Below are 288,358 nucleotides of genomic sequence, written 5' to 3'. Positions count from 1 at the left end.
CCATTGAAATGGAATAAACACCCTTGAACTGTGATCACTTGTGTCTGTCTTGACTGTTTGATACCATGCCTTCCTTACTGCACCCATCATAAAAGAAAGGGGAAGAAACTAGTGAGGTTGGAGACACTATATGGAGATGGTAGGGGAGGAATGACTAGAGAAAACAGGAAGGAATAGGATTAGGAAGGTTCCAGTGGGAGTGTATGGCACTAGGTGTGTCAAAGAGGTGGGTGGGAGTACACGCTTCTGACAATGTTACAAGGACTGAGAGAGAAACAGGAGCATACAATTGAGGTGAAAGAGTGATGCACACCTATGTCATCGCGGTTGTGGTCGCCAAAATGACAGGGGAGGTGAGTGCGAGCTGCTGGCAGTGTAGGAGAACATTGGGCTCCTTTAAGCACAGGTGGTGAGAGTGCACGAAAGTTCAAACATTCTGAGAAAGTGTGACAGATAAATTAACATTCATCATAGCTGGAGTAACATTTTAGGACGACGGCGTTCAGCCATAATATCCAAAAGGTATGCATGATTGACATGAGAAAAGGTCGCCTGACAAAGAGAGTCGAGCTTCGGGTCCAGAATTCTGGTCAGAAGGCAGAATCCCCTTACCCACCTCCAAAAACTGCTCCTGGTTTTTGCTGAATGTATCCACGAAGAAATCGCACAGAACTTTTCGAAGGGAAGTATCTTCTCAAACCCTGAGTGCAGGCGTGCCATTTTGATATTAGGCTGAGTGAAATAAAAGATTGCAAGTCTGGCAAAGAATGCTGTAAAAAATAGAATACTACTGAGGGCAGAGCTTATGGTCGACAAATTGGGTAGTGTTTGTAAAGTCAGTCTTAATGAAATAGGCCGTGCCTCCCGTTAGTAAATTACCTTCTAAGGCTGTGCCAATGTCTTATTAAGTCACACCTTCAAATGCATGCATGAGACAAAGCACCCTTCATGTTTTTGGAGCGCTTTCAAAAGCTTTGTACCTTTTGTGAACGTGTTCCATTTTGTTTCATTTGTCTCATTTTTTCAGAAAGTATTGTGTGTGTTCAGTGGGATTTATTTTCTTCTATTAATTCCGACTTCAAAGCTAATCATTTAAGTGGGTAAAAGGTGACAGAACACCTACTGGAGAAGTCATCCTTCACTGCACATTTATCCAACATTTGTACATCTTTTTTATGCCTTAAACACAATGCAGCAGTAGATAACTGGGTAAACGATTCTCTGCAGGATATATCATGCCAAGAGATAAACGCTCAAGGCTGCTCTTTGGTTTTCAATTCTCACTGTCTCATGAACTTGGTATTGACTGTTCTTACACAAATACTCTACTGCTGCTTGAACAAGTACAATAACAAGTGTCCATTACCCATTAGTAAATTAGAAACTGGCTCCGAGCCTTGGAGAGGGGCGCAGTGGTCAGATCCAAACCATTCTATATGAGCTCATTGGCTTTTCTAGCCGTGCTGCTGCTGGATAAAGACATTAAGGGCCTGATTTACAGATTTTTTTGCACGCTGAAAAGTGACTTTGTGCACTTTTCAGTGTGCAAAAACCCTTACCGTGATTCATGTCTTGGCAGGCATTCGGGCACTCTGCGCGACACTCCACGGAAAATGTTGGAGGGGTCTATGCAAGGAAATGAATAGAGAGGTGGAACATTGATATTCTACGTTCCCTACCAGAATGAAGAAGAACAAGGACTTATGAGGTGTGTTGAGGGACGGGCTACACAAAGAAATCACTCACCTATCAATGCGCAAACACAAGCGTTTTCATGGATCTGACCGTGCAACATCACGACGGGTGGAGAAGCACGTAAAGCTTTCGATTTACCACCACTTGAAAGGACCCGTAAAGTACCAATTTCATTGCAACCAACGCGCAAAAGTAAGATAACATTGGGTATTTAGGGATGCATGCACGCAGTTGGGTTGCCGATTGCAGTTACTGGTTTTCGTATGCAGGTTAGCGGGGTGCAGTCTTGATTTACGGGGGTTTGCATGCTGATTTACCGGGATCTGGCTTCATTTACGAGAAATGGTAAGCATATTGTCCGGGTGCAGTTAGGAGTTACAGGAACCGTATGCAGTGTCGCCAGGGTGCTGCCCTGTTGCGTGGTTAAGAACCCCGGGTTGCATAATGTCAATGAGGAATGAACACAGGTAGGTATATGTGGTTGGAATTGCTTTGCTTGGGGGCGTGTTGTGGCCGTTCCAAAGGCAAACTGAATTTCTTTGCACATCAGGTTAATTTGCACCTCGAATTCCATGAAAAGGCGGATCCTGCAAAGAAAACATTAGACGCATGCATGATTTTTACGCATTTTCTATAAATCAGGACCTACTGGTTTGTTCTGCATAAGGAAGAAAGAAGAATCTACAATTATGCCGCACATGTGTTTCACCGCGCAGTGAGCAAAAGAAAGATAAAAGAATTAACTTTTTCAAACACGTCTGTTTTTAGAAATGTGCATTGGACCTTATTCACAAAGGTGAACAGCACATTTTTGGGTGGCTGTGTTAGATCGACCATTTGCTTTAGTCACAGGATATTAAATCTGAATTCATTTTGGCGATTTTGGAATTGCATGAACTGCATTAATTGATGGCAGACACCAGTGGGCCAACTTGACATTCAGAAACATATGTAAATGTGTTATGTTCACTGATGCTTGTGTTAGAAAGGGTCCAGTTCTTGATGTGGCGGTTCAATGGAAGCGGCTTAGCACTTGATTGATGATTTGTTGACTGGGCAAGAGTTTGGGATTCAGGATTGTGGGTTGGATTTCCAATACTTTTTTTTATATTGTCCTTCTATGTGATCCAATCTACAAATTGTCAGCAATTCACCAAAAGGAAAGACAATCCTGTCATAGTCGCTGGTGTTGGGCAAATATTTTGAAGAAAAACTCCACCCACTATTTTTGGTATTTCATGAGCCGCCAATCTTTGAAACCTTTTGATGATCCGTTAGAAAAAAAATGCGAGGTGCATGTAAGCTTAGGTGCTGATAAGAAGGGCAGGCCGAGTTCCACTCAGAGAGCTAAAACATGCTGATGGCACCCCTATATAAATACACTCTTTCTACATTTCTCGCGTGTTAGGCCATGCGTCTGGATGGTTTTATCAAGATGTAATGTCCTGAAGGGGCACTTATGATGCTCCAAGTGCTGGGGAGCGTTTAGTTAGATCCCTCAGCATCCACAAATATTTGGGGATCGCTGAAATGTAAAGGGTTGGCCTTTGACTTTGGAGGCCCTCTGTCCATGACAAGTATCGCCATACTGTGGACAAGAAATAGAAGAATATTCTACTGGGATCAAATAAATTATTGGATTCCAAAAGGTAAGCCGTGAAAGGAATGCTTTTTGACAGATTGATTGATATTTTATTTCTATCGCGCTCGTACACAAGTGTTTCAGAGCGCGACAAGGCAAGGGAAGGGAACAAGGGAGAACAAAACAGCGATCTTACTAGGCCCAGTGACATTGAGAACGCGCAAGTGCATGGGAGAAGGGGGAGGGGAAAAGTGCATGGAAGGGGGGAGAAATGGAAAGTGCGAAGCAGAGTGGAAACAGATAAATAACAATAAATAAATAATAAAAGCAACAAACACTGGTAATGCAGCCATCGATTTGCAAGTGCTAGGTTTAAGGCAGCAGACAGGGTAGGTCTGATAAGTGCAGGAAGAAAAAGGGGGGCTGTATGGGCACAGGTACAGACCCCAGTGCAAGGGGTGGCCCGGAGGCAGTGCAGGAGCGTGGCTGGGTGAGCAGGTACCTGGGCCCGAAGCACAGAGGGTGGCCAGGTGCATGGTGCCAAGAGAGAACAGATCAGCAGGGGGGAGGGGGAGCGAAGGCAGAAGAAAAGAGGAAGGTCTTGAGGTGCTTCCGGAACCGGAGATGGTTCTCTTCAAGTTTTAGAGTGGCAGGGAGGTAGTTCCAGAGGGAGGTCCCAGCCGAAGACAGAGATCTACCCCAGCTCATTTCTTTGAAAAACGACTGACCCTGAGGGAGTTGGAGGTAGAAGAGCGAAGAGCTCGATAGGGGAGGTATTTGCGGAGGGATAGCTGAAGGTATTTTGGACTCAGGCCCCAAAAAGCCTTGTGGATAATGCAGAGGGTTTTGAATTTAATCTTTGCATCCACTGGGAGCCAGTGGAGAGATTTCAGAGCTGGAGAGATACGATCCCAGGGCTTGAAGCCAAGGACAAGTCTTGCAGTCCTGTTCTGTATTAGTTGCAGAGGGCGGAGAGTAGAGGCAGGTAGATTTAGAAAGAGGCTGTTACAATAGTCCAAGCTAGAGAGAACCAGAGGTTGCGATACCATGAGCTTCTGGGGGAAGGAGAGGAAAGGCAGAGTACCTCTGAGGAGGTGCAGTCTGAAATTTGACTTTTTAGAGACCTCAGAGATGTGGGCAGAGAAGGAAAGGGTGTAGTCAAAGATGACCCTGAGATTCTTAACCTCACAGGTGGGGTAGGAGGAGGGCCAAGGGAGGCCAGCCAGAGAATGAGGGGAAAGGATAGTGAAGGTGTGCCGATGAGGAGGATCTCCGTCTTGCTGGCATTCAGACAAAGATCATTGGCGGCACACCAATCTTGAATGGCAGTTAGGCAATCAGAGACGAGAGAGGGAGAGGAGGTGGCAGAGGGCAGCCTGAAAATGAGTTGAGTGTCCTCAGCGTAGCACTGGAAATTTGAGCAGAAAGTGGCAATGCAGTGGGCGAGAGTTGCCAGGTATTGGTTGAAAAGCCAGGGCGAGAGGTTTGACCCCTGGGGAACACCACAGGTAGAGAGGAAGATAGATGAAAGGAAGGACCCAAGTTGGACCTGGGAGGGGCGATCTGAGAGGAAAGAGGTCAGCCAGGCCAGAGCCTGATCAGTAATACCCAGGTTTTTATGGAGATGGTTGAGCAGGATGGTATGGTTGACCGTGTCGAAGGTACAAGAGAGATCGAGGAGGATGAGGACAGAGAGAATGTTAGAGTCAAGGTTGGAGAGCAGAGCTGATGCACAGTCAACGGGAACCAATATGTAATGGTACGCTCCCGTTTGAACTACCAGTTAATTCCTCTGTCCAAGTCCCATCTCATCAGTTGCAGGATTTCTAACTTCAAGTTACCCACCAAAGCTTTTCATTTTGTATTCATGATCTCATTATGTGTACCAAATCAATTATGATACACAAAATGCACCTCTGCCTTGTCATCATATTGCTTAGCCATGCCTGAAATAATTGAGGCGGGTACTTTCATCTAGCTGTTTCGCATTCTTAGTACTAATGATGTTAGCAACATGTCATAATCTGTGCTGGGGCCTGATTATGGCTATGTGTTGTTATGGGAGTGTAGTGATGCCATCGACATTCTACATGGAGTGTTGGTGTGGTGATGTCACTGTCATCCCATGTGGAGTGTTGAGGAATGTTTGGAGCGCTGGGTTCTACTGGTGCCAATTGGACCTAATGTGCTGGGCTGGATGGATGTCCCAGTGCTTTCTCTACTTGCTAACTGGAGAAATAAACCTACATGTAAACTTACCTTCTGGTGTTCCTGCTCTATGAAGGAGGTGGCTTACTTTACTACACAACACTTCCTCAATCATTGTTTAATTCTGAACACATTGCCAACATGTGATTTAGCATGGCTTTATCTTGAGAGCATCATGGATTTATTAATTTTATTTTGCTACAGAACTTTATTTGTGTAGCTGGAGTAAAATATAAACATGAAAACACAAAGAATGAGTGTCTCATGTATTGTATTGCATCTGTTCCTTATATTCAGGGTTGAACCCAGTATTTCTCTTCTACAAAAAGCCCAATTCATCCTCCCTCTTTAACGTTCATTCATCTTTGACATTTACGACACGTATAGTGGTGATTACGCTATCCCTAAAAAGCATTGTGACCATAATATCTGTCAAGACTTAACTGCTCTCAGTGTACTTTGACGTCCGTAATTTTTCTTCAAAATTCCTTTAGCTGCATTGTTCGTCCACATTTTTGTCGTGTTTGTGGGACTTCTTGTTGCTGGTGTTTTGCAAGTTATTGTTTACTTTCCAGTGTGTGATCATTTCTCAGTTCCTTCAGAATCGTCCCAATTCCCGCCTAATAGTTCTGAGTTTTTAATATGATCACTATTATGTTTTATCCAAGACCCTCATCTCTCCATTCTGCTCTTTCCTTTCATCCCTCCGTTCTTCTCTTATCTCCCAGTGTGCCATGCCTGTTTCCGCATTAGCTATGAGTTGCTAACTTTGCTTTGGCTTATATTTAGAGAGAAACATAAGAAGACATAGTAGGATGCTCAAAAGCCCTGAGGTGGCCCCTTTACATGTTTTCTGACCCATGTAGATGTAATAGTCCCTTTAGGGGCAGATTAACGCCTCAATCCCAACCTTCGTCTCCTCTGTTGACTCACATGCCTCCCCATCCTTTAACCTGCAGACTATTTTGCTCCAGAAATTATCAAAGAGTTTGCACTTGCAACCTACTTCTATCGCTTAGCCCTCTTCAACCTTTCCCTCCTCTCCACAAGATGTCTTCCTGCATACTTCATGGTAGCCATAGTGCTAACTGTACCTCAAATGGACACACTCTTGGAAAACATAAGGTTTTTTTTGTTCTCTATATTCCATGTGGGTGGGCCCAATTGTCATAGAAATATGAAAGCATGCCCATTCGTGGCAAAAAATATAAACGTATTTTTCCAATTTCCAGCACACAAAGCCTTCTTCCCATTAGGAGCGTGCAGACTCCATCACAAATAAATAAATAAGAGTTCTGTTCCGTCAACGAGTCCCACATTTGCATTGAAAATGTGAAAACACGTTTTCTATTTCAAGCACCTCGTGAACAGGAAGTAAGGAATCTTTACATGCACCAATTGAAGGCCTGATATCCTCCTTTACTTCGCTTAAAAAACGTTTTCTACACTTACCTATTCTATGTTCAATTCCTCAGACATGTACTTCTTCATGCATTTACTTTCTCTTACCTTTACTTCGTCTGTATCTTCACATTGTCTTGGTGGGTATGGATATAGTAAGGTTAGCTGCAAGGTTAGAGTTGGGGTCAAGGGGGAAAGGAGGAAGAGTATGGGTTAGAAAAGAAGGTGGTGCAGGTGGTCTCCCCCTGTTGTGACAAAGTAAATGTTAGAAGTGAAAGACAGAAGAAGTAAAGGTATGAAGAGGTAAATGTGATGAAGGGGATGTGTGGTTATGTAATTGCTGAAGAAGTAATGACATACATTCCAGGGCCCTGGCTTTGATATGCTATGATAGATTATTTATAACACGCTTAATACCCAGAGGTTTTCTAAGCACAGACCCCAGGATCGAACCTATGTTGCTCTGTGTCGTCTTGCTTCCAAGGCAAGCATGTTGCCCCTGAGCTATCCTCCTGAGTCATGAGCCTTCAAACGTGTTCGGCAGAATAGCTGAAACACTTCCAAGTACAAGGAACAACCAAACGAGGTTCAGGTTTTCTGCAAGCTTTTCACTCAACTCTTGAAATATAGCTATGTTGGCCTCTTGGATCCGACCAAGATTAGAATAGATGTATTCATTTCACTCTGACCTTGGACCCATCTAATTTCCCCCCTATCATTTCATATATGTCGCCTCGATGTACATTATAGTTTTTACATACTGATTCACAGTATTGCTGGAACTGTCTTTTTTTGAAACTGAGATTTTCCATTAACTCCTGTTATCCCATTATTGTTCACATTTCAGTTTCAATGTGATAAATTGCAGTTGGCATCAGGAAAAAAGTGAAGGGATTTGAATGAGAGTCAGTAAAGTCAGTGAAGGGCTCAGCTGACTAGTCTAAAGTCGTTTAGGTTTGGCTGGTGAGATGGTCCCTCTTTTAGAATAAAGAACAATATAAGTACTTCTCAACTCCCTTGGACTTACGGCATTCATTCTGGTCAGCTTTTGGGATGAGAGCACGCCTGATTGCATATCCCCCCTTCTCTAAAGGCATAAGAGGATAGGCCCAGGGTAATGCTACTGGTTGTGATTAATTCATAACCTTCCATTGATCATTTTCAATGTTGCTAATGTAACCCTGAGTGGGACAGGTTTGCTCCGATGTGGTTCCTAAGCCTGTTGTGTCTAGAAATATGGCCTACAACTCACTGACAATACTCAAAGAGGCTGAAACATGTCTGAAGTTGTTTGTTGTCTTTTACATTTGCGGGTGGCAACACACCTGATTTGCATAGTCTTTCCGCTTCTGGAAGAGCATGGCAGACTGAAAAACAATGTCTTGGAGGGTTGCTCAGAGTTATGTCAGTGGTTATAATTCATTTAAATCCTACCATCCATCACCTTCAGTTTTACTATGTCTGTTCATCATTATTCTATATATCTGTAGTCCTCTCCTCCTGTGCTGAGAGGAACGATTTGGGCAAATGAACAGTGATGACTCTCCCCTCCCCAGTCCATCCACAGAGTTATTGGGAGAACTCACACTTCCTTCCATGTGCCCATTACTGGTGCATATTGGATATTTTTGTTGTCTGTTGCTATACTGTGTCCTTCAGGGTTCGCCCTGGGAAGTATGCATTTGCAAATGTATGTATTCTCAATCTGTGCCCACGCAGTCATGGAGATGCTACTCCTTTTCAGTGGCAGAGAACAAAAGGAACAATTATTCTTGTAGAGGCACTAACTTGCAGTTAACTTAAAACAAATCGGTCATAACTTTCTTTGTGCTCTAGGTTCTGGGGTTAATGTTGATCTTTGCACACTTACATCATGAATGGCCCGTGGAGCTACCAACCAATTTTTCACTTTGTTTTGGAGGCATGGTCAATTATCTCCCAGCTCTGTATTTCAGAAAGGTAGGAAAGGTTGGACAGACTGACCACCTAGAGCTTTTTCAATCTCTTATGAGTCACTGGTGGGGGGGGGGGGTTGCTGAGGAGCGAGAGTTATGGTATCACAACCATCATTCACATTCTCTGCTAGTTGCTGTTAATTGCAATTACTGACATTGGCTCTACATTCGTGTGATTGAGAAAATACGTTTTGAGCACTAATGATTGCATACACAGGACACTGGGCCTTGATGCTCTGCTACTGTCTTCGGCTCTGTGCAGACCATTTGTTGTACTGTGCCCTCTGGTATCTGTCACACATCACCACCATCTCTTTCCCCTCATGGCAATTACATGCACCCATACACCTCTAATGTTGTGCAGGTTTCTGACTGGAATTGTTCGAAATGGAGATTGATGATAAGCAATATTCAGTAGACAACAAAACACGTTGCTTCCATAGCTTCCTCTGCTCTAGCAAAATGGATACACTGGACACTCAGCTTCTCTGCAGGAAACAAGAGGCACTCCTGCTACATACAATGCCTCATGTGTATGCCATGCTCACTCCCTCCCCTCCTTGGTGGAAATGCTCAGCTACTGCAGCAGTGGTTTTAATACCAACACAAACAACCGTGATTACATGGGACATTCTTGCTGATGACCAAAACCTATAAATAGACCCCACAGCGGCATAAGGTTCTTGATGTAGGACTGTTATCCAGCTAATTTGTAACCATGTGTATTGCACAAAGGACTTTCTTGTACTTATTTTAGTGGGGGCAGATCCGGGAGCAGATTGGTCTTTACAAGCAGAAACATGGTCTCACTTAATTCCTGTTAGTAATAGATACTTGTATTTATTGAGGGACTGTGGTAATTTACTGGCAGGTATTGCAACCATACTGGGTAATGATCGCTTTTGGATCCTGACCCTGGGGGTGAATTTGCAAGGCAGGATCACCTGGGTGGAGGGAACTTGGGGAGTGGGAGAGGCCATTGTTAGGTGAGACATGGTATCCCCAATTTCCTTTTCCTAATTAACCCTCCATCCCACAAGGCTTCATAGGCTATTGTCAGCCCTTTCCCTGTTCTTCCCCTAAAACATTCCCCAAGAATCAACAATACTCTACTGGGACGAGGACGAGACCAACAAGAGCAACAGATCATCATTTGAATAAAACACACACATATAGACCTCAACTGGGCACTGAGACAAGGAGGAGGGCAGCAAGGGTAAGGCATGACTACTGCTTCACAGTGAGCAGTCTAGTCCTTCTTGGTCCAATCATGATGGCAGGAACTTAAAAAGGCAGACCAGAATTGGAGATAGCCGCAGCAGCCGGGAATGTAACTTCGGATCAGCGGTGCGGCAGGTGGAGCGCTCGAGTCCCGTTCAAAGATGCAGAGTTTGTGCAGCAGGAAGAAAAGCTGAGGGACGCTGGAGGCTGGTAGAAGACAGCAAGGGGAAGACAGCCTGACCATACAAAGCTCTTGCAAGAGTCCTGTACTGCAGCTGGAGAATTGCCTGGGGGAGCAACACCACAGAGAGTTGCTGAGAAAAGAAGTGAGGGAGCGCAGGGGCAAGTGAGAACCCGTGGGCGCAGAGGACCTACCAGCCCCAGAAGCTCTAACTGGTGAGTGCACAAAGAAGGGGAAGCACCGGGCTGGCAGACAAAAATGTGAACCAGGCAATGAACATTGTTTTGAATAATGAACGAAATGAAAGCATTAGAAGCATTTTTGAATATCGAACAGAATGAATGCAATACAAGTACTTTTGAATACCAAACAGAATGAAAGGCATTATAAGTAATTTTGAATACCGAACAGATTTTTAAGTAGGTTTTTGCGCTGTTGTGAATATTGAGTGAAGTGAAAGACAGTTGGTAAAGTTGGCACATACCAAGAACTGCAATATATGAGGCACAAGTATTGACAAAGTCAAGGGAATAACAAGGAATTGCACTATATAAGAAAACGAACATTGGCTAGAGTCAAAAGATTTCAAGGAACTGCATGTTATGAGGAAACCTTCATTGGCAAGGACCACGAGAATACAAGCAAGTGTAACAAGTGCATAGTGGCCAAACTAGCCACGGGATCTTGTCAGGGTAGTGTGACTAGAGTGAATAAATCAAGCCTCATTGTTAAATTGAAGTAGTGACATTGTTTTAATGGGAAGCAGCCAAGAAGGGATATTGGTTTCAAAGCCTCTAATGTGTGGACCGTGTGGTCAGACAACTGCACCTAGATTGAGTGGTCCCTGTATGGAAAAGCCGCTGAAGGTATCCATAAAGAAGTGTGTGTTTTACAACAGCCTCTTGTGTGATTTGAAGTTAAGAAATTGAGCTGAAGAAATTTAACTGCCTATCCAAACTAGTGGAAAGCAGAAATATTAAAAGAGTTTTGTTTTGAAAAGCTGGAGAATTTGAACTCCTGGGGAAGGGAAGCTTGGTGCCTTGTGAACAGTTTGGAACTTGGGGAAGCATACACTGATTACAAGGCAAAAGCTGGTAGAAGCTTTGAACTTTCTTTTGAACAATACTCATTTTGATGCTGAAATAACTAAACATTGTATACATTTAGTTGTGAGGGCAGGTATAGGTTTTGGACGCAGACAGACATTTGATTTGGACTTCCTGACACATACTATCCTTAGTTTTCGTCAGGTAAGGAAATCCCACCTTAGCAAAGGACAAGTTAGACCTTACTCCATCCTGCTTTTTAAGTTAATAAACCAACTTTTAAACCAAATGTGAACCTGTTGTCTGTGACTACGTCATGATGCCTTCACACTATGCAGTTAAATAACTAAAATAATCTTTAAGTAACAAACGGGATCCATTACTAGAAGACCTCAGTCTAGTAATAGTTAATGGTAGATTTTCAGGGGGTATACCGTGTCAGCCTACTTCGAAAATGAATAATAAAAAGAGTACTATAGATCATATTTTAATACATTATATGCTTTAAAACCGAATATCCTATTTAATATGCAGAGTGATCATACCACCATGGCACTTACATTAAATATTGAAACAACCAAACATGGAACTTTAGGACCTGGTTATATTCTTCTCAGTAAGGGGAAAACTCATATTGTTTGGCATCTACATAATATATAAGTTCTGATTAGGTATCTAACTAGAGAACAAAAAGCAATGTTCCCGTATAGGCTTGCTAGTTCTTCCACTGAGATGTATGAATAGTTACCCTTCGTAACAGCTAAGTAGAGTAAACATTCTAGTAAATTAATTAACTCAACTATTCTTATGATGCAGCAGTGGCTGCACAAAAGTGCCCATTATGGTGTTCTATTCATAACATCATTGATAATAAGGCTTTCCACTCTACAAAGCATGTTGACTTAATCAGACTGTCTAAAACAGATAAAATAACTAGATTTGTGGTCATGAATTTTGCATCAAGACAGCATGTTGCAAACATCTGCTTGAAATTCTAATGATTAAGGAGTCCAAGTTTTGCCAATTAGTTTTGTAATTACAGAGATGCTCAATCTTCTACTGAAATAAATCCCATCTCAGCACAAAGTAGGCCTGATCACATTGATACCCTTTTCTATCAAACTAAACATAAGTATGATAACATTGTTTAAATAAAGACTTTACCTACTCTTGCAATGTAGAAGACATGTTTGATTGTAACATTGGACTAAAACCCGGTCATGTCCCTGGCGCTGATAGTCTGGTTAACGTAATCTTTAAGAAAGACCCTTCATTCTAGGCTCCAATTTTGCACACATTAATTAAGAATATTAACCATGATGGTATTATTCTAATATTGCAGAGACAATCACCTGTCAATCCAATATTCACACAAGGAGACAGAACAGAACCCTACAATTATCGGCTTCTTGCGATAATAGATGCTAGCAGTAAGATTTGTGCCACCATTGTCATCAAGATGTTAACAAAATGGATCATGGAAACAAACATTCTTCACGTATTCAACAACAGATAATCTCATGAAATTGCAATATTTTATTCGGCAAGCTAATTATAATTATGCATCCACACAATACAAAGCATTCATTTATCTTTCTGCTGCATTTAATAAAGTTGGAGTCACACTATTATGAATTAAGTTAGCTAGACAGGGAATTCCTTTTGGTTTGCTGTATGTGATACAACTTTGTTCTGAAACGTCTGTGAAGGTTTGGTTAAATAATCATGGGGAATACTCCAAGTCACTAAATACCAATAATGGTATACAACAGGGCTACATATTAGAGCCTTTATTATTTAATTTACATATGGCTGATTTGCCATATAGCATATTAGCAACTCATGAATTTCCCCTGAAAATAGGCAAGGCGTAGATACTCTTGATAGGGTATGCTGACAATGATGTATATAGATAGCTCTTAAACATTCCTTTGCCCCATTTTTACAATATTAATTGTCTAACAAGCTTCAAATTATTTATGAAAAATCCCAAATAATGGATTTTGAAAAGTTACTTTTTAGTTATTATAATATGTAATAACAAATATCGCAGCAATGTACTGAATTGTTTAACAGCTTAATCTCTTCTGAGATTAAAATTTATGGCTGCAAGGAAATGTAACAATGGCAGTATTATTCCTGCAATAATCTATGGCCTTGAGCACTATTACACATGGAGTTTTAATTGCCTTAATGTAACAGGGCAAGCTATGGAGAACAATTCTTATACTTCCTATGTGTCCTTTTAGGCAATCCTTTTAGAACTGGGCCTAACCTTAAAATTATGTGTTCACATGATGATACTGTGTTGGGGCTATTTAGCACTCTAATTTGGCAGGGCACACCAACACCATTACTGCTATTAATTAATTCTTGTCTAGCATTTCATTATAAAATCGGTTGTACTCCTGATTGGTCTTTCAACCAAACTACACTCAATTGCCAGCTTAAACCCAAGGTGCAAAAGTGTGATTGAGTCTCAAATAGTGGTTATTTGAAAACAGAAAAGTATTATTTTTCATAAACCAGCTAATTATTGAATGCTTTGCCCGGTGGTACATTACGCATATGTAGTATGTTCCTCCATTTTAAACGACCACCTACATGTATTCTTCTGGGTGCCAGAAGGAGTATTCCTGTAGAAAACAGATGTTGTAGATGTTGTAATTCTCCATCAGACTTAAAAGCTTTTCAGCAGTTACTTACTCATTGACCAATTTATGATGCAGATTCCATTAATATCCTCCCCAGATATGTATTTAATATTGGGTACATAGCATCTGATACATTTTGGAATTACTGCACATTTAATATTATTTGTTAACAGTTAAATGATTCATTGTGTTTTTAACTGATTTTGCTCTTTTTGGGGTATTTGCTATTATAATTCATCATGTATATAAGTTTCATTATGGTCTCTTTTATATATATATATATATATATATATATATATATATATATATATATATATATATATATATATACATCACCAATGACATCACATATCTGGCCCATTCCTTTTTGTTCACTGACATAGTCAGGCCACCAGATTTTGTTCACTGATAGAGACAATTTTACACATTACCTTTCTCGTATGTTGCTAAGCCACTTTCCTTAGAATTTGTCCTCCGTTCATAGTACACATACATGGCGAAATAATCAAGCCTCAAACACACACATCATTTGTGTAATTCATGATAAAGTATAATGTTACTGTCATTTTTTTGTAGTGTTGTTTCTTTCCTCTGTACTTAAATTTCCTTGTATGTGCCTCGGATTTGTATGCATTGTTGGTCTTGATGTGTATTGTTTGTACTAACACAAGTATGCAGTAAGCCTTCAATTATTAGCTATTAAATATTAGCTATTTATTCTATCTTTATCATTACTGAAAAATCTGATACAGTATCATTATTTTCCAATATTACCAAAATAAAAATATTGCATTTCTATAGTGCATGCTACAACCATTGCCCATGCGTGTGTATGATTAGGGTCCTGTTTACCAACTACACTCTAATATTATGTTTTGTTAAGGTTAGTAAATTCTTTTATACATTAAGTAGTTCATGATGGATCTCCCGATCACCCCTCACATCTTGTTACTAAAACTATACACACAACCCCTTTAAGATACTTTTTAACACAATTAATGTCATATGTGATGTCATCTATGATGTCATCAATGACATTTGTGATGTCATCTTTAATGTCCAGGGTGTTAGTATTAGCAGTGCACAGAGGTGGCGCAAATTATGGTTGCTTAGCGTACCATAACTGGTGAATTTTTCTGTTTTACTTGTAACCATAGCGTCCCTTTAACACATTTTTTCAGTGATTTTCCCTGGTTTTTGTTAGTGCAACTTAACAATAACGTCGCTTTAACAAAATGTTTTCATTGAATTTCATAGGTTTTTACTAGTGCCTCTTTAATCTGCTACAAGTTCCCTATATTATAGACCGCCCTAATATGGCATGTATACAGTCCACGGACAGCGCGGTAGTCCACAGACATCGGGCGGTATTTACAAGGCTCGGAATCATATGTGAGACCTACAAAAGATGTACCCATCAACCAACAAACAGATATACCTAAAATCACAACTAATGTTTACAACATGCACATATACCTTTTTGTAAAAACAATCACGTTAAACAATACAAATTACTTTCTTTACATAACACTCATTAGAATGAAATGCAGCAATCACAAGCCATAACTCTCCACTTCATGTAATCTCTTGACTACAACTCTGCATACAGATTAAGAAACACCATGTGCTTATTGAACAACACATTCTCAATCAGTATTTATTTTTGTTTTATTAGCTTTCATTACATAAACATGTGTTATAAGACATATGCCCTTTTTTATCATAGAAATGGCTATCACACTCAAATGGTTAGAGGAGTACTTCCCAAAAGAAGAAATGAGCGACGATAATATCTCCAATGGTATACAATAGATATTGAAATGTCACCAAATAATGTATTCTGTACACACCTTACTGAAATAATAATTTCTTTGTCTATTGTAGTACATAGTTTTCAAGAAAAAAACACGCCTCTGTTTAATCATCCACAATCCAAAGAATCAGAAAGAGAAGTCCTATCCCCAACTGGAAATACTGAAATCATGAACTTATCTTAAAAATTGGATGAACTAAGTAATGATTTTAAGGATTTTTACAATGCGTCAAAAATCTTGTCATTAAAAAGGTTCCCTACTACTGTCCTTCTTGCACCACTCCCCCTTGTCCTCAGCAATCATCCCCAACAAATTCTGAACATTTTAATCGAAGACGATTGATGAAAGCTCACTCCCTTTCTCTACTCATGATTATTGTACACAAATTCCTAATACTCCAATTTATGTTTCCCATTTCTTTTTTTTTTTAAAACTCTTTTTATTGACTTGACAGCACAAACAAGGTCCAGAGGCAGACCGCAAGGCACTGACACAATTTACAAACAGTAAGAGGGAAAAGCATATACAATAACATGAATGTAGTATGACATTAAATGGCAACACTCAGAGAGTAATATACCGGTCCCGGGGTGATATGGTATTCAGGGGGAAACATCAGGGGATGTAGGAGAAGATGTGGGGGGTGAAGCCATGGCAGCAATATAGTCCCGAAATTTCGGCCATATGTCTCTCGGTCTAGAGTGGGGGTGTTGTATAGCGCTCCAGGACTGCTCAGTGTCGTGAGCCCATGTGACCGATCTGAGCCACTGGGTGTAGGTGGGCCCTCTGGGGCGAAGCCAGCAGAGTAATATGCAGCGAACTGCCAACAGCATGCTGAGGCCTGCCAATTTCTTAGCATCACGGGAGAGCTGTGGGAAATCGTGGAATAGACAATGCAATGGAGTGGGGGTGATTGGGTGATCTAGAATATCTGATACTGTAGAGCAGATGTCACGCCAGAACTGGAATAGATGGGGGCATAGCCACAGCATGTGTATATAGGAGGCCTGATCCGCGCCGCATCTAGGACAGGTAGGTGGGTTAGTGTGAAACATGCGGTGAAGTCTCACGGGTGTGTGGTGATATCGGTGTAAGACTTTAAACTGGATGAGCTTAAATTTAGTGTTGTAGGAGACCTCATGAGTACGGGCACACATCCGAGCCCACCTCTCATCAGTGATTTCGACTTCAAGGTCCTCCCCCCATCTGCGTCTGAGGTCGGTAAAGTGGGGGGCCGCTCTGGCCTGAAGCAAGGAGTAAAGTCGCGACACCTTGCCCTTGAAGGAGAGATATGAACAGAGCTCCTCTACTATGGGTTCATCGGTGGGCAAGGTGGGGAACTCCGAGTAGGTGGACCTGAGGTGCGCTCGCAGTGAGGAGTATTGTAGCCACACGGAGGGTCGTCGTCTAAGTGGGGGAGGGAGGTCCGACCATTCTATGAAGTTTCCCTGTTCGAATACATCACGTAAACTAAGGAAGCCGGCGGTGGCCCAGCGGTTGACCACCGTAAGTGGGATATGTGGAACATCGGGTAGGAAGTTCCATAGGGGGAGGTCCCCGTGAAAAGGACGGGGTGAGCCAACCATGGACCAGAGTTTAGTCAGCGCCAGGGATGTGCATGCTACCGGGTTCATAGAATCTAAGGGGGGGGAGAATGGGCGAAGGACCAGGGACCCAATCACTCGGTCACAGACAGCCAACTTCTCGAGGCGGACATGAGGGGGGGGGGGTCAATAGTGTTAAACCAGAATGCAGCAAACTGCGATTGGGCCACCACCCAGTATCTGACGAAGTCGGGTGCATTAAAGCCACCCAACTCTTTAGGAGCAGTTAGTGTACCCAATTTGAGCCGAACGGCCCCCGAATGCCAGAGGAATGTGTTGCATATGGTGCGGAGAGTTTGAAAAAAGGCATCCCCAGGCCACAGTGGAAGATTGGTAAAGCGATACAATAATTGAGGTAATACGATCATTTTGAGTATGCCTATTCTGCCCGCCAGTGATAGGGGAAGCCTAGTCCAGCTTGAGGTTTTAGCTTCAAGCTTGGTCAAGTAAGTGTGATAATTGTCGTTTCGTAGCTGTGCCGTGTGCCTGGAGATCACCACTCCCAGGTAGGTAAAGCTGGAGGACGCCCAGATGAACCCATGCAGATCCTGGGGGGGTGGGGTTGAGTCCGTAAGCGGGAATAATGCAGACTTGGAGCAATTGACTATTAAGCCTGATATGTCCCCAAATCGGGCCACATCTATCAGTATCGGTAGGAGGTTAATGTCAGGGGAGCGAACAAACAATAGGGCGTCGTCAGCGTAAAGGGAGACAATGTCAGTCTGGCCCAACGTGCGCAGCCCTCTGTGTGAGTGTGACTGTCGGAGCATGTCAGCAAAAGGTTCCATGGCAATTGCGAAAATGAGCGGAGAAAAGGGACATCCCTGACGTGTTCCTCTAAATATCTGAAGGGGGGGAGAACATCTGTCTTCTGTGCGAACCTTCGCTGACGGAGCCGTGTAAAGGAGCTTCACCCAGGCGCGAAAGTTGGGGCCAAAGTTACATTTTTCGAGGACGCACCACAAGTACTTCCAGGAGACCGAATCAAATGCCTTGTGCATGTCCAGAGTGGCCGCCACTGCTTGTGTGGTCGGGTCGATTCTGTTAAGGATATTAAAGAGTCTCCTTAAATTTAGGGAAGTGGACCTACCCGGGACGAAGCCCGCTTGGTCTGGATGAACAATGTGGGACATGCATGGGCTCAAGCGGTTCGCAAGGATTTTTGCAAATATTTTAATATCGCTATTAATCAGGGAGAGGGGCCTGTAGGAACCGCACTGCGTGGGGGTATGTTTCCCATTTCGATACCCCATCCCTTTCTTGAATAAATAAATTTTTGGTACACAAGTGTTTTGTTTATTGTTGTGTCGTATCACCTTCTTTTTTTAAAACTCCCATTATGAGTCTGCGGACTACGCGATAGCCCGGGCTGTCCGCACTCAAAATGGAGGTGCCCGCAGACAGTCGCTATGTACGGACATGTCTGTTTTCGTGTGGTGCATTTCTAATTTGTCCGTGGACAGTATGGCTAACCCGAGGTGCCTACACTCAAAATGGAGGTGTCCCCAGACAGGAAGGATGTCTGAACAAGTCCTTTTTCATGTGATCCACTTTTAATTACTCCACAGACACCGCTCATGTTCTATGGACATCCTGTGCATGTGCCTTGCAATTCCCACATTGCAGATGTCCGGGGACACCTGTCAGAGTCACGGACGTCCGGGGACATCATCATGTGACCGTGCCCGTGCGACATGACGGCGATGTCCGCAAACAGTGTCCGTGGCCAGTTTAAAAGTGCTTTTTGAGCCAATCTAGTGTGTTTCAAACAGAAACTCTACCCTTGCACACTTCCCAGACCCATTCTACGTTGCTATTTCAACTTTTTACAACTTTTCAATGCCTTTTTGTGACTCGGTGGTCTGCAGAGAGTACGACTGTCTGCAGACAGTTCCTCTAAAGGGACCCACCCATTACTTGTCCTCATCCTCAATCTGGCTATCCACATGCTTTGGAATGCGATTAGGGAGATCTGCTATCTTGCTGAAAATGGCATCTGCTATGGCCTTCCCTCCTTCCCAGCCACCCCCACCACCACCACCTCAACAACCTGGAGAGAGGAAAAGGTGCAGTGATACAGAGGAGGATCAAGAAGAGGATGAAGTGGAGGAAGTCCCTGTCACCAGTTCTCAGAGTGAATCCTGAGTGTGGCAATTTTTCACGATCATTGGAAATGTCCAAAAGGCTTGTGCAAGAAAGTTTTGATGCACTGATTGCAAAGGTGTACTCAGTCGCAGGAAACCTGGATTGTATTCCTACAGGACTTCTTCCTTGAGGTGCCACACCAAATCAACCCACCAGAGTGCTCTGAGGAAGGCGATACCTTTCTCAGGTAAGAGCAGGTTGACTTCCTCCACCGCATCATCTCTATCGGCACCTGTAACCACAAAGGATACTCCTTTGGGGCAGAGGATCCCAGCGGCGGCTTCACAGGCCATACAGAATGCTGTTTACCCTTACATTTCCAGGTGCACAGTGCTATGCATGTACTGTGAAGCACCAATCTGTAGAGGGGAGCAGTTTCGGAGTACTTTAGAGGCTGCAGTCAAGGAGCATGAGAAACACTGCCACCTACCTCATTAAGGATAGCCCAAAATTTTCATCCCTGTGTTTGGCGCCCCTTCCCTCTCCTCCTCTACATTGCCTCTCCTGAGAAAAAATTCCAAAGAAAATACAGAATTGAAAAAATACAAAAAGGAAGGTTCCTTTAGGAGCCACCTTTCACAGTAAAAAAAATAGAAGTGTAAGAAAAAGTTGCTGGTCCCTGTGCACCCTGCAAAGTCTGCAGACAGCGTGGTAGTCCGTGGACATCCAATAATTTAAAGCATGGGATAATTGGAATCATTGTAATTGTTTTGCGTTCAAAAAGAGTGGCTCTTAAAAGAACCATTTTTTTTTGTTGCTTTTAAATATATTTCACATTTTTGGTTTTACAAACTGAACTAAAAAAACATTTCAGTAATTTTCATTATTTCTTCTCACTTTCACAAAAACTGCTTCACAGCATTTTGATGTTTTCCCCAAAAATCATATTACCCTCATCGACCAAAATGATGTTCCTATAAAATGTAATGTTTTCATTGTGGAACGGTGCCATGCCAAAATCGCGAACAAAAAGCAAACACAGCTTTATTGATGTTGCACCTCACTTTTCCCATTTGCGGACCAAATCCACATATGTCTCTGCGCAATGTGTGAAAAAAATATTTTGGAATTAGGAAACATTTCCTTCAACTTTCCCAATGCCTCCTTCATTGCAAACTGCAAAAAAATTCCCATCACGCTCCCCAAACTGTTCCCACCACAATGAATGATAATAATGTCTGGATGTTTTAATGGAACCATATTTGCACAAAAAGGGAGCAAATCCACCCACTTCATATCACACACTCCATACAGAACACTTCCAATGTTGGCTATTTCACAATGCTCAGCATTCACCTTCACCTTCAACCAGTGGACCCAAGAGTCCCCAAAATCCAAACACCCTGCCTGCTGAAAGAGATTTCCATGGCCATTTTAAATCCTTTCCCAACTCCTACTAACAAAACACCTGCTACCGTATCTTCCTGTACACCACACCCTGGAAACCTGATTGGCTGTTCCTCCGATATCCGCCGACACCTTGACCGTCCATGGCATCTGCAGTCTCCTTTCCAGGCAACCTCAAACGAGCAAGATGTGGCACATACCATTAGCAAACTAATGCGGTGCCTGTGGAAGCCGCGACCAATCAGAAGCAAGGGGGGCAAATTAAACACAATTTAAGTTATTTAATCTTAAGTGGTGGCTCTTATAACAACCTTTTTTTGGGAGGGTTGATTTGTTTTCCTTTTTTTTCTTTTATGTACAATAGTACTGTACACTCTACATCTGCACTACACTACATGTACACTCAACATCCCCCTTGACAATTTCCTTATAGGAACTTCTTCAATGCTTTCCTAAAATTGTAAATTCAAATAGCATTTCTGACATTTGTGAAGTGAACTCCATCTGGACAAAAACAATTCACACCATGACAACTGATATTATCTTTCACAAAATATGACATTCCTGTAGCATATACACATGCAGATTCCCCTTTATTGACAATATGCCTTCATTGTTCAATTTGAGGACTGAAAATGTTTGTTGGACATCTCCATGTGCGCCTCTGATTTATTTCCGAAAAAATTATCTGAGCAGCAGGAAACAGTTGCATTAGGCTTTTAGTAAAATCCTTCAACGCAACTTGTAAAGACACTGGAGTCACAAACCCCAAACTGTCCCCTCCACAATGCACAATCACAATGTCTGGACATTTAAAGTGAGGCATACGCTCACAGAATGAAAGCGTATGCTGCATGCTAGGAAAATTCCACTTCTGCCAATCCACTATTTCCAAGGATGCCATGATTATCAGCATACACTTTCAAAGACTGAATTGAAGAGTCCCCCAGAATCCATACAGTCTGCGTTCTCAAACACATAGCCATTGTCACTGCTCTCACAACTCCTGCAAACAAAACTCCTGCTACCCTCTCTTCCTGTACACCACACCAAGATAACCTGATTGGCTGATCCCCACAGTCCCCTTTTCTGGCAGGCATCCTCAAAAGACCTAGATGTGGAACGTGCCGTCCACGGACTACCACAGTGTCCATGCACCCCCATAGCACTGGGGTAGCCCTTCTACCCTTTCCACTTTCATGTTCTCAACACTCCCTCATTGGCTGCTTTCAAAGAGTCACACATCCATCCACTAATCACATCCAAGACCTCACTTCAACACTTCAGATGTACACTTGAATGAGTACGTATGCCCCGTTAATGCATACATATGTTAAGACATCCACATCAAAGACTGCTGTGCAACTGGGCAAGATTTCTATTTCCGGATTCAACAAGATCTGCATCTAACAAAACATAGTACAGGTATGCTTATATTTAAAAAAACAAATTCTTGAACTGTTTCACAAATATATATATAGGGTTCCTGCTATTTACCTGTAATGAGCTTCTCAATAAGCATATTCTCTTTTTTAACCACTGTAGCAAATGCCATGCATTACAGCACTCATCACCCGCTCACATGAAGCTGCAAAGAATTGGCAAAGAATTGGAATGCTCAGCATTTAAAAATGTTTCTTTTTAGAAGCATTTTGATGAAACTCAAAACATGCATATGTGTATGTACAGCAGCACTGTGCAACTTTTTCATAAAATAAGGGAAAACCACATAAAATAGACCTATAGACTACTTTTAAGTGGCACTTAGTGTCTGCCAGTTTAATATGTTGGCAGCACATGCAAACGTCCCAACATTACCCATTCCAATGTATCAGTGTTTCTTAAGTCTTTCTTTTTTCCTTTGCATTCTGTCACTTCCAATTTCAATTCTCACATAATTAAACTGAAACTACAAGTCCCAGAATGCTAAGAAAAAAACACGACTGAACTTCAAGATTTGAAACTTTGACATGTGTATCAAGTAATCATATAAAATGCTGTGCTTTAAAAAAAAAAAATGAAGCATTTTTAAGAAAGTAAAAAATGCATATCTGCTTTTACAGCAGTACTCTGCCACTTATTCATAAATGAAAGTAAAAGCAGAAAAGATAGATGTGTAGCCCATTTGTAATTGGCACTGAGTGTGTACCAGTTTAATATATCAACAGTACATGCATACTTCCTAACATAAGCCAGTCTAATCTTGTGCTGTTTATTCAGTCCTACTTTTTTCTCTATATTCTGTGACTTGTACTCCAACTTTCACAATGGTAAAACTGTAACTACAAGCCCCATAATGCAAACAAAACATCTAGGACATAAGCACACACAGATTACAATGCATCAATTTGGCAAGTATGCAAGTATGCAAGGTCCTTTCCTTCTCCGCCCACATCTCTGAGTTCTCTAAAAAGTCAAATTTCCGACTGCACCTCCTCAGAGGTACTCTGCCTTTCCACTGTTTCCCCCAGAAGCTCATGGTATCTCACGCTTTGGTTCTCTCTAGCTTGGACTATTGTAACAGCCTCTTTCTAAATCTACCTGCCTCTACTCTCCGCCCTCTGCAACTAATCCAGAACAGGACTGCGAGACTTGTCCTTGGCCTCAAGCCCTGGGATTGTATCTCTCCAGCTCTGAAATCTCTCCACTGGCTCCCAGTGGATGCAAGGATTAAATTCAAAACCCTCTTCATTGTCCACAAGGCTTTCTGGGGCCTGGGTCCAAAATAAAATACCTTCAGCTATCCCTCCGCAAATACCTCCCCTCGCGAGCTCTTCACTCCTCTACCTCCAACTCTCTCAGGGTCAGTCGTTTTTCTAAGAAACAAGCTGGGGGGTAGATCTCTGTCTTCGGCTGGGTCCTCCCTCTGGAACAGCCTCCCTGCCACTCTAAAACACTTGAGGAGAACCATCTCTGGTTCCGAAAGCACCTCAAGACCTTCCTCTTTTCCTCTGCCTTCGCTCCCCCTCTCCCCTGCTGATCTGTTCTCTCTTGGCACTGTGCACCTGGCCACCCTCTGTCTTTTGGGCCCAGGTACCTGCTCATCCTGCCACCCTCCCGCACTGCCTCCTGGCCACCCCTTGCACTGGGGTCTGTATCTGTACTCATACAGCCCCCCCTTTTTCGTCCTGCACTTATCAGACCTACCCTGTCTGCTGCCTTAAACATAGCACTTGCAAATTGCTGGCTGCATTACCACTGTTTGTTGCCTTTATTATTTATGTATTGTTATTTATTGGTTTCTCCTCTGCTTCGCACTTTCCACTTCTCCCCCCTTCCATGCATTTTTCCCCTCCCCCCTCTCCCATTCACTTGCGCATTCTCAATGTCACTGGGCCTAGTAAGATCGCTGTTTTGTCCTCCCCTGTTCCCCTCCCTTGCCTTGTCGCGCTCTGAAACACTTGTGTACGAGCGCGATAGAAATAAAATATCATATCATATCATATACTCATAACACATTAAACTTCTACAGACCAACTGCCATATAAAGTGTACTACAAATATTTTTCATCAACTTTTTTTCTCTTTTACAAAATGTTACAGAGCTTCTGCAAATGCACATACGCATTTCTTAACTTTCATGAAAATACTCCTTAAAGCAACCATTTTTAACCATCTACCAATTTCATTAACTTTTTCCACCACTCCTCCTTCCATTGTAAATATGAACCTTGCTTTGTAAAAGTACTTCGCCATTACCACTCATCCCACTAACTTTCATTTACAATTACAGGAACGAAGCACATCACTGCAATCAACAATCGAAAAATGAATACCCTTTGCATCCGGCAAAATAAGTACATTAATGTACTTGGTATATGTATGTAATTATAGCAGCACAGTTCCACTATATATATTACCACAGACTACTCTTTTTAAACCAACATTTATTTCACTCTAGCTCTTTATATCCCACCATTCACACTCCTACTCTTCCCATCTACACACCACCATTGCAACACGCACTTTGTTCTTCAAAACAGCATAATCACTGTACAGTTTCCAACCACCACCACTGCCTTCCTCACTAACCCAACACCATCACACCTCTGTACACTCATATTCTCATACTCTTCCCGCCCACGCCTAGTATACCACCTCACAATGAAACAGCACTATATTCATCTCTACAATCACACCCACCCATCCATGCACCATACATGTATATAGATTGCAGAACTTTCCAACACAACCTTTCTCCTTTCCCAACAGACACAACAAAATGCCTACTAAACAGCAACTCTGTAGAAAAGAAATGAAAAGTATAGCAGATAAGACTAAAAGTACACCCCATATTCATCCACCTCTAAAGCAATTTATAGAAAACATTAAAACAAAAGAGCTAGTAACCTCACTAAACAAAACTAAACTAGCCACACCTAAACAAAGTAACGGCCCTCTTTCAAAAATAAAAAGTAAAAAATGATGTACAAAGAAAAGCAGACTTACTAATGAGCCCAATTCTCTATTGACCAGTGTTAACGTAGTCACAGTAAAGCAATCCAAAAACATGATGTTACGAAAAATGTTTCACCAGAGAGTACTTCACAATCTTGTGAAAACATCTAAAAAGTCATAATCTTTCCTTAAAAACTACTGCAAGAGAGTAATCCTGCAAGCTCTAATTGACAGCACTTTTCTACTGAAGAGAATATTGTTTATATTGCTTCTAAACACAATAAAACCGCAACTTTGAACCAAATGCTCCGTTCACCCAAACAACCCGGCCAGTGTACAAATAGACATGCAGCTCAATATGTAATGCAGGCCAACAAACCTTTAAATCTTTACGGAAATTCCTCAATCACTATGTGAAATTAAAGACAAAAATAAAATAAAAGCTTTACAAACCATAGAAACCTGTCTAGTACGCAGCCACAATGGTCCGCGAGGACATTCATTAGTCTGCATTTTAGGAACTGTTTTTTATCTGCAATAAAATTACCCCTGCGCTTGGAGAAGTGCAACACTTATTTTGGAGAAAAGAATATCAATACAGAGGAGCACTTAAAATTGATTTAAGGGACTGAAGACAAAGTTCTGCGCTAACATATTGAATTGGACATGAAGGCGGTAAAGACTATATAATATGCCAAAACAAGCCTTCGATTTTGTCAAGCCAGGATACGTTTGTCATAGACATAGCTTCAAGACCATAGGTTACAACAGGGGTTAACCATTGTTTGTCCAACAATATGATTCCCTTTAGTGATCCAGCGTGCTGATTAACAAAATTCTTAATTAAGAGCATTATCTGTTTAGCCCGCCGAGTCTTACTACTAATTAGCAGGTCTGATCCGCCTAAACTGCTAAACATAATGCCCAGGTATTTGTAACTGCTAGTGTACTCAATTGTACTGCAAGACACCTCCATTTTGGATTGATAAATGAGCTAAGAGGAAAAGAGCATGGTTTGAGTATTTTTGAGATTGATAGTGAAAATTCAGTAGCAAATGAGCCCAGCTCTTCAAGAACAGACTTCATGCCTGAAATCGTATGGTCGACAATTGCAAGGTCGTCAGTTTAAAGAATAGCTGTAATTAATTCTTTGCCAAATTTTGCTGGACAGTTAGCCTTAGTTTTTAAGCGGCCCATTAGCTGTGATAAATACACATTAAAAAGAAAGGCAGCTAACAAACAACCCTGCTTAACTCCTTTGTTAACTCTGAAGTGTTTAGAGAGTCGACCATAGTTGTCCAAGCAAACCTGAACAGTATTTTCAACATGAAGTTCTTTCAGTATGTTGATTAGCCATAGTGGGCACTGCATGTCTTTGAGTAAAGCCCACAGCATAGATCGATTAACGCTGTTGAATGCGGATTTAAAATCTATAAATGTTACATAGACTGATGGATTACCAGCAATTTTGGCTCAAGATATTATTGCATCAATAAGGTGTATATTATGAGTGGTGTAGTGCCAGCCCTAAAGCCAGGTTGTAACGGGTGCAGAAAAGAATTGACTTTGGCCCAGCTTAATAGATGGTCAAGTACGATAGCTGAAAAGATCTTACTAGTAATGTCGAGTATTGACAATATGTGATAGTTACCAGGCAGTTCTATGACTCCAGATTTATATACTGGAATAATAATTGCTGATTTCCAGGAGTCAGGGACACTACATTGTCCACATATCTTATCCAACAATACACAGAGCACTTTGGACCACAAAATCGGGTCATGCTTCACAACCATTGAAGCAAGACCATTAGGGCCGGGGGCTCGAGAGTTACTTAGCTTCCCAATTATTTCAACAACACTGGCTTTAGAGTACGCAAGTGGCCATGTAGATTGAGATTGTTTAACTGTGGGATGACATTCATCAGAAAACATACTAGCAGTGATATGTTTAGACCATTTTTCCTCACTCACTGGGTTAACTAGTAATTGAGAGGTGTCAGTACGGGCAATACTAAGCAGCTTCCAGAGTTTAGAAACCTCATTCCTCTGAAGAATCCCAAACATAATTTGCCATTTAAGATTTAAATGTGAATATTTTCTATGTTTGTACCAATTGCTATAGTTATTCGTCAAACACTTCTTTTATTCCATGTACATCAAAACACTATCACAGAAATTGTACACCTTCAGTATATAAAATGCTCTACCATAGAGAATGAGGATCCTACGAAGCTGAAGACCGTTTAACAAGTACAGCTTTATATGGCAAATCTGAGCACATTGTCTGACTGAACCTTGGACCAGCCTAAGCCAGGAAAAGAGTACTAAAATCCTACCAAAAGATAGAAAACACAGCCACAAATTATCCCAACAGCGAGGACATTTCTAAAAACAATCTACGTGACACATACTACCCAAACAGAAGTACTGCTTTGGGAAACATGCGTCTGTACGACATTGCCCAAAACTACACCTACAAAACAATGACACACCAAATGAAACAACTGGCAAATATTCAGTTTCAACTTGTGAAGGAAGCCTAGTGAAACTCACCAAACCCAGTATAATTAATCATGTAAAGTTAGCATTTAAATCTCCACAACATAGATAACTGTATTACATGGCCCTACTCCAACTTTTTAAACCTTGGAGAAAAGAAAGATAATTATTAAATGACTATGACTCATTTGATGCTGCATTCAAAGCAAATGAAAGCATAATAACAAATGACAATTTCAAACAATACAAACAAATGTTGGACAATGAATACCAACAAGAGAAAGAAATTGAAGCTCAACTAGACAAAGACACTTCAAACGGCAGTCTACCTTCCCGTACAGGAAGCTAAGTCCCACTTGGAGAATCACTCATTCTAAATGAAGCAGAAATAGCCATGACTGAGGTAGAACATACCATGTATCAATATAAACAATCTGAGGATGGCTTCTCAGTTCTGGAATCTCATCTAAATGATTAACAATCGCTATCATGTCATGCCACTAGCGTACATCAGCCTGCCCAGAATGATGTTGACTAAATTTGTCAGTGTGAGCACAATAAATATATGTTCAAGGAAGGAGGATCACAGTGGGTTACAAATACAGATGATTAAGGGAAGAAGGTATCAAACTTCATCAAATCTTGAGGAATTGTTTGCCTGTACAAGTTTCACAATTATATTTAGTTTATCTTTTTAAAATAAGTGTTCATGTCTTTGGCCTGGTAATGCTGGTGAACTTTGACCACTATTTAGGACCTATTTGAAATACATTGGCATTCCATTCACATGAGAACTGAATATACATGTTGACAATAATTGCTTATACATCTTTGGAGATAGATGTATAAAAAACACATATTTTATATTTGTGTAAGTAAAATTGTAGTAACATGGATGAATATTGTACAAGCTCTTGGGCATTGAACCTATGTGTTTCTGTCTAAAACAACTAGCTATGCACAAATATCCTTACAAAAATAGAAACAATGCAGACTAGGACCCTTTATTTGACATTGTGATTTTGCACCATTTTCCTAGACCTATGGGTGAGTAAACACCATGCAATTCATGTTGCACAGTATGGCACTCCTCACTCAAATTACAGCATGCAGGATAGAGAAGGCTGGGCTGGACATGTACTGGTCATGGAAAATGTATCTCTGAAGAATATATTCTTCAAATGCTCTCAGAGTAGCTTCTTCTGGAGCAATGTGTGGCTTATTTTCCACACATGTTGCACTGGTATCCGTAATGTTGTGTTGTGCTTGTGAAAATAGTCATCCTATTGAAGTGGATGTGTTTCTTTTGATGACGGCACGAGCATTGCACTTAAGGTCATCATCTCATTAGGAAAGGATGCCTGCAAGGATAACTATGAAGACTTTTGGAATCTGGTGTGCTATTGCCCGCCTCAATATGGAACTTGCTGGTGTAGGATTACCTGGTGATGCTGCCAGCAGTCCTGTCTCTCAGTGATGTGCCAAAACAAACTATGACTTAACAATGTACCATCCCCAGGATTCCATACATTTGATTTATGATTTGCAAATGCCTATGATGCAAGGAAAAGGGAGGGCTGTTGAGGCATAGTGTGGGCGGTCCATGTCGCATGAGCATAAAGGCGAAGCATATCATTCCATCTGTACCCTTCTGGAATATTCTGTGACTGTATACAGCAGTAACTCACTAGAAGTCTGCAGTTAAACTTGTGACTCCTTTACGATTGCGGTTGTGAGTTGAAGAGGCTTAGGGGCAGATTCATGGAACAAATGTGCGCCGAAAACCGTGGTGCAAGCTGGCGCAAGCGTGAAAAAGCAAGCAGAGGCGTCAACATGTCCGTCACATGAAGGCAGGCAGAAGTGTCCCCGCGCGCAGTATAAAAGTGCGCACAAACAACAAACACATATATACAGCTACGATGAATGCCCCATTTGTCGCAGCACTGATCGTGGGGCACCGCAGGAGGAGGAGAATAGCCAGGCCCTGCATTTTTTTGCCCCGGACCAGCCTTTTTGGGATGCCTGATGACCAGGTCTATGGCAGGTATAGGTTTCTACCTTGTATCATCCTAGACCTGGTCAGGGAGTGGGAAGATGACCTTACATCACCCACCCTGTGCTCCCAAGGATTGAGTCCCTTGGAGAAGGTACTCAATGTCCTGCATTTTTTGGCCACTGGGTCATTTCAGCGGACAACCACCATAGTTGGGGGTGTCTCACAGGCCAAGCAGTCACGCTGCCTACACCAGGTGTTGGCAATCATGACTGCACGCCCCTTATTCCGCAGGAACATATACATGCCAAGAACACTCACAGAAAGGCAGGCCGCGATCCAGGACGTTTACAGTGTGGCACACTTCCCCAAAGTGCTTGGTGCCACAGATTGCACCCATGTGGCCCTACTTCCTCCTAGGGCCACTGAGCACATCTATCGAAACCGCAAGCACTGGCATTTCATCAACGTTCAGGTTGTATGCAATGCCCATGGAATCATCACCTCTGTCTATGCAAACTATCCTGGGTCTACCCATGACAGTTTCATTTACAGAATGTCTGCCCTGAGCCAGAACCTGGAAGCTGGAAAGCATGGTGACACATGGCTCATTGGTGATTACAAATGTCTGCGCACATGCATGCATGTCACGCACAGACAAATACACAAACCCAACTAATGACAACCATCCTAATCTCCCCAGGGGACAGTGCCTACCCTCTGAACAACCACATGATGACGCCAATACGGAACCCCACCACGCCACCTCAGGTAACATACAACGCTGCCCATATTGCAACCAGGGGCATAGTGGAGGGCACATTCGGAGTGCTCAAGTCACGCTTCCGCTCCCTTGACCACTCTGGCGGCCAGCTGCTATATTCACCCCCAGTAGTGTGCAAGATCATTGTGGCAGCATGTGTCCTGCACAATGTTGCAACACGGCGGGACGTACCGGTGGACATGGTGGTGCCCCCCCATCCCCAACCACAGGCACAGGCGCTGCCCATGGGAGGGGAAAGGGCACGTGGCGAGGCAGCCCAGACCCAGCTTGTGGCCACATTTTTCACCTAAACTCCCACGCCTGCGGAGTGCACACAGGCCTGGCACATACCAGGTGACAATCGATGATGACAAAGAGACAGTCAACTGTCACAACCCTACCACCCTGAGAATGTTCCCATTGAAGTGCTACATTGTGTGCATCCGTAGCTACTTAATCCTAACCAATCCTGTGTGACCAAAAGGAACACATGCAAGGTGTGTATCACACAACCCGTGCAAAACAGGCCATGACAATCACTGGTATGTCACCCAAACCCTCCCAACCCACATCACCCTTGTCTGCTACACCATGACATGGCATGCAACAGCAAAAGCCCAACACATGACCAATGAAATACGAAGTGACATGTGATAAATGGAAAGAGGCCCCAGACAATCACGCCTGACATGGCATGGAATGAGATGAAATGACTGACCAACAACCTCCCACACATACAAAGTCATACACAAATGCTTGCCACCAGTGGCACCATCAACAAAAGACTGAATGCCTGTTCTCATGCACATTGGCCAAGGCAAATCCGCTAATACCTAACCTGTGTGCTGTGTCTGTCTCCTGCGGCACACTGCTCAGCACACAGCACAGTGAGCAGCCATTGTGTTGGTGATACACCTTGAGCATCACATAAAAAGGACAAGTAACAAAAATATCCTATTGACGCATATACACAATCCCCAAATGGTAAGTGATCATGTGCTGCAGGGACACAGAGTGCAAGAGAAGGCAATCTGTGTGCACATGTGGGCATGGAAGGGTGGTTGTATGTGTGGTGGAGCATTGTGTAAGTGTGTGTGTCAGTAGGGACATGCACTCAATATATGCATGTGAAATGAAGTGACCCTCCGCGTCCTGTACACATCACATGTGAACATTGCCCATGTGTACACCCAGCATGTCAAACCACAACAATCCCCAGGCACCTGAAAAGTAAACACAAGACAGGAACAGCCATTGACCAGCAGAACACATCATGTACATAGTACCCCACAATGACAATGTCAGAGAGTGGCCAAACACTGTAGCCCACCTTACTGTCCAACAACAAAAGGCCCTCCCTCATTTACACATCACCATGACCTTCTGAAGAACTGTATCTGGGTCTGTAGCCTTCTTCCTTCTAGTCTACTTGGCTTCAGGATCCCCCTACCTGTTGGTTTCCATGTCCTACCGTGCATGTAAATACGGTCCAGCCCCCTCAGAGGCCACCTTGACTGGTAAAAATACCAAATCGCAGAGAACTCCAAGGAGCCCAACCCCCAAACCAGGTAAAAAGCCTGCAGCCACCAAAAAACCCTGGAAGAGTCTCCAGTAGATGACTTGAAGTTGCTGAAAATGTCCGAGCACATGTTCAAGCAGAATGATAGAACAACCAAGGTAGCACAGTTTAACAATGGTTCAACAGGATGGGTATCATTTTCATTACAGAAAAGTAATGCCACCCAGGCCACAGCAAAGCCGAACATCCAACTGAAGTGCGCCCTTATTAATGCCAGGTCACTAATAGCACACGCTACCGAAATTGCGGATCTCATTCAAATAGGAGACTATGACATCTTCGCCATAACAGAAACTTGGCTGCACCAATCTGCAGGACCTGCCCTAATGCTTGCCTTACCCCATAATTACACCATACTTAGAGAAGACAGAGTCAACTCTCGAGGAGGTGGCCTAGCTATTATTGCTAAAAATAATCTCACCCTAAAAACTGAATCAAGTTCAACGACTAACTCCTGCGAATCATTAACTGCTAAACTCCTCGCATCTCCCTCTCAAACTATTACTATTCACCTTATCTATAGACCACCAGGCCCTATTGGCACGTTCGAGGAGGACATTTCCACAATCCTCTCAAACAACCTAAAAACTTCATCCCAAGCTATCCTTCTGGGAGACCTAAACCTAGGCTACAATGACCCTAAAGACCTGCAAGCAACTAATATCACTAATGTCATCTCAGAACTAGGCTTCTCCCAAAAAATCCTACAACCCACACACGAAAAAGGCCGTATACTTGATTGGGTTGCTGACTATAACTGCAATACAACGATTGTCGATATCACCTCACAAATCTGGACTGATCATGCACTGATAACTTTCCTCCTAAATGTTAACCTGGCCCTACCTATTGCAAATGCTCTGGCTACCCCTTTGCCAACCAGAAACAAAAAACTTATAACTACAGGAAAACTGCTACCACTCATCCTCCCCAGAATAAACGCTCTACCTGACTTATTGGACACCTCATCACTAGTAAATGAATTCAACTCTTCCATGGCTACAGCTCTAGATACTATTGCCCCACTGAAACTGAGAAAGAGCAAGCCCAGAGCCCACCTAAACACCTGGTTTACTCCTCACCTCAAATCTCTAAGACTTGAAAAACGTAAATGCGAATCTGCTTGGCGACTAACCCCAACAGAGACAAATAAAATTACACTCATCAATGCCTCCAAGATTTACAAAAATGAAATAAAGAAAGCAAAAAGAGATAATTTCAACAACAGAATACTGCAGGCCAAATCTGGAACGAAAGAACTATTCCTTATACTAAAGGAACTAGAAAACCCTATTCCTATCCAAGATAACTGTGACAAAAATAAAATATGGTGCTCGAACATCCAAAAAGCACTAAATGACAAAATTGCCACACTCCAATCAAAAATTGAAACAAAGAAACAGAATATTCCACCCTCAACTAACCCAAGAGGCAAACCACCAATCAGTACTAAACTAGACCATAAATTTAACTTCTCGAAAGTAACTATACTCGAAACTGAAAAGATAATACTTTCACTCAAGCCATCCAATTGCCGAGGCGACCTATGCCCAGCCCAACTAATAAAGGACGCGGCCAGAGACCTCTCCCCATTCATTTCTAAGCTTATTAATGCCTCCTTTGCTTCAGGCACTATACCAGATAACCTCAAGCAATCCTGGGTCCTCCCCCTCCTAAAAAAACAAACACTGGACCCATCCATCCCGACTAACTACAGGCCTATCACAACGGTACCCTTCCTGTTAAAAATCCTAGACAGGGTAGACTACCTGCAGATCCAAAAACATCTGGAGCTGCACCACCTTTTAGGCACAAGACAATCAGGCTTCAGACCCCAGCACGGAACTGAAACCGCGCTCATCGATCTTAAAACTCAGGTTGATGAGCTGAGAGACTCTGGAAAGATGGCCCTACTCCTCTTACTGGACCTCTCTGCAGCCTTCGACCTAGTGGATCATGATGTGCTCTGCACCCACCTAGAAACAGCTGCCCATTTCTCCACACATGCCATCGCATGGATCAAATCATTCCTAACCGGTAGAACTATGAGAGTCTTCTCTACTTCTGCTGCTGCTGACCCTGTATCCATCACATGTGGAGTCCCACAAGGTTCTTGTGTCTCCCCCACTATGTACAACATCTTCACGAAGCCCTTGTTCGATGATCTAGATGATCTGGGTGTTACCTACACTAACTATGCGGATGACACTCAGATTCTCATACCACTTTCAGGGGATTATGAACAAGATTTGGCATTAGTGAACAAGACCTATCTCATCATTCAGGCATGGATGGCCACCCACGGGCTATGCCTGAATGATGACAAAACGGAACTTATCATACTGGGGAACAAACAAAACATCAATAGATTAAAAGAAGAATACTCCTCCTTCGTCATAGACGGCAACACTATCAAGGTGGCAAAAGAGGTAAAAACATTAGGGTTTTACCTTGATTCCCACCTCTCCCTAACCAAACAGGTGAGCGCAATGGCATCCAGCACCGCATATACCTGCAAGCTGATTAGAGCCGCAAAACCATACCTATCCACTGCCAACTGCCTAACCCTTGCTCGAGCATTAGTGCTGTCGAAATTGGACTATTGCAACGCACTATACTTAGGGGCCAATAAACATACGTTGCAAAAGATTCAAACACTACAGAACAATGCTCTTAGAGCTGCCTTAGGAATTCCAAGAAGGGAGCATATTTCAGAGGCTAGAAGACAATCCAACTGGCTCTCCACAGCGGACAAAATCAAACTCAAGACAGCTTCTCTAACTTTCAAAAGTATCAACCATCTAGCACCCAAATACCTAGCTGCTAAATTCAACAGAAAAATCTCCACTAGACCTACCAGAGAAGCATACTCCAACCAGTTAGTGATACCCCCATTTAAACTAAGTACGGCCGGAGGAAACAGCTTCCCGGTCAAAGCTGCCCAGCTTTGGAACTCCCTCCCGCCCGGCCTGAGATCTACCCAATCCTACGCTCTCTTCAGATCTAACTGTATCAACTGGATCAAAGAAAATGACCGATAGTCCCGCCCTACACTAACATAACTACTGTCCTACAGACGTACTATGCACATAATTATATACTCTCTATCTTCCTACTGCATATTTCCTGTACATATTATGTTATATGTTTATATTATGCACATTGTATATTCTCCCTACTGTCCTGCATTATGTAATTTCTACGATGTATAACCACCACTTGTAAGCATGCGTAACCTGTAAAGTTTAAAGTATCCTTGAACAACGCGCCCGGTTACCCTCGGGTTTGGTGCGCGCTATAAATAATAAACAAACAAACAAACAAATACAATGAGGATGCAACAACTGTTGGGAAGTTTCACAGCTCTGGTCTCCAGCCGCAGGAGTGGCATGAACCAACCACCCCCTCCATGGTCTGGGCGCCTACAAGTTAAAACTTACACAGTCCTCCGAGACCCCAGCGGGGAAAGAGGGTCAGGGATCCATTGTTTGGATAGGCATTGGTATTCAGGATAACCGGAAAGAGGGGCAGTAGAGGGGTTTTGGATGGGCAAGGGAAAGCAGACAAAATCCAAAATACAACTATTGACAATAACACATACTCAATCAGAGACACCATGTTGTTCATGCACATTGTACAAAATGGGTCAAATGCAAGCCAAAGAGAGACTTATCTCTGGGGTGCGTCCTGGCCTTCTGCCTGCGCGCTCTCAGCTCTGGTAACAGTAGCAGTTCAATGCTGCAAAGAGAGCACACACACAACACCATTCATGCCTCAAACTAAGTGACTTCTCCACAAACAAACACACTTGTCTGCTGCTTTGTTCGTATACTTTTGCCTGGCCCCCGTGATGGTTCATACACTGTCAATGTAGTAAGGCAGCCGCACGTGGCCGAGCGGTAAATGGAAGACCAATGTGTTCAGAATCACACCTGATAGAATGGTCCTTGGGAGATCTGCTAGATGCGTTTGGCGAGGTGCGACTTCAGTACAAGTCGTGTTCTGCCAGCCGCGGATTTCAATAGGTAGTGCATGTGGCAATTTGCATATGCAAATGATATGAACAGCACTTGAGTCTGTGCGTCGCCGGGTGCCCCCGTGCACTGTATAAGTTTCTAGCTAGGAACGCTACTGCACTAACAACTCAGCTTCTATGGAGCAGGGGGGACTCGAGGATATAGGCGACACCACCTGCGTGTGCCCGTGACAACTTGTAAAGCTACTTGGCATTTGTTCCTCAACGCGTCTTAGCTGTACTGTGCGCTTCGTCCCCAATGCCTGGCCAAGCTCCACAGCACTGGCACTACTTTGCATGCATGTGCAAGGGGCCTGGAAATTCAGCTGGGGTGTGGCCCCTCGTGCTGCTCACCTTGCCTAGAGCTCCAGGAAACACGTCTGCTTCTGTTGGACGTCTGAGCACAAGCCATGTGCTCTGCTTGCGCATGCATGTGCACGTGTGCACCACCCAACGTGGCCAGGTTTCTGTAGTTCTTGGCCCCGTGACTGCTGGGAAAGGTAGTCTGGAGGCTCATTTTCCTGCAGAAAGGGCATAAAAACTATTAAAAAGGCTGGAAAGTTCCCTGTGTGTGTGTCTTCATGATGGTTGTCACTGGGCCATGTTTCAGACGTACATCTGACCTCCTCCCACCATCAGTGTGACTTTGACAGCCAAAGGGTGCAGGCTACTGTTTACAGCATGAAGTGCATCAAGCACATATACAGGCAAGAAAATAACACACATCACAATCAACATCAATAAATGGACATATTAATTATGGACTCACCAAACTTGATTGCAGACATTCCGTGGAGAAAACCTACATTATCCCCACTAGGGGTGTCAACACAAGTAGTACAGCAGCAGACAGGCCACAGACATGATGAAAGTCCAATGCCCTTTTGTAAATTGTTGTAACACCGAACCATCTTTGCAAGCCCATTCATAGGGGAAGCAGGAGTGGAATATGTGAGTCAGGACCCCAAGCTGCAAACATATACACGAGACAAGCTTGAAGTGCCCAGCTAGAACAGACAGTGGATGCTTTCAAAAGCCACAAAGCATCACACCGTCACATGAATGCACAATAGACAAGCAATTTTAAACTATATTAACTAATTAAACTAACTATAAAAAACAATATTAACTATTTAAACTAACTGTAAAAATAAAAAATGGCCACATACGACCCAGGGGGAGGCACCCAAGAGGGGGGAGGTACAGGGTGCACCTCAACACCCACATGCTATGATGTTGAGATTAAAAAAAAAAACCTCCATGGGCTCAACGCCTGCACAGCCCGACCTGTGTGGGAGATAACTTGTCGTCCTCCTCAACCTCTGGCTCAAAATGTGGACGTGGCAAAGTACCCTGAGCACGCCTATGCGCAGCTTGCCCCTCCTCGGCAGCAAGTCTGTGGGACGGGTGAGCCTGGTTCTGTGCGGCGATGACACATAGGTCAGCATGCAGAACCTCGCGTGATACGCATGCTTTCTCTTGCAAGGTCACATGTGTAACATAGAGTTCTTCCTGCATGGCCTGGCTGGACAACTGGTAACCTCCCGGCAAGCACGTAGCTCAGCCGAGATGGTATTCTCAAGCTGCACCAACCTCTCCTCTGACCGCTGCCTCTGGGACATCAAGAGCACACCCAGAGTAGATCAGAGGGATTCATAGTCAACCCTCATGGCCTCCATGTGTGTCTCTGCGTGAGCAGCAATTGCTTGATGCAAGACACCATTTCAGCCGGCGTGCCCTGTCTGAGTCCGCCATGCCCAGTCTGAGCGAGCAGGCCTTGGACTGTGCCGCCCGCTGCTGGAGATCCAGCTGCCTAGCAGGGGGGAGCACGGATTGGGCCACACACTCCATGCTCTGAGCGATATTATCAATTGCTGCCCCCTGTTGTTCGGAATTGGCAACCATGGCTTGCTCCCAATCAGTATACCCCAGTGGCCCGCGGCCATCGCATTCCTGGGCTTGACACCTGCGGGGCCCAAGGAGCCGTTGTCCTTGTTGGGTTGGCACCGCCTACGGCTGCAGGACTACATTCCTCCATTGATGTGATGCCCCAGGCACATCAGCAACTGGTGTGGAGTGTGACCCTGCATCCCGATCCACCACAGGTGGAGGTCCCAACATCGTCTGGCCCATCAGTGCAGGTGTCGCGGATAGAGGAGCATCCACATCAGAATCATTCACTCTTGACGAATGGACCCGACGCACATCCAAGTCGACATTGTTGTCAGAGTAATCATCCGGGCTAGAATCATTGCCAGCCCTAGACACGATGGTCTGGAAAACAAGTGGGTTCTCGTGGTCTACCACCCCACGACCCCCACTTTTTCTGGGTTGCTGGTGTGATAGCAACCCTGTGCCTGGCATGACAACACCATCCTCTAGCTCCATTGCGTCATCATCTGAAAAGTGGAAAAAAACAAACATGAGTACACATGTCAGAAGCACATAGTCCACACACACATAGACATCACATTGACAAACAACACCTGAAGCAGACATGTCACACACAAATGAGAACCTGGCATGCATCCAGTGGCCTTGATATGCAAAGACATCCCAAAAGCAGAAATGGATGTGTATGAATAGCAAAGCCTGCACAAGTACAAAAAGTAGTATATGAACTCCATCAGACACCACCTCGGTCAGGCACATGTACCAGGCAGAAAAGACAGATGGCAACAAAGAGATGGCACATACCATAAGCATGTCTGAACTGCAAATTGACCACTGCTGCAAGTGAATCCAAACACACAATGACACATGTAATATGCATGTACACATGCATCACTAAACCATCATCACCAAAATAGCTCCATCCATCTGCAGCTCGGCCCGTACCGGGTGGCGTGGGCCATGTAGATATAGTGAATGTCCCAAGCAAAGCAAGTGCCTGCAACCAGGCATGAGGGACCATAACGCCCAGTATGGTCCGAGCTGCAGGACATGAAGCCTCCACAACACCTCACTGGGCCAGATTGAGAACATTGTGCTATGAATGTGCCATATTCCATCATTCCTTCTGTAAAACCTCCACGGCCAGGCACCACCATATTAGCTAAGTGGGCCTGGGCGTACACATACTGCACAACAGTGCACCTTCACGATTATGCCAGTTGAACATAACGTGCACAATGCAGAAATCTCACCAGCATGAACGTCAATCAACTACATATTAGTCAGTCAACAAAAAAGCTACGGAAGACACATGTGTAAATGAACACTTTCACACACACATAAGTGAGTACTCGCAATGTTGCACTACACAACGTTGAAGCTGCTTGCATATGTACATGTGAAAGTGTTCAAAAACACCCCTTTCCCCATACAACTGTATTGTGAACATGAACAACGCTGCTTGCTTTGATGTATGTGGAAGTGTACACATACACACGTGAAGGCAGCTCCACAGTCATTACAACCCGATTGGCAGGCTACATTCAATCTGCGCCCTATGCCAGTTGGTATAGGTCGCAGATTGACCAATCAACTTCGCTAAACAACCACTCGGGAGTTCCATTACGGAGTACATGTGTAACAGGATGCACCTGTGCCCGTGGCATTCATGACAGAGAAGGGATGAAAATCTGACCATACATGCCAGGTCACTTTGACATTGCATCAGTGAGTAGGCATATAGAATGGTGTAACAAGGCTCAGAAGTGGGTTGATGCAGTGCAGAACATGTGTACGTTACCCACTATCTACATGAACTAGTACATTATGATGTCTATCAATAAACGTGAAGGCAGTGTAAGGGCAGGTTCAGGCATCACGTGCAATGTGCATGCAATGGGTTGCATGGCTACAAGCAAACCCCCTCTCCCCCAAGTGAAAATGCAGGGAGGCATTGCATGGCAGTGAAAGGGTGACCAGAGACCTGTGTATTGGCAGACAGTGTTGACTAGCGTCAATTGCATCATCTGAGTCAACTGACAACACAGCAGATGATAATGGGACAGTAAGTAGGACACATGATGAACACTCAGTAGTACACCCATGTGTGCAGAAGCCACTACACCAGTTGAACAAAGTCAGGGGGCCTGAAACAGGGAGGCCTATGCCCCACACAGACTGTGACACCCTAAACATGTGCGTGATGCAGGACTGAGCCAGAGTGGGCATGGAATGGATGTTCAAATGCCATGAAATGTAGGTCATCCTGGACATGTACTACAATGATCATTCAGTCAAGCACACATAGGGGCATGCAAGGAATGCACATGGAGCATGAATGGGCACTCATGTCCCTGCGGAGCATCTGCCATCTGCACAGTCCAAGTGAGACACCCTGCATCAAGGAAAAAGGATGTACCCCACTGTATGTGTCTGGCAGGTTGGCTGGGGGAAGTCTGCATGTACACAGGAGCCTTGAAAAGGCCATTGCAGTACTGCAACATGATACATACCAGTGCCATGGTGAAATTGGGGTGCAGGGGGTGGAGGGGCAAGGGAGCATGTCTACATGCAGCATCTGCATGCAGGCAGAACACACACACACGTCAGTCATGCTAAGATATAGTCCCAGTGCTGAGAGGAAAGACACCCCAAGCTACATGCAGATGGGCCAGTGAGCTGGAACATGGATCAGAGGGGCAGCCGGGTGAGTAGCATGTGAGTAGGTTGCAAGTGTGGTGATAAGGAGAGTCCGCGCCTGCTCTACATGTCCAGCATGCTGCACAGCAGGCACGCATCAGTGAAGCATTGCATGACTTGCATATGGGAACCATGTACACATGACATGTAGTGGCAGTCAAGCATAACACATCATAATATAGCCAATCAGCGTTGACCCGGAAGACGGCCTAATACAGGGGATGCCGGAAAGGCATGGGATAACAAATATTACATAACACCGGTTCTTGTGGTCGCAGTGGTACACTACACTAAGGCACGAGATTGAGGTAAAAAGACTCAGAATTTAAACATAAGGCTTCTAAAGAGGTTATCCATTGGACAGTCCTCCACAGCCGCTGTGGTATCACTTGGTTCACTATGGTATTGAGTGGTGTCAAAGCAGTGTTTTTTGATTTGGACAATACACTCATTGATACAGCAGGAGCTAACGAGAGAGCCGTTCAGGAGGGTGTCCTGGCCGCATTCTGTCACCTCCCGGCCTCCGGCGCATTTCAGCTGTTGACTGGGTCTGAATTGGAACTTTATCAGCCTCAGATTGAGGAAAGGCTTTTAGAACGCATTTAACAATCACTACTCTACTACATACAGGAACAGTGAAGTCCCCACCCTGAAGATGGATCATTAGATCCGAAACGCGTTGGTTACCTATGTCACCTATTAAAAGGGGCTTCCCTGAATGGTGTTACTTCACAATACAAAAACCCTAAGAGTGAACTTATTGCTGTTTGTTAAATTTATATCGCTGGTTTACAATTGGTTAATGAAATGTATACATGTCCCTTTGAACATTTACAGGATGTGAATAATAAGGCTAAGCTTTGAGCTACTTGCTTTCTGCTTTTGTTACATTTATGTACCTTTACAAACCAGGTTATACTCTGTTTGTTAATTGGAATGAGAATTCCTGGATGCTTCACCATTGTCTGAATAATTCTTTTGTACATTGTTTATTTGTTTGAAAAAACAGACCTTGAGAGTTCTATTAAAAAGTATCAAAAAGTATTGGTCAGTACCAGATCTGTATAATTGGTTACATAAGTGATCTTACATGCCTGATTTATCCTTTATTGATGTTATTTATTTTCTATTTTGTAATATGTTAAAGTCAAGACTCAATTAACACTCTCTCCACATGAGAGTATTAATTGATCAATTAAGAGTCAACATTTAACTCCCGAACGAAGATTCGGTAGGAGTGCATTGGGGCTTACTGCCTAGCAATAGGTAGTTTAGGTTGTTTGGAAGTCTGCATGTACACAGGAGCCTTGAAAAGGCCATTGCAGTACTGCAACATGATACATACCAGTGCCATGGTGAAATTGGGGTGCAGGGGGTGGAGGGGCAAGGGAGCATGTCTACATGCAGCATCTGCATGCAGGCAGAACACACACACACGTCAGTCATGCTAAGATATAGTCCCAGTGCTGAGAGGAAAGACACCCCAAGCTACATGCAGATGGGCCAGTGAGCTGGAACATGGATCAGAGGGGCAGCCGGGTGAGTAGCATGTGAGTAGGTTGCAAGTGTGGTGATAAGGAGAGTCTGCGCCTGCTCTACATGTCCAGCATGCTGCACAGCAGGCACGCATCAGTGAAGCATTGCATGACTTGCATATGGGAACCATGTACACATGACATGTAGTGGCAGTCAAGCATAACACATCACACAAGCAAAACACACATGGTCTGGACAAACATGCAACAACACTCACTGGATGGGGCATCTAAGTCCTGCATCTCTCCCACTCCTTTGACCAATCCTACCGGTATGAACCCTGCAATAACTGACTCTTGTGAAGTGAGGTCTTCCTCCTGAGCTGGTGACCCACTGCCAGTCAACCCAGTCACGGCATAATTGAAGGCACGCTTCGCCTTAGCACTGCGTTGGAGGTCATCCCAATGCTTTTTGCACTCTTGAGCTGTGCGCACCTCATGTCCGAATGCACTCACACAATCCGCAACTTGCTTCCAGTGGGACATACGATGGGCAGCCGTAGTGTGACAATTCGGCCCACTAGCATATCACGGTTGTGGTCCAGCAATTTGTCCACAAGGAAGTCTAGTTCCTGCATGCAGAAAGGCTTTTTCCTCAACGTGCCGGAGGCCGGAGCTGTGTCTGTGGTCCCAGCCTCTACTGCAGGTGCAACTTTCCTTCTCTTGGACAGTGGTACGGACCCTGACTGGCAAATGCCGCCCTGATCAGTATGGGCAGTGGCGCTGGTGGATTGAACCAAGGGAGTGGCAGGTGGAACAAGGATGGAAGCCCTGACTTGCATCGGTGGCTGCTGGGTGCCCCTGACTTGACCCTGCACAGCAACATCTGCTGTGCTAAGGTCACTGACCGGGACTGTCCTGGATGGTAGACTCATAGCCATGCACTTGCCGACACTCCGCTGCTCGGGGCAGCAGATGACAATACTGCCCCAGGGACATGTGCTTCGGTCAGGGCAGCCCTGTGTGCACTTACCCTGTGCCTCCTGAAATCCTGGAAATCATCCAGGGACTCTTCCGGTGCCATCGCAGCATGCGCTGGCCCACCCTGAGCCTGGGTGGTGGTGTGCACAGCTGCACCTGCAGCTACCACTACCCTTGGGCCCGTGGCAGTCGATGAAATGGACTGCTGGGTCACATGGGTGCCAGTGCCAGATGCAAGAGCTGCATCTCCCGTAACAACAGGGGGTGGTGGCATGACTGCACCAACATGTGGTGCACCACTGCCTCTTCCCCCTCTGCGGCCACCCTGGACACCCTGGAGTCCCCCTACTTCCTGGTCATCCTGGCCACATCCCTGACCACGCCCGCCACATGGAGTACGCTCACCTGAGGCGCACCTCACCTTTTGTGGCCTCCCAACCATGGCACAGATGGAGTAGTGCTGACACAGATGGAGTAGTGCCAATGGGAGGTGTACACGACAATTGTCCTGGGAAATTGGAGTGAAGGAGGTGGGATACAAGATGTTAACAGCACCCCTGTGCACCTGCAAGGCTGTATGTGACCCCGGTGATAAAGTGATGGGTCACGCAATGCTCAGGCACACCAAAACTGCAGTAAAACCGTGCACACAACCACCGGAAGCCCACGTGTATGGAATTAACCTCCCACAGTACGCGGTGGCACGCAGGGGCACGATAAACACGTACGCGTGAGACATGCAGGCTACTATGACCTCGCAAATGGGTACGCGATACACAGGGGCACCCGCAGTGGGAAAAATAGCGTGCGCGCCTCACCGTCAGACTAGAATGATAATGAAAAACACGCGTAGCCAATACCCCCATCAAAAGAAGAGATACGTCCTTGATCCGCAGTGAAGTTGTGATGGCGTGCAAAACAACACAAAATAGCAACACACACATCGGCCTCCACGAAAGGCACGTACAGCAAACTGCTGGCCCCGCTCACCTTTAACATGTGCTGAGGGAAACGCCTGCGCGCATCACTTCACTTACACGCTAAGGCCCTTTCCTCGAATAACACGCATTAACATGCGGACATGTTGTTTTTTCACGTGCTGATTCACTATGCACCCGTCACGAGGGAAACGCCCATGCACATTATGCCACAGACGCGCTTACCCACTAAGGGCCTTTCCTCGAATTACACGCTGACGTGCTATTTTTTCACGTGCCGTATCAAGCTGGCCATGCGACAACACACGGAAGACCGTGCTCCTGCCCAGAAGGCCATTTTCCTGCCCACCAGAGCCCCGAACCCACTCCCACCTGCCATCTGCTGCTGCCTGCCTGCCTGCTGGCCACGTGCCCTGCTATTTGGTGCCTGCACGTCAGCCATCTGCAGGGGTCCAGTTGCTGTGACCACCCCTGCTGGAACAGAAGTCTCCAGACTGAAGTTCCATCCCTCCACAGCCCAGCACCAGGACCCAGTTGCCCACCCACACCTGCCTCGGGGGTTGCCATGTTGGGGGAAACACCATCGGAGACCACTGGCAACCCCCAGCCAGAGAGGCAGAGGGCTACCAGCTTCAGTGCCGCAGAACTTGGTATCCTGGTGGAGCAAGTCCTGTTGCATTATGATGCCCTCTTCGGAAGATCACGCAACGACAATGAAGGACGGAAGAGGATCTGGAAGGACATCATGGCTGCCATCAATGTGGAGGGGGTGGCATCCCGCGACATGCAACACGTCCAGGAGCCCTGGGAGGACTTCAGGTCCAGGACCCTCAGCAAGGCCTGGCGGCCTCTTGGAGGCAGCGCATGCAGAGGTGTGCCGGGTCAGCCTTATCAACATCCAGATGAGGGTCCTGGAATGCATACACCCAGCGCTCCACCTCCAGGTCCTTCAGAGGCAGTCCCGTCTGGAGTCGACCGGTAAGTGTCCATGCGTACTGATTGGACGCAGTGCATGTTGAGGTTTGCCAGGAGTGTGCAGGTTGGGCATATTTCTTGAAAGGCCCATGTATGGATGTGTATGTACAGGGACATGAGCCTGCCACATGTGAGTCCAGTCATGTGTGAGAGGCACATCAATGATGTATGTGTTCAAATGTATGATGCCCAAATGCATGTGTGGGTGCACACATGTTTACATTTCTGTGTATGTACTATGGCATGGTTGGTGTGTGACACATGGATGCTGGTTCCACCTTCATGTACATGCACGGTGTACATGTGTGTGTTTGTGTGTGTATTTGACATGTGTGCCACCGTGATACACCATGGATGCATGTGACACCGACATTTAGGAGGCTGATTGGCAGATGTGACATTGTTGCCGATGATTTCACTGTGACAGGTGGTGGAGATGTACAGATGCATTTATGTCTGGTGGTGTGTGTGTGCATGTGTTCGGCCTACCCGTGTTGCATGTGATGTCAGGCTGACCTTCGGATGCTCATGCTGTTGTATGTGTTTGGATGGTGCTGCCTGATACATCACTCCTGTTAATTTGCGCATGTGTGTGGGTTCAAATGATATGTGTGTTGGAGAGTGTGATGCCATCTGTGAAGTTTGAGACTGCCACTCAGGGCGGAGACGGTGCTGTGGAGCACAGCGGGAGGGATCCCACCACCAGCCGGAGATTCAAGGCCCAGCTCCCCTCCCATGTTGTCATCTCTTCGGGGAGTGAGGAGTCTGGTGCCACATCCGCAGCCGCAGCTGCTGAGGGTAGGTCCAAGAGGCAGAGGTCAGAGGTGGACTCCTTGGCAGCAGAAGGGGCAGCTGAGACCCCACAGGGACCTATGGAGGAAGATGGCACAGAGTCATCCAGGTTGGTGGGGGATTTGGTTGAGGAGGAGGCTGTGGAAGGCCCACGCACGGGGCCTGGAGGGGGGATTCCACTGGTGCTAGTGGTGCAGTCCAGGGGCAGGGACAGGAGGCAGCACAGACAGCGGCCGCGGAAGTGCCTGTGTGTAATCCTGTCCCCGATCCTGTGACTGCATCATCCGGCACCAGCAGGGATGCCTTCGTCCAGACCAGTTTTCAGGGAGGGGATGCACACACAACAATTGGCCTTCCCCTCCCTGTGGATGTGGCAATCCGGGACCATGTTGAGCCTGTCCTGGATGGGGTGGCATTGCGTCAACGGAGTATTCAGGATGACGTGCAAGGTTCTCGTGTGGACAATGCACATTATTTCAGATGCCTCGTAGACCAAGTCGACCTGCTAGGAGGGGTCACCAGTGCTGGGTTCTACCGTGTGCTAGACCTTCTACTGACCCCCTCCTCAACTGAACCCCCTATGCGCCAGTCATCCTCCGTGCCATCTTCCTGCCCATGTATCACCTGGGAACCCTGTGGAGCTGCCCCTGACCCAGCGGCCAGGCTGGTGGAGGACACATCCCTGCCACAGTAGGGAGTCGGAGGTCCAGCAGGGGTGGCCACCCCAACAACTAGACTCCAGCAGGAGGAGGACGTACAGGCATCGACAGGGTGGGGACATGCACGGCAGCAGCAGGCTCAAGGTGGGAGCGATGATGGCTTGGGGCCATCAAAAATACAGGGGCAGGCATCAGCCAGAGGGCAGGAGGACCCTGGATTGGGAGTGTCTTCCGTGTGGCAGCAGTTGGGCCGGCAAATAGATGCAGAGCGGTGGCGGGTGGAAGAGGCACGGCTCACTATAGTCAGGGCGGAGAACTCCATGCGCAGGGTGTTGAGGCAGGCTCAGTGCCTCGAGGCAACTCGCAGGGAGTTGGAGGAGGCCATGGCTGCATCCCTGCAAGACCTTGGGGCCAGGGAAGAGGCCCACCTCCAGGACGTTGAAGAGGAGTTCGATGATGCCCTGGCCCGGAACATCAACAAGTGAGCCGTTGGACTTGCCCGTCGCCTTTGTACATAGTTCTTTAAGGTTAGGTTTCCTTTGTTTTTTCTTTATTTTGGAGTCCATGGACTTTGCTCCACTTTATTTACATAGTTATTTTTATAGGACTTTTGGTAGGTTTAATTTTGTTTGGGCATCATGGACCCTTCAGACTTTCACAGACTTGTACATACTTTAGTTATTTTGTCATCCCATTGATCAATGGTTTTTTAAATTTTTTTCATGTACTTTATTTGGACATTTGAAATGGACCACTTCCCTTTTTTCCACTTGTGGATTTTTGTCTTACAATGGATTTTTTTTTTTGGATTCAATCATTTCTTAATTTACAAGTTTCATTTTTCTTTATGTTTTTCATTACGTATTTTAATACAAATCATATTTTTTCATTATTGGTGTTGTGTACTCTCATTGGTTTTGTGCATGTCTCAATGAGAATTGCCTCAGTCATGTGTTGCCACTGTGTGGCTCTGTTGTACATTTATGCATGTCCATGGTGGTTCTTTTGAGGCTCTCATGGCATGGATAATTTGGGAGTGGGGGCGGTGAATGCTTGTGTGCTTGTCCTGGGGGGCAGAGGGGATTTGTGTAGGCATTAGGCCCATGGGTCTCGTTTGTTAGAACATGGTGTTTGGTGGGCCACGTATCGGGGCCTGCTGGCAGGTGCCCGTCAATGGTGGGTTGGTGGTTGGGTGGGTGGGGGACATGAGTCGGGGCCTGCTGGCAGGTGACCGTCAATGGTGGGTGGGTGGCGGACAATTAGTCGGGGCCTGCTGGCAGGTGCCCGTCAATGGTGGGTGGGCGGGGGACATGAGTCGTGGCCTGCAGGGGGTCGGACCCTGGATCCTCCTGGTCCGAACAGGTCCAAACAGGAATTGCCCTTTTCTTTGACTGCCCTTCACTTTGGATGCCCGGGCTAGAGACGCCCTTGATCTAAGAGTTAAGAGCAGGAAGGAAGAAGCAGGTCTAAGAAGGTGTGTGGTGCTTAGGAAGGGTGACCTAGATCCACTTACACCTGCTCCCAGGCTGCAAAGCAAAAGAGTCTGGAGGGCTCCTTAAGTAGGGAAAAGAGCGGCAAGCAGGAAGGCACCAGGTGGGCGGAGCTTTCTAAGTGGGGAAAAAGAGCGGCAACCAGGAAGGCACCAGGTGGGCGGGGCTTAGGCCAGGTGACCTAGATCCACTTACACCTGCTCCCCAGCTGCAAAGGAAAAGAGGCTGGAGTGCTCCTTAAGTAGGGAAAAGAGCAACAAGCAGGAAGTCTCCAGGTGGGTGGGACTTGCTAAGTGGTGAAAAAGAGCGGCAACCAGCAAGGCACCAGGTGGGCGGGGCTTAGGCCGGGTGACCTAGATCCACTTACACCTGCTACCCAGCTGCAAAGGAAAAGAGGATGGAGGGTTCCTTAAGTAGGGAAAAGAACAGCAAGCAGGAAGGCACCACGTGGGCGGAGCTTGCTAAGTGGTAAAAAAGAGTGACAACCAGGAAGGCACCGGGTGGGTGGGGCTTAGGCCAGGTGACTTAAATCCACTTACACCTGCTCTCCAGCTGCAAAAGAAAAGAGGCTGGAGGGCTCCTTAAGTAGGGAAAGGAGCGGCAAGCAGGAAGGCACCAGGTGTGCAGGGCTTGCTAAGGGGTGAAAAAGGGCGGCAACTAGGAAGGCACCAGGTGGGCGAGGTTTAGGCCAGGAGACTTAGATCAACTTACACCTGCTCCCCAGCTGCAAAGGAAAAGAGGCTGGAGGGCTCCTTAAGTAGGGAAAAGAGCAGCAAGCAGGAAGGCCCCAGGTAGGCGGGGCTTGCTAAGTGGCAAAAAAGAGCGCCAACCAGGAAGGCACCAGGTGGGTGGGGCTTAGGCCAGGTGACCTAGATCCACTTACACCTGCTCCCAACTGCAAAGGAAAAGAGGCTGGAGGGCTCCTTAAGTAGGGAAAAAAGCAGCAAGCAGGAAGGCACCAGGTGAGCAGGGCTTGCTAAGTGGCAGAAAAGAGCAGAAACCAGGAAGGCACCAGGTGGGCGGGGCTTAGGCCAGATGACCTAGCTCCACTTACACCTGCTCGCCAGCTGCAAAGGAAAAGAGGCTGGAGGGCTCCTTAAGTAGGAAAAACAGCAGCAAGCAGGAAGGCCCCAGGTAGGCGGGGCTTGCTAAGTGGCAAAAAAGAGCACCAACCAGGAAGGCACCAGGTGGGTGGGGCTTAGGCCAGGTGACCTAGATCCACTTACACCTGCTCCCCAGCTGCAAAGGAAAATAGGCTGGAGGGCTCCTTAAGTAGGGAAAAGAGCAGCAAGCAGGAAATCACCAGGTGAGCCGGGCTTGCTAAGTGGCAGAAAAGAGTGGAAACCAGGAAGGCACCAGGTGGGCGGGGCTTAGGCCAGATGACCTAGCTCCACTTACACCTGCTCGCCAGCTGCAAAGGAAAAGAGGCTAGAGGGCTCCTTAAGTAGGGAAAAGAGCAGCAAGCAGGAAGGCACCAGGTGGGCGGGGCTTGCTAAGTGGTGAAAAAGAGCTGCCACCAGGAAGGCACCAGGTGGGTGGGGCTTAGGCAAGGTGTCCTAGATCCACTTACACCTGCTCCCCAGCTGCAAAGGAAAAGAGGATGGAGGGCTCCTTAAGTAGGGAAAAGAGCGGTAAGCAGGAAGGCACCAAGTGGGTGGTGCTTGCTAAGTGGTGAAAAAGAACGGCAACCAGGAAGGCACCAGGTGGGTGGGGCTTAGGCCAGGTGACCTAGATCCACTTTCATCTGCTCCCCAACTGCAAAGGAAAAGAGGCTGGAGGGCTCCTTAAGTAGGGAAAAGAGCGGCAAGCAGGAAGGCACCAGGTGGGCGGGGCTTGCTAAGTGGTGAAAAAGAGCGCCAACCAGGAAGGCACCAGGTGGGCGGGGCTTAGGCTGGGTGACCTAGATCCACTTACACCTGCTCCCCAGCTGCAAAGGAAAAGAGGCTGGAGGGCTCCTTAAGTAGGGAAAAGAGCAGCAAGCAGGAAATCACCAGGTGAGCCGGGCTTGCTAAGTGGTGAAAAAGAGTGGCAACCAGGAAGGCACCAGGTGGGCGGGGCTTAGGCTGGGTGACCTAGATCCACTTACACCTGCTCCTCAGCTGCCCTCATATGTTTAGTTTTGCATTTCATAATATTAGCTCTTTTGTGAATTGAAAAGTACAAGTTCTTGGGTGGCCCGGTGCCCCTGGAGGTATTTGAACCCACTAATGAGGTCAGTGGTGGGGAGTCAGAGCCTAAGTGTCTGGCTTGAAACAGAGTTTCTAAACCACGGTAGTGTAACTGGCTATTCACGTGGGTGTGATTGATGCCTGGAGTAAGGCTAGTAGACCAGGAATTATCATAGCCCAGGTGGCCTGGGTGTGTCTGAGCTTGGATGTGAGGCTAGACTATATAAGCATAGGTGTGACGTTTATGACACGAGTGAGTGCAGCATCTGTTTTAGGGGTGTTTCTCTGGTTTCCTGACTAATCTGTACATGATGATCAACGCCTCAGTGTGCTCACTTGGTAGCAAGGGAAATAATTGAAGACAGGACTGTGTCTGTGACAGAATTATTTGGTAGTCTACTGCTCTGCCTTATCTTCCTGCTTCTGCAAAGTGCTAGCACTGTCAATCTCTAGACTCTCACAGGTGTTTATCTGGTCCCCAGCAGTCGTAAGATTACCAGTTCTCCTTGGCCCCAGGATGCCATGTGAGTAGCTGATGACAGAGTGTTCACCCTTCTATCCTGCCTATCATCACCCTTGGATACTCCCTCCAGATGCCCTTGTCTCTTCCTTGGTGGTAAGGGTCATAACCTCTTTACTGTTTGCCTTGTCATCACCAGCAGCCAATGCCTGCTCTCTTCCTAGATTCTCCTGTCTTGTCCTGGCCTGTGAGTGGCCTGTCTCCTCACCAATCCTTCTGTTTCCAGACTTGCACCTCACCAAGCCACTGACCCTATATGCATATACTGATATTTCAAAAGAAATCGATCATTATTTTAAAAAAAAAGTCCATCTTATCGCAGCTTTGTAGATAATGCTCAATAATAATTATCAGTTGCTGAAATGCTTTTGGTTTCTGCAACCTCATATGTTTAGTTTTGCATTTCATAATACCTCTTTTATGAATTGAACAGTCAATGATTTCTAGCTGTAAACACCTGTATTTAGCACTGTAAGTTATTCATTGGGCTTTTATGAGTTTTTGTATGAATTGTTCAATTAGTTATTTAACTCTTGCTGTATATATTAATACGTTTATCTTGTATTGGCCAAGTCGTAATTTCTATTTATACCCATAGCTGCCATTGTAGTTAAGCCCCACCCATGCCAACAACAAAATCACAGTAGACACTCATTACAGATATATTGTAACAGAAGCGAGAACTCCCTATCTTAGGACTTGGGGTTGGCAATTACTATGTAACAGAGTGTTGCCCTAATAGACACATTTATTTTGCACAGATTGTGCATTCATTCAATCAATGTCTGCAGTAAATAATTATCAACACAGCAACCAAGAAATCATAATCGCTTCAGCTTTTGTAGAAACACATTTTAAGGGGGTTTATTATTTGCCCACCTTTACCATTTTCTTTATTCCATATTTTATCATTATTTTTCAGATGTATGGGTAATCATTTTCTCTCAGTATTTTTATACATGCATTGAGAAACAACATAACAAAAAAACTTGTTGGAAGAAACAACGGAACCAATCTATTGTTCCTATATACAATCCAAAAATCAATGCAAACTGGAAACACTCCAGAACCATGGAAAATACAAAGTAAATGATTAGACGGATGGGCGTTCACTTACAAGCTTTTTCAATCTGTGCAAAAAAACATGGACAAAACAATAAAGCATCAACATGTAAACATGAGTAACCCTTAGCACATAATCTGGTGCATGTGTCCATACTATGAGTGGTATCAGCTACTTCTACTTGTTTGTGTGGCTCTGTACTCCTTAAATTCTTTAGTCTAGGAGTCCAAGACCACCTGACCACCTGACCACCTGACCACTTCTTGGTAGACCTCACTAATTATTAGTACACGAAGTGGACAGGGTTTAGTAGCTGCGTTACTGTCCTTCTCTAGGACGTTTTCGGGAACTAATGATTGAGTACGCCTTCTTCTGGACCATTGGACCCCTAAAGTGGGAATGCCAAACAGTGTAATTACTGTAGAACATGGTTGCTGATGTGGCAGAGAACAAATATACATAAAGGTTCTAAATAGTTGTGTGGGAGAACCCATATGAGGACTGACCTGGGCAGCCTGAAAACCATTTTCAACACATTGTCCAGAGGTGCTCACATTTATTTATTTATCTCTTTATTTATTTATAGAGCGCACCTAACCCATAGATATATGGGCACTTTTACTTGAGGCATCAATAATAGTTACATCCATAGCAGATATAGATGACAGATGGCTAGTGTGACAAATCGAGTCAACTTGCCAGACAAGAGCATTGCTTGGGTTATGCACAATAGTTACAGACAGAGAGAGTACAGTAGTTTACGAAAAGGAGAGTACACGGCATTGCCTAGTGAAACAGGACTCGACAGTTATTCAGACAGATCATGCTACATTAGCGGAAAAAGCATATGCAGCCTTCACTCCACTGGGCTAGGAGCCAGGTTTTCATTTTTTTTTTGTTCTAAAAATCCAGAAAGATGTTTCAGCTCTTAGTGCTCTACGGAGTCAGTTGCATAGTTTAGCTGCTAGAACAGGGAAACTGAACCTGCCTGCTTTTTGTAGCTTGAATCTAGGGATATTTAAGCTGGATGTGTTTTTAGACTGGGTAGGCCTATTGGATTGGCTTCTGGTGAATTTGTCGATCAGATATTCTGGATCAGAGATATAGAGGCATTTGTCCGTAATCGCTAATATTTTAAAAGTGATTCTGTCTTGCACTGAGAGACAATAGGCATTGCATCTTACTGAAGATATGTGGTTGGCTTCAGAATATTTAGAGCTGTTCTGAGCGCTTTATTGTGAAGCATCTGTAGTTTATTCAAGTTTCGTTAATTTGTGCCTAGGTATAGAGCATTGCAATAATCCAATTTTGATAATATAGGTGCTCTAGCCAGAGTGATACAACTAATGCATATGACCTAAATAGCGTCACTTGGATGGGGGTGGAAATGATGTGGTAAAGAGCTCTGCAAGGTGGAATACAAAGCAAAAATGTACCTCCTTGTGCTGGAAGAGATAGAGACCAGTATGGTTAAGTTAGATAAAAGGTGGTGAAACAACCTCGAATCTTCTAGCTGGGAGAACCCTGGATCAGAGGCCCTGCTCTGGACGGGTTAGTGTCACAATGATCTCTGTAACACAACATTGTATGGGACCATATATATATAGGTGGTGACCATGAACCATGAAATATCAAATAATATAAATTAAATGAAAAAACAGGCTGTCCACGAAGGAAAAGGGAAGAGTTACCTGCACTAGAGAAATGGAGAATAAGCGTAGTATAGCCTCTGTACCACAGAGAAATGAGTGCTCTGCTTATGAATCAGTTTCCATGTATATTGATGTCACGTTGGTATCTGTAACAGGGAGTATTGTGACCAGGTGAATGACGGAAATTTGTCCACAATGGATGGGGTGAAAGACAGTAACATAGCCAGTCATGCCCCGGGGATTGTGAGTACCAAATGGCCTGTAATGTAGCCATTGGGGGAGAGGACCACTGGAAATGGGAGCTGTGTCTCGTCTGCAAAGCCGAGAGTCAGTGGCATGCAGTGGAGGGTGAGCGGCACTCGCTCGCTGCAACAAAAACAGCCAATATATGGGTGAGTACGGTACAGCTTACCTTTGCCGCAGCATCAGCAAGGTTCCCTGCTGGACCAGCAACCATGCTCCGATGCGGCCAGTTGCTATGTAACATGGAGTTGAGAAACGGGAAACATTGCCATGGCGGCGGCTCGTACACACAGTGCGTGCATGCGCCCTTGGACGGTTCAAGTAATGTAATGTTGACAGCCATCTTGGAGAATGGAATAGCAATGTTTAAGGGTCCAGACAAAGAAGGATTATTTGCCTGTGGTACGTGTGTGTATGTAAACCACGGGCCTGACCCGTTGTGATAAAGTAACCTATTAATGACACAATGTAGTGAGTGTGATACAATAATGTCAGACTGTAGCTTGCACGTGGTAGCTTTATGCAAATTATTTAAAACATGAAAGTACTTAACAAATGCTGCTGGATCCAAGAGTACACATATCAAAGAAAACTATCCTAGAACGAACAGACTGTGCCTGGTACAAGGCCAGAAATAACTCAGTGGAGCAGTGGCCTGACCCAGTGCAGGTGTCACTGAACAGTTCTAACCATTATGGTACCGTTTAAATACCAAACGCAAAAGCGAAAGGTCTGTAGTGACAAACTGGGAGAGGGGATAACAAAGGTGCCTATTCAGACTACCAGACCCCGTACTGTGTAATGGGGTAGTACTAACGAGGCATTCTGGCTAAATGAGAGGTGCAGTTATGTCTTGTGATGTACCCATCCATGCAGATGTCCAGGGTATATATGTTGTTTCTAAATCACCCAAGGGATACAGCAATCGGGTGTCTGGTGTCCCCTGGGGTACAGAAGCATTGGTGGGGGGAAGATTAATATTAGTAATGATGCACCTGTATTGCAGAGACCTGTGACATACTGGTTCAGGTGTATGTAGGTATCATCTCATTGAGGCCTGTGGTGTAGCTCTTAAGTTTATGGATCCACAATGCTTCATTAAATAAAAGGGCATTGGTGGCATTAGTGCTAGTTCTTACTACATCCGCTACCTATCATCTGATGTCATCTGGGCCATGCTGGAATTCTATATAGTCTGAGACGAAAGGGGCACTGTGTACTTTACACCTGATTTTGGAACGGTGTTGCCAATCCTCTTGTGGACTGGGCGAGTTCTTTGTCCCACATAGCATAGCCCACAGGGACACTGAATTACGTAGATCACCCTGCTTGTTTTGCTGTTCGTAAATTGTCTCAAGGTCCAGTTTTGTTGTCCTATCTTGAAGCTTTCGACTTTGGTGGTGACCCTGCATGCCATGCACATCCCGCATTGGTACTGACCTACTATTTCTTCTCAATCCCATAGTTAGCAGCCGCTTTCCTTTTTTATCATCCTGGAGTGAGTTAGGTTTTCTTTCAATTGCTTTGATCTATTGAGTGCCATGCATGGTTACGTTTCTCCTGCCATGTTGGTTTGTACAATAGGCCAACATTTCTTGATTATAGATCTTATTTTACTAATATCTGGGCCGTTACACAGGTAAGGATGTTGCCATCAATTCCCTTGAATTTAGGTGTTAGGAGCGTTTCTCTCGGTGTGAACCTGGCTCTCTTTTTCGAATTCTTAAGGAATTTTTTAGGGTAAACTGTGGATCTGAATCTCTTCTCCAGGTCATCTGCATGTTCTTGATAGTCTGTAAGCTGGATGTCATTCTTGCAGATCCTCAAATACTGCCCATATGGCAGATTTTCCTTGAGGCTCTTTGGATGGTAGCTCTCGAAGTGCAAGAGTTCATCCCTGTCTGTGCTTTTCTTATACAGGGTGCAGTATATTTTACCCTCATCATTGGCCAAAGTGAGATCCAAGAAGTGAATAGAGGTGGAGTTACTACACACGGTGAACTGTATATGTGTGCTCCTGTTGTTCTGCATCAAGGAGCAGCTATTTGGTTTTGTGTACCTGCAGATCCCTGACATAGTGCTAAATCTCTTTTATTAAACACGTATAAAAGAATAATGTGTTGAAACAGAAGGTGCAATTTGCTCCTGCACCTTCTGCACAAAAGTAATCATATTCACTAAAGGCACACATGTTTATGAGGAGGGACATGATGTGTGAACAAGTAGTTGGCAAGTCCAAGACACTCAAATCTGCTTGGCCGCCAGCACCAATGTGGCTGAAGTGCTATGAACTGCACTACACCAAAGTGGGGACTATAAGTGCCTTGGTAATTGTGATATTTAAAGTAGGGGAGTGCAAAGTTTTTTCTTACTGCTGGAATGATTTTTTTGAATTTCCCAAATTCACAGCTAATCAAAGTTGCCAGTTTGCCATAGTTATCCTCTTTTACTGATAGAAATTTCTTTTTGCGTGCACCATTCGTTTAGTGGATGCAATTTCCTGCCAAATTTTCTTTGCAACTAAAAAGGATAGTATTCATGCACTTGTGTGAAAAAGCACAATCACAATTGTGGTAAAGAATTGGTAAGCATAACAACATTTCTGAAGGCAATTATTAATCACTAAAGGCCATTCAGCGGAAAATGTGACATTCATAAGAATATCTGCATACTCTATTACTTGGTACGGTACATTTACTGAAAAACAAAAGACACAAAGTACCCTCTCTGGAAGTTTACTCACGTTTAGTGTGCACGATGTCGGCATAAGCAGAAGTCTGTGTCTGCACACAACTCATGCAAATCTCAGATGGTTGCCTGGCTTCTGCTGCTCTCTATTGTTGAATGGCCCTGGGAGTCTTGTCTTTCTAATTTGGATGATGGCTCCTGCTAGGAGCAGACCATTAACTATGTACTTTACATGCCCACCCAAAATTCTAGAGCGAGATGGGAGTCATGCCCTCTCTAAGTAAGAAAGGCTATGTGGGAGTACTTGGTCACTGAAATGGAATTAAGAACTGTTGTGAAACACACACACACAAACAGGCATTTCATCGCTGGTGTGATGTGTTACACTGTGAACAAGACCAGCTTGTGAACCTGTGCTTCCAGGTATGGAATTCTGTCAAACCCAGGCCTGTAATCGCAGCAGAGGTTGGTGGTAAGCAAGATCAAGCAGGGGCAGCTGGGAATTGTTTTATTGGAGGGCCATGAATATGCCCCACAAATATGCAGAGTAGCCGAGCATAGTGAGGCAGACAAAACAACCAATTAGAGTTCGAGGGGGGATCCCCCAAGAAATGTATTTTATTGGGTTAAAATAGTGCAATATACAACACTGTTTCTGTTAAAATTTGTTTAAAAAGTCAAACAGTTTGCAATTGTTTTTTCAGGGTAAATACAATCCAAAAATGCAACAGCTGAAAATCATAAACAGTGCATAGCAGCATTACCCAGCGCATGTTCATGATGCCTTCACATACATATTCATGTTTGCTTTGCACATAATGTCAGTAATGATACTAAAAGAAAACACGTCCATACTGTCTCTGCCAATATTCCCACAAAAGAACATTCTACTATTGAGTTTGCCTTTAAAAATGTCATGACACAATAAGAACATATAACTGGCTGCACACTGTAGCCCAGTCTAGACACGTAAAACCAACTTAACATGCTTACTTTATCATAGATGCCCAGAATAAAAACCCATGCCACAGTAAGAAAGAGCTAGACTGGTAGCCCCAAAATTCCACTCTAGCCAAGAAATACATAGCATGCTCGCTTTATCATAGTTACTCAGAACAAAAGAAAATGCATAGTAAGAAAGTGCTAGACTGGCGACCCCAAAATCCCTATCTAGCCAAGTAACATAGGTTTATCACAGATGCCCTGTAGAAACAAAAACGTCATGCCATAGTAAGAAGGGGCTGGAGAGGCTGCCCCAAAATGCCTGTCTAGCAAAGTAAAACATACCATGCTCTGTTTATCATAGATGCCCAGAACAAAAGTCATGCCACAGTAAGAAAGGGCTAGACTGGCTTTCCCAAAATGCCTGTCTAGCCAAGTAATAACACTTAACATGTTTGATTTATCATAGCTATGCATCAAGAATGTTATACCAAGGTAAGAAATGGCTTAGTCTTGCTTCCCCAAAATGCCAGTCTAGCCAAGTAATAACACATCATCCTTTCTTTCATCATCCACCATTGATGAAAGGAAGGATGATGAAGTTTTTACTGGGCACCTATGAAGAACATTATGGAGAAGCGGAAGACTGCATGGCTGATTGCACCCAGTGAGGGGGCGGTTTAAATGCAGGAAATCTGCACATGTAATTGGTGTTAGGAACACTAGACCTATTATGGTTAAAGGAGTTACTGGGTCAGCCAAAACTGTAAAAGCAGGCCCTTGGTTAGAGCCCTAGGTTGCATATGACTCTGTTTTACCTATTAGCCGGCAATTAGCCACACCTTTGACAACCAGCATCATAAGCCCCTTTGAGGGCAAAATGTTGTCCTGGGAGAAACATGGTGATTGAGATGTTTGTTGATAGTAGCTTGGGCCAACAACACCAGATGTGAATTCAGTTCTTAATCCACTTTATTCAAATGGGCAAAGTGTTAATGGGCGCAGTAGAAATGACACGAGTAATGGATACCGAGGGCAAAGAATTGTATCTGATGAACGTGAACCAGACGAGCTGGAGGAGATCCCAAGAGGCCTCTGTTAGGAGGGCAACTGAAATGTACTGGTAACTGCAGAGACCACCTCTCATCACCAGTGGGGTGGAACAGAGGGGGGCCTCAACCGTTCAGCCTGTACTTTTCTGGAAATACCAGTAGTGGTAATAGTGATGCTTCAGAAGATCTGACACACTATGGGCCTCATCACGAGTTGGGCTGTATCCCGCTGTAATACAGCCTGACTGTAATAGCCCTAACACCGACCGGTCTAGCGTTATTACCGCCGGATCACGGGTTGGGTGTTAACGGTAAATCCCCATTCCCCATTTGGTCCATTGGATTCAATGGGGCATTTTCAGCGCTAATTATGCGGGCTAAAACAGCCGGCGGTAATACAGCCGAAAACAGGGGATTTTCACCTCCAGAGAAAGGCTGGAGGTAAAACAGCCCATTTAGCGCCCAATACTGTTACCACTGCATTTAAGGATGACAGCCCAAATCGTGATGAGGCCCACATGGGTTGAGACTAGCCACGGGACTTATAGCTGGTTATGCCAATAGTGCCGACAGTGTCCATAAGGCCAGCTTTGGGACTTGGGGGTTGTGAGCTAGCCAGCTCTCCATTATGAGGACAGTCATTGATGTATTGAAGGAGTCTCTGAATGTTGCCAACTCGCAAGTCAAATCATAAGAAGCAAAAGTTGAGCTGTTAATTTCTGGGACTGGAAATATGTTGCATTGTGTGCTGGATCCAGTTAGACTTGGGTGCTTGGACGCCTCTTCCTTTTTGAGGTTTGGCTTGCCTCATTTTGGGGTTCCGTGTTCTCCATGCTACTGGTGCCTCTGACCTCGTCAGGTCATTGTCAGTAGTTATCGGCTATCTTGCCGTACTGAATGCTTGCCGGCGAGGAGACCAGAAGCCAGTAAGGTTAAGATTGTGAGTGCCAGAAGTAGATTCTTTCATGCTCTTGGAAAGTAAGGATGACTACAAGTAAGCCTTTTCTCTTCCGTGTTTCTTTCCTCCATTTTCACCTTGTGGCACTGGAAACTCTCATCTAAGAACCTACATCCACCAGAGTTTTCATTCCTAAAGACAATAAGTAGATATTTGTGTTTGTTTACGTATACTGGCCAGCCAACATACTCCATTATATATGATTCCTTGTAATTGGGAGGGCTAATAAGCAGTACCACATCCTCATATTGCAGGTTATAGTTAGTACTGGCTTCCCCTTAACATAAGGCAAACTTCCTGGAAGCAGTGAATGCCAACAGTAGCCTTGCCGAATGCTCATTGAGTATTGGTGACCATGCTAGCCTGGACTTGCCTAGTCACTATAATTGTGAATAGGAAAGCCAATAACCCACAAGATGTTTTACCAGGTATAAAGCCCAGGAAAGGTGGAACAAATATACAATTTAAATCTTAGGCTTCCCTGGAAGAATATTTGAAAAAGGTGGCTGGCAAAGTGGACAAACACATTTCTGTGTTTGAATGTGCTCTTGGTGCCACAAATAATCACACTGCTTAACAGTTCAAATAAATGTGATAATGCAATGTCAGTATTGGACAGTGCCAATGGTCTGCCCACCTTCCCTAAGGCATCTGACCCTTGCCCCAAACACATGGTGCCAACCATTTTTGGTTCAGAGGCGCTCACATAATTGTCTCTGGGCCACAGTTGGCGAATTGTCAGCAAAAACCTGCATCGCCTTGCCAAGAGCTTCCATTGTACTGGAACCTCTGAGTAAAGGCATCAATCAGAGAAACCCGGGTTGCCAAGCATTGATGAGTGCTGCTCACCCTCATCAACAACTCTTGTTCCATTACTCAAGACATTAATGAGAAAATGCAAGCTATCACAGACTTGTTAACTAATTTTAAAAAAATCTGTTTTAAAATCTTTTGTAACCATGCACTATTTATTAAGATCTCCTAAAACTGATTTATGTAATTGTACTACTACTAATATTAACAATACTAATTTTGTACATAACCTAATAAAGACAAATTCAACAAAAGATAATCTCATTGTTACCTGAACCGCTTAATTGGACAGTCAGACTTTTGTCCAGATTTGGCCTAAAGGGACAAAGCTAGACCCAAAATCGTAACAAAAAACAATGCAGAGGTTCGCGGGGGACATGGAGAGCCAAACATGCCACCTCCTTTTCCTAACCCCAGAATCATGATAAATCATATAAGGATGGTATTGAAGCCCGAGATCTACCTCCCACAGCTTTGCCTCTAGTCGTAATTATTGTTGAGGTGAACATAGGGGAACCCGCTTCCTTTTTGAAAAACAAGACCACTCATTGGATAAATACGAATCTGGTAGGCCCTGACATTAACCCTCAATCCATATTGATGGCCGGAAGGATAGAAGGGTGGGTAGCCCTAGGAAAAGCGTTCAGGTTGAATGCATTGCAGTCACCTTTGCAAATCCTAGGCTTTCAGATATCATCCTAAAATCTAATTCCCCCATTATCCTTATTTTACACGTTTGAGCTTTTTATGCCCCAGGAGCCAGAGGTTAGCAATCAGACAATTACAGGAAAATATATAAATATGCCAGATAAGAGGTATTGTGTGATAAATCCCAGTTACAGCAAGAAGTTAACATGCAGTTTACTACCAATTGCAGTCTGGCGAAGATCAGTGAGCGAAGGTCACTTTTAGACATAAGCGGTATACCAATTGGAAACCAATGTTATTGCTTGTCCACCATTGAACAAATAGATTGGATCACCAAGGCCTACAGTGATTCTGGAGGACTTTTCTCTTTTAATCCAGCAATTGAAATTACTACATGTGATATAATGGTTACCCCTTTAACTGGCAGCAGTGTGCCCTTTATAATTACAGATTTAAAATATATCACTTTATCAGCTTGGAATATAGCAGGGGCCAGTAAAAATGAATGATAGATTGAGAAGAATTTCGGATTCCCCACATATTAGATCCTTGAACATGTACCAGTGGTCTTAAATTGAGTTTCTGGCTGTATGAATCAGGGTTGAGATTCGTTAATGGGAGGAAATCTAACAATTGCCCCAGGGAAATAGGCCTTTACGGGCACAGAGGGCAAATCTGCTATTGATTAGGTCTGTATTCTGATTTCTGGTCTACCTTGGTCATGAGGTAGGAGGAGGTGAAATAAGGCCATTACATAGCAAAGTACAAGCTGTACAAAACTGGGCCACCCCTACTACTCAAACCCAAGTAAGAGCTTTCCTAGGTCTCACTGGGTACTACAGGAATTTCATAGAGAACTATGGGACCATAGCTTCGCCCTTGAATGCAATCTCTTCTCCAAAATTCCCTAAAGAGTTAGATGGAATGAGGAGTGCACTCAAGCCTTTGAAAACCTGAAGAAAGACCTTTGTCAAGCTCCAGTCCTAAGAGCTCCTGATTACCACCAACCCTTCATTGTGCAGACAGATGCATCCAATACAGGTATATTGCATCTTAGTCAACTGGATGAGAAAGGTAGGGAGCACCACATTTGCTTCATCAGTAGGAAACTGAAGGAACCAGAAACAAGGTTGGCAACCATAGAGCGTGAATGTTTTGCCATTGTGTGGTCTTTGAAGAAGTTTAGACCGTACTTGTATTGATCTACTTTTGTGATTCAAACTGACCACCAACCCTTGAAATGGTTAATGCAAATGAAAGGAAGAAACCGAAAACTTCTGAGATGGTCAATCTGCCTGCAAGGGTATGATTTCACCATTGACCACAGAGCAGGATGTCACCACCAAAATGCTGATGGTCTCTCTAGGATGTTTTTAACCGACTAGAGGTAGAGATTTATCCAGGAGTGGATTAAATCCTCCTGTCCCTTAGTCTGGGAGAGGGGGGCGAGTGTTAGGGAGAATTCTCCAAAATGGCTAGTTTCCCTTACCTACTGAGTCCCTCCGCAGCTTTGCTGGATTTCTTGGATTTATTTGTTTCACCTGGTATGAGTGTGAGCCTTTTTTCCCACTCTTACATGTGTTCTGCTGTGTGTGTTTAACATTTTCTTGTGTTCATAGGCAGTGGAGCTTCACCTGCTCCATAGGCATCATCTTTTTACTGTGTGTTACACAGCAACTTCAGTGCAGTGACACATGGTTTTCTTTTTGGCTTCCCATCTCCGACTCCATTTTCTGGGACTGACTACTGTCTCCCAGAACATGTAAAGTTGGCATTGAATTTATTAGCCTCTTTTAAAACTCACAGACCCAGTACAAACTACCTGAAATAGAGTTCTGGAAAGGGTTCATACTTATCCCTTTTTGTCTATTTCTCTTGGAGCATGATTCACTCTTGGCTGGTGGCAGTGTTAACTACCCTATTTTTCCTTGGTAGCCTCGAACTTAAACCCGCTAGACCATATACGTTTTTATACGGTTCCGGCTGGTTTTATCTCGTGTTTTTCTCTGCGCACCAAAGCAGGTTTGGTTCCTTTGTTCACCTTCCTTTGGCGGGCTTGTACACAGAAGCCCTCCTTAGGCGCCTGTATGTCTGGGGGGGACAGGATGTGAGGGAGGGGTTTAGGACTCCCTGCACAGGGTCTCCTTGGAGACCCATGTCGCACTCTGATCTGATTGGTTGTGGTGACTGTCCCGGCGGACCAGCCACCCTGCTGTGTGATTGACAGCCAGGCTGTGTGAATGGTGGAAAACTGCATAAAAAGCAGGTCTCTGTGGCTGGAAAGGCAGAGTCGCCACTGGAACGAAAGAACCAAAGAGGAGCTGACAGACAAGGACCCCTACAATGACTGAACCACCCGGTGAAGCCCTGCTGCAGGTCTGAATCTTCATACTCCAACGACAGGTAAGATCTTCAAGGAATCTTCTCCCCTTGAGCTGGTGTGGACAACCAGTTTACCAAACTGCTCGCGAGGATTCCCTTCTCTGGTCGAATTTACTGTACAGAGCTACAGTGAACCGGATAGCCAGGAGGAACGGGCCCTGCTTGCGTTTTAAGGAGCGCACCTTTTATTTGTTGCTTTGCTCTGCTGCTGGTTTCTTCCCTTGGCAGTGCAGGACCCTCCAGTCTTCCTACTTCATGTCAGTCTGACAGTCGCTTCAAAAACCGTGAGCCTGCAGCACCTGCCAGGAACGTCCGCCTCAGCTGCAGCCTTCTTCTCCATTTAAGGTACTGCTCAAATCTTTTTGTCCGTTTCGTTCAGCCGTGTTGAAAGTGTGTGAAACCTTTTGCCAATCCGAGGGCTTGTCCTTCTCCATTCTTTAAACTAACTTTTCTGCCGACCAACTTCGCCTTGAACTCTTTGCAAAGACTTTGGTCTGTTTATTTGTTGCTTTGCTCTGCTGCTGGTTTCTTCCCTTGGCAGTGCAGGACCCTCCAGTCTTCCTACTTCATGTCAGTCTGACAGTCGCTTCAGAAACCGTGAGCCTGCAGCACCTGCCAGGAACGTCCGCCTCAGCTGCAGCCTTCTTCTCCATTTAAGGTACTGCTCAAATCTTTTTGTCCGTTTCGTTCAGCCGTGTTGAAAGTGTGTGAAACCTTTTGCCAATCCGAGGGCTTGTCCTTCTCCATTCTTTAAACTAACTTTTCTGCCGACCAACTTCGCCTTGAACTCTTTGCAAAGACTTTGGTCCATTGACTCTGGGCCAGGCCCCCTTGAATTTGATTTCATCACTGTAGTTCCTTTTTCTAGATTGCCCTGCTCACTTATTTGTTGGTGTTGTTCAATTCTTGCCTAACTTTGTCTTTCCCTCCCTTTTAAATTGCTGGAGTGCCATTTTGCTCTCACTTCATTTTGAGCCTAACTTGTCCAGAATCTATTGGGTGGGGTGTAGTGTATTAAGAGTGTGATTTTTCAACTGCTTTACTTTAGTGACATGTTTTACAACTGATGTGTAAATAAATGTATATTCTTTTACTCAGAAACCTTAAGTCAGTGTTTGTTTGAATCATAGTAATTGCTGACCTTTGTGTAACTATTGATACTGCTCACATACTCTTGAGATAAGTCTGGCTGCTCAGCCATCGCTACCACTTTACTGTGTAGTACAGGCTTGTACCAAAGGTGAATTTGTACTGTCAATTGTAGTCTTAATTGTGTGTTGTGTTCCCAAAGGGTACTGCATGTTATTCTGCCTAACACCCCAAACTATTTTAGTGCTGAAATAACTATTGCATGGTCATATTTTAAGAAGGTGATTGACATTTGCAAGTACGAAGTATTGGTCCAAGCTGCAGGTGAAAAAGGCACCAAGAACCTTTTGGAGTTGGGACCAACGGTAAGTTGACTGATCTGGAAACCACTGCCCCTGATGTGTGGAACAGACTGATTCAGGGAAATGTGTAAGGCTTAGCCAGCAAATATGATATTGAAAGTTTTTAACAGTAAAGCCAGTGTTGTTGCCATGAGTGGGGCTATGCTGTGGGGGGTTTCAGATGTTGCGGCCAGTAGTTGAAAAGGATTTGCCATGTTCAGTGTCTAATTATTGTGCCCATATGAAGCTGAATTAAACTTTCATTGAAGATAATTTGAAACTTCAACCTACTGTACGCTGGCTCCAAGTATGGTCATATCAAAATTTGGGATTTACACAATGGGCCTCATTATGAGTGTTGCGGTAAGGCAACAACGGCGCCGGTAGTGCTACCGGCACCCTTGTTACCTCTCTGCAACATTCCGAGTTCTGCTTGCAGGGCCGCTCTGTACGCCTGGTCAGACCAGACGTGCAGAGTGTTACCCTCTAGCCGAACAGGATGGTAGCAACGGCCCCGTTATTAACGGGACCGTTGTTACCATCCTCCCCCTTCCCATTGAGCCAGTACCGGGTCCAAGTCCAGCAAATGGGAATTTCCGGGCCCGCAAAGGTCAGAATGGCCCGTTAATTCCCATTTTTTGGGACCCGGACCCCAGTTTGGGAGTAGCCATGCCGATAAAAACGGTATGGCTACCTCCAAACTTGTAATGAGACCCAATGTCTTATAAAGGCTATGCTAGATAAATCAGCAGTACATTGGATACTGTGGCTCCTGCATGTGAAGACACACTTTGAGAAAATCCGTGCACTGATTCACTTCATTGCCCCTTTCAATTTATACTGTAACATGGCAAACCAATTGAGGGCATGGCTGGTTGATTTAAATTAGTCCAGCGATCTACAGAAACCATTTAATTGCATATAGGGAATTTTATCTTCTGGCTCGATGCAAAAAGTATTGATCATGGTCAAACTATGCATACGAGAGAAATGTTATCACTACAGCTGGATTTAATTGTCTTCATCTAAGAGCTGTCATGGTGAGATGGACAGACCTGCAAACATTTGCTCTGCACCAGATAAAAAACCCATGCACTTTATGTTTTTTTGCCTCTGGTTTATGCAAACATTGGAGCAGAATCATTGAAACCGATTTTAAGGGAACAAGGCTTTAGGCAGTGCCGTATGGCAGTGATATACTTGCTTTGGGCTGAAACACCATTGTTTGGCTGTTGCTTATTCTCATGTCTTAGGTAGGCCTTGGATGCTAGGAAACATCTGTTGTCATTTTAGTATGTTTATCTTTGAACTAATGAAATGCTGTAAAATTATTGTATTTTAGGAAATATGTATGTGCATTTTTAACTTGTTTATGATTCTTGATGACATTTTTGACCGTTCTGTTTCATGGACCTTATTTTCGATATAAACATTACCCATCTTCACGAAGGGTGGATGGGAATATGTGAATACATAGACCCATTTTCCTCTTGGATGCAGCCTTACAATTCTTTTTGATATTTTTGATATTTTAGATTTTATTCATATCGAGCTCGTAAAGAAGTGTTTCAGAGCACCACAAGGCAAGGGAGGGGAACAAGGGAAACAAAACAACGATCTTACTAGGCCCAGTGACATTGAGAACTCGCAGGTGTATGGAAAAAGAAAAGGGGGAAAGTACATGGAAGGGGGGATAAGTGAGGAGAAACAGAATAAATAATAATAAATAAATAAAACCAATCAATAAATAATAAAGGCAATACATGGTGTTAGTGCAGCCAGCAAGTGGCAAGTGCTTGGTTAAGGCAGCAGACAGGGTATGTCTGATAAGTGCAGATAGAAAAGAAAGGGGATGGGGGGGCTGTATGGGTACAGACACAGACCGCAGTGCAAAGGGTGGGCTGAAGGCAGTGCAGGAAGGTGGCTGGGTCAGCAGGTACCTGGGCCCGGAGGACAGAAGGGGGACCAGGTGCATGGTGCCGAGATAGAAACAGATCAGCAGGGGAGAGGGGGGGGGGGCGAAGGCAGAAACAAAGAGGAAGGTCTTAAGGTGCTTCCGGAACCGGAGATGGTTCTCCTCAAATTCCAGAATGGCAGGGAGGCTGTTCCAAAGGGCGTCCCCAGCCGAAGACAGAGAGCTTCCCCCAGTTTGTTTCTTTGAAAAACGACTGACCCTGAGGGAGTTAGAGGTAGAGGAGCAAAGGGCTTGAGAGGGGAGGCATTTACGGATAGATAGTTGAAGGTATTTTGGACCCATGCCCCAGAAAGCCTTATGGACAATACAGAGGGTTTTGATTTTAATCCTTGCATCCACTGGGAGCCAATGAAGGGATTTCAGAGCTGGAGAGATACGATCCCAGGGCTTGAGGCCAAGAACAAGTCTCGCAGTCCTGTTCTGGATTAATTGTAAAGGGCGGAGAGTAAGGGGAAGGAAGATTAAGAAAGAGGCTGTTACAGTAGTCAAACTTAGAGAGAACCAGAGCTTGGGCGACAATGGGCTTCTGGGGGAAGGAGAGGAAAGGTAGAGTACCTCTGAGGAGGTGCAGTAGGAATTTTATAGACGTCAGAGATGTGGGTCGATTAGGATAGTGTGGAATCAAAGATGACCCAGAGGTTCTTAGCCTCGCAGGTAGGGGTAGAAGGAGGGCCAAGGGAGGCCGGCCAGAGAGTGAGGGGAAAGGAGCGTGAAGGTGTACCAATGAGGAGGATCTCAGTCTTGTTGGCATTTAGACAGAGATCATTGGTGGCACACCAATCTTGAATGGCAGTTAGGCAATCAGAGAGGAGAAAAGGACAGGAGGTGGCCGAAGGCAGCCTGAAAATGAGTTGAGTGTCATCAGCATAGCACTGGAAATTGGAGCAGAAAATGGCAATGCAGTGGGCAAGAGTTGCCAGGTGTTGGTTGAAAAGCCAGGGCGAGAGGTTAGACCCCTGGGGAACACCACAGGTAGAGAGTGATAGAAGATAGGAAGGACTGAAGTTGGACCTTGGAGGGTTGATCATTGAGAAAAGAGGTCAGCCAGGGCAGAGCCTGATTGGTGATACCCAGGTTATCACAGAGACGGTTGAGCAGGGTGATGTGTTGACCATGTCAAAGGCAGAAGAGAGATCGAGTAGGATGAGAAAAGAGGGAATGTTAGTGTCAAGGTTGGATTGGGGAGCAGATCTTCACGGATGTTCAGGAGAGCAGTTTCAGTGCTTCTAGCAGATCTGAAGCCAGGCTGAAGCTCATGAAGAGAGCCAATAAAATCAGAATGAAGGTTAAGCTGAGAGATGGCCAGCTTTTCCATGAGTTTACCCAGAAAGGGAGTAATGGAAATTGGGCAATAGTTAGCCGGACACAAAGGATCTGCTGTGTGTTTTTTGAGGAGAGAATGCACAAGGGAGTGCTTCAGAGGGGAGGGGAAGGATCCTGAGGCAAAGGACAGGTTGCAAAAATCAGCAAGGGCCGGAGCAAGGGTATGAATGTGGTCCTTGATGGTTTTTGAGGAACAGAGGTGAACTTGTTTTGAGGTGGCTTTCATAGATTGGACTTGTCTAGCAACCTCACCAGGGGAGAAAAGATGGAAGGATGAGAAAGATGGTGGGGGGGTGGCTGAAGGAGAGTCAGCAAGTAAAGACAGAGAGGGGAGAGGACGGGAGGAGAGGAGTGATTGGATAGGTTGTCATGGGTTTTAGAGATGAAGTGAGAGGCAAGGGCATTGCAAAATGATTGGGAGGAAAGAGGAGGTGTAGAGACTGTAGCAAGGTCGTCCAGCTCCTTGCAGATTTTAAATAGTTTGGCCAAGTTGTTAGAAGCTGCAGAGACACAGGCTTGAATGTGGACTCTCTTCTTGGTGAGGACAGCGAGTCGGTAGTGCCTTTGGAGCAGGCGACAGGCCAGTTTGTGAGAGGATGAACAAGAATCCCTCCATTTCCACTCAGCCGCCCTACACTTATGTTTAAGTGTAGCTAGGTCGGAGTAATACTAGAAATTGCACTTGGCTTTGGACTTCAAACGGATCCTCATGACTGGGGCAACAGCATCAAGAGTATCAGAAATAGAAGAGTAGAGCAGGGACAGGGCCCAGATGTGAATCAGCCAGAGGTGGAAGGGCGAAGAGAAGGTGGTAGTAAATGCCTCAACAGACACACGCTTCATGAGGCGGATGTCCGAGAAGGTGTTTGGCAATGTAGGGGTAGGCTTGGCTTGGGGGGAAGAGGAGGAGAGGAGGCAGTGGTCACTCCGGGAGAGAGGAATGGTCTAAAGGATAGAAAGGGGGAGGCCAGAGGAGATCAAGACATTGAGTGTGTCTCTTGCAGAGTGAGTCGGGCCAGATGAGAGGGTAGAAAGGGAGAGGTTATCGCAAAGGTCGCAAAAGAGCACAGAAGAGTAGCTGGGAGAATCGAGATGGATGTTGAAGTCACCATGGAGGAGGAGTTGAGTGGCTGAGGCCAGGAGGGGGGAGGCGAGGTCTGCCCACTCAGAGAGAAAAGAGGTGATTTGGCCAGGATCCAGTAGAGAAAAGCAACAGTAAGAGAGTGGCTGGGATAGATATACAGCCTACAGACAAGGCATTTGAAAGAGGAGTAAGTCCAAATGGGAATGATAGTAGCAGGAATCTTGTAGCCATCAGGGAGGAGAGTGTCAAAGCTTGTGAAAGAGATGTCCGTGAACCATGTCTCGCTAAGACCGAGGACATCTAGGTGCAGTTCTTCCAAGAGGTGGCAGATGTCAGAGGAGTGTTTGACAGCAGAGCGAGAGTTGAGAGTGGCAAGATGACGAAGGTTGCCAGCCTTAAAGACCTTCGCGTGAGGGTTCAAATCAGAGGTACACCCTGCAGAGGTGAGGAGGGAGCCCAAAGTGGGACAGAGGAGGGGGAAGAGAGGGCAAGTAGGCCAAGAGAGGACAGGAGGGCACAGCCAGAGCTGAAAGGAAGTTGATGAGGCAAGCGAACCGCCTATCAAAGAGGAGGAGATTGGCCTGAGGGCCTTGGACCGTGACAGTGCCATTTAGGTAGACATTAATGATGATTCTGCAGGAGTCGAAGGAATCCATGAGGACTTACCAGCAGGTGCCACCATTAATGGGAGAGGAGGAGACAAGACAGAGCACAGAGATAATATGAGGAGTCCAAAGATCTGGCGAAGGAACGACAAAGAGGATGTAATTGAGGGTCTGACTGGCAGAGGCGCTGGAATAGGTATCATTGATGGGGAGAACAGGGTTGGGGGCCAATATATCCTTTTAAACTTCTTCTTCCCAGACTTACTAAGAAGGGAGGGATAGTTGATAGAGAAGCTGTTGGACTAGCTAGGAGAAACAGAAAGCCCCATGGGTGAGTAGAGAGAGGAGGCAGTAGGATTAGTATGCAAGTACAGCGGTATGGAACAGTCACTTTGCTAGCAGGTTACAATAAATGGCCACAGTTATATGCAAAAGCCACCCAAATTTGACTTTCAAAGTCAAATGCAAAACACACCCAAATTTGACTTTCAAAGTTAAATGCAAATCTCATCCAAATTTGACATTTAAAAGTTTAAAAGCTAACGCACAGTAGTTATACAATCGCAGTAAGAAATAGATAGTTAGAGGTGAGTACAGAGACAAGTAAATTTGAGAGCACAACAGGGAGAACTGTGAGAACATGCAGAGAGGGAGTGAAGGACCCAAGAAGGTGAAGAGGTAAACCCTGAGGAGAAAGGGCGAGCTAACACTGTTTAGCTGTGGTGAGGGGAGACTTTTCAACTTGCCTTCATACATTCTGTGCTCTTTGCTGGAGGTACCTGGAGGTGCGTGTGCCTTTAAGGAGTTCCTGGGTCAGCTGACCATAAAAGGCCGCCTCCCGCGCCCTTGCAGCGTAAGCCCTGAGGAGAAAGGGCGAGCTAACACTATTTAGCTGTGTGGTGTCAGTGAAAAAATCGCCTCACTTTGGCATACTAATCTCGCAAGATGTCTACAGGGCAAGCTGAGCAAGCGAGGGTGGTAATGGCATCACCGCAGACTGGAGCGCAAACAAAATGCTCCGCCAGGCCTGATGAACGCGTTATGAAGCACTCTAGACAGAACCAAGTCGATACTTTTCATGTGTATCTGTCATTGAGGATTTACGTAACCCAGAAGAACAGGTTGACTTGGAGATAGCAGCTGTAAACATTGCAAATTACTTCAAAGATACAAGTAGCACTCAATTGGATTCCACCCTATGCGAGGCTATGCTGCCAATTAACCCCACAGGCGTGTCCCATGCCTGTTACTACAGCCCATGCAGCTCCTCCCTCGGACTAATCTGCTAACGGTGTCACCTTGGAGGCACCGGTGGCGCTGGTGGGGCTGCCTTCCGAGGCGGGGGTGCGGCTGCCGCGCCTTCGCTCGGCGACGTTGGCGGCCCACTTGTGGGATTGGGCGTGTGGCCTCTGCACGATTTGGCGTGGTGGGTGGCTGCCTCCTCCTCCCCCTCTGCTCCTTTCATCATTGCCGCAGGGCTCGCTGCAAGTGCAGCGTTCGCGGCTGTGGAGGGGCGGGGCATTGGTGCAGCTCCTTCACACAGGTCAGATGACAAGCTTGCTGTGGAACATGCTCCACTGAGACCACGCCCTGCTGCCCCTGAGGTTAACTCTTTCCAAACCAAGACCCTACATAACCAGCTTGACCTCAGTCGTGCAGACAGCACTACGGCTACAGGCTCTGTTAACATTGCTGGCAATTATGAAGTGTGTATTGCAAACATTGAATCCTTGCCGGCATTAGCTCAGGCTATGACCACGTATGAAAACCTTACTGAGCTATGCTTGCAAGACAAAGTGTTTAATGTAGTGCCACCATTGATCCTCTGTACACCCTCTATTGATATTGCACTTTCATCATTCAATGGCAGCTTAACGGGGCCACCGATTGGCCCTTTTCAGGAGGAACAAATGTCAAGGGAGGTTGGTCCAGACAGGCGAAACTCATTAGAAGTTGTAACTAATGTCCTACAAAATCTTCTTGTCATAAGCAAAGCTCGGTCTTCAAAACAACTTCAGGATTCCATCCTTGAAAAGGAGCCTCCTGCTAAAACGTCCCTGAAAAGAAACTGCAATAAACTTACTGACGCTAAAAAAGACATCTGGGGGTCTGTCAATTACAAACGTGCCAGAATGGCAGAAGCTCTGTCTAAGAAGAATCAACCCAGGCATCACCTGTAAATTTGCTGGAATCCCAGAAAAGACTCTGTTTCAATTTCAGCTCTAATCACCAATCCTGTCATCACTCATTTAAAAAACCGCACCGTCAGTTTAGTGTGGACTCAACTACTGAGGAGACTTCAACCTCGGATTCCTCTTTTGTGGATCGACCATTTCCTAAATTTAGGAGGGCAACCCTTGCTAAAAGCCGGATCATACGTCCCAACGAAGAGGGACGAAAAATCATAGGAAACCGAGTGGCCTCATGTGTCCATGTGCCTATCAATGAACTACAAGCAACATTCATTTCTTCAATGGCTATTTCTTTGGTGCCTTTCACCAAACTTTATGAGGCTATCAATGAAAACACAAAAGATTTAACGACCTTAGTAGCCCTAATGAACTCAAAATTGTTGCACCTAGAGGAGTTGCACAGCTCGCACAACAACAAACAGGATGAGGTAACTCAAAGATTGCTGGCAGCCCTCTCTTCGGCAAATGACCAAAAACATAACAACACCATGGACAAAAAACTATTCGCGGAAGTGGCAAAAGAGGCATTGGCCCTCTTCAGGAAGAATCACACAGATGCAGCAGCGAATTCCCAACCCAATCATTTAAAGGTTTTGTGCTCTACACCAATTGACTTAACTTTGCTTTCTAATGCACAGCCTCAGATTCCTATATTGGGACTCAAAGTTCTTGCCTCAAATCAAGTGCTAGCCCTTCCGGTTGAACATACAGGCCCCAAGGTCAACACCCCCGCAGATCTAATAAATGTGACTCCAATGTTTTCTGAGTCTGAGAGGGGTGTAGAAAAGGGCAGCTTGACTGACGACCTTTTTACCTTCTACCTTCAAATGTGATCAAGCCTCTGATAAGCACACACCAGAAAATGCTTTAGAAATTTCATTTAATACTGCTTTTCAGCAATCAAGAAGTTCTGCCAATATGGCACGGCTCAATGACCAAGTTGCGGGTAGCTCTATAAGTCAAACGCCAGTTCCCGATTTGGGTAGGGCCACTAAAGTCGCTGTCATTGATCTAGCCAAGGCAGCAGGTGTTTTTCCTATCTTCAGTGGCGCAGACTCCATCCCTCAGAAAATCACGAACCAGAAGAACCATCAACTGCCGCAAATAAAGAAGTCTAAAAACCTTCCCGCGTGGAAGAAGACCCAATTAAGAGGTGCACGAACATTTTTGAGAAACATCAATGTGATGCAAATCGTAGAGAAAGCCAACAACACGCTTTCATGACCGCACTTACCAATTAATGTAATGAACAACACTTTACCCATTTTACCTGTTGTCCCACTTGAAGACGTAGTGATTCATATTGATGGCGTCACACAGGTGCTCCCAGACAACCTTTTGGATCTGTCAGTGTATGACGACTCTTACCATGATAAAAGTGCGATGCCCGCCTCACAGCCGGCAGCAATTGACGACATAGGAGTCCTAGACTTTTCTACGGCGCAGAGAGTGGTTTCCTCAACAACCCCTCCGGACAGCCCAAGTGTGTGCTCCAAGATGAGTCTGCTCTACTCTACAGGGACCCCCAAAGTAGGACTGAAGCTTTCAACAGCGGTAGAACTAAGTGATCTGGCTCCCGTGAGCCCGGCATTTACCACGCTACAGGAAAAAAGACAGCTGCTAGCTCGCAAAGGAATCATCCTGGCATCTTGAAGCCCATTCGATCGCCTTGGGATTCCCCTAATCTGGAATTGGGGGAGACCGTCGAAATAGTCTAAACTCGTCAAAAACATCACTAACCGCACGGAAATTGGAACGACAACCAAAGAAAATAGTTGGTAAGCCGCTGATCGTACGCAAAGCGCATGATGCGGATCAACACTTGGACTATACCTTGGTGGATAAACTCATGTTGGAGAGACTGAACTCATGTGACAAGTTGATCCTGAACCACACTAATGTAAGATTATTAAATCACATTCCACGCCTACGAGCACTGGGCTCTCAGGACATAAAAATTGTTGAGTTCCCTGATGAAAACCGTAATGACAAGGTGATACTGCATGTAGAGTCAAACATAATTGCAGGTACCATCTTTGAAGCAGGGGACACCCTATTGTCACTGGCTTTTGATATCTTTAAAATAACGTATGCCATTATCAAAAATATGAATGAGAACATGTCAGTCACTACACCAGTCCAACCAACCAACGACAATCTCTCACCTCTACGAAGATCCAGCCTCATGCTCTAGTTGATCGATCACCCGCTGTACATAGTCCGTTAACTGAACTCTCACTTCAAAATGGACCTTCAAGGCCAGGTCCCCACAATAATTCTTTTGCTGTGACCCAATTTGATCGACAATCCAGTCCAATGGACAAAATCAGTATCTCCATAAACGGTCATAGAACCGTCGACAATACTGAGATCGAATTGTCAAGCAGCCCTGTTCTTAAAGAACAAAAAGGTGATCGGAATTGGCTCGCAAAATCACTGAACGAGAAACCTAGAAGTTAACGTCACACGAATGCAGCGGATCAAGTCTGCATATTTGCATCATGGAACACGGAAGGTTTCTCTCATTTACTTAACAACAATTGGCTGCAAGACATTCATCTTGCTTGCCTCCAAGAAACCTGGATGAGCGAATTACCAATTTCTTCAGAATTTGAATGCGCCCTTAATCCTGCTTGCAAGGTTGAGAGAGGGCGTCTAATGGCCGGCCTCTTAACCATGATTAAGCGTTGTTCAGGCTACCGCTTAATAAAATCCACCAATTACTCAACGTACATCCAAGTATCGTAGACAGGTAAGACCAATCTCTCAAAAAATGTGGTGGATGTAATACATGTGTTAAACCTATATTGGAATCACGAGAGAGCAGGTACCTATTCATTCATTGATCAAGTCTCGACTATTATTGACAGCCTGACAGAATCTACACAAAGGGCCGGCATAATAGTATGCGGAGACCTAAATATGGACCATTTTAAGCTTCTAAAATCAGATAAGGCCTCACTTGCAAAGGAATGGCTGGAAGAATTAAATGCACGAGGATTATCGATGCTAAACGGTTGCACACAAGGTGACATACCTCAGGGCCGAACCGGGCAGCGTGGTGGTCAATAATCCACTATCGACTTCATCTTCACATCGGATGTATTTCATTCACGCGTAAAAACCTTGAAAGTCCTCTCCATGAGTAATAGGGACCATGAAATCTTAAAAATGGAATTTTTAGCGACCAAATCTCATCTAGGGTCCAAATGGACAACGAAGGTGTATGTTGAAGCCAACCGACTAAGATTGAGACTGAATGAAACTGAGGTTGCACAGCTATGTAGTCAGTTTAGGACGGAATGTCCAGAGATTGAATATGCATCGTTGTTATCTCAGTTCAAACCAAAAAATACAGGGCTTAAACAACCGTCCTTTATAAAGACTCATTGTTTCGACCTGGAGGTCTTGCAGCGAAAGAGACTGATGCGAGCAGAGATTCATAGGAATAATCAGTTGCCAGTGCACAAGAAATCGGGCGTCACACCACCTACAACAACAAGACGATGAGGCGATGATGAAGACCTTATAAAACAAGAACAGTGGGGAGTTCTGGCGTATCATTAACAACATCGAAACATCGCAGACCGCATTGCAATCCTGTCTGGTGACCGAGACTGAGTGGTCGACTCATTTCGACACTTTGTATAGTAAAAACAATGATATTTCAGTACCATCTGTCCTTAACAAAACATCGTGGGACCTAACGTTCTCGAAAGATGAAATCACAGATATTATTGTAAAAGCAAAAAGCTCTAGGGCTCCTGGACCAGATGGTTTGACAAATTTCACCATTAAACAGTTCCCAAATCTCTTGGCTGAGCTATGCCTCGAATTATTTGAGAGAATAAACTTACAACGCCAGAAACCCACCTCATGGAAAATGGCCATTATTGTACCAACCTTTAAGAAAGGCAATAGGGCTTGCCCGAAAAACTATCGCCCGGTGGCATTGTTAGACGTCTTGGGTAGAATGTATGCAACTGTGCTTCAAAAAAAGCTGATTAAATGGTCACTAACAGCAGCACGAGTAGACGAAAGACAAGCTGGCTTTGTTAAAAACATTGGATGCTCTTTACACCTAATAATCTTGAACTTGTTGAAGATGGAAGCCTTACACTCTAACACAAAAGTATATCTTGCTTTCGTCAATTTCTCTTACGTATTTGACATGATAGACCGTGAGATACTCTGGCAAAAGTTGGGTTCTTGGGGTTGCCCTGTTGGCTTGCTAGAGACAATCAAAGAGTTACACACAGAAACCACAATCAGAATCCGTTTGGACCAATTGGGCAACTTGTCCGCACCGATCAAGACTCACAAGGGAGTGAAACAAGGGTGCCCTTTGGCAGGGGCAATTTTTAGTCTCTTCATTTCAGACATTGGTGACACCATAAATGCTGTGCAAGCATTTCCACCAAAGTTTCACTTGTCCCATGTTAGCTGGTTGCTTTATGCGGACGACTTGGTCATACTAGATGTGACCCCCATCGGTCTCCAAAGAAATCTCGACGCAGTACAAAAATATGTGACCCTGAACAAGGTAAAAATCAACACATCGAAATGTGAAATCTTGTTGTTTAAACACCTAAGTGCGACAACACACACGACAGACTTAAAGTTTGTCTGGAAGTTGGGTCAAAACTCCCTACACGTCTCCAATAGTGTGAAATACTTAGGCATGTCATTAAGCGCCAGAATTTGCGATGGCTCATGGGCCTTTGAATCTAAGAGGAAATGCCGTCAACTGGACTGCAAAGCTCTGCTCATGCATAAAAGATTTGTAAAGTTTTCATTAACGCCACTACAGAATTTTTACGAACAGAAAGTATCTCCAATTCTAACTTATGGAACTGAAAATGCGCTGGGCTGTTCTCACGCTCAATGGTCAACGCTAGAGAATACCTTCTGGTCAAAAGCACTAGGCTTACCAAGAGGTATATCAACAGCTTGTATAAGATATGAATTAGCCTTAATATCGTTACACGCAAGAATCAGCTGGAATTTGTTGGCCTTATTTCGCAAATCAAGAGGGTATGAGAAAATTCTTCAATTTCAAATTCTCCACTGTGCTTCTTCAAATGGGTCCGACATGGTTTCAATGTGGATTAAACGCTGCGAGAATCTTCTACTTGAGTACGACATCAAGTTGGAAACTTTGCACGCCAACCCTGATGCACCGAAATTGAAAATCTGGCAGGCTGGGAGGTAACGTGCTCAGAGAGATCTGCCGCCAGTTTGATGAGTAATGCACCGACTGTGGCAAGAGGATTCAATGTCCTCCAAAAATATATACAGCTGTTCCCGAATCCCAATGCGAGAAGACTCTTCATGTTGTTCCACCTAAATGCCTTTAAAACTAAAGAGCGGACACGTACATGGGCATGCAACACATCTTCGGACTTATCATGTCGCCTTTGCTCCCACGAAGTGGAGTCCCTTAAACACCTGGGGCCTCACTACACGGATGGCGGTGGACCAAGGTGCTATTAGCACCTTGGTCCATGCCGGTAAAATACTGCACCGCCTTGGTGGAAAGGGGAATTACCGACCTATTCCAAGGCTGGTGGGGCGGTAATTCCACTTTCCCCCATTGCCCTTCCCCATTCCCATTTTTGCCCCATAGGGCTCTATGGGAATGGGGAAGGTGCTAATTACGGTGCCGCAAATTGCTGTACAGTAATTAGCTCCCTGGTCCCTTTGCAGGGTTGGTTTTTAACGCCTGCAAAAAGCAGGCGTTAAATTCACCAACCCGCAAAGGGACCTCGTTGTAAGGCGGTAAGGGTTTACCGATACCGGTAAAATACCGGTACCGGTAAACCCTTACCGCCGTCCGTGTAATGAGGCCCCTGGTGTTGTTTTGCATTGAACTGAGAAATGCAAGATCAATTCATTTGGGCCACTGGAGCAAAGAACACCCATCTCTATGTGCTGAGGACTGGTGGCTGAGAATGTTCAACGGCACCGATATGAAGCTGATAATCCCACTGACATCTCTGTTAGCTGTGATTGAAGTTAAAGGTGCCTGCTGGGGCTGAACTGACTTTGGAACACAGGACTGAGATTGAAAGATGGTTCCTAACTATTTGATTGCTGCAAGATTTGATGATAGGATGTGAGTGAAGTTCTGCAATATTTTAAAGGTTTGTATTGAAACTAAAAAAATGAACTAAAAACAATTTAAAAAAGAAGGGGAAGAGGGCAATCAGAAGGAGGGAACTAACCCATGTTGAGTGAGGTAAAAGTCTTAGTCAGGTTTCATAGCTGAGAGAGGTAGCAACCTCAGGGAGGGTTGGGTTGAGTTAAAAGTCTCATGTGACCTCCTGGTAGTGGACAGGGAAGCAGACAGGCGCCTTAGTAGTGGGCCTTTGGAGAGGGGGCTGGCTAAAGCCTGCCGGTCCCCAGTTGGTAGAGAAAAGCACTCTGGTGACCAATGGGAGCGCAGGAGGAAAGCAGGAAGGCCAGCCACACTGCCATTCAGCACACTGAGAAGGCGGCGGCCATCATGGATTCAGTCAAGAAACACCATGTAGGCATCAGAAAAACAAATTGCCTGTGTGCTGCTAGGCATTCACCGGAGGTCGAAGAAAACACGTGCAGGGCAGCACAATATAATGCACCAAATTCAGGTTGAATTTAGAGAAAAAAATTACATATAAAATATTTTCCAAAAGTTTTCTTTTTTCTTCTAATCTTGACTCCTTAATTCCCCCACAAGGTGCACTTGGTGGAGATTAATGCACCTACCTTGAAGAGGGAACCAGAGATGCCTGGCACTGCCTCAAGTCCAACAAATCAGCTGTTGGAGGGAGATGGAAGTCTGGAACCTCACGCTTCGTAGGACAGAAAAGGGATGAATGAAAACAAAGCATTGGGCCTTGCAGAGGGGCGGCTGAAGCCTGCCAGCACCCAGTTGGTAGAGAAAAACACTCTGGTCCCCAACAGGAGCGCTGGAGGAAAGCAGGGAGGCCAGCCACACTGCCTTTCCGCACACCGAGAAGGCGTTGGCCATCATGGATTCAGTCAAGAAACACCATAAATGTAGGCAGCAGCAAAAACAAATTGCCTGTGCGCTGTTAGGAATTCACTTGAGGTCGAAGATAACACATTCCGGGCAACGCGGTGTAATGTGGCAAAGTCACGTTGAATTTAGAAAAAAAAACATTAAAAATATTTTCCAAAAGTTTTATTTTTTCTTCTAATCTTGACTCCTTAATTCCCCACAAGATGCATTTGGCGGAGTTTAATGCACTTACCTTGAAGAGTGAACCACATATGCCTGGCATGGCCTCAAGTCCAACAAATCAGCTGTTGGAGGGAGACGGAAGGCTGGAACCTTGAGCTTTGTAGGACAGCAAAGGGATGAATAAAGCAAAGCAGTGGGCCTTGAAGAGCGGGCCAGTTAAAGCCTGCCGGTCCCCAGTTGGTAGAATAAAACACTCTGGTGCCCAATGGGAGTGCAGGTGGAAAGCAGGGAGGCCAGCCACACTGCCTTTCAGCACACTGAGAAGGCAGCGACCATCATGGGTTCAGTCAAGAAACGCCATAAATGTAGGCTGCAGAAAACCAAATTGCCTGTGTGCTGCTAGGCATTCACCTGAGGCCGGAGATAACACATGCAGGGCCGCGCGATGTAATGTGCCAAATTCAGGTTGAATTTAGAGAAAAAAATGACATATAAAATATTTTCCAAAAGTTTTCTTAGAATTTAGAAGAAAAAAATTAACATTTAAAACATTTTCCCAAAGTTTTCTTTTTTCTTCCAATCTTGACTCCTTAATTCCCCCACAAAGTGCATTTGGTGGAGTTTAATGCACCTACCCTGAAGAGGGAACCGCAGACGCCTGGCACGGCCTATATGCCACAGTGCTGCATTGCAGGCGCTAACTTGGATATATGAAACTAAAGCCATTGACCACCACCAAGCTGGTTTCAACATGGTTAGAGCACAGTGGATCATTGTTTTAGATTCCACCTGCTTCTTCACCAATGTCACACTCTAAATTAAGTTGTAAGTTTGTTTTGTAGATCTGAAATCCAGCTTTGACGGAGTCTGGTGTGCCAGACTTTGGGAAAGACTGGTTCAAATAGACACCTCATTGTCTATATTTAGAGCCATAACATCGCTATACACCAACAGCAAAGATGCTGTATGCTGGTCCATGGCAGGGCACATGACACATGCTTTTACCTACACAATGGTATGTTCCGGGGATGCGTCCTGGCCCGACCTTGTTTTGCTTGTTTATTAATCCATTGTTTGGTATTGTAGACAAGATGCCTATGGAAACCCCATCTCTAGGAGCTGGTAGGATACAGTTACTACTGTTTGCAGATGATGCAATGCGTATTTCCATGTTGCTGTCTGGTCTGCACGAACAGTGAACACTTTGTAATGTGTTTTGCAAGGCTGATAGTCTGGATATCAACACAACTAAATCTAAAGCCTTAGATGTTATTCCATCATGAAAAGAAATGCCCAGGTTTTCCATTCCAATTGGGAACACCCTGCTCGACGGTGTCCAGTCAAAGGATCGAACGCCCTTTTTTTCGAAACCAAAAGGACTGAAAAAAAAGGGTTGAATGCTTATTTATTTATTTATTTATTTATTTATTTATGTATTTAGTTTAGTATGCATAAAAAAGTTTTTTTTTTAAAGAAAACAGGAGGTTAGGGGGGAACCCCCCATAAAAATAAATAAATAATGCATTCAACCCTTTTTTTCGGTCCTTTTGGTGTTGAAAAAAAGGCATTCAATCCTTTTGTTTTAGATCCTTTCACAAATAACCCTGCTCGAGCAGGTAACAACATCTGATTATCTTGGATTGAGGATCATGAATAATTCATCTAGGGCCAGGTAAATTGAATGTGCAGAGAGACCTACTACTGTAGTATGTAAGTCTGTGAGCACACATGACTATGGAGCCATAACAAAAATTGGTAGAGGGTGGGCACAACTCAATCACTTAAAGGCCTTAATGGCATCATGCCGAATAAAGGTTTATGATGATGATGAATGTTCTAGTGTCTAAACTAGTGCAAACTCTTCAAAATACATAATCTCTCTGAGGAGCACCTTGGTAAACAAAACCTTTTGCACAAGGATATAAAATATACACATAAGGTTCAAAGTTGCCCTTGAAAAAACCAAATGGTCTCTATGTCCCCTAATCATAGGTTGAATCAACATGTATATCCATATTTCAATCATTTCAATGCATATTTATATTATAGCTTCCCTAAGAAGATTATGTAAGAGCACTGAAAAACTCCTGATGAAGCAAGATATACCCTCCACTCCAGGTAGTTGGTCTCCAAGGACCAGGGATATGATGGCCAATGATCTTTATGAAAGAGAGCTATGGCATAACCCATTGGGTGGAAGGTACTTTTTCACGAATGCCTTTGACTTGGGGGTTCCAGCATGAGTCTGTTGTTCATTAGTTACCCATTTCTAGTGGCCATGGTAGAGGTGTCTCAGGTGAGACGTATTTCTTCTCATCATTATTTCCATTTAGTCAGGGTTAGGTTTAAGTACGTTTGTCATCATCTATTTGATTGTTTGCTTGAAGTACTTGCTGAGGGAGGGGCTGGGTTTTCCACCATCAATCAATTTGTATATGTCTTGTGTGACAGGCCCGTAGATGTAACAAGTAAGCCAGAGGTTATGGCTCATAGGTTAGACCTGAAAGGAAGAGGCCAGGTAATTTCTCTTCTGTCCATTAAGAAGGATCTTATTAATTGTGAGGTGGCATAATCAAGTCTGATTTCTTCACACCTTCTAATTAGTGTGTTGTTTCTTAACTGTCTAATTTAACCACAGCAGAGTGTCTAAGACTGTGCTGTATAAGGCTGCTGAGATATAGATGTGTATGAGTGTTGAGGTTATGTTCTCGTCCACTACAATTTTGTGGGTGTCCCAAATGGAAACTAGTGCCGACCTGGTACCTAAAAAGGTCTAATACTTACTTGTGAGTGATCTAATCAGATATTAAACTCTACATGCTCCACACTTTGGCTGGTTATTGTATGATTGAAAGATATAACATTGGTGGGGTTTTCTGGATCTCTAGCTATGTTTTTAGGAGTGGTTTAGAATAGGAGGCTTTGAAAGCTTTTGGCAAATGCATATTTCCAGTGAGCAGTTACTTAGTTCATGAAAATAGAATCCTGGAGTTTCCTATGTGAGGATCACTTTGTTGATGTCTGGGGGACAGGGATCTATCAGAGAGTTGGGGTTGTTGCAAGGTTTCACCCGTTTATTTTAGTACGGTTAAGATAGTGGTTTAAAACTGTTCATCACAGGAATAGAAAGGTGGCTACCATTGCTGAAGGTTTCGTTGTTTTATCAATTGGTTACTGCTGAGTTGATGCTTGTTGTATATTTATTGGTTTAGGTGTACTTAACCGTCTGACAACTGATCGTGGCAAACTGTTCGGAAAAAAACAGCCTGCGTGCAATCAGTTCTCAGAGGATCAAACGCACTCACACCAATCCCCACCCCATCCCTTTTCCCTACTTACCTATTCGCTCACCACCTGGTTGACTGCAGCCCTGCAGCGTCAGATCCGTCCCTCAAACACGGGTCGGATCCGACGCCACATGGTCCCTTTTTCTTTTTCTTTTAGTTTTTTTTTGTATTTGGTGCCCCGCATCCAATGTTGAAAAAGTAGGGGACAACCCTGCAACCCCCCCAGGCTAATACATACCGATCATAGGAGCGGAGGACGCCCCTGAAACCCCTGCTCTACATGTTTGGTATGTATTAGCCAATTTGTAAGTTTTTATTCGGTCAAATGGTACAGGCCAAATTCGGTCAAATGTGCCATTCGTGTACTAATACCATATTTATTACTTTTCTTCTGAAATAGTTGGTGATATTATCTAACTATTGGGTAGGTATCACCACCTTTCTGCCAGATGCAAACTTTGTCAGCTCATTAATGATTTGGTCAAGTTCTTTCTCTAGCTGTGGTGTGTTACTTACTCATTAGGTGTAGTATATTGTCTTTGCTTTTAACATTTCCACCTGCTATGTATGGATCTGTCTCATAATAGGCTGCCTTGTCTTGGAGGTTCTAGTGTTTCCTCCATGTTTTTTCTTGTATTCAATTTCTTTTATTGAAGGTTCTAAGTTGGGTGTGAACCAGCTTGCTGCTGTCTTTTTTTCTGAGAGGACCCTGTGTGCCAATGTAGTGAGGTTGTCAAATGCCTTGGTAAACCAATGTTCTAGAGTTACAAGGTGTGGTTTTAGTTGTAAATTATCCCAGTTTGTCGGGGCTGGGATTAGTCTCTTCAATTAGATGTGCAGGTTCTACAATGTTTGGAGTTTTTGGCTTCTTCTGGTGGGAACTGTGTGGGCTTCATCAGTCAGGAGTTTATGCATTGCTGCGTGGATAGTAAATTAAATCAGTTAATGTCCAGACCATAAACCCTGATAGACAGGTGGTTACAGAAGATTTTATTATGGGTGTGACCAGACATATGTGTCCCTCCTTTACTTTGTCTTGTGAGGTGAAAACTGGCACTGTAAGAGCACAAGCTCTGGGTGATAAATGTGGTGTTTCCTCTAACCTTAGGTAGAACTCTATGAGGGTGATTAGGAGTGTGTTCTGTATCACCAATTTAGCAATCACGTCTGATAGATGTGTTGGGTTAGTTGGGTTCTATGATGGTGGTCTGCAAATAAGAAGCAGAGGTTGGTTTGATGGTTGAGTTTGAGGTGGATCAATAGTCCTTTACAGATTGGGATGTCCTTATGGTTTATTGTTGAGATTTTGAGGTGTTCCTTGTGTGCCATGTTGAATCCTTTTCCTCTATTACTAGTCCGGTTTACCTGGATCCGTTTGAAGTTATTTGTAAGGAATTTGTGTGCTCTTACCATGTGGTCATCCAACAATCAAGTTTTCTTTATAAAAAAGCATGTCTATTTAATGTTCAAAGAGAGGTAGCATATTATGAGTCAGAGAAGACCATATCACGCTATCATATTGCACATGGCTTTTTGCCTCACTGCAACAGCCACCTGCTTTGCTGTGGTGGACAAGGACTTGAGGATTCACTTCAAGGCCCTATGCATCTCCCACAGAGAAATCGAAAGTTAAGGATTGAAGGTCAAGGAGCAGAATTCCTCCACATCAAAATCTTACTCTACCAACCTATCAGAGACCTAAGATCAAGAAACAACATACTATTAGAAACCAGAAGATTGTGCAGAGAAAGACATGGAGCCACCATAATTTCCAACATGGTGGCCAAACACTGAAACACTCTGCAAAGCGCAATCCACACTCTACATTACCACCTGATTCAGAAGAATTCTAAAAACCTTGCCCTCAATGGTTAACACAGCATTCAACCTACTCCCTTCCAGCAACAGAAAGAATCATCAGCACACAATTACACTAAGCATTTGTACTCTCAACTCTACAAACGAGGCAACACATCTCAAACAATCACATGTAGCAAAACACATAACACAGCATATCAAATAGGGTTTATAATGTGAAGAATGAGCTCAATAGACGCATTGCATTCAATCACACTGCATGGAAATCGATTCTAGCTGTAGAGATGGAACACCGAAACCCAAACTGCAGAACGTCACTATGTGAATATGTTGCTATATTCCGCTCTAATGGGGCACAATACATATCTGAATAAAATTACTTTTGCACATCAGATGAGCGTGATAAGTACTAACCTCTGCCCCCCCGCGCAGTAAGTGCACACAAAGAATCTATAGAAACAAGGTTACTGCCAAGGACTGCTTGCACACACCATACTGAGGTTAGCAAAACACTTTATCATCATTTAAGCGCCATTAAATAGCCCTTACAATGCAACAGGCGTAGAGTTACAGTAGAAAGGACAATTAGTGAATCAGAATAATACACGTTGCATTGCTTCCCCGAATGTCTAAGTGGTTGTAAAAGATATTTGCCAACACCAGTTCTCATTTGCACTTTAAAAAAAAAAAATGGTGCACGTTTCGGGACTTTTTGTTACATTATGTTATATTTTCTTCTTTTTGCTCCACCGTCTGCCTCATTTTCAGACATCATTGGTGGAAGAGTGCGACCCGCCTGGTGTACATTATGCACTGAATACACGTGGCAGATATGTGTATGCCTTCTGGGTAATGGGGTTTACACCCGTTGATGAATCCGTATAAATTGCATAGTGAAAATTACAAAATTCTTCCAGCGTTAGTCACAATGAGTCGAAAAATATGCTAAGTAAATTGGCACTACAGTTCCATGTTGCAAGTCCCTGCAGTAGCATATTATTGTCCACTGAGTGGTGCTGAAAATGTGCCACCTGTCTGCACACACGGGTCCCCTTTGCACATGGGTTTGAATGTATTTGAAGCTACATCTGACTTACTAGAAGAGTAAAATATTCTCCAACACAGAAAATGATCAAGCGACTTCTCTGAGTGGCCTTAAGCATTGCAACCTTTTTGACAGCTTGTTTTGCACCATCGACATAATCTTGGAAGTATATCTGTGCATTTTCACCTCATTACATGAACATGACTTTCACACCATGGGGATGCAATCACAGCTAAAGACTGTCAAAGTATGTTCTTTCCACTATGCAGAGCAAAATAACAGCTAATTAGACAGAATACCCAAAGGAAAGCGAATGTGGGAGCCCAATCAGCATACATCATGTACAATTTCACCATGACAACCGAGATGTACAGAACTTACATGTTCATATAATACAAGGTAAAAATGATGATTTAAAGAGGGTAAACTTTCATGTTTATTTTTGTTTTCTTTTTTGCAAATCCCTTCAACTTTATTTATTTGGCACATGGCATAAACTTAAAAGGTGAAATAAACACTAGGGAGCCGATTCATGGAATAATTAGCGCGGCGCAAGTGGGCAAAAACGTGCGAATCGCAGTGGAATAGCGAAAATCGCAGTGCAAGTGCGAAAATCGCACGAAAAGCAGCGCACATCGATTCATGGAAGTCCGTGCGCGAGAAAACCAGCGGATGTGCGATAAAAAAGTGCGCGGTGCACGATGGCGCACAGGCCATCTAACAGCGTGCGCCAGGTCACAGCGAAAATCGCACAGGCCACAGCGAAAATCGCACATAGCGTGGCGCACGCAACAAAAGTAGGCGGAACACGGGCGTAACACTCGGAATGGGGAACAACTTGCCAAAACGTGGGCGTCACGGGGGAAGTACAGGGCACAAGTGCGCGGAACGCCCACACGCTCGCCTACAACACGTATTCATGGAATAGAATAGGGCAAAAAAGCGCACGCTCAAACCAGCGCACAGGCACAAACACGACCGCCACAAGAAAGCAGGCGGTAGCGTCTCTGCGGCTGTAAGAAATGTGCGCCAAAAGGTGCGCCAACAAATAGCCCCCATATACTGCCATGAAGAATGTCCTATACTGTGGCCCTCCTGGACAAATGACGTGCAAAGGGGTACCCACAAACACGGACACCCGCTGACAAAAAATACGTGTGCGTGTATACCGGGGTGCGCGGGAAGTCTCACACGCGATTTGGCCGGGTACGTGTATTTCAGGGGTGCGCGGGAAGTTTAACACGCGATTTCAGCAGGGTACGTGTATTTCAGGGGTGCGCGGGAAGTTCCACACGCGATTTCAGCAAGGTATGTGTATTTCAGGGGTGCGCGGGAAGTTCCACACGCGATTTCATCAGGGTACGTGTATTGCAGGGGTGCGCGGGAAGTTCCACACGCGATTGGCCCAGTGCGAGGAGGGTACGTGTATTTCAGGGGTGCGCGGGAAGTTCCACACGCGATTCCAGCAAGGTATGTGTATTTCAGGGGTGCGCGGGAAGTACCACACGCGATTTCATCAGGGTACGTGTATTTCAGGGGTGCGCGGGAAGTTCCACACACAATTGGCCCAGTGCGAGCAGGGTATGTGTATTTCAGGGGTGCGCGGGAAGTTCCACACGCGATTTCAGCAAGGTATGTGTATTTCAGGGGTGCGCGGGAAGTTCCACACGCGATTTCATCAGGGTACGTGTATTTCAGGGGTGCGCGGGAAGTTCCACACGCGATTGGCCCAGTGCGAGCAGGGTACGTGTATTTCAGGGGTGCGCGGGAAGTTCCACACGCGATTCCAGCAAGGTATGTGTATTTCAGGGGTGCGCGGGAAGTTCCACACGCGATTTCATCAGGGTACGTGTATTTCAGGGGTGCGCGGGAAGCTCCACACACGATTGGCCCAGTGCGAGCAGGGTACGTGTATTTCAGGGTGCGCGGGAAGTTCCACACACGATTTCAGCAAGGTATGTGTATTTCAGGGGTTCTGGGGAGTACCACACGTGAATTGGCCGTGTGGGCCCTCCCAGGTGTACGCTCCACAACCTCCACGGACCCTGCAGGCAGCCCACACCACGGGGGACTACCCTGCACCCATGCTCATGTCCCGCAGGCAGCCCATCCACCATGGGCATGCCCCCCAGCCAACCCACATGTCACCTTGCACTACTGATCAACAATGCATGTCTACCACCACCCCCACCCCCCTGCCACCATGGGCATCCTCCACCAGGCCCCCACTCATGTCTCCCACCACCCCCACACCCCTGCCACCATGGGCAGCCTCCACCAGGCCCCCACTCATGTCTCCCACCACCCCCACCCCCCAGCCACCAGGGGCAGCCTCCACCAGGCCCCCACTCATGTCTCCCACCACCCCCACCCCCCAGCAGTGCAGGGGCAGCCTCCAGCAGGCCCCCACTCATGTCTCCCACCCCCCCCACCCCCCAGCAGTGCAGGGGCAGCCTCCACCAGGCCCCAACTCATGTCTCCCACCACCCTGTAACGCTCACCTGATTCCCGTAGAGGCGCCGGTCTTGACTGGGCGTATACCGTATCTTCAAAGGTGATGTGTAACACACGGCTGGCTCTTTGGGCTGGACCTCTGTGCACTGTATGTCTGACTCGAAGGGTAAGATGTCTGCAGAAAGAAAATATGGGATTAATGAACTGGGTTATTGAATGTCTCTCTCTTCTTCCCTTTCTCTTCTCCTGTAGAACACCAAAGGTTAACGCTCTCACCTTAGGTAATTGAACGCCGTGCTCTCCATCTGCCTCGGGGCAGGGTGCTGTAACCAGTTTCTTCACTGGATAAGGGGAGCAGGCCTCTTGACTTCAGAGGACTGCTGTCCGTCGTTTACTGCACGAACGGTAAGTTTCGAGTAATTCTAATGTCTTTAAAAGTCTTTAGTAATGATGTCTCTTGTTTTTGCAGGGTTCCGGCGATGGCGGATGACGGGCTGAAGTGATTTGAAGATGGAGCCTGTGTGATGAATGGAAGCGCCTGGAAGCACGTAAGTAAGCGCTTGTTGCCTGCTTCACGATGCGCTCTAACTGTCTTTTTATTTTGCAGGTACAAGTTCGGAGCGGCTGCAGGGTGCCGGAATACCCACTGGGTTAGATGTGGAAAGGAGTAATGGCACGTGAGTATTAAAGTTCTCCAATGTCTTTAAACGCACCTTGTTTTGTCTTTCAGATGCGGGATGCAGCGCCGAAGGCCTCCGGAGCGTGCGAAGAGCTGGTAAGCTTTTGTCTTTCAGATGCCGGAATGCAGTGCGAAGACCTCCGGAGCGCACGAAGAGTAGGTAAGCCTTTGTCTTTCAGATGCCGGAATGCAGCGCGAGGCGTTGGTGACAGCCGATGGACCAGGTAAGTGAAGCGCTGTCACTGAAGACCGTAATGCTAACCTGTTCTTTCTTGTCTTTATAGGTGTTGCTGAAGACTGGATTCAGGATGGTAAGGCTTTTTCCTTAGGCCCAGGATCAGATGCAGAAGACACGATGAGCGTTCTGCTGCAGAGGATGCAGAATAACGCAAAGCAAGATTCATCCATCGGGTGTGGTTTAAATAGCCTCCTGTAGTGCTTAGGTGTCTCCTTCCACAGCCACGCCTAGGTAAGAAAAGAGTTCCTGCTTTCCAGAAGAGTTCCAGTGTTCTGAACCTAGGGAGTGGCTCCTGCCCCACCCAACAGGAAAAGTAGTTCCAAACAGAAGAGGATCAGAGGCTCAACTGGCAGGCAAGTAAGCAGCATGGTCTGCTGCAGGTAAGTCCACCCAAGCATTATGAGCCCGGCGCTTCCAGCGCTGGGACTGGGCATATTTATGAGCCTGGTGCCACTGGCGCCAGGACTGGGTCCAAAAGGTCCCAATTGGGACTGGTTGGCACTCGGAACCTGGGTTATGGATCTGCTTCCAAGGGAGTTGGGAAAACCCTGACCTTTTGGAAGCAGAGATCATGACAGTACCCCCCCTCAAGGCCCCTCCCAAACCGGGCTTCTCCGGGGGTTTTGGCTTGTCAGGAAATGTTCGGTGAAATCTTTTGATTAGGCGAGGAGCGTGGACATATTCAGCAGGTTCCCAGGATCTCTCTTGGGGGCCGTAGCCTTTCCAGTCAATTAGGTAAAATAGTTTAGATTTGGAGATCTTGGAGTCCAGAATGCTTTTGACTTCAAACTCGAGTTCTCCATCAACTAGGATGGGTTTTGGAGATTTAGTTAGTCGGGTTTGAGGTTGCACGGGTTTTAATAGAGAGACGTGGAAGACCGGATGTATCTTCATGTGCGGGGGCAAGTCCAACTTGACCGCTACTGGGTTTACTATGGTAGTGATGGAATAGGGACCAAGGTATCTTGGGTTGAATGTGCGTGGCCCTTTTAGAGGTAGATATTTGGTGGATAACCAGACTTGATCCCCTGCTTGATATTGAGGGGCTTCCTTCCGATGTTGATCTGCTCCTTTCTTGTATTGTTCTTTAGCCCTTTGAAGGTGAGAAACAGCTTCCTTAAAGGCTTGGGTGATTGTAGAATGCAGGTAGTCTACTGCTGGTGTTTCAAGATCTTGGAGGGGATCCAACTCCGAGGTTCGAGGGTGACTGCCGTATAAAAGAAAAAACGGGGTTTTCCCAGTTCCCGAATGGACAGAGTTATTGTAGGCATATTCGGCTATCCAAAGGATGTCTTTCCAAGTTTTTTCAGTTTGTTGCAGCATGCAGCGTAAATACTGTTCCAGAGTTTGATTGGTCCTCTCGGTTTGTCCGTCGGTCTGAGGGTGGTGACTGGTCGATAGTCTCACATCAATTTGAGCCGACCGACAGCAACTTCGCCAAAAATGAGAAATAAATTGACTACCTCGATCCGAAATTAGAACTGAAGGAAAACCGTGCAGTCGGACGATGTTTTCGAGAAATTCTCGGGCCAGAGTTGCTGCTGTTGGCAAGCCTTTGAGCGGAATGAAATGCGCCATCTTGGAGAATAAGTCCACGATTACTAGAATCGTATTATATCCGGAGCATGGAGGTAGATCGGTGATGAAGTCCATAGAAAGCGTATGCCAAGGGCGAGGTGGGATGTCAATAGGGCGTAAGAGGCCTGCTGGTCTTTCCTTTTGACTCTTGTTTTGGGCGCATACTCCACAGGACATTATAAAGTCTCTGATATCTTTTTTCCAAGACGGCCACCAGAAGTAGCGCTTGATCTTTTCTGAGGTCTTGGCCATACCGGGATGTCCTTCCATTAAAGAATCGTGATAACAAGAGATTACTTTTTTCTGTAAATCTGTGCTGGGCAGGTATAATCGTTCTTGGAAATACAATAAGTTGTCCTTTACTGCAAAGTCCTTTCCCTGCAGATGCCAATTCTGTATGTCTGCTGGAGTTACAAGTTGCCTGGCTTTATCCTTAACTTCCTCTATGGATTGTGTGGCGATTACACCCAGAGTTCTTTGTTCGGGAATGATTGGTACAGGTTTAGGGTTGATCAAGTGTTCTTCGACTCCCATCCGAGAAAGGGCATCAGCTTTACCGTTTTTTGTACCAGGTCGATAGGTAATTATGAAGTCAAACTCGGCAAAGAATAATGCCCAACGGAGTTGTCTAGAGGATTGGGCTTTTGCGGTTTTCAAATATTGCAGGTTTCGGTGATCCGTAATCACAGTAACGGTGTGTCGGGCCCCCAGCAGATAATGCCGCCAAGCCTTAAAGGCGGACTTGATAGCTAGAAGTTCCTTATCAGTAATAGTGTAATTGATTTCAGGAGGCGAGAATTTACGGGACCAAAATGCCACGGGATGCAACTGATTGGTTACCGGGTCCTTTTGTAATAGAACTGCCCCCATGGCAAGGCTTGAAGCATCAGTTTCCACGATGTAGGGGAGTTCGGGCGAGGGTGTTATAAGATTGGTGCAGAGATAAATTTAGTCTCCAAATCCTGGAAAGCTTGTTCCGCCTCGGTAGACCATTCAAAACGTTTGTTTTTCTTTAACAAGGCAGTGATGGGCTGGACTATTCGAGAAAATTCGGGGATAAACCTGCGGTAAAAGTTAGCGAAGCCTAACATGCTTTGCACACCTTTTACGGAGGATGGTGATGGCCATTTGAGAACTGCATCGACCTTCTTTGAATCCATACGCACTCCGCCAGGTGATAATATGAATCCCAAGAATTCAACTTCAGTCACGTTGAAAACACATTTTTCCAACTTAGCGAAAAGTTTGTGTTGACGCAATCTTTCGAGGACCATTTTCACGTGTTTCCGATGTTCAGATTCCGATGAAGAATAAACGAGGATGTCGTCAATGTAAACAACAACACACACACTATGAGCTCTCTGAGGACATCGTTCATAAAATATTGAAAGGCGGCCGGGGCATTGCAAAGTCCGAAGGGCATGACCTGATATTCAAATAGCCCATATTTGGTGCGGAAGGCCGTCTTCCATTCATCGCCCTCTTTTACTCGTACCAAGTGGTAGGCTCCTCTAAGATCCAGCTTTGTATATATGCATGCTTTTCTGACTTGGTCCAGGAGTTCAGGGATCAAAGGTAACGGATATCTATTCTTGACGGTGATCTGGTTCAGGGAGCGATAATCTATACAAGTTCTAAGGTCTCCTTCCTTTTTTGGAACGAAGAACAAAGCTGAAGAAGCAGGGGACTTGGAAGGACGAATAAACCCATTTGCCAGGTATTGATCCAGGTATTGTCGAAGGTGAAGGTTCTCAGGCTCGGTGAGGGCATACATTCTACTACAAGGAGGAGTAGATCCAGGTATCAGGTCTATCTGGCAGTCATAAGACCTATGAGGAGGTAGAGAGTTAGCCTGGTCCTTCCGGAAAACATCTTGGTATTCTAGGTATTCGGGAGGTAACTGGGGAGTCTCTGAAGAAATTGCTGCCAGTGCAACACCAGGTGGAGGGTGACAAGTAGAGACACATTCTGGAAACTGGACCGTTCTTGCTCGCCAATCGATCAGAGGATTGTGTTTCTCTAACCAAGGTATTCCTAGAATAATCTGAAACTGAGGAGCCTTGATCACATCGAACACGATCTTCTCATGGTGTCCATCTTGACTTACTAGCGTCACTTCTTGAGTGGTATGCGTTACTGGTCCGGAGGCTATCTCCGTTCCATCCACCGTAGTAATGACGTCCTTTACAGCCTTGGGACAAAGAGTTAGATTCATCCTCAAAACCATTTCATGATCCACATAATTGCCGATGGCACCGCTGTCGACGTAAGCTTCAATTGCATGTAATCGATCCGGATTATCAGGGCTAATGAGGACCATAGGTATCACGAAATGCGAGGTCACGGAACTGGTTTTCACGCTCGGCAAGAGGACCTCTATTCTTGTCGGGCGAGGTTGTTTCCCTGCTCAGAGTTTGTAACTTTGGTAACTGCAGCTCCTACTGCCTTCTTGGCAGGTTTCACCGGACAGTCTCGAAGAAAGTGCCCTGAGTTTCCGCAATAGAGGCATAATTGCAACTGTTTTCTCCTTTCCCGCTCCTTTTGTGTTAGAGGACCTTTCAGGCCCCCTATTTGCATGGGTTCCCCGGAGTCTACTCCTTTGGAAGGAGTTGGCGGTTTGGAAAATACTCGAGCATCAAACTTGGAACGATCGGCCTTCCTGTTCTGCAGTCTGTGATCTATTTGAACGACTAAGTCTATATAGTCCGAACAATCTTGTGGGGGATTCACTACTTGGGCTAACACATCTTTGAGCTCTCCACGTAGACCTCTATAAAACAGCGTAAACCTTTTGTCCTCAGGCCATTGAGTTTCCACTATCAGTCTGTTGAAAGACGCAATATAAGCCAAAATGTCTTGATTACCTTGTCGCAACGAAAGAAGCTCATTGTCCAAGGCCTGCCCCTGTGAATGTCTTGCGAACAGTTTTTCCATACTGAGCTGAAAAGCTTGAAAATCATGGAGGACCGGATCATCTTGATTTACTAGAGGGATCGACCAGTCTGCCGCATTGCCACTAAGGTACGAAAGCACGAAAGCTACTTTAGCTTGATCAGTTGGAAAGGCTGCTGGCCGGCATAAGAAATGCAACCGGCACTGATTGATAAATACTGCAAACCTCTTTGGGTCACCAGAAAAGCGTTCGGGCGGAGCCAGAGGTACATTCCCAGGTAGGTTGATCTGCACTGGATTCATAGAGGATGTAGAAGGAAGATTTCCCCCAGATGCGGGTAACGGGGTCTGTCCGGCTTGTGACTGTAGCAATTGTCTTGCGAGATCATCTGTTCGCTCCTTGGAAATAATCAGTTCCCTTCTTAGAGCGTTCATTTCCTGACGGGCTGCATGCACTTCTGCCCTTAGTTCCCCAAGTAACTGGGCTAGCTGGTCGGTATCCGAGGTTTCCATAGCGCCTGGACGGGAGTTTTGCAGTAGGCTTTGCGTTCTGTAACGCTCACCTGATTCCCGTAGAGGCGCCGGTCTTGACTGGGCGTATACCGTATCTTCAAAGGTGATGTGTAACACACGGCTGGCTCTTTGGGCTGGACCTCTGTGCACTGTATGTCTGACTCGAAGGGTAAGATGTCTGCAGATAGAAAATATGGGATTAATGAACTGGGTTATTGAATGTCTCTCTCTTCTTCCCTTTCTCTTCTCCTGTAGAACCTCAAAGGTTAACGCTCTCACCTTAGGTAAGTGATCGCCGTGCTCTCCATCTGCCTCGGGGCAGGGTGCTGTAACCAGTTTCTTCACTGGATAAGGGGAGCAGGCCTCTTGACTTCAGAGGACTGCTGTCCGTCGTTTACTGCACGAACGGTAAGTTTCGAGTAATTCTAATGTCTTTAAAAGTCTTTAGTAATGATGTCTCTTGTTTTTGCAGGGTTCCGGCGATGGCGGATGACGGGCTGAAGTGATTTGAAGATAGAGCCCGTGTGATGAATGGAAGCGCCTGGAAGCACGTAAGTAAGCGCTTGTTGCCTGCTTCACGATGCGCTCTAACTGTCTTTTTATTTTGCAGGTACAAGTTCGGAGAGGCTGCAGGGTGCCGGAATACCCACTGGGTTAGATGTGAAAAGGAGTAATGGCACGTGAGTATTAAAGTTCTCCAATGTCTTTAAACGCACCTTGTTTTGTCTTTCAGATGCGGGATGCAGCGCCGAAGGCCTCCGGAGCGTGCGAAGAGCTGGTAAGCTTTTGTCTTTCAGATGCCGGAATGCAGTGCGAAGACCTCCGGAGCGCACGAAGAGTAGGTAAGCCTTTGTCTTTCAGATGCCGGAATGCAGCGCGAGGCGTTGGTGACAGCCGATGGACCAGGTAAGTGAAGCGCTGTCACTGAAGACCGTAATGCTAACCTGTTCTTTCTTGTCTTTATAGGTGTTGCTGAAGACTGGATTCAGGATGGTAAGCCTTTTTCCTTAGGCCCAGGATCAGATGCAGAAGACACGATGAGCGTTCTGCTGCAGAGGATGCAGAATAACGCAAAGCAAGATTCATCCATCGGGTGTGGTTTAAATAGCCTCCTGTAGTGCTTAGGTGTCTCCTTCCACAGCCTCGCCTAGGTAAGAAAAGAGTTCCTGCTTTCCAGAAGAGTTCCAGTGTTCTGAACCTAGGGAGTGGCTCCTGCCCCACCCAACAGGAAAAGTAGTTCCAAACAGAAGAGGATCAGAGGCTCAACTGGCAGGCAAGTAAGCAGCATGGTCTGCTGCAGGTAAGTCCACCCAAGCATTATGAGCCCGGCGCTTCCAGCGCTGGGACTGGGCATATTTATGAGCCTGGTGCCACTGGCGCCAGGACTGGGTCCAAAAGGTCCCAATTGGGACTGGTTGGCACTCGGAACCTGGGTTATGGATCTGCTTCCAAGGGAGTTGGGAAAACCCTGACCTTTTGGAAGCAGAGATCATGACACACCCCCACCCCCTGCCACCATGGCCACCCTCCACCAGGCCCCCACTCATGTCCCCCTGCACCCCCACCCCCCAGCCACCAGGGGCAGCCTCCAGCAGGCCCCCACTCATGTCCCCCTGCACCCCCACCCCCAGCAGTGCAGGGCCAGCCTCCACCAGGCCCCCACTCATGTCTCCCACCACCCCCACCCCCCAGCAGTGCAGGGGCAGCCTCCAGCAGGCCCCCACTCATGTCTCCCACCACCCCCACCCCCCAGCAGTGCAGGGGCAGCCTCCACCAGGCCCCAACTCATGTCTCCCACCACCCCCACCCCCCAGCCACCAGGGGCAGCCTCCACCAGGCCCCCACTCATGTCTCCCACCACCCCCACCCCCCTGCCACCATGGCCACCCTCCACCAGGCCCCCACTCATGTCCCCCTGCACCCCCACCCCCCAGCAGTGCAGGGGCAGCCTCCACCAGGCCCCCACTCATGTCTCCCACCACCCCCACCCCCCAGCCACCAGGGGCAGCCTCCACCAGGCCCCCACTCATGTCTCCCACCACCCCCACCCCCCAGCAGTGCAGGGGCAGCCTCCACCAGGCCCCCACTCATGTCTCCCACCACCCCCACCCCCCAGCAGTGCAGGGGCAGCCTCCACCAGGCCCCCACTCATGTCTCCCACCGCCCCCACCCCCCAGCCACCAGGGGCAGCCTCCACCAGGGCCCCACTCATGTCTCCCACCACCCCCACCCCCCTGCCACCATGGGCAGCCCCCACCAGGCCCCCACTCATGTCTCCCACCACCCCCACCCCCCAGCCACCAGGGGCAGCCTCCACCAGGCCCCCACTCATGTCTCCCACCACCCCCACCCCCCAGCAGTGCAGGGGCAGCCTCCACCAGGCCCCCACTCATGTCTCCCACCACCCCCACCCCCCAGCAGTGCAGGGGCAGCCTCCAGCAGGCCCCCACTCATGTCTCCCACCACCCCCACCCCCCAGCAGTGCAGGGGCAGCCTCCACCAGGCCCCAACTCATGTCTCCCACCACCCCCACCCCCCTGCCACCATGGCCACCCTCCACCAGGCCCCCACTCATGTCCCCCTGCACCCCACCCCTCAGCCACCAGGGGCAGCCTCCAGCAGGCCCCCACTCATGTCCCCCTGCACCCCCACCCCCCAGCAGTGCAGGGCCAGCCTCCACCAGGCCCCCACTCATGTCTCCCACCACCCCCACCCCCCAGCATCCAGGCTCACCCTCCACCAGGCCCCCACTCATGTCTCCCACCACCCCCACCCCCCAGCAGTGCAGGGGCAGCCTCCAGCAGGCCCCCACTCATGTCTCCCACCACCCCCACCCCCCTGCCACCATGGGCAGCCCCCACCAGGCCCCCACTCATGTCTCCCACCACCCCCACCCCCCCAGCAGTGCAGGGGCAGCCTCCACCAGGCCCCCACTCATGTCTCCCACCACCCCCACCCCCCAGCAGTGCAGGGGCAGCCTCCACCAGGCCCCCACTCATGTCTCCCACAACCCCCACCCCCCTGCCACCATGGGCAGCCCCCACCAAGCCCCCACCCATGTCCCCCTGCACCCCCACCCCCCAGCATCCAGGGTCACCCTCCACCAGGCCCCCACTCATGTCTCCCACCACCCCCACCCCCCTGCCACCATGGGCAGCCCCCACCAGGCCCCCACTCATGTCTCCCACCACCCCCACCCCCCAGCAGTGCAGGGGCAGCCTCCACCAGGCCCCAACTCATGTCTCCCACCACCCCCACCCCCCTGCCACCATGGCCACCCTCCACCAGGCCCCCACTCATGTCCCCCTGCACCCCCACCCCCCAGCAGTGCAGGGGCAGCCTCCACCAGGCCCCCACTCATGTCTCCCACCACCCCCACACCCCAGCCACCAGGGGCAGCCTCCACCAGGCCCCCACTCATGTCTCCCACCACCCCCACCCCCCAGCAGTGCAGGGGCAGCCTCCACCAGGCCCCCACTCATGTCTCCCACCACCCCCACCCCCCAGTAGTGCAGGGGCAGCCTCCACCAGGCCCCCACTCATGTCTCCCACAACCCCCACCCCCCAGCAGTGCAGGGGCAGCCTCCACCAGGCCCCCACTCATGTCTCCCACCACCCCCACCCCCCAGCAGTGCAGGGGCAGCCTCCAGCAGGCCCCCACTCATGTCTCCCACCACCCCCACCCCCCAGCAGTGCAGGGGCAGCCTCCACCAGGCCCCAACTCATGTCTCCCACCACCCCCACCCCCCTGCAACCATGGCCACCCTCCACCAGGCCCCCACTCATGTCCCCCTGCACCCCCACCCCCCAGCCACCAGGGGCAGCCTCCAGCAGGCCACCACTCTTGTCCCCCTGCACACCCACCCCCCAGCAGTGCAGGGCCAGCCTCCACCAGGCCCCCACTCATGTCTCCCACCACCCCCACCCCCCAGCATCCAGGCTCACCCTCAACCAGGCCCCCACTCATGTCTCCCACCACCCCCACCCCCCAGCAGTGCAGGGGCAGCCTCCAGCAGGCCCCCACTTATGTCTCCCACCACCCCCACACCCCAGCAGTGCAGGGGCAGTCTCTACCAGGCCCCAACTCAAGTCTCCCACCACCCCCACCCCCCAGCCACCAGGGGCAGCCTCCACCAGGCCCCCACTCATGTCTCCCACCACCCCCACCCCCCTGCCACCATGGCCACCCTCCACCAGGCCCCCACTCATGTCCCCCTGCACCCCCACCCCCCAGCAGTGCAGGGGCAGCCTCCACCAGGCCCCCACTCATGTCTCCCACCACCCCTACCCCCCAGCCACCAGGAGCAGCCTCCACCAGGCCCCCACTCATGTCTCCCACCACCCCCACCCCCCAGCAGTGCAGGGGCAGCCTCCACCAGGCCCCCACTCATGTCTCCCACCACCCCCACCCCCCAGCAGTGCAGGGGCAGCCTCCACCAGGCCCCCACTCATGTCTCCCACCACCCCCACCCCCCAGCCACCAGGGGCAGCCTCCACCAGGCCCCCACTCATGTCTCCCACCACCCCCACCCCCCAGCATCCAGGCTCACCCTCCACCAGGCCCCCACTCATGTCTCCCACCACCCCCACCCCCCAGCAGTGCAGGGGCAGCCTCCAGCAGGCCCCCACTCATGTCTCCCACCATCCCCACACCCCAGCAGTGCAGGGGCAGCCTCCACCAGGCCCCAACTCATGTCTCCCACCACCCCCACCCCCCTGCCACCATGGCCACCCTCCACCAGGCCCCTACTCATGTCTCCCACCACCCCCACCCCCCAGCCACCAGGGGCAGCCCCCACCAGGTCCTCACAATCCCCAATCATGTGCGTAATGGTCAGCCTCCACAGCCAAAAAGCCCTACCAAGTAACCCATTCACCCACATGGAAATGGAAATCACATGTTACACCCCCAATGTTCATGAAGCTAATGAACCCATGTCCGTCACACACAATGGTTGCAATTGAATGGGAAAACACACAACATGACATGCATGAAACCAATGAGATGATACCACACAGTGAAGTATGGAAACAAAATTGTATTGAAAAAAATAAAGAATGCTAAAGAAAGGAAACAAACTACAATGTGAATGAGAAAAAAAAAGCTGCATGTCCGTATAAAAACACAAAACTTGAAATCCGAATCCAAAAAAATGTTGTCCAAAGTCAAATGTAAAAAAATCTCCATGCAATAAAGAACTATGCACAAAACTACCAAGGGTCCATGAGCCCAACAGAACAAAGGAAACCTACTAAAAAACCTACCTAAAAATCAACTATATACAAAAAGTGGAGCAGTGTCCGTCGACTCCAAATCATAATAAGAAAGAAAGGAAACCTAAAACTAAAGAACTATATACAAAGGCGGCGGGCAAGTCCAGCGGCTCACTCCGTGGTGTCCCGGGCCAGGGCATCATCGAACTCCTGTTCGATGTCCCGGAGGCGGTCCAGTTCCATGGCCCCGAGGGTTCGCAGGGACGATGCCGTGTCCTCCTCCAACCCCCTGCGGATTGCCTCGAGGAACTCGGCCCGCCTCAGGGCCCTCCGCATGGAGTTCTCCGCCCTGACCATTGTGAGCCGCGCCTCTTCCGCCCGCCGCCGCTCCGCACCTATGGCGTGGCCCAACCGCTGCCACACGGAAGACACTCTCTGTCCTGGGTCCCCCTGCCCTCCGGCCGATGCCTGCCCCTCCGATGTCGAAAGCCCCGAGCCTTCATGTCTCCCACCATGTTGCTGCTGCTGCTGCTCTGCCTCTGCCCGTGCACTGCCTCCTGCTGCCTGCACATCCTCCGCCGGCTGGGGTGCAGTTGTTGATGTGGCCACCCCTGCTGGACCTCCGACTCCCGACTGTGGCAGGGATGCCTCCTCCACCAGCCTGGCCGCACCGTCAGAGGCAGCTCCACAGGGCACCCAGGTGACTGATGGGTGGGAAGATGGCACAGAGGATGACTGGCGCGTAGGGGGTCCAGTTGAGGAGGGGGTCGGAGCAAGCCCCATCAGACGGAGGAATCCGGCCTGGGTGACCTGTCCCAGCAGGCTGACGTGGTCAACGAGCCATTCGAGATGACGTGCAGTCTCTCCATGAAAAGACTGCAGGTCACCTCGCATGGCCCGTTGACGCAACGCCACACCAGCCAGGACAGGCTCAACCCGGACCTGGATGGCCACGTCCGCAGGCAGAGGAAGGCCAGTTGACGTCAGCTCATCCCCTGCCTGAAAACGGGTCTGGACGTAGGCATCCCTGCTGGTGCAAGATGATGCAGGGACAGGATCGGGGACAGGATTGCACACAGGCACCTCCGCGGCCGCCTGTGCTGCCTCCTGTCCCTGGTCCTGCACTGCACCACTAGCACCAGTGGGATCCCCACCTCCAGACCCCGTCTCTGGTGCTTGCACGGCCCCCTCCTCCACCAAACCCCCCACCAACCAGGATGACTCCGTGCCATCTTCCCCTGTTGGGCCCTGTGGGGTCCCAGCTGCCCCTTCTGCTGCCGAGGAGTCCAACTGCAACCTCCGCCTCCTGGACCTCCTCCCGGCAGCTGCGGCCTGGGACGCGGCACCAGACTCCTCACTCCCCGACGAGATGACAACACGGGAGGGGAGCCGGGCCTTGCGTCTCCGGCTGGCGGTCGGATCCCCGCCGCTGTGCTCCACAGCACCTTCTCCGCCCTCTTCATCAGTTGACGCTGCAGACAGGGAGAAACAAAACACAGGCATCAGGGCACTGTACAATGGACACATACACGCATGACAGTTGCACATGAGTGGCATTGGCAAACCTCAGACATGTCATCACAATCCCCAACACACATGTCATTGCAACTCGCACACATGAGCCATACCACAGCCATATCGCAACTGCCACCACCATCCATACACATACAACAGCATGAGCAGCCAAAGGGGAGCCAGACATCACATGCAACACAGGAAGTGCACCACACATGTACACACACCACCACACTTGCATGCATGTCTACACCTCTGCCAAGTGTCGCACTGTTCAGACGGGCATCCATGTCACATCTGCCAATCAGGCTCCCACATACCGCTGTCACATGCATCCATGTTGCATCACTGTTGCACCCTTGTCAAATACATACACATGCACATGTACACAGTGCTCATACATGCAGCCAAAAACAACATACATGCCTGACATCAGGGACATGTCTACTTACATACACATTCATCCAAACATGTGTGCACACGCAACTGCATTTGCCATGCAAGCCCACACACACAAGCACCATCCATGTCTCACACATTACAGCCCTCGCATGTGTCAGCCCCACGGCCCTGTACACCCCCACCCATACTCAACCCCATACAAACAGATGTGCAACCTGCACAATACCGAATAATCTCCACACGCACTGCTCACAATCAGGATGCATGTACACTCACCGCTCGACTCCAGACGGGTCTGCTTCTCTAGGACCTGGACGTGGAGCGCTGGGGATATGCGTTCCAGGACCCCCATCTGTTCTTCCGACAAGTGGCCCCGGCGCCCCTTGGCATCCGCTGCCTTCAAGAGGCGCCGGGCCTTGTTCAGGGTCCTGGACCTGAAGTCCTCCCAGCGCTTCCTGACATGTTGTAAGTCCTGGACTGCCACCCCCTCCGCGTTGATATCAGTCACAATGTCAGTCCAGATCCAAGTCCGTCCTGCCTTGTCGGCGCGGGAACTTCCGAAGAGGGCATCATACTGCCCCAGGACTTGCTCCACCAGGACACCAACTTCGGTGGCACTGAAGCTGGTGCCCCTCTGCCTCTCTGGCCGGGGGTTGTCAGTGGTCACAGATGGTGTTTGCCCCGACATGACAACCCCAGAGGCAGGAGTGGGTGGGCAACTGGGTCCTGGGGCTTGGCTGTGGAGCGATGGAATTCCAGTCGGGAGTCTTCGGGTCCAGCAGGGGTGGTCACAGCAACAGCACCCCTGGCTGATGTGCAGGCAGCAAATGGCAGTGCACGTGGGCAGCAGGCAGTCAGGCAGCAGCAGATGGCAGGTGGGAGCGTGCTCGGGGCTCTGGGGGGCAGTAGTTCGGCCTTCTGGGCAGGAGCGTGGTCTTCCATGTGCTTACGCGTGGCCAGCTTGGTACGGAGTGATTTGGCACGTGAAAATCCTGCACGTCAGCGTGAAAACCGAGGAAAGGCCCTTAGCGCGTAAGCGCGTCAGCACGCATACGCGATTCTATTGGACCAAAGGCCCTCAGCGCGTAAGCGCGTCTGTGACGTGACCCGCACGGGTGTTTCCCACACAGCACGTGATGACAGAGCACACGTGGAAAGACTGCACGTCAGAGTGTCATCGCGTGTAATTGGACAGCATGTCAGAGTCTCATCGCGTGTAATTGGACAGCACGGCAGAGTCTCATCGCGTGTAATTGGACAGCACGTCAGGGTGTCATCGCGTGTAATTGGCCAAAAGTGCGCGTACACGCGATTGGCCTATGTACGTGTATATCAGGTGTGCGCGGACACTTACACACGCAAGTACGCCAGCGCACCTGTATCCCGGTGTGCGCGGGAATTTCCACACGCTATTGGACTGGGTACTGGATTTCAGGGGTGCGCGGGTCACACGCTCGCCTACAACACGTGCAACGCATTAATTTGCGCGCTAACAAAATAACAAGCTCAGACCCAGGATGAACATACCGTTCCTAGCAGCAGTGGGCGTGGCCTACCAAAGGAGGAGGAGGAGGATAGTCAGGGCCAGAATATTCACACCCAGAACCAGCCTTTTCGGGATGCCTGATGACCAGGTGCATGGGAGGTACAGGTTTCCACCACACATCATACTGGACCTGGTGAGTGAGTGGGAGGATGACCTCACATCACCCACCCTGTGCTCCCAAGCACTCAGCCCCCTGGAGAAGGTCCTCAATGTACTGCACTTCTTAGCCACTGGATCATTTCAGCGGACAAGTGCCATTGTGGGTGGTGTATCACAGGCCAGCCAGTCACGCTGCCTACACCAGGTCTTGAACATCATCACTGCACGCCCATCAGTCCGCAGGCACATATACCTGCCCAGAACCCCTGCAGAAAGGCATGCTGCCGCCCTGGATTTTTATGCTGTGGCACGATTCCCCAAAGTGCTAGGTGCCATCGACTGCACCCATGTGGCTCTACGTCCCCCCAGGGCATCTGAGCACATCTATAGGAACCGCAAGCACTGGCATTCCATCAACGTGCAGGTAGTATGTAATGCCAAGGGAATCATCACCTCAGTATATGCCAACTATCCCGGGTCAACCCACGACAGCTTCATTTACCGAATGTCCACCCTAAGCCGGGACCTAGAAGCTGGGCGGCATGGCGATACATGGCTGCTTGGTGAGTATGAATGCCACTGCACATGCATGCATGTCAGATACTGAGCAAGGTCACAACCCTACCAATGATACCAATCACCACCTCCACAGGGGACAGTGCCTACCCTCTCAGCCCCCACATGATGACGCCAATTCGGAACCCCACCACGCCACCCCAGGTAAGATATAACGCAGCCCACATTACAACCCGGGGCATAGTGGAGCGCACATTTGGAGTGCTGAAGTCACGCTTTCGCTCCCTTGACCGTTCTGGTGGGCAGCTGTTGTACGCTCCCCCAGTAGTGTGCAGGATCATAGTGGCAGCATGTGTCCTGCACAACGTTGCAACACGCCGGGGCCTGGACGTGGACATGGTGGTGCCCCCCCATCCCCAACCACATGCACAGCCGCTGCGCATGGGAGGGGAAAGGGCACGGGGGGAGGCAGCCCGTACACAGCTAGTGGCTAATTACTTCACATAGAAATCACACCCCTGTGGAGTGCACACTGCCCTGGCACATTCCATCTGACAATCAATGATGACTCAACCTGACACTGATCCTGAATGTCTGGAGAAAGAACCGTGAAAACCATATCAGCCTGAGATTGTTCACCTGGAAGTGTCACAATGTGTGCATCCCTACCCACACAGACACCACCAATGCAGTTTTGTGAAGTTACACATTCAAGCAGCTAAAATGAATACCCACTTGCAAAATGCAACAAGAGGACAGTGCCATGTCAGCCAACCCAACCCCAGCACCGCCACACGACACACCGTGCCATGTCATGCTATTTGCAGGTAAACAAAGTAATCCCCACAACATGACACTAGTGTCACAATGTACAGTGTCCCTATTAGAAACTTGCAACACCTGAAATGCTCACAGTAATGCCGGACCAACAACAAACTTGAGCACGTACTACCATTAACATGACATCACTAATGTTAAATATTAGTAGTCTCACCACCTGGAAATGCCTGCACTCCCACCACTACCAACTGTGCAGTGTTGGCGCCATGTAGAGTTGTAGGTGCACTGCTGCCAACATGGACCACATCTCCAGACTAGAGGTCCTTGTGTAGACATGAGGAAGGGACCTGCAAATTGGGAGGTAGACACAGAAGATGAGTTACACATCAATGCAACATGCAGTGTACAACACAACAGCAATATGCACTAGGAATGTATACACAGTATTGACTACAGACTGCCCACACAGCTCATGGGAGTCCAACGTCACTGTGTAATTCACTGTCACTTGGGCACACCCTTTGCAAGCCCATGGAAACGGGAAGCAGGAGGGGTGTGTGTGACTCAAACCCAAGCATCTGAACCAAATACATTACAAGCCTGCATGTGCCCAGCCACAATGCAGCGTATGCCCACAGGAACCACGGAAGCCAACAAATCGTCCCAAAAAAATTGGGAATAAAAGAAATAAAAATAAAAATAAAAATAAAAAAAAATAAAAAATGGCCATTGAAGGGCCCGGGGGGGTTGGGGAGGCCACCCAGGAGGTCCGAGGACAGGATGCACACCAGAACCCACCTGCGTGGATCCTGGGAAAAAAAAACACCTCCATGGGCTCATGGCCCACACGGCTACCCTATTGTGGGAGTATCACTGCTGTCGCTATTATCACCCTGTGCAGCTGCATCCGGAGGTGGTTGCACTATGGGAGGCAGCCCACGCAAGGCCCTAGTCTGCTCCTCCATGGCTGCAAGCATGCGGGTGTGGTAGGTCTGGTTCTGGAGGATGAGTGTGCGGAGGTCCCCATGCAACAACTCACGGGATGCCCGGACCTCCGCCCTCGTTGCCTGCATCTCAGCTGAGAGCGTACGGGTGAGACGCTCCAGCTGCTGTTCTGTCCTTTGGTGTGTTGAAGCCTCAAGCTCAACAAGAGTCGTCCTGAGGTGAAGGAGCTCCTGCCTCAGGGCTTCCCTGTGGCCCTGGGACTCATTGGAGATGGCCTCCTGCAGAGTCGCCAGTGCCGCCCGCCTGTCCCTGTTGGACCCCAACATGTCCTCCCTGTGTGACTGGCAGATAGAGTCGGTTGCCTGCTCTAGTCGCTCCATCAGCCTTTCAGGGGGGACAATGGAAGTGGCCACCCTATCCATGGCCTGAGCCATCATCTCGGATGATGCTGCCTGTTGGGTTGCCATACCGTAAATGGATTGCTCCCATGCGGTATTGCCAGGTGGCGTACGGCCACCACGTCGGCGGGCACCACACCTGTCTGGGGCAAGGCGAACTGTGCCTTGCTGTGCCGGCACTGCCTGAGGCTGCAGGACTGCATTCCCCCTCTGATCTGCTGGCCCAGGAACAGGATCAGATGTCGCGGAGTGTGACCCTGCATCCGTAACCACCAAAGGCGTAGCTGCCAACACTGACATCCCCATTGAGGGTTCTGACCCTGGTGCAGGTGGGTGAGACAGAACAGAATCCCTCCCTGGAACACTCACCTGCGACGTCACGTAGGTCTCATCCGAATCAACACCTGAGTACAGCTCGGGGGAGGTGCAGCCAGAGACACCCCTTGAGAGCACGACCTGCAGCACTTGTGGGTTCTCACCCACCACCACACCACGTCCCTCACTGGTGGTTGGTCGGCCCTCGGACCCCTCCTGGGTCAGCACCATCTCCACAAACCCAGCAGTATCAGGTGCGTCTTCCCCTGCAAAGACATAATAACAAAGAAATGGAAACAGGCATTAGCACCATGGCACACAATGAGGGCTGAGAAGCAAGAGAACCAGTACTTGTTTGACACATGTCCCACATGACTAAAACCCTCCCATGCATGCACCCTCACTGCGTATGAAGGGCAGGCAAATGGCACACACTGATGACACCAAGATGGAAGATGAACACATTTTCTGCATGCTGCCTGGCAGTGGCATCACACATTGGCCTGTGATTGCCAGGTGAAACACACATGCCATCACACAGATGGCATGTACCATTGCTATTGAGTCAAGATGGAGAGGAGGGCAGCACCTATTCATTCAGTCCAGTTCCCGCATGTAATAGCTTTTCTAATTCAAACAGGTCAGATTCTTCACCTGGAGCTGCCAGTCCGAAATGGTGCAATTGCACAGGGACATGTTTGAACAAATGATATCCAGGTAACAAAGTCACTCCACTTTACCATAGCCATGTCAGACATGTGACTAGAGGACTGCGACATGCCTAGTAAAAGTGGTGGAATGCAAACAATCTGACTAAATGAACAGTGAAAAATTAAGCAACAATGTTGTGGCAAGGTGACACTTCAAGGGCAACTGGCGTGCAGTTGGGCTAGATGTCTACTGTTGGCAGAAGGGATACTGCTATGGCCAAATGCAGCTGCGCAGGATGTATTGCATGAAGCACATGGCTGACCCATACGACTCAGGCGCACACACTCTCACCTGGCACACAAACAGAAGCCCTCACACACACCATGCACATGGATGACACACACATGCATGTGCACTCACCGGACAATGCCTCGTAATCAGCCAAATCTCCCACGCCTTGGATCTGTTCCTCTGTGACGTAGGTCTCAGCGACTGACTCATGTGGAGTGAGTTCCATGTCTACTACTGGAGACCCACCTCCAGTCACTAGAGTTGCGGCATGACTTGAGGCCAGCTTACTCTTTGCCCTGCGCTTTAGGTCATTCCAGCGCTTATAGCAATCATTGGCTGTGCGCCTCACGATTCCAAGGGCACTTACGATGTCCGCAACGGTCTGCCAGTGTGCCTGGCGTTGTGCAGGTGTGGTCTTGGATCCTGCAACAATGACCATCTCGTTGTCATGTGCGGACACATACTTGACTAGTGCATTCAGTTCGTCATCCGTGAAGCTGGGCTTCCTGGACGGGCCGGACTGTGTAGCCGTGTCTGGGGCATCAGCCTGTGCCGGACGAGCACTCTTCCTCTTCCGCTTGGAAGGTGGTGGTGATCCTGAGTGTCCTGCGCCGCTCTGGACACTAGGGGCAGGAGCCCTGGTGGACTCTGTATCAGGAGTGTGGGATTGCACACTCAGCATGGGAGTTGGTGCAGGCATTGGCTCTAGTGTGATGGTGTCAGGGGGAATGTCAGCAGCATGGACTAGGACCGACACTGTCCGGGCTGGGTGTGTGAGGGCTGGGGTGGATGGAGCCGCAGCTGCCCCTGCAGCCTCTCCGCCCTGCCTACTTGGTGCAGCAGATGACCTTGCTGCCCCAGATGCACGTGGCATGGTGACATCAACGTGCACCAGCGCACGTGTCATAGGCCTGCTGACCTGGAAGTCAGCCATGGAGTCAGCCAGGTCTGGTGCCACAATGGGCTGGTCCAACAAGGGCTGAGAATGGATGGTGTCAGCCACATCAGCCTCAACGGGAGGGGGGGGGATTATGGGTGCCCTTGACTGGTCCTCCACACATGGGGGGACAGGCTCACCCTGCAAGTAACGACCACGTCCCCTACCGGATCCACCACGGCCACCACTTATGGCTCTTCCACCTTTGCCACCCTTACGGAATCCTCGCCTCCCAGCCATGGCACTGATGTTAATGTGCGTATGGGAGTGGCTGTAAAATATAGTCCTGGGCAATTGGGGGTCAAAGGGGTTGGGTACCAGATGGTAATTGTACCCTAGTGCTCTTGCAAGGCTGATTGTAACCCCTGGGGAAAGATGACGGGTCACGCTACGCACAGGAGCCCCAAAAAAGGGAGATGACGTGCACGCAACCCCTCCTAGACCACGTGTGCAGAAAGAAAAACCTGCACTACGCTGTGGCACCCAGTTACACAAGAATGAACGTATGCGTGTCACACGCAGCCTAGAATGACCTCTGAAGGGGTAGGCTACACACGGGGCAAGCACAGATGTTAGATACGTGCGTGACTCACCGTCTGCCAGGTAAAAGAGCGTGAAAAAGGAGCGCGTTTGGTTGGCAACACCCCCGCCAAAAGAAGATTTGTACGCTGTCTGAGGAGACAGGACAACAGTAGAAGGGAACACTGTTTGAGGGAACAGGCCCAGGTAAACCAGTAAAAGTGAAAAAAGAGAAAAAGCTGTCAGAGGTAACAGGGAATACGAACTTGAAACGCCGTGAAGTAAATCGCGTGTGAAACGACAAGAAGTACAGAATTCACCCACTCGCTCTCCACGAAAAGCACGTACAAGGAAATGGTGTTCTACGCGTACCTTTTATACAGGCCCACACGTCCAGTGTCACTTACGCGGCGTGTACGCGCTAGGGCCATTTCCACCAATTACACGCTTTGTCACTTATGCGTGTAGGGCCATTTCCACCAATTACATGCTTTGTCACTTCTGCGTGTAGGGCCATTTCCACCAATCACACGCGATGACACTCTGACGTGCAGTCTTTCCACGTGTGCTCTGTCATCACGTGCTGTGTGGGAAACACCCGTGCGGGTCACATCACAGACGCGCTTACGCGCTGAGGGCCTTTGGTCCAATAGAATCGCGTATGCGTGCTGACGCGCTTACGCGCTAAGGGCCTTTCCTTGGTTTTCACGCTGACGTGCAGGATTTTCACGTGCCAAATCACTCTGTACCAAGCTGACCACGCGTAAGCACACAGAAGACCACGCTCCTGCCCAGAAGGCCGAACTACTGCCCCCCAGAGCCCCGAGCACGCTCCCACCTGCCATCTGCTGCTGCCTGACTGCCTGCTGCCCACGTGCACTGCCATTTGCTGCCTGCACATCAGCCAGGGGTGCTGTTGCTGTGACCACCCCTGCTGGAACCGAAGACTCCCGACTGGAATTCCATCGCTCCACAGCCCAGCCCCAGGACCCAGTTGCCCACCCACTCCTGCCTCTGGGGTTGTCATGTCGGGGCAAACACCATCTGTGACCACTGACAACCCCCGGCCAGAGAGGCAGAGGGGCACCAGCTTCAGTGCCACCGAAGTTGGTGTCCTGGTGGAGCAAGTCCTGGGGCAGTATGATGCCCTCTTCGGAAGTTCCCGCGCCGACAAGGAAGGACGGACTCGGATCTGGACTGACATCGTGACTGCCATCAACGCGGAGGGGGTGGCAGTCCGGGACTTACAACATGTCAGGAAGCGCTGGGAGGACTTCAGGTCCAGGACCCTGAACAAGGCCCGGCGCCTCTTGAAGGCAGCGGATGCCAAGGGGTGCCGGGGCCACTTGTCGGAAGAACAGATGGGGGTCCTGGAACGCATATCCCCAGCGCTCCACGTCCAGGTCCTAGAGAAGCAGACCCGTCTGGAGTCGAGCGTTGAGTGTACATGCATCCTGATTGTGAGCAGTGCGTGTGGTGATTATTCGGTATTGTGCAGGTTGCACATCTGTTTGTATGGGGTCGAGTATGGGTGGGGGTGTACAGGGCCGTGGGGCTGACACATGCGAGGGCTGTGATGTGTGAGACATGGATGGTGCTTGTGTGTGTGGGATTGCATGGCAAATGCAGTTGTGCGTGCACACATGTTTGGATGAATGTGTATGTAAGTAGACATGTCCGTGATGTCAGGCATGTATGTTGTTTTCGGCTGCATGTATGAGCACTGTGTACATGTGCATGTGTGTGTATTTGACAAGGGTGCAACAGTGATGCAACATGGATGCATGTGACAGCGGTATGTGGAAGCCTGATTGGCAGATGTGACATGGATGCCCGTCTGAACAGTGCGACACTTGGCAGAGGTGTAGACATGCATGCAAGTGTGGTGGTGTGTGTACATGTGTGGTGCACTTCCTGTGTTGCATGTGATGTCTGGCTCCCCTTTGGCTGCTCATGCTGTTGTATGTGTATGGATGGTGGTGGCAGTTGCGATATGGCTGTGGTATGGCTCATGTGTGCGAGTTGCAATGACATGTGTGTTGGGGATTGTGATGACATGTCTGAGGTTTGCCAATGCCACTCATGTGCAACTGTATTGCGTGTATGTGTCCATTGTACAGTGCCCTGATGCCTGTGTTTTGTTTCTCCCTGTCTGCAGCGTCAACTGATGAAGAGGGCGGAGAAGGTGCTGTGGAGCACAGCGGCGGGGATCCGACCGCCAGCCGGAGACGCAAGGCCCGGCTCCCCTCCCGTGTTGTCATCTCGTCGGGGAGTGAGGAGTCCGGTGCCGCGTCCCAGGCCGCAGCTGCCGGGGGGAGGTTCAAGAGGCGGAGGTTGCAGTTGGACTCCTCGGCAGCAGAAGGGGCAGCTGGGACCCCACAGGGCCCAACAGGGGAAGATGGCACAGAGTCATCCAGGTTGGTGGGGGGTTTGGTGGAGCAGGAGGCCGTGCAAGCACCAGAGACGGGGTCTGGAGGTGGGGATCCCACTGGTGCTAGTGGTGCAGTGCAGGACCAGGGACAGGAGGCAGCACAGGCGGCCGCGGAGGTGCCTGTGTGCAATCCTGTCCCCGATCCTGTCCCTGCATCATCTTGCACCAGCAGGGATGCCTACGTCCAGACCCGTTTTCAGGCAGGGGATGAGCTGACGTCAACTGGCCTTCCTCTGCCTGCGGACGTGGCCATCCAGGTCCGGGTTGAGCCTGTCCTGGCTGGTGTGGCGTTGCGTCAACGGGCCATGCGAGGTGACCTGCAGTCTTTTCATGGAGAGACTGCACGTCATCTCGAATGGCTCGTTGACCACGTCAGCCTGCTGGGACAGGTCACCCAGGCCGGATTCCGCTGTCTGATGGGGCTTGCTTCGACCCCCTCCTCAACTGGACCCCCTATGCGCCAGTCGTCCTCTGTGCCATCTTCCCACCCATCAGTCACCTGGGTGCCCTGTGGAGCTGCCTCTGACGGTGCGGCCAGGCTGGTGGAGGAGGCATCCCTGCCACAGTCGGGAGTCGGAGGTCCAGCAGGGGTGGCCACATCAACAACTGCACCCCAGCCGGCGGAGGATGTGCAGGCAGCAGGAGGCAGTGCATGGGCAGAGGCAGAGCAGCAGCAGCAGCAACATGGTGGGAGACATGAGGGCTCGGGGCTTTCGACATCGGAGGGGCAGGCATCGGCCAGAGGGCAGGGGGACCCAGGACAGAGAGTGTCTTCCGTGTGGCAGCGGTTGGGCCACGCCATAGGTGCGGAGCAGCGGCGGGCGGAAGAGGCGCGGCTCACAATGGTCAGGGCAGAGAACTCCATGCGGAGGGCCCTGAGGCGGGCCGAGTGCCTCGAGGCAATCGGCAGGGGGTTGGAGGAGGACACGGCGTCGTCCCTGCGGACCCTCGGGGCCATGGAACTGGATTCGGATTTCAAGTTTTGTGTTTTTATACGGACATGCAGCTTTTTTTTTCTCATTCACATTGTAGTTTGTTTTCTTTCTTTAGCATTCTTTATTTTTTTCAATACAATTTTGTTTCCATACTTCACTGTGTGGTATCATCTCATTGCTTTCATGCATGTCATGTTGTGTGTTTTCCCATTCAATTGCAACCATTGTGTGTGACGGACATGGGTTCATTAGCTTCATGAACATTGGGAGTGTAACATGTGATTTCCATTTCCATGTGGGTGAATGGGTTACTTGGTAGGGCTTTTTGGCTGTGGAGGCTGACCATTACGCACATGATTGGGGATTGTGAGGACCTGGTGGGGGCTGCCCATGGTGGCAGGGGGGTGGGGGTGGTGGGAGACATGAGTGGGTGCCTGGTGGAGGCTTCCCCTGGTGGCTGGGGGACGGGGGTGGTGGGAGACATGAGTGGGGGCCTGGTGGAGGCTGCCCCTGCACTGCTGGGGGGTGGGGGTGGTGGGAGACATGAGTGGGGGCCTGGTGGGGGCTGCCCATGGTGGCAGGGGGGTGGGGGTGGGGGGAGACATGAGTGGGGGCCTGGTGGAGGCTGCCCCTGGTGGCTGGGGGGTGGGGGTGGTGGGAGACATGAGTGGGGGCCTGGTGGAGGCTGCCCCTGCACTGCTGGGGGTTTGGGGTGCAGGGGGACATGAGTGGGGGCCTGGTGGAGGCTGCCCCTGGATGCTGGGGGGTGGGGTGGTGGGAGACATGAGTGGGTGCCTGGTGGAGGCTGCCCCTGCACTGCTGGGGGTTGGGGGTGGTGGGAGACATGGGTGGGGGCCTGGTGGGGGCTGCCCCTGGTGGCTGGGGGGTGGGGGTGGTGGGAGACATGAGTGGGGGCCTGGTGGAGGCTGCCCCTGCACTGCTGGGGGGTGGGGGTGGTGGGAGACATGAGTGGGTGCCTGGTGGAGGGTGACCCTGGATGCTGGGGGGTGGGGGTGCAGGGGGACATGAGTGGGAGCCTGGTGGAGGGTGGCCATGGTGGCAGGGGGGTGGGGGTGGTGGGAGACATGAGTGGGGGCCTGGTGGAGGGTGACCCTGGATGCTGGGGGGTGGGGGTGGTGGGAGACATGAGTGGGGGCCTGGTGGAGGCTGCCCCTGCACTGCTGGGGGGTGGGTGTGGTGGGAGACATGGGTGGGGGCCTGGTGGGGGCTGCCCATGGTGGCAGGGGGGTGGGGGTGGTGGGAGACATGAGTGGGGGCCTGGTGGAGGCTGCCCCTGCACTGCTGGGGGTTGGGGGTGCAGGGGGACATGAGTGGGGGCCTGGTGGAGGCTGCCCCTGGATGCTGGGGGGTGGGGGTGGTGGGAGACATGAGTGGGGGCCTGGTGGAGGCTGCCCCTGCACTGCTGGGGGGTGGGGGTGGTGGGAGACATCGGTGGGGGCCTGGTGGGGGCTGCCCATGGTGGCAGGGGGGTGGGGGTGATGGGAGACATGAGTGGGGGCCTGGTGGAGGCTGCCCCTGCACTGCTGGGGGTTGGGGGTGCAGGGGGACATGAGTGGGGGCCTGGTGGAGGCTGCCCCTGCACTGCTGGGGGGTGGGGGTGGTGGGAGACATGGATGGGGGCCTGGTGGAGGCTGCCCCTGGTGACTGGGGGGTGGGGGTGGTGGGAGACATGAGTGGGGGCCTGGTGGAGGCTGCCCCTGCACTGCTGGGGGGTGGGGGTGGTGGGAGACATGCATTGTTGATCAGTAGTGCAAGGTGACATGTGGGTTGGCTGGGGGGCATGCCCATGGTGAATGGGCTGCCTGCGGGACATGAGCAGGGGTGCAGGGTAGTCCCCCGTGGTGTGGGCTGCCTGCAGGGGCCGTGGAGGTTGTGGAGCGTACACCTGGGAGGACCCACACGGCCAATTCACGTGTAGTACTCCCCAGAACCCCTGAAATACACATTCCCTGCTGGTATCGCGTATGCAACTTCCCGCGCACCCCTGAAATACACGTACCCTGCTCGCACTGGGACAATCGCGTGTGGAACTTCCCGCGCACCCCTGAAATACACGTGCCCTGCTCGCACTGGGACTATCGCGTGTGGAACTTCCCGCGCACCCCTGAAATACATGTACCCTGCTCGCACTGGGCCAATCGCGTGTGGAACTTCCCGCGCACCCCTGAAATACACGTACCCTGCTCGCACTGGGCCAATCGCGTGTGGAACTTCCCGCGCACCCCTGAAATACACGTACCCTGATGAAATCGCGTGTGGAACTTCCCGCGCACCCCTGAAATACACATACCTTGCTGAAATCACATGTGGAACTTCCCGCGCACCCCTGAAATACACGTACCCTGCTCGCACTGGGCCAATCGCGTGTGGAACTTCCCGCGCACCCCTGAAATACACGTACCATGATGAAATCGCGTGTGGAACTTCCCGCGCACCCCTGAAATACACATACCTTGCTGGAATCGCGTGTGGAACTTCCCGCGCACCCCTGAAATGCACGTACCCTGCAGAAATCGCGTGTGGAACTTGCCACGCACCCCTGAAATACACGTACCCTGCTGAAATCGCGTGTGGAACTTCCCGCGCACCCCTGAAATTCACGTACCCTGCTTGCACGGGGCCAGTCGCGTGTGGAACTTCCCGTGCACCCCTGCAATACACGTTCCCCGCTTGGCGTTTGCTGTTTGCCAGCCCGGTGAACTGGTCCAGGGTTAGCGCAGCCCTTTGCGATGATTTAGCGATTTTGATGGCTTTTCCTTGCGCGAGGGCGTTCTTGGGGGCGTTACTGGCGCTGCTGCAGGGTCGCTGCGATTCTCTGCGCCACGGCTGGTTTGGAAGCCTGAAATCCATGAATACGCTGTGCGCGGAAATCGGTTTTAGCGCACGTGCCTGGCGCAGTCAATCGCACGCGGACACTCTGCGCCAGCCGCTTGCGACACTTTTCTGCGAAATTCTATGAATTACCCTGTAGATCTATTAAAAAATAGTATTGTTACAGCTGCATTACTCAAAGCACTACAGCAACTTTGTCACGTGCACACAAGGACATACTCATACGTTCATAGGCTTCTGCAAGTTAGTTTGAACAACAAATGAAACATGTAAGTGCTGGATAATGACAGTAGCAAGAATATCTATGGGAAATATTGAGAGCAGCGTAGGTATGTCTATTGGCACATGTGAGGTTTTAAGTTACGCTGGGTGAACCTCCAAAAACCTTTGCGTGGGCCCAGTACGAAATACGCACCGTGGTATTCAGTGGCGTCATGGGATTTCATTCAACAAGCCAGCAGACAACCCTATTGCACAAACACATTGTGCGGCTTTGTTAGGGAGAATTCTCCAGAATGGCTAATTTCCCTTACCTGTTGAGTCCCTCAGCAGCTTTGCTGGATTTCTACGATTAATTGTTTTCACCTGGTAAGAGTGTGAGCCTTTTTTCCCACTCTAACATGTATTTTGATGTGTGTTGTACATTTTGTGATCATGGACTGTGGAGTCTCACCCACTGCATAGGCATCATCTTTTTACTGTGTGTCACACAGCACCTTTAGTGTGGTGACCCAGGGTTTTCTTTTCAGACTTCCCACTGTTAAACTCCATTTTCTGGGATTGACTACTGTCTCCCAGAACATGGAAAGTTGCCATTGACTTCACTAGTATTTTTAAATTTACAGACTCAGTACAAACTATCTTCCATAGAGTACTGGGAGGGTTAATAGTTATCCATTTTTGTCTGTTTCTCATGGAACATTATTTCGTTCCCCTTTCTCTAATATTTGGCTCGTGGCAGTGGTATCTACAATTTTTGTTCTACCGCGAGCTATGAAAATATCCTCGGTACTGTTAGAGGCTATGGTGGTAGCCTCAATCTCTAATCCGCTGGACCCTTTTTAATTTTATTTGGTTCCGGTCGGGTTTATTCGCCATTTCTTTTTGTAAAGGTCTTTCTCGTGTTTTACTATGTGTGCCAAACCAGGTGTGGTTCCTTAATTCACCGTCCTTTGGCGGGCTTCCGCACAGAAGCCGTCCTTAGGTGCCTGAGCGTCTGCGTGGACAGGATGTGAGGGAGGGGTTTGAGGCACCCTGCACAGGGTCTGCTTGGAGACCCAAGTCGCACTCTAGTTTGATTGGCTAGGTGGCTGTCCTGCCAGGACAGCCACCCTGCTGTGTGATTGACAGCCAGGCTGTATGAATGGGGGTAAACTGCTTAAAAGCAGGTCTCTGGGACTTGGAAGGCAGAGTCGCCACTGGAACAAAAGAACCAACGAGGAGCTGAAGGAAGATGACTGCTGCAACTACTGGACATCCTGGTGAAGCCCTGCTGCAGGTCCGAATCACCCGAGACTCCGACAACAGAGAAGATCTGCAAGGAATCTTCTTCCCTTGAGCTTGGTGGGACCAAGCAGCTCGCCAAAGAACAAATGCCAGCCTTCCTCTCCTGGTCGAATTTGCTGTGTCTCGCTGCAGTGAACCGGATAGCCAGGAGGAATGGAACCTGTTTGGGTTTTAAGGAGCGCACCTCTAATTCAATGCTTTGCTCTGCTGCTGGCTTCTTCCCTGGGCAGTGCAGGACACTCCAGTCTTCCTCCTTTTTGTCACCATGCCAGTCGCTTCAGGAACCGTGAGCCTGCAGGAACTGCCAGGAACAACCGCCTCAGCTACAGCATGCTTCTTCATTTAAGGTACTGTTCAAATCCGGTTGTTCGTTCTGTCCGACCGCTGTGAAAGTGTTTGAAATCTTTCGCCTCTCCGAAGGCTTGTCCTTCTCTTCTCTTTTGAATAACTTTTCATCCGACCAACTTTGTTTTAAACTCTTGGCAAAGACTTAACCATGAACCACTCTGAACTGTGTGATCCTCTGCAAAGCTCAGAACCATAAATATTGGCCCAGGCCTATTAACTTGAATCCTAGTTGTAGTAAGCCTTTTTCTAGATTGCCCTGCCTATCCCTTGTTGATGTTGTTGATTTTGGATACCCTTGTCTTTTCCTCCCTTTTAAATTGCTGCAGTGCCATTTTGCTCACACTTCATTTTGAGCCTTACTTGTCCAGAATTGATTTGGGGTTATTGTAGTGTATTAAGATTGTGATTGTTTGCTGCTTTATATTAGTGAACTGTTTTATAACTGATGGTGCTAATAAATGCATATTCTTTTACTCAAAAACCTTGAATCAGTGTTTATTTGAACCATAGTAATTACTGTCCTTTGTGTAACTTCTGATACTGCTCACTTTACTCTTGAGATAAGTCTGGCTGCTCAGCCATCGCTACCACTGTGTAGTGCAGGCTTTTACCAAAGGTGAATTTGTACTTACACTTGTAGTCTTAATTGTGTGTGGTGTTCCCAAAGTGTACTGCATATGATTCTGCCTAACAAGCTTCAGACAAACGGGGCTCTGTTTAGAAGGCCATCAGAATGTCTGAATTGCTGAGATTTGGTGCATTGTCTGGAAGATTCAAGAGATCTTTAAAAGTAATTTATCATTTGCATTTTCTCTTTCTGGGCTTGGATTGTCTGTAGATGCACGAATTTATGGGGCACGCATGCAACATGCCATTTAGAATTTTGGGGGGATCTTGGAGGATTATGCATACATAGCATCTGAGTGCAGTTTGGCCTCTAGTTGGCCCCTTTTTGTCTATGTGTTTATTAGAGCCCTCTGTTGCCTTTCTGTTTTTTATTTAAATTCCCTGATAACAAATTAACCCAACACGTTTTTCTTATTCTTCCCCCTATTCCTCTATCCATTTATGCCACTCTACAATTGTAAAAAACGAAATGGAAGGTACCTTTCCCTTTGAATTCCTAATTCCATTTGACTCCATGTTTGTTCCACAAGGCACTGTGTGGCAACTTCCATCTGTTTACCTTGCGTTAACCCCCAAATAAAGAAACACAAAAGAAAACGCATTGTTCCCTGTTCTATTCTAGCTTGTTTGTGAAACCTAAAAATTAGTCACCACTGTGTGCGTACCTGGGAACCGTATCTGGATCCATTTGTTTGCTGCAATGAGCCACATGCCTTTGTTCTTATTGTATACTCTAAGTCCTTCCTAAGAAGCAAATTCAAATCACAAACCTATGTAGGGAGGGAGAATTGGAGGAGTTTAAGGAGGGTGACCTTTAATGGAACAAGGATGTTAATTGCCAGGGGGAGGTTCGTCGAGCATAATGATGTATTTGTATTTGTATTTATTTTACTTGTATAGCGCAGACCAGGCCCAAGGTCAATCAGGCGCATATCTTGGTAGAATGTGGTCAAGTGCCCTGTGAGTGTCAGATGTCAACATCCTGAGCTAGCGTTGTCTGAGGTGGGAGAGTCATTAAGAGGTGGCTTGGTAAGGGAGAGGAGGCAGCGCTGAAAATGGAGTGTATGCCACTGCCACAGTGGTTGGAGAGGAAGGAGGTAGGGCTGGCAACAACCGAGTCGCTTCCAATGCTACAGCATTGATGGTAGAGATTGATGGGCAGGATGCAGGGCTGCTGCAGGGAATCCTTACACTAGATGTGCAGTATGTGACTGGGGTAGAATTGAAGTCAATACCTGACTCAATTCAGAAGTAGGACAACGTAGTTTCATATCAACTAGAGTTTGGAGCAGGGGAGACTATGATGGTGACACAGACCGAGAACGTAAATGAGGTACTGGGCTGGCTGGGGACTAATGGTGGGAGGGTGCAAATGCTGGTGAAGGAGATGGAAGAGCAAGAGGTGAATAAGACATAGGTGGTTACATGGCAGATGAATCAGGAGGAAGAAGAGATTGAGACCTCTGCACCTGCGCTTTCAAGATCATGGAACATAACCACAGTCAGAATACTCCTTAATAAGAGCAGGTCTCCTTGCAGTTGCCCCTTCCTCAGCCCCACCTTGCCCGATAGTACAGACAGAAAGCATACGTAATTTGATTTTGGTCTTGATTATCTCATTTAACTCCATTTAATTCGTAAACTCTTTCGTCCATTATTTATTTCACTCCCTTTTCTATTCTGCATACGGTGGTGCAATTTAGTGGCTTTTTACTTTTTAGTTCTACTAGCATTTAATATAAACCCCTCACAGGTGATTCATTCACTTACAGACACCTAGCTGTGGGAAGCAATTGATCACTTTTCAATCACAGTGGGAAGAACACAGTGAGGGAAGGCGATGAACAAGGGAACAGGGAGTTATAAACAGGGGAGATACAGGGTGGATAATTTGGCAGCAAGGGATCTACAAGCAACCAGGTGAGGAACAAGTGGGGGAGCAGATCAAGCAATCTCTGGTAGGGAGGGGAATGCAGGGTCTGTGAACCTAGGTCTTAGAGAGGAGACATTCTTTGAAGAGGATGGTCTTGTGCTCCTACCTGAACTGTAGAGGAGACAGGGCTAGTCTGATGTTGGAGGATGTTCCAGAGTCTTGTGGTATAGACGGAAAAGTCCTGCTTCTTTCCTTCCTGAGCTGGTGGAGTTCAGGTCTGCACATGTACTTAATTTTGATGGTTTGTAGGCATCCAGAGATGCTGAATTTCTCAGTGAGGTAGCTTGGGGACTTCAGGGTGCAGCCTTGTATGTGATGCAGAATCATTTGAAGAAGATATTGTCTTGTAGCAGGAGCCAATGCTGTTGGGTGAGAGTTGTGGTGATGCAGTCAAATTTACAGAGTCCTTTGATGAGTCATGCTGCAGTATGCATCACACATCTCAGGGGTGCCATGGTAGATGCCGGAAGGCCTAATGACACTGATGCCATCAAAGTGAAAGTGGACCAAGCCTTGAACATCAGATCTGAAGTTGTTTTCTGGGATTAAGGGCTTGATTTTCCACAGGAGAGAAAGTCATTACAGAGCTGTTTGTGCCTTCCTTCCTTCCTATGTGCTGTTTGCAGGAGAAGTGTCTGACAATGAAAAACCCAAAAGACTTGGCACAGGCAGTCAGCAGCGGTGTGAAGCACTTGAGGTTCATTGTTGGTCATCAGTATGAGGGGTTGAGCTTTAGGTAAGCACTGCACATCCATCACTGGATCACTGCGAAGCAGGCCTTGTGCCTGTGGATATCTTTATTGGAGGATAACTTGAGGTAGCACTGCATGTAATCTGCATACTGGTGGATGTGGATATTGTGTGGAGGGTTCTGAGTGTTTCCATGTAAAGATTGAAGATCACAGGTGCAAGGCTGGATCCTTGCTGGACTCTACACGTGACGGATAGAGTTGATGACTTGGTGGAATCCATTTGCAAGTCAAGTCATGGGCAGTTTCAACCTAGAGAAAGCTGGAGGCTGCAGTTTCCATGCCATAGCCGCCAGACACTGGAACACCCTTCCGCCTAAACTGAGGTCAGAAGAGTCCATCTAGACCTTCCGGAGACAACCCGCCAGCTCAAATTGCAAGTAACGTACTAGCTCAACCTGTCATAGCCTACTGTAAAGTCTCCAAAATGTCCCTCTGTCCTATGCTATCTATGATATATTGGGCCTCATTTTACGTTTGCCGGTCCAGTAACAATGGTGCTGGTAAGCTACCGGCACTGTTGTTACTGGACCGGCAAACTGTGAGGTCTTTGAGTGGGTGCCTTTCCGCCTGCCAGGTCTGACGGCACCCACTCGCAGACCATGTCGGATGCACTGGCACCATTCACGAATGGTGCCGGTGCATCCGACCACTCCATTCCCATTGAGTCGAATGGGAATCAAATGGGAATGGTGAGTAATATTTTCTGGCGTCTGAGAGTGAGCAATTATTGTGTCCACCGGGGCTTTAATGCCCCGGTTATTGCCCATTCTCAGGCGCCTGAAAATTCATGACTCCGTCAGAAGGCGTGCCGGTATTTTCCATTGTAACTATAGCTGTGTGATATTGTTTTTATTATCTATTTACTGACACCTGCAATACATTGTAAATATGTAACTCTGTACCATTGCATGACCAACTTCTGTAAATATGTAACTACGCAATGCTTTAACGATGTATGACTAATTCTGTAAGTACAGCACCCAGATGCCTTCAGGTTGGATGTACTATATAAATTGCTAAATAAATAAATACATAAAGAATAAATATTGCTTTAATTTTGCCAGAAAGCCATACCAGCATACAAAATTACAAATAGAACACATTACTTTGATGACTTAGGTTAGATAATACATGACATGTAATTTAAGAGTACATTCATTTTAGGAGAACGTGATTTAAAACTTAGGGTTAAAATTAGACATATGTTTACAAAGTTTCGATCCAAGCACAGTAATAAATACATAATCAATGATTACTTTAATATCTACTAGAACCCCCCAAAACACTAACATTTTTCATCAGGAGAAAAAAACGCAGCTAAAAAATGTTGTAAAAATCTATTTTAAAGAAATATTTTTTTAAAAGACACCCAGAAGCTAAGAATGGGGAGAATTAAATTACAGCCCCATTTTAATATGAGGATAACACACTTGCAGCCTGAAGCTAAAATTATTTCAAATTCCATAGTGACTTTCCAGGGGTGTTCAAACATCAACTCAGATGGCGGTACATATGTTTCATCTATATAACCACTCCCGGTGGATATAATTTGCAATATTTGTCACACAATGAGGTGTTTTTACAGAATTATACAGCATCTGCCACTGAGAGTACATCCTCAATTTGTAACAGTAGTTTCAAGCATGATACTTTCATCTGTTTCAATGGTTCACACAGGAACAACAAGTGCACAATTGTCTCTTGACGGATCATCGTGATCTTATTCATGAAGAAAGAGTTGATGGTGGTGGATTATGTGATGGGGTGCGGTATGGGTGGGTCAGTACTTGATGTCTTTGAAGAGGGGTCTGCTTTCATTGTTGCCCTTGGTTACAGTGTTTTAGTAGTAGTTGACCTTGGCAGTGGTCATCTGTCATCTGCGTGTATCACAGAGTTCCCTTAGCAGTGAGAGGTCAGATGTACTGCAATATTTTTACCAAGTCTTTTCTTAATTTCTGATGGTTTGTTTGTTGAGGTTGAGCACCTGAGTGTACAAGAGTACAAGGCATAGGCTTGCTGGTGCATTGTTTCATTGGTGCATGTCAGGTGATGTTGGTTGCGAGGGTGATGTTGAATTTGTGTAGAAGCGAGTCACAGTCCTGGTTCATCAGAAGTAGATCAGCCAAAGTGGGGTGGAGGTTAGTGTGATTGTTTATGAGAGCCTCCATATGTAAATGCTTAAATGATCTGAAGGCTTGTGTGATGGGTTTTCAATGGGTTTGCTTGCCTGGTGTGGTGTGCCTATTGTTAAAGGGGATTGCCAGATGGTATGATTAGTCGAGTGGGATTGGAGAGCCATAAAATCTGGTGGGAAGGGTGGTGATGATGGCGTAACAGATATTAACATTCTTGTAAGTTGGGTCTTTTGTGTTTGCTTCAGATTGTAGAGTAAGCAGTGGAGAACTTCCTTCATTTACATGGTTGCTGGATTGCCAGGGATGTTGAAGTCACTGAGGACGATGTAGGCATGCATGACAAACATGGTGGTGAACAAGTCTGTGAAGTCTTCAGTGAAGGAGGTTTTGGGCTTGGCTGGTATGTTGATGAGGTGAAAAGGGACTCTATTCATTGGGGAGAGTGGCAAGGGACACAAAATATTTTCAAAAAAACCAAGAGCTGGTGTCATGAATCATCGCCTGCATCCATTCTGGACTTTGTGGTCCCTGACCCATAGAGGACTGAATGCCGTGATCCTCCCAACATGGCCGCTTGATACGGAATGCAGCTTGCCAGTCTTTGCGCGCCACGCTCAACGTTCTACTAAAGAGACACTTCCCCGCGGCTCTGCGCATCTCAACGCTACCGCTCGCTGTAGTCGGACGTGTGTTGCTGGAGTTCGCTCGGGGCTATCTTCCAAATCCTGTTTCCCGGTTCCTTGAATCCTTTCCTTTCCTTTCCTTCCCCCAAACTTACCTTCGAGTTTCTTCCTGGATCTAAGCCTGCACTCAGCTCACAGCGTTCCGTGCCTCAGAGCTCAGACATTGTTCCTTCCTGGTTCCTGTCCCGGACATCTGAATGTATCCTGGAGTTGGATTACTGTCCTCATGCTGGAAACCGAAGACCAGCACACAGGTTTATACAAATCCCGGACTGTGCGAAAGAAATCATCTAAGAAGGTTGCAAGCAAACAAGAAAAACAGGTGAGAAGGGGAGAGACTTGTGACAGCTGGTGACTTCCAGTTGGGTGCATGGTCATGGTGCCTTGTAAATGATGGCGAGGCCTCTGCCAATCTTGTTTGGATGGACTTTCACTCTGCAACTAGTTTTTTGACTTGTCAATAATAAATGGTACTACCAATTACAGGCAATTGAAATAATCTCCTCCTGATTACCAAGAAATATAAGACATTTTATCCGCAACTAGTTTCTATTATGGCCACTAAACAAAGATACACTCAATTGAAGGCACTGAGTAAAATCTCCTTTGATGATATGAGAGGGGGTTCTCGGTGATCTCCAGTCAACCTAGTATTATTATCCACATGAGTTACACACACGCAAAAAAATTTAAAAGGGATTTAAAATGACAAACCAACAAGACTGGACGAGTCCAGAATAGACTGAATGAAAGGCAAATGGGGATGGTGAGAAGGATGGGCCAGAGATGTGTTCTTCTGTATGCAATACAAGTCTGGCAACCTGTTGTGTGAAATGATGTAATTATGTGAGTATATCTTTGTCTCAGGCTGTAGCAGGCTTTGGCTTTGAAACCTACAACAGTTCCTGGGTATCATTGTTAAATGGTTGTTTTAGAAACAGTACACCTTTGGAACAGGATAACAAAAGCTGCTCAAATTACTCTTAGTTCCAAAACATTCAGGTTATAGACTGGAGAGCTGAAAGAAATCATGGGCACACTTGACGATCCTTGCTCTGGACTTAAGGTATCTTGACCTGTTAAAATAGGTTGAAGGGCACTGTTAGTTACAAAAGCAGTACACACTCAACTCACAGTCTTAAAATTGCATTAACGCATTAGGTGCTATCGCCCTTCTCATGTGCTGTATTGTCAGCATCCACAGGTACAAGGTTGGGAAATACAAAGGACAGAGGTTGAGAGGTGGTAGTGTTAGGGCCGGGTTGAAGTCTTGGTCAAGTGATATTAAGACCATTTAACAAAACCTAGCTTTGAGTATTGATTTGGAATCATCTTGACCATAGGGTCTTAGTTAGGTAACGTGTCATGCAGGTGGATGGAAAACCGAATAACTGGACATACCAATAATCCGACCAACTCAATAAGATGGAAAAGTCATTTTACTGTTTTATTATCAATTGTCTAAAACAGGGACTTACGACATTAATGAACATCGGACAGCATTCTCTCTCAAAGCATTAAATAAAAAACAACACTTTTATAGTAAAGACTCGTCATACTTGACATTATACTACGTGGCAAATAAGAAAAACCTACAGGGGATTGTGGTTAGCTCAAGGCGAACATCTAGACGAAAGAGTGTACCCTTACTGATTCTGTTTAAAACCACAGAAAATTTGGGTGGACAGATACTTGAGTCTCTAGACCTGTCCACTATTATAATTTGCAAAGGGATTAGGTTTCCTTATTCTAGAAATCCTATGACTCAATCATCCGCTGTTTGCAGATTGCAACCCACTTAGTGAAGGTACTAAGTGTTTCTAAGACATATAGTTATATAGTTATTACTGAAATTGACAGGTGAGTGTCTGAACAGGAAAACAAGAGATCAACCAATAGTTGTGAAAAAGTGAAAATCATATATTTTCAACAATTAGGATAAAGAAAAATCAACATAGTACATATGATTGGGTGCAATTTACAATGAAGTTCAAAAATACAAAATACATTTTTGAAAAATTCATATAACAAAAGCAGAAGCAAAAAGGAAAACAAGGGGAACATCTAAGTATACTTTCTATAAGGGTTTGGGTTGTGATTGGGTCTCTACAGTCAGGTGGACAACTCATGCCCACCCCTAGTGCAAGTCAACTTCATCAGTTATTAGAAACACAGTACTCTATTGGCTCTCACGCTATAATACTCTTCATTATATGGCCCTCTACAATTGGTTGGTCTGCTCTTGACCTTCTTGAACATTTGGTTCACTTAGCAGCATGTGAGCTCAGACCCAGGTGCCAGGGGGTAGACTGAACTGTACCTCCTCACCAATTAGCCCATCAACTCTCATCACTCATACCTTGCGCCATGCAGACTGTCTTTAAACCTGGCCTTGCAATGTCTTCTCATCTCTGGGAATATTAGGGAGTATGAGCACATGCTTATCATAGTTCTAGGACTGGATGCCCAACTCTATTTCCATCCTGGGCTCACGTCACAGGAGACCACAATTCGGTCCATTTATTAGCATTTAATTGTCTTGAATTAATAAACTTGACACTCATGGTGTCCTTTCTTTGCACCTTAATAAGGGATGAATCAGCTTCTCACGTTCTCTGCCTTCAAGAAAAGATAACTAGTTCTTGGCAGCCTTTCATCTTGACATCATGCCAGACAGCCCTTCTTGTTTCGTCCATGCCCCGAGCTAATTCTTTGCTGCAACACAGTTTCCAGCCCTTCTCTTCGTGGGTTTGAACTCACCAAAATTGTGACATCGATTTCAAGCTTCTATATAATGGTGGCTTCATCTGCAGTCTATTCACTACTTATACCCAGCTTCTATGATCACTTAGTCTACTTGCATTGCTCCAACTGCACAGTTATTTCTACAGTCCTTTTCACACGTGCAATCTTCATTCCGCACATGCAAGTTTAGTCGATTCTTTACTTTGTCATCAGTTTATATAAGGTCCATGCATTCTCTTATTCTTTTATTTAGCCAATCTTTTGTGATGTCAACAGCTTCTCCTTCTCCCATTTTCATATTTCTTCGGGAATCTCCTCCAAGTGACTGTTATCTCTTCTGGAATACATCTGATGGGGTTTTCTTAGCAGATGCCTTTTCTCGAAGACTCAATGCGGAATAGTCACAACTGCTTGTGTCAAGCATGGAACAATTTCAGGCTGCCAGCATACAGGTAGTAGGAGGGCAGCACTTCCGCCAGGGGCAGTTGGCTGCTCCTCTACACTTTCCACTCTGGTTGATTCATCCACCACACCTTCATTAATCTCCACATTTTGATTTTTTCTCTTGGAGAAGTGCTTCTACGGGGTCCAAATTTGTATTAATCCTTTCAGGGATCCTGCTGATTTTACATGTTCATCAACACTTCACGTCATGTAGCTGCACTGTCCATGCGGATTACAATGGACACCTATCGTCCCACGTACTTCTTGTGTTTCTTCAAAAACAGGAACTTCGTTCCCTCAGGTGCTATGATGCTGGCCTCTACGTATTTTCTGATATCTTCATCTGTCAACTCCTTGGGTCTCAACCCTGATTCGACATTGATCATGATCTTCATTTCTACTGCCTTCTTTGCAGATTTCTTGTACTGCTTAATTATTATCCTGATTACACCGATCCAAATATCACCATCAGCAATATTTCTCCAAGAAACTTGAAGATGTTCACCATCCACTGTGGAACCTATGAGAATATAGACACGAATCATCCATCTTCTGTGATGTCTTCTGTGTCGTCTTTCATCTTGTTGTTCAGGTTTGTCAGCAACGCTATGACCTCTGTCAAGGTCCCATTCTTGTCATCATGAGAAGGTATGAACGTGCAACTTGATGGCCTGATTTTGACCCAAACTCTTCTGTCCATCGCTGTGATCATGGCAAGGACATATCTGTTCTGCAGGGTCATTAGTCGTATGGCTGTCAGCTCTTCCCTGCTAGCACTGAATCCCTTTATATAGCTGGGTTGATGGTCTGCAGATGTTCCCATCTGGTAATCTGTAAACATTTGGCAATGGCCATCGGCTGGAACCCAGGCATAAAGGTAACCGTGAATATTGAGGCAGTCTTGCTGAACAACCTGTGCCCATATGGGATTGCATCAAAGGCTTCTATTGATTTTGCTGAGAAATAGTTCTCCCTCCTTGTTCAAATTGAAAAATGTGAGCGGTCTTTTTCTTCTTCTTAAATGGGCATCTGCTTTTGGAAATTCACCAATGTTCAGGTCACTCTGAGGAATCACTAATGCTGGAACATGGATGAGCATTAAGGAACACGTCCTTCCCCAGTCCTTAGGCACCTTCATGTAGGTTCTGGACGCACAAGCCCAATAATGACAAATCAGGATGGCAGTCCCTTCCTTCATGCCTGGTACATCAAAAATTCGGCCACCCTGGCAATTCTCTCCAACTTTCCTCGTACCATTATTTCTGAAACATAAGACTGCATCTTTCAGAGGTAGTATCTCCACTGGTCCTCCTGTATCGTCGACCCATATCAACAATCTTGCAATCTTCAGCCATTGATCCTTGCATTATATTTCTGCATTCGCCACAACTGTTTCCCACTGTCCAGTTAGTGCTGCTGCTTTGCACACAACCAGTCCATCAACCCATCCTTCGTGAGTAAGCACTGTTCCGTTGATTTGTGGGTGACCCCTTTCCCAACATTCACGTATTTCCTTCCCATTCTTATCTTTGACTACAGAATCTTGTTTTCTTCAATTATGATTCCATCTCCATTCATTCCAGGCTGTTCATATCTTATTATTTGATGCCTTGTTTCTGGCTTCTGTCTTATCTTTAAATATTGCACATAATTGTCTTCTCTTTGAAATGTTGCTTTATTCATCAACACCATAGATGCTGTTCCGCCTTGAAACTGTGTTTTTGTCAGGCAAAGTGCGAGGTGTGTCGGGCAATGGGCTTTTTTCTACTGATACTTTTTTGGCTATGAATTTTTTGGAGGCTTCCAAAGCATACGGTATCAGGGAACACACACAGAAACCCTCCTTAGATGTTCTCTCTCCCACGTTTTCATGTGCTGATACCACATGTTATTACCCAGGTATGCTGTATTATCGAGATAAACATTTATCCCTTCATTACCTTGTTCTGCATTTCTCCTGTGTCTCCCCAAAAGAAGGTTTGCGGCAAATGGCAACAGTTCTAAAGCAGCTCTGCTCCTAGGTGAATTTACAAAGGATTTTGTCTCATCGGTAATGGATAAATCAACAGCAGTTCCCACAGTGGAGAGAACTACAACTGTTTCTACCTTATGTTGATCAATTAAATAGAGAGTGTGAACCAGGAGAAACACAAAGAGAAAATTAGAAATTGTGCATGCATACAATATGCATAAGATCCTAGACATCCACCTTTTTTCCCATCATTGCTCTGGTCGTGCTTGTTCATTCACTAAAATCATGTTTGCCTCATCATTCCTCATTTCTACTGTGATCATTTAAGGCAGAAGAAACACTTTTGTACTCCTGCAATTGCAATGTCTCCGGGTGCTGCAGTATATGCTCAATGATTACAATTAACAACCTCCTAATCACGGGGCAAATCTTAAGATTCTGTAAAAAAGTGCGAACATCAATGTTTCTTCTGACAAGAGCAGGATAAGCTTGAAGGATAAATATAAAAACCGAAAATATAAGCCTGTGTACATTCCCATCGGTCAGGACCATGAGGCTAACCAAAGAGATACTCAATGAAAAAGGAATCAGGGTATTGCTCGCATTTCCAGATCTTAGCTAGGAACTATCGTTTATGCATAACTTTGACACATCCATATCATTTCTAAAGTTCAATTTTTTTCAGGATTCCTGTGACTCTCAGCAAAGGTTTGCACTCCTGCTATAATATCTTTAAGGAGTGTCCAAACATTTGCTTGCTGGTGATAAACGGAAGAAAATATGTGTTTAATGCTCAATAATAGTCGTATATGTTTGAACACTTTATTAACAAAATGTGGCCTATTATCGGATAGCACTTCACACACACCCCATCTTGGAAAGACTTCACGTACAAAAAACCTCACTGTGCAAGTGGTGTCAGGGTGTGTACACAGACCTGCCTCGATCCACCTAAAAAAGGGAAACACCACCACTATCAGATACCTGTATCCATTACATACTTACAGTATGTCAACATAATCAATATGTAAATGCTGAAAAGGACCATTCAGTCAAGGTATTACTCTAATTGTTCTCATGGTATAACAAGCGGTGAACCTTTGACACACAATGCAATTCACCACAAAGAATGCAATATGTTCTAACAAATTTGGAATAAACCAGTCTTCCGCAATATTTGCATCAAGACGTTCGCTAGTTATGTGCAGTATAATGCAGCTGTGCAAGTGCTATTTTTAACAATGCTACTGGCCTCCCTGACTTTCCAGTGTTATCCTATCAGCATAATGCTTTTGTGGGGGATACAAAACACCCCCTCCGTTTCCATAATTCCTGCTCTTCCTGCAGTGCACTCCCTTGAATCTCCATTAATTTAGTTTTCGGCAAATGATTAAACCGTTCTTGCATCACCATACTCGTGATGATTTTCTCTTTGATTGTGATTTCCGTGAGTGGGACGTGGGAAGGCTTCAGCTGCCAGTGCAACTCAAGTGCAACCAGAATCTGTATGCTTTTGGTTTGTTGCTGTTAAGACATTGGAATGTGTAGAGGAAGATAACAGGCAAGAGTGGACCTTCACATTGACTTTGATAACAAAAGAAGAGTTATCCGAGAATCTTCCGGTCAAGCCCCACCCCCTAAACTGGAAGCTCTACTTAACCCTGTGTCCACATGCATTCGGCGGACGCGCATGAGGAAGTGCGCTGTTGAAGTGCGCTGTCTACATTGCAACACGCTGCTGGATGTTTACAGACCTTGTGTGGACTTTCTTACTCTCACTGAAAGTGCTCAAGTCAAGCCCCTCCCCTAAACTGGAAGGTCTACTTAACCCTGAGGCCACGTGCATTCAGCGCACACTCATGAGGAAGTGCGCTGTTGAAGTGCACTGTCTACGCTACAAAATGCTGCTGGATCTTTTACAGACTTTGTTTGGACTCTCTTACTTTCACTGCAAATCCTCCGTTCAAGCCCCGTCCCCTTAACTGGAAGCTCTACTTAACCCTGAGTCCACGCGCATTCGGCATGCACGCATGTGGAAATATGCTGTTGAAGTGCACTGTCTATGCTACAAAACGCTGCTGGATATTTTACAGACCTTGTTTGGACTCTCTTACTTTTACTGCAAGTCCTCTGGTCAAGCCCCTAAACCGGAAACTCTACTTAACCTCGAGTCCATACTCATTCAGCGCGCGCTCATGAGAAAGTGCACTGTTGAAGTGCACTGTCTACGATGCAAAATGCTGCTGGTTCTTTTATAGACCTTGTTTGGACTCTCTTACTTTCCCTGCAAGTCCTCTAGTCAAGCCCCACACCCTAAACCGGAAGCTCTACTTAACCCCGAGCCCATGCGCATTCAGTGCTTACTCATGAGGAAGTGTGCTGTTGAAGTGCGCTGCCTACACTGAAAAACGCTGCTGGATCTTTTACAGACCTTGTTTGGAATCCCTTACTTTCACTGTAAGGTCAGTAACAGTGTCAGGCTTTATTTCTGTTTTAATGGTGCTACTAGTTATCTGTTATTAGGGACAGTTGTTGTTTGTTTAAGAATGTGATTAACATTATATACTGAGATATATTATGATTATTTTGCAGTCCTCCGGTCAAGCCCCACCCCCTAAACTGGAAGCTCTACTTAACCCCGAGTGTGCATGAAGACGTGCGCTGTCTGCACCGTCTAGCTGGTAGCTTTGCCTGTGCCTGTGTATGAATCTGTGCCCTAAATAGCAACACCCCAGTCTTAGGAGTATACCCATTGTGCGTTAACACTACCGCCCTAGACTCAAGAACCCCGACCGGCCTGTCCCTTCTGTCCTTTCTGTTTTTTTTTTCCTTTCACTTGTTCTTTGTTAAAGTGAACCGCTACTTTCACACTCGACAAGTATACAGGTATACTAGCATACAGCTGCGGGATGTGATCTTACAGCTATATGTTTCATGCCTGCTGTTTTCATTCCACGTTGGCATCATTTAGTAGAAACTGAAAATGGCATCCATGCTTCCTAGCTCTACTCGCTTTCTTGTAGTTTCTAATTAAAAGAGAGAGATACTTTTTCAGCAAACATACATTTTGCATACCTTGTGCTACTGAAATAGTACTCTAGAGTCGATTTTGAACAACGTTCGATTGGATTAACGCAACATTTGAGACTGTATGATTGACAAAATCATGTCTAACAACACCCATATCTTAGCAGATGCAGGCATTCCATGACCCACTGCCTCAGTGTCAATGGTAGCTCTGAGACTTCTCCATAAGGTTACACCTTCACTGCCATCTGTAAGGAAGGCTCGTCGCACCTGCAAGTAATCACTAGAGCCACTGCTGTGGCTACATCAGCCCTTCAACTCAATACATTTACGGCATAGTTCCCTAAGGCTCCCAAGATGCTAACTATCGAAGACAAAGTTGCCACAAGTGAACTAGTGGAGCAATTATACATCTCTATAGAATGTATAGGCACAAAACGAATAGAGAATATTATCTCCGGCCACGACTCCTCTACTTCCACTATAGCAGATGCTACAAGTGAAGGGACAGACGTTCCTAGTATCCATGGAACTATATTATCTGAAACAACCCACAATGTACCTGGTTTCCTTCATGCCCCTGATAATGTTAGCATGATGGCTGTTGAGCATGCAACTTTACCTGTAACTAATGATATATTAGTAGATCTCATGGCAGACATATCTCCGCAACTACCCCCCGCCCCCCTAGTCGTCGGCTGCCCTGCCTTCTGTGTTGGTGGTATCTGCAGTGATTCATAGCTTGCTCCCGAGAAGGCCATTAACACACTTTGAACTAAATCTCGACATTGAGTGTGCTATGCCTGATGTTGAATACCTTGGCGACTTGATAAACACCTCAAATCCCATAGACCCCTCTCTCATTGATCCCCAGACCTTTTATGACACAAGCTCTGTGACAAAGGATCTTAGCGATAGTATTCAACTGTGTCACGACAAGAAGGAGCCTGCGGCACATTATGAATCTGAAAATAGTGTCATCTCGAATCCTTCAGGCAACATAACCACAGGCTCCCCACAGCAACCTGAGTCCAATGACATGAGTTCTTCTAGCATGTCCTCAAACAACCTTTTTCTCGCTTTTAACATTTTGCTGACCATTCTAATCACTAAGTATGAGAACATGGAAAATAAAATCGATGTACAATCTTTGCTGCTCCACAAAAGTATAAATAGTAGCCGAAAAACTATAAAAGATCATGGAAATAATACTGTATGATCCAGATATTATCCAGTCACACCTACACCTACTCATCTGACTACTAAATCACTGTGCTCTACGGCTAGCAATCACTTGTATGGGCCCCCTTTTCTTCCAAATGATTGTTAACTAAGAAGAAAGTTAAACCGGAATCAAAGGCATTTATGTAGGCCAAAAGAAAACTAAGGAAACATCCCTGCGTAGCTCCGGCCAATGGTGTTCCACTGATTGCTGCCTCTGATGATCCTCCTATCAGTATTACACATTCTGCCCCTCTGAAGGACATAGCACCGACACTCACTCAGGTTTCAAATATGGCTGTAAAATTTACTGTAGATTTGGGATTACCTGCTGAAATAATCTCTCGCCCAAGTCTGTACTCTCCAGCACCCTGTGACATTCATTAAACGTACCCAGTCTTCAAACGAATAGTATTCTTCACACTCAAGACAAGGTGACAAAACCTACTCTTTTGGGTAGCAAAGGTTCCTGACAAACCCATTGTCAACCAACGCTACTGCTACTTCTTCAAACCTTCAACTTGCTTCTGCCACAAAAGCACTACAAATTCATACAGTTTTTAGCAAAGCTCAAATTACCCCCCTTAATCGTACAAGGATACTCAGTATATTTCACGCGTTGGTACCATTGCGGGGGATTCTTTCAGGCGATATTAAAATCGTGGACCAGGTAGAACATATAAGCACAAGTAAATCTAACATATGGTTTCATGCTGATGCAACCCTTGACTATGTCATGAACAGTGAAACAGAGCTTTATAGGTTAGGATACACATGTAAAATAGTTTATATATCATCTGAAAAACATAGCATTTCCAATTCACGTACTAGCCCATACTTACCTCTGAAACTTGTCCATCCACACATTCCTGAGAGTATATCAGGCACTAATGTGGATCCGGTAAAATCTAACCCAGCTCCCTCTGTATCTACTATTTCAGTGACTCAAAGAACACCTATATTTCCCCCAAATGGAGCATCACTTAAGCAGAGTGGTGCACTGGTGAAACTGTGTGAGCTTGACCCAGGCGATGGATACTGACAATGGTTGCCCACAGCCTTTAAATCCACTTTTAGCTCATCGCATTGGTGACAGAAACATTCTATGCTTGTGGAACACGAGAGGGCAGACTCATTACTTTGAAGCTGAAGGGCTGTGGTCTGTAGTTGACTTATTTGCAATTTTAGTTCTTCAAGAAACATGGCTCACTGGACTGTTGAATGAGACGGTCGGACAACGATCCAGAAACCGCCTGCTCAAGGCCCTATTCGCGGAGGCCTCATAATACCAGTATGTGAACCTTGGCAGATTCTAGAACTACCTGTCTCTACTAACTTCGACCTGGGGGTGCTAATGTCCTTTGAGGAGTCTTCTTTCATCTTAATTAATGTTTATGATCTTCCGAATTGTCAATACACTGAACAAAATGCGTTAAGTGTAAAAAATATCCTTCAGGCAAACATGGGACAGAAGCCATTTTTTTTAGTGGACGATTTAAATGCTGATATTGACATCAGAGATAGATCATTGGTGACACAGATATCCTCTCCTGTGAAAAATAAAGCAGTTAAACCATAAGGTCGCATTTGGAACAATATGCTTAAGTCAGGTGGTGCTATGAATTTGAATGACCTTTGCACGCGAGCAGCGCAGAAGGTAGCGTGCGCAAGCGTGCGCCAGCCGTGTGCGCTAAACAGCATTCTGTCGCACCGCGTATTCATGGAACATCAAAGCCAGTTTGAACGCTGGTACAGAAAACATCCTGCAGCGCCAGTTACGCCCCCAAGAACTCCCCTTGCGCAAGGATAAGGCATTGGGCCTCATTACAACCCTGGCGTTAAGGGGTTAACGGCGCCGTAAAAGGCTGCGGCGCCGTTAAACCCTTAATGCCAGATTCACACTTTAACGCCTGCTTTTTGCAGGCGTTAAAGTCCAAGGCGCTAAGCGACCATGGTGCTAATTACGGCACCATAATTTACGGTGCCGTAATTAGCGCCTTCCCCATCCCCATTGAGCCCTATGGGGCAAAAATGGGAATGGGGAAGGGGCAATGGTGAATGGGGATTTACCGCCCCGCCAACCTTGGAATGGGGCGGTAAATCCGCCATCCACCATGGCGGAATCCGGCATGGACCATGGTGCTAATAGCACCATGGTCCAACGCCAGGGTTGTAATGAGGCCCATTGAAATCCCCAATTCAGCGCAAAGGGCCAAGCTAACCCTGCACCGGTTCACAGGGCTGGGACAGTGCATGTGGGGGGTGCGCGGGAAGTTTCACACGCGATAGGGCTTGGGTGAGCGGGGTACGTGTATTCTGAGGGGTGCGCGGGGAGAATCACACGCAACAGGCCTTGAGTGAGCGGGGTACATGTATTCTGAGGGGTGCGCAGGGAGTATCAGACGCGATAGGCCTTGTGCGAGCGGGGTACGTGTATTCTGAGGGGTGCGCGGGGAGTATCACACGCGATAGGCCTTGTGCGAGTGGGGTACGTGTATTCTGAGGGGTGCGCGGGGAGTAAAACACGCGATAGGGCTTGTGCTAGTGGTGTACTTGTATTCTGAGGGGTGCGCGGGGAGTATCACACGCGATAGGCCTTGTCCGAGTGGGGTACTTGTATTCTGAGGGGTGCGCAGGGAGTATCACACACGATAGGCCTTGTGTGAGCGGGGTACATGTATTTTGAGGGGTGCGCGGGGAGTATCACACGCGATAGGCCTTGTGCGAGCAGGGTACGTGTATTCTGAGTGGCGCGTGGGGAGTATCACACGCGATAGGGCTTGTGCGAACGGGGTACGTGTATTCTGAGGGGTGCGCGGGGAGTATCACACGCAATAGGGCTTGTGCGAGCGGGGTATGTGTATTCTGAGGGGTGCGCGGGGAGTATCACACGCGATAGTCCTTGTGCGAGCGGGGTACTTGTATTCTGATGGGTGTGCAGGGAGTATCACACGAGATAGGTCTTATGCGAGCGGGTACGTGTATTCTGAGGGGTGCGTGAGGAGTATCACACGCGATAGGGCTTGTGCGAGCAGGGTACATGTATTCTGAGGGGTGCGTGGGGAGTATCACACGCGATAGGCCTTGTGCGAGCGGGATACTTGTATTCTGAGGGGTGCACAGGGAGTATCACACGCGATAGGGCTTGTGCAACTGGGGTACGTGTATTCTGAGGGGTCAGCGGGGAGTATCACATGCGATAGGCCTTGTGCGAGCGGGGTACTTGTATTCTGAGGGGTGCACGGGGAGTATCACATGCGATAGGCCTTGTGCGAGCAGGGTACGTGTATTCTGAGGGGTGCGCACAGAGTATCACACGCGATAGGGCTTGTGCGAGCGGGGTACTTGTATTCTGAGGGGTGCGCAGGGAGTATCACACGAAATAGGCCTTGTGCGAGCGGGGTATGTGCATTCTGAGGTACGTGGGGAGTATCACACGTGATAGGGCTTGGGTGAGCGGGGTACGTGTATTCTGAGGGGTGCGTGGGGAGTATCACACGTGATAGGGCTTGTGCAAGCGGGGTACTTGTATTCTGAGTGGTGTGCGTGGAGTATCACACGCGATAGGCCTTGGACGAGCGGGGACCGTGTATTCGGAGGTGTGCGTGTGCAGTTTCACATGCAATAGGGCTTGTGCGAGTGGGGTACATGTATTCTGAGTGGTGCGCGGGGAGTATCACACGCAATTTATTTGGGCGAGCGGTGTACATGTATTCGGAGGGGTGCACGGGGAGTATCACATGCGATAGGCCTTGTGCGAGCAGGGTACGTGTATTCTGAGGGGTGCGCACAGAATATCACACGCGATAGGGCTTGTGCGAGCGGGGTACTTGTATTCTGAGGGGTGCGCAGGGAGTATCACACGCAATAGGCCTTGTGCGAGCGGGGTACGTGCATTCTGAGGTACGTGGGGAGTATCACACGTGATAGGGCTTGGGCGAGCGGGGTACGTGTATTCTGAGGGGTGCGTGGGGAGTATCACACGTGATAGGGCTTGTGCAAGCGGGGTTCTTGTATTCTGAGTGATGTGCGTGGAGTATCACACGCGATAGGCCCTGGACGAGCGGGGACCGTGTATTCGGAGGGGTGCGTGTGCAGTTCTGAGTGGTGCACGGGGAGTATCACACGCAATTTATTTGGGCGAGCGGGGTACATGTATTCGGAGGGGTGCGCCGGGAGTATCACATGGGATTTAGCTGGGCGAGCGGGGTACGTGTATTCGGAGGGGTGCACGGGGAGAATCACACACAATAGGCCTTGGGCGAGTGGGGTACATGTATCTTGGGGGTGCGCAGGAAGTATCAAACGTGAATTGGCAGTGTGGGACCTCCCAGGTGTGCCCTCTCCCCAGGCCCTGCAGGCAGCCCACACCACAGGGGACTACCCTGCACCCCAGGCCACGCCCCGCAGGCAGCCCATCCACCTTGGGAATGCCCCGCAGGTAGCCCATCCACCCTGGGCATGCCCCCCACGCAGCCCACATGTCACCATGCACCAGTGAGCACCGACTCATGTCTCACAGCACCCACACCCACCTGGCAGTGACAGGCACCTGCCAGCAGGCCCTGACTCATGTCCCCCTCCACCCCCACCCACCCGGCAGTGACAGGCACCTGCCAGCAGGCCCCGACTCATGTCCCCCTGTACCCCCAACCACCCGGCAGTGAGGGGCACCTGCCAGCAGGCCCCGACTCATGTCCCCCTGCACCCCCACCCACCCGGCAGTGACAGGCACCTGCCAGAAGGCCCCGACTCATGTCCCCCTGCACCCCCAACCACCCGGCAGTGACAGGCACCTGCCAGCAGGCCCCGACTCATGCCCCCCAACACCTCATCATGATCCACAATTATGGCCTTCATGGCCACCAAAATCCCACACACGCCACCCCTGCCCAAAGAACCAACCAAGTATTACATTCACCCCACATTGAAATGCCCATTACATGAAACAACCCGAATGGCATGTATGTACATCAACACATGTCCGTCACACACACACAATGGGTGCCAGTGAATGTGAAAACCCTGATTGTGACATGCATGAAACCAATGAGAGAATACCACACATTGAAGTATGAAACAAAAATGTATTCAACACAAAATGAAGTGAATGAAATGAAATCACACAATAATGGAAATAATAAATAAAATGCAGCATATTCCAAAATGAAAAAAATATATAAAATCAGAATCCAAATATATCCAAATGAAAATGTGTCAAAAGTCACCGTCCAACAAAGCAAATCCAAACGGAAAGAAATAAGTTGAATCCATTGCTCCATTGTGAAAAATAAAATAAAAATGACAATAGATCCACTGTTCAACTATATACAAATAACAAATCCAGGGTCAATGAGCCCAACCATTGAAATGAAACCTACAAAAAATACTACCTAATGAAGAACTATCTACAAAAAGATGGGGCATAGTCCAAGCGCCCCAAATGAAAGGAAAACATAAATGAAACCTAACACCAACTAACTATATACAATGGTGGCAGGCAAGTCCTACGGCTCACTTGCCGATTTCCTGGGCCAGGGCATCATCAAACTCCTTTTCTATGTCCTGGAGGCGGGCCTCTTCCATGGCCCCGAGGTTTCGCAGAGATGACGCCATGTCCAACTCCAACTCCCTGCGAATTGCCTCGAGGCACTCGGCCCGCCTCAACGCCCTGTGCATGGAGTTCTCCACCCTGACCATAGTGAGCAGTGCCTCTTCTGCCCGCCGCCGCACCACATCTATGTGCTGGCCCAACTGCTGCCACACGGAAGACACTCCCAATCCAGGGGCCTCCTGTCATCCGGCCGATGCCTGCCCCTCTGATGTTGATGGCCCCGAGCCATCATCGCTACCACCTTCAGCCTGCTGCTGTGCCTGTGCCCTGGCTCTTGATGCCTGCACATCCTCCTCCTGCTGGGGTGCAGTTGTTGGTGTGGCCACCCCTGCTGGACCTCCGACTCCCGACTGTGGCAGGGATGTGTCCTCTTCAGCCTAGCCTCTGGGTCAGAGTAAGCTCCACAGGGTACCCAGGTGATACATGGGCCAGAAGATGACACGGAGTACGACTGGCGCATAGGGGGTTCAGGTGAGGAGGGGGTCAGGAGAAGGTCCAGAAGACAGAGGAATCCAGTCCTGGTGACCCGTCCCAGTAGGTCGACGCGGTCAAAGAGGCATCCGAGATGACGTGCAGTGTATTCACGAAAACACTGCAGGTCACCTCACATGCCCCGTTGACGCAATGCCATCCCAGACAGGACAGGCTCAACCAGTCCTAGATTGCCACATCCGCAGGGAGAGGAAGGCCAGTTGTTGTGCGCTCATCCCCTCCCTGAAAACAGGTCTGGATGTAGGCATCCATGCTGGTACGGGATAATGCAGTCACAGGATCAGGGACAGGATTACACACAGGCACCTCCACGGCAGCCTGTGCTGCCTCCTGTCCCTGCCCCTGGACTGCACCACTAGCACCAGTGGAATCCCCCATCCAGACCCTATGTGTGTCCCTTCCACAGCCTCCTCCTCAACCAAACCCACACCAACCTGGTTGACTCTGTGCCATCTTCCTCCATCGGACCCTGTGGGGTCTCAGCTGCCCCTTCTGTGCTGAGGAATCCACCTCCAACCTCCGCCTCTTGGACCTACCCTCGGCAGCTGCGGCCACGGACGCGGCACCAGAATCCTCACTCCCCGACGAGATGACAACCTGGGAGGGGAGCTGGGCCTTGCGTCTCCGGTTGGCGGTGCGATCCCTGCCGCTTTGCTCCACAGCACCGTCTCCGCCCTCTTCATCAGTTGATGCTGCAGACAGGGAGAGATAGAACACAGACATCAGGGCACTGTACAATGTTATGTTATGTTATGTTATTGAATTTCTACAGCGCTACAAGCCCTAAGGCATCCAAGCGCCCCATCACAAGCAGAAAGGTCAGTGAGGACAACCAAAGATGTAAGTTAGATGAAAAGTTCTGTCTTTAGGAGTTTCCGGAAAGCCAGGAGATTGCTCTCTGTACGAAGCCCTAGCGGTAGATTATTCCAGGCTTTAGCCACGAGCACCGGAAAAGAACGACCATTTCCACGGGCTTTCTTAGTCCTTGGCACCTGCAAACTTAGAGTCGTTGTAGAGCGCAGATTTCTTGCCGGTTGATATATCGTGACTTTATCCTTCAAATAATTAGGAACAGTTCCATAGATGCATTTGTGACCTAAAGTCAGTAATTTAAAGGAAATCCTAGCTGATACTGGGAGCCAATGTAGTTCCCTTCTCGCGTTGGAAGTGGGTTCATGCCTCTTCATACCGTATATTATACGTACAGAGGCGTTCTGGATTTTCTGCAGTTGCTGTACATCTTCTCTACTAGCCCCCCCCAGCAGAGCATTACAATAGTCGAGTCGTGGCAAGATGACGGCTCTGACCAGTTTGGCTCGGTTGTTTTCAGAGATGAGAGGGGCAACCTGCCGCAATACTCGTAGGTGATAGTGGGTATTTTTTACTATGGCATCCACGTGTGCGCCTGCATCCAAGGAGGCCTCCATATAAACACCTAGTGTTTTTACTTTGCCAACGACTTCAATAAGGCTATCATCCACCTGGAAGCCAGTGAAAGCCTTGGCAAGTCCCTTTCTCAGTTTATTGGGCCCGTAGATCATTAGTTCCGTCTTTCCTGCATTTAAGCATAGCCAGTTTATGTACAATGGTCTGATACAAACATTACAGTTGTACATGAGTGGGAGTGTCAAACATCAAACATGGCATCACACTCCCCAACACACATGTCATTTCAACTCACACACATGAGCACATCAACAGGAATGTTGCACCAGGCAGCACCACCCATACACAAACAACAGCATGAGCTTCCGAAGGTGAGCCTGACATCACATGCAACATGGGGAGTGCAGAACACAGGCACACACTCCACCAGACATACATGCATCTGTACATCTCCAACACCTGTCGCTGTGAAAACATCCCCATCCATGTCACATCTGGCAATCAGCCTCCTGCATGTCAGTACCACATGCATCCATGGTGTATCACAGTTGCACACTTGTCAAATACACACACATGCAAATGTACATAGTGCAGATACATGCAGGTGGAAGCAGCATCCATGTGTGACACCACAACCATGCCACAGTACATACACAGGATTTAAAAAAGGTGTGCACCCACATCTGCATTTGCCAAGCATGCTTACCAAGACATATACCATAGATGTGTCTCACACATGAGAGGACGCACATGCAGCAGGCTCATTTTCCTGTACATATACATGCATACATGGCCCTACACAGACATATGTACAACCTGCACACTCCTGCTACACCTCAACATGCACAGCGTCCAATCAGTACACATGTACACTTACCGCTCGACTCCATGTGGTTCTGCCTCTCAAGGACTTGGAGGTGGAGCGTTGGGCGTATACGTTCCAGGACCCTGATTTGGTTGTTGGTTAGGCGGACCCGGCACCCCTTGGCATCCGCTGCCTTCAAGAGGCGCCGGGCCTTGTTGAGGGTCATGGACCTGAAGTCCTCCATGCACTTCCGGAAGTGTTGAATGTCGCATACTGTCACCCCCTCCTTGTTGATGGCAGTCACAATGTCCATCCAGACCCTCATCCGTCCTTCATTGTCGGCACACAAAGAGGGCATCATACTGCCCCAGGATGAGCTCCACCAGGATACCAGCTTCACTGGCACTGAAGCTGGTAGCCCTCTGCCTCTCTGGTTGGGGGTTGCCAGTGGTGCCAGATGGTGTTGTTGTGGCAACCACAGAGGCAGGTGTGGGTGGGCAACTGGGTCCTGGGGCTGGGCTGTGGAGCGATGGTATCCCAGTCGGGAGTCTTCAGTTCCAGCAGGGGTGGTTACAGCAACTGCACCCCTGCAGATGGCTGACGTGCTGGCACCAAATAGCAGGGCACGTGGGCAGCAGGAAGACAGGCAGCAGCAGATGGCAGGTGGGGGCATGCTTGGGGCTCTGGGGGGCAGGAAAATGGCCTTCTGGGCAGGAGCGTGGTCTTCCGTGTGTTGTTGCGTGGCCAGCTTTATACGGAGTGATTTGGCACGTGAAAAAACTGCACGTCAGCGTGTAATTCGAGGAAAGGCCCTTAGCACGTAAGCGCATTTGTGACGTGACGCGCAAGGGTGTTTCCCTCAACATGGGTGCATGTTGATTGTACACATGCAAAAACTGCACGTCCGGGTGTGACCGTGTGCAATTGGAGGAAAGGGCCTTAGCGCGTATGCGCATAAGCGACGTTGCATGTGTGGGCTGGCTTAAAAGGTACGCGTAGGATGCCATTTTCTTGTACGTGCTTTTTGTGGAGAGCGAGCGGGTGATTCTTGTACTTCTTGTCAGTTCACACGCGATAACTTCACAACGGTTCCAGTTTGTACTCCCTGTTTACTCAGACAGCGTTCAATTCTTCCTTTGGCGGGAGTGTTGCCAACACGCACACGTGCGTCTTTTTCAAGTTCTTTTTCCAGGCAAACGGTGAGTCGTGCATGTATTTTCCAACTGTGGTTGCCCCTGTGTGTTGTGTACCCATTCAAAGGTCATTGTAGGCTGTGTGTACCACGCATTCGCTTATTTTTGTGTTTCTGGGTGCCACAGCGTAGTGCGGGTTCATTTTTCCATGCACGTGCTCTACCAGGGGCTGCGTGCACGTTAAATATTGTTTTTGGGGTACCTGTGCATTGCGTGACCCGTCATCTTTCCCCAGGGGTCACAGACAGCCTTGCTAGAGCACTAGGGTACGAATTCCATCTAGTACCCTACCCCTTTCACCCCAATTGCCCAGGACAATTGTTTACTCCAACTCCTATACGCACAACAACATCAGTGCCATGGTTGTGAGGCGAACAAGCAGTAAGGGAGGCATAGGTGGCCGAGCTGAAAGAGGTGGGCACGGTAGGGGACGTGGCCAGGATGTGCAGGGTGGCCCAAGAGGCCACTGTGTGGAGGACCAATCAGGGACACCTATGCCCCCCCCCCAATGGTTGGGGGAAATGTAGCTGACACCATCCCGCTCAGCCCTTGTTAAAAACGGCCCATATTGTCAACAGAATCGGCACAGGATGACTCCCAGGCTGACTTCCATGTCACCAAGTCTAAGCCACGTGTGGCGGTGAAAGTTGCTGTCACCAGGCCACGTGGATCTGGGGCAGCAATGTCATCTGCTGCGCCAAGTAGCCAGAGTGAGGAGGCTGCAGGGGCAGCTGCAGCTCAATCCACCCCAGCTCCAAGTCTCCCACCCGGGACAGTGTCGGTCCAAGTCCATCACACCGAGGTTGGTCCTGCCAACATCACCCTGCAGCCAATGCCTGCAGTGAGACCTTTGGTCATTGTGCCTTTGGAAACTTCCAGTGCCCACTCCCCCTGCACTTCTGCCCATACCAACCAGAGCGGCGTAAGCCACTCAGGGTCCGCACCAACTTCCAAGAAGAAGAAGGGTGCTCTTGCAGTACAGGCTTGGACCCCAGACACTGCTACATACTCCGGCAAGTCAAGGAAGCTTAGTTTCAATGAAGCCAGACTAGATGCACTTGTGGGCTATGTGTCGGCCCATAGCTGCGAAATAGTGGTGACTGCAGGGTGCAAGACTACGCCTGCTCAACGTAGGGCCCACTGGCAGACCATTGCGGACCGCATTAGTTCCCTTGGATTCGTGAAGCACACAGCTGATGATTTCTCTAAGCGGTGGAATGACCTGAAACGCAGAGCAAAGAACAAGCTGGCTTCCAATCATGCCTCTACTCTGGTGACTGGCAGTGGGTCTCCACCAGAGGACGACCAACACACTTAACATGAGTCTGTCGCTGGAGCCTTCATCACAGAGGATCAGATCCGAGGCGTGGGAGACCTACCAGATCTTGAAGCATTGTCCGGTGAGTGCCCATGAATGTGTGTGCTATCCATTTGTATGTTGCTTGGGTGATGTGTTCTTATTGAGTGCCAGGTGAGGCTGTGTAGTCATGACTGGTATGGGTCACCCATGTGGTCCCTCCAAACCATTCCCCGGCCTGTGGTTTGGGTATGACAGTATCCCTTCTGACCACAGTTGCCAATTTGCACTTGATTACTTCAGTTGCCCTTCAACTGTCATCTTGCAACAACATTGTTCAAAATGTTTTCCTGTTCATTCAGCCTGATTGATTTCATCCTTTTTTTAAAAAAATGATTTTATTAATTTTACAAACCAACAACAATACAAACCAAACCCGCAGTGCATACATCAACAGCTCAATTTTTCATCATTTAATTTCGATCACTGCTCCCCATATCGCCCGCCCCTATTATGAGCCTGTTTATTCCAGACACTCTGTATCTGCTTCACGTGGCAGGGTCTCACTTTCCGTGGATTCCGACAGATCTTGTGTTGTTCCAAACAATTCTGCTATTAATAATTTCCATGCCATCAGGGTTTCCGCCCCCCCCCACATTGCTTGCCTCTTCCCATACCGTAGTTTCTGCTTCTGCCCATTTTTGCAGCTCCCTCCACCACACCTCCACCCGTGGCCTATTACATGTCTTCCACCCCATGGCAATCCTTCTTTTTGCAAGCACATATGCTAGGTCCTTCAGTTTACTGACATGTTTACGTTTCTGTGCTCTGGGGAACCCCCCCAGCAAGCATGCCTAGGCCATGTCTACGACAATAATCACCCCTTTTTCCGCCAGTTTCTGTGCTTCTTCACTCCAGAAACGCTCGATCACTGGGCATGACAAAAACATGTGTACCATGTCAGCATTTTCCTCATCACATTTGGGACATGCCTGCCTTCCGGCGCCTTTGAACCTAGATATTTTCTGAGGTGTCATATATGCCCTATGCTTAATGTACAGTTGTATCTGTTTCAGTCTGGCGTTCCTTGAAACCTTCTTATGGTATCCCAGGGCCCGCTCCCACATCCCATCCTCCATTGAGGCCCCCACTTCCGCTTCCCAGTCTAGCCTCAATTTCGTTAATTCTTCCCCGATCCTAGAGATCACCATCTCGTACAGTCTAGAGATCTCATGTTTTCCTAATTCTATGCACCATTCTATGATATGTAATATACTGGCCCGTATTTAATCCTGTCTCCCCCCCAATGCTTCAAACTCTGTAATAGTCCCCTCTCGCCAGATATCTCCCATCGTAACCAATCCCACCGATTCCCAATGGGTCCTTATTGTCATTCTTAATTGCTCATCTCCCCCTGCCAGTGTTGCTAACGGTATCTGCGGGGAGCACGGGAGTGGGTTCCCCATCATCCGGCACGCCTGGCGCCACATCTTCCACCCAAGCCTCATCTTCTCAGGGCACTCTCCCATTTCTGCCTTAGGCAGCCAGATCATTTCTCTTAAATAAAATGGGGCACAAACATGACTAAACAGTCTAGATTCGGGGGTCGCTTCATCTAAGACCCATTTAGCAATGTATTGCAGCTGGCTCGCTACATAATAAACCTCATAATTGGGCAGTTTTATCCCCCCTTTTTCGTAAAAGTTCTGCAGCTTCCTTAGCGCCACCCTATCCCGGGTACCATGCCATAGGAAGTCCCTACACATGTTGTTAAGTCTAATGAAAAACTTCTTAGGTATTAGGTATGGAATGTTCCCAAAATAATGCAGTAGCCTGGACAGGACCACCATCTTCAACATTGCCCCTCGTCCCATCATTGCTAGGGGCAACTTCACCCAGAATTTCATGCATTTCTCAATTTTTGCAATAGCTACTTCAGTATTATGCCTATGTTCTTCCTTGACCGTATGGTACACGTCTACCCCAAGGTACCGAAAGGTGCTCACCGCCCATGGTATTTGCAACACCGGCAGCCTCCCCCCAGAAGTCCCCTCATAACTGCCCAGCGGAAAAATGCTGGATTTTTGAGGGTTCACCGCTATCCCAGACAGCCCCGCATATCTCTCCATCATCTCCTGGATATATTGCAGATTTTCTTCCGGGTACCTCAAGTACAGCAGCAAGTCATCCGCGTATAAGGAGATCAGGTGTCGTTCCCCTCCCACCTTGATACCTATAGTATCGTATTGCTGTCTCAAATATATTGCTAGGGGCTCTAGGGCTAGTATATAGAGCATTGGGGACCACGGGCATCCCTGTCTGGTGCCTCTGCTAAGTTGCCATCTTCCAGATATTACTGATCCTGTTCTAACTCTAGCTAGTGGTTCACTGTATAGCATTTTCGCCCATCTTACATATCCTTGCCCCATTCTGTAACCCGCCAGGGCTGCCAGCAGCCATGGCCATTTGACCGAATCAAAAGCCTTAACCGCGTCTAAGGACACGATCGCCATTTCACCATTTTGCTTACTTCCCCATTCGACCACTCGGTGGAGTCGTCTATGGTTATGTGTTATATTTCTGTTTGGGACATAGCCCGTCTAATCAGGGTGTATATGTTTGCTAATAACTCTCTTCAGTCTGTTCTCCAAGACCGCCGTCAATATCTTGCTGTCTTGGTTCAACATCGACAGCGGTCTATAGGAGCCACAGTTATGCCCCGGCTTGTTGGGAAGTGGTATTATGATCGCTTCCCTTAGCGACTCCGGCAACCGTCCCACCTCAAACGCCTCATTTAGCATTTCTAACATTGGGGGGAGCACTTCTGCCCTATATACTTTGTAAAACTCACTGGGGAATCCGTCCGCTCCCGGAGTTTTGCTCGTAGGTAGCTGCTTCACTACCTCTTCTAATTCATCTAACATGATCGGTGCATCCAGCTCTTCTCTTTCTTCCACACTTATTCTAGGCAAACCTATGTCTTCTAATGTTTCCATCATTTCCTCATGACTACTTCCCACATTATACCTTATAATACTCAGTAAACTCCTGATTAACTCCTTCTTGGGTATCCGCTACAGTACTATCGTCTCTAATCGTGTTGATCATGGGTCTGGGAGTTTCACTCTCATACAACCATGCCAGAAGCCTTCCAGTTTTATCACCTCTCGCATGCTGTCTCTCTACATATTTTTTATAGTTAAGGTTGCACAGCCTTCCCCATTGTTCTGCACATTTCTGTTGCAATTTGAGTATCATCTCCATGTCTCCACCCCCTTTGTTTAATGCCCTTTCTAGTTCTTTTTCTGTTTTTTGTAGTTCAGCCACAATTCCTCTCTGCAGGCCTTTTGATTTAGCAATGGCTACCGCTCGCATCACTACCTTGAAGGTTCCCATACTGTGCCTTGCGAGTCAACACTACCCGTATTCACCTCAAAATAATTTATGATCTCCTCCCTGACATCCTCCTTGAACACCGGATCCCTAAGCGCCTCCGCGCGGAGGCGCCATGTCGGGATCCTTGCTCTCGGAGGGCAATATTGCCACCCGAGAACCAGGGGCGAGTGGTCTGAGAGGACCCTCGCTTTGTATTCTGCCTGAGTAACCTCCATCAATACTTCCGCTGTGGCAAAGACATAGTCCAGCCTAGTATGTAGCTGCTGCGGGGCGGAGTAGTGTGAATATTGCCTTTCTTGGGGGTGTCTTGTTCTCCACACATCTGCCAGACCAAAGTTGTCTAGCAGTGTCTGCAATGCTTTTGCCATCTGATCTATCTACTCAGGGGTCTAGTAAAAAATTTAAATCCCCTCCCCAAATCACCGCACTACTCACGCACTCGCTAAGATTAATACATAAAGTCCCGAAGTACGCCGCCGTATTCTGATTGGGGGTATATGTATTTAACAAACTGGAAATGTCCAGCCGAGATCTTGAACCCGATCAAAGCCTTATACTCAGGCACGTCAATGAGAGTAAGGTTAAATCAACAAGGTGCCCTTTCGGGTGAGATAAAAACATCCAGAGGTGTCAAGCAAGGCTGTCCATTCGCCCCCGCGCTGTTCTGGACTTACCTTGGAGACTTTCAAGACTCCGAAAAACTAATCCGCTCCTTCCCACCAAAACTGGGAGGAGCCCAGATCAGCCGCTTATTGTACGCCGATGACTTGATCCTATTGGACCAGACTCCCATAGGACTCCAACGACAACTAAACAACCTCCAAAGGTACATGGACGAAAACAACTTAGAAATCAACGAGTCCAAAACCAAAATGATGAGGCTCCAAAAAACATCAAAGAAAGCGGAAAAGATCAATCTGCGTCTCTGCGCCACTCAAATTGAAACGGTCAACAGTTTTAAGTACTTGGGAGTTACGTTAGACAGCTCTGCGAAAGACAAATCAATGCAAGAAACCCTCATCGACAAAGTTAAGAACCTATCGATCCAGGGAAAGGCAATCGACCTTAAATTTGGCCGTTACTCTTTAATCCCAGTAAGGGACTTTTACAAAAAGAAGGTGATCCCCACAGTAACCTACGGAGCAGACGCCATGCCCAACCTTCCGGCAGAGCTATGGCCTAAATTGGAAGCGCTATTCTGGAGGAAAATCCTTGGTCTCCCGAAATCGACACCGATAGCACCGCTTAGGAGAGAACTCGGTCTTTTATCTCTGGGAACCTTGGTCGCGTTGAACAGTGTCCTACTTTACAGGAAATGCATTATGCCAGGGACCCCATACGCCTACCGCCTGATAAACCAGGAACTCGAAATGAAATCATGCAACTCACTCTTGAAATGGGAATCAAACATGCTTGCCCTCCTACATTCAGCCGAAAGCTGCAAGGAAGAGCTGATAATCAACCCAGTAAAAACTTCCAAAAAAATTAAAGAGTGGGATTGGATTCAAACCACAGAAACAGCAAACAAATATAAACTCATTGGCCACCTTCCGCCTTTCTTTAAGAAACAGGATACATTGCAAACATACCTCAAACTTTTCCCAAGTAGAGCAGCCCGTCTCTACTTCTTGAGAATTCGCCTAAATCTCCTAGAGACAAACGAAATCCTGGCAATTAGAGGTCTATCGAACACAAGTCAATGCCGTTACTGCAAATCCCCTACTGAAAAAGAAACGATTTGTCATCTTCTGCTGAACTGCCCCAAGACTCGAGAAATCCGTCGTATCTACTTGAAGAACCACATCTCCGACTTCTCAGCGTTAGACGAGGAAAACTGTTGGAACAAGTTGATCGCAGGTGACAAGCCTGGCTGGGCCCTAGCCACGGTAAACATTATGCAACACATCATCAACTTAAAGCGTCCCTCAGAGGCATAGCCGACCGCTGTTCTACTGTCGATCTTTCCAAACAAAGGGCTGATACAAGTTAGGCCTCTTTACACCCGGTTCTTTTGCCGGCTCAGAGCAGCTTGCCGGGCCGCCACACGCTCCAACAGCAGTCGTTTTCCTCTTCGAGAACCTGCACTTACTTGAACCAGACACTGAACTTGAAACCATCCAAATGGATCTTCAGTCATTTTTGTTTTGTAAAAAATCCGAAGTGATTAAACACAAAAAAAAATAAAATAAAAAATAAAAAATATGTATTTACAATACTCATCTCCTTATTCTCCAATAGTCCCCGCAATATTACCATCCTCCCATCCTTTTTAGCCACCTCCTGCAACAGTCGAAACGGGACGTGTGGTGCCACCCAAGTGAGTACCCCTCTAGCGTAAGCCGAGTATGTTGAACCCCCACAACCCCTTTCCATTTCTTCGCAATCGTCCCCATCTTTTCCTGTGTCAAGTGGGTCTCCTGCAGCAGTGCTATATCTATCTTTTGACTGCGCAGGTACAACATTACTTTGTTCCTTTTCAGATAACTGTTAAGTCCCCTGACATTCCACGTAATTATTTTAAGATCTCCCATGACCAATAAGAGTTCCCTCCCCCCTTCAATGCAGTACAGATCCCACTTCCGTCTCAGTCTACCTAGGCGCGTTCCCCAATTCAAACTTACTACAACTACAAACACTCCAAACTTCCCTTCCCCTCCCCCCTGCTTCCATTTACTCAGCTACAACAAACCACTGCACACACCCCCTTCCCTCCCCCCTCCCAGCCCTACCCCACAAAATGCCCAGCTCAATCCCTGGATCTCCGGCTCCCCCGCATTTGGACCTACCCTGGAACCCCAGGCCAAGACCCCAGCCGAGTTTCACCACCCTATTGGTGACCTAACTAACTTCTAAATGGGGGTGTAAAGACCAGCTCTGCAAGGCTCCATAATGAAGCAATAGTCACAGTGCTCATGATTCATTTTCTATTCCAATCTAGTTCTACCAGCCAGTGGGCCGCATCAATGACTATAATCAAGTCCCATAGTCTCAAGCCACACCTCCGTCATGTGCCCCCACTGTGCTTTACTTATCTTTTCCATCTTCTCCTCTCGTCTGGATGTCCGGCTCCTGGGGCAGCCTTGTGTATCGAGCCATCCCATGGCATCAACCGGAGTTTCAAAAAATAAAGTTGTGTTTTTGTGAAAGACTTTCAATTTCGCTGGGTAAAGCAACATGTACTTGTGGCCCGCTTCGTTCAATCTCCTCTTGACGGCCCGAAGTTCATTCGACTCTGCTGCACCGTCAATGTTTAGTCCGGGTAGGGCGTTTAGTGTGCCACCCCCCTTTGAATTGTTCCACCTTTGCGGAAGTGCTCCAATAGTCTTTCTCGATCCTGGTAGTTAAGGCTCTTGGCGATCACTGGTCTAGGAGGGTTACCCGGCGGCGGCTTCCTCATCAGAGCCCTTTCCACCGCGAACCCCTGAGACAGGGCCCCTCCAGGTATCTCCTGCAACAACATGGATTCGATAAACTCTGCAGGGTTGTGGCCTTCTGCTCCCTCCGGCAAGCCTACAATGCAGATGTTATTCCTCCACGCTCGTCCTTCTGCTTCCTCTGCCCTATTCTCCAAATTGCCCACCCGCTGCATCAGGGCATGTAGTTCCGACTTGTGTGAAGCACAGTCTGCTGTGTTCGGGCTCACCTCTTACTCGAGGTTCTCGGTGCGCTCCGCCAGTGACCTCACATCCTGCCGGAGAAGGTTCGCCTCTTTCTGCACCTCTCCGACCTGCGCTGTTTTCAGTTCAGTCACAGCCAATTCAAGCTTGGCCTTCCATGCTAACTTCAAGTATGCATTTACTGCCAGGACCTCTTGGTTCGTGCCAGCGACGGCCATGCTGCTCGCAGGGGGCCTGTCCTTGCTCTTGGCACCTTCCGGGCCAGGCGGCGTCCTGGTGTAGTCGTCCAGCGTAGGCTGCTTCCCTTTGAATCTTGGAGGTTTGTTGGACATGGTGCTTCAGCTATAGATAGTAGGCCAGCCCCACCACTTGTGGTCTGCGGTCGCAGCGGGGGGACCCGCCGCAGTCTCTCGTGTTCAAGGCAGCTTCCTCAGAGATGTTCCGATCTCAGCCCTTATTCGCTGCAATGGATTGCGCTATCCCACGTAAACTTATGAGTCCTTTCCTCAATCTCTCTGGGTATCCCCGGGGATGCCTTATGATTCTTGTCTGGATCACCGGATCTACTGCCACTGAAGACCCCAGTTTCAATTATTGGGCCCCACCCATGGGTCTTACCACCTCTAGCCGCCTCCTGAGTCCACCAGTTACTGGACTTGCTGACCCGCCAGCGCGCTTCTCTTTGTTCCAAGCAGGGGGACGTACACTTAGTCCCAGTGTCGTCAGCGCCACCGAATCTTGGGGACACAAACACTGCAACAGTTCATCCAGCCTCCTCCAGCCAGTCCTGGGCGGCTCCCAATGGCCTGTCGGTCCGCTCCCTCCCTTCTTCACTGCAGTGCCAGGGTGCCAGAGGTGGTCATGCACTCAACCAAAGTGTTGCGCCCTTGGAGGTGCCTTTGTTGAGTTTGGTTTGTCCCATAGAGCTTCTTGTTACTTGGTGTACACATCAACATTGTCCATATCGCTGCCTGGCGCCCCCATCCGCAGCAGATGTTATTGCTGGTCTTTCAGTCTTTATTTAAGCAAATGTCTCTCACATGCGTTGCCCCCGGGCCCGTAGATGCAACTTAGTATTACTTCCCAGATGTTGATCCTGCGCAGGGCACTCCCACCTCTCTGGCCGCAAACAATATCTTGTATGGACCGCTTGGTTCACTCCTAATGCGTTTCTAGCCGTCTCATAAACGCCTCCCTCCTCCGTGCATTTTGCGGGGCCCTGTTCGGTGCTGCTGTCACCCGGGGACATGTGCTGCCTCAGAAGGCACTGCGGTGTCCACCAGACCCCTGTATCCCGCTTTCCAGCTTCTGCAGCTCATGCTGGGATTAGCATTCATAACGTTGATGTGCGCCGCAGCTCCCTGCTGCTACTTTGTGTCGCGCCTGCCCCGGCGCGCTTGCCTGCCCGACAGTGTGTCCATATATCATATGATAATCCGTTTCAGCGATATTATGTAGCGAGCTGCGGGCCGCTCACTCCACCAGTCTGCTTTTTGTTCAGGATGCTCTCCCAGCTAGGGGGAGTCCTCCGCTGGGCTGATTCCTCTCTGATTTCGGTGCACACCTTTCTTCTTTGTCATGCATTCCGCTCCCCTCTTACAGTGCTCAGTATGCGGCAATCATCCTTGGCGCGTAAGCTCCATTCCTTTCGGCCTCTGGCTGTTTGATGCATGTAAGTCTGCTGCAGGCTCAGTCGCATGAAGTACAACCACTTTGGTCGTCTTCGTCCTGCGCCTCTTTTCTTTGTTCTCGGGATACCGCCATCTTGGATTTCGGTCTGGGGGTTTCGTGTGTTTTTAACCCGTTGTGGGTCAAACACCACACCATCAGTCTGCGTTGTTCTCCCTTCGCGTGTCGTGTCTGTTCACATGTCCCTTCTCCTTATTTCATTGTGCAGGGCGATGTTTCTGCACCATTTTCGATTGAATCTTCCGTCGGATCAACAGGAGCTCCCTCAGAGTTACGTCCTATCTCATGGCCTCGTAGCCACGTCCCCGATTGATTTCATCCTTGCCATTTTTACCACACATTTTATTGCCATACTGCCACAAATGTAACATACTTCAGTCATAGATTACACCCCACAATGGCCCACATTTATTACCTTGTATATGGGAATGATTTCACCATTCAGGCTGATTGAGTAATGTGCACCTACACATGGCTTGCACACAATCATTTTTGGGCACTGTTTGAATGTTGAACATGACTGTTGTCTTCTGTCATGTTGAAGTAACCAACCATTGATGTATCCATGTGCCTGCCATCACTGCATCAGTGAACACTGGATTTGTTGCAGCATGCGGCACTTGCATGTTTTATCTCATGATGTCCATCTCACATGGATGGGTGACAGTACTTATTTCCTACCATCTGGCTGTACTTGTCAAATGTACCATGGCTATGGTACATGCCGTCTGTGTGCTGGCATGTGTCATGTATGTGGATTGTCCATACCACTCACAGGCTAATGTTTGATGCCAGTGCAATCCATCATGCAGCACATGTGTTGGTTTTCCATTTTGCAGTCATCAGTGTGTGCTTTTTGCCTCCCCTTTCAAATCATTGACAGTGCATGCATGCCAGGGTTATTGTCATGTGGGACATGTGTCATTTATGTACTGGATCTCTGCCTCTTCAGGCCTATGTGTGTGTGCTATGGTGCTCATGCCTGTTTCCATTTGTTATCTTTCATGTTTTTGCAGGTGATGAGGCACTTGATGCTGTTGAGGCGGAGGAGATGGCGCAGACCCAGGAGGAATCACAGCCACAACCGGGCACCAGTGGAGGACGTGGGGTGGTGGTGGGTGAAAACCCATTTCTCCTTCAGACCATGCTGTCCACGGGTGTCTCTGGACACCCACCACGGGTGTCTTTGGACACCCACCATAGCAGACCTCTATGACACAGTGAGACATATGTGCCGTCGCAGGTGAGTGTTTCTGGCAGGGATGCTGTTCTGTCCAACCCACCTGCACCGGGGGTAGACCCCTCTATGGAGATTTCAGTGTTGGAAAGTCTGCCTGTGGCGGTTACGGCTGCAGGGTCACACTCCACAATATTTGCTCCTGTTCCTGGGCCAGCAGATCAAAGGAGGAATGCAGTCCTGCAGCCTCAGGCAGTGCCAGCACAGCAAGGTGCACATCGCCTTTCCCCAAACCGGTGTAGTGCCCGCCAACGCGATGGCCGTGCGCCACCAGGCAATACTGTGTGGGACAACTACATGTACAGTATAGCAGCACAACAGGGGGCATTGTGTGAAATGCTGGCTCAGGCAAGGCCACTTCCATTCTCCCCCCTGATAGGCAGATGGAGCTCCAGCAGCAGGCAACAGACTCCATTTGCCACTCAGACAGGGAGGAGATGTTGCCGTCCGACAGGGACCGACGGGCTGGACTGGAGACTCTGCGCATAGCCATATCTGTAGAGTCACAGGCCCACAGGGAAGCCCTCAGGTTAGAACACAGGTCCCTCAGACATACTCTGGGTGAACTTGAGGTGTCCCGGAATACAAGGGCAGAACAGCAGCTGGAGCAGCTGACACGCACACTCTCAGCTGAGCTTCAAGCAACCCGTCAGGAGATCCGGGCATCACGCGAGGCCATGCAGGCAGAAATGCATGCTACCCATGAGGTGCTGCATGGGGATCTCCGTACCATCATCCTGCAGAACCAAACCTTTCAAACCTGCATTCTTGCTGCCATGGAGGAGCATACCAGGGCTTTGCGTGGGCTGCCTCCCATATCACGGCCATCTTCTGATGTACCACCAGAGGGTGGTGACAGTGATGGGCCATGAGCTCATGGTGGGTTAGATGCTTGAGTTTCTGACACACACACCCCTCCTGCTTCCCCTTTCCATGGGATTGCAAAGGGTGTGACCAAGTGACAGTAACTTACACAGTGACATTGGGCTCTCATAAGTTGTGTGGACAGTCTGTGGTCAAAACTGTGTATACATCCCTATTGGGTATTGTTGTGGAAATCTCCACTGCATGGTGGAATTATGTATGGTTCTACATCCCTGACTTTTTCCTCATATACATGTACCTCCTTCATGTATTAACAAGGTCATCTACATTGCAGATGCAGTTCACGTTGCATGCAGTTCACTGATACATTTGCCTTACAGCAACAATCTGCAGTTGGAAGTGGTCGATGTTCTGCCTTAGTCAGGTTGTGACACTTGCACTACTTTCATTTTTTATTGTAATATATTGCCACTGTTTGACCATGTACTGATGTTTTCTCTTGTTGGTAAGTATTTGTTCATGTGTGTTGTTTTGGTATTCATTATTGAGAGCAAATTGTCTGTGGCCTGTTTCCATTTAGAACAGTGCACTTTGTGACACTTGTGTCATGTGTTGTGCATTCATTTGGTTGCTTTCACATTGCATGCCATGCCATGGTGTGTTGGGGAGGTGTTGGGTGACATGGCGCTATTTTGATGTGGTATTTTGCAAGGGGGTAGTCCTTCATGCTGCATGAATTTGTGCCTTTTTGTGACACATCATTGGGTGTCTTTGAGTAGCTAGGGATGCACACAATGTAGCACTTCCAGGTGAACAATCTCAGGCTGGGATGGTTGTGTCAGTTTATTGTCCCTTTTGTCATCATCACTGATTGCGAGCTGGTATGTGCCAGGCCTGTGTGCACTCCGCAGGGGTGGTATTTTAGGTGAAGTAATTTGCCACAAGCTGGGTCCGGGATGCCTCACCACGTGCCCTTTCACCTCCCATGTGCAGCGGCCGTGCATGTGGTTGGGGATGTGGGGGCATCACCATGTCCACCGGCACGCCCCGCCAGGTTGCAACGTTGTGCAGGACACATGCTGCCACTAAGATCCTGCACACTACTGGGGGCGCATATAGCAGCTGCCCACCAGAGCGGTCAAGGGAGCGAAAGCGTGACTTGAGCACTCCAAATGTGCGCTCCACTATGCCCCGGGTTGCAATATGGGCTGTGTTGTATCTTACCTCGGGTGGTGTGGTGGGGTTCCGAATTGGCATCATCATTTAGGTGCTCAGAGGGTAGGCACTGTCCCCTGGGGAGGTGATAATGGCTATCATTAGTGGGGTTTTCACATTACTCAGTGTCTGACATGCATGCATGTGCAGAGGCATTATACTCACCAATTAGCCATGTGTCGCCATGCCGCCCAGCTTCCAGGTCCCGGTTTAGGGGTGACATTCTGAATATGAAACTATCATGGCTTGACCCAGGATAGTTGGCATATAATGAGGTGATTATTCCCTTGGCATCACATACTATCTGCACGTTGATTGAATGCCAGTGCTTGCAGTTTCGATAGATGTGCTCAGTGGCCCTGGGAGGACGTAGAGCCACATGGGTGCAATCAATGGCACGTAGCACTTTGGGGAAGTGTGCCACCCCGTAAAAGTCCTGGACCACGGTCTGCCTTTCTGCAGGTGTTCTGGCCATTTATATGTGCCTGCGGACTGAGGGGCGTGCAGTCCTGATGGCCAACACCTGGTGTAGGCAGCGTGACTGCTTGGCGTGTGACACACACCCACTATGGTTGGCAGACATTTCGTCGAAAAAAATTGGTCGACCAGACAAATGGTCGAACCAATTTGGTCGAAAACCAAATGGTCGAAATCTTTTTTTTTTTTATTTTAACCCTTTTTTTTTTTTTTTTGGGGGGGTCCCCCCCAACCCCCTTTTTTTCTCTAAAAACCCCTTTTTTAACTAAACGAAAACCCGAAAAATAAATATATAAATAAAAAAAAAATTCGACCATTTGGTTTTCGACCAAATTGCGTCGACCAAATTGCAGTCGACCAGTTTTTTTTAGACGAGTTGACTGGACACCACCCACTATGGCACTTGTCCGCTGAAATTAACCAGTGGCCAAGAAGTGCAGTACATTGAGCACCTTTTCCAAGGGGCTCAGTGCTTGCAAGAACAGGGTGGGTGATGTGAGGTTACCCTCCCACTCCCTCACCAGGTCTAGGATTATGTGTGGTGGAAACCTGTATCTCTCATACACCTGGTCATCAGGCATCCCAAAAAGGCTGGTCCTGGGTAAAAAAATGCGGGCCTTGCTATCCTCCTCCTCCTGCAGTGTCCCACAACCACTACTGCGAGGAACAGTATATTCATCGCAGCCTCTGAGCTTGCTTGTTGTTTGCGCGCACTTTTATGCTGCTCCGGGCTGCTTACGCCTGCTTCCTGCTGGCGTACGTGTGTCCGGATTAGCATGTCTTTTTCGGCGCACGCCTTTTTCCTGTTCAATTCCATGAATACATGTTGATAGCGCGTGTGGGCGTTGTGAGCATTTACCTCCTGTACTTACCCCATAACGCCCACATTTTCACGCATTGTTCCCCATTCCGTGTGTTACACCCCGTGTTCCGCCCACTTTTCTTGTGAACGCTGCGCTATGTGCGCTTTCCCTGTTTGCGTAGGGCACGCCGTTTAGTGACGTGAGCGCCCGCGTGCGCCAACAACAAATTTAGCGCACATCCCAGGATTTACAGGCGCAGTGCATTCCATGAATCGATATGCGCGGCTTTGGCACGTGTGCGCTGCGATTTTCACGCTTGCGTTGCGATTTTCACGCTTGCGCTCCCCTTTTTGGCGCACATTTATTCCATGAATCGGCCCCTTAGAGTTTTGTATTGAAGTGTATTTGTACATAATATTAAGTTGTCTTCTTCTAGTGAAATGTTTTCTAAATGATTGTGTAATTAATTAATAAGTGCTTTACCAAAAAATCTTGAGTATATGTGTCCACTTATACCACTGTGATTGAAAGTCCTCTGTGTAAATACTTGTACTGCTCACATTCACTCTTGAGATAAGCCTGGCTGCTCAGCTCGCTACCAACAAACTGTGTTGTACAGACTTATACCAAAGGTTGGTCTTGCTTACACCTGCAGTCCTAATTGTGTGTGGTGGTCCCACAGGGTACTGCATGCAATTCTGCCTAACAGAAACAACTACATGGCTGGGGAAAGTTGAGACCCTTGGCAACTGCTGTGCAGGTAGGCAGGCTGGAGAGCCTTGGCACATATTGAAAATTTGCCTCCAGGCAACCAGCTGCCCTTGCTGATGCAGTGATTTCAGGATGAGGGAGATCCTGATAAGTCTCCAAAAAGAAGAACTCACTTTTAAAAGTAATACAAATTCCAAATATCATTCCAAATTCTCCCTATAGGCTGTCTAGGGTAAAAACCTGGTAAAAGAGGTTAGGATTCAGGTCCAGTCTTAAATATGGTGCTGTGTATCTCCCACTTATATTGAGTACCATGTATTTATTTTATTTTTTTATTTGAATGTATAAAGTGCGCAGTGGCCCTGGGGCATTGTGGCACTGTTACAGGATACTTGCTTAGGCAAACAGTTTACATTGTGTGATACAGTGGTATGCCACTCATACAATGGTAAGAAACATTATTATTGGCAACAGTATGTGAACATTCATTTAAGGTTTACAGAGGCTAGTGTAAGAGTTGAGTTTTCAGCGCCTTGCGGAACACTGTGAGAGATCTCTCTTTCCTGAGTGCGGGCGGTAGTGCATTCCAGTTCTTCGATGCTAGGACGGAAAAACTTGAGCCTCCTGCTTTTGATATTTTAAAGGTTGGGACAGTTCTGGCCCCACTTGGGTCTGTTTGATGTGGTACAGTGAATAGTTTCTGATAGGTAGGGAGGTGCTGTGTTTGAAAGGCAGGAGTGTGTGATGGATAGGTTTTTTATAGAGAATGCACTCTTTAACTAGGAGCCAATCAGCGTCCCACCTGGGAGATGTGCTCCCTCTTAGGGATGCTGAGAGCCGTTCTGAGGGTGTTGTTTTGTGTGATTTGGAGTTTCTTCATGTTTTTGGATGACGTGCCTAGGAACAGGACATTGCAACAGTCCAACCTTGCACCCACGGTAGCTCTGGCTATTCACAGGCTATTTTTGGAGGAGAGGTAGGGTTTGACAGCGTTCATCCAGGCCTGGATGAGGGCATAGGTCTTGTTGAGTGTGGCTGCATCTTGTTTGTAAAAGCCGGTAAGTGGGATTAGGACTTGCGTATCATTGGCGTTGTTCGTATATGGGGAGAATATAAATGTTGTAGAGGGTGGGTGATGTGCAGAATCCCTGAGGGACTTCGCAGTGGGTTGTGGGTTGTGCATGCCTGGTCAGAGAGTACTCTCATGAGTCTTCCTTCCAAGAAGGAGGTGAACCAGGAAGTATCTTGCTGGGAAAAGTGGCTGCATCCCTGAGGTGTCTACAGAGAGTCTTGTAATCTACAAGATTGAATGCTGGAGACAGATCTAGGAGCAGGAGCAGTGCTCATTTCCCTTTATGCATAGTTTTCTCTATCTGAATTTTTAGATCGAGTAGGGCAATCTCGGTACCGTGGCGTGGCCGGAAACCCAATTGCCTCTTACCCAGGATGTTGTTGTCTTCCAGGAAGTGTTGGATCTGGAGATATGCCGCTTTGTCTAATATCATGAGCAAGAAAGGGACGGTGGTTATGGGTCTTTAGTTATTTGGTAGGTCTGGATTAAGGGAGGTTTTTTTAGAAGCAGGCGAACCCAAGATTCTTTGAGGGAGGGGGGTTGATGCCCGAGGAGAGTGACGCATTGATAAAGGCTGTGAGAAGCGGGGCTAGAGGTTCTGCACAGTCTTTAATGAGAGCTGCAGTGCAAGTATCCCCCTTGCAGGAGGAGGGTTCAATGTATTTCATGATGGCTAGGACTTCAGTTTCGGTAACTTGTCTGAAGGAGAAGGATTTCAGGACTTTGTTGTCCGTGTGAGGGGCTGAGGAGGGAGGTGTGTTGGCTTTGGGCAGGGAGTTGAGGAAGGCTTTTATTTTTTCCTGGAGGATGTTTATTTTTTGTAGCATGACTGTTTGTATGTTGTTGCACCATGCACCATGTATCATCTCTCACAGTTTCCTGGGTGTTGGCTGGTGGGGACGCAAGCTCTTTGTAAATTGCGAACAGTTCCTTTGACTCAGATTTCGCATTAGAGATTCTAGAGTTATTAGATGAGGATTTGGCTAGGGTAATTTCATTTTTGTAGCAGTAGGCAAGTGTTTTGTAGGCCTCTAGAGTGGTGTGTGCAGGGCAGGTTTTCCATGTGGTAAGCGCCATTCGCTTCAGGGATCTTAGGTCTAGTAGCTCTAGTTTGAAACTAATAGAAATGTGTGCATTCCAATACAGACTGCAGTTTTGTGTAAAATTTAGCAGCATTAAATAGAATCATTGACTCACTCCAACAGTCTAACAAAGTCCATAGTGTAGTCGACCTTCTATTGCCTAATGTGATGTCATGCAAAAAGTGTGTTAAGGGGTTGAGTCTATTCATAAATTATATGATTAACCTAATACCACTAATGTCACTCAGGAATATTATATCTCCAGCCCAAAACACATTTAAATTGAAATTCACAATCATGTGTATTTGTAAAGCAAAGGGGGTTGTGGGGATCTCTCTACCAGCACAAACACAGCCTAATTACCTGTTCTTGGGTGAATAACCCCTGGGATAGACTACCAAGTCTTTAGCTCACTGTCCCTTTCACAGAGAAGAACTATCCCCGCATATCAGTCTTTGTCCTGCCCAGGGGCAGTCCAGCACCGAAATGCTAGGCAATTCTCCTCTGAACAAGAGCACCAACAGCAACCCCATACATGTGTTTCAGCCTTGTTGGGCATCATCAGTGAGGTGAAGCTGTGCCTCTCTAAGAACAGTGAGCAAGGGGTCCATGTCTGGTTCGCCCTGGTAACTTAGGGTGAAACCCAAAGTTAATACATGCAAAACAAAGGGGGGTCTGGGAACCAGTGTGATCCAGACGTGGATCCCTTGCTCACTGTTCTTAGCACACTCCTGTTTAATAAATGTAACGCACACATGGCCATAGAGAGCTTCAAACTCAAATGTATTTTAAGCAAAACATATATAGATTAAAAATAGCACACTCATGTTTAGTGAAAGTCACACACACATATGGATTGAAAGCAGCACTCTAATGATTACTGGAAATTGCCCATTCATGTTCAGAAAAAGCTGTACATCTATATTCTCAGAATACTGCACACATGTTTTTTCAGAGCAGAGTAAAAGTAATATGTACTTTAATTTTAGCACACACTGTATTGAAATAATCAATGAAAGGTCTTTGATCCATATTTACAGTATGTGTTTTTATTGTCTAATTTTATAACTGAAAAGTTGGCCCTGAAAAGTCCCTTTTTGGTGGGTAAGAAAGGTAGACACTGGGAAGAGAAACCCACTAGCATTCATACATATAAGATGTAACAGGTTTTGCACATCACAATAAAGTTAGAAAGATCGGGTGCAGGCAGGATGGACTGAGTATGGAATACAAATAATAAAAGAGACAGTAGTAATACAATAGTACTTAAAAGGTGTAAATAAAATAAATTACTGCTCATGGAGTCATTTAAAGATGATGATGATAAAGAAAGTATACATAGTAGTTAGTATACAGAAGATTGGAATTATGTAGGGGGGATGAGGTTCAAAAACAGGTAAAGGATCTGTCAGAAACAAAGAATACAAATATGATACATAAAGACTCCTACAATCAAAAGCACAAACTGCACAAAATGGTGCCTTTTATAATTTCCAAAATCAAAACCACAAAAAGAGGACTATATTCTATGCAAAATAGTAAAATAGCTGACACATTTTGACTGAAACCTATCAGAGACAAGTACAACATTACAACAGTAAAATCAACCAATTAGAAACACTGAAACAAACACATCATACTGTTAATGACTCCAATCAAGCATTCCCACTAAGTCAGTGCCTTGTCTGGGATTGCTCAAGGGAAGCCCTTATTTATATATTTTTATGACAAGTTATAATCTGGATGATGAACCCTTGTATAATGCCCCTCTCTTAGAATCCCCCCTGACCCTACTGAGCCAAGAAGTAGGTTTGTTTTGAAAATTAAAAGATGTATTTGAAAAATTAAACAATAGATATATATCACACGTTTATAATAAATTAATATTTGATATCACACTTAGACATATGACAGTGAGTGATCAACAATTGATGATGTGATACTAGTACACTGGTTTAATTACTTAGGAGTAGTATAGAGGATAAGGTAGCTGAGAATGCTTTATATGGAACAAGGAAATGCAAGGTGGAAAAGAAGCAACACAGGAATAAACTTGATATGATTTCAGCAAAACATAATATAATCACTTTTCCCCTTTTGGCAATTCACCCCCCCTCTATGCAATGTAAGGAGGTGGAAGTAACACACACAGTCTTCAGGAATACAATCACAGTACAATACAAATTCAGTTCCCCCCTAGCAAGCTTAGAGAAACAGGGATGATTTTAAACACAGGCAAAGTACTTTAAAGGTGGTAGGCAAAGAAGGGAAAAATATGCTAAAGATGATTTTAATTCCCTATAAGAGATTCAGGGTGGGTGATAGCTACTTTAAATTAGTTCAGGATCACTTTAGCAATGCTCTATGAATGATTGTCAGGTTGCAAACGAATTTCAGCAAAGGAAAGCAAGGAGCTGCTATTTTGACAAGTGAAGAAATTTGAGCCAAATCGCAAATCGCGGCACTTTTTCCGAGTGCGTCGAGCATGATTACAGAAAAAGTATAATGAATAGAAAGTCGGTTCTGGGTTTGTTGGAAAGCCCGGAATCTTAGCTTTGAAATGAAAGTAAATATCCCTTCTTTCACAAACGGTTCAAGAGATACGGACGATTTTGTGGAGGTAGATTTTCAGAAATGAAATTTTAAAGTTTCAGAATGACAGATGACAGTTTTGCAGCTTTAAAGTCACAGAAGGACACACAATGCTATGGTGTAGTTCTAGATAGGTTAAAATAGTTTGAATTAGATTATTTTAAACTAAGAGATTGGTTTTGCACAGTTCTGGCTGAGTACTCACACTATATTTTGGACAGGAATGCGACTTCGTCACGGAACGGGTCAGGATTGGCTGCGGTTCTCTCGCCACTGGGTACTGGTTCTGCGCACAGCGATTTGGGTCAGCTCTCAGCGATCTGGTCTGGGTCTGGTCTCTCTGGATCTCTGGTCTCTCTGGATAATTCTGCCTTCTGGGTCTGCTACCGGTTCTGGCAAAAGTTCTTGGCAAAGAATTCAAACAGCTCGCCCCGGCTGTTGAATAGTTTCCAAATGATTTAGAGGCCTGCTGAAAAAGGATTCAGCTTGTGGATTCAGGCCTCTCTGCTATAAGTTCTGGAGTTAAGTTCTGGTCTCTGGAGATTGATGGATTTGAAGTCTGGAGCCTCCCGGCAAAGCGTCCCGCAAGAAAGTGGAAAGTGAATGTCCCTGTCTGGCTTCCAGTGGCTCTTTTTATGTCTTTAGAAAGTGGGTGTGTGCATAGCATAACTGAGCCTGCCCCTCTCAACTTATCATTGGCCCAGTTCTCCTCTCTCCCTTGATTGGGGGAACTGAGTTGTGAGTCAGAGTGATGAGGTAGGTTTATGGTCAGAGGATCCTCCCCTTGTCAAATTGCACACAAATCTATTTCTGATCCAAATACATATTTCCCAGATACACAAGTGGTTGACATTAAATGTACATATTACAGATTACTTATGGTACATTCTGTTCCAACTCTGATGTTTCTAAGAGCTTGCATTCAAAAATCACAACTTATTTTCATTTTTAGTTGGTTTACCAATATCGGACGTTTACCAAAAATGGCATAAATGTACACCACCTTTCTACACATATTCCAGTTAATTTTCATTTTTCTAGTGTGAACCCCGTGTCTGCAATCTCCATAATTCATGGGGTTTTGCCTCAGAACATGGTACAGAGTTCTAACACCTCTTAAAATGTGCACAGAAAAATCACAAGAATGATGTTATTTATATAATTTTTACAAGTCCGCACTATGAATTATACATCTTTTTAAAATTATGCTCTGGCCCCAAAGGGGTGTGGTTTTCCAAAGCACATGGTAGAATTTCTGGTTTATCCACTTCCCCCAAGCTCAGCTTGCTCACGGATGCAGTGCCCCTCCCCGTTTCCTTCCAAGTGGAAGCCATTTACGACCACCCTAATTTAACATTTGCCTGGGCCAAGGACAGTGCTTTGTTTAGTTTCCTGCAGTCCCCAGGTGCCACTCCCTTAATTCAATCAGAGAGGTGTCATCTCCTTTTGGCAGGGGCAGCAGAATGCAGCCAGGCCTGGGAACACAGCTGCTGATCAAGTTTCAACTCCTGTCGGGGGTAGTTGCCGGGCAGAATTCACTCTCTTCAAGCCAGGCTTCAGCCAAATGTCACTTTGGTTCCGAGTTTTCTACATTCAAACCAAACTTGCAATTTTTGCACATGAGCTAGAACACTGATTCTAAGTTCAAAACTATGACATTTAAACAATTGCAACCTATGCGACATCCAAAAGTAGGTCACTCATTTATTCTAAACATTTCGATTTTAGTGGCTTTAAACCCAAATTCACTTAAGCTGCTGACATCCCCAGCTATTTTCAATACATACATTAGACAATTACTTCCTTCAAGTCATTGCAGAATATAGTTTTACATTGTATCCACCTCTTAGTAAGTCTTTCTTTGGCCTGGTTTGGTTCATTTGTTCAGTTTTAGACAAGTGTCTGGTGGTTTTAAAACGCCAGCTTTCTGGTAGTGGTGAGCACCAGTATTGCATCAATTTTTGACATTAATAACAACAGATTTTGAACAGCACCATATTCCTTAGCACTGATGGGTGGCAGGTCAGGGGACCATTTTGCTGTGCGCAAAGACTGCGCGGTTCTCCAGGATTCTGGCGCAAATGTGGGTTTTTCCGCCATCTTGGATTTTCTAAGCCCACAGCACCAAATGTGGTAGCGTAATAACTTGAACGTGGGTCAAGACACTCAACAATACATACCCTACTCTAACAAATTATGAAAAAATTCAAACTAGGAGTCATGTTCGTGGAAACAGAGAAAGACTGCAGATATCATGGCTGGTTCTAAAACTGTGTGGATGATCAGAGGCAGTTAGCTATGTTGGTTCCTGGTTATTTGTAAGAAACCAAATATTAACATGGACCTATGTTCAATTTTGCTATTAAATCATTTGGACTGTGGGGAATGCGTTGGCACTATGTATTTCCAAAATTGTTCGGCCTGAAAAGTACAGGGCAGCCAGAATTCATCCTGAATAATTGTGGAGGCAATGATTTGTGTAATATACAAGGTGTGTCCCTTGCTTTGATGATGAAACAAGACTTGGAAAAATGAATGGAACATTTTCATAACACCATCTTTAACCTTTCCAATCTGACTCAGAGGCAAAAATGGAGATGGACCACCAGATTCAATGATACAATTGAAAAATCACAGAGAAATGTTAGTAAAGTAGTTTCAGCTTTCATGACAGACCACAACCAACTACTGATTTCAAACAACAAACAGTTCTTCATAACCAATCTATATAAACATGATGGAGTACACCTAACCGACGAGGGTAATGCGATATTCCTTTGTAAAATCAAAGCAGTACGCCAAATGTGCTAAAATACTAAACTCAGTATACCCTAAAACAGTTCTGTGAAGGACAACTTAACACATATGAATACATAAACACAATGAGAAAACATCTTTTTAGCCATGGTTAAAAGATGAGACTTGGGGGAGTGAGTTACATGGGCATACATGTATATAACAGACCTTAAAAGGACTGATTTGAAGTACAATTAGTGTAGTATTTCAGCACAGTACTACTTTCATGTTATACTTCTTTTATTCTGACAATGTGTCAAACTCTGCAATTCCCTTGTGAGGTTAATTAGAAGATTTAAAAAAACAAATTCAGTTTGTCACTGTGCACTTTCCTCAGATGTTGTATTAAATGCTTTTTCCCAAAAATAAAATATCTTCAACTTGTACTAAAAATCACTCTCTGCACATCACGCATCTGCTAACCTGCCCACATCTCCATCTTCAAACCAAAAAAATAAACTTAGCTAATGCTTCTTAAAATATTCCCCAATTTCTTCCATATCACTATTTGATGTTAAGTCAAAATCACTTATTCCTCTGCAATCATTTGAAAATGATTCAGTACCTGAGAAATCAATGAAAGAGTGCAATGTCTTCTTCAGTATTTCTATCAATTTTTCAACCTTTAACAATGTTTACAAAAACAGTACTCCTTTCACTCCCTTATATGTTTCTTTTAAGAATGTCCATTTTAAGAACCACACTCCTTTTTGTATTGTTTTTTTAAAACATTTTTCTTCATTTTTTCTGCACAGTCTCACATGTAAAAAAAGTCTGGAAACACAAAGCCAAAATGAATAAGACTCCCAAATACCTAACATGGCCATTGATTCTTCACCCCTGACATCACTATACCTATAAAAATAACTTTTATAAAGAAATAAAACACCCCAAAATCTATAGCCCTGGGCACATAACTACTCATACCCACATCTATCTGTAATCCTGTATAGCCTCGAACATAGCCACGATTATTGGAAAAAATGGCCAAAAAGAAATGCTCTCCGGCACTCCCCCCAGGCCCTCACCAAGTGTCTCTCTCATCTGTGCCAGCTCCCCCCACTCCCCAGATGGCCTCATCACTGCTCCTGCCATCTCCGTTTCCCCCCACAAAACACGCTGTTTCTGTGATGCATTTTGCTTTGAGATGCTGGCTTTTCGAGGCTATAGCTGCACAGCCGTATAGCCACGGCTACAGAAAATATTGTGCTGCAAACTCAGTCCCTGAACCTCCTATAACTTCAAAATTTCACTTGGTGTCCTCCAGCAACATCTGCACCTCTCAACTAATGTCATTTGGAATCATTCTAACCAGCAAACAGCGTTTTAACTACTTTTCTTTTCCCTTTATCCTCAACTATAACCGCAATTATATCTCGCATCAGGAGGAAACCAAGATGACCGTTGTTTAATTTCTAAAAAAACCCGGTTTCAGAAATGTACCCCAGATATAGCTTTTTATTTTTAGAAGGAGGCATCCCCTTTTCATTAAATATTTAAATAACTACTGCATGGAATAACCCCAAACTATGCACGGATCATGAGTCAACACTTTGTGGCCAAGTTGTTTTGAACCTGGTCCAAATCTGTCCAGCGGTTTTAGCTGTCCCTTTGCCCAAAATGGGCCTTGTTTGAATTTGGGAAAATGAATGGGAAGTAGGTCTCTACTTTGGAACAAAAATAATGATTTGTCTTCTTAATAACTTTTTATTTTTTAACAGATCTTTACAAAACTTTTCAGTCTGGGGGCGGGTCCGAGAGTCCCTAATCACTTAAAAAAAGTTCTGTCAAATCTGTTACTCAAATCAAATGTTATTAATGATAGAATTTTGAGGGGTTCCTATAGGAGTCTGGCTCATCTTAACTATAGAGTGCCGACCACCTCCCTATAATATATTCAATGAAAACTCTTTAGTTAAGGTGCAGTTAGGTTGAGCAGATTTAACCCAACAAAATCCTTGAAATTCTGCGAATGTGGGAAGTCATGACCAGCTTTACTCAGCGCACTTCCACTGATGTCATTCCTAATGCTATATCCCCATAATGGCATAATATATGTCATTGTGAATCCCTTCTCTTATAATATGTATGTGCTCATGGGTTTTGCAATGGGAATACACAGAGTAAAGCTGGTCATGACTTCCCACATCAGTTGAATTTCAAGGGTTTTGATGCTTTAAGTCTGCTTAACTTAACTACACCTTAACTAAAGTTTTTTCAACAAATTTCAAGGCTTTTGTTATGCCATAGTCTTTTAACGGGCCACTAGCCAAGGCCTTCGGCTGTCTCCACTGTACATGTTCCCCCAATATGTTTATTTTTGACTGACTAGTCCATGGCCTTCGTCCGTGTCCACTTTAACCATCTTTTGGGCCTACTAGTTAGGGCCTTCACCCTGGCCGGTGTGCATGGCATTCAGCCGTGCCAACTGTATTTTTCAAAACACTAACAGGCTACTAGCTGTGGCCTTCGGCGATGGCCAGTGAACAAAACAGACTATTTTAAAGCACTTGGTCATGGCCTTCAGCTACATTGAGTCTCCCACCTATGGGATAGACTGACCCTGCTTAGCTACAAAGCGAGGAAGGGGTCAGCTCCCCCAGCCATGTTGCCTAATAAATGAGCCCATGTAACAAAACCACTTAGAGCACAATGCCCTGAGAGGGCCGGGACCTTCGTCTCTTTGAAGCTAAGCAATGTCAGTCCAAGTTACTGCATGGATGGGAAAAAGTCCACAGTCCCAAATGCTGTGTGTTTTCTTAGTTTTAAATATCTGATAACACACAGCATCTTCTTTCTTTTTTTTGAAACCGTGCTCCTGTCACTCCTTGAAAGCTTTGCACTCAGAGGCAATATTTTGGCATTTTGCTGAATTGCATTCTGTTATTTGTAGGCTGCCGGTCAAGGTGTGGTGAATAATGCCACAATTGTACACTTTTTACTTGACATAGTGTTATAAGCATTTATACATTTTAGTGACACTATGGAATGTGCACTTTTGAAGTTATCTTTATTACGCAGAGTATTGTTGAAATCCAGACATTGGGGTGAGGAGGGGAAATGATGAGTGAGCAAGTAAGTCATGAGGGTGTTGCCCTCTGGCCATGGGTGAAGGACATGGCTAGTGGTCTTGTAGTGTTTTAAACTGGACAGTGGGCAGAGTGGCAGAAATAAATGTCTTTGGTTTTACGGGGATCTAGGATTCTGGTGGGCATTTAAAAGTTACTCTGCGCAAAGGTGATGTTGGCAAAGTGCACAGACCTAATCTTGCTGAGAGGGAAAAAATGATTGAGGGGAAAACATGTAGATGATCTCTCATGCACAAGCCATACATGTTTCCATATTAGTCCACTGCAGAAGAATGAAGAATGCCATGGCATGATTGTGGCACATTAATTATTTGTGGAGGAGAATAATTAAAATGCAAACGTTCTTGATTCCACTCTGTCTGTGATCAATTAAATTGCAAGTTTAATGATTTTGATACTACACATTCATTGTGCTACCAAGGAAAAAAGTTAACGTTAGTTGCCTAGAAAACAACAACCTAAAAGTCTTTAAGAGGAAATTAGAGAGAGAGGGGAGTTATTGAGAATCAATGTTTCAAGTCCACCATGCCGGCATTAATGGAGTGGATGTGAATGGCATGATGCAAATTTGAAATAGCTATTTATCAAATCAGCCTAGGCCTTGCCTTCTATTTTGTTTCAAAGCCCTAGAGGTGCAGAAGCCAGAGACAGCTCAAGCCTCGTTAGACCCAAAGGTCTATCTCTGGCTTGGCCCACGTGCCTTTGTGAAAGAACAGTCCAACTGAATTGAATTGATATTGAATTGATATTTTATTTATATTGCGCCCGTACACAAGTGTTTCAGAGTGCTACAAGGCTAGGGAGGGGAACAGGGGAGAACAAAACAATTACCTTACTAGGCCCAGTGACATTGAGAACGTGCAAGTGCATGGGCAACGGAAAAGGGGAAAAGGCCATGGAAGGTGGGAGAAGTGGAAAGTGCGCAGCAGAGGAAAAACAAATAAATAATAATAAATAAATAAAATAAATAAATAATAAAGGCAATGAACAGTGTTAGTGCATCTAGCGAGTGGCAAGTGCTGAGTTTAGCAGACAGGGTATGTCTGATAAGTGCAGAAGAAAAGAAGGGGGTGGGGGACTGTATGGGTACAGATACAGACTGCAGTGCAAGGGGTGGCCCGGAAGCAGTGGAGGAGGGTGGAAGGGTATGCAGGTACTTGGGCCAGGAGGACAGAGGGTGACCAGGTGCACAGTGCCGAGAGAGAGACAGATCCAGCAGGGGAGTATGGGGGCAAAGGCAGAAGCAAAGAGGAAGGTCTTGAAGTGCTTACGGAACCAAAGATAGTTCTCCTGAAGATTCAGAGTGGCAGGGCGGCTGTTCTAAAGGGAGGCCCCAGCCAAAGACAGAGATCTACCCCCAGCTTGTTTCCTAGAAAAGAAATGACTAACCCTGAGGGAGTTAGAGGAAGAGGAGTGAAGATCTCAAGAGTGGAGGTATTTACAGAGGGATAGTTGAAGTTATTTTGGACCCAGGCCCCAGAAAGCCTTGTGGGCAATGCAGAGGGTTTTGAATTGAATCCTTGCATCCACTGGGAGCCAATGAAGGGATTTCAGAGCTGAAGAGATACGATCCCAGGGCTTGAGGCCAAGGACAAGACACGCACTCCTGTTCTGTATTATTTGTAAAGGGCAGAGAGTAAAGGCAGGTAGATTTTAGAGAGAGGCTGTTACAATAGTCCAACCTAGAGAGAACCATAACTTGTGTGATGGTGAGCTACTGGGGGAAGGAGAGGAAAGGCAGAGTAGATCTGAGGAGGTGCAGTAGGAAGTTTGACTTTTTAGAGATGTCAGAGATATGGGCGGAGAAGAAAAGTGTGGAGTCAAAGATGACCCAGAGGTTCTTAGCCTCACAGGTAAGGGTAGGAGGAGAGCCAAGGGAGGCCGGCTAGAGAGAAAGGGGAAAGGATGTTGAAGGTGTACCAATGAGGAGGATCTCAGTCTTGTTGGCATTTAGACAAAGATTGTTGGTTTAACATCAATCTTGAATGGCAGTTAGGCAATCAGAGATGAGGGAAGGAGATGAGATGGCCGAGGGCAGCCTGAAAATGAGTTGAGTGTTGTCAGCGTAGCACTGGAAATGTGAACAGAAAATGGCAATGCAGTGGGCGAGAGTTGCCAGGTATTGGATGAAAAGCCAGGGTGAGAGGTTAGACCGCTTGGGAACACCAGAGGTAGAGAGGGAGATAGATGACATGAAGGACCCAAGTTGGACCTGGGAGGGTCGATCAGAGAGGAAAAAGGCCAGCCAGGCAAGAGCCTGATCGGTGATAACCAGGTATCACAGAGATGGTTGCACAGGGTGATATGGTGACCGTGTCGAAGGCAGAGGAGAGATTGAGTAGGATGAGGACAGAGGGAATGTTAGAGTCAAGGTTGGAGAGTAGATCTTCACGGATGTTCAGGAGAGCAGTTCCCATGCTACTGGCTGATCTGAAGCCCGACTGGTGGTCATGTGGAGAGCCGACTGAATCGGAATGAAGGTATAGTTGAGAGATGGCCAGCGTTTCTACGAGTTTACCCAAAATGGGAGCAATAGAAATTGGGTGATAGTTAACTGGACAACAAGGATCTGCCGTGGGTTTCTTGAGAAGAGGATTCACAAGGGAATGCTTCAGAGGGGAGGGGAAGGATCCTGAGGCAAAGGAGAGGTTGCAGATATCAGCAAGGGCGGGAGCGAGGGTATCAATGTAGCCCTTGATGGTTTTAGAGGAACAGGGATGAACCTGTTTTGAAGAGGTTTTCATAGATCGGACTTGTCTAGCAACCTCATCCGGGGGAGAAAAGAGGATGGGGGTTGATTGAGGGAGGGTCAGAAAGCGCAGACAGAGAGGGGAGGGGAGATGGGTAGAGACTGCAGCAGGATTGGCCAGCTCCTTGCAGATTTGAAAGAGTTTGGCCAAGTTGTTAGATGCCGCAGAGACACTGGCCTGAATGTGGACTCTCTTCTTATTGAGGACAGAAAGTCGGTATTGCCTTTGGAGCAGGCGACAGGCCAGTTTGTCAGAGGATGAACAAGAAGCCCGCCATTTCCTTTCAGCTGTCTTACACTTATGTTTAAGTGTAGCTAGGTCGGAGTCATACCAGGAATTGCACTTGGCGTTGGACTTCAAACGGATCCTCATGGTAGGGGCAAGAGCATCAAGAGTATCAGAAATAGAATAGTAGAGGAAGGACAGGGCTGTGTGGGGTGTGAGTCAGCCGGGGGTGGAGGAGGGGGAGAGAACGTGGCAGTGAAAACCTCAAGTGACACACGCTTCATGGGCCGGATGTCCAAGAAGGTAGGTGGCAGTGTTGGGGTAGGCTTTGCTTGGGGGGAAGAGAGGGAGAGATGAGCGGAGAGGAGGCAGAGATCACTCCAGGAGAGAGGGGTGATCAGAGGGGTAGAGATGGGGAGGCCAGAGGAGATCAATACATCAAGTGCGTGTCCTGCAGAGTGATTCAGGCCAGAGGGGAGAATAGAAAGGGAGAGAGAATCTCAGAGGTTGCAAAAGAGTACAGATGAGGAACAGGGAGAATCGAGATGGAGGTTGAGATCACCAAGGAGGAGGAGTTGAGTGGTCGAGGCCAGGATGGAGGAGGAGAGGTCTGACCACTCAGAGAGAAATTAGGTGATTTGACCAGGGTGCCGGTAGAGAGTAGCAACAGTAAGAGAGTGGCTAGGAGAGAGAGAGAGCCTGCAGACAAGGCATTTGAAAGAGGAGTAAGTCTGAGTAGGGATGATAGAGGCAGGAATTCACTCAGGAAAGATCAGGGCTACACACCATATGGGCCGAGTGGATCTGGGTGCAGAGAGGATCCCTCAGAGAGGAGAGTGTCCAAGCTCGTAACAGAGCTGGCCATGAACCATGTCTCGGTTCTTCCAAGAGGTGGCATATGTCAGAGGAGTGTTTGACAGCGGAGCGAGAGTTGAGAGTGTCAAGATGAAGAAGGTTGCCAGCCTTATAGACATTCCGTGGAGGGATACAAATCAGAGGTACGCCCTGCAGAGGTATGGGGGGAGACCGAGGTGGGGCAGAGGAGGAGGGAAGAGAGGGCAAGGCAACCAAGGAAAGAGAGGAGGGGACAGCCAGAGATGAAAGGAAGTTGATGAGTCTAGGGAACCGCCTATCCAAGAGGAGGAGATTGGCCTGAGGGCCTTGGACCATGACAGTGCCGTTTAGGAAGACATTAATGATTACTCTGGAGGAGTCGTCAGAATCCATGAGGATTTCCCACTGGGTGCCACCGTGAATGGGAGAGGAGGAGATAGAACAGAGCACAGAGATCATATGAGGGGTCCATAGATCAGGCGAAGGAACGACAAAGAGGATGTCGGTGAGGGTCTGTCTGGAAGAGGTGCTGGAATATGTATCAGCTATGGGGAGACCTGGGTTGGAGGCCAAGATATCCTTTTTAAACTTCTTCTTGCCAGACGTAGTGAGAAGGGAAGGATAGTTTATAGAAAAGCACTTGGAACAGATAGGAGAAACTGATAGCGTCATGGGTGGGTAGAGAGAGGAGACAGTGGGAGGAGTATGCAAGTACAGTGGTGTGGAATAGTCACTGGGCTAGCAGGTTATAATTTATGGCCAAGGTTCAATGCAAAACACACCCCCGTTTGACTTACAAAATGCAAAAACACACCCAAGTCTGAATTTTAACATTAAATGCAAAACACATTCAAGTTTGACTTTCAAAGTAAATGTGAAAACACACCCAAGTCTGAATTACAAAGTTAAATGCAAAGCACACCCAAGTTTGACTTTCAAAGTAAATGCAAAAACACACCCAAGTTTAATTTACAAAGTTAAATGCAAAACACGCCCAAGTTTGACTCACACAGTTAAATGCTAAGGCACTGAAGGTATATAATCACAGTATGAATCAGGAGTTAGAGGTAAGAGCAGAAACAAGTGTATTAGAAAGCATACAGGGAGAACTGTGAGAGCAGGCAGAAGAAAGGAGTAATAGTCCAAAGAAGGGGAAAATAAAATATAATAAAAGTGCAATCAGAAGGAGGGAACTGACCCATGGTGAGTGAGGTATGAGAGCCTTGGTAGACCAGATTCATAGCTGAGTGAGATAGCAGCCTCAGGGAGGGTCAGGTTGTGGCAATAGTCTCATATGGTGTCCTGGTAGCAGACAGGGAAGTAGGAAGGGGCCTTAGAAGCAGGCCTTTGAGTCAGGGGCCGGCTAAAGCCTACCTGGAGCCAAGCCAAGCATCACCTCATTATCTGTTACATTCACATAGTAAATGAATGGGACACTGCCACCCCGTGACAGTTAAAAGAACTGTGTGCACTCATTTGCCTGCCGGAATAGCATGTTGGTGAAAAAATAAAGACACAATGGGAGCATGTGTGCTCTGAAAACTGAAAAATGTCAAACTCTGCAACCAGACAACTTGGATTCAACACTTGACCAATCTATGCAATCTTAAGCAAATCACTCTGCTTAAACGAGCCACATTTCCTTTGGCTGCCACAATTAGGATCACTTGTAAATGGCTGTTAAATTTACACTACACAAAAACACTTGTATATAGTATATTTAACTACAGTATTTGCTCCATAGATAATACAAATATTGAACATATATAATGTGAACACCAAAGGTGGATGAATCCCGTAACTTGTCATTGCTCTATCACTTATGAGCCATGTTTCTATCCTAATGGAAAAGTGGAATTGATGATGTACTAAGTTGTTTGGTGGGCATTTTTTCCTGTGTAAGGATCTTGCAAGAACAGTTTATTTTGCTATCCCACTCCCTAATGGGCCATGCAGTCTCCACATACTACCAAATGTGTGAATGAGGGGGTAGAAAATCACTGGTCTGGAGCAAGGAGGATACTTTCCTAGACATGCGGCTTCCCACCTGGGACAGAAACCTTTCGTTTTTATCCTCATTCTCCCACCATCCAGTAGATGTGGATGCTGCCTGTTGCTCCCACTTGTGCCTGATGAAAGAAATAGGCCAGCTGCCCTAGTGTTTAAGCCCACCTGTAGCAAAGGTGTGCATATAGCCTGGGCAATAGCCAGGTCTGGTGAAAAAATTACTACAAGTAGCTGACCTTTTCATTAACTGTTCTGGTTGTGTGTCTATGGCTTGAAACTGTAGTTACAAAATACAGGGTATTGTATAGGCTGGCATTGCTTTGCTTTTTGGTACACGTACATAGATAGGCCCATCAAATATGGTGAAAATAAAGCTATAATCACTCTTTTTGATCATCAAAAGAGTTTACATATTTGTCAGGTTGGGTTACATTGTGATTTGTTTAACTTTAAGTCATTTTTATTAACATGGCATTATTTTAGCTCCTTAAAACTGAACATTATCAAACATTATCTGCTAGAGTTGAGAAGATATGTGGTCAAATGCCTAAAGTGCAAACAGGGATCAATTCCCATTTTACAGAAAATGCGTGATCCTGGAAAGCAAAAGTAATTTCAATGTGTTAGGCAGAATTACATGCAGTACCCCTTTGGGAACACTATACACAATTAAGAGTACAGGTGTAAGCACAATCTCACCTTTAGTACAAGCCTGTACTACACAGTTATGCAGTAGCAGTGGCTGAACAGCCAGACTTATCTCAAGAGGGATGTGAGCAGTACAAGATGTTAGACAAAGGACTTGCAATCGCAGTAGTTTAAACACACACTTACTCAAGGTTTCTTGGTAAAAGGATATATATTTATTTACACATTTAGATAGAAAACATTCCAGTAATAAGCAGCTCAATATCACACACCAATACACTACAGTACTAAACCAATATGTTTCTGAACAAGTTAGGCTCCCTTGAAGTGGGAGCAAAATGGCACATCAGTAACTTTCAAAACGGGTAGAAGGACAAAGGTTATAAGAATCAAAACACAGTTATTTTGATAGGCAGGGCAAATAGTTTCAGTTCATTACAAGAGGCAATTCAATTCAATAGGCCTGGGCCAAAGTCAATGGTTCAGTGTCTTGGATAGGATAGCACAGTTCTGGTAGTAAACGGTTAAGTCTTTGCCAATGTTCTTGGAATTAGTTTGCAAGGAAAAGAGTTATATTTTGGATTAGGAGCGAACAAGACTCCAAAGTTGGGAAAGTTTCACAAACTTTCACTGCGGCAATGAGGATTTATCGACCGCATTTCCACAGTACCTTATGGATGAAGAAACGCTGTAGCAAAGGCAGTCCTGCCAGTTCCTGCAGATCTCGCTGTTCCTGAGCCTCAGTCTTGAGGACAAGAGGGAGGACGTCGGGAGATTCCTACACCGCACAGTGAAGAAGCCATCAGCTTGGCAAAACGTTGGTTTAAGGTGTGAGTGCCTTAAAGTCCACAATCTGATATCCTCCTCACTGGCTATCCAGTTTTCAACAGCACTCTGATGAAAATTTGACCAGTATGGAGATGGTTTGCAGGTGGCCTGTGAGTTGGTTGTTCCCAGCAGCTCAAGGGAATAAGTCGTCCGTGAAGGACTTCTTTGCCATGGGGTTTTAAGGCAATTCCGTCCTGCATCAGGGCTTCACCGGACAAACCAACGGTTCAGGAGTTACAGCAGTTGTTTTCAGGGCGTTCCCCCCTTCTCACCAGAGTTCGATCTTTGCTGGATTTCTTGATCAATGCCTTCTTGTGGACTGATCAAGTCTTGAATAAGGCTGCACAAGTCTTTTCCGACTCCAGCGTGGGTTCAAAGTTCCGGGATGCAAGGATCCAGGAATCCGGGAAATTAACAGAGTGTGCTACTAGCACACGAGTCCAGGAATCAAGAAAGGAAGGAAAGGGACTAGGAATGGGGTAGGCTGGAAGAAGCAAGGGAAACAATACTGCGAGCTACGGAGCACACGTCTGGTTGCCACTTCGCAATAGCATTTAGACGCGTGGAGCTACACGCTACGTCCAAGGTGTAGAGCGAGGAAGGTGTTTCACAATGGACGGTCATGTTGGAAGTACAAGGGAGTGTAAGCCCCATTGAGACAAGGACCAGGAAGATCAAAAGGGGCGTGTTCTGTAGATCATGACAGCATGCCTCCCCTAAAGACCCGTTCCTCCGGGTTTTCCCGGGTGTATAAGGTGAAATCTTCTGAGTAGTCGAGGGGCCTTGAGATTAGAAAGTGGTTCCCAGGTTCTTTCACTAGGAGGATATCCTTTCCATTCAACCAGGTATTGAAGCTGACCCCGTTTATACCTGGAGTCACATATTCGGGATACTTCATATTCCAATTGGTTGTCGACCAGCAGAGGAGGAGGTTGGCAGGATTTCCGGGATGATTGGGTGTAGGGTTTTAATAAGGATGTGTGAAATACTGGGTGAATTTTCTTCCAGGAGTCTGGTAGTCTGATCCGGTATGAAACTGGATTGATAATTTCCTTGATGGGAAATGGACCATAGTACCGAGGGGCCAACTTGTTTGGCCGTAGATGTCGGGGTAGTAATTTCGAGGACAAGCAGACTTGATCACTGATTGCATAAGGAGGATCTGGTCTTCTTTTGAAATCTGCATACCTCTTAGTCTGTGTTCTGGCCCTCTCTAAGTTTTCTTTGGCCTCCTGGTGTACGTTGATGAGGGTTTCTATCCAGGAGTCGACAGTAGGTACTGGTGTAGGATGAGGGAGAACAGAGGGTAGAACCGATGGATGGAAACCTTGGCTACAATAAACGGGACTGGTCTTAAGTGCTGAATGATCGGAATTGTTGTAGGCGAATTCAGCCACGGGTATCAGGAGCGACCAGTCATCCTGAACGTTGGTGGCGAAACATTGAAGATACTGCTCCAGGGTCTGATTAGCAAGTTCTGTGGCCCTGTTGGTTTGGGGATGATAACCAGACGAGAGGGCGCGTTGGATTCCCAAAATGCGGCAGAGATGTTTCTAGAATTGAGAGACGTATTGAGGTCCTCGATCAGATATGATTTTGGAAGGAAGTCCATGTAAACGGGATATGTGGTCCAGGAAGATTCCAGCAAGCTCGGACGAAGATGGCAGCTTACACAGGGGTGTAAAATGAGCCATATGAGTGAACAAGTCTATGGTAACCATGATGGTCATGTATCCTCGGGAAGGTGGTAATTCCACAATGAAGTCTGTAGCAATGAATTCCCATGGCCTGGTTGGCAGTGTAGGTTGCAGTAGAAGACCCGCCGGTCTCTTGTTATCATGTTTATTTTGACTGCAGACAGTACAAGCTTTGATGTACTGCTGTACGTTGGTCTTCATTCCAGGCCACCAAAACTGTCTTTGTATAAGATGGAGGGTGTTGGTTATGCCACGATGTCCCGAGTGAAGGGTATCATGACAGAGGTTTATTATTCCTTGTTGTAATTTCAGTGTAGGAATACCAGTGCATTGTCCTTGAATAAATATCCTTCCTTAACTCTTAGGTTCCATGGATTCTTCCTTGAAATATCCTTCCAGAGGTCAGAGGATTGGGTTTGCACTCGAATTTCTTCCAGGAGGTTGACTGCTTGAGCTACAAAGATCGTGTAAGGAAACATCTTAGGATAGACCTTGTCTTCAGTAGTTACATAGTCAGGACGTCGAGATAAGGCATCAGCAATCATGTTTTGTGATCCGGGAACATGAGTGATTTGGAATTGATACTGGGCAAAGAAGTAGGCCCAACGCGCCTGATGACTGTTCCTGCACTTCAACAACTGTAGAATCTGAAGATTCCGATGGTCCGTGCAGACCTGAACTGGATATCTAGCACTCAGAAGTAGATATCACCATTCAGTGAAGGCTTGGCGGATAGCTAACAGTTCCTTTTCAAGGACGGAATAGTGTGTCTCACTGGGAGTCAGGATTCGTGAGAGGTAAGCAATGGGGTGTTCCAGTTTATCCTCAAGTTCCTGCTTCAAGACCGCTGCTATGGCGTAGTTAAACGTTGGAATACCTTATCTTGCGGTGTAGACCAGATAAAGGGGGTGTCTTTGTTCAAGAGGGCAACGATCGGCTGAACGATCTCGGAAAAGGTAGAAATGAACTTCCGGTAGAAGTTGGCAAGCCCCAGGAAGGATTGAACTGTTTCACGGACGTGGGAGCGGGCCATGCCAGTATGGCCTTTACCTTTGAAGGGTCCATACCAATTCCTTCTGGGCTAAGGATGAATCCTAGGTAGTGAACAGAAGTAACGTGAAACAAGCATTTTTCGGGTTTGGCTAAAAGTTTGTGTTCACTGAGTCGTTGTAATGCTGCCTTTACATGTTCTTCATGATTTAGAGGATCCCTGGAAACGATCAATATGTCATCCAGATAGACAATGACGAAGAGGAATAACATGTCAGAAAACACCCTATCCATAAAATGTTGAAAAACTGCGGGGGCATTAGCTAGTCCAAAGGGCATGACTAGATATTCATAGTGACCAAAGGGTATTCTAAAGGCTGTTTTCCATTCGTCTCCTTCCCGGACACGGATCAAATGATAGGCACCCCAGAGATCCAACTTCGTGAATATTACGGCGCCTCTCACAGCTTCCAGGATATCCGGGATCAGGGGCAGTGGATACCGATCTTTGAGGGTGCATTGATTTAAGCCACGATAGTCGAGGCAAGCTCTGAGTTCCTTGGTGTCCTTCTTGGGAACAAAGAACAACGAAGCACCCACTGGAGATTTTGAGGGTCTTATGGTTTTCAAGGTTGGTATCCAGGTATTCTCGGAGGGCCTTTTTCTCTGGTTCAGGAAGGATGAACATTCTGCTGAAGGGAATCACTGCTGAGGGATCTGTATCTATGGCACAGTCTTCAGGTCTGTGAGGGGGGGAGGCCCGGACTATGGCAGTTGAAAATACATCAGCATATCTGAGACTTGTATGATATTGGAAACCATGAGTGGTGTTTGCTGGTCTCTTAGTGGTTCTTTAGGGGATGTCGAGGAGGGATCCAGGAATAGACAGTGGGACATACAAAACTCTGAGCCTAGGAATAGTGATCCTGCTGTCCAATTGATAAGCAGATTGTGCTTCTGTAACCAGGGCATACCCAATACCATGGAGTAATGAGCTGACTTAATGATGTCGAATGTAATCCGCTCTTGGTGATGGTTTATGGAAAGCTGTATCTCTTTTGTCTGCAGGCTTATGGGTCCTGAAGTGAGGGGTCTTCCGTCGATTGCTTCCACCGGCTGCATGGTGCTTCGTGTCTCGTACGGAATATGATGACTAACAACCCTGTCTTGATCAATGAAAATTCGCATAGCTCTGCAGTCTACCAAGGCCAGAATGGGATAGGTCTTATTCTTGGAGGGCGACAGGAAGGCCTGTAGTATCACCAAATTGTTTTGTCCAGGATGGAATTGATGAGGAGCAAACATCTCTCTCCCGAAGCTCTGCTCCATCTAGGATCGGGAGCTGGCGTTTCCCGAACGCCGAGGAGGGGCTAGAGGACATTCTCATTCTTTCTTGCGGGGATATAGATCCACAGAAGGCTCCTATCTGCATGGGTTCTGGTTCAGAGACTGAGTCTGGGTTTTTGTCCGTCTTGGTGGTACTCTCAAAGGACAGCTACGGAGGATTACCTCTGGATTTCTTCTTCTCTGCCTTCCTTTCCTGGATACGGAAATCTATTTGCATGGCAAGGTCCATTAGTGCCTGGAATGAGTTTGGGCGAGCCACTCTGGCCAACTCATCCTTAATCTCCTCATTCAGTCCTCTCCTGAAAAGGGTAAAACTCGCCTCAGGGGACCAATCAGCTTCCTTGACTAATTGCTTGAATCGGGTAACACAGGTGAGCATATCCTGGGATCCTTGCTGAAAGTCTAACAGGTGTTCCTGGGCACTATAGACCTGCTCTGGATGGTCAAACATGGTTTTAAGGGCTTGTATGAAGCCATCATAGTCATCTAGGAGAGCATCGCCGGAATTAACGAGGGGCGTAGCCTAGGTTAAGGCATTTCCTGAAAGGTGGGAAATTATGAACCCCACCTTAGCCCTGGGAGTTGAAAAGTAGTAGGGCTTAAAAGTAAAGTGGACCAAACATGAATATTGGAATCCGCAAAGGGTTTTTACCGACTCATCGTATTTGTCCACTATGCCGCCCAGCAATACACTTTCTTTTGTGGCAGAATCACGGGATAGAACTAATTGTTTGAGAGCTGCGTTTTCCGCCTTTAGATTCTGCACCTCGGTTGATAGCTCTTGCATGCCACGCATCAGGTCCTGGACGGCCGCTTCCATGTCCAAATCGAGTTCGGTCGGTTGGTGTCTCAAACTGTCAAGGCGTTCTCCCCTTCTCACCTGAGTTCGATCTTTGCTGGATTTCTTGATCAATGCCTTCTTGTGGACTGATCGAGTCTTGAATAAGGCTGCACGAGTCTCTTCCGACTCCAGCGTGCGTTCAAAGTTCCGGGATGCAAGGATCCAGGAATCCCTGAAATTAACAGAGTGTGCTACTAGCACACGCGACCAGGAATCAAGAAAGGAAGGAAAGGGACTAGGAATGGGGTAGGCTGGAAGAAGCAAGGGAAACAATACCGCGAGGTACGGAGCAAATGTCTGGTCGCTACTTTGAAATAGCATTGAGACGCGCGGAGCCGCGGGAGGCGTGGTCTATAAATAGAACACGCTATGTCCAAGGTGTAGAGCGAGGAAGGTGTTTCACAGTGGACGGCCATGTTGGAAGTACAAGGGAGTGTAAGCCCCGTTGAGACAAGGACCAAGAAGTCCAAAAGGGGCATGTTCTGTAGTTCATGACAGCTGTCTTCCTTCAGCTCGTCTTCGGTTCTTTCGTTCCAGTGGTCGACTCTGCCTTCCAAGTCCCAGAGCCAATCATGCCAGAGTGCATTCAGGTCTCCTAGGAGTCTGAGCACAGGGAGTTTTGGGCACCTCCCTCACATCCTGTTTACCCCAGACGCAAAGGTGCCAGAGGAGGGCTTCAGCACTTAAGCCCGCCAAAGGCCAACAAACAAAGGGACCAAATCTGGTTTGATGCGCAGAGACAAACACTAGAAGGACCTTTCCAAAAAGGAATGGCAACAAAAGTCGATCAGAACCTATTTTTACAGAGGGGGGCACAGATCCCATCTTGAAAAAAACATAGCTCCTTTGGATTTTAGCTACCTAACCGTTTAAAAGGGTCGCAGTCGGGAAAATCATTGTAATACCACTGCCACCAGCCATTCTAAGGGTAGCTTTTGAGGGCTAAATGTGTTTTCTAGGCTTGTATTCCCTCCAGCTCTCTGCTGTAAGGCAGTGTGTGCTGGGTCTAGCAATTTAGAAAAGACTAGTAAAGTCAATTTAACTTTACATTCACTGGGAGACAGTAATCAGACCCAGAGAAGGTATTTAAACCTTGGGAAGTCTGAAAGACATCCCTGTGCCACTGCACTGAGGTGCTGTGTGATACACAAGAAAAAGATGATGCCTATGGAGTTGTCTAAAACTCCATATCCAAAGAACACAAAAGTAAAACACACATCAAAATACATGAAAGAGTGGTAAAAAAAGGTTCACACTCTTTTCAGGTGAAAATTAAAGTCCTAGAAATCCAGCAAAGTTGCTGGGGGTCTCAAAAGGTAAGGGACATTAGTAAAATTTCTGAGAATTCTCCCTAACACAATGTGCTGTATCTTCCAAAACTCGGAGGCCCGGTGTAGGTTTCCTGTTATGGGGCACATCTGGTTGGTGTGTGTGTTGTGGAGGCATGGAGGGGGATGTCAGGTTTTGGGATTTTACTGTAGGGGTTGAGGAAGCTGGAGGACAGGTCTGGATTTTGCATCTCAGGGTGTGGTGGAAGTGGCAAGGTATGTATTGTTTGCCGCTTGGCTAGTATTTGACACTTTGTGCCAAGCCATGCCCAGAGCTCGGCTCTGGTTTGGATCTATATATGAATTATTTGGCTCTGCCACCTTCACAAAAGTGGCACATCAGTTTTCTCTTTAAGCAGATATGTATATTTGACTTCTATTGCTGCTGGGAAAAGACTCCTGGTTGGGGCTTTCCAAGAGAATATGTTTCCAAGCGCCTCCATCCTATTTTATATTCTGTTTCATTTCCACCTGCATCAATATGCTTAAAAGCCGGTGGGCGTATTATTCATTTTAACAATATGTCACTCTGCTTATTCATATAACTTCGATTTGTTATTCCAAAGCTGTTTCTCGGCGGTGAAATAAAGAGTTCATGGACGATGCCTGATTGACAGCGGTTGTAATTGATTTTCCCCCTGTGTTCGCGGAAAAGATACGGGGCCTCCCGTGCAGGGGCGATGCAGGCTGCTCTCTACTACTTTGATTATTTCCTGAAGGCCCAAAGCACAGTACGTGAGAGCCCACGAAAGCAGGCCACCTATAAAGATGCACAAAGATACGTAAGAACATCGATTCCAGTGTAAGAACAAAGATGGAAGATGGAAAAGGCGGATAGGTTTGTGACATGAATCTGAGGAGAAGTTAGATGGGAGTTCTAGGTTATTTTTACTTGTCCAATGAATTTCGATCTTGCCCAAGCGACACGTCATTCCATTTCAAAGCATGTTGTCTACTGTTTTCATATTTGAAGGCACACTTAATTTGATTTTTCCCCACAACTATTAAAATAATTTGTTCAAACTTCAATCTGGTCAGACCTGAAAAATAAGCAGTTTTACTCAGTCTTTGGGCCTCATTAAGAGTTGGTTGGTGTGGTAAACATGGTGGTAAAGTGGTCAGTTCTGTTACCGCCAATACTGTGGAATTACCGCACTGCCGAATTCTATATGTGGAGGATCCATCTCCAGCAAAAAGCGGCTGGTAGGTGGCCCACTTTCCCTCCAATAATCTGCAGAATCATAGCATGCAATTACCGCTTCTGGTAAAATCCAGTGACGCATTGGTAACTGACGTTTATGGTAAATCTGCAGATCTACAGCGGTTTTGCTGCCAAACTGGTAAGGAGGCCCGTTGCTTCCTTTGCACTCCCCCGCGGCAATGAAAATGTACAAGTCCGAAAAACCTGCATGAAGGAGGTGGACAGTTTCATATTATGATTAACCTATATTTTCAGGGGGATTTCTTGTTCTGAAGGGGCTGCAATGTGATGCTGCGCTGCCTAAAAAACCTCTAAGAAATGCGTAAGGGCCGATTCTCTAACAGTTGCACCGGAGCAAATCTGAGATGACAGCGTGCATCTCAGTTACGCACCTGCTACCTTATACCCGATTCTCAAAGCTACTAAATTTGAGCAAATCTGGGGATGCCTGTAACACCTCCGAGATGCCCTTAAGAAAACTGTTGCTCATCACAAGTAACTCCAGATTTGCTCCAGTTTTAGGCTTTGGTAATTAGGTGTAAAGAAGCAGGTGCACATCTGATATGCTAATGGTCATCCCCTCGTTTGCTCCATGGAACCTTTGAGTGAATCCGGCCCATGTGGGGAAATAGTCTTTCTATGTGCAGAAAATGTAACAGCTCAATGTGTGATTTCAAGTGTACTTCTTGACCCTTCATCCCTTTTCCAAACGCGTATTTCTTGTATTGGTTATAAATATCTCAAGTGGCAGAATCCAGGTGTCAGTGAGGTATGGATTGATGAGGTTTTGCCTTCTACTTTATTTCCTTAGATATTGTGGGTTCTGAGGCTGCCTTGAGGTGTGATATGAAGTATTTACAATGCCCTCTTTTCCAGGTCACATTGTCTTGCTCCTTTCAGACCCTTAGCCATTGCAAACGTTATTCTACAGTCTGTTTTTCAAATTGTATCTTTGGGTCAAGTGTTGCTTTATCACCCCTGGTGAGTGTCAGTAGTGCTATAGGAGGAGTATGTTGACTGTGTAGAGAAGCCCCTCCATGCTCACACCAGAAAAAAATAAAAACACTACGGAAAAAGGCCCAGCACATCTCTTGCAAGGAGAACAAGGTTTATTTGTACAAAAATAAGGATGAGCTAGCAAAGAACTCTGCTGCCAGGGAACATTCTGGCAAAATCAGTACGAGCAACACATTAAGAAGGCACACTGCGTCATCAGTGACGTACGTTACATAAATTACAAATCCGGATGGCTGGTTTGCGCGACCCTATTCATAGGCTACCTGCTCCATAAGGGATGCCAGGCCATTGGTACCAGACTCTTCTGTCCCTCTTCTTCCACGTAAGCTCCTCCTCGCACATCATTGACTGCGAAGCTACAGTTAATTGCTAATTATAAGCAGAAAAACAATACATTCTCTACCTCTAGCCTGATGTGCACCTGGTACTACACACATGGGCGTGGACGATACATTTGAGGTCACGATGACTTATAACCGCAGCCTAATAACAGATACGTCAGCGCCTTTCCGAAGCTCTCCAGCATTGTTTTAGGTTTGTTGTTTGGCCCCAACTGTCAGCTCGGAGCACAAATTATGTGACCTATTGGTTAAGGCAGCATGTCCCCACTTTTGAATCTTTTCTGATTGATTGGGGGTTTTAACAGCTTTGTGGTCAATATTCTGGGACTGGCTGGTACCTTGGAAATCTGAGCATTTGTCTGCTGGCGGCATGAGACAATGAAAGGTCTATGAATCTCTGCGGCTCTGGCCTTTCTCACAGCTGCCCATGGTACAACCTATTCACACATGCACAAGCTTACTTCTATGTTGATGACCTGGGCCTACTGCCCTGGCCGCAGTGCAGTGTTGGGCCTCAATTGCAATATGGCTGCTACTTTCTAAGATAGCGTTTCATTCCCAATGTAATCCATATCCATTCCCAATGTAATCCATACCTAAAGCATGCACTAACCTACCCAAGCTGTGATCCCTGTGAACGCCACCCCTCCCCCCTGTAACCTCCCCAAACCCCTACACCATGCTTCCGGGCCTCTGCTGCATACAATACCGCTGGGGGGCCTGAGACGAGCGTCCTCCCTTCCCAACAACTGCCGAATGCCGTGGACAATGCACCAGTAAATATGTTTGCTTGGCCTTCACACTAGGGTAGGAGGACGTGTTTGTCTTCAATGCCATCAATCAATGCTTTCCAGTTCACCGAATGTGATCCACATTCACTGTCACATCTGATTACTTCTAAAAGAGCAAAGTCCTATCTGTTGTTGCTAATGGGTTTCAGGAGGTGAAAAAGCACTGTGTTTTACAAATGTTTAAATGATAGTCAATGTCAAAAACTGCAACATGCTGTCAGAGTAAATGGGTTAAATTCATCCTCCAAAGAATTCAAGTTCAAAATTCTGGGAATTGCACATATCAATTTCCTGCAACCGCTCTGTTCCAGCGGACAAAGGAGAGGTTTTTATTATTCAGTGAAAATTAAGGAGAGTGGTTAAGAGACTGTCAAGCAGTTGTTTGTAACTATCAGAGGGGTACATACATGTATTGTCTTTAGACTGGCACCACATTTGCATAGGCTACCTCCAAGCAAAATTTCTTGCTTCAAATCCTCTTTTATTACTCATTGGTGATGATTTATTGCCACCTAGTGTGCACCAAAACTATTGTAATTGAGCCCTGAGATTGGAAGGTGTCATCGATACGGCCCCTCTTCATTCCTGCCACTGCCAATTGTCTCAAGTTGTGTGTGTGGAAGTGCTTATTGGCTGTTTTTGCTGTCTCTCTGATAGCCATGGCTATTTTAGCCTCTACAGAGGACTGTTGATTTGCTTAGAGATTGAAATATAGTTATCTCACTGCTTGTCTGTCTGAATCAAAAGTACAAGGAGTATAGATCTGGGCAGTGAAATGCAAAAAAGAAATAAAACGAAAGCACATTGTGATTTGCCAATGTAGTATCAGTGTTTTCGGGAATAATTGGATATGGTACATTTTGACTTTTGTGAATTTCTGTTCTTGTAGATGATAGGCTAAAAAAGATGTATTTCACACATATTTAGTATAGCATAAAAGAATGTTTTTTGGCTAAAGAGCAGCAATATAAACATTTTGAGGTACTGCAGCTGCATACCATTAGTAAGATATCTAATACAGTCAGCATCATGGTATAAAAAGTGTTTGTAAGGTGGTTCACAATAATACTGACATGATATCAATACATTAAAAAAGACCTTTAGTGTGGGGATTTAGCCATCTATCTATTCTGTGCTTTTCTCCTGTTTCTAAGCGCTACAATAATGGATTGTATTATCAGTTAATGTTGTGGAGCTCAATTATTTGACCTGAAGGAATGTATCATCGCCAGTGAAATGTAAACATCCATCATGCATCATGCATCACACACACAGGATGTACGTGATCCGACCGCGGCTGATTTTGCCGCGGCCGGAAAGTTTGCATGAGAAAGGTGCCAACCTGCAAAAGTGCACACCTTTCTCATGCGAACACACATACATACTCACACCCACAACACACTCATGACACCCCGCCCACCCACACCCTCAACACACCCCCACCCACACCCCCAGCATAAACAAACCCCACTTACCTTTTTCTTCACACTGAGTCCCCGCGTTGCCAGTTCCCTTTCACTTCCGTGATCGGGAACCGGCATCGCAGGGTCGTTTTCTTTTTTTGTTTTTCTTTTACAGGGGCTGCAGGGGTTTCCCCCGCAACACCCTGCTCACTAAACCACACAGTATAGTGAGCAGGGTGTTGCGGGGGACACCCCTGCAGCCCCCATTTATTATTATTATTTTTTTTTATTTACCTGCAATGCTACCACCAAAGGTTCGACCTTTTGGTGTTCGAACCTTTGGTGGTAGCATTTTTAGAACTTTTTGTTCCTGCGACCATTTAGATACGGTCTTTTTGTACAATACCTGCCCCCCACACACACACACTCATACGCACATCTGAGAGTATACTCATTTAAACCTTCAAAAAATGAGCTACCCCCTACAGCAATGTACTGTATGAATGCAGAAGCCCTGCGATGGAAAAGGCGCTGCACTTAAAAGACGAGAAGCTAGTCAGCTCCTTCCTGATCCTTTGCTGGTTCCCATGTTTTGTGGCACTTGGGATAGGAGATCCTAAGAAGTCCAGATTCCTTCCAATGATCTGCTAATCAGGCTTTAGATATATTAGACCTCATTCTGAGTCCCACCTGATTCTGGCCAGTTGACTACATGAACATTAGGCCAATAAGCGAAATACCTCAAACCACAATTATGAATATCGATTGTGATTTTTCCTTGGAGAAATGGTTTAATTCCAGGCCACGGTTAGGACACTGCATTGCGATGACATAGTTGTCCTGGGACAGAAAAGCAACAACACAAGCCCTCTGTGGGTGTCCCAACCGGGTAAGATGTTCACACTATTATTCTTTGCATTCAAAAGATGAGTCCTACAGACTATGGGCCTGATTCATGGATTATTTTTTTTAGACCGGAGCAAAGAGACTTTGTACTTCCAACAAACACCCTGATTCACAGAGCGGTGCTAAGTGTATGTTTGCATTGCAAAGCCACTTTGCACTGCAAAAGTACTTTTTGCACTGTGAATTAGGCCCATTTAATGTGGTGCAAAGGGTATTTATGAAGTGCAAAGTGATTTTGCACTGCCAAAATACACTTTGCACCGCTTTGTGAATCAGGGTGTTTGTTGACAGTGCAAAGTCACTTTGCACCAGGGCAAAGTCACTTTGCACCGCGCTTAAGATTCCACGAATCAGGCCCTGTGAGTGCACTGTGTAATACTTGCAGAATGATACAGCATCACCTTATTGCAATTGGCAGCCGCATTCAGGCTCAATATGCAACATACATGGCACTATTCTTGCAAACCGTGTGTCGGGTGGCTCGTACATCAGCCCTTCATTCACTGTCCTCAATGATCTGGCTCATGAAGGTAACGCCCACTACATGATTGTTGTATCTGCCATTTTAGTTTGCATGTGGATCAGCATGGGAGAACTTTGAAGCCCTCAGACCTCCGGCTACCAGAGCACTTAACCTCACTCACCTGCACTAATACGGGGCAATGAAGGACAACCAAGACATGAGTCTCGATGATTGCCCTATAATGCACATTGTCTGTTTCCTTGTGGCGACAGAATAGAATAGTGTAGTATGTCAAACTTTCTATTTTCAGGGTATACTCTGCGAGGGTCGGTCCCTGCATATTTTTCTCTGCCATTGCCTACTCATGACTCCATCAACAGACATGTGCACATTGCAGTGGTATTTCAAAGCTCTCCCTCATTTTTATTTATTTTTTGGATTGGTAAAGCATGTTACAGCCCTCGGGCATCGAGGCCCTGTTTCAAGAAAATGTCTTAGTTATATGTACAGGAGGCCTTGCTCATGGCTACAGAGAACAAGAGCCTAGTGGAATACAGTGATACATAGGTGATTGAGATTACTCACTTTAACACTTTAAGACTTAGGGCCTCATTCCGAGGTTGGAGGTAGCCATGGCGCAATTAGCGCCATGGCTACCCACTTACCGCATACCGGGTCCGGGTTCCCTGAATGGGGAATTACCGGGACATTCCAACCTTGGAGGAACCGGATTTCCCCATTCAGGGAACCCATCCCCATTCCCATTCAAGCCCCCATAGGGCTCAATGGAAATGGGGACCATGCTAACAACGGGCCCGTTAATAAAGGGCCCGTTGTTAGCATGCTGGTCCTTTAGCGGGTCCCACTAAGGGCGCCTGGTAAAACCAGCTGCCCTTAGCGGGACCCGCTAAAGGACCTCATGATGCGGCGATAAGGGGTTAACGGCACCAGCACTCTTACCAGCGCCGTTAACCCCTTACTGCCCACCTCAGAATGAGGCCCTTAGACTAGAAGGTTAACAGAACATAAAGATTAAGTTTCAAAGGGATGTGGAGTCTTAGGTTTCGGGACACTTGGTCCTCTGCGCACCTCTTGTTGGTGGTAGTGGTTGGGCCTGCCGCCTTGCATGTGGTTTGTCTGGGGGACCAGCTCCTAGGTTCCCGGTTGGATAGATGCTTGGTGGGGTGACAAACCTTTGTTAGTTGTGGGCGCTGGCTGGGTTTGCTAGCCCAATTAGAGACGTTTGTGTAGTCTAGTAAGAGTCCAGTCCTTTGGTCATGTATTTTGGTGATTTTGTGCGTTTATTGTTAACAAAACAACAGATTGATACGCATTAAGGTGCCAACAAAAGTTATATTTTGGTGAGACAAGTAGCTCAAAGTTCTTGAAAGGGGTAGCAGACATGCGTTTCAACTGAAGTCTTTATCAAGGCTGTGATTAGGTGAAGGAAATTGTGTGATGTGTGACAGTGTGTACATACGGCGCAGTGACATCGCATGAGTTTAACATTTGTTTGTAAGCAACATTTACGTTAATTCCACATGTTGTATGTGGCAGAAGTAGCCATCCAAGAATAGTGGTGTGGGGTGTTTTGTGGTGATAAAACATTCAAGAATACAATTGTTGGTCAATTACATAGTTAGCGAGCATTTGTATAGGAACGTAAACATTAGATCCAATTGGAGAGACAGCGTACCAATGATGAAAGGGGGAGAGAGTAAGGGGAGATAGTAGTTAGGACCAATTGGTGTTTAAATTAGAAGGTTGTAGTAGGTGCATGGGAGGTTAGTAGGGCTTACCATAGATCATTAGGCAGCAAACTCTTGGTTGAGCTGGCGTTTGAAGGCCCAGGTTAGGGTTCCCGGGGTGGGCTCATTAGCCTGGTCTGGAAGAGATCAGGAGACTTGGTTAGGAGAGGTGGGTTGTACTTGACAAGTGGCAAGTGGGCCGGAGCCGGCCAGAGTACTTGGTCTTGGGTTGGTCATTGTATGTGGCGTGTTGCTTGTTAGAGCGCAGAATGGGGCGGCGGTTGCTGGCATTGACTGACTGTTGGTTCAGGCGCTCATAGTGAGGGCGAGGTGGAGGGGGGACCCAGGCGGAGAATGGAGGCCTGTTGTTGTTCATAGAGTCATGGGGGGAGTGGGTTCCCGTTGGTTAATGTCACAATGTTGTGGCTGGTGTGATAATGGTAATGTGCCATGGCCGTCTTCCAAGTTCCAATGCTGTTTAGGGGCCGTGCGCTGAGGCTGTGGGACCGTGGAGGGGTGGCTAATTGGATCCCGAGGCGTTACTGGCAGGTGTTTGTCAGTAAAGTAGGGTGTTGGAGGGAGGCCCGTGTATGGCTAACCCGAGCGAGGGGCCGTTTTGCCCATGACGGCAGGTTGGGAGTGCCCATGGCTGTCCTTCTTGCGAGCGCTGAAGCCCGAGTGATCCCGTGTGTCCTGCGCCTAGGATCGTGATCCGTGCGAGGGAGTAGGATGTGAGGTGGGGGAGCCCTCTTGGTTGTTAACAGGGTGAATTACCTAAGCTGGGGTCGGAGGTTCGAGCTTGTCAGTAATGTAGGGCGGCAAAGGCAAGCCCATGTATGGCTAACCCGTGTGAGGGGCCGTTGTGCCCGTGCCGGGAAGTTGGGAGTGCTTGTGGCTGTCCTGCGTGCGAGCGCTGCAGCCTAAGTGGGCCCGTGCGTGCTGCGGCTAGGATCGGGGGAGGGAGTGGGAGGTGGTGGGGGCCCTCGTGATTGCGGGCAGTGAGACATATCTGTTGCCGGAGTCGGCGGTTCAAGCTTGGCTATTCAGCAAGCGGCTGCGACTGCCGAAAGAGTTGGAACTTCCTGTTTAAGGGTTCTGGGCCCATTGCTGATTGGTTGGCGTCAAGTGACGCTGTGCGATGTGATTGGACTATCGGGGAAGGCCGTCATATGATGCCTGGAGGGGGCGTGGCTGGACTAGCCTTGGTTTCAAAGGTAAACACGTTGTGGACATGAAGTTCCTGTGTGTAGAGCTTGCCGTGTGCTGTGAGTGGATTGCCTGAGTGGCAGATCTGTTAGTGTCCTGATTGGGGGTGCGGCTGTCCTGGCTGTGCTCTTTGTTAGCAGAGATAAGCATACAAGAGCCCGTGTTATCAAGTTTGACGTTGAAATGAGAGAATTTCCCTTAAATTGCTCATGCATATCACAAGGCAGGGGCGTGTGCTCTTAGCCTTGAAAAAGTGGGGGGGGGTTTCATATCTGGGAAACAAGATGGTTGGAACATGTCTGGATAGGGGGAGCAGAGGGGGTAATTAAGCTAGGCATCACTCCCTGGCTCGAGGTAACGATGTGTGTTGCAGCTCGCCTGGATTGGGGAGATGGAAATGGGGAGGGTGTGATGGCTTGCTGTGTTGGTGTACAGGCCCAGTGTTGCAAGGGCTGTAGAGAACCAAAAGGTTTTTGTTTTCATTCCTGAATGTTAGTGTATTAAAGATGCTAATTCAATGCCAGATAGGGGAGCTCACCTACCACCTGCAGGAGTAAACAAGAGGTGATGGGGCACCTCTTAGGGGGAGGAAGACATGGGAACACTAATGAACTGCAGTCACGCCATGAAAGAAAGCCTTGTGGGGAAATGCTGGAGGCAGGGACACACTGTGCATGCCATAGGCCCGGTGAACCCTTGTATGATATTCTTAGATATTAGAAAAATCCTGCATAAACACATTTAGCTGGCATGCCCTCAGGCAGGACTTTGCCAAGGAAACCTGCTAGGAGCACATGATCAAGCCACCAGGGGCCATGGTGGAGGGAGTAGGAGCTCAAGCTGCGTGTCATAGGCAGACGGAAGCAGCTTAGACAACACTCGGTGATGTAATGATAAGCCAGCATGCCAATCCTACTGCCAGACGAGGGTAGAGGGGAAGTGGACTTAAGCCAGTGAGCCATTCACATGGCCACAAGTGCATATCTGCAGGTGGCTATGGGAAAGGAACACTGAACGGAGTGGCGTTCCTGGGAGGACCCATCAAATGATAAGTCCCTGGGAAGGGACTGCCCTTCAGAGTATCAACCACAAGATTTGTAATAGCCGTTATTCAGCAGGTACTGTGTGAATGTCTCCATTCCCACCAGAAGCAGGGTGTCTCATGTTCCATTCTCAATTAATATTAATATATTTTATTGTGTTACAGTTCTAATTATTAAACTTTACACAAATACAAATAAAAATATGTCAATATTTAGAGAATAAACAGAAAGAGGGGGAAAAAAAAAGAAGAATAAAAAACATTCTTATAGAAATATACATAATCAACCTATCACTCAACATTAATAGTCTCTTAAAATCAATTTCTAATAAAGTATAAGGAGTTGTAATCAGAGAGGGTTTTGTATAATCTTAAATCTCGTTGCTTCAATTCACAATAGTCTCCACTTAGCTATAGCAACTCTTATTAGCTATGCTACAACTTTATACCCAATCTTGCTTCCACACTCAGCCAGATTGTATACAATGCTGTCAGTAATCGCATACTGTTAGAATTTACGCAATGATGCCAGAATAGATCTTCTTTGATGTAGTTAATATCATGGGCAAACGGTCCTAGCAAAGTGGAGATTGTTATATTCATTTCAGGGCAGTCAGTTAGAAGATGTTTTGCCGTTTCCTGCTGGTCTTTATTTTTACATAATCGACATGTACGCAGTTCAGCGGCTATCTTATCTTTGCGCCCAGTATTCGTGAACGTTGGTAATTGCTCTAATCTAAGTAATAAAATAAATCGTCTAAGCCTGACAGATGGACAAATGTTCAGATAGCTCTGAGGTTTCTTAAATTCATAGAGTCTATATTGGACGAATTTATAGGTTTTTAGGTTCCTTAGATGTTCAAAATTCTCCAACCAGTCCCAGAGTTCAATACGCTTCTTAAGGGCCCTAACAGCTCCCTCTGTATAGGGTCCTTCTCGAGTTTGCCAACCTATTTCCGCATAAAGTCTGGACATCTGATGTATTATAGCACAAGATGATTTATCCCTGGCCATTTCTTGATAGACAGCTGTTAGGAGCCCATTCCCTGCATCACGGGTCATCCTTAAATAAATCATGGCCCGCTTCTTCAGAACAGTTGCTTTTAGTGAGATCAGACCAAATTCCAGTCTGATAATGGCCATCGGTATACATGGGGGGAGGCCTAAAACCGCACGCCAGAATTTACCTTCAATTACCTGAAGCCAATTTAATTCTATGTCAAGAAGTGCTTCCAGCCCATAGATTATGGCAGGAGAAAAGGCTTGTAGGTATAATTGGCGTGTTCCCCAAAGGGTGAAACCACCCTGCTGGGCCGTGAACTTATAGAATAGGGCAGTCAATTGTGCCGCTCTGATGTTGCGCGATTGTTTGCATAACGCATAGTCTCCAAAAGTTTCAAAATCAATCCCCAGGTATCGATAGTGGGGGACATATGAAATATTTTCCAGGCCTACTGTTAATTGTACCCGTGATATCTTCTTTTTGGTAAAGCGCATAAGCTTGGTTTTTCCTAGGTTAATGCTAAGGCCATTGGCTTCTGCATAGTCCTACAATGCAACCGCTGATCTGCGGATCCCACTGATGGTATAATCAAGGATAACCAAATCGTCTGCATATGCTAATACGGGACAGGTAGATTTACTTATTTTTGGTGGGCAATTGTTTGCTGCAGCTATTGCCATCGGTATATCATAGACGTATAAATTATAGATTAGGGGAGCGGTGACACAGCCTTGTTTTACTCCCCTATTTTGGGATACATTCTTAGTCGTGCGACCATCTTGATCAAGTCTCAATCTAGCGAAATTATTTTGATGGAGGAGTCTAAGATAGTATACTAGTCCTTCCGGGCATCCCATTACCTGCAATTTCTTCCATAGCCGGCTTCTAGGAATCGAGTCAAAAGCTGCTGTAAAGTCTATGTATAGAGCATATAATGGTGTTGCCCCCGGTTTGAGAGCTCTCGATCTAAGAATGTCCATGACCATGATATTATAGGAAGTAGAGTAGCCCTGTCTAAACCCACTCTGGAATTTTGATAGGACACCAGAGTTCTCAGCCCATATTTGCAGCTCTTGGAGGAGTAAGGAAGCAAATATCTTCCCAGATGCATCAAGCATAGAAAGCAACCTATAGTTACTGGGGTCAAGTCTACTTCCCTTCTTATATACAGGGATTAATATCGCCTGTTGCCAGGAAAGGGGGATTTTACCAGTGTTTAAGACTTTCTTAAATAATATAGCTAATAATCTTGCCCAGAACTCTGGGTGAGCTTTTATAACAATATTAGCTAAGCCATTGGGACCTGGCGCTCGAGAAGATTTTATCTCTCCAATTTTATTCAGAATAGTTTCAAATGAAACTATAATCGGGGCAATTGTCGGGGGGCTACTTAACAGGCTACTGTTATCATCTTTCAAGTTTCGGTTTTCTAGGAATTTTTCCCAAGCCCCAGCCTCAATAGGATTAGTTAGAGCTCCCTTTTGAGTTCCGCTTGCCTCACTTAAAAGAGACCATATTTTACGTGTCTTACCTTCACAAATGGTCTTTACTAATCTTTGCCAGGAGAGTAGCTTATCCGCCCTTCTCTTTGCCTTAATAGCTGACCTGTATCTATTTTTGATTTCCCTTATCTTTACAAAGCAGTTCTCACCAGGTAAATAAGCTCGTTTAACCCAGCGGAGTTCTGCTCGAAGGGTCCGTTTCATGTCTCTGATGATTTTATCATAAGGTACTTTTTTACCCGACTGGCTTATCATTGCTCCTATTGGCACCGATGCATGCGTACCCACAAAAGCATGAATCCAATTCTCAATGGCCTCAATACTCATTGCACTGAAATTGGGGCCTTTGTGAAATTCAAGTGCCCCCAAAGCCTCGGCTGCAAGTGCTATATTATTATCTGTCCAGGAGATCCTGTTGCCTGACGTGCTAATTTTCACCACCCCTAGGTTACCACGTAGTTGTTGTTCTCTACTACTACTGATTACACAATTCAGGACAGCATGATCACTCCACTCATTAGAATTAACAATCATATCTTCCACTAAATGAAGAATCTTGGGGCAGACAAATATGTAGTCCAACGTACTGTGGGCTTTACCATTTGTCCATGTTTGATGGCCCGGGTGGTCACTCATCGTTCTACCATTCAACATTGTCAGATCCCAGGACTCAAACAAATATTCCCAAGCTTCCCCTTCCACCCCTTTTTTATTATGGACCATCTCACTCCGATCTTTCAATTTCACATTTCCCGTTTTACTCTCCCGTCCCTTCATGTGGCAGTTAAAATCCCCAGCAATAATAATCCCTGCGCCAGCAGATGATGTCAGCCATGTGGCCAATATGTCATGAAGGGAATCTTGTAATTGTACACTTAAGGTTGCCCCAGGGGGGTTATAAAGATTTATCAACAGCATTTTGTCCAAGGGGTCCTTGCTGTTCAAAGTTATTTCTACTGCCATCAAGTTACTTTCAAGATTAGAGTCAATCTTTCTTGAGACCAGAGCATTAGTCACCCCTATCGCCATACCACCATACGGTCTGCCTTTTTCACCCCTTCTGGCGGGTGAGTGGTGGAGTACAAAGCCGTCTAAAAGTAAGGGATTGGTGGCCCACGTCTCCTGTAGGCAGAAGCAACTTTGCTTCTCCAATAGCTTTGTTGACCCTTCAGGTGACAAAAGATGCGCGAAGCCCCGACAATTCCATGATAGAATCAGTAGGTCTCATGGTCTGGATAAGATCTCGGGAAGTGCGTCTGCTAGCCATTTAAGCACTTGTTTAACATCAGATGCTTCCACCCTTTTGTCCATCGGAAGATTTAGAGGAGTCATTATTGCTGAAGAAATCACTGCCTCTTCCTCGATACTATTCAGGTCTATTTCGTTTATATCAGCGTCCACTTCAACATCCACTGTTTTTAGTTCCACTTTAAAGCTTCTGAGCAGCTCAGCCGTTGCTATGAACTTACAGTGTAATGCTGAAACGTAGTTATTAGGACCTTTCAGAGGTTCCACAAATTGGAAGTCTTCTGATTTAAGTACCCGTAGTTGTGGAACAGAGTAGAGTCTTGTCAGAAGCTCAGAGCGCGATAGCCACTTCGTATTTTTGCCTTGATATAAATTCTTAATCAAGCATATTCGGCTTCCTTTCTTCGTAGTTTTATTATCCATAGTGACTTCATCCTCTTTGTCTTCTAATACTTCGTGCACTGTTGGTTCACTTAGCACCGTTTCTACAGTTATATGGGCTATCTCAACCTCCCCTGGTTCTTCCTCCTCCTCGACTTCCAGTTCCTCCGTTTGTTCAGGTAGAAGCCAGCTGGTCAGGCAACCCTCACCGGCTGCTTTCCTTTTTTTTGCTCTGGCTAATTTTTTCCTGCTCTTCTTGGATGGCAGAGTTAATGATTTCTGCACTGCCTTTGAAGTAGACTTCGCACCAGACTTTTTCGGCTTTCCTGCTTTTCTGGCCAGCCTCTTCTGTTTTTTAGAGAAGAATGGGTTAGGGCTATTTGCCTCTTCATCAATTTCCAGGCTCTGCTGCCCTCCAATTACATCAGCAATATGAATAGCGTCAGACAGATTTATTTCTGCTTCGTCAGAATTCCTTCCTCTCTCTTTTTCCATCATTGTTAGGGACTCAATATTGGCTAGGATACGTCCCGACATCTTCAGCAAGATTTTTAATGCAAATTGCAGCGATACCACAGATGACTGAATCTCCGCGATTTCCACTGCTCCTGGGTAAGACTTATCCGTTTGGTCAGTTTCAACATCCGGGTCATCCTCAATAGAGACCATCGCAAGGTTCGGTGAAATGGACAGTCTCTCCTGTCCCCCAACCACTGGCCGTTCCTCAGAGATCATTGATCTCGATCTATTTACCTGCACCTTGACGGTATTGGTCGGCCTTAGAACAGGTAATGGTGTCATAGATCTTTGAATATTGAGACATAAGTCCAATAATGAATTATTGTCAATGTCATCAAAATTAGACACACTCAATAGGTCGTTGTCATGCTGGTCCTGCGGATCTTCCTCAATCACAGTGGAATTAATTTCACATGGATGATTGACAGGAAAAAATTTAGTAATAGCATCTTGGTTAGCTGGTTGAGCCTTTCTTGGCTTACGCTTACCCATAGGGACCTCTTCGTTCAGAATATTCACCGGTGTTATTACAGCCTTAGACTTCCTAAGGTTGTATGTGGTGTGATTCCGCTCACTTCCTGGTTGCATTTAAGCCAAGACTGGAATAGATAGCTCGCACTCAGAAAGTAGATTTAATCTCTCGGCTTATTGGCTCCTGCTGGCACTGATGCACCACGGACTAAGGTCCAACTAGTGTCTCTTTTTATTTTATTTTTTTTATTTATTTATTTTTTTTTTTTTTTTTTTTATCAGTATCCTTTACCCCCCAGCCCCTTGTCAAGCTCAACGGTTCAGAGGGCACAATCTTCCCGAGTTGTTACACTCCCTTCTTAATCCGATGACCGTCTGGGAGCCATCTGAAGGGCCAAAAATGGAAGACGGGGTAGAGGGGGGGGGAGGGCAGCGAAGGGCAAGGAAAAAAAAGCGTAATGTACACTCCACTACTACCTCAGTGGAATAAATTCACAATAAATTCACCGCCACAGCCACGGTACACAGCTATAGTTACCTTCACTGTTAGTCCTCCGGCAATCCACCGCCCCGCAAAGCACAGTGCTCACGGGCTTAGTGGGCCGGCAGGAACATACGTTGGCGTGGGTGTAATGTCACAGGCGGCAGCAATCGATCCTGTCTTGGGCTGCCTTAGCCTGGTACGCTATGGACAGGAACTACAGAATCCGCGGAGGGCCCCAGTCAGAGCAGTCTCACTCCCCTCTGCTGCCTACTAGGATCCTCCACGCGTTTTCTTCGCGTTTTTCACTCCCGTCTTCCTCCTCCTCGGGCTTCCACGGTCTTCCGCGGATTAGAGGAAAGGACCTAGCAGCGTGCGCAACGTAAAGTCAAGCCGCACTGTGTCACGAACCGGCGTCTTCGCAAAGAGTCTCACACGCCACACAGCCGCTTCCGACTTACGTCGGAATAGTTCCATTCTCAATAGTGCTGACCAATGGCAGTATAATACATTTCTGGCAGTCAGCAAACATTTTATTTTACTAATTGCAAACTGTCAGAGGGAGGGGTGAAAAGAGATGTGGTGCCATGTTGGGATACTCTTGATCTGTTTGCTGCATTCACATTTCACTAACATACGTTTAGCACTAAGGATGTGACGTACTAAGGATGTGACGTAGCCTAGCCAATTAGTTCTTGGGAAACATCAAAAATATGAACATACTGAATTGGAATTGTTTCTAAGTGTTTTGATTATTGTATTTTGTAAGTATAAAACACATTTACGCTCTATGCCCTGATGTCAGCTCTCATCAATCAGTTCCAGTCCACTGTTTTGTTTGATTTGTGCTCACCCAGCTTTAATAAACAGCATTGCATCCTGGCATGTCTGTGCTCCTTTTTCATTACGATATATCAGGACCCCTGATATATTTTTGGAGGCCCCAGTGAGATCCTCAGTCCTCCCGGTTAGCTAAGGGTATCCAGATCACCCACTCGGGGGGTGCGGGTCCGGTGACCGCAGACCTGATCAACACGCATCACAGAGGAGGCCCTGCAGATGCAGAGTTCACAAAAGTCTGCCTAGTCCTGAGCACCGCCTGCACTCAGTCTGAGGGGTGAGATTGTTCTGGAGGCTCATTGTGAGGGGACTCGAGGGTCTCTAGGATGTGAGTATAAACGTGCGCAAATGCACCGCATAGTGGTTGCATGCCCATGGCAGGGTAGGGAAACATTTTTATGGTGTGTTGGAGGCATCCTCAAGGAGGAAGGACGATCAGTGATAGTAGTATTTGAAATGAGTGCATACCACCTAATGGGGAGTTAAACCGAGAAGGGTGCGTAGTAAGTGGCGTACCCTGTCAGACAGGAGTTGTTCGTAGCACCAGCGATTGTATAGTTGCGTCATTTGTGTAAGAGTTGTGTTTTTTTATGTTTTGAGGCAGAGAAAGGGACACAAGTGTGGTAGTTAGTGTGGTTTTATGGCGTGAACTCGTGGTCAACACCAGGAGGTGCCACTTGTAAAATAATGCACTAGGCATTTTACCGGTGCTTGTGTGCAGACAGTGCAGAGGAGGTGCGTTGCATACTAGCTCTAACATAGGGAATGGTGAGCCCGTGGAGAGGGCAGTTGGATTCTAACACTGAGAGAATGGTCAGGCCTGTGGTGAGGGCCAGTATGATGACTGGAGTGCCCGGTTGGGCCTGTGGAGAGGGCCAGCGTGACCACTGAGTTAGGTGAGATTGGGAGTGAGTGTGTGCGTAACAGGAGAGCAGGGTAAAGGACATATAGGGTAGCTGGGATACAACACAATAGGGGAAGGGGGAATAATGGCTTATTTAGCCCCCTGAATCATATGAGTCAAAATTGCCCAAGTATCACGATAAAATACTAAAGTATCATTTTCAATGGACTCAGGAGAGTGCAGGTCAGTGTTTCCATGCATGGACTGGAGAGGGAACTTATGACTGCAAAATAATAGAAAATACATTCTCGTACTTATTAAAAAAATACAAAGGCTCTAAGTTGAAACGCAGACAGAACATATTGGGGCTCTGGAAGTTCTGCGTAGAGACCACAGGGGAAAAGGGTAAAAAAGAGGAAGAGGAGACCACAGGAGGGGGCATACCAAGCTTACCGCCCCCACCCTATAGTGTCTACCCATCACTACGGCCTGCAGTGGGGTATACAAACTCCCAGCAGGAAACATCAGGAGGGGATTGAGTAAAAAAGAACTGGGAAAAGGACACAGAGGCACAAAGGGAGGAACTACACACAAGGGGGGGAGAGGAAATATTTAGCAGAAACAGAGAAGAATACTCAACATCAGGTTGACACATTATTAGGTGAGGCAGGGAGGGTGATAGAAGAAGAGGTATGGAAGAAAAGTAAGGGAGATAAAGGAGAATGGCTATAAGGGAGACTACAATTCAAATTAGATGAAGAGGAGGAGAAGAAAAAAGCAGAGGGAGGGGACAAGGACGATGCGGCCTCAGACGAAAGACTGCTGCGGAAAGATTAGAGTGATGGTGACAGTGACGAATGGACACCCCAAAACAAGAAGGAGGGGCGAAAAGAGCAAAAATGACAGGTCAGTGACGGAAGTGACAGGGACTGGTCTACCTCCCTCCGCAGCAGGGTAGGGAAAGTGAAAATGGGACTAACGCAGGCCACTAAAGGAGAAGGGATAGGTCCTAAGACACAAGGAATACCTTTAATACAGAAAGGGAGAGGGGATGTGCATTATTTACTATGGTAAATGCTGGACACAAATAATCTCATATGCAGTCTGCCCTTCAAAGTGACCGAGGCCAGTAAGTGGATACGGGCACTCAAGAATAAGATGGCAGGGGTGACATTAGTGATAGGGGCACAAAATGTTTATTCACAGCCATCATAGGAGAGCAGTCAGACAAAATATGGAACCAGGCGAGGTACAAAGGGGTGAAATTAAGCACATATGCCCATGATGGATCTCCCTTTAACAACTGTCAATCACACGTCTTGGAGGTTCTGAGAAGTATGTATTCTGGCAGTTACGACCTTGGGATTAGTAATGGCTCATCAAATGAAAAGTGATGACGACCCAGCAGATTATATAAAACGCGAGCAGGACCTATGTACACAAGAGACGCAGAGGTCCTGGGATGTATGTGTACCCTTGTTCTATCACATAAGGGACTGCCGACAGAAATACCAGCATCATTAGATAAGTTGGTGGGCATTGAAGCTAAGAGCAGTCTGAAATACAGGCAACAATAGTGCATTATTACAAACAAAAACAAAAAAGTGAGAAATAGGCTGCAGTGAATGCTGCCAAAGCAGAAAACAAACGTGTTCAAAGCAAACCGGCAAAGTACACCATGGAAGGGGCAATGCCATGCCTGATGCCGCAGCAGTGGCACCTGCACCACAGGGAAGGTTTCACACAAGGAGCATGACACAGCAAGGGAGCTACATGCAGCTGCCATATGCACCACCATGAGGAACCCCACCACAAGGGAATTACATGCGCGGGGATTCCTCCCGATGCGAAGAGGGTACCTGCAACGAAGAAGAGGGGGATATAGAGGGTCAGGTTACAGGGTCTTCGGACCGTGTTATATATGCCAGAAAATGGGACACCTGGCATGCACTTGCACTTTTGTGCAGCAAGCCCAGACACAAGCGATACAAGTGGTACAATAACAGGGGTTCGGCACAGTACAGCCACAGTGGCAATAGATACAGCTTCTTTCCGCACAGCCACAAAAGGCAACAATGCCCACACAGCAGGGTGGGATGCAGGCACAAGGAGGGACAATGGATGGTGGGATAGCAGCCCCAACTATGACACAACCACCAGCAGTGGTGTTACCGGTGCTAGGACAGAACGTAGTGCCGCACTACACCAGGGTTAGCATTGTCTGGGGAAATCTGTTTCTTTTTCCACCAGGTATCCCACAACAATAGGGGGGCACAGAAAGCCTGGGTGTTTCCAGTCCTAGAAGTAACTGATGACCCCAAAGAGGAACCTGAGATATCAGTGAAAATATGACCAAGAGAATGTTCCTTTCTTATAGACATAGGAGCAACCAAATCCTGCATCAGGGAGGGGGAATTCCCACTATCAAACAAGATAATGGATACGCAGGGCTTCTCTGGGCCAGTGGTCTCAGTTCTGCTAACAAGAGATTTAACACTGACAATAGGGAAGCAACACATCGTAGCACCACTACTATATGCAAAATACACATCTATCAATATACTAGGGCGAGATTTGTTCAGCAAGCTAAATAAAACAATCTAATTTACAGAGAAAGGGATGGTGTGCACAATGCCAGGCATCTATTACATGCGTGGCCACACTTCTCTTGGCAGCGTACACACAGAGCACCATGTGAGCACAGCCCTTGTACCCAAGCATTGTCCTGTACGAGGTTGAGAACTTAGTAGGATGGGTCCCGGGGATACAAGGGGAAATGTTCCGATTGGCCTCAGAATTCCTGTTCAGACCATAGTGTTAAAAGGATGATATGAATGGCTAGAGGAGGTATTGGTACGCAAAGACATGGTGATTCTCTGTGGTACAGTCAATGACAGCATGGAATGGTTCACAGTGCTATGCAACGACCCTACACTGACATTACTGGGAGTATCGTATGAACAACTGTTCTCCAATGAGGAAGAGGACAGAGAAATGGTGTTTCAAGCACATAAACTTTTTCCAGTTCAAGTAATGAAAAACTGGTACCAATACTAATGCAGTCAGTGATAAAAGGTAACAAACACACAGAAGAAGAACTAAAAATAAGAGCCGGAGAAATTCTGGTCCAAGGGGCCCCACGATGTAGGGGTACTGAAATGGGTGGGGGAAGTGGTGATAAAACTAAAAGAAGGGACACTATTGCCCTGGGCAAAACAATACCCATTGCCTAGAGAAGCAGACGAGGGAAAATACTTCACTCTACATACATTATGGCAAAAGGTCATCATCCAGACCAATCCTCATCACCATACAACACAGCGATATACCTGATAAAGAAATCGAAGTATGGATCATGGAAGTTCGAACAGGATTCACGCCCTCTGAATTATGTGGTTGAGGCAGAGTTTCCTTTTGTCCCAAACCCTGCCACAAAATTATGCAACATCCTGACAAAATGCGAAGTACTTCACAGTCATTGGGCCTCATTATAACCCAGGCAGTACGGGGTTAACAGCGCCTTTAAAGGTGCCGGTGCCGTCTGATTACGAGGTCACCTCACGGAACCCGGTCTGCACGTCTGGTTTCACCAGATGTGCAGAGCGGGTCCCGCGAGGGGAGGAGGGAGCAAACAACGGGCCGCTCGTAATCGGCCCGTTGTTTGCTCCCTCTCCCATTCCCATTCAGCCCTATGGGGGCTGAAATGGGAATGGGGAAGGTCCGGGCCCGGGTTCCTAGAAGGAGGAATTACCGGGCCCTGGAACTCGGAATGGCCCGGTAATTCCTCAATCTGAGAACCCAGACCCGGATGCGATTTCGGCAGCAGCCATGCCGCCAATAGCAGCATGGCTACCGCTGAGATCGTAATGAGGCCCATTGACTTAAAAAACGCCTACTTTTCTATTCCAATTCAAGATATTTGAAAGTGTTTACATATCGTAGAATCAAATTCGAGCACACTTGACTGCCACAAGGGTACTTTGTGTCACCTAGCATCTTTAACAGAGGGATCCAGGTGGACCTGAGTAATGTACAAATGCCCAGCATAGTGAGCCACTATGTCAATGATCTGTTGATATGCAGTGAGATAGAGGAAGAGTCTAGAGCTTATTCAGTGGACTTGCCAACATTGCTAGCAGACAAGGGATACAAAGCGGACAAAGCAAAATTGAAATATTGCGAGAAAGAGGTGGTGTACCTGGGACAGATAATGTCCATCGAAGGGTGCAAAATAATAGGCAATTCACTCCACACACGTCTACACACAGACGGAAAAGCAGAAATTCCTGGGAATATGCAACTACTGCAGGGCATGGGTGTTTGATTACTCCACATTCACAAAACCCCTATTGCAGGGCCTTAAAGAAGCACAACAAGAGAAGAGGAAACTAAATTGGACATCAGAAATAGAGCTAAAAGACGCACTGGTCCACGCGCCATTACTTGCCACCGCAAACTACAGAGTCACTTTTTATTGATTCTCACATTCAGATGGCTCAGTGATGACGGCTGTCCTCACAAGAAATAAGCCACACGGACACCAGCCAATGGCATATTATAGTGGTACTCTGGACCCAGTGCTGCAGGAACACTTAACCTGCTTGCGGCTGCAGCGCTTGCCATAGAAAAGGCAGCGACAATCAGCATGGGTTGACCTGCAGTATTGTATGTGGAAGAGGTGACAGTTCAGGAAGGATGATGTCTGATGCATATGTCTCTGTGCAAAACCAGGGGGATGTTCCAGGGGAACACCGTAGAAGTAAAATGGATAGATGAGGAGGAGGAGGTGTGTGAAGACAACTATATACAACTAGAAAGCATTGCCCAGAAGAAAACTACCAAGCACATGATATAACACTGAAGGTGCACAGAAGGGAAAACAGGTGGTCACTGCCCACAAGAGAATATTCTGTAAGTATTCAGCAGGACACGATATACCCTTGAGCCACACTAGACCCTTAATGTGAATAAAGGGTTTGGTGTACCACAACCGAAAATGGGAAAACGGGAAAGAGGGATGGTACAATGTCGCACCGAGGGCTGGTGGGGTTCCAAAAAAGGCTGGTGAAGAAAATAGATGCTGGGTGCAGGAGAATATGAGATGCTAATGTGCATGCCTTAACATGGATAGATGAAAAACATCACACAGGGCCTCATTCTGAGTTTGGAGGTAAGTAACGGTCCTTACCAGCATGGCATAAATAGCGTTTCCGGGCAGTCAACAGTCCACTAAAAGAGGACTATTACGACTTTGCAGGCACAAACTTTGCGCCATTCCGGTAAGGTCATTACCACCTTGCCGTTAAAGGCACCCAAAATGCCCTTAGCGGCATCAAGCATAGCGCAGATAGCACTACCGACAAGGTACAATGCGGCATTAGCGGTGACCGTTATTGGCGCTGACCGTTAGTAGCGATGACCGCTAATAACGTTCACCGCTAATAAGCAGAACCGGAAGTAGCATCATCGCACAGGAACGGGAAGGAGCACGGCGGCCATCTTTAAAAACACAATCCATTGCCATCCTCAACACACAGGACCCGTTGGACTCTGTTGTTGCACTGGGAACATTCTCCTATCACACCACTATGCCCAAGGCCCTAAAGAAGGGAGCTGCCCGCCAGCGCAAGGAGAGATTTAATGAGGATGAGCCGGAGATACTGGTCGGGACACTGCAGGAGCATGCAGGGATAGTCTTTTCAAACAACATGAAGAGGGAGGCAATTCTTAAAAAAAAGGAGATCTGAGCACTTGTTGTTCAAAAAGCCAGCTGTTGGGAACACCCCATGCACCATCAAAGACTGTTGCAAGCGCTGGGATGACCTGCAACTCAGAGTACAAAATATACTCTCAGTGAACAGGAGTCAGGCAATGGGAACAGGAGGAGGTCCCAGCTCACCAATCAAGCTGACACCATGGGAGGACAACTGCGCCAGCATGATCGGGATGGAGGGGATCAAAGGTGTTGACGAGATGGAGTGTGGTGCCACAACATCAGGCAATGGAGGTAAGTGTCCTAAGAAAACATTGTAATGCCGAGTCTGATGAAAGTCAACCAATATGTCAGTCCAAAGAGTCAAGCCATGGTCCAACACATGCATATGTGACGTCCCAGGTTATTGTAGCGCGCATGCGCGGGCCTCGTTGTGGACCCGCGCATGCGCAGTCGGAATAAACTGCGTCCGTGCGGCAGTTGCCGCCGGGACGCGTAGCAAGCAACATCACGTCCCGTGTCCTCCTTACATGAGTGCGTGTGCGTATGCATGTGAGGGCCGCGGGGCCATATGTAACAACTGGTGACGAGGCAGGATTGCCGCCACAGCGTTCGCCCAACGTAAGTGGGCGCACAATCCGCATCATTACGCGAGGACACGACGCGGACCGAGCGTGAACGTCCTTTTCTCCTCAGAGAAGTAGCAGCCTGAAAAGGTGCTCGTGCGCTGCTACCCAGAGAAGAGAGGGTGAATTTTTGGAACATTTGACTGTCCCCAACAACATGGGGACAATCCAAAAAAAAAAAGCCGGACACAAGGGGAAAAGGCGACAGACAACAGCAGGAGGTACGTTGAGCCTTACACCAGCCAGGTTTGCGGCCTCTAACACACCCACGCACAGACACCCACGCACAGGCACCTGTGAAGATGGCCAGTAGCGATGAAGATACGGAAGTTGCGACAAGAGCGGTGAGGACACAACAGGGGTCGCTGTTGCCAATGCAGGAGTTTGACACGTCGGGGCCCCCGTCCAAACTAGGACCCAGGTGGCTACTATGGGTTAAGAAGCTCGAGATGTACTTTACAGCGACCGGAACCACCAACGATGATGCAAAAAGGGCGACCCTTCTGTATTCGGCCGGGCTGGACGTAATGCGCATCTATGAATCACTCACCCTGCCAGTAGTTACTTACAACACTGTCAAGACTGCGCTAGAAAACCACTTCATTCCACAGTCGAATGTCGACTATGAAAGATTTTTGTTCTGCAGAGAGAAGCAAAGGGAGGAAGAATCTCTCGATCAATTCTGCGCCAGACTGAGAGTGATGGCCAGCACATGTCGCTGGGACAACGACGAGTTGATGATAAGAAACCAGGTCCTCCAGGGCTGCAGCATCACAGACACATGCAGATGCCTGCTGCAAGGCAATGTGGTACCTGACGCATAGCACACAAAGATGTAAATGGCATGAGTCACACAGTGCGCAGGCCCCAAATAATGTGCATGTCAGATAGCATAGCTCTTGGCCAAAATGAGTGAAGCTGACGTATGCCTGCATAACCCACCCATGTATCAAACAACGTGCTCATCCAAACACAAATGCCTATTACTCCCAATTGTGTGGATGATCAATTATCCAAATGTATGTATGATGCCTATCAAAACATCACTCATGCCGTCCCTCTCTTCGACCCCCACAGGCTCTGATCTTGAATGCGATGGGCAGGATGCAACCCCTGCCAAGACCACACCCCGGAAGAGGTCCCTGGATGATGCCAACCACCCTTCGACCTCGATGGGACAACCCAGGGGCCGCCGTGCACCAACAGGCAAGACACCTCAGGTTGCCATTGCACCGGTGCCGCCAAAGCCCGTAGAGGGCAAAGCACCACCACCCATTGGCCATCCTGAGGAATCAGGCGAGGCACCACATTCCGAGAAGTCCAGTTTGGCTGGGGAGGTGGCAGCCACAGCACCCCTGGCTGTGGAGGACCCACAGGATGATATATGGGTGCCCGTTGAATACGATGCATTGGAAGTGGTCTGTATGCCAAGTCCACAGGCATCCCCCCAAATATCTTCCCTCGATATTGACCACACCACCCCCCCGGAGCAGTCTGATCAGGAGCAGATGGAAGCACACTTCAGTCCCATTTTTCTGAGTAGGGATGCTGAGCAGGCTGAGCAGGACAGCCAGGGACCAACAACCTCCACAGGTGCACCTGACTGCCCTTGTACGTCATTTTGTTGAGGATAACAGACTGGCCAGACAGGAGTGACATCAGAACTTCACCTCTCTAGGCAGGTCCATCATGGAGAACACCGTCTCCATGGCCAAATCCTTTGCAGATAACACCAGCCGCCTCTGCGAGGAGGTCTCGGCCCTCCGCCAGGTCTTAGGCCACATAGCGGATGCCCTGGAGGCAGGGCATCTGGCTACACAATCCCAGCAGGCAGCTACACCGTCATCATCTAGTTCGACCCAGATGACCCCGCTCCGCAGGTTGGCACGTACCCTGCGCCGGCAAGACATGCCACCATCTGGACCAGGGAGTGCCAATTGATAGTCAGGGCAGCCTCATGTAGGCATTGGAGACCTGATGGGACTTGTGTGGTGGAGTTGTGGGGGGAGCGGGCGGGGGGTGAGGGTGTGTGGGGGAGTTGTGGTGGGATGGGGAGGGGGTGAGGGTGTGTGGGGGAGTTGTGAGGGAGGGGGGTGATGGTGGTGGAGGGTTTTTGCACTTTCGTTAACATTGTTATATTTAATACACCCGTTGTGTGAAAAGCAAGACCTGAGTGGACATTCATCATTGCACATGTGTCATTTATTCATATACAGTGCATATGGACATGTACCCACACAACCAGTGCCCTCTGTCCAACTATCATGTCACTCTCTGCTGCCATGTGTGTCAGAAATATTGTGCAATCACTGACTGGCGCACAGCCCTTCCCTCCTGCGCATCGGCGCGCGATGATGTCCAGTCACATCTTCTTCATCCCCTTCATCATCACCAGGTGGTAGCAGTTCAATGTCAGGGGGCAGGGGCACGTTCCGGCAGATACACATATTGCGCAGCATGACACATGCCATGATGATCTTGCCCACCTTCTCATGCCTTTAGAGGAGTGCCCCACTCGACTGGCAGAGGCAGCGAAATTGTGCCTTCAACAGGCCAAAGGTCTGCTCGATGACCACATGGGTACGGGTATGGGAACGATTGTAGTCCTCCTCATGCCTGTTCTGTGGGTTTCGGACAGGGGTGAGGAGCCACGGCTTCAAGGGATAGCCACTATCACCTGCATGAGAGGCAATAAAAGTAAATGTTAGTCGATTCATGATGGACAGCTGTACTAGTCACACATGCCTGCAGATTATCGTTGGCCACATGCACATGTCCCTGGATGTATTTACGCCATTTTCAGTCCCTCAATGTGTCCTGTGCCAATGGACTAATGGTGTGGGTTGCATCTTCAAGATGACACATGGTGTGCACTGACGTCTTTTTGCACATGCATCGTGTACGCATACAGCTGTGTTAGTCTCAAATTTGTGAGGTGTTGTGTTCTGTGAGATTTACTTAGAGGGAGCGTTGGCAGTGGTCTGTGCAATATTGGGCAATCAGCGCAGATCATTCCCATGGTGACATGCAGCACTCTTGTGGGTGAGGCGGCCCGGTGACAGACAGTGGATTCCCTAGTTGGTTCAGTTTGATGCACTCCCAGGGATGCTTGTCCTGTGTGGTGATATGCTGGAGACAGCAACATAGTGCATATGCACTGCATGGTGCTGGATGGCGTTACGGAGGGTGAGGGGTGCTGATGAGTGGTGCACGTGTTGTGGGATGTAGGGTGGTTTCCTGTTAGTGATGTAGTGATACTTCATTCATATGGGATTTGGGTGTCATGTACCGTTTGTGATGCTTTGGGGGACAGTGTTCAGTGATGTGCACATTGTGCAGTCACATCAACATTGGCAGCATGGTGGTGTGTGCATCTCTCCCCCCATTTGAATGCCATGTAAAGTCCTGCAACTTACCAAGCAGCCAGGCACGTCGTCCAGCATGTCGCTCCATGAAGCGTGGTAGCGTGGAGTTCCGCATAGAGTCATGAGTTGATCCGGGATATCGGGCACAGCAATGTGTGATGATCTTGCTGGCATTGCATACCATCTGCACATTGACGGAGTGGTATTGCTTGCAGTTGCGGTACACCACCTCCATGGCATGCAGAACCACCAACTCCACGTGGGTGCAGTCGAGGGCACCTACACAATTTGGCATGCCTGCCAGTGCATGGAAGCCAACTTTTGTATCAAATATCTCCTGGGGAGTCCGTGATAGCGATATGTAGTCCCTTGTGAGCTTGAGGAGGGCATCCAGCACTTGGTTCAGAATCAGAGAACATCAGGGTTGTGAGATGCCATTCATGTGCCCCACTGTGTGCTGGTAGGTGCCTGTTGCAAGGAAGTGGAGCACAGACACTACCTTCAGTAGAGGGGGGGTGGCAGTGAGTATTTCAATGAGGCTGACAATGTTGTCGTGTATCAGGTCCACAATGGTGGTGATGGTGTCCCGGTCCAGACGGTACAGGGTGTGGATCTGCTCAGGGGTTAGGTTGAAAGGACTGTTTCTGATGCGAGGGATTGGGGGCTGCCTGCGTGGTAACAGTGGCTGCACTGGTGGGGCATGCTGGGCCTGTCTCACCCTCCTTCTCCTCCTGTGTCTCCTCTGTGGTGCCGGCTGTTATTGTTGTTGTGGCAATGCAAGCATGTCCTCCAGCTCCAGTAATGCTACTACTATTGGAATCATCTTGGTGTGGGAGGGGGTGTGGTATGTGGGTTTGCTGCCTCCACCTGTGCTGATTGTGTGCACCTGTGGTAGTTGGGAACATTGCTCAAGGCATTTTATGGTTGGTCTGCGATGCCGGTTTTTACGGCATGCCGGTAAGAACTTTTTACGCCTTCATGAAGCCGGTATTTGCATGTCCGCTTCACTTGTTATCTCCTCCAGTTTACGGCATGCCGCTATTGCCGGCATGGTGGACCGCGTACCCGCGCCCAAACCGCTATTAGAGGCACTGTAATTTACGATGCCGCTAATAGCGGTCAGGCTGGTCAGAATAGCTCGTAGCGGTAAGCGATGCCGGTATTCCTTTATCGGCATCATTTTTCCCTTAGAACCAACCTCGGAATGACCCCCACAGTCTATATAAAACTGCTCATCCAGTATTCTTTGTTTTCATAGCAAGCGGGATGGTGGTGCTGGGGATGAACACCAGCTGCGAGAGGACAATGAGCATTGTGGCATTGCTACAAGGCACAGCGGCACTGATGGACGTATGGTGGGACTGTGGAACAAAAACGTACACCCAGCTACCACCGGATTGGGGAGGAGTATGTGCCCTGGTGATCCTCCACAGCCATTCATTGGGGGTGCCCCATGTAAATTTGATGTCAATCAATGAGCTATCCACAGAGAAATGGAAGAATAAAGCAAAAGGGCCAGCAGAGTCACGAGCAGAACAATCAAAGATAGCAAGGAGGAAGAGAGCGAGTAACTATATATCGGCGGAATCAACCAATAGCTCAGACACTACCCCACCCCATTTGAAATTATTCAGCAAGCGTCTGTGTTTTTCACCTCTCTCCTGCTTCCTGGGGCTCAAACAACAGCTAATGCAAAATGGATTAAAATAACTTGTTATGAGCTGCTCCAATTGGCTAATGCAACTGCAAATGCACTGAACACACAGAGAGAAGAGCTGCGAGCATTGCATCTGCTGGCCCTACAGAACCGCTACATATTGGACCTTATGGCTGCTACGAGATCGAGAGCACATGTCACAGAGCAATACCTGCTAATGATGCAGCCAACAGGACTCTTATAGAAGCTGTCTAGGAGATAGGAACAATACATGAAAGAATGATAAAGGAGACCCAGGAAATCACATCACACCTGGCAGCAAAGTTCAAAACATCTGTCCCTGTGCTCATTGTGATGCCTATTCGCTATCTGCGTTGGTCAGTGGGTCATTGGCCGGTGCAACTGCCACCAGTGAAAAGCCAGTTACATAATATCAGTAAATAAAACTGAGCTTGATAAAGTATTAGGTGAGTAGCCTCAAAGCAAGACTGAGAGTGAGATGATGTAGAGTTAATATTTGCAGAACTGCTACAAGATTTAGAGAACTACAATGCACTTTGGGCCGAATGCTCACCAGATGGGAAAAAGGCACTGGTGTTCGGGGAATACCTAGATGGGTACGAAGAAGAAGGGGACATGAACAGGGTCACACTGGTGTGTGTGCGTCGGGAGAAAGGTAAAGAAATGAGTGGGAAGGAGATGTAGAGCGAAAGATCGATTGAAGCGGTGAATGTATTAAAGGTGCTAATTCAGCGCCAGACAGGGAGGCTCACATACCACCTGGGTGGGTTGGGGCACCTCCTGGGGTGGAGGAAGACATGGGAACACCAACAAACTACAGTCACATCATGAAATAAATCCTCACGGGGAAATGCTGGAGGTAGGGACACACTGCGCATGTCATTGGCCCCGGGAAACCCTTCTATGATATTCTTAGATGTTAGAAAATCCCAGATAAGCACATTTAACAGGGATGCCCTCAGGCAGGACTTTGCCAGGGAAACCTGCTCAGAACACCTGATCAACCCACCATTTGCCAGGGTGGAGGGAGAAGGAGCTCAAGCTGTGTGTCACAGGCAGACCGAAGCAGCTAAGACAACCCTGGGTCATGTAATGACAGGGCAGCAAGTCAATACTATGTCCATACGTGGGTAGAGGGGAAGTGTACTTTAGCCAGTGAACCGTTCACATGGCCACAAGTGCCTATCGGCAGGTTGCTATGGGAAAGGGACACTGAACAGAGTGGCGTGTCTGGGAGGACCAATCCAATGGTAAGTCTCTGTGTCCCTGGGAGGTGGCCAGTCTTCTAAGTATCCACTACAAGGCTTGTGAAGGCTGTTATCCAGGAGGTACCTTATGAATGTCTCCATTCCCACCCGAAGCAGGGTGTTTCATGTTCCGTTCTCAATGGTGCTGACCAATGGCAGTGTTATAAAGTTCCGGCAGTCAGCACAAATGTTATTTTACTAATGACAAACGGTCCCTGGGAGGTGTGAGAAGCGATGAGATGACACACGGGAAGGCGATGATCTGTTTGTTTCAATCACATTTCACTAACATACATTTAGCACTAAGTATATGATGAAGCCCAGCTAAGAAGATTATTAGGATACTTTCAAAATATGAACATACTGAATTCAATTGTTTCTAAGTGTCTTGACCATTATATTTTCTAAGTATAAAACTAATGTTCGCTGTATGCCCGATGTCAGCTATCATCATTCAGTTCCAGTCCACTGTTCTCTTTGATTTGTACTCGCCCAGCTATAATAAACAGTGTTGCTTCTTGCCCCGTGTGTGTTCTTTTTTTATTATGATTTTTATAGGGTGTGATTGGAGGACCCTGATAGATTAGTAAGGAGGAAGAGTATTTAGTGTATGAATATGAAAGGAGGGAGCTTGCGAGTGCGGTAGCATAAATTCAGTAGGCCTGTTCCTTCACTTTTTCTTTGCATGTGTTAAGGGGTTCTATGAACTTTGCATTGGTCCTGCTGGATGTGGGTTTTCATCCAGCTAGTTGAAACTAGTTCCTCACTAGACCGGTTTTCAGTATGTGGGGCTTAGAAAATGATGCATAGAGGCTTGTAAATATCCAAATGTGGCGGGGGAGCCAGTGGAGGTTCATAAGCATTTGGGTTTAATGATCACATTCATGCTAACCTGAGACATCTATGGCAGGCTTGAACAGGACTGGTGCTAAAGATGAGAACGCCTGACAGGTCAGTGTGACCACCATCAATAGGTCTTGTAAAATGGAAGAAATGTTGCTGGGTGTAGTCAGGATGCAAAACCCAGGATGAGAGTGAGCTGAAAATAAGCTATTTCAGTTTTCTTTTCAATGTGACATTTGAATGGAATGCCCTAGTCATTGTACTAGCCCGAGGACACGGCCATAGATGCCAGAGTGGGAGATAAAGCATTGAGATTAATTTACCAGGACTTTTATTTTATTACCGACTGGGATTTGCCTATATTGATCTGTGTACATAGAGATTTCGATTCAGTTTAAGGTAAACTGAAGAAATCCAGGTCTGAATGGTGTCCAAGATGAGGTCCAATGTCTCTGGCAGAGACGTGGAAGTAGAATTGACTGTTCTATCTCCAACTGTCAGTGTATTTATTTATTTATTTATTTATGTATTTATTTATTTATTTATGTATTTATTTATGTGTTTGTTTATAACGTGTCATGTAAACTGATTGCTTGTTTGGATCCATGTAAACATTGAACATCATTGGGGGTAGTACGTGATCCTGGGGTGCAGCATAGCTAACAGGAAAGAGTGGGATTCTGTGTGTGTCGATTTGGACATATTTCTGTATTTCTAAGAGGAAAGAAGCAACCCAGAAAAGCACAGTGTGTGAGAACCCCATGCAGGGCCTGCATGGATTTGTGATACATCATACCCATTAGGAATACCTAGGGAATTCTTGGCACTTCATTGTTTTTACTTCAGCATTTCCAGTATCCGTGCATGGTCAAATTAACATGTATTGCCCCTATCCAGTGCTTTAAGTGGGATGAGAAAATGGGGTGACGAGGCTCTAACAAGGGGGTGTGGCCTGAGTTCTGGGAGTGGCCTAAAGGGGCATGTCTGACTTAAAGACATGCAATCAAAGTTACAATCAAAACTTTTGAAACGTGTATGTGTTTAACACATTTTTGGACCTACGAGAAAATACACAGCGTAATTCATGGAAATTCCCACAAAAGTGGCGCAGGTGGCTGGCGCACAGTGTTCCCGTGTGATAGACTGCGCCAGCCGCGTGCGATAAAATCCATTATAGCGCACAGCGTATTCATGGATCTTAGCCTCCAAAACCAGCTGTGGTGCAGAGTGGCGCAGCGACCCTGCAGCAGCGCCAGTTACGCCCCCAAGAACGCCCTTGCGCAAGGAAAAGTCATCAAAATCCCCAATCCAGCGCAAAGGTCTGCGACAACCCAAAACCAGTTTACCGGACTGCCAAACAGCAAACGCCAAGCGGGGAACGTGTATTATGGGTTTTGCGGTAACTTCCACACGCGAAAGGGCCTGTGTGAGCGGGTACGTGTATAACTGGGGTTCGCATGAAGTTTCACACGCGATTGGCCTGGGTACGTGTATTTCAGGGTCCGCGGGAAGTTTTACACGCGATTGGGCTGGGTACGTGTATTTCATGGGTGTGCGGGTGTTTTCACACGCGATTGGCCTGGATACGTGTATTTCAGGGGTGCGCGGGAAGTTTCACACGCGATTTCAGCAGGGTACGTGTATTACTGGGCTGCGCGGGAAGTTGATTTCAGCAGGGTATGTGTATTACTGGGGTGCGTGGGAAGTTTCACACGCGATTTCAGCAGTGTACGTGTATTACTGCGGTACGCGGGAAGTTTCACACGTGATTTCAGCAGGGTACGTGTATTACTGGGGTGCGCGGGAAGTTTCACACGCGATTTCAGCAGGGTACGTGTATTACTGGGGTGTGCGGAAAGTTTCACATGCAATTTCAGCAGGGTACGTGTATTACTGGGGTGCGCGGGAAGTTTCACACGCAATTTCAGCAGGGTACGCGATCAGGCCTGGGGGAGCGGTGTACGTGTACAACTGGGGTTTGCGTGAAGTTTCACACGCGATTGGCCTGGGTACGTGTATTTCAGGGGTGCGTGGGAAGTTTCCCACGCAATTTCAGCAGGGTACGTGTATTTCGGGGGTGCCAGGGAGTCCTACACGTGATTTGGCAGTGTGGGTCCGCCCAGGTTTTCCCTGTACACCCTCCACGGCCCCTCCAGGCAGCCCACACCACAGGGGACTACCCTGCATCCCATGTCATGTCCCGCAGGCAGCCCACCCAACATGGGCATGTCCTCCAGCAAAGGCACATGTCTCCTTGCACTACTGATCACCAGCTCATGTCCCCTTGCACCCCCACCCCCCAGCATTGCGGGGCACCTGCCAGCAGGCCCCCACTCATTTCCCACTCATGTCCCCCTGCACCCCCACCCCCCAGCATTGCGGGTCACCTGCCAGCAGGCCCCCACTCATTTCCCACTCATGTCCCTCTGCACCCCCACCCCCCAGCATTGCGGGGCACCTGCCAGCAGGCCCCCACTCATGTCCCACTCATGTCCCCCTGCACTCCCACCCCCCAGCATTGTGGGGCACCTGCCAGCAGGCCCCCACTCATGTCCCACTCATGTCCCCCTGCACCCCCAACCACCAGCATTGCGGGGCACCTGCCAGCAGGCCCCCACTCATGTCCACCGGCCAACACGTCATCACAATCTAGATCCCTGGCCCTTATGGGCAGCCTCCACATGCCAAACACCCACCCAAGTATTGCATCCACCCACTTAGAAATGCCAATTACATGATACAACCCCAATGGCAAGTATGTAAATGAACACATGTCCCTCACATACACACAATGGGTGTAAGTGAATGTCAAAACCCATATCATGATATGCATGAAACCAATGAAATGATACTACACATTGAAGTTTGATGAAAAAAATTTATTAAAAGCAACATAAATGGAATTAAAAATAAACTAACGACAATGGGAATTAAAAACCAAAAGCAGCATGTCCATAAAATAATGAAAAACCACAAATCATAATCCAAAGGAAAGGTGTCCAAAGTCACAGTTCAGAAAAGTAAATCCAAGGGAAAAACAAAACCGAAAACCATTGCTACATGGGTAAATCCCAAAAAAAAACTAAAATCCAACAGTCAACTATATACAGATAAACAATTCAGGGTCCATGATCCCAACTGAAGAAATGAAACCTATCTAATAATACTACCTAATAAAAAAACGATATACAAAAATGTGGTCCATTGTCCAAAAGGTCAAAAATAAATAAAAAAGCAAAGGAAACCTAACACTAACTACATAACTATTTACAAGGGCAGCGGACTAGTCCGACGGCTCACTGGTTGTTGTCATGGGCCACGGCATCATCGAACTCCTGTTCAATGGCTTGGAGGCGGGCATGTTCCCTGGCCCCGAGGACTCGCAGGGATAATGCAGTGTCCAGCTCCAACTCCCTGCGAATACCCACAAGGCACTCAGCCCGCCTCAGCGGCCTCCGCATGGAGTTCTCCACCCTGATCATTGTGAGCCCTTCCTCCTCTGCCTGCTGCCGCTCCGCACCTATCTGCTGGCCCAACCGCTCCCACACGGAAGACAATCCCATTCCAGAATTCTCCTGCCCTCCGGCCGATGCCTGCCCCCCTGATGTTGACGGCCCCGAGCCATGATGCCTCCCACGTCGAGCCTGCCACTGCCTCCCACGCAACTGCCTGTGCCAGCACGACGGCATCCAGGCTGATGGAATCCACCGACGCCGTCGTGCACGTGCCCTGCCCGATGATGCCGTCACATCCTCCATCTGCAGGGGTCCAGTTGCTGGTGTGTCCACCCCTGCTGGACCTCCGACTCCCGACTGTGGCAGGGATGGGATCCCCACCGAGTTGGCTGCGTAGGTAGGGGCAGGTCCACAGGGGGCTCTGGTGGCATCTGGGCCGGAAGACGGCATGGAGAACGACGGGCGCATAGCCTCCACAGAGGAGGAGAGGGTTGCCAGAGTGCCCGACACATGTACAAAACCCCTGACCACGGGCGCTCCCAACTGGGCCACCTTGGCCTTCGTGATGACGTGCGTGCTCCCCCCGGGAAGCACGCACCTCATCACGAATGACACCCGTGCGCAACGCGACACCAATCAGTACCTTCTCCATATGGCCAGGGGTCCCCTCGTCCGCAGGTGGAGGGGAGTCAGATGACATAGACATCCCCCCTACCTGCGGACGGACCTGGGATGGGGCATCCCTGCGAGTGCATGGTGGTGCAGTCACAGTGTCAGGGACAGTGACATGCACAGGCACCTCCACAGTGACCTGTGCTGCCTCCTGTCCTTGCCCCTGGACTGCACCACTTGCACCAGCAGGGATGCCCCCACCAGGCCCCATGTGCGGCTCAGTAGCGGCCTCCTCCTCCTCTGTGGAAACCACCAACCTGGATGGCTCCACCCCGTCTTCCGCCGTTGCAAGCCCCTGTGGGGGCTCACCCACCCCTTCCGCTGCAGCCGTGGGGGCATCCCCGCCACTTTGCTCCATAGCGCCGTCTCCGCCCTCTTCTTCACTTTGCGCTGTGTAGAGGGAGACATAGAACACAAGCATCAGGGTACTGTACAATTGTCTCCTAGACAGGAAGCAATAGCAGATGAGTGGCACTGTCAAAGATCACTTCCATCATGTCCCTCCACAACACATGGGTCAGTGCAGGCAAAACACATGCAGTAACAGGCATGGCGCATGCTATGGACATTAGCAAACATGTCCAAGGGACTCTTGAAACATACAATGTTGTTTTTGAACTCACATGCATCATGGGTCATGCCTATCACATGCACACACTTCACCGTACTTTCATCCATCTGGACTCGTACACCCCAGACACAGTGGATGCAAGGATAACTAGGCTGCATCAGTGATTCTGAACATTGTCACAGACATGTGTCATGCATCCATGGCATTCACAAGTCACAGACACGCAGGTCAGACACACAGACATGGACACCATACATGTACATGCATCAGCACCCATCCTCACCCCCACCCATGTCCAGGAACAGAGACTGGCATGCTCTGATGTGTCCATTCCGCATAGGGCTCCCCGTGTTGCATTTAAACACATACACCAACCGTGTGCTTCACACATTACTGGTCTCACATGCATGACCATGAGGTCCCTGCACACAGACACGCGTACATGGCCTATGTCACAGATACAGGCAAGTATCAGACAACCAGCACACTGCAACATGCCCTGTCTCACACAGCAATGCTTGGCCACTTACCGCTCGACTCCAGACGGGTCTGCCTCTCAAGGATCTGGGCATGGAGCGCTGGGCGTACGCGTTCCAGGACCCTCAGCTGGATGGTACTCATGCTGCCCCGGCCCCCCTCGAGGCGCCGGGCCTTTATGAGGGTCCTGGACCTCAAGTCCTCCCAGCGCTTCTTGACTTGCTTGATGTTGCGGGTTTCCACCCCCTCTGCGTTGATGGCAACCACAAAGTCGTCCCAGATCCTGTCCCGTCCTTCCTTGTCGGCGCATGATGATCCGAAGAGGGCATCATAATGCCCCAGGACAAGCTCCACCAGGACACCAACTTCCTTCTGACTGAAGCTGGTGGCCCTCTGCCCCTCTGGCTGGGGGTCGCCAGTGGTCTTGGATGGTGTTTGCCCCGATATGGTGACCCCCGAGGCAGGCGTGGGTGGGCAACCGGGTCCTGGGGCTGGGCTGTGGAGCGATGGTATCCCAGTCGGGAGTCTTCTGTTCCAGCAGGGGTAGACACAGCAACTGTACCCCTGCAGATGGCTGATGTGCAGGCACCAAATGGCAGGGCACGTTGACAGCAGGCAGGCAGGCAGGCAGCAACAGATGGCTCGTGGGAGGCTGCTCGGGGCTCTGGGGGGCAGTAATTCGGCCTTTTGGGCAGGAGCGTGGTCTTCCATGTGCTTACGCGTGGCCAGCTTGATACGGAGTGCTTTGGCACGTGAAAATTCTGCACATCAGCGTGTAATTTGAGGAAAGGCCCTTAGCGCGTAAGCGCTTCAGCACGCATACGCGATTCCATTGGACCAAAGGCCCTTAGCGCGTAAGCGCGTCTATGACGTTACACGCACGTGCGTTTTCCATGGCACGTAGAAAAAATAAGCACGTCAGAGTGTCATAGCGTGTAATTGGTGGAAAGGGCATGTGCGGGCGTTTCCCTGTACACGGGTGCATGTTACACATCCAATGACTGCACGTCAGAGTGTCAGATCGTGTAATTGGAGGATAGGGCCTTAGCGCGTACAGACGGAAGAGACGCTGGACGTGTGGGCATGTTTAAAAGGTACGTGTAGAACACCATTTCCTTGTACGTGCTTTTCGTGGAGAGCGAGTGGGTGAAATCTGTACTTCTTCTCGGTTCACACGCGATTTACTTCACGGCGTTCCAAGTTCGTACTCACTGTTACCTCTGACAGCTTTTTCTATTTTTGTCTTTCTCCTGGGCCTGTTTCCTCAAACAGCGTTCACTTCTTCTGTTGTCCTGTCTCCTCAGACAGCGTACAATTCTTCTTTTGGCGGGGGTGTTGCCAACGCGCACATGCGCATCTTTTTCACGCTATTTTTCCAGGCAGACGGTGAGTCGCGCACGTATTTAACATCTGTGCAACCCCCGTGTGTCGCGTACCCCTTCAGAGGTCATTCTAAGCTGCGTGTGACACGCATACGTTTTTAGTACAGGTTTATTTTTCCATGCATGTGGTCTAGGAGGGGTTGCGTGCACATTATCTCCCTTTTTTGGGGTGCCAGTGTGTTGCGTGACCCGTCATCTTCCCCCAGGGGTCACATACAGCCTTGCTAGAGCACTAGGGTACGAATTCCATCTAGTACCCTACCCCTTTGACCCCCAATTGCCCAGGACAATAGTTTACTGCAACTCCCATACGCACAACAACATCAGTGCCATGGTTGGGAGGCGAGCACGCGGTAAGGGTGGCAAAGGTGGCCGAGCCTTAAGAGGTGGGCATGGTGGATACGGTAGGGGACGTGGCCGGGACTTGCAGTGTGCCCCTAGCCCCCCATGTGTGGGTCACCAGTCAGGGACACCCATGCCCCCCCCTGGTTGAGGGTAACGTGGCTGACACCATCCCTGCTCAGCCCTTCTTGGACCAGCCCATTGTGGCACCAGACCTGGCACAGGGTGACTCCATGGCTGACTTCCAGGTCAGCAGGTCTAGGCCACGTGTGGTGGTGCACGTTGGTGTCACCAGGCCATGTGGATCAGGGGCAGCTATGTCATATGCTGCCCCGAGTAGGCAGGGTGGGGAGGCTGCAGGGGCAGCTGTGGCTACATCCACCCCAGCTCTGAGTCTCCCAGCCATGACAGTGTCGGTCCCAGTCCACCCTGCTGACGTTCCCCCTGACTACATCACACTTCAGCTAATGCCTGCACCAAGTCCCATGGTGAGTGTTCATTTCCACACTCCTAGTCCACAGTCCACCGGGGCTCCTACCCCTAGTGTCCAGAGCGGCGTAGGACACTCAGGATCCCCACCACCTTCCAAGCGGAAGAGGAAGAGTGCTTGTCCAGTACAGGCTGATGCCCCAGACACGGCTACACACTCCGGCCCGCCAAGGAAGCCCAGCTTCAATCAGGCCGAACTTGATGCACTTGTGGAGTATGTGTCTGCACATGACAGCGAAATGGTGATTACTGCAGGATGCAAGACCACACCTGCACAACGTCTGGCACACTGGCAGACCATCGCAGACATCATAAGTGCCCTTGGATTCGTGAGGCACACAGCTAATGATTGCTACAAGCGCTGGAATGACCTGAAGCACAGGGCAAAGAAAAAGCTGGCCTCATGTCATGCCGCTACTCTAGTGACTAGAGGTGGGTCTCCAGCAGAGGACATTGAACTCACTCCACATGAGTATGTTGCTGGGACCTACGTCACCGAGGGACAGATCCAAGGCGTGGGAGACCTGCCAGATTACGAGGCATTGTCCGGTGAGTGCACATGCATGTGTGTGTCATCCATGTGCATGGTGTGTGTGTGAGGGCTTCTGATTGAGTGCCAGGTGAGGGTGTGTGTGCCTGAGTGGTTTGGGTCACCCATGTGCTTCATCCAATACATTCTGCGCACCAGGATTTGGGTATTGCAGTATCCCTTCTGGCAACAGTAGACATTTAGCCCAACCTCATGCCAGTTGCCCTTGAAGTGTCATCTTGCCACAACATTGTTGCGTATTATTCTGTGTTCATTCAGGCTGATTGTTTGCATTCCACCACTTTCACTAGGCATTTCTCAGTCCTATTGTCACATGTGTGACATGGCTATGGTACATGCCATCTGTGTGATGGCATGTGTCATGTATGTGTATTGGACATGCCAATCACAGGGCAATGTGTGATGGCACTGCTAGCCAGCATGCAGCAAATGTGTTGGTCTTCCATCTTGGTGTCATCAATGTGTGCCATTTGCCTCCCCTTCATACGCAGTGATGGTGCATGCATGGGAGGGTTATAGTCATGTGGGACATGTGTCAATGAAGTAATGGTTCTGTTGCTTCTCAGCCCTAATTGTGTGCCATGGTGCTAATGCCTGTTCCCATTTCTTTTCTTTCATGTTTTTGTAGGGGAAGATGCACTTGATACTGCTGGGGTTGTGGAGATGGTGCAGACCCAGGAGGGGTCTCAGGCCCGACCGGGCACCAGTGAGGGACGTGGTGTGGTGGTGGGTGAGAACCCACACTTGCTGCAGACCATTCTCTCAAGGGGTGTCTCTGGGTGCACCTCCCCCGAGCTCTATTCAGGTGCCGATTCGGATGATGAAACCTATGTGCCGTCGCAGGTAAGTGTTTCTGGGAGGGATTCTGTACTGTCCAACCCACCTGCACCAGGGGTAGAACCCTCAATGTGGATGTCAGTGTTGGTAGGTCCGCCTTTGGTGGTTACGGATGCAGGGTCACACTCCGCAACATCTGATCCTGTTCCTGGGCCAGCAGATCAGAGGGAGAATGCAGTCCTGCAGCCTCAGGCAGTGCCGGCACAGCAAGGCGCAGTTCGCCTTGCCCCAGACAGGTGTGGTGCCCGCCGATGTGGTGGCCGTACGCCACCTGGCAATACCGCATGGGAGCAATCCATATACGGTACGGCAAACCAACAGGCAGCATAATCTGAGATGATGGCTCAGGCCATGGATAGGGTGGCCACTTCCATTGTCCCCCAAGAAAGGCTGATGGAACAATTACAGCAGGCAACAGACTCCATTTGCCAGTCACACAGGGAGGACATGTTGGCATCCAACAGGGACAGACGGGCGGCACTGGAGACTCTGTGGGAAGCCATTTGTATTGAGTCCGAGGGCCAAAGGGAAGCCCTGAGGGTGGAACTCCGTCAGCTCAGGGTGACTCTTGTTGAGCTTGAGGCTTTAACTGACACGAGGACAGAACAGCAGCTGGAGCGTCTCACACGTACGCTCTCAGCTGAGATGCAGGCAACTCGGAAGGAGGTCCGGCATCCCGTGAGTTGTTGCATGGGGACCTCTGCACGATTATCCTCCAGAACCAGACCTTCCACACCCGCATGCTTGGTGCCATGGAGGACCAGACTAGGGCTTTGCGTGGGCTGCCTCCCATAGTACCACCACCTCCTGATGCAGCTGCAGAGGGTGAGGAGAGCGACAGCAGCGATTCTCTCACAATAGGAAAGCCGTGCAGGCCATGAGCCCATGGAAGTGTTTTTTTTTCCCAGAATCCACACAGGTGGGTTTTCGTGTGCACCCTGTCCTCGGACCTCCTGGGTGGCCTCCCCCCACACCCCCTGGCCCATACATGGCCATTTTTGATTTTTGATTTTTGATTTTTTTTTACAGTGTGTTGCCTTGTGTGGCTCCCATGGGCATACGCTGTATTGTGGCTGGGCACATGCAGGCTTGTCCGGAATTTGGGTTAGATGCTTGGGTTTGTGTGACACACACCCCTCCTGCTTCCCGTTTCCATGGGCTTGCAAAGAGTGTGCCCAAGTGACATTGACTTACATAGTGGCGTTGGACTCCCATTTGATGTGTGGGCAGTCTGTAGTCAATACTGTGTATGCATTCCTAGTGCATATTGTTGTTGTATTGTACACTGCATGGTGTATTGATATGTGCCTCTGCATTCCTCTCATCCTCCTAATTTGCAGGTCCATTCCTCATGTCTTCACAAGGCGGTTTACTTTGGAAATGGAGTCCATGTTGTAAGCAGTGCACCTACACTTTTGCGTGGCGCTAACACTGTACAGTTGGAAGTGGTCGAAGTGCTGGCATTATCAGGTAGTGAGACTACCAATTTTTTAAATCCGTACTGTCATGTTTATGGTAGGTTTGAGGTTGTGTAGGTGATTTGTATTATTGCAAAATATTTGGTAATGTGTGTTGTTGGTCCTGCATTACTGTGAGCATTTCATGTGTGGCCAGTTTCCATTAGGGACACTGTACTTTGTGACACTTGTGTCATGTTGTGGGGATTACTTTGTTTGCTCTCACATAGCATGACATGCCATGGTGTGTTGTGTGGCGGTGCCGGGGAGGGGTTGGGTGACATGGCACTGTTCTCATGTTGTATTTTGCAAGTGGGTATTCATTTTTGCTGCATATAAGTAAGGAATGCAAGAAAACAATAGAACTAAGGAGTACCTAGGCGAAGTTTGAGGAGTAGAATCTGCTATAGGATTGACCTATAAAAGAAAATAAATGATTACCCTCAACGTCAATGTAATAAACTAGAGCATCCCAAAAATAAATGGGTAAGTAATTCAAACACAGACCTGAAGGGAGAACTGGCAGGAATGAATGAAGTCCAAATGGAGGGAAACAACGAAAGGATAAAATAAAAAAAAGGAAGGTTGGTACAGGAGAGTAACCCAGGCAGCACGAGGGTCGCACTAGTGACGGGTTGGTGAATGTACCGGAAAGCGTCAATATGCAGTTGGTGAGTAGTTCACTGTAGAATGTTGAAGTCCCAAAGGATGTAACAACCAAGTTCAAAGTTAAGGCTAACGGTGGAATCCAGCAGATAGGGTTAACTAGTATGAACAGTTCAGGATAATAGCAAGTGAAATGGCCTCAGGAACAAGAAAGAGACTGTGGACAAGTACAGAGGACAACCAATTACCTTAGTGGGCCGTAAAACCAGGAAGTCACTGAGGAAAAAGGCAGGCAGTCCGTGAAGGTGTCGGGGTCAGTAAAGGAGCGGGCGTAACCAAAACCAAAGGAGTATCCAAATGCAGTCCAAATAGAATAGCCAAGCGTCGGGAACCAGAAGATCAAAATAGAGCACTGACTGGATGTCAGAAGGGAATACGGAACGTAACCGCAAGGAGAGTAACTCTACAATTAGCAGCAGAGAGCTGTATGAGTAGCGGTGCTTTAAAGTACAGGGGGGCGTGGTTTAGGTGCGCGTTCCATACGCCTGCAAGGTGTCAGCTGACACGAGACGTGCCGGCGTGTAAACAAGCGCCATGGAAACCTGTATCGATTCCAGAGGGGAGCGCATGAGTGTGCTGTTTTTCGCGTGAATGCCGCGGTTGAGCCGGCCCAGCATTCCGCGTAGAAATTGTAACACTGGGAGAGAGATTGTGCACCCCCATACAGATCTTGCACTGAGAGATCCTGACACTGCACAGGAAAATAACTACAAGAGAAACACACAGAGGAGACAGCCAACATTTGTCTGGGGTTGCTGTTGGTAATCTTGCTCAGAGGAGAATTGCATAGTATTTTTATTCTGGACTATCCTTGTGAGCAGGGTCAGGCTTATATGCAAATGTCTATTTCTTTGCCTGTAAACCACGCTGAGCTAAAGCACGATCCACAAACTCCAGAGTTGGAATCCTCCCATAGAACACATTATTTGGCCTTGTTCATTTTCACTAGAGGGGCTCTCAGGAGGCTGTCAACCTTTAAACGCTTGGGGATTCACTGTAAACCAGTAAGGGCAATACATACGTGAACTGTCACTCTCTATGCCTAGGGCATCATAGCATCACAGACACACCTCACTGATGATTCCCAAAAGGCAGACACGTGCCTGGAGTTGTTCCTGGTATTCTTTCTGACATAAGACCTGTCCAGCATTTTGGTGTTGTACTGCTATTGTTGACTGGACCATAGAAATGTGACAAAATGTATATTTCTTGCTGGTAAAGCACAGCAAGCAAATGTGTTGGCCCTTCTGAGGGGGCACATCTCATCAAAGAGGTTATTCTCACCTGAGGGGATAACACGTTTGTCAACGTTTTACAAATAATACCTTCTCAAACCATATGAAAAGTCAGGGTGGTGTAGAACACATCAGTACAAGAGCAGTGCAATAGGTCTAACCAGTCCATTAAGTAGCCATGCACATATCAGGGGGTGGTGCCACAATTAAAGGGTGTGGTCAAAAAGAAAGAACAAAATGGTCATAAATGCCAATTAATAATGGCGTAACTGGAACAGCAACAACAGCGAGCACAGCAGGCAGTCCATCGGCCATTTCTATGACCTTTTTGTGCCAATTCCAACCTGGAACCTGGTTCTGGGTCACAGGTGATTGTTCTGGCATGAGACGTATTTCTCAAGTGGGTATGCCCTTCAGGACACACTCTCCAGCTGGGTCTTACCCTCCCTCTGGGGATCAAATCGGCTTGCTACAGCTCCCTCATTAATGGGCTGAGTAATGCTAATGTATATCACTGAGTTGGAACAGAGAAGAGTCTTCAAAGCTGTAGCGAAGGACTGGAAAATTCACAGCAAAGGATTGTGTAACAGAAATACTGCAGCACTGCCATTGGACAACTAGCATCCTCTGCAGAGCTGTGAACCTCAGAATTAATGGACTGGAGATTTGGTGACTAGCTGTGGCTATTGCTCCAAGAGCATGGCCCTGTTAAACCTCCTGTGTGCTTTGCCAGCACTCATTCTGGGCAAACTATGTGTAATCCAACACTGGGCTGCGTACCTTATACCAGCATTATAAAACTGGATGAATGAGATTCCTAACACAATCTATCCTGAATGTCTGATGTCACATCTTCTAGAAGCAAGGCAAAGCTTTCTTAATGTGTTCGTTTGTTCATATGTATTACTAATAATTTAAATAATTTAGCATTTATATAGTCCTACAAACCCTCAGGTATCTGACCGCTGCTTAATTACTCACGGTGTGTGGTGCTCATTTATCGACCTCGGAAGGATGAAAGGCTGAGTTTGGCCCTGCCGAGATTCGAACCTGTGTCAGCAGGCTCTGCACGGATGTCAAAGCGAGTACTCTACTCACCGTGCTTTCGGACCAAGCACATTACAGCTGTGATGTGCTTTTTCAGTGGAGGATCACGACAATAAAGTACTGGGATACAATACTTTTGGTGAATAGTTTTCTCCTTGGACAAAAAGATGTATGTGCTATGTATCACACCACTGGTGGTAGTTGTGTTTCTCTCTTTCTGCAAAAGGCGTTGATCACCCTTCATACATTCCTAACCCGTGTGTGTACAGTCAGTACTCATATCTATGTTATCACCAGCATTCAAGGCAAAACCCCAGCCAGATATTTAATTATCGACATCAGCTATCCCATGTTGATAAAGTGTGGGAGTCGGAATATTTGCAGGAGTAGTTCCTCTCTCTCTCCAGGGAAGCTTCAGACTTTGCAGCAATAATTGTGCTCTGTGGGAATGGCTTCCAAACTGCAAGAGAAATTCTGCTCAGTGTCATCTTCTTATGTAGTAATAGTTCTCCACTATGGCAAAAGACTTCAACATTTCTGGAGTAGCTCTGTCCCGTGGTGAAGCCTTAACATTATTAGTAGTTTTGCTCTGTGGTGAAGCCTCGGATATTGCAGCGGTAGTTCCTTCAGAATGGATAGTGTGAAATCCAGGCAATTGCCTTCCAAAACGAACTCCACACCCATAGGATCCTGTTCATCAATTGGCATTTGGAAAGGTGTTTAAACCTCAGAGAAGAGAGAAGTGCGCCTGAGCACCCTGAACAAGGAAAATGGCAATCTGCTCTCAGTAGTTTTTTTCTGCTAAAGAAAATAGTAGGGCGTTTGTAAGAACAAACCCACTATTGTGTGAGGAAAGTACTGTTTACACTATCCATAACGATGGAAGGCCCGGGATGGGTAGTGGAGCTAGGGAGTCATAAATATATTTTAAAAAAAGACCAGACCGGAAATCCCTGAATCTGTTTGTTTATTACTGCCAACATGAACCATGCATCAACCATCATAGTGTCCAGGTGTGGGATTTATTAACCTACTTGATGCTCTGCCATGCGGCATCACTGTGTTCTGATGGTGCCAGAAACATCAAAATGGCCACAAAACTCTTGGGCACGCCAAAACCTCTGAAAATCGCACTGTGCAAACCACAAAAAGATGGCTGCCCAATCTACCACACATGTTGTCAGTGGTGGAACAGAGATCTCACTCCTGAAACATGTCACTGGGCTCCAAAACAAGTGAAAATGGAGTACAGAGGGAAAAGCGCAGCTTTGCCAAAGGAAACCCCAAAATCTTGTTTTAAATCCTTATTCTTGGTTGCTGAAACTGCAGAATGTCGGTACAAAACACCCCCAAACATACAAAATTCTTGCTGGGTGCTACAATTCACTTAGTTCAAGAAATCATTGTGAACTTACAATGTCCTGAAAAGCCTAAAGTATCGAAGAAAACTCCACAGCAGAAGTTGCCTGCATGTGGAATCTGTCAAAATCTAGGCGCAGTACCTTCGGCCGCCTGAATGACAGCTGTCAGAAGCCTGCATGATAAACTTTAAAACATATGTAAACTGAAATCAAATGTTTGAAATCTAAGTGGCCAGTACTGAGAGTAACCCATGTTGTAATTGTTTGAGCCAATGGTTTAACATCTGGAATAAGTGTTCTAGCTGCTAGTTTGAAATCACAAGTTTGTTTTAAGCTAAGGAAAAATGCAACAGGATTAACATTTAAATTTAAGCATGGCGAAAAGCCACCCAAACTGGAATAACAGCTTTCCTCACAGAGGCAAGGCTTCTCCCTCTCCCTCCAGCTCCTCTCGAGGAGGAAATCACACCTAAGTGATGATTATAGGGTGGGGGAAGAATTTGGTCTGCAGTGGAGAAGAAGAGAATGGGCGTCCTCCAGCTAAAGAAATGCGAGGTGGGAAGGGTCGTAAATGGCCTCTGCCCAGGAGAAACAGAAAAGAGATGCTCTTGGGTCCCAGGGAGAGACCAAAGGGGTGGAGCTAAACAACCATTTGTTGCTTAACAAGGACAAAAGACACATTTTAAAAAGACTGATAACTTACTATGTAAAATTGTGCAAAATATAGAAATAACAGCATTGTTAATCTAATTTCTGGATGCACGGGTGAAAAGGCGCCAGAACTCTGTGACATGTTCTGGGAAGAAACGGCGGAAAATGTGATATTACACAAAATGTATTTTTGATTGAAGTATGAAACTTTATACACCTATGCCCATGTTCAAACCACACATTTGTAGAAATTTGCTCCTAAATCAGACATTGTGTTCCAGATGAAAAGGGCAAAATTCTGTGAAAAGCAGACACAAGATCCCACAGTGACTGGGCTTGGAGGAGTATCTGCTACAAAAAATATGTAATCTGTATATATGATTGTTATAGAGGTTGCACATGTGGAAATATGTATGGTACCAAAAGTAGATTTTGTGTTCAAGAGGCCAGGGGTGGACTCTAAGCCTCATAAACCCACACCATAAAGGTGACACCCTGTCTCTCTCCACCTATCAAGGCAGAGAGGTAGACCTTGACCAATCCCTGTCAAAGGGGCGAGCTTAGGCTAAACCAGCCCACACACCCCCTTTATCATATGCATAAATTGAGACAGCTCAGCACTCAGAAAGACAGACAGATTCACCCACTATCAGAATGCTGGCGGAGCACCCTGCTGCAGAACTATCCATCTTACTTGCTCCAGACTCCAGAAACTGGGCAAAGCAGAAAGGCCCATTGCATAGCTGAACCATTCTCAGCTAGGCCTTAAATTCCAGAACCAGAATTCCACCACATAAGGGGAGCATCATATACAGCCGGGCTGCGCTGTACTGCTTGCCTGCTAAAATAATTGTCTTCAGAACCAAGTAGGGCAGTTCAATCCAATCCTGTGCCATGCTCTGACCAGAGTGCACTGCAGATCTAGTCCAGTCCTGCCGTGCGGTGACCAGAGCACCTTACTGATTGCAGACCCAGTCCGAGGTGCCCAGCTCTCTGTCCCAGAACCAGATTTCCTTCCGTGACCAGAATTTTGACGGACCAGAATCCTGACGGTTCCGTTTAAAAACATATCTAGTAGTATCTATAGATAGAACTGTGTCACTAGCATATGTACTGTCCTTAGTAATCCCAATCTTAAACCCACCCTATCTTGTTTTCAGAACCTGATATTGTTAAGAGTATTTTTGAATTGTCAGAACTTTTCTTGCGCTGAGTTTCTCTAATTTATATTCTAAAATCATAAGTCCTTAGAGTTGTGAGTAACTAAAGTGAATCCCAGAAAGAAATTGAGTATCCACCACGAGAAGGGTTTCCTGGCCAGTAACTGTGGAGATTCATGTGTGACATTCTCTTTTTCTATAGTCATAATCTAGTGTAAGAAATCCCATTTGTCTTTTAAAAGTGCATTTCTGTTTCCCATTATTGCGCCTGTCTCGAAAAACGACCTCGACTAAAACATCCATAACTCCTAAAATGGTTGTGTTAGAAACAACATTTCAACTTCTGCTTGTGGCTAACATCGACAGCTTTAATTTGCATTTAAATCCGCATCCCAAATCCATACAGTTCTCCCATAATCGTGACTACCCCGTGCGGAAAAGTTTGACGCAAATTTCATTTTAGGGAAACTCTGACACGTGTAAAACAGCTTTTGAATGCTTCCGACCTTGATTTTAAGATTCCACATTGTTTCTTAGTATCAAATCATTGCTAGTGTCTGTGTACAACTATCCAAAGCTGCCCCCCATAAGAAATAAACAATTTCAGCAATTTAAACCATATTCAGTGTTTTTACCCAATCCATTCTCAAGATAACTTTAAAACCATTCTGACCGCTTGACAATCAATTCTGTTTTTCTCTTGTGTTGTTGGGGGGAAATTGGGATTGACATTCTGTTTGAATTCTGCCATTCCTGAATACCTGCTCTCTCTCTCCTCCTATCTCTTTACATTGGGCCTCATTACGACCCAGGCGGTAAGTGACTGCCTGGGTCATACCCTTCCCACCATGGTCTAAACTACGTTTAGACCATGGTGGATGGCGGATTTACCGCCCCATTCCAAGGTGAGTGGGGCGGTAAATCCCTATTTCCCATTTACCCTTCCCCATTCCCATTTTTGCCCATAGGGCATAAAGGGAGTGGGGAAGGCGCTAATTACGCCACCGCAAATTACGGTGGCGTAATTAGCACCATGGAACCTTAGCGCCATGGATTTTAACATCTGCAAAAAGCAGGCGTTAAACTCACCATGGCGCAAAGGGACCTCGGAATCAGGCGTTAAGGGTCGGCGCCGTTTACGGCGCCATTATCCCTTAACGCCTGACTCGTAATGAGGCCCATTGCCTATTGGGGATTGTGGGGTGTGCAGGGGGAAATAGTAACGACACTGCTATTTGATCTGAACACACACACACAAGAGTATTATTTCTGCACTGAATTGTTTTGCTCACTATTAGTCCTTGTGTATTAAAGAGATTATTTAGTGTTACATCACCCCATTGGTGATCATTGTATAACCATTAAAACAGTGTGATTAATTTGTAAATACATAAATAAATATTTTAACTTTGCAAACCAGCCGGATTCCTGGTTCAGTGTGACTGGGGGCGTTCCAGGAGAAGGGCGTGATATGAGTGGTACATCGTTCAGAATAAAATAACTTTTAGACAAAATAAATAAGGATTTCAGTGGTGCATTACACGCTAGGTGTTGACTTAGGTGTGTGCTGGATTGAAATCACTTACAGATTGGAGGTTTGTCTCGAGATCCTGAATTAGACATACAACTTGTCAGCGTGCTAACTGACGGGGTACATACACCTTGTTGGGCTACCACACTGTGCTACACTGTAAAAACACCCTTCAATAGAAACACTCAAAGTAGTTTGGCCTGTTTTGCAAAGGCAAAAGTAACCCTGAGATAAGTCTGAAGGAAATTAATATATCCAGAATGGAGACCCCAGTGGAAATCAATATGGTACAAGAACGCCAACTGCACAAATTGTTTGTCAGGGGTGAATGGGTTGAGCAGGATGAGAATGTTTGGCTGCAGGAAATCAAACAACAAGCCACTGACACATAATTAGATATATGGCAGGGCCAGGGCCATTACATCAGGCACTCAGTGAACTGTGTATGGCCCAAAGGGTAAAAGAAGAACAATGTAAAATTGCCAAAAGAGTGGCGTACCTGTACCTCCATATTGGAGAAATACAGGAAAAATATGCCGAAAACCCAGACTTGGCAAAAAGGCACGTACAATCCCTAGAGAAGACCCAAACTGATCTGGACTCTGCAGAGCAAAGGCTACAAAAGAGCCAAGAATCAGAGAGAGAAACCAGACAGTATCTGACAAAAGTAAAAGAAGACCTGAACCTCCTGCAGCAAGAGAAGGTAGAGGAAGAGACCAAATTACTGACACTGCAAAAAGAAAGAGCCAACAAAAACGGGCGCAACAATTAACATTTAACAGTCTGTGCAGAACAAATTCACGTTTTACAAGACCAGACAGACCAATCAAAAGACAAAAATAATAAATTAATTCTTAAAGATCTTGAATCCCAAACAGAATTTGATGAAGAGCGCAAGAAAGCTGGTGCATTAAAAAAACAAAGGGATGACCTGGCTACAGAGAGGGGTACTCTAATTCAGGAAAGGGACGCCTTAGGCCAGGAAGTCAACTATTTAAAAACCATGGTAGAAGAAAATCACCTGGCCCTTCAGGGACTGGGTGAACTCAAAATGGACTCTGAAAAGCTGTTAGAGCACACCCGGAGAGTGGAAGAGGCTCTGGCAAAGAATGACCAGGCCAGTAAGGACAGAACTCAGGAGGTGAGCCTCCAGCAGCAACAATTGGCTCAATGCTCCCAAATCAGACAGGAAGCACAGAGAGACAATGAGGCTCTCTGTGAAAGAAAATGACAGGCTCCATAGACAAATAGCCATGCACAAACAACTAATAGAGAGCAGTAAGACCTTAATAGAAGAACAAAATGGTCAGATTCTTGCATGCCATCAGTGAGTAGGGGCTGAGGGAAATGAGGTCAGATTTGAGAGGGAAACCCCTGAGCATAACCTCAGGAACCCTGGCACCATAGACTTTAATCTATTCCATTCCATGGACTCTGCAACCCCCATGTCCACTGGCTCACATTAACCAAGGGCCACAGTGATGGTAGACTTCAACCCAATGGGGAATATGAGGATAATAGGTCAGCGCCTCCCAGAAATGGATGGGCGGGTATCTATGCATAGGTTCTGAAAGTAAGCGTCCCCCAATAAGGCAGTTAACCCCCCTCAATGAGAGGCAATAAAGGACACACCCCACGAGGGAATGAGACCAGGACCAAGTGTGGTTGAACTTAAAGGTTTTATCTAAATCAATATAGGGCATGCAAAGGACTCTGCAAATTCCGAGAGCACTCTGTCTGACAATAGCAAAGACAGTCAGTTATATTACAAATACACGTCATGCATGAGCTAAGCTATAGTGGCCACCTAGTCCTGGGGATTGGATGGCGACGTCTAGCTACTATGTTGTCTATATGCTTGGTGCTCCATGATTGGCGGGGATCCACGTGGTGGCATCACAAAGTGCTTGGGTCAGCTGTGCTTGTCGGGGTGGAGCTCCAGGGCACTGGCTTTCAACGGAGATTCACCACTTTGGTTCTAGAAACTTGTCCTTGTGGCCTTTCATACACATTAATCACACTCATCTATGCCATGTTGTTATATAAAACTTCTAACAGATCAATCTAATACCTATGTGGGGACACAAGAGAGCAGTATGCAACAAGAGGCTGCCTCCATACTTCATCGTAATGTTGTCATTAACAAAGGGCCAGTCTCATGGGTCCAAGTGTCTTATCAGGGGGCACGGGTCAAGCTAACTTCATCATTTTATCCTGTTGGATGCAGTAAATGATGGCTCTGGGGGATGTGTGCACAGGACGGATAACTGTCTTCGTGGTCTGTTGAATTTGGGTTGAACTGGAATACCATTAGGTCGGGGGGCATAGCTGGCACCTCAAATGCGGCGGGATTTAGGACCGGGTAGCTCGTAATTCACTTGGCCTGTCCATGGCAGTACACATTGGTTGTGTGGCGGCCTCTGACATGGGGGAGGTAAATTCTTCAAGCGGGTCCAGCAGGAATTTTGGCAGGTGAAGCTCTGCTGTTCGAACACCAGCAAGCCCCGGCGGGCTTTGGCGGGTGGAGGGGGAGATGACCTTGTAACTTTGTGCGAGTCGCTTATTCACGGGACTGCACAAATACAGATGTTGGGGCTGAGGGGATTAGTTTAATTATACATTTCTGCTGTTTCCTTGTGCTTACTTTACTAGGTTCATAACAATGGAGGTTTTTCATTGGCACATACATTACATAACGTTAATCGGTCTTATGCTTACAATTCATGAGAAAGGTGAATTTATAACAAACGTGAGGTAGTATCAGGTTGGGTTAAATACTTGGGACCAAGAAAGCAATGTGCTGATTTAACATTTCAGTTATATTAAGGACTGGCTCAATGCCTTAGGTGGCTTACATGCAATACAACATATTTCATCACATCATACACAAGTATTTTATATATTGCTTTTCCATTACCCTTTGTTACAAAGCGGATTTTCGAATGGTCGGCCACTGGGCCTTAGAACTTGAAGGTGTCTCGGGGGAGGGCGGGGGTCACCTCGCTTTAATATGAATGACTTGCATTATACATTTCAACACTATTTAACACACATCCTTTAGCAGCATGGATAAGACTGAGAGACTTGAGAGTTTAGCATATATGGTATTTCATCTGGGCTGGGGGTCATGAGCACCATATATCACAAGCACTGGGGGTTAGGCGCAGGGTCAGGATATACTTGATAGGGACGACTTTTTTTCTTTCCCAGACCTCAACTGCAAGTCCGGTCACTCCTAGGACAATGATGTACTGCGGAAGGTAAATGATACAGTGTTTGTTTTGTTACTTGTTCACATATAGTTGCTCGTGAGAACGGGCCTACAGCAGATCTGCCATGGGGGGAGGAAGTGGGGAAGTGCAGGACTCTCTGTGCGCGGTCAAGTAGGGGCTGAGCTGTAGCATTTGTATGCAGGCTGTTCTACTGGGGCCTGGGTTCATTGTGCTCAAAATGGAGTCTTGGTGTGTTATGAAATGGTGTCTATGTTTTGCTGTACTACGGGCCATGCAGCCTCACTTGTCGATCCACAGCCACCCTGCCTCCCGGGCCCAAGTGTATGGGGGGCTGCCGATGAGTCATGAGCCTCACATAGGTGGGCAATGTGGGGGAGGGGGATCCTAAAGACTTGTCCTCCCGTACATTTCCCCCCTTTTGTTACTTAAGTAACGAATACTGTAACTCACCCAACCTCAGACGTTCTTTTTCATTAGCAACTGCTTCATCCAAAGCCGGTGTCCCCTTTATTGGCATCCAGGCTCTTCACACCCCTTGCAGACGTTCCCCCCTTCTAGCATACTCATCCGGTGTGCAGGTCATATATATACATCCCCATCCCCTCAAAGTCTACCCATACTTCCTTATACCATTCTCGTTCGAGAGGCTCTTTTATTGTTGTGTGGTATAACCTATCTACTATGTCCCCGTCATAGTATAATGCCACCATCCTATACTTGGATTCAGGATCCTCACCTGTTTGCACTTGTGCCTCCTGCATGATCTGTGCTGCTCCTCTAGCTTTGCCCATTGTCCATCATCATTGCACCATTAGGGACTGCGTTTGCGCAGCACCGAAGACCTAGCTGGCACACACACAAAATCAGGAGGAAAAATACGATGATGGGTATCAGCATTTTGACAGTCAATCCTAGCCAGGATGGTACCCAAGAAAAAATGTTGTCGAACCAAGAGCTTGGGGCCACACCACCTTCTTTCTTCATCTGTTCCCCCAAATTGTGCACTGCCGCGATAACGTGTGATAGAGTTCTGTTTTCCGCATCTGCAGAAGGCACGAATGTGCAGCATGCGCTCCCGATTTTTCAGCAAACACCTCCATCCATCGCAGTTAACAGGTCTAGGACATATCTGTTCTGCATTGTCATTAGCCACAGGGCCCTTAGCTCCACTTTGATCACGTTGAATCCTTCTTCAGTGTTGTTGGCCAATTGGATCAGTTCTCAGCACGTGATTTACAGCCACTTTGCGTTTGCTCGCGCCTTGATACTAGGGACAAGGGAGGCAAAGAATGTTTCAGCTGAGTTGAATAGCCGGTACCTGTCAGGAATTTGTGCCAACAGTTCTGTGGAAGCCTTGGATATGTAGTTGGACAACCTCCGTTTTCTGGATATCACACCTTGCGGGTTGTCTGCGGACAGGAGATACATTGGTGGTTCTTCTGTTGGTTGTGAATATTCTAGGCAACAGGCTTCTTGCAGTTCTTCTCCTCCTTCGATGTGACTCTCCGGGATCACCATCAGGGCAGAGTGCAGCATCGCCAAAGAACATGTGCCCCTCCAAGATTGTGGGAGGTGCAAGTATGCCTATTTACCACAGACCCAATAAAAAACTAGTCCAAAGATCATTGTAAAGAATATAATTGCGCACACAAACAGACCACACTCATACAAATATCTATGCAAATCAAAATTCTCGGTTGACATTTCTGTCTGCCCTAACATTATTCGGTGTGGGCTGCCCGTTCGTTGCCATGGTTTCTGCTATGCATTAAAACATAAAAGTGTTCCATCCTCAAATAATTAATTATATCATTTTCATGAGAGAGAGAGAGAGAGAAAGAGAGAGAGAGATAGAGAGAGAGAGAGAGAGAGAGAGAGAGAGAGAGGGAGAGAAAGAGAGCTTCATGTTGCATTTTGAAAATTATATACATTTCTCCCTCACCAAGAACTCTGCAGCACATTTGGCATCCGGATGTGCACATGGTCCTGCCTCGCCCCATTGTGAAAATGGACAAACCACTACTATCAGGTAACGTGACCCATTGCACCTCTCTCCCATGTCTGCATCAATCAATGTGCAGCTCTGTGAAGGGGCCTGTCAGTTTTGGTATTGTTCCTCGTAATGTCCTTCGTGTCATTCGTGAATTATATATTCTGCACGTTGTACATTCCATTGCCATTTTTGAAAGTTGCTCCTGCAAACCTGGGACAAACCAATTCTCCTGTATTTCTGCGGCGATATGTTGTTTCGCATTGTGTGCTGGAAAATGTAGTTGCTGGAAAGCTATTTCTAATAGTTTTATTGGCATTACTACTTTACCTGTGCTGTTTTGATGTCATAGGAGGTCTGTTGCTGACTGGCTACACCCCCTTTTTTCCCACAATTCTTTTTCCTCTTTTGTTGCCCCGTCTTGCAGCTCTAATATTTGCGACACGGGCATGGCATTATAGCCATATGGGAGATCCTCGTCTACATGTTTTAGTATTAGGGACTCACCTGTTCTCTCTTTTATTAAGTAGGAAGCTTCCTTGGCAGCAGCGTCCGCTGCCGCGTTTCCCAAAGAGATCACATCTGTATTGTTTGTATGTGCTTGGCACTTCACTATAGCTACCAGGGTGGGGTCTTTTAATGCATCTATCAGTTCTTTTAGAAGCTCTGCATGCTGTACAGGTGACCCATCTGCTCTGTGGAACCCTCTCCGTCCCCATCTTGCCAATCCCCTGTGCACAGTAGTAGTCATATAAGCTGAATCTGTGTAAATTGTAACTGCACACCCCTTTGCTGCATGCAATGCTTCAATGAGTGCTATTAATTCTGCAGCTTGTACTGAGTAATGGGCGGGTAGGTGCTGCTGTATTAGCACTTCGTACTCACCTTCTTACAACCTTATGACAGCTATTCCCACATGTTTTTCTCCTGTCGCTGAATTTATTGATGCTGACCCGTCTATGAAGAATACCTCTCCTTCAGTCAGTGCATTTTCACTCACCATGGTGGTTTCTCCCTCCTCACCCATGTATGTTGCACAATCGTGCGCTGGCATGTCTTCCACTGTGCATGGTTCTGTAATGAATCTTGCAGGGTTCACTGTCTTGCATCTCACTATGTGTATGTTCGAGCTGGACAGAATTATTTCATACGCTGTGGCTCTTTGTGTTTTGAGTGTGCTTTTTGATCTTTCCAGGATTGTGAATAGGGAGTGCTCCATGAACAGTGTCACGGAACATTCCATCACTATTGTCGCACTTTTCTCAATGGCGAACGCTGCGGCTGCGAGAGATTGCTCGCAAGCGAAGTGTCCTTGCATTACTGCATCCAGTGTGCCACTGTAGTAGGCCAGGGGCTTGTGTCCCAAAGATGTCTTTTGTGTCAGTACTGCTGTCATGAGAGACCCCTTGCAATGTGAGCACAGATAGAACTCGCGCTCATAATCTGGGTTCGCCAGTACTGGCGAGTACTGGTGCACTTGAAATTAGTTCTTTGAGTGATATGAAAGCATCATCTAGTTCTGCTGACCATTGCATTTCTGTGTTTTCTCTCTGAGCTTCCTTGAGTCCCTCAAGTAACAGCCTTGTGTATGCTGCATAATCGAATATCCATGCTCTGTAGTAGTTACACATGCTACATGTTTGCATTCCCTTCACTGTTTTTGGTCTGCCTATTGCTGTGATGGCAGCAACCCTGTCTGGTATGATTCTCTTGCCTTCTTTTGAAATTAGCTGTCCCAGGTACAACACTTCTCGCTGACAATATTGTAACTTTCCTTTATCTACCTTGTAAACTTTCTGGGCCAACAATGTCAAGAGAGTGAAAGAATCTTTCCTGCACTCCTCCTTATTTTTTCCGCAGATCAACAAATCATCCACGTACTGAATAATTGTGCTGTCTTTTGTCACATTTCCTCGATCTTCATGTAGGATTCTGTTGAATATGCTTGGGCTTTCGCAGTACCCCTGGGTAGTCTGGAGTGCTCATATCTTTTTCCTCCCAATTTAAATTCTGTTAGATATCTGCACTCTTCCGTGAGTGGTACTGAGAAAATTGTGTTTTTCAAATCAACAACTGTGAAGTGAGACACATCTTTCAGGATGCTGCGTAGGATGGATGCAGGGTTGGGGACCAAGGGGAACTCTTTTTGGATGACGTCATTGAGTGGGGGTAGATCTTGCATCATCCTCCACGCCCCTCCCTTTGCTTTTTTAATGGGGTAGATACAAGTATTGCATGGTGAGTTTGAGGACACTATTATTCCCTGTGCTAATAATGCAGTGATTGCTTCTTTTATCCCTTCTTCTGCTTCCTGGGACAGGGGGTACTGTTTTACTCTGGGCAGTATGGCTCCTTGTTTGAGTTTTATATTAACTGGTGTCACCCCATGCAATAGTCCCACATCATGGGGGCCGGTTGTCCACAGGTCACCCGGCACTGACTGCATGTCATCATCAAAAAATGAAGGTGGTGCTCCTACCACTGCCATTAGTTGCACTGGCACTTGTCTTGTCTGTATCATGATATCACAGGGGATTCCTATTTCTGTAATTATTTCCCCATCACTATCTGAATCTGTGAAGAGGTCTTCATTTGATAAATCTTGCAGTGCAATGTCAGCATTGATGCACAACACTGTGCGCCATTCGCAGCCATGTATGTCCATTGCAATTACTGCTATTCTTTGGGCTGAGACCTGAACTGCATGTAAATCTAACAACATTGCGGTTCTGGGTACTATCTCCGGGCGTGCTATCGGACGGAAAACAAACTCTGCAGGCACCCTCCATTCTAGGCGCTTCAATTCTGGGACCACCCGTGCCAATGTTTTTAAACCCTGGATGAACATATCTGGGTCCACTGGTATGCCGCGCACTTCTGGCGCTGTTGCTCGTGCGTGCACTACCAGCATCACTCGCATGGGGCAAATCCCTGGTGTTGAGCATACTATTCCTCTCTCTGTAAAGGAGATAGTCATGTTAAGGTTACCAAGGAGGTCCCTCCCCAATAAGTTAATCGGGGATTGTTCATAGTGCAATAGGGGTGCTCTTACTGTTTACCCCCCACTGTTACATCCAATTCTTCTGTGTAAGGAACTTCGACCACTGCCCCAGAGAACCCCTGCGTCTCCAATTTACGATTAGTTAGCGGAAACCTGCCCTCACGTAAACATGATTTTTCGGCTCCAGAATCCACCATAAAAATGAACTGTTTGTTCCCTATCTCCGCCTCTATCAATGGTTCCTCTGCTGCATCGAGGGTCGTCGTTAGTACTGGAGACGCAAGTGCTCTCTGTGGGCTGTCCTATGCTGGGAGTCTCGTGGTCCCCCCTTGGCTGAAAACATTTCCTGATACCACCGCCACTCCCCCGTATGGTGCAGGTTCTCTATTTGCTGTTGTCGCAAAGGGGTTACCCTGCGTGTATGGCATGTGTTCGTGGCACTGTGGGTTTTGTTGGTCGTTGTGTGGTTGATCTCTGTGTTGTTCTGGGCACCTTTGCTCCTGCTGTCCTTGTCCCCCTCCCATTGGTAACTTGTATGGGCTCCCTGGGTGTGGGTGACCATAATGCTGGTCATCTTGGTAATTATTGCTTGGCCTGCTCCTACATTCTCGTAAGAAGTGTCCCCATCTCCCACAGTTCCAACAATTTCCTTGTCTTCCTCTATGTCCTTGCCCCCCATAACCACCATTTCCTCCATACCCCGGACCACCCCCTCTGCGCCTTCTGTACCCACCTCTTCCTCCCCAGGGGCTCCACACTTGCCACTGCAGTCCTCCGTACTGCTCCTGTCCATTCCACTGTGACTGCCCATTGCCAGCTCAATTTGCTGCCATCCTTCCTTTTATCACTACTGATCCCTCCTCCTCCTCTGCATCCCTATCTGTGGGGACTGCTGCTACAGCTGCGGCGACCTTCACCAGTTTTGTCTGTATTAACTTTGCCTCATCTCCCAACCTTTTCTGTGCAATCTCCCTTTCATTTTCGTTGATTCTTTTGCAGTGGTGAACTATTATACTTTGAATTTCAGGCCAGCCCTTCGCTTCGATCCCTGCTATTTTGTCGAGTGCTTTCTGAACTTCTTTCCGGAGCCCTCTCTTTATTATAAAGTAAAATAGGGATGTTGATTGATCCCAGGCAGTACCCGTCTCCACTCTGCACATCTCCTGCACCCGTAAAATTAAATCCATGGCATCTTCCCCATCAGTCATTGTGCATTGCATTACTGACTGTAAATCTGGTGTGTCTGGGAAGGTGTCTCTCAAGGCATCCCTGATCCTCGCACGTACTGTATTGAAGGAGGCTCCATCATGACGGTTGCAATCTAATGTTATTCCCAGGAAACCAGCCTCTGCCCAAAATCTGTCTGCTTGGTCACCCACTGCTGATACCAACAAACCTTTGACATCCCCCACTGCTAATGGCACCCCCGCTATATGCTTCTCAAATGCATATATCCACTTACTTGCTCCTCCCGACAGCGGGGGCAATAATTTTAATAAGTTGGCCTTGTCCATCTGAGCCCAGGGTATGTCATTCAGCCTCCCGCCCCCTCTATGTATTAACGGAAGCTACAGTTTGTTTTTACTTCCTTTCCCACTACTCACCTTTGACCCTTTCCTCCCCAATGTGGCCATTCTTCCCATCCTATTCCTTAACCTCCCGGTCCACTCTTCTTCAATGGCCCTCCCCAGAGGTGTCTTATTCAACCTTTCCAACATACCCCCTGCTGCTACCCGCAGTCTCCCTGCCTCCAGCTCATCGTCCTCTATGTCACACCACAGGTCTTCCATACCTACAGTGGCCATTTCTCCCTCCCCGTTGTTGTCTCTGAGCATATGTGGTTCCAATTCTATTATTCTAGTTGGCTCTTCCTGTATTCGGAGTAGTATTTCTCCCTTTTTCCACCCTTCCTCGGAGGACCTGTCAAGTGCTTGTGTCCGTGGCATTTGCTCTGTTCTTGACATGCTTGTCCCGCCTTGTTCACATATGTTTCGTGTTCTAGATAGCTCACTTTGGGCCATTGAGAGTCGGGAATCCAAGTCTTCTGTTAATTTCTCAATATCTACTGTGGGAGTACTTACCTACCCGCTAGTCCTGGGGCAATCATATGGTGGCGGTGCAGATGGTCGTGGGGCAGTTGTGGGGGTAGGTGTGGACACATACATGGGATCACTATACCCCTCGGTGGGCACTGGCTTATTTAAGAGGGGGTACAACCGTGTTACCTCTATTGACCCTTCATTCCCCCTACCCTCACCTTCACTCTCGTTTGCTGCCAGGGGAGTGGTAGTAGTGGTGGGCTGCTCTGGCGCTATGTCTTTCCTTTTGAGTGGGGGCACCTCTTTAAATAGTCTCCATAAATCTAGTATCTCTCTTCTATTATGGATTTTTTTCCCTTGTATTTTATGAATATGCATGTGGCTACCATGTCCAGAACACTTTTATCAAACAACCCTCCTTGGGGCCATACCTGGGGTAGTCCTTCTCCCTTCAATTCCGTGACCCACTGGTCATGATAATTGGTTATGCATTCTGCATAGCCTGGTAGATATTTACAAATGTGGGCTGGGGGTGTTTCAGCCCCCATGTTATTCTCTCTTTGCTCAACCTCCTGTGCTACCTGTTACTATCACTGTGGCTTACGTATGTGTGTATGTGTTATTGCACTTACAATTCTTAAATACTAAAATATTTCTACACAATATCTCTGCCCTGAACTTTACCGGGTCACACTTACAATGACCATTTCACAGAATTCCTTGTTACCATTAATTTACCATTATTACTTTGCAGTGCAATTTTTTTACTGGAAAAAGCGTAGCATATTCAACTCGATTGACATCCAACAAGCATTTAACGCACAACACATAACAAAGACCCTCCTTTCCCTTGCCCTGTAATTTTCTTTGAAAAAGACCCTCTGTCCCTCACCCAGTTCTTCCCTTCAACCCTTGAAGTTTATAGAATATTCCCTAATATTAATTCACCCAGAATAAAGAAGAAGGAAAAAGCATTTTCTAATCTTTACACAGGGCCTCATTACGACCCAGGCGGTAAGTTACCGCCTGGGTCGTACCCTTACCACCATGGTGTAAACTATGTTTACACCATGGTGGAATGGCGGATTTACTGCCCCATTCCAAGGTGAGTGGGGCAGTAAATCCCCATTTCCCATTTACCCTTCCCCATTCCCATTTTTGCCCCATAGGGCATAATGGGAGTGGGGAAGGCGCTAATTACGCCACCGTAAATTACGGTGGCGTAATTAGCACCATGGTCCCTTAGCGCTATGGATTTTAACGCCTGCTAAAAGCAGGCGTTAAACTCACCATGGCGCAAAGGGACCTCAGAATCAGGCGTTAAGGGTCGGCGCCGTTTACGGCGCCGTTAACCCCTTAACACCTGACTCATAATGAGGCCCACTGTGTCTCTTTCTTCTCAGTCACCATTATTTTGATTTTCCACTTTTTCACTTATTCCCAGTACTAATCAAGATAGCACTATGCGGCGCCGCCTTCTACCCCCTTGCAGAGCTAGTTTCCCGTCTTCCTTTTTTTTCCCACCTTTTTATCCTAATGGCCATATGCAGAGAAAGAGAATAGTATTAATGTATTATAATACCAGTCTATTTACCCCTAAGAAAAATCCCTTCTTTACCTCACTTGACCTCATACACTCTGGTCTCTATCCCCCTCCTTTTATTGTCACTCACACTTAACACTCACGTGCCCGTCTTGATCCAAGTCTCTCCGACCCGGTCCGTCCAGGCTGCGCTGCCTCACACTCAATGGCCAACCCTGGCTCCGGCGAGCGGTACTAATGGTTTTTTGGAGCGGGCCCGTATCCTATCGCCCTACTGCGTGCACACGTCTAAGCGTACCAGTTGCCGTAGGCGGGCAGCTCTCTTGAGCGGGCGCAACGTGCGTCTCCACTGCAGCCGGGGACGTCTCGTGCCAAAAGGGGGCAATTAAGACCAATCACGTCGGGGTCACCACTGAAAGTAAGTGTCCCACAATAAGGCAGTTAACCCCCTTCAATGAGAGGCAATAAAGGACACACCCCAGGAGGGAATGAGACCAGGACCAAGTGCGGTTGAAATTAAAAGGTTTTATCTAAATCAATATAGGGCATGCAAAGGACTCTGCAAACTCCGAGAGCGCTCTGTCTGACAATAGCAAAGACAGTCAGTTATATTACAAATACACGTCATGCATGAGCTAAGCTATAGGGGCCACATAGTCCTGGGGATTGGATGGTGATGTCTAGCTACTATGTTGTCTATATGCTCGGTGCTCCATGATTGGCGGGGATCGACGTGGAGGCATCACAAAGTGCTTGGGTCAGCTGGGCTGGTCGGGGTGGAGCTCCATGGCACTGGCTGTCAACGGAGATTCACCACTTTGGTTCTAGAAACTTGCCCTTGCGGCCTTTCATACACATTCATCACACTCATCTATGCCATGTCGTTATGTAAAACTTCTAACACATCAATCTAATACCTGTGTGGGAACACAGGAGAGCAGTATGCAACAACAGGCTTCCTCCATACATCATCGTAAAGTTGTCATTAACAAAGGGTCCAGTCTCATGGGTCCAGGTGTTTTATCAGGGGGCACGGGTCAAGCTACCTTCATCATTTTATCCTGTTGGATGCAGTAAATGATGGCTCTGGGGGATGTGTGCACAAGGACGGATAACTGTCTTCGTGGTCTTTTGAATTTGGGGGGAACTGGAATACCCTTAGGTCAGGGGGGTGCACATAGCTGGCACCTCAAAGGCGGTAGGATTTAGGACCGGGTAGCTGGTAATTCACTTGGCCTGGCCATGGCAGTACACCGTGGTTGTGTGGCGGCCTCTGACATGGGGGAGGGAAATACTTAAAGCGGGTCCAGCAGGAATGTGGGGAGGTGAAGCTCTGCTGTTTGAAACACCAGCAAGCCCTGGCGGGCCTTGGCTGGTGGAGGGAGAGATGGCCTTGTAACTTTGTTCGAGTCTCTTATTCACAGGACTGCACAAATACAAATGTTGGGGCTGAGGGCATTAGGTAAATTACACATTTCTGCCGTTTCCCTGTGCTTACTTTACTAGGTTCATAACAATGGAGGTTTTTCATTGGCACATACATTACATAACGTTAATCGGTCTTATGCTTGCAATTCATGAGAAAGATGAACTTATAACAAACGTGAGGTTGTATCAGGTTGGGTTTCATACTTGGGAGCAAGAAAGCAATGTGCTGATTTAACATTTCAGTTATATTAAGCACTGGTTCAATGCCCTAGGTGGCTTACATGCAATACACCATATTTCATCACACGAGTATCATACACGAGTATTTTATATATTGCTTTTCCATTACCCTTTGTTACAATAGCAGCAAAACATTAGTTGGTACAAAGCGGATTTTCGAGTGGTCGTACACTGGGCCTTAGAACATGAAGGTGTCTCAGGGGAGGGCGGGGGTCTCCTCGCTTTAATATGAATGACTTGCATTATGCGTTTTAACACTATTTAACACACATCCTTTAGCAGCATGGATAAGACTGAGATTCTCGAGAGTTTAGCATATATGGTTAACACTTCATCTGGGAGAACAGGGCTGGGGGTCATGAGCACCATATATCACAAGCGCAGGGGGTTAGGTGCAGGGTCGGGGTATACTTGATAGGGACGACTTTTTTTCTTTCCCAGACCTCAACTGCAAGTCCAGTCACTCCTAGGGCAATGATGTACTGCGTAAGGTAAATGATACAATGTTTGTTCTTTTACTTGTTTGTGTCCAGTTGCTCGTGAGAACGGGCCTTCAGCGGATCTACCATGGGGGGAGGAAGGGGGCAAGTGCAGGACTCTCTGTGCGCGGTCAAGTAGGGGCCGAGCTGCAGCGTTTGTATGCATGCTGTTCTACTGGGACTTGGGTTCAGTGTGCTCAAAATGGAGTCTTGGTGTGTTATAAAATGGTGTCTATGTTATGCTACACTACGGGCCATGCAGCCTCATTTGTCGATCCGCAGCCACCCTGCCTCATGAACCCAGGTGCATGGGGGGCTGCCGACGAGTCATGAGCTTCACGTAGGTGGGCAATGTGGGAGAGGGGGGTCCTAAAGACCTGTCCTCCCATACAGTTGCCAAGTGCTAGGGCCATCTTCTCTGATCAGGGAGACTCCAGTGAAGGGAGAATCAGAGAAATGGATCCTCAGAAATATAACTTACCGAGAGATCAGACGGTAAAATTTGGTGGGGAACTCCAGGAGACTAGGTCCACTAAGAGCATACTAAAAACCTCTTCCCAGCTAGGACAGTGGGTGGGGGTACTCAGCCAATCCTGGGAGCAAGGAAGAGGCAGAAAACTCTTCTGAGCGCCACAGGTCCCTTGAAACTAGGCCCCCACATTCTGCCAGCCATTCCCAAGCTCACAGAATCCGGGAGAGTCTAGAAAACCAGACAGCCCCCTCTGATAGCAGTGCCTCTGAGTCAGAGGATGAATGGACCAAGGTGACAAGAACTAAAAAGGCTGACAAAGTTAAGAGGGCTTTACTCAAGGATACCCTGAAACAAATCAAAGCTATTAGGAGCGTCATCACGCTCTACCACAAAAATGCAAAACATTTGGTTTGGGAGCACCTTGAATTATTTGAGCAGATTATGGAAACTTTCCATCTGAAGGACAGCCAAAGCTGTATTCAGTATGTAAAGTGGACATTTTCTCCTGAGTACTCCAGCTTCTTTGCGGGGCTGGAGGATCAGAACCACTCCAGATCGTCCACCTATAGGGCGGCCATCCTGAATCATTTTTCCTTTCATAGGAACCCTCAAGAGGCTCGCAAGGCAGCCTAAAACTTACAATGTGGGGAAGACCAGGCCCCACAAGAATTTGTTCAGGAATTGAAACGCACCTTTGTGCAGCCCACTAGAAGGGTGCGCACTGACAGTAAGGAATTTGTGAACACCTTCTTTCATGCTCTCCCTAAGTATATTATGACCCAGCTAGTGAGGGACTTTCATGAGATAAGATCACTATACTGGGTCATTGAACAAGCAACGTGCATCTATAAAGGACAGAAGCCGTTGGAAAATAAAAATAGTAGCAAAAACCCCAAAACAAACAACACCCCTGCTGCTGCTAAGGTGGTGGAGATGAAGGTTGCCCCCATTTTAGATCTGGAGATGGGGGGCCTAAGAACCTTCCCGCGCAGAATCCAACCAACTCCAAACCAGAAGGCCCTCGGGCCAATCCCAAACAGGGAGCCAGGGAGGTAACCTCACAAATGGGACCCCTAACTCCCCTGGCTACATCAGCCCATGCTACAAGGGAAATAGACCCATCCTGGGTTATGTATGGACTCCTCCAGCCCAAGAGGGGTTGGGGGGGAATCCACCCAGACAGCAGGGAATCCAGGAATTTTCCCTCCTCACTTTCCCCAGGAGAGCAGTAATCCCCCAAATGCCGGACCAAACTTCTTTCCCCGGTACCCCCCAAGCTTCAACCCCCAGAACAACCCTTCTTTCTTTCATCACTTTCCTGAGCCCAGACAGCCCAATCTGGGAGAGGGGAGGCCAAGGGTGGAGGGGTAGCCAAACTTTCCAAACCAGGGTTAATTTGCAAGAAGGGATAGTTACCCTTCCTGGGATCAACCCATGGTAGACCTGAGGACCCCGTACCAGCCAGAGCGGGTGTCCGAACTAGAGCGCCAGGTCCAGAACATGGCACAGCATCTGGGTCGCATGCTGAGGGCTCAACAGAACCCTCAGACGAGCATGGCGGCTCTGAACTCCTCGAATCCAGGGTCTGGTGCTCCAGAACAATGACGGGGGAAGAACCCCGACAATCCACCGGTTCGCAGAGAGGAGGCACAAGGGGAAGGGGGGTGTAAAGAAGCTTCCTTCCCCACTTGTGAAAAGCCCCTGGAAACCCAGGAACCGGAACCAAAATCTCCTGCCCCCGAAAGTCTGCAACTCAAGGAACAGAGGGGGCGCTGGAGAAATCAAGAGCCTAAAAAGACCCATTTTATGGAGGAGATGCAAATCTTCCAGTTTGAAGGAGACAGATCCTCAGAGGATCCTGGGAAAAGGATCTTCTCCTTTAGGGATGGAGGAACTCCTCCCAAAAAAAAATGGGTCCCAAAGAATCCAAATCCAGACTGGGTAGATGTGGAGACCGAGTTAAAACTGCCCATCATCAGTACCCGGAATGACCAGCACGAAAATCCCATGGTTCAAACCCATGCTGGTGACTGCCTCCAAAAAAATGTTTCCAAGATCCCAAACAAAATCCTGCCCAAATCACCTCTCTGTTAGTATCCAAAACAAAGAAGTTAACCCACCAGTTGGCCAAAAATGTGCATTATCTTTGCCCCCCTGAGGAAAAGGAGGGAGGATTTTATGCCCCGGCCAAATACAGGGGCAATGTATAATTTCGGCACTGGTGGACACTGGATCCCAAGCTACCCTTCTGTAAAAAAGGGCCTTTGATCAACTGAATTTGGGAAGGGGAGAAGTACCAAATTCCTCTCACCCCTCTTCCTGGACAACTTTAGAACTTTGACGAGAAGGAAATTCCCATAGAGGGGACTGCGGATTTGGGCATTAAAACTGGGCGACACAAGGTGAAGCACTCGGTCATAGTTGTGACTCCAGAGGGCACATATTGTTTACTGGGTAATGACATCCTGCGTAGATTGTCACTCCACATAGATCGTGTAAACAAGGTCCTCTGTACCCAGACTAACTGACCAATAAAATTGAAACAGAGTGTTAACTATGTTAGTTTAAATGGCACATGCCACATGGTTGAACAAAAACCTGACCAAATAGAATTTCACTTCTAGAATAATCAAATGCCAGATGTGACAGTAATTGCAGTAGGACAACAAACTGGTGATGGGGAGTCCTCTCTATTTCTGAAAATCAACCTTCCTTCCAGTCTAAGGTGGCATTCCACATTGGAAGGAAACACTCTGTAATTCTATACAAATTTACAATCAGAAAACCCATTCCTATAATCAAAAAAGATGAGAAATCAGCTCAGAGCTTGGCTGATATTCAGAAAATTGGAGAGCAGTTGTTCATCCCTATTCAGTGAAAAAAGGGGAAGGACTCTGTTCTCACCCGAGTATGTGTGAACAACGGTAAAAGCTTCATCAGCGAAGCCATGTTCCGCAAACTCCCAAAAAATCCAGCCATTCCTGCATTTAAACTGTTAGACAAATGGAAAATTGTCCTCTAAACACCCAATTCCAAACATCTCTTGCCTAGCAGGTGTATGCTCAAAATGTCCATAGGCAACAAGAGCATAGTCCATAATTGTTGGGTCGTGCGAGATGTCCCTGCTGCATTTTATGTAGGCAGTGACATTCTCAATCGCTTTGCCATTAGTTTGGACCTAATAAACTTCAAAGCTTGGTCCCGATTAGCGGGTAATCCCATGGACTTTGATGACCCAGAGAAAGCATTTTGGTCAGCACAACTGCTGCCACATGCAGTTGAAATTCAGATTGGAGAGGAAGTCACCATCCCAGAACAGACCCGACAATTCTCACTGGAAGTAAAAATTAAAAGGAGACAGAAAATGAAAAAACCTGACGCATATTTCCATCTCAATGCTCATTTTCAACAGCAAGGGTTGGGGGTAAACCCAACACCACTAGTCAACATAGAACACAACACCATTCCAATAGAGGTGGATAACAGCGACCTAAAGAGTATCACTCTGGCCGCAGGCACCATTATTGGAATGGCAGTTGATGACTGACATTTTTCCATAGATTTAGGTAATGAACTGTTAAGACCAATCCCCAAGGACTGTTTTGACAGTGGTAGTGATGATGACACAACACCAGACAGGATCTTCACCTGGCATGGGGGGAATTTCCTGGTGTACTCTTCCTGCCCTTATGGTAAGGAAGATGTGACCTGTGACTTCAGGCGGGATGAGGTGATCTTCCAAGTCCATGAGGACTGTCTTCCCCTCTTAAATCCATAGTCCAAATCAGCACTTTGACCAGGGACTTCTCCACCCAGCTGGAGGAGGCTGCTGAGCTAGCCAAACCGAAGGTATTTCCAGGCTTCAGACAGATGGTTGAAGAGAGAGTCAACCTAGCTGATGCCTGCGAGACTCTGGAGCAAAAGCAAAAATTGAAACAAGTTTTCTTAGATTTTCAAGATCTCTTTGAGGTGGACTCACATGACCGTGGTCGCACCGACATCCACACAACAACAATTCTCATGGACCCTGGCATGACTCCAGTGTTTGTGAGGCAATATCACTTGCCTCTCGCATCAATGGAGTCCCTTACTGAAATAATTAAGAACCTTGAGTCCCGTGGGATAATTTGTCCAGTCCACAGCAGCTTCAATAATCCGGTGGTGGGGATTTTGAAACCAAACGGCCAGTTGAGACTCTGTGCTGACCTAAGGGAGCTCAACAAACGAGTCCACAATTCCCGATGGCCTCTTCCCTAAATTGACCAAGGGCTGGCCCAGATCCAGGGGTCAAAGGTATTCACTGCCATTGACCTGACCAATGGGTACTGGACTGTACCTGTCAGTAGGGAGGACCAATACAAGCTGGCCTTTACCTTCGGGGGCAGCAGTACACTTGGACCCGGACTCCCTTCAGATATATCAAATCCGGCAATTAATTTAACATCTTTCTACATAAGGCCATGCCCGACTTGGGTGAAAGGGATAACCTGGCCTATGTAGATGATGTTCTAGTCAACAGCTCAACTGTGGAGGAATATAGAGCAGAGATCTGTTATGTCCTGACACAGTTGAGGGCTGCCAGAACAAAACTCTCCTTTCAAAAGGCACAGTAGTGCAGAACCTGTGTCAATTTCTTGGGGCATGAGATAACTCCTAAGGGTCTCGGTCCCCAGGAAAAGAAAGTGGAAGCACTCCAGAAATTAAAAGACCCCACAACTCTGCAGGAACTAAGGAGCCTCCTTGGACTAACTAACTACAGCAGAAAGTTCATTGAGGATTACGCAGAGATAACAAGACCCCTGATCCATCTTTTGAAGGGGGGGTCAAGTAGGAGTGGGGTCCAGAACAAGCCAAGGCAGTAAGACAACTCAAAAGAAGCCTCTAACAAGCGCCTTGAGTAGCTTACCCTGTCAAAAACAAGGAGTTCTTCTTGGAGACAGGGTTCTCAAATACATGCTTGACTGCAGTTTTATATCAAAAGCATGAGAAGGTCAATAAAGTAATCTCCTATGCGAGTAAGACTTTATCCTCGGTGGAGGAAAAATTCAACGATTCTGAGAAGGCACTCCTGGCAACGGTGTGGGCAGTGAAGAATTACCGCCCGTTTATCCAGGGGGAACACATCATAGTGCAGACTCCACACCAACCTTTGCAATGACAGAATCCGGGTAGGATATGTGAGTTATTCTCGAATTTCTACCTGAATTCTAACAGTGCAAGGCTTTCCTGTGGAGGTCAGATATGGCCGAAACAAGAAGAGTACCCTCGCGCAAGGTCTGGCTGACTTGCATGATTGTGCCAGAGAAAACTGTCTCGAGGACGAAAGTCTAAAAATCAAGGACAACATGGAGGCATATCTTAAATCCCCACAAAAAGTCTATGAAGAAGACCAGTGTGAGGGAATGCTCACTGTCTATGTGAATGGATGCTCCTACCATGTTGACAACAACGGGGAAAAGGAACTTGTGGTCGGCGTAGGGAATGCATAGGTGAATGATGCCCCAGAACCCTGTGCCAGGTACAAAATAGGTCCCCGAAGTAATCAAGTGGCAGAGCTGATGTCTGTGCATCAAGTCATCCTCACTGCTGTCCAACACCAACTCCACAAACTGGTCATAATCACTGATTCGGATTATGTACGGAACGGGTTCGTGGAGCACCTGGTTAACAGGAAACGCAGAGGCATGCTATGTGCTAATAACAAACCATTGAAACATGGGAAATGAATACAAAATATTGATGATCTGTTCACCTCGAATGGGATGACCATCTACTGGAAAAAGAACAAGGGTCATTCTAAAGTAGAGGGACCAGACAAAACTGGAAATGACCTAGCTGATCAGCTGGCCAAAACTAGAGCCATCCAAGGGGATCTACTTCAGATTGAGTCCCTGTTGGGGGAAATCCAGGCCACTGCTATCACTAGGTCCCAGACAAATGCTCACAATGAACTCTCAACTGCACAATGGAGTAAGGAGACCCCAGATGCTTATTTGATTACGGCTCAAAAAGGGGATCCAATAATTGGTAAGTTTTATCAACACATTGAGGACCCTGAGAACTTCCCTCTGACGGATACCGATTACATTGTGAAAGAGGACCTCAGAGTGTTGATGAAATGTCCAAAAATGTTCTGAATCCAAGACGGTTTGTTGGTGAGGAGATCCATAGCTGGTCATGACCAGTGGGTGGTCCCCACCTCATTCTGAAGCCTGATGCTAAGTCACGCCCATGATGCGGCCACAGCCGGTCATAGGTGGTTTCATACAATGCTAGAAATCTTGCGAGAGATCGCATACTGGCCACACATGGGGCAGGACCGCGAAAGATACTTTAAGGGGTGTCTTGTGTGTGCACAATTTCAGCCAACATCACTCACACACTGTGCTCCTCTCCAAAAGAGGGGGATGACACTGCCTTGGTCAAATTTACAAGTCGATACTATCGGGCACGTGATTCGCTCCTCTAGGGGGAACAAGTACATGTTGTGTGTAACATGCTTGTTCACTAAATGGGTGGAATGTCTCCCGGCCCCAAATTGCAAGGCAGAAACAGCAGCTGCCCTGATGATCAATCACATCTTCTCACGTTTTGGACTACCCCAAAGGGTTGAGTCAGACCGAGGTAGTCACTTCACTAGCGAAGTGATGACAAAGATGTGGGAGATACTTGGGGTGAAAAGGAAACTACACATTGCCTACCGGATAGCCTCTAGTGGTGGAGTTGAGAGATACAACAAGACTAGTGTGAGCATATTAAAAAAGTTTGTGGCAGATTCTGGGCCAAGTTGGGACATTCGATTACCTCTTGTCCTGATGGCCATCAGATCTACCCCTTCTTCTGCAACAATAATGACTCAGTTTGAGCTGATGACTGGACGAAGGATGGTGTTTCCCCAGCATCTGCTCTGCAGAGCAGACCTGTATAAATGCCCCAAGAGCAGACCTATATAAATGCCTCCACAACTCATGAGTATGTTGAGAATCTGAGAAAACACCTTCAACATGCTTTTTCCTATGCTCAGCGGAATCTAGAAAGATCTGCAGACAGTATGAAGACGCACTATGACCTTAAGACAACTAAAAAAGAATACCAAGTAGGAGACCGGGTCTATTTGTACAATTTCCAAAGGAACCAAGCCAAACAGCGCAAATTCCTCCCTACTTGGCGGGGTCCTTTTGAAATTGTAGACAGAATCTCACCAGTCGCCTACAAAATCTGCATCCCCAAGGGCAGTTTGGCAGAAGTGGAAGACAAGTGGGTCCACATCATCAAGCTTAAGAGTGGCCATCCCAGGCATACTCTGTGGCAAATGGAAGAGCCAACCGGAAACCCAGAGGGAGACATTCCGGATACCTAGAAGATTCCAACTGTTAAAACCATTCCACCTGTTAAAATCATAGGAATTACAGGCAAGAATATTGTAATTGATACGTCAAATGAATGCATCTGCCCCAGTGCATGAATAGTAGTGGGGAAAATTCCATAACCATGCTCTGTTCTGTCTCATAGCACTTAAACCAAGGATTCTAAGTACCAAGTAGGACCACTCGGGGACTGGGAGGAAAGACCCAAGGGGCCCGGAGTATCGCTCTATACTCCCATCCAGAACCGGCGAGGAGAACATGTTGATCCAGCACTGATGGGAGAAGCAGACGACTTTCTCCACCTGGACCAAAGATAGAAAGAACATTGCAATCTCCCGACTTCCCCTTGATGGGTGGTCCAACTCAAGTCATGAGGGGGGCTCTGTGGGATGTATTAACCCACCTGTTGCTCTGCCATGAGGCATCACTGTGTACTGATGAGGCCAGAAACATCAAAATGGCCGCAAAACCCTTGGGTGTGCCACAATCTCTGAAAATCGCGCTGTGCAAAGCACAAAAAGATGGCTTCCCAATCTACCACACATGTTGTCAGTGGTGGAACAGAGAGCTCACTCCTGAAACAAGTCACTGGGCTCTGAAACAAGTGAAAATGGACTACAGAGGGAAAAGTGGTGCTTTGCAAAAGGAAACCCCAAAATCTTGTTTTAAATCCTTATTCTTGGTTGCTGAAACTGCAGAATGTTGGTACAAAACACCCTCAAACATCCAAAATTCTTGCTGGGTGCTACAATTCACTTAGTTCAAGAAATCATTGTGAACTTACAATGCCCTGAAAAACTGAAAGTATCAAAGAAACACCCACAGCAAAGTTGCCTGCCTGTGGAATCTGTCAAAATCTGGGCGCAGTACCTTCAGCCGCCTGAATGACATCTGTCAGAAGCCTGCATGATAACATTTAAAACATATGTAAACTGAAATCAAATGTTTGAAATCTAAGTGGCCTATACTGAGAGTAACCTATGTTGTAATTTTTTGAGCCAATGGTTTAAAATCTGGGATGAGTGTTCTAGTTGCTAGTTTGAAATCACAAGTTTGTTTTAAGCTAAGGTAAAATGCAACAGAATTCACATTTGAATTTAAGCCTGGTTAAAAGCCACCCAAACTGGAATAATAGCTTTCCTCACAGAGGCAAGGCCTCTCCCTCCAGCTCGTCTCCAGCAGGAAATCACACCTAAGTGATGATTATAGGGTGGGGGAAGAATTTGGTCTGCAGTGGGGAAGAAGACAATGGACATCCTCCAGCTAAAGGAAATGCGAAGTGTGAAGGGTCGTAAATGACCTCTGCCCAGGAGAAACAGGGATGAGATGCTCCTGGGTCCCAGGGAGAGACCAAAGGGGTGGAGCTAAACAACCATTTGTTGCTTAACAAGGACAAAAGACACATTTTAAAAAGACTGATAACTTACTGTGTAAAATTGTGCAAAATATAGAAATAATAGCATTGTTAATGTAATTTCTGGATGCACGGGTGAAAAGGCGCCAGAACTCTGTGACATGTTCTGGGAAGAAACGGCGGAAAATGTGATATTACACGAAATGTATTTTTGACGGAAGTATGAAACTTTATACATGTATGCCCATGTTCAACGCACACATTTGTAGAAATTTGCTCCTAAATCGGACATTGTGTTCCGGATGAAAAGGGCAAAATTCTGTGAAAAGCAGACACACGATCCCACAGCGACGGGGCTTGGAGGAGTATCTGCTACACAAAATATGTAATCTGTATATATGATTGTTATATAGGTTGCACATGTGGAAATATGTATGGTACCATAAGTAGATTTTGTGTTCAAGAGGCCAGGGGTGGGCTCTAATCCTCATAAACCCACACTATAAAGGTGACACCCTGTCTCTCTCCTCCTATCAAGGCAGATAGGAGGTCTTTACCAATCCCTGTCAAAGGGGCGAGTTTAGGCTAAACCAGCCCATATACCGCCTTTATCATAAGCATAAATAGAGACAGCTCAGCACTCAGAAAGACAGACAGATTCACCCACTATCTGAATGCTGGCGGAGCACCCTGCTGCTGAACTATCCATCTTACTTGCTCCAGACTCCAGAAACTTTGGAAAGCAGAAAGGCACATTGCATAGCTGAACCATTCTCAGCCAGGCCTTAAATTCCAGAACCAGAATCCCACCACCTAAGGGGAGCATCATATACAGCCGGGCTGTGCTGTACTGCTTGCCTGCTAAAATAATTAACTTCAGAACGAAGAAGGGCAGCTCAATCCAATCCTGTGCCGTGCTGTGACCAGAGTGCATTGCAGACCCAGTCCGAGGTGCCCAGCTGTCTATCCCAGAACCAGATTCCCTTCCCTGACCAGAATTTTGACGCACCAGAATCCTGACGGTTCCGTTTAAAAACATATCTAGTGAGTATCTATAGATAGAACTGTGTCACTAGCATATGTACTGTCCCTAGTAATCCCTATCTTAAACCCACCCTATCTTGTCTTCAGAACCTGATATTGTTAGGAGTATTTTTGAATTGTCAGAACTTTTCTTGCGCTGAGTTTCTCTTATTTGTATTCTAAAATCATAAATCCTTAGTGTTGTGAGTAACTAAAGTGAATCCCAGAAAGAAATTGAGTATCCACCACGTGAATGGTTCCCTGGCCAGGAACTGTGGAGATTCATGTGTGGCATTCTCTTTTTCTATAGTCATAATCAAGTGTAAGAAATCCCATTTGTCTTTTAAAAGTGCATTTCTGTTTCTCATTCTTGCGGCTGTCTCGAAAAACGACCTCCATGAAAACGTCCATAACTCCTTCAGTTTTTGTGCTAGAAACAACATTTCAACTTCTGCTTGTGGCTAACATCCACAGCTTTAATCTGCATCCCAAATACAAGATACAATTCTCCCATAATGGCGATTACCGTAAGCAGAAAGGTTTGCTGCAAATTTTGTTTTAGGGAAATTCTGACACGTGTAAAACAGCTTTTGATTGCTTTCGACCTTAATTTTAAGATTTCACATTGTCTCTTAGTATCAAATCATTGCTAGTGTTTGTGTGCAACTATCCAAAGCGGCTCCCATAAGAATTTAAACAATGTCAGCAATTTAAACCATATTCCGTGTTTTTACCCAATCCATTCTCAAGATAACTTTAAAACCATTCAGACCGCTTGCCAATCAATTCTGTTTTTCTCGGGTGTTGCTGGGGGGAAATTGGGATTGATATTTTGTTTGAATTCTACCATTCCTGAATACCTGCTCTCTCTCCTCCTATCTCTTTACATTGCTTATCGGGGGTTGAGGGGTGTGCAGGGGGAAATAGCAACCACACTGTTATTTGATCTGAACACACACACACAAGAGTATTATTTCTGTGCTGAATTGTTTTGCTCACTATTACTCCTTGTGTATTAAAGAGATTATTTAGTGTTACATCACCCCATTGGTGATAATTTTGTACCCAAACATAGTGTGATTAATTTGTAAATACATACATACATATTTTAACTTTGCAAACCACCCATATTCCTTGTTCAGTGTGACTGGTTGGGGGGGGGGGTTCCAGGAGAAGGGCCTTATATGAGTGGTACATTGTTCAGAATAAAATAACTTATAGACAAAATAAATATGGATTTCAGTGGTGCATTACACACTAGGCATTGACTTAGGTGTGTGCCGGTTTGAAATCACTTACACAGGCATGGAGGGCCCATCTATTGGCCCCTATATCTCAGAAGAAATGTCAGCAGAAGCATGTCCCACCCTTATTAGCATTTTTTGAGTCCCTTAGTCCCTGGCTGCTGCAACCTTAATCTTCACCACTCAATTAAGCAGTTGCCATTAGACCCTATGAGGTTTTCACATGAATACTGGTTCCTTCCTAGGGGCTTGATTCACAAAGTGTTTATCAATGGGATCGTGCCAATATATAATGCGAATGAGGTCCTATGTCTCATCCCAATAAGAACTGGGATACATATGAATCAAGCAGAAGGGTGAGTAGTGTCACTTTGAACATTTGGCCTGTATCCACTTTGTGATAGGAATGAAGGTTCAGAGAAACACGTTCAGCCCTCACAAAAAGGGTTGATCCTTGAGGACGCACTGGTGTGCCACCTGTCTAAATAAAGGGAAAGGATAAGGAGCTGAGTGAATGCCTTATTATCAGACTATAAGTTGCTCAGGTATCAGTGCAAAATTCAAATTTTCCATCTATTTTACAACTTTTAAAATACTGTACCAAGGACCCTGTGAGGGTGAACCTCTGATCTCCATACTCAAAATAGACTCAACTCTATTTACACATGTCTTGGAGGGTCTAGAGGACTCCTTAGAGACAGAATTAACAAGATTATCTCAGAAACTACACAAAGTTTAGACATTATATACATTATTGCAAGCTTTAATACACTCCCACATATTATGTTACAAAGTCATACCCCAAACATGATTGTCTAACCTTATACAAAGAAATCTAATCACCCAAAGTTCCCACGCTCTCATTGAACACATCCACTTAACCAGCATCCCCTTTTCAACATACATTTGCTTTAGCTCATATTTACAGCATACCCATTTTGAGGATTGTCCATAATTGGTTGTGACATCAATACACTGTTACATATTCAGGTACAACAATCCTAATGTGTTACAAGTTCCATCTGGTCCGGACCTCATAACCCATGGCATGATGCATATGGCTTTTACAAGGACACTTACAAGATAGGAGGAGGGAGAGAAATTAACATGTTTCCTTTGAACCAGTGATAAACATCTAATCCACCCAGACTTGCAGGAGTCTCTGGTATCTCTTGTTTCACACTAATCTATTATGACTACCATTTCTGAGAATCTGATTGTAACCCATAAACCATTTGCCAACTCTGCCCTCAAGCACCCCTTGAACTGGGTTTATTACCTGGCCCCAAGTCGACCCTACCAAGTGGCTGGACTTCCTTGGCCACTGAAATACAGACTCCCGTGTACTCAGGAAGAATACATATCCTATCGACAATAGCACCAAGTCATCAATGTAAGCCTGGCCGCAACTGACTAGTTGATGTTATTGCAGCTGGCTGAACGCAGTTAGCTGCCTTCCCCATCCTTTGTCCTCGACCAACCAACTTCCCAGGTCGCAAAGTTCATCTCACCACCTCAGAATTCTGCGGCCTACAAAACCTCAACTATAGGGATCTATGCAATACAGCCTTTCCATATATTCATGTATTCACCATGTATCCCTTGTTCCCCAACTGTTCCAAACACATTTCCATGAAAACCCCTGTATATATATATATATGTCTGTGCATGTATGCTTAAGACTACCACATCGCGTCACAGTGGCTTCCCCATCTGCAAATCTCTTTTCTAGCATGTGCATATACATTTCCTTGCTTCACATCTTTAAGCGTTACATGGCATGCCACACAACTACATTGTGTTCACATTGTATCTGCAGATTTGTCATTATGTTAAAACATGTGCAAAACTAAAATGTGTCAACTGTAAACAAAACACCACTAATAGTAAAACTCATTCTATTCTTATCAACTACACTAGATACATACTAAAATGCAACATCACGCTAACATGGCGTCTACCCAAGTCACTAATATGGCGCACGCAACGCATATCCATATTTCCCATTGAAACCATTATCAACCACCCCAACATGCCTCCCTTTAATTAATTAATAAACTAATAAACCAATTTATTGTTCTTCCAAAAAATATTCTTAGGGAATCCAAACCCTACAAACATCTCTCACGTTACTCTCATTATGGGCATCATCTTCCGCTGAACAAATCCAACTCTTCCCCTCACTGTTTCCACAATCTACCCACAATTCCACACGATCATCCCAATTTGGTGGAAGACATAGAATAAAACCTGGAATTCCAACCAACCCTGAATCCCCCTCTAACTCATTCTGAGTACCCATGTGATATGAAATAGCAGTGGTCCATATTTAGACAGTTGCACAATCATCATGGCAGTTGCTTTTGGTATGTTAGCAGAGCAGCATCATAAGAGCACCTGACAGGTACAAAAGATAATATGCAAAAAAAACAAAAATCAGCATGAGGATCTTCACAGCTATGCTCATCCAAGAAGGTACCAAAGAGACAAGAGAGCCTAACCGAGGTTCTTTCGTGATTCTTGCTTCTTTCTCCATGACCACCCTAAGCCTATGCAATGCAGCAATTGTCTGTGTCAGAGTTATTTTTTTCTGAATCATTAGGGGGAACAAAGATGAAGCACATGCGCCTTATCTTTTGGCAAACACCCCCTCAGTAGCTGCCAGGATGTTCGGGGTATACCTATTTTGCAGCGCCATAAGCCTCACGTCCCACAGTTCTTCTTTTAGTGCACTGAACGCTAATTCTGAAGAGCTCATAAACAGTAAGAACTCATAGCAAGCCACTTCACATTAGCAATAGCTTGAACACCAGGGCCAAAAGAGAAGCAAAGACCTTCTGAGTTCTACTAAACAATCTGTATTGCCCAGGAATGTTCATCAGGGCTTCTGCAGATGGTGGAGATATGTAATTCGATCTTTTAGTCTGATTCAACGATTCTGCTTCTTCACATCCAGGCAAAGTCAATAGGTTGTCCATGTCTGATGAAACACCGTACGCAATGTGCACAGGAGAGAATATGGGCACATCTGTGGCTTTAGGTTTTGGGCTGGCAAGTATCAAATGTTTCTGGGGCACAATGGGAACAAGCACATGTAGTGTACTGAGACTGCACACACGTTGCCAGGCTGGAGGCCATTGTTGGTAAGAAAACTGTCTAAAATACCAGCACACATTGAGGAGTGTTGATATACCTCTAGCCAAATCAGCAATGAAAAGGGTATGGCTGCAGATCCCAATTGTGCCAACAGGCACTGTGCCATTTCCCTGAAAACAGGGAGTAAAATGTGTAGGTAACTGGCTCTTAACACATTTCTCTGGCTCTTTGAACCATGTCAGACATTGAAAATATTTATTCCAGACCTGTCCAAAATCCTGATTGATCTGTGCCACCCCTTCTTCCGATAGTCCCCTCATTACTCCAGCTCTGCAATGCTTAACACATGGCTCCCACTGGTTATTCACAAAAATAGACCATTCCAAATTCAACTGGACTCTCTGTGTGTAGAGTATATTCTCCTGCTCTTTTCTATCTTTGGTTGAACACTCCTCATCAATATGTAAGGCAGAAGCTGTAACTGATTTCCCTTGAAACTGCCCTCGAACCTTACACAAGGCTAGGTGCACCAAACACATTGCTTCTGTTAACTCTATCTCATCAGGAATAAACGGTCTAGGGACATCAGAAGCCTGGGGGATAAGAGAGCAAATGTAGCAAGACCATATAGATCTCTCTCTCTCTTCACCCTCCACAAATGCCAATACCAAATATTATCAGCTGCAAATCCATTAGCATCCACTATTTGATCTAAATGTACATTATTGTAATCTTTCATGAGTTCAGATTCAATATTTCTTTGTGGTCTAACTAACACTTCATCAAATCTTCCATCGCTAGACAAGTTACAAATATTCATATACACGCTATTTGTCACACCTGAACAGAATAACCAGGAAAGTGAGAAAAACAGATAATCAAACATCCTAACATTAATTTTAAGCCCACAATTCTTGGTGTTTACAATAACAGTCCCTGGCTTTATTTGTCCCTCCTTCTCTACTGGAATGAACTGTGAATCCTAGGGCATACTTAATTTTGAACCTGCTCTTGCTCCTGTGCCAGTGGAGGGGAGCTGGTATCCCTCTGCACATCACCGATATGAATCAAGCTGTTGTCGCGCTCCACCTTTGCGGCAGTTGAAGTCGCGAATATCGTGTGATATGACCCATGCAAATGTCTCTCATTCCACCATCTGATGAAGGAGCAAATAAAGACTAGGTACCCCGAGAGCAACTGCGACTGATATAGATCTTTAGGTTCTTGAATGTTTCCTTCCATTTGCTGCTGAAGAGAAAACACAACTTGTAAATATATAAGTCTGTCACTTTTTCTTACAGCCCTAAGGTATTCCCTAAACTCCTCACCAAGAATTGCTGCTGACTTGTGGGCATCTGATACTGTGCGTGCAGGTGAAAGTGGTGTGTGTAGTATGTGCCCCCTGTCACTATCTCATGAGGACTGAGATGATGTTCCTTCCCTGGCTGATTCTTTAAATATAACAAGGCCAGCAGCAAAATATACATCCAAACGTTCCCTAGATCATTGCAAAGCTTTATCAATCGAAGTTTAAAAACTCCATTTAAATGCTCCATGATCCTGTTGGCCTGATGGTGATACAACAAACACAACCTGTGCTTGGTTCCCAAAAGTGCAGTGATCGCTAAAAACAAGGCATTAAAGAAGTGAGTCCCATTATCAGACTTCAGGACCTCGCGAATTCCCCATTGTGGGAATACTTCCTTCACCAAAAATATTGCTGCAGACTTAGCATCAGGGAGCACACACAGACCAATCACAAGCCACTAGGAACATGGGCAAACTAGTACAATAAGATACCGAAAATTATTGCACCTCTTTATTATATCCACACAATCTATGTGGAGCTCAGGAAACGGCCCCAAAGGTCGAGGCAAAATTCCTTGTATTGTCTTCATTGTGTTTCCAGGATTAAATCCTCTACATACTATACAGTTCCCTACACATCTACTCCCCTGCTCTTGCAGATTTGGTATGAACCAATCCTTCTGGAGATCTTCTGATTTGACACAGAAAAGTGTGCAATGGGTAATGTAGTTGCTCTAGAGCCATACGAAGTAGCTCTACAAACATCACTACCTTACGCCCTTGTGTCCACATCAAATCCATGGGTGAGAGGGCACATCGCCTCCTTGCCTAGAGGTCCTTCTTGTCTTTTAATGCTCTTTCCTGCATGTCTACAATTTGAAGCAATGGGCCCGCAGTTTATCGAGCTTGCAAATGTACCTGCTGGGACAAGGTTTCCATTTTCTGAGAATCTGTAAATGACAAATATGTGTCTTCCTTTGCCGCTCTGTCAGCGGCATCGTTTCCAAGCACTATTGGTTCAGTACGGTTAGTATGCACTGCTTTTTTAAGTATTCTCACCTCTGTTGACAGTATTAACTTTTCAATTAGTCTGGATAGCATTGCAGCGTACTGGACAGGGGACCCTGCCAGATATCGTAAACCCCCTCCTATGTCATCTTGACAAGCCTGAATGTACCGTGGAGGTTACATACACATAGTCAGAATAAATAATGACCACCTTCCCCTTGCTAATTTCCCGCACCTCTTCGTCTGTGCCGGCACCTGAGCCAGGCCAGTTTTCACCACCTTATAAGCTCCTCTTCATTCAATCTAGCTTCCTTTGACCATTTACACATTGTGTGTGACTGTTGCTGCATGAAGGCTGTTGCTGGATGTGAATGGTTATATTTTGATATTTTACAGTGTAAATCAGATTATTTCTTTTGTGATATCTAATTTGCTGAAAATTGCTTTTGACCATCACGCTAGCATTGTGATGCCATATTGAGGACCCCATTGGATTCGCAGCTTGATCTCTGCCCCCAAGTTGGGAGACGAAGCTGGCCCTTAGTGAAGACCTAGAGTTAAGGCTGGTGCATTTTGTCTTAGTCGGTCTCTGCCAGTGGAGTGCTGATGCGCCCTCCCATTTACACAGTCACCTAAGCCTCAGATACTCGATATCCGCCCCACCTGTCCAGCACCCTGCTGCCTGAGAAGCCACGATCATGTAATATCACCCTTCTCCCCACCAGCCCAACCCATCTGCAAAGGTAAGCCCACTGCTATACTCGACCTGTGCAACTTGACAACCACCTGCATCCAGCCTTCCATGCCATCCAACCCATCCTTACCCTTGCCGCCAGCGCACTGCAAGCTCCCTCCGGCCACCCACAGAGGTATGCCCCACTCATCCTAGCATGCCCCATCAACCCCATCCCGCCATGCCACCCCAGCACCCTTCCACCCCCGATATCCCTGCCTCAGCGGAAACCCATGAGAACATCAACCCTCTCCACCAACACCCACCTCCCTCAAACAACGTTGTTCCTTTCCTCACTTAAGCCCACACACACCCCAGAAAACAGTGCTCCCGCCCCACCCTGTACCGGAGCACCTGGCTGCTTCAGTATTCTTTTCCCAAGAACACACCTTCTCTTATATCAACTTTCTCGCCTCCCTCTGCCGCCTTGCAGTGCCCAGCAACCCACCCAACAACCACCTCATCCACATGCAACTTCCATACCTAACATAATGCCCACAACCCCACTCTCCCCCTGTCAGTGATCAGTAATCCCCCTGTCATGAGCATCATGTTAGGCGACCAGGCCCCCCAACCGCCCGCCAACATACCAACAAATCCTTTGTCCTCCTCCACACACTACCACACCATAGTTAAGCGAGTCGCACACCTGGCTTCTCACACAACCCATCCCACCATTGATCCTTGGCCCCCTACCACACCTAATTGCAGCACCCATCTCCAAATCGGACCCACCCAGGCAGCAAGCCACACCCTGACACATACACACCCAACATCACCACCCCCCTGTCTCTTACAGCCCACCCCGCCTACACACCTCTGCTGTGCTCTGCTGAACACCAGATCTCTCACTGCCCACGCTCACAAAATCCTCAACTTCATCATAGCAGAAGACCTTGAACTTCTAGCTGTAACTAAAACATGGCTCACTGCTGCTTCAGAAATTTTCTATCCATGGCAATCCCAGATGGCTCAACGCTTGTCTTCGGTGATAGTAGCTGCAAAAAAGGTGGTAAGAGTCGCCATCATCCACAAGATGCACACCATCCAGCACGCTCCCCTACTAAATTGCTGTCCTCCAAGCTGAAACACTCGCCCACCGGCTCAAGCACTATCCACCTCATCTACCACCCACCAGGAACTATTCTCACTTTTGAGGATGACCTGACACAAATCACTTCATCTAACCTCAAACCTTAAACGCAATTACTCCTCCTCAGCGACCTCAACCTGGGCTCCAATGACCCTGCAGACACAGATGCCACCTCGCTATCGAAGTCACATAATGCCTTTGGATGCACCCAACAAATCAGTGAACCTACTCACACCCATGGTCGCATTTCTGCCTGGCTCATGGAACACAACAGCAACATTAATACCATCTCCAACTGCCCATGTCCCTGTCTCTTTCTCCATCCCTATCCCTACCACACTAAGCAAATCTATAGCCAACCCGACCATCATCATGGCTCGCAATCACTGAAACCTCACCAGCGATCAAATGATCCCCCTCCATAACACAACCACCCCCTCACTGAACACTACAGCCCTTGTGGAGCAGTATTATACCCTGCTACACAACACTGTTAACCACCTGACCCCCTTTAAAGCTAAGAAAGCCAAAGACCTGAAACACCTAAACTCCATAGAGCCTCCATAAGAGCAGCAGAAGCGGCTTGGTGAAAACGCCATCAGTTGTCAACAAAGCCCTCCTCTGTAATGCCTCCCACCTCTACAAACAAGCCAGCTTGACTTCCAAAGCATGTGTCTACAAGAAACAAATATCTAATGCTTCCTCAAGCTCCCACAATATCTTTTCCATACTCAAGAAACTTGAAACCACCACAGCCCCTCCTGTGTCCATCATAAAAGACAATGGCCCTCATTACGACCCTGGCGGAAAGTGACTGACCGGACCGCCACAGCGTAAATAGCGTTTCCGCCATTGCACGATGGAGCAAAGTGCGGCCCATTCCGACCCATCGGGCACGAGCACCACGCCATGGCGGAAGTGCAAAGTCCGCGATGGCGGAAATGACCCCAAAACGGCCCACGCCGCCGCCGTACGGCGCCCTAGGTGCAATACCGCCACCCATCTTAGCGGACACCGCAGTGAGCGCCAACCGGAAAGTACGGTGACCGTAAATATACGGAAACGGAAGTAAAAACATGGTCCCGGAACGGGAAACATCACGCCGTACACCTATAAAACCACAAAATCCACACAACCACTAAAAACACTACCCTGAGACACATCCCAACCCGTCATCCACCCTAGTGTAACCAAGAAAAATGGGAAAAGTAGCAAAGAAAGCGTGCGACCGCAAGTGGCAGGTCCACTTCTCCCGTGAGGAACTCACCGTACTCACAGAGACCCTCCAGGAGAATGCTGCCGCCGTCTTCTCCACGCAAATGACCAGGACGGCACTTGCGAACAAGAAGGCCATATGGGCCCTGGTGGCACAGCGGGTAAGTGCGGTGGGGACCGCACCCCGCAACCCACAGCAATGCAGAAAGCGATGGGACGACCTGCGGATACGCGTCCGTAGCATACTTTCTGCCAACCGCAACATTGCCACAGCCACCGGGGGAGGATCGGAATCACCCATCAAGTTGACCCCCTGGGAAGAAATCTGTGCCTCCACCATTGGAATGGAGAGTATAGAGGGAGTCGGAGGGATGGAGAAAGGAGTGCAGACATCCGAAGAATCCGGTAGGTGGCCCAAATAAAACCATGCCAAATCCACAATGTCCAATCATGTGAATCACCATGTGTCCACATAGCGCAACAGTAACACATGTCCAGGAGAACGTCCACACACATTGGCCTGACAGCGCACTTTAAAACGCACAATAAATACATAAATAATTAAAAACCCCAAAAACACCCTCTACACGTGCAGCAGGCACACCCTAACTGCAGGCTGCCAAACAACTGCACCCTCACTCCACACACAAAAGAAAGCACCTCCAAGGCCCCGACCCAAATCACCCTCAGGTACCACCCCAATGCATGTGATACATTGCCATTCCAATTCCCACAGACCCATTAATAACGCTCGCCCTCCTTTACTCCACCACAGGGTCCGATCCAAACGACGAGCTTCAGGACACCCCTACCAGCACACCTGCAAAGAGGGCCAAGACCAACGGCCAAAGACCCTCCACCTCAGCTGCACGCATCAAGACACGGCAGCAGCACAAATCAAGTGACAGCACAGAGGAGGGAACTCCAACAGGCACCCCAGCAGCCAGCATGCCCACACCACCACCACCACAGGTCCCCCCAATGGATGCCACAGTAGGCACTGCTTCTGGTGGCAGCAGCACCATAGGTGACACTGCATTAATGGCAGCATGCTCCGACACAGAAAACGGGGATGTCGAAGTCAGATCCATCCATGACCTGTCCCAATCCCCCTGTCTGTTCCATCCCGTACACCATGAGGATACCACGCAGGGGCACCCACAAGATGACGACTGGCCATCCCCCACAAGCCCTGTGGCAGGGCAACATGAGGCGAACAGCCACTCTGTGACACCACCGCAAATGGCCATGGCCCAGCAGAGGCAACAGTCCCTCGACCAGTTAATCGTGCAACAGCAGCAACTGGCCACGCTCCTCAAGGACCATGCCGATGAATGTGGGGGCACTAAGGCAGACATAGAAACATCAACTGAGACACTTAGGGCAGAAATGGAGAGTAGCACCGAGAGCCTGAGAGTCCAAATGGAGAGAAGCACCGAGAGCCTGAGGGGGGAACTGCATGCGACGTCCAAAGACGTATGTGCCGAACTTGCCGCAGTGCGCCGTGTGCTCACTGAGCTCTCACAAACCCTTAGGGACATGCATGGACGTGAGCAGGCAGAGACATCATCCGTTGCAAGTTCCGTCCAGGGCAGCCCCCAACGTAGATCTGGGAGGAACCTGCGCTCCACAGGCAGGGGTGCCCCTGATACCCGCAGAGGGGGCTTGCAATAGCGACTGCCCACTGACAATGAGCATCTTTGGACACTGGTGTTCGGGGGGGAGGTAGGAGGGTGGAGGGGGGGTGTTGGGCTCACTTGGGTGGCGGGTCGATAGGGTGTTCAACATGATATCACATATGCCATAAACAATGCACGATCAACCAATGAGATGTGTGGACATTGATCTTTGTGTACGAGGCCATCATAGGCGTACAGTCCATATTGTGCATGTACCAGACACACACAGTGCCACAAGTCCCGTGTCCATGTATCAGCCACCAGGCGTGAGTGCTAGAAGCATGCATCTATGAGATGCTGACGAATGTCACGGCCCTCCTGTGCCTCGCAGACTCCTTGAGGTGCTGCCACATCCCCACCCTCATCATGACCATCTTCAGGTGCTTGCAGTTCTGCGTCAGGGGGCATGGGCACATTTCTACGTACGCACATGTTGTGTAGCATGACACATGCCATCACCATCTTTGCAACCTTCACATGGCGGTACAGGAGTGCCCCGCCAGACCTGCTGAGGCACCGGAAACGAGTCTTCAGTAGGCCGAATGCCTGTTCAATGACTACACGGGTACGTGAGTGGGCATGGTTGTAGTCCTCCTCATGCTGGTCCCGTGGGTTCCGGACTGGTGTGAGGAGCCATCTCTTCAGTGGATATCCGGCATCACCTGTATGTGGACGATAAACGAATAATGTGGAATGCCATTGCTACGTACGCACCCCCCCCCTTCCTGCCAGGTCATTGCCGCATCACATACCCCACATCAGCATGCATGAAATGTGACTCACCGAGTAGCCAGGATCTGTTCCCTGCGTGTCGCTCCATGTAGCGTGGTATTGTAGAGTTCCTCAAGATCATAGAATCATGGGTTGATCCAGGGAATCGGGCACAACAATGTGTAATGATCCTGTTGGAGTCACACACCATTTGTACATTCAGTGAATGAAATTGTTTTCGGTTGCGGTACTGGGCCTCCATGGCATGTGGGACGACCAATTCCACATGGGTGCAGTCGATGGCACCAATGCAACCCGGTATGCCGGCAAGTGCATGGAATCCCACTTTTGTGTTGGTAATTTCCTGCTCCAAGCGTGGTAGAGAGATGTAGTCGTCTGCGTGCTTCAGGAGGGCATCGAGCACTTGCAATAGTGTCCGTGAGAACAGTGGCTGTGAGATGCCATGCAACTGTCCGACTGTGTGCCGGTAGGTGCCTGTGGCCAGGAAGTGGAGTACAGACACCACCTTCAGTAGGGGTGGGATGGCGGTTGGGCTATCTATCATGCTGACAAGGTCAGCCTGTGTCATGTCCACAATGGCGGCTATGGTGTCCCGGTCCAAACGGTAGAGGGTGTGGATCTGCTCATCAGTGAGGTTGAACGGATGTGCTCGGAGGCGTGGGATTGCGGGCTGCCTGCGTGGTGGTAGTGGCTGTGCTGGCGGCCCCTGCTGGCCCTGCCTTGCCCTCCTCCTCCTCCTGCGTCTCCTCCGTGCGGCCGGTTGTGGTTGGTGTTCGTCTTCTTCTTGGAGTTGGAGTACTTGCAGTGCTATCAGGTCCCCCAGGGCCAACATCGCGAGTCCTGCCGGTAGCATTTCGGAGTGGGTGTGGTTGTGGGAGGAGACTGGGTGTGCTATTTATGTGTTTTCAGGCTGTATGGCCTCCACCTGTGGTGATTCATTCCACCTGTGCAAGCTGCTCTCCCCTTTGGGCGAGCACGTCCCGCACACAACGCTGCAATTCGAGGAATGGCATCTTGCTATTACAATCATGTATTTGTACCCGATGGCAGTGTAACATTGGTTGATATGTTCATTCGGCTATGGTCCCATTGTTTCACATACTATCTTAGCAGTCGCGAACAGACTTGTGAAGGGTCAGTGGAACGTAGTACTCGAGTAACGGTGGACCCTCATGCATCACTGTACCGAGTTTCAATGACGGGCGGGGCGTCCCATTTGTGAGTGAAGGCAGTTGCCATTTACACACACAGCCGCACTAGATGGATTAATTTGTGATTTCAAGCGGCCACAGATGCCTTTTCGACGTGATGTTGCAAATGAGGAATTCGAAGGGCGGCGCTTTCGGTCTTCAGCTAGCGGCGAGGAGATGCCCACAGGTCTGACTGCAAATATAACGTTCTATTGTTCAATGTCCTTGGGACAGGGGCCATGGCGGGGATGCAATGATTGATATGAATAGTTTGGGATGCGCAATAGCGAAGTGGACGATGAGGCCGGACGTTCCCAAATACATGTTACTTCACAACACTGGAATTACGGGCTGGGGCACAGTGGATTATGCAGGCTGCATGACGCACAGACTCAATGGAATTTTCACATGTTATGTGAGTATGGGAACAGGCGTTATCATTACGGGATGAGGGAATGATGAATGGATGCATGGACAGATGATTTGATACAGAGTTTGCCATGTACAGGGCTTCTTGGGATCTGTCCGCCTCCCCTGCGCTATGTGTTGCAGGGCTGCCATAGTGGGACCATCGTCTATCTGGCCTTGTTGAGCCCTCCCTGTCTCGACGCGCCTTCAGACACTTGTGTCCATGCACGTTACCAATCCCATCTGATGGATTCTGTTTTAACAGACGCATGCACAGGTACACTCGTTTGTGATGGTGTTTTCACCTCGATATAGATAGTTATGAGTCGCAAGTGGTTTTTGGGTGGTGATGATCCTTTGGAGTGGGCTAGCATGCATATGGCTGTGGATTTGGTGTGATCATTGAAGTGAGTAATTCAAATGTAGTTCTGATGGCCATTCTATTCTTTTTCATTTCATTTGGTTGACAGGTATCTCCTCCCCTTTTGCCACTGCCATCTGTATGCCACTCCTGCAGATGGATTTTACTCCCGACACCTGCTGCTTCGTGTTAATCAGTGGAGCAGCATTACGATCTTATGGGACGATCGCCAATGGGCCACATGCCCTTACGCAGTACTAGTGGCTCGGAGCAACATTTCGGCCTTTCAGCTGGACTAGTGCCTCCCCATTGGGTCGGCCCTGCGGTTCTGGGCGCTTCCATGTTGCCTTTTCGTACGAGAATGTGGCCCTGTGTACCATGAAGGAACAGGGCGTCACACAAGAAGTAGCTGGTCATTTATTGCGGATGCAGCCCACAATGGTGAAATGTGTTTTGGAGTTCATGGCCTAATGGCTGTATGGGCTTGGTGAATTTGTTGTGCATTAAATTTCTATTCTGATATGGGCCGTGTAGCGTTCATCTTTGCAAGTGATGTGGCATATTCCTATTTGGGGAGCAATGTATTGTGAGGAGATCTGCATTGGGTTCCAGCTTCGGAGTATAGTTGCGTGGTACTGTGCTGGGCGCGTTTGCCTACGAAGCCCAGTGAGGTCAGGGATAAGGGCTGCCAATATGACTGTTTGAATGATGTCATGCTCAGGGGCGGGGGATTAGGTTTTGTGTAACAGATGCCGGTCAGCCAGGTGGATTGGTGGAATGATGTGATTTTCTGAATATTGCTGGTCACAGGTGCCTGTGTTTGCGTGCGTTTCTTGGTGGGAGACTGAGGTCATGTCCATTGGAATAGCTTCTGTATTCGTGCCATCTGTGCCCTGCAGCTCCCATTGGCCCCTCTTGAGATTCTTTTGTTCGTTGGCATGCATGGGTGACTTGTACATTTCACTGGTTGCATTGTGACTTCATTGCACCTACGGGGAGTTGTACAATGTGGCCAGGGAGCGGTGTACAGGCACTCAGTGGGGCCGTTTACGGTTGATTCGCGATGCCGTACTTCTCACCATGGCGGAATGGTACTTTCCGCCGTGCTTGATGGCGTTAGGTGCATGTCCGCTAGGGTCAGAATTCGCGTACCGTTGCGCCATGGTGGTATTTACGGTTTGGCATGGCGCGCGCGCGCGTACTTGGTGCAGTTAGCGTTGGCGTTCACTACGGTGTCGCTAATGGCATCGTACTTTGCGGTGACGGGTCATAATCGCACCGAGCGCTATTCGATGGCGGTATTGCATTTCCGCCATCATTTTTCGATTTCCGCCAGGGTCGTAATGAGGCCCAATGCCTTGTGCAACACCACCCAAAACACCCTTTCAGTAAAAATCTATCTCCTACAAGCCAAAATCAGAGCCAAATAGGCATCCCTACCTGCCTTTCCCCTCCTCTCACACCCACAAAGGACCCCTTTGCCATCCCTCCTTTCCAGTTCCAACAGTCTCCACCTCTACCTTTGCTAACATCATTAACTGCCTCAAGCCCTCTCTCTGCAAAGGAGACATTTGCCCAGCTTTGCTGGTCAAAAATAAGCAGAGCCCCTCCTCCCCCACCATCATTAACTGCTCCTTCACCTCCTGTATGGTCCCATCCTTAAAGAATCCCAGATTGACCCGTCTACCTCAAGATCCAATCCCACCTCGAAAAGTATCACATCCTAGGATCGCATCAATCAGTCTTCCGCCCCAAACATGGGATAGAAACGGCCTTCCTTGACCTCAAGAATCAGCTAGATGATGCCATTGACCAGGGCTCCCTCTCTCTCCTCCTATTGTTCGACCTCTCAGCCGCCTTCCACCTTGTTGATCACAACATCCTCTGTCAAGCTCTCTCCTGCTCTGCCCACTTTTCCAAAGAGGCATCCAAATGGTTCTCCTCTTTCTTGGCTGACAGATCTTCCAAGGTCTGCACCGGGGAGGCTGCCGCCACTCCCACGCCCACGCCCACCACCTGGGGCGTCTCACAAGGGTCCTGCATCTCGCCTCCTCTATACAACGTATATACCAAACCTCTCTTTTACCTCCTGGACGCTCTGGGAATCTCGTACATTAACTATGCAGAAGACATGCAGATCCTCATCCCCCTCACAGGCGAACACCCTACTGACACCCTCCGAATCAATGTCAACAATGAAACCATCTAATCCTGGATGGCTGCACACAGCTTATACCTCAATGACGAGAAAACCAAGCTCCTCCTCATTGGCCTCCCAGGTTGCCTGGACAAACTTCACGACTCTTATAAAACTGAACCATGGTAACCCTCTACAGGGTGGTTGGGGATGAGAAATTACTCAAACATCAATAATTCAAAGTTGGCAAAAATACTTTCTTGTCTGTTTTAATATCAATTATCTAAATCAGGGAGTACAATGAAATCATCCAACGTCTGGCAGTAAGCTCTTGTTCGTATTTCTGAAAAAACATGGTTATATAGCAAATATTCGTCATCAGTGATGTCATCCCACATGATAAACTAAGAAACATATGGTGGGTTGTGGTTGGGTAACAGGAAACATATAGGTATATTTTCTATGCGGGTTGGTGTTGTGATTGTGTCTCTACTGCCAGGTGGGCAACTCTGCCCACTCCTAGTGCAAGTCATTGTGAGGTTCATGAAATACACGTCTTATTGGGTCTCTAAAGTTTAGGGCTCTTTGGTACGTGGCCCTCCATAACTGGTTGGCATGCATGTGCCCTTCTGGAATATTCCACTCGTTAGCAGCATGCATGCTGGTAACCCAGGTGTCAGTGGGTCGGGCTTGACCATGTCTCCCTACCCATTTAGCCCATCATCCATCATCAATCAAGCTGCCTGGCATGAGAATAGTCTTTGTACTCAGCCTTGTAAAATAGCACTGCTCCTGGGAATTAAAAGGAGTGTGGGTATGGCTTTATCTTCTGGTCTCGGTGTAGCCTGTCCAAGAGTCTATTTTCATCTGATCATGTGACTGGAGACCACGTTTGAGCTGCCTGTCTGTAACTTGCGCCTAGATGCCCATGGGCTTTGCGCGTTGCCAATAAATCTAGTAATAAATACATAAATAAAAAATAAATAAAATAAATGAAATTTGAAAGGCATTCTGCCTAAGTTTGAAGCCGTGTGCTGCTAATTATTCATTTGAACTACAAATCTAAAGTTTCCTGCAGCTCTTAAGCTCCATTGGTGGTGCATTAGTTCTGGCGTGTGAGCAAGGCTGGTTTTTGCTACCTTATGAGCCCCTCTTCTTCATTCATACTAGCTTACTTTGACCATTTACACATTGTGTGTGACTGTTGCTGTGCTTAGGCTGTTGCCTATATATTGAAATCTTGCAGAGTGAATCAGATTTTTTTCTTTTGTGACATCTAATTTAACAAAACTTGCTTTTGATTATCACGTTGCCATTCTGATCACATTTGAAAGGCATTCTGTCTTAGTTTGAAGCCATGCACTGCTGGTAGTTCATTTGAACATAATTTCCCAAGTTCCCTGCGGCTCTTAAAATCCGTTGCTGGTGCATCAGTGCCAGTGCGTGAGCAAGTGCGGTTTTTGCCAGGTTCTTGGCTGGGCAACGTCCAGGCTCTGTGCATTTTCCTGGAATGTAAGCAAACCTGCTACTCAGCCCGTAATAGCCTTTTCTCCCATATTGCAGCTCTTGAGGACACATTATTATGCCTGCTTCCAGTTAAACTGGCAGTTGATAAGAACACCTCCATCAACATTATAGTTATTTACCACCCACCCAAAACACACCTGATTTCTTAATCCACTTCTTTGATATAATCACATCCTCCCTCAAATCCTATCTAAAATGATCATCTTGGGGAACCTTAGCCTTGGTTTTGATAACCTTTCTGACTCTCTTGTTAAATCTGTTAAAACTACTCTAGCAAATCTTGGTTTCCTCTAGGATACTAAGCCAGTCACCCATATTAAGGGCAGGATCTTGGATTGGGTGGCTTCACATAAGGTAGTAATAGACAGTGTTAAGACAGACCCATGTCCATGGTATGATCACTACCATATACAATTCCCGCTCGCCTGGATAATGCCACCTAAGAAAATCAGAGGATCACCAATAAAAGTAACATGTCATAATCTGTGCAAACTTACCCCTACCTCCATCGTTGCCCCCATTCTGGATAACCTAGAAGACTATTTTTCATCCTCCATGTTGGTTTCAACCTAACAAGATATCATTTCCCACACCGTGAACAGCCTTGCCCCACAGAAAAAAAGAAATTGGTGAAAATGCAATCTTCAAACACTTAGTACTCAACTGAAATCCAGAGTGACAACCATTGCTCTAAGACTGGCTTAGAAGGCATCATTGTCATTCATATGATGCTTTATGCTTCTTCCGTCAGCCGCAACTGAGTGGTCATCATCACCCATCTTAGACATCCAATGCATTTTTTTAATTTATTGTGCATTTGTTAGTCGCTTATACAACAAGTAAACTGTGTTTCAAAGCGCCCACATTGACATAGGGAGGGAAAATGGTATTAAAAACAATGCATACACTTGGGAATAAAGACAAACCTACTAGGCCTTGTGAGTATTCAGAACATGCAAGTGCAAAGAGAGAAGAGGGGTGGGGGAGTCATGGTATGCGTTGGAATGTCCGTGCTCTTGGGTGAGCAGCAGATGTATGTTGCAAGTATAGTAAGTGCTTGGGAGCGTGGAGCTGCAATAAGTGCGTAAATGCAGGCCTACAATGGGTGTAAGCCAGTGGGTGCTGAGGCAAGTGTTGTGTGTAGCCAGAAGCTGAGGCGATTTGATGTGGGAGGCCAGGCCCTGGTCACCAATCTTAACAACTATGAGGTTAGCAGAGGAGGGAAGAAGGGAAGGAGGAAGTGAAAAGGAAAGTCTTGAGGAGCTTTGGAATTCGAGGAGGTCTGGCTCAAGATGAAGAGGAAGGGGGAGGCTGTTGCACAAGAGGGATCCTACTGAAGCAAGAGATCGGCCTCTAGCCCTCTGTTTAGCAAAACTGTTTACACAGAGAGAGTTGGTACCAGAGGAACATAGAGGTCTAGTGGGAGAATAGTGAGTGATACCAAGTTGCAGATAGCGGCCCCAGACAGCTTGGTGGATGATGCAAAGGGATTTGAATTTAATACCGAGCAGCAATGGGGGCCTGTGAAGAGCTTTTAGGGCAGGAACGAAGCGGTCTCTGCCCTATTCTGGATTATCTGGAGGGGTCGCAGAGAGGACGAACGTAGAGTCAAGAGTAGGCTATTGCAGTAGTCATGCCTACAGAGAACAAGAACACTGGTAACATTGAGCTTCTGGGGGAAAGTGAGGAAAGGGAGATTTCCCTTGAGAAGGAAGAGTTGAAAGTTGGACTTCTTGGCAATGTCCTGAATGTGAGGGATGATGGAGAAGGAGGAGTCAAATATGACTCTAAGATGTTGGGCTTTTGGATGAAGGAGATGGGGGAGAACCCATAGAGGATGGCCAGAGTGAGGGAAAGAAGGAGGGACCAGGGGTCCCAATAGGAAGGATCTCAGACTTGCTGGCATTGAGGCAGAGATAATTGGAAGTGCACCAGGACTGGGTAGCAGATAGACAGTCCAGGATGATGAAAGAAGCAAGGGGGTGAGCAGGAAGTTTGAAGAAGAGGTCAATTTCATCTACATAGCACCGGGAGTTGGGGCAGAAAGAGAAAGTAATGCATGCCATCGCAACTAGTTAAGTGTTAAAGAGCCTGGTGGAGATGTTGGAGCCCTGGGGGACATCACAAGTGGAGAAGGAGGTAGGCGGGGGAAGGTTCTCAGAATAACCTGGAATGGAATTTCAGTTAGGAAGGAGGTCAGCCAGTCCAGTGCCCACTCCGAGATACCCAGGGTATCATAGAGCCATTTTATGAGGATGGAGTGGTTGACTGTGTCAAAGACAGAGGAGAGATCAAGTAGAATGAGGACAGCTGGAGAGTTAGTGTTAGAGATGCCAGCAGTTCTTCACAGGTGTTCAGAAGAACAGTTTCTGTGCCTCTGGATGCTAGTAATCCAGATTGATGTTTGTGGACACTGCCAACAAGTTCAGTGTGTGAGGTAAGTTGGGGGAAGACCAACCTCTCCTGGTGTTTCCCAAGGAAGGGAGTAATAGAAATAGGGTTGTAGTTAGCTGGACAAGTCAGGTCTGCTGAAGATTTTTTCAGGAGGGACGCACAAGTCAGTCCTTGTGGGAGGAGGGGAAAGATCCTGTTGCAAAAGAGTGGTTGCAGAAATCAGCAGGGGCAAGAGAAACAATGTTGTCTTTGATGGTTCTCGAGGAGCAAGGGGAAACCTGTTTGGAGGAGACCTTCATAGAGTGGTGACCACATCAGGTATGACAGGGGAGAAGGAGGAGAGAGAGGAAGGAGGAGGGATGCCAAAGGAGTCAGGGGGTGCGGGAGGAGTTGGGGGAGAGGGTAGCAAGTGTGCTCAGGATGTCCAGAGTTTTTGTGGTGAGGTGTGTGGTCAGTGCGTTGCAGAGGGCCTCGGGAGGAAGAGGGGAGGTGGAGCCTGCGGATGGGTTGGCTAGTTCCCTGAAGTTTTTAAAGAGTTCAGCTGTGTTGTTGGATGGACCTAGATTCCTGTGAATGGATGTGGGCCCTTTTCTTGGCATGGATGGAGAGTTTATATTGTCTTTGGAGCAGGCTGCAGGCCAGTCTGTCAGAGGGTGAGGCTGAGGTTTGTCAGAGGGTGAGGCTGAGGTTTGCCACTTCCATTTTGCACTCTGCACCTGCATTTCAGGGCTGCAAGTTTGGAGTTGTACCAGGTACTGTGCTCAGAGGTAGGTTTTATTCAGATCCTCATGACAGGGGCAAGAATGTCCAAAGTGTTAGTAATGGCCAGATGGAGGCAGCTGATAATGGAGTAAGAGGTAGAGTCTGAGGTGGTGCCAGAGGCGGGATGACGGCAGATGTGAAGGCAGCGGCTGACACTCGTTTCATCAGGCGTATGTATGTGAACGAGGTTGGCAGGGCTGGAGATGGCACGGTCAGAGAGCCGAGGGGACCCATATAAGAGTAGAGGAGAGAGTGGTCTGACCAGGAGAGAGGGGTGATCAGAATGGGGGGGAAATCAGAATGGATGAGGGTGTCAAGAGTGTATCTAGCCAAGTGTGTTGGACCAGAAGGGAGATTGGAGAGGCAGAGTTGCAGAGGTCAAGGAAGAGAGTAGATGATGTGACAGAGGAGTCCAAGTGGATGTTAAAGTTTCCCAAGATGAAGAGTTTAGAGGTGGTTGAGAGGAGAGAGAAAGCAGCCCATTCAGAGAGGAACAAGGTGGCATCACCAGGCAACCTGTAGATGGTGGCGTTGGCCAGGGGGGAGGAGGGAGAGATGAACAACTTGCACACCAGGCTCTGAAAGGAAGAGTAAATCTGGGTGGGTATGAAGGAGGAAGGAACCCACTCAGGGAAGATTAAGGCAACTCCATCGCCAGCACAGTTAGGCTGTGGCTTGGAAATAATCTTGCATCCATCTGAGAGAAGGAAGTCAAAAGCAGTGACTGAGCTGGCATTGAACCATGTCTTGGTGAGAGTGAGAATGTCAAGGTCAATGTCTTCAAGAATGAGGCAGATATTAGCAGAGTGTTTGTTGGCTAAGCAGGCATTAAGTGTGGCCAGGTGAAGGAGGCCTCCACCTTTGAAGGTTTTGCGAGGAGGAGTAAAGGGGCGTGGTACACCGGTCAGAGGGGGAGGGACAGAGAGAGTGGTTGTGGGAGCAACGGGTGAGGGAAGTAAGTTAATGAGTAACAGAAGGCACCGATCAAAGAGAAGGAGGTTGGGTTGAGGACCCTGAACCAAGATAGTGCCAGTGTTGTAAACATTAATGATACAGCAGGATGATGAGAAGCCCGCCAAGAGGACGTCCCCCTTGGTGCCACCATTAATGGGAGAGGATGTCAAAGGGGAGAGTAGAGATGAGATGAGAGTCCATAGGTCTGGGGAGCAGACAGAGAAGAGGATATTGATGAAGACATGTCTGGAAGTTGCACTGACATAGGTGTCTGCGATGGGTAGGCCAGCGTTGGCACTCTTTTTTGTGCCCTTTTCTTCCAGACCTCGTGAGAGAGGGTGGGTAGCCAATAGTTTAGCAGTTGGAGAAGATAGGAGAGATGGTGAGTGCCATTGGGGTAGCATAGAATAGTTGAGGGAAAGAGGAGTGGTTGCACTGCACAGTCCTAGCACAAACTACCAAGTGGCCTAGTAGTTACGGGGAGGGAGGGCACAAAGAAATCCAGCAGTTGGCTGCAGGATGTTACAAATGCACACTCCCAAATTCGTAAATCAAAGCAAGGCACACAATGCAAATGGAGCAGTGAGGTGCAGGATGTTACATATGCACATACTCAAATTTGAAAATCAAAGCAGGGAACACAAAACAATGCATCAGTGGGGTGCAGGATGCTAAAATAGCACACACCCAAATTCGAAAATCAAAGCAGGGCACACAATGCAAATGCACCAGTGGGTTGCAGGATTTTACAAATGCGCACACCCACATTTGAAAATCAAAGCAGGGAACACAAAGCAATGCAGCGGTGGGGTGCAGCATGTTACCAATGCAGACACCCAAATTTGATAACCAAAGCAGGTTGCACAAAACAATGCAGCAGTGGGGTGCAGGATGTTAAAATAGCACACACACAAATTCAAAAATCAAACCAGGGCCCAAAATGTACACACCAAATTTCAAAAATCAAAGCAGGGCACAAAAAAATAATGCAGCAGTGGGGTGCAGCATGTTAAAATCGCACACACCCCAATTCGAAAATCAAAGCAGGGCACACAATGCAAATGCAGCAGTGAGGTGCAGCATGTTAAAATCGCACACACCCCGATTAAAAAATCAAAGCAGGGCACACAATGCAAATGCAGCAGTGGGATGCAGCATGTTAAAAATGCACACACCCAAATTCGAAAATCAAAACAGGGCACACAATGCAAATGCAACAGTGGGGTGCAGGATGTTACAAATGCACACACCAAAGCAGGGCACACAATCCAAATGCAGCAGCGGGTTGCAGGATGTTACAAATGCACACACCAAATCAGGGCACAAAAACCAAATGCAGCAGTGAGGTGCAGGATGTTACACATGCACACACCCAAATTTGAAAACCAAAGCAGGGCACAAAATGCAAATGCAGCAGTGGTTTGCAGGATGTTACAAATGCACACACCCGCATTCGAAAATCCAAAGCAGGGCATGCAATGCAAATGCAGCAGTGGGGAACAAGAGGTTAGAAATCCACACACCCTAATTAGAATATCCAAAGCAGTGCACACAATGCAAATGCAGCAGTCAGGTGCAGCATGTTAAAAATGCAGTGATGGAAGAAAGGTAGAATATGTGAGCTATGGAATGCAGATTGAAGAAGGCACAGTTATGGTTCAGATTTTGAGTGGAAAACGGCAGTGTAAAATTTCAGATATCACGCACAGGTCGAGGTGCAAGGGGGTCCAAGTCTGTGTAGTGGCCAGCTGTATTATGGGGCTGTTTCATTGTTTGCAGGGCTGATGAAGGTGGAAGCCCTTCTGGCCTGGACCTTTGTGGTGTGGGCTGGTTTCTGCCTGCCTGTGCCTCCAATTGAATGAAGTAGGCAGAGGCGGCGGCCATTTGGAGTGTATTTTGAATTATATTACACTCAGTGCCAAATCCCTGAAGGGGATTACCATTAGAATGATCTGCCCAAATTATGTTAACTAAGGTGGCAGCACTCAGAATCATAACAGTCCAAAAAGTACCAGGTGCAGGAGCGCTCACCACACGCTTCTGACATTTTTTCGAGTTTCTTTTTTTTCCTCCAGAAATAAGCTTAACAAAAGCCCATCAGGGCTTACCTTAAGTGCTGAGTAGGAAAGCTGCTCCTGCAGCTTCCTACGATGCTCGTTGTGTGTGAACACAGTACTCGATGTTGCTGGCTGGTCCTTCTGTGCTGGAATGGGCTGTACAGACAGGAGCCTTACTGCTCCTTGTAGGAGCCGCAAAGCATTCCTTGTGATCATTTTTTCAGGAATCAGAGCTGTTATTATCTACCCATTAACCTGAGTTACAACCAAAGGGGAGGCATAACTGTCAAGCCAATTGCCTGGTGCAGGACATGTGAACAAGTACTCGGCCTCCCACATCAAAGTCGGATTCTTTGGCATGACGCCTTGTATCTGAAAAAGTATTCATCTGTCTTTTCGGCTGCAATCCTTAGATATGACTATATCATGTGCTGCATGCTTGACTGTCAGGAGCCTAGGAAGTCTTATGCTATGTATAAGCCCCCACATAGGTTCAGCAAGGCACTTCCCAATCATACCATTTGGGAGATTCTTTAGTCCCAGAGCATTGAGCATAGCACTCGATTGAAAGACGGGTTACTTTTGTCACTATGCTCATGGCCTCTTCAGACCACCCATGAAATGTTTTACCATGCCATTGGCCTGAAGCCACTTCACAGTTATTTTCAAGTGTTCAAACCTCATGTATTTTAGGAAACGGGAATATTTGAATCCATTGAAAAGAGTTTCATTATACGTTTTTAACATCTCTGGAATGCCCCATGCTTAGAGGATATCATCCAAAATGGGAGTAAGATCATCTAGGTGGATGCCACAATGTGCACTATGGGGATGAAGACAAACTTGTTAATGAGGACCAGAGAAAATTTGATGTTGAGTTTTTTCAATTCCTTCCTGGAACTTATTGGCTTCCATGAAAGCGAAAATATGGCACATTTCTTTTTTTTTTTCTGCCCGGGATCGCATTGCGGAAAACTCTATTGGTCCAATTATTCAATGGAAACTGATTTGTACAGTACCGGCCGGCGATATACTTTTTATTGAATGTAGAATCTCCATTAGTGGCCTAGTCAGTGTCTTTGTACGTAAGATGAGCCTGTACAATACAGGAAAGGAAAAGTAAGGGAGATGGTTGAAAAAGAAATTGAATAATGTTTTATATTGAAACATCCTAGCATTCCTTGAAAGCACAAGCATTTTATGGTAGTCATTATCAAAATGTTAACATTAGATGTTTTAGATATTGCCGTTGTTTTTAAGTGAATCTCAAATTATTTTTGGTATGTGTTTAAGGATTTTAACATGTTTTTATTTCTATGTATTTTATACTTTTATATAAATGTCATGTGATTTAATTGTTGTAGCTTTTTATCGATAATATACAAAATAAATAGTTTTTTGACTGAGTATCCTCCAGTGTTGAGATTACATGACATACTGCAGCTCGCAAATGGTGGGTCATCCTGGGTGCATTTGGGCATAGTCTCAGCTCCCTTGTGACGAGAAGAGCAGCAGCAGCAGCAGACATGTCTGGTCGCGGCACAGGTGGGAAGGGTCTCGGCAAAGGCGGCACCAACAGGCCCAGGAAAGTGCTCAGACACAACATCCAGGGCATTCTCTGCTATTTTCACTGTTTTTATTCTATTCTCTTCTCCTCTCCCTTCCCCTTTTCTCTCTCTCATCCCCTACTTTTTCCTGTGCACTTACTCTATCAGAATTGTCCCTGGACCTAGTATGATAGTAACACATTTTTGTCTCCCCCCACCTTACTTGTTATCCCCCCATGTCCTTCCAGGACTATCTGAAATGTCATCCGGCCTAGTTCGATAGTCGCTTGTTTTGTTCTTCTCCCTCCTTTCTCCTCCCCTCTCCCTCACCTCGTGTAATTTGCTTGCTCTAACATAAATGTCATCAGGCCTAGTGCGGTAGTCGCCTGTCTGCTCCCATTTCCTTCCTATCTGTGTCTTAGCACTTGCACTATCTGAAAAGTCACTAGGTCGAGAAAGATAGTTAATTTCACATTCTTGTTGTTCGTGGCCTATGAGAATATTTTGTATTTTGCATTGTTCCCTCCCTTGTCATGAAGTGCTTTGAAACACATTCTGTATAGGCACTATATAAATAAACTATCATATCATATCGTAGCATAGCCAGAGTGATCATTTGATGTATTTTTCCACCACATTCACTTTATTCATCATGGGGGATCTGGGTTGCCTAGACAGAAATTCAGACAAATTGTACTTCTTCTGTGCTCGATTCTGAAATATTATTGATATGATATGATATATTATACGATATGATAGGTTATTTATAATGCGCTTAATACCCAGAGGTTTCTAAGCACGGACCTGGGGATCGAACCTGTGTTGCTTCGTGACATCTTGCTTCCAAGGCGAGCACGTTGCCCCTGAGCCATCTTCCCGAGACAACTTTCTTGCAAATGTTCAATCCTCTGGGGCATCTTGGACATGGGGTTTCTAAAAAATGGAAGTGAGAACTTGGGGATCGTTCATGATAGCAAAAGTTTTCTAAATAGGAATATATGAAAGTACTTATACATGCCACCACAAAAATCTTCTTTTCTGGCTCAGAGTATTCCGTTTATAGCCTCACAATCCTCTAACTGGCATGTGTTGGGCCACTATAGCCCATACACCTACATGATAGCACCCATTATCACCTTGGTGCACAAGGAAAGTTTGAAATATATTATGTGGTCAACCGAGAATAGGTGCTGCTTTAACTTCTAGAATGCCACCGGACGTTCTCAACTGCGCATCATCAGTGTTTTCCTCTTTGAATGTAGTGAACCACACGTCATCAGCAACGTTGACTTCAGTCCACGGCCAGACTCATCTGGTGAGTATCTTTCTTCGAGCACATTTCATTTTCCGATACAGCATTTATCTGCCCGAACCCACCATGCTCACCCAGTGACTTTTCCCTATAACATATGGTCACAGCTGAGCAGCTCTTGTTCTCTCTCCCCTTTCAGAACCAGACTAATCCCCTGAGCCAACCCTCTCCAGGCTACCTACATTCTCCTTTCCCACCCCCTCTTGTGTCAATTAGGTCAGAGGCACAGGCTTCGTACTACCGGTGATTGAATGTTAACTCCATCATCACTTCAATGGGCCACACAAGCTCAGTGAGCGCTTGCCTGGGTAGTGACCTACATCCCTGTTTGCTGGCAGGTGGGCCCAGAGCCCTTCTGACAGGATATACCAGCTGCTTGGCAGAGGAGAATCCATGAAGGAGATCCAAGTTGGAAGATCCATGAATATCTGAGTACAGTTGATGAAAGACTGCAGTAGAATATACACACCCTTCCTCAGGCCTCTGAAGGTCCTAGGGCACCCGCTTAGTATCATGAAGGGAAAGTTGATTGCTGGATAGAAACCTTGGAACCTACACCCCTTCTTTCATTGGGCCTCATTACGACCCTGGCGCTAAGGGGTCTGCGCCAGCGTTAGCTGCGCGGACCCCTTACCGCCAACTACGAGTTCCTGGAGCGCCATGGTCATTTTTCCGCCCGCTTTTTGCGGGCGGAAAAATCCATGGCGCTCTGGGACCTTGGTGTTAATTACGCCACCGTATTTTACGGTGGCGTAATTAACTCCTTCCCCACTCCCATTGAGCCCTATGGGGCCGAAATGGGAATGGGGAAGGGTAAATGGGTCAATGGGGACTTACCACCCCGCCGACCTCGGAATGGGGCGGTAAGTCCGCCATCCGCCATGGCGTAAAGGGACTTTGCGCCATGGCCGGAAAGTCCGTCGATGGCGGAAAAAATCCGCCAGGGTCGTAATGAGGGCCATTGTGATTTATGATCTCCACAGGCACCATAAACTATGCTTCACTTCAGCTCTTCCCTGCTGCCGTAAGAGCCATAATTAACACAACAGGGCAGGAAATGTGTAATCATGATAGTGAATTATGTGTTGTGGGGGTAGGCTGGGCCTCAGTTGTACAGGATTGATAGAAAAATCCCCAACAAAAGAGGCTAAGAAAAAAAGGAAGAGAAAAGGGACCTTCTGTTTTTGCAGTGATCATTTGTTCTGAAAAAGAATACAGACACATCCTGCAAAATAAAACAATCACAATTAGTCCTTCATGTTCTATTCACAGTGCAATCATAAAAAGAGTGAGTAAAAGAAGAAACTAAGGGGTTCATTACAGCACAATTCTAGTTTGAGAGGCACATTGAAATTAGTTCATAATTAATCTGACCCAATTGCTTCGTGGTCGCAAATTATCATAAAATGTAAGACAGTGAAGTATACACTAATGTAATTGGGAAGGAGAGAAAAAAAAACAGACGTCATGGTTGGTGGAGAAAAGAGAAGTATCAAGAAAATATAGGTCATTTAGCAATTGGGCTAATTGAATGCGAGAGAGGGCATATTTCTTAGTGTCTAGCCGCAAGGACGAAGGATAAATAGCACGCATTATTCACAATTTAAAAGGACAAGAGGGTCCGTTTAAATTGTGCAGAATGCGTTCTATTTGCCCTTTGTCTTTGCAAACAGCACATACTATGTGCAATTTACAAGGGCAAAGAGAAACGGACCATGTCAACGCCCCACCTAATCTTCTTCACGTGACTTTGGGCACGTTGATATGAATACAAATAGAAACATGTGTACCATCATGGATGACATTCGTGCATGTTCCAGCATAATTATGCCGTGTAGCAGTAATAGTTGTGGGAGTATGCTCCAAAAGAACAGCGCACTGGTAGAGAAGAAACTCAGTGACACGACCAAGATTGTGCTGCGCAAAACTATTGTGTGGCGAGTCTTCTTATACCCAGCAGCGCAAAGTTATAGCACCATACACGCCCACAACACTCTCCAAGTGCAACCCAATACTGCACCTTTTATCCAGATTGCTCCGCGATGGCCACAACAGGCAAAGCCAGCCAGTGAGTGGCATTATCATAGACAATGCCTTATCAATATAATAAAAGGCACCCAATCGCCCAACGCAGCAAGCGAGTGCCCACTCACCGAAAAACGGGTAGTTAGTGGCACTATCATAGGCAATGGCTCACTATAGAAATATATCACAAGAAAGTAAAAGATGATTAAATAATAAAGCGCCATAACAACATCCAATCCCCAAAATCCCCCATTTTCATACCTGAGGCACACCCAGCAGGAACGCATACGACATTCATTTGCCAACTGCTATAATCCTCTCCGCACCCCACACAACAAACACAAATACTCGACAACTCCGATGAAGGAAAATTACCACTGCTCCCTCCACAGACTGAACCTCACATAGCGCACAAAAGACACACAACGCACAGGAAAACACATATCATTGTGCTCATTATCAAAACCCTACACACACTCTTTCATGCCTCCACAATCTCTCTGGAGTGGCAGAATCCTTTAGCAATCTCCTTTGACATCACCCACAGCTTCCCAGAGAAAAACACACATTGGAAACTGCGCAAACCATTCATATCAGTCATTTGTGATGTCATCTTTGATGTCCTGGGTGTTAGTCTTAGCAGTGCACAGTGGTGGCGCGAGTTATGGTTGCTTAGCTTACCATAACTGGCGAATTTCAAGGGTTTTTCGGTTTTACTTGGAACCATAACGTCCCTTTAACAAAGTTTTTTCACTGAATTTCATAGGTTTTTAGTAGCGCAACTTAACCATAACGTCCCTTTAACAAAGTTCTTTTCACTGAATTTCATAGGTTTTTAGTAGCGCAACTTAACCATAACGTCCCTTTAACAAAGTTTTTTCACTGAATTTCATAGTTTTTTAGTAGCACAACTTAACAATAATGACTTTGACTTTATATACATGTCATATGGAACTGACTAGATCTCTTCTTATGAACTTGATGTCCGCGAACTTATTTAATGTTCGCGGACATGTTCGGAGAACAGTACCACTACCTAAAAACTGTGGGGGGGGGGTGGTGGGGTATATTTGATTGTTATATCATAATATAGGAACATTTAACAAATTCAAAAAGCAGCACACAAACACATTATATATAGTAATACATAAGAAATGTAACCCATATATGTAACACACTAACCATTCATTTAAATACAATATGTTCTGAAATGGAATATACCACAAGAAGATAAATTGGCTTCCAACATAATTACCTCACAGACACAACAGAACTGATAACAAGACCAGACCCACTGAATACATGGGACTTATCTTACCAGAAATAGTAAGTGTACTTCATTTTACTCATATATTTATAAACTTTCTGTATTAGATTAAAAAATATATTATCATTTTTTTTTTCTCACAGAAATGTCTAGTACTCTGGAATGGCTAGAGGACAATTTCCCACATGAAGAAATGTCACAAGATAGTGAAACTAATGGTAAACACTTTATGATATAAACCATTTATTTATTATTTTTATTATATACATTTAACATATATATTATTTTTTTGTACAGAGCATACCAGAATAGAAAAAACTTCAGAAAACCCTGTTATGGATAGCAGTCTTCACAATATAGAAGAAAAAATAGATGTATTGTTGGCTAATTTTAATAATTTAAAATCTTTTGTAGAAAATCATTTCAAACCAAAAACCTCGTACCATTGCCCCACATGTACTTGTCCCTCCTCACCATATCTCAGTCAATTATCCCCAAACCCTCTCCATAATCCAAAACGTTTTGATGAGATTTCCATCCCTTCTTCACCTAATACCAATCATGTTGAAACCCCAAATTCTCCTGTTTTTGTTTCTGTTTCTGCCTCACCTTCTCTGTCATAAATTATTAATATATGTTAAATAAAGTTTAATTTTTATATTGTATTGTGAATAGTTTCCGTTTTTTTTAAAAAAAACAATAAAAGTGTCCGCGGACAGTGCGAGTGTTCTGAAATGTTCGTACATAAACGAAAATGGAGGAGTCCTGAAGAACACCACACCTGTTCGTACTGTTCGCTAGCAAGTTGAAACTGTTCTAAGAACACACGTGGTGTCCTGAAATGTTCGTAAAGAAACAAAAATGTAAGTGTTCTAAAGAACACTATATCTGTCCGTAATGTTCGCTATCAACTTAAAACTGTCCTAAGAACACAATTGGTGTCCTGAAATGTTTGTAAATAAACAAAAATGATGTGTCCTGAACAACAGTACAACTGTTCGTAGTGTTCGCTAGCAACATGAAACTGTACTAAGAACACACACGGTGTCCTGAATTGTTCATAAACAAACAAAAATTAAAGTGTCCTAAAGAACACTATACCTGTCCGGTACTGTTCGCTAGCAAGTTCAAACTGTTCTAAGAACGCTATTGGTGTCCTGAAATGTTCGTACGTAAACGAAAATGGAGGTGTCCTGAAGAACACTATACCTGTTCGTAGTGTTCGCTACTGAATTGAAACTGTTCTAAGAACACAATTGGTGTCCTGAAATGTTCGTACATAAACTAAATTACACGTGTCCTGAAGAACACTATATCTGTCCTTACTGTTTGCTACCAAGTTTAAACTGTTCTAAGAACACACGCTGTATGTTGAAATGTTCGTTTCACGTGTGACGCACTTTTAATTACTTCAGAACCCGAACAGTGTCCGTAGGACATCAATGCGCATGCGCTAACCAATCTCCGTGCACTTGGTTTCCTGCGGACAGGCGCTTCCTTCGCGGACTAGTTCGCAAACGGATCATATGACCGCGCCCATGCTCATCGTGTGTCCTGAAATGCAGACACTGTTCGTGTCCCCAAACAATTTAAAAGTACATTTTCAGTTAATCCATAATATTTTTCAATAAAATCTCACCATGGCACAAGTCCCACATAGCAATCTTGAGTTTCTATATACCTTTTGAAACTTTCCGATCCTTTTTTTGTGTTCGATCTGTCCGCGGACAGTGCGCATGTCCGCGGACCGCGCACAAGCACCCCTATAAAAGACCACGCCCAAGAGCTTATTCCCATTGTGTTTCTGGCTATTCTTCAGAACACAGTGATTTTTGCTGCCAACTGCAGACTACCCCATCATCGAGATGGCATCCTTGGCTGCTGAACTGCCACTTGGTGCTGCACCTGCTTCAGCACCACCCCCACCCCCTCCACCACCACCACCTCCCCAAGGGCCTGAAGAGGGGAACAGGAGTGAGGATGCGGAGGAGAAAGAAGAGGATGATGAGAATGAGGTAGAGGAAAACCCTACTACCCGCAGTAGCCGTGAGTCTTGTGTGTGGCGGTTACTTACCATTCATGGTAATGTTCCTAAGGCTCGTGCGAACCGTGTTACCTGCAATGAGTGCAAAATGATACTCAGTCGCGGGAAGCACGGTAAGTACAGCTTTGGGACCACTACTATGAAGCGACACCTGAGGTCATTTCACTCTGGGGCTATTCGCAGGGTTGTACCTTGCGAAGAACGTAGCAGGTTGATTTCCTCTACTTCATCCTCTGTTTCTGATCCTGTCACCACAAGGACCACCTCTGTGGGACAGCGTCATCCTCAGGCTGCCTCACAGGCCATACAGAATGCTGATGACCCTTACCTTTCGAGGGTCATAGTTGTAAGTATGTACTGTGACACAGTACTCTGCAGGGGGGAGCGACTTCGTAGTGCTTTTGAGACTATCGTCTCAGACACGAGAAGATCTGCTCACTACCCAAATAAAACCCACTCTACATCTTCCTCTCTCAGCTCGCCCATTCTTATCCCTGTGGTTGGTGTCCCCCCCTTTACCTTCCTTTCCCCTCCTCTCCTAGTGTGTCGTGTATAAAAAACCAAAAAAAATACAAAATATCAAAAAAAAAAAAAAAAATAAGGCTCTTTTCAGAGCCGCCTTTCACAGTTAAAAAAATAGAAGTGACAATAAATGAAGCAGGGCCCTTTATATTTTTTAGAAGTCCGCGGACAGTTCGCGAACATTAAAAAAAATTGGGTTGCTACCCCATCACAAACATTGCAATTTTCTCTGGGAAGAAGTGGTGGCTCTGAAAAGAGCCTTTGGGTGGTGTTTGTAAGTCAAAAATTCTAAATGCTTAACACCTACTTCAAAATGGTTGTTGTAATTCCAAAAAAGGTCGCAATGCATTTTGTACATTTCTCAGAAAAATCTGATTGCCAGCATAAGTAAGATGGACTCCATCTCTGCGAAAAATGTATGTACTACAAAACATAATATTTTCATTGTGAAAAGAAGACATGCCAAAATCTCTTAGAAAGCCACAAACAGCCTTATTAACATTGCGCCTTGCTTTTTCCATTTGTGGACCAAATGAAGAAGAACGAAGCCACATTTGTCTCTGCGCAATCCGTGAAAATATTACTTGAGAATTAAGAAACATGTCCTGAAATGTTCGCAAATAAACAAGATGGTGGTGTTCTGAAGACGCTTCTAAGAACACTCCCGGTGTCCTGGAATGTTCGTAGGATGCTGTCCGTATTGTTCTCTGTCAAGTTGAATGTGTTCTAAGAACACCCGCGGTGTCCCGAAATGTTCGCAAATAAACAAAATGGGGGTGTTCTGAAGATGTTTTTGAGAACACTCCCGGTGTCCTGGAATGTTCCTAGGGGGTGTCCTTAGGACGCTATCCGTATTGTTCGTTGTTAAGTTGAAAGTGTTCTAAGAACTATTGCGTTGTTCTGAAATGTTCGTAGGGGGTGTCCTGAAAACGGTGTCCGTATTTTTCGCTGGAAAGTTCAAAGTGTTCTAAGAACACTCACAGTGTTCATAGGGGGTGTCCTGAGGACGCTGTCCGTATTCTTCTCTGTCAAGTTGAATGTGTCCTAAGAACACTCGCGGTGTCCTGAAATGTTCGCAAATAAACAAGATGGTGGTGTTCTGAAAACGCTTCTAAGAACACTCCCGGTGTCCTGGAATGTTCGTAGGGGGTGTCCTGAGGACGCTGTCCGTATTGTTCTCTGTCAAGTTGAATGTGTTCTAAGAACACCCGTGGTGTCCTGAAATGTTCGCAAATAAACAAAATGGGGGTGTTCTGAAGACACTTCTAAGAACACTCGCGGTGTCCGGGGAGTGTTCGTAGGGGGTGTCCTGAGGACGCTGTCCGTATTGTTCTCTGTCAAGTTGAATGTGTCCTAAGAACACTCACGGTGTCCTGAAATGTTCGCAAATAAACAAGATGGTGGTGTTCTGAAGACGCTTCTAAGAACACTCGCGGTGTCCGGGGAGTGTTCGTAGGGGGTGTCCTGAGGACGCTGTCCGTATTGTTCTCTGTCAAGTTGAATGTGTCCTAAGAACACTCGCGGTGTCCTGAAATGTTTGCAAATAAACAAGATCGTGGTGTTCTGAAGAAGCTTCTAAGAATACTCCCGGTGTCCTGGAATGTTCGTATGGGGTGTCCTGAGGACGCTGTCCGTATTGTTCTCTGTCAAGTTGAATGTGTCCTAAGAACACTCGCGGTGTCCTGAAATGTTCGCAAATAAACAAGATGGTGGTGTTCTGAAGACGCTTCTAAGAACACTTGCGGTGTCCGGGGAGTGTTAGTAGGGGGTGTCCTGAGGACGCTGTCCGTATTGTTCTCTGTCAAGTTGAATGTGTTCTAAGAACACCCGCAGTGTCCTGAAATGTTCGCAAATAAACAAAATGGGGGTGTTCTGAAGACGTTTTTGAGAACACTCCCGGTGTCCTGGAATGTTCGCAGGGGGTGTCCTTAGGACGCTGTCCGTATTGTTCGTTGTTAAATTGAAAGTGTTCTAAGAACTATTGCGTTGTTCTGAAATGTTCATAAATAAACAAAATGGGGTGTCCTGAGGACGCTGTCCGTATTGTTCGCTGGCAACTTGAAAGTGTTCTAAGAACACTTGCGGTGTCCTGAAATGTTCGTAAGTAAACAAAATGGGGGTATCCTAAGGCCGATGTCCGTATTGTTCGCTGAGAACTTAAAAAAGTTCTAAGAACACTTGCGGTGTCCTGAAATGTTCATAAATAAACAAAATGGGGGTGTCCTGAGGACGCTGTCCGTATTGTTTGCTGGCAACTTGAAAGTGTTCTAAGAACACTTGCGGTGTCCTGAAATGTTTGTAAATAAACAAAATGGGGGTGTCCTGAGGACAGTGTCCGTTTTGTTAGCTGGCAAGTTGAAAGTGTTCTAAGAACACTCGTGGTGTCCTGAAATGTTCGTAAGTAAACAAAATGGGCGTATCCTAAGGCCGCTGTCCGTTTTGTTCGCTGAGAACTTAAAAGTGTTCTAAGAACACTTGCGGTGTCCTGAAATGTTCGTAAATAAACAAAATGGGGTTGTCCTAAGGCCGCTGTCCGTATTGTTCGCTGGCAAGATGAAAGTGTTCTAAGAACACTCGCGGTGTCCTGAAAGGTTCGTAATTAAATAACCAAAATGGGGGTGTCCTGAGGACGCTGTCTGTATTGTTCGCTGGCATCTTGAAAGTGTTCTAAGAACACTCGCGGTGTCCTGAAATGTTCATAATTAAATAAACAAAATGGGGGTGTCCTGAGGACGCTGTGCATATTGTTCGCTGGC

Source organism: Ambystoma mexicanum, chromosome 2q, assembly GCF_040938575.1.
Source record: "Ambystoma mexicanum isolate Mex_15411 chromosome 2q, UKY_AmexF1_1, whole genome shotgun sequence".
Lineage (NCBI taxonomy): Eukaryota > Metazoa > Chordata > Amphibia > Caudata > Ambystomatidae > Ambystoma > Ambystoma mexicanum.
Note: the sequence above shows the minus strand (reverse complement) of the source record.